The sequence below is a fragment of the Maylandia zebra genome, linkage group LG1 (genome assembly GCF_041146795.1).
Source record: "Maylandia zebra isolate NMK-2024a linkage group LG1, Mzebra_GT3a, whole genome shotgun sequence".
NCBI lineage: Eukaryota > Metazoa > Chordata > Actinopteri > Cichliformes > Cichlidae > Maylandia > Maylandia zebra.
Genome location: NC_135167.1, coordinates 40,915,191 through 41,142,529, shown reverse-complemented (window position 1 = coordinate 41,142,529; position 227,339 = coordinate 40,915,191). Strand labels below are relative to the sequence as shown.

Genomic DNA, 227,339 nt, shown 5'->3' with positions numbered 1-227,339 from the left:
CGCCGTGCTGCCAAACGCAAATTACACATGAAAAAAAGACGTCTTTTGTCTATAGTGCCCCCAATTAATCTCATTTTCTAAAGCAGGATAATTAACCACGTCTGCTGTGTGTCCACTTTAATATCCGCTTGTAAAAGCTCTGGGGACATTTTACAGATGTTGAAAATTATTTAAGCTGCAGGGTGTTTGTGTGTCAGGGAATATCAGCAGCCTGTGTGAAACACGGCGCTCCTCCTTCTGGGTCACAGACAAAGAGAATCCACCCGGTCCTGGTGTTGGCCCGGGTCACGTGTGACGGAGCCTCTTACCAGTCTGCTGCTGGTCCCAGCAGTGACTGTACTGTGGCCATAATGACGTTAAAGCAAAGACGATCGTCCTCACTGACACAGGAATTCAATAACACTTTGATAAGACGAAGGAAGATGACATCAGAGGGTCACAGCCTCAGGAGCAAACACAAAATGACGAGTGACGTCACCGTGAGCCACGGTGCTATGCTGCAATAGATGTAGGCTGCCGGGGATTCCCATGATGCACTGGGTGTTTCTTCTTCACTCACTGTGTGTTAACAGACCTCTGCACTGAATCATACCTGTTATTAACCTGTTTCTCTTCCACAGCATGTCTTTGTCCTGTCTTAACCCCCTGATCCATAGTTGGTCGCAGCAGATGGCCCCGCCCCTCCCTGAGCTCCAAGGAGCTTGGAAAGAAAAGCGTCTGGACTTCTTTAAGTTACTTGAAGACGTTTCACCTCTCATCCGAGAAGCTTCTTCAGTTCTAAGGTCAAATGGTGGAGAGTCCCAGATATAAACCTAGTGGGAGTTTCCCCCCACAGAGGGACAAAAGGACCCCCTGATGATCCTCTAATCGCCTGAGCCAAGGTGTGAAACTGGGTGTGGGTCACAATCAGCCAGAGTTTCGGGTGAGTTCATTGTGAAACCTGGCCCCACCTTATCATGCGAATTCCTGAGGTCAGATGGCCCAGGATGTGAGTGGGCGTTAAGGCGTCTGGGAAGGATCTCAAAACTGGATTATAGATGGCAGAGAGTTGGTGTCGTAAACCCCGCCTCTGTTCAAAGATGGTCGCTCACAGTGGACATAGATGCTTCTTTCACTCCTCTTTCAAACCATCTGTCCTCTCTGTCCAAAATGTGAACATTGGCATCCTCGAAAGAGTGACCTTTGACCTTTAGATGCAGATGGACTGCTGAGTCTTGTCCTGTGGAGGTGGCTCTTCTGTGTTGTGCCATGCGCTTGTGAAGTGGCTGTTTGGTCTCTCCAATGTAGAGGTCTGAGCATTCCTCGCTGCACTGTACAGCATACACCACATTGTTAAGTCTGTGTTTTGGCGTTTTGTCTTTCGGGTGAACCAGTTTCTCTCTGAGCGTGTTGCTGGGTCTGAAATACACCGGGATGTCATGCTTGGAGAAAACTCTCCTGAGTTTCTCTGATACACCGGCTACATAGGGGATGACAATGTTGTTGCGTCTGTCCTTCTTATCCTCCCTCGCTGGTGTCTGGTCTTCTTTTCTGTGCCTCTTTGCTGACTTTAAGAACGCCCATTTAGGATAGCCGCACGTTTTGAGTGCTTCCTTTACATGTGTGTGTTCCTTCTTTTTCCTTCAGGCTTAGAGGGAACATGTTCTGCCCGGTGGTGTAGGGTCCTGATTACTCCAAGTTTGTGTTCCAGAGGGTGATGGGAGTCAAAGAGGAGGTACTGGTCCGTGTGTGTGGGCTTCCGGTAAACTTCGATGTTGAGGTTGCCGTTCTCTTCAATGTGCACGGCGCAGTCCAGGAAAGGCAAACAGTCGTCCTTTGTGTCTTCCCTGGTGAACTTGATGTTTTTATCCACAGCGTTAATGTGCGCAGTGAAGGATTCCACTTCTTGTGTCTTGATTTTGACCCAGGTGTCGTCCACATATCTGTACCAGTGGCTGGGTACTCTTCCTTTGAAAGAGCCAAGAGCCTTCCTTTCCACTTCCTCCATGTAAAGGTTGGCTACAATAGGTGACACGGGGGAGTCCATGGCACAGCCATGTTTTTGTCTGTAGAAACCCTCGTTGTATTTGAAGTATGTAGTGGTGAGGCAGAGGTCTAACAGTGTGCAGATCTGATCGGGGTTGAAGTTGGTCCTGTCCTCCAAGGAGCTGTCTTCTTGTAGTTGTTTTCTGACGGTCTCCACGGCCTCCGTGGTGGGTTTGCAAGTGAAGAGAGAGACTACATCAAAGGACACCATGGTTTCATCTGGATCCAGGGTAAGTTTCTGGACCTTGTCGGTGAAGTCGGTGGAGTTCTTGATGTGGTGTGGGGTGTTCCCCACGAGAGGCGCAAGGATGGTAGCAAGGTGTTTAGCAATGTTATAAGTGGCTGAGTTTATGCTCCTGACTATGGGTCTGAGTGGGACAGCTTCCTTGTGGATCTTAGGAAGTCCATAGATGCAGGGTATGGCATCCCCTGGGTAAAGGCGGTGATATGTAAGGCGGTCAATGATTTTGTCCTTTTCAAAGTCTTGAAGGCAAGGTAGCTCCTTTGACTACGATGACCTGGATGACTGAGAACCTTCACAGATATAAACAGTTTGTGTTTTCAGTCTTCTTTTTGTCTGTGTAAACTATATCCATAAAATATTCAATTAAATATTTTGAATAAAAAACTTTGAACTTTGGACGCCCCAGGACAGGAAGCCCCAGAGTCTCCTCTGCTGCTGAGGGTAAACTCATCCGAGCCACCAGCCTCAGATTAGAGCCCAGATAGATGCCACACAGAGCTCCAGTAGCAGACAAATCTCTACAAGTTCAGAGGAGACTGTGTGAATCAGGCCTTTATGGTCAAATAGCTGCTGAGAAACCACGACTAAAGATTTGTTTGGACCAAGAAATAAAAAGAATGGACATTAAACCAGTGGACATCTGTGCTTTGGTCTGATGAGTCCAAATCTGATCGCTGAGTGATCGCAAAGGGCCAACAAGAGCTCAGCATCTCTGGGAACTCCTTCAAGACTGTTGGAAACCATTTCAGGAGACGACCTCATGAAGCTCACCGAGAGAATGACAAGAGTGAGCGAAGCAGTAATCACAGCAAAGAGTGGAAATTATGAATAGTCTACATTATCAAACATGTTTTGAGTTATTTCACACTGTTTTGTTTACTAAATAATTCCATATGAGTGTGCACTCGTATTTTTGATGAGAATCTACAATGTAAATAGTTGTGAAAATAAAGAAAAACCATTAAATGAGACGTTAAATTCCCTACCAGCATTGCTCTGGGTCCCTGTGATCCAGAATTACACCTGGATCTCCTGGTTGGCCCTGAAACAACAACAGATTGGTCAAAACATTTACGAACCATCTGCTCTCATATGTTAATATGTGTGAACGGAATAATAAACTGGGAACTTGAGATACAGGGAGCGTTATGTGCTGTTGGCTTTCTCTGTTGTAAAGGAACAGGAAGTAGTTCGACGTCATTTAGATGAAGATACAGAAACCACTTTCTGACTGAAGAGAGTCCGATGCAACAATATTCAATTTGAAAAACCTACAAACACAGTCACTTTTACAGCTGGGTGCCATAGGAAGTGATGTCACGACCTCCAGCTGGCCCTGGTTCCCCAACTGGTCTATGTTTACCCTGCAGGAGGAACAGCTCACACTCTGTTAACATCATGAGCAGTGATACTGTTTAAATCAGTCACTATAGGCTTATCTGCACCGGTGAAGTGACGCACTCACCTGAGATCCTGGAAAACCAGGCATTCCTTTGGGTCCTGGTTCGCCGCCGTTCCCCCGGCTCCCTGCAGCAACATTAATGCCTGATTACGAGTGTATATCCTTGTCATCAATATGAATGAATGACAATATTTAAAGTTGCGTACACACACACACACACAGCTCCAGTGAATTTCTCTGGAAGTCTCTTTATGAGCCAAGTCCAACAGCTACACCACGCTGGAGTTAAACACATAACTGATGCCAAGGATCATTATTCATGAGAACTCTGTCTACTCGGCCAAAAACGACTGAAGGACTAAGTGTGTGCAGCTGCTCTGAATGAGCCTTTAGTGTTTGCTTCCTGGATGAGAAGTAGAGTAAAAAAGTGGTTAGAGATAGAAGTTTATATATCCCACAGGGACGTGATTAGGAATATGGGACCAAGGTCGTTTACAGCGCTCACTGGCTCAAAATGTGTTTCCGTGCTTGGGATTCGCTGGGTACTACAGGCCAAGCCACTCAACAACCTCACATGTGGATACCCATCCACTCACGAAAGCTCCAGAAATGAGACTTCTAAGAGCTCACAGTTTGATCCCAAGCAATCTTTGGTTCCAGGTGGAGTCCTGAATGCCACTTGGCTTTTGATACTCTCATTGACAAACTTAGCACTGCACCAGTTCTAGGTTTTGCTGATCCGGCATTGCCTTACATCTTCCACACTGACGCCAGTACCTCCGGATTGGGCGCCGCCCTTTACCAAGAGCAAGAGGGGAGACTTAGGGTGATAGCCTATGCCAGTAGGGCATTGTCATCCAGTGAAAGTCGTTACCCAGCTCACAAGCTTGAAGTTTTGGCACTGAAGTGGAGCGTGACAGAAACATTTCATGATTACTTGCATGGAGCAAATTTTACAGTGGTCACGGATAACAACCCTCTTACCTATATCTAGACATCAACAAAGTTGGATGCTACCGGCCATCGTTGGCTGGCTGTATTTCTACATTCTCGTTCAAGATACAATATCGAGCTGGCAAGCAAAAACCTGAACCTGCTCAGAAAGATGAGGCACTAATAATCAGTTTGCTCAACAACATCTCTCAAGCAACAGTGATGATGAAATATCAGCTGAAGTCGCTGATGCGATTTGCCAAAGCTGTCAGGACCCAAGCTGAGAATAGTTTGGTTGAATCCCTGTCCATCAACACAGTGCTTCCTGAGAATTACTCAGAAGATTCCCATGGACTTCCTGTTATTTCCACCATATCTATTTATCAAAAACAGAGAACCGATCCAACTCTCCGGGAGGTTATTCACCAGTTGGAGTCAGGAGAAAAGGTTCCCCCAACAGCCATGGAAGAGCTTCCTGAAATTCTCCGTAGAGAACTGAATAAATTGGAGCTGATTGATGGTATTCGCTATAGGAAGAGCTCAGTGGCCAGTGGATCTAAGAGCAGACCACAGCAACCTCCAGGTCCAAACTACTTGAAGGACTGTTTTGAGTTGACTGATATTTGTTGGATAAATGTTTTGAAGTTGTACAATCTGTATATTGCAGTTGAACTGTTTGTTAAATCCTAATTGGTTAAATATGTTGTTTTTTTATTTATAAGTTGTGTACACAGGAACAAGAATAACTTGTATTTAGCTTACCTGGCATTAACATTTTAATATTATTTTTGTGATTTCTTGTTGACCCTGTTTATTTAATACAGGCCAGGTGACCCTTTTGGGTTTAAAAAGGATGGCGAGCCGGACTCGTTTTGATACAGATGTGTGTTATTTATGGGGAACATTTTTTGATTTGAGAACCTATATTGCTTAATATAAGCTACAGGATTATTTAGTTGTGTTTGTGCACCCCAACTGGCTTTTTCTTTGTTTTGTTGAAATACATGATACCTGCAAAAGCTTTTGTGTTGTATTTATTAATTATTGACAATCAACTCCAGTAGCCGTTCTTACATCTTCTGATTAATAATAGCCCGATATTTAGCTTAATACCTGATATGCATTCATTCATTAGCGCTTTGTTAGTGTTACATGAGCATACCATCACGATAGGACTCACCTGTGGCCCAGCAGCACCTGGGAGGTTCTCGGGTTCCTCTCTCACCAGGTGAGTCAGATATCTGTGCACAGTAACAGACCTTCTCACCACCGGGAGCTCTTCTTCCATTACGACCCTGCACAAGAAAGAAAAACATGAATCAAATGTATTTATTAACAGCGTTGTAAACCAGAGCGACCCTGTGCGTCACAAAAAAGGTCTTATAAAATCTTTAAAGTTGTATCTGTGCGATTAAGGCAACAGATTAAAATGTGACTGAAGACTTTCAGCTTCGGTTTATCAAAGGTTTTATTAACTGTTCAGGGATGTCAGACAGTTTCATGCACAGCCTCCAATTTTCAAAAGCTTTAAAAGCAATTGGAAAAAAAACACAATTCAATATAATTAAATAATATATTTATATTAATATAAATATAAGTTTTTAAACTTGGATGAAAATCCAATGACTGCCTGATGTACTGTAGAGACATCCAGGGACAAAACCCAAAAAACTTTAATTGTTAGTGCTTTTAATTGACAGGATTGTGTGCTGGGATTATGTGATCAATATGTTTTAGTCTGCACTTAAAATGAGCATTTGAATTAAAGTTGACAGCCTGTTCATTATTTACAGTCTTGCTGTTGTTGGGGGTGGGGAGGAGTGAGCAGGGTGAGTAGAGGAGGTGTCAGAGGTGGAGCAGCAGCAGTGGGGGTGGGTGAGGGTTGGAGACCGCCTCATGATGAATCAAACCTGTTGAAGTAATGATTCAGTTCGTTTGCCCACCTCGAGATGGCTCTGAGGCCCCTCCAGACCTCACCAACGTTGTTCTCTCGAAGCTGGTTGTCCATCTTCTGCCTGTAGCTGTCCTTCCCTTTCCTTATCAGTCCCCTCAGCTCTCTCTGCACCCTTTCCAGCTCCTCCTCGTCTCCAAATTTGAAGGCCCTCCTCTTCTGCTTGAGGACGGCTTTAATTTCTGGGGTAATCCAAGGTTTGTGAAATGTATTTATGTATTTATTCAAACTGGTATAATGTATACTGTGGTGGAAGGTTGGGATTTAAGAATTTACCTGAAAGTGGAATAATGGTTTAGTCTGTGACAGCTGAACATATTTAAGGCTGTCATTAGAGGGTTGATGTGCTGTGAAGAAGCTCGACAAGTGAATTGTTTGTAAGGAGCTGTAAGGCAAATAAATACTTATTGTTCCACTACACTTGCCTTGGTCCATCTTACTGTGTTTCCAGCCGCTAAGGGCCGCCCTGTTACAATGCTCAACTGAGAGGAACACCGGCGGCAGACCCAGAACCAATGAGAGAGATTATATAGATCCGCTTGCCCGGGAATGTCTTAAATGTTCACTCCCCCAGTGCACGAGCTGAATGTGGAGTAGCAAAAGGGTCCAGCAATCAGTGATTAATGACACAGGTTTGATGCTACACTGGTACAACGAGCTTTACAAATACTCTGTGAAAGCTGCCAAAAACACTGAGAACAAACAAAAAGGCCCATGAATAAAAACCCTGTCAGACCGCAATACTTCACATACTCAAGACCAGTTATGTAACTAAATGAAAAACATCAGGAAACTCTTAAACAAATCTGTTTATACAAGAGGCCAAGTGCTTTGTAACTGCAAATCAGCCTTCATGTAACAGCATGAACGAGATGTCGTAAGTCTGATGAGCTCACCAGAATCATCTCCAGCATCCATCACTGATCCAGATGGATGTAGAAAAATGAACCTTACAGTTCAGCCCCAACATTTAACACTATAAATAACTGAGACCCCCAAAAGCTGCAGTTCGTCTAATGTCCACCCGATGCTCCTAAAACGAGTCTCCTTACCAGCAGACACCTTCTCGTGCAGTTACCTCTGATCCCCTAAAACTCGACCATAAAGTCGTGGCTTCAAAGGACTACTCCACCAGCCAGTGGGTGATGTCATGGTCACTACTTCCATGTTTTACATGCAGAGTATGGATGTGTCTTACCAGTGTCCCTGGGCTGCCGGGGTCTCCTTTGGGTGCTGGTCTGGTGCCGTCGACACCCGGGGTGCCCCGTCAGACAAACAAATCCAGAGTCGTGTTCGGTTCTTGAGCTTCCAGCTGTTTGTGGAGCTGCTGTCGGCCTTCTGACAGAAGAAAGAGCAGATTTTACATTTTTACTGACATTAAAGACATTTAAGTTTCCTTGTATCTAGTCTGGTCACGTGTATGTTATCTTTCCATTTAGTTATTTTACTTTCTGTGTTTCGTCCTTTTGTCTCCTCGTGAAATCAGTCGTGTTTGTTTAATATCGAGTTCCTGCTCATTACTCCTGATTTGTGCCAGCTGTGTGCACAGCTGTCTGCCTGATCACCCTCACTGTCCCCTTCAGCGGTTTCTAGTTTTAGTGTTTATTCCCAATTACATTTAAGTAAGAGTAAAGCTGCCCTTTCAGTTTCTTATTTTGTGATTTTTGTTTACTCTTTTCTTTGTTTGGTACTTTGGATATTAGACTCAAACTGCTCGCCTGCGTCATCTACCAGCAAAGTCCTGCAGTAGTCCAGAGCTCTCCTATACCCCTGGGAGACTCGTAGTGCAGCCTAGATCCCGGCTAAGAGGTGACCGTGCTTTTGTCCTGGCAGCCCCGAGCTTCTGGAACAATCTTCCTGCTGCTATTCGCGCCTCTAATTCCATCTATTCATTTAACACGCTGTTAAAAACTTGGCTGTTTGACCGAGTGTTTTCAGCTAGTTAGTGCACATCCCCTATATTTTATCCTATAGTATTTATCTTCTACTGATGCTCCACTGTATAAATACCCCCACCTTATATTTATACTCAGTAATTCTCTTTTAAATTATATTCTGAAGTTTTATTGCTTATTTTATCTGTACTTTTTAGGGTTTTTTGGACTCCTATATCTTATATTCTAACCTTGTTGTGAAGCACTTTGATGTTTAAATGTGCTATAAATAAAGTTGTATTGCCTGCGATGCTGTGGTAGATATATCAATATCATATCATATCAAACATCCTTGAAAGAGTAGTTGTCAAACAGCTAACAGATCATCTGCAGAGGTTTATTTGAAGAGTTTCAGTCAGGTTTCAGAGCTCATCACAGCACAGAAACAGCTTTAGTGAAGGTTACAAATGATCTTCTTATGGCCTCTGACAGTGGACTCATCTCTGTGCTTGTCCTGCTAGACCTCAGTGCAGCGTTCGATACTGTCGACCATAATATCCTATTAGAGCGATTAGAACATGCTGTAGGTATTACAGGTACTGTGCTGCAGTGGTTTGTATCATATCTATCTAATAGACTCCAGTTTGTGCATGTAAATGGAGAGTCCTCTTCACACACTGAGGTTAATTATGGAGTTCCACAGGGTTCAGTGCTAGGACCAATTCTGTTTACATTATACATGCTTCCCTTAGGCAGCATCATTAGAAGACATAGCATACATTTACACTGCTATGCAGATGACACCCAGCTCTATCTGTCCATGAAGCCAGATAACACACACCAATGAGTTAAACTGCAGGAATGTCTTAAAGACATAAAGACCTGGATGGCCGCTAACTTTCTGCTTCTTAATTCAGATCAAACTGAGGTTATTGTACTCGGCCCTGAAAAGCTTAGAAATATGGTCTCTAAGCAGATTCTTACTCTGGATGGCATTACCTTGGCCTCCAGTAACACTGTGAGGAACCTTGGAGTCATTTTTGACCAGGACATGTCCTTCAACGCACACATTAAACAAATATGTAAGACTGCTTTCTTCCATTTGTGCAACATCTCTAAAATTAGAAATATCCTGTCTCAGAGTGACGCTGAAAAACTAGTTCATGCATTTATTACTTCCAGGCTGGACGACTGTAATTCATTATTATCAGGATGTCCTAAAAACTCCCTGAAAAGCCTTCAGCTGATCCAAAATGCTGCAGCAAGAGTCCTGACAGGGACTAGAAAGAGAGAGCAGATTTCTCCTGTTTTGGCTTCCTGTTAAATCCAGAATTCAAAATCCTGCTCCTCACATACAAGGTCTTAAATAATCAGGCCCCATCTTATCTTAATGACCTTGTAGTACCATATCACCCTATTAGAGCACTTCGCTCTCGCTCTGCAGGCCTACTTGTTGTTCCTAGAGTATTTAAAAGTAGAATGGGAGGCAGAGCCTTCAGTTTTCAGGCCCCTCTTCTGTGGAACCAGCTTCCAGTTTGGATTCAGGAGACAGACACTATCTCTACTTTCAAGATTAGGCTTCAAACTTTCCTTTTTGCTAAAGCATATAGTTAGGGCTGGACCAGATGACCCTGAATCCTCCCTTAGTTATGCTGCAATAGACGCAGGCTGCCGGGGATTCCCATGATGCACTGGGTGTTTCTTCTTCACTCACTATGTATTAATAGACCTCTCTGCATTGAATCATATCTGTTATTAACCTCTGTCTCTCTTCCACAGCATGTCTTTATCCTGTCTTCCTTCTCTCACCCCAACCAATCACAGCAGATGGCCCCGCCCCTCCCTGAGCCTGGTTCTGTTGGAGGTTTCTTCCTGTTAAAAGGGAGTTTTTCCTTCCCACTGTCGCCAAAGTGCTGCTCATAGGGGGTCATATGATTGTTGGGTTTTTCTCTGTATCTATGAAGCGCCTTGAGGTGACTTTTGTTGTGATTTGGCGCTATATAAATAAAATTGAATTGTTCCAACTTAATACCTCAGGCAGCAGAAACCCAAGAAAGAGGAGGGAGACGAGGAACCATCATGGAAGTACAGGCCCCTCACGGTATGTACCACCGGCAGGTAGAGGAGGCTGATATCCAGAAATCCTACCAGTGGCTGGACAAAGCTAGACTTAAAGGGAAGTTCTAATAATATCAAGAGCTGGAGAGGATGTGGAGGGTGAAGGTAACAGTGGTCACAGTGGTAATCAAAGCACTTGGTACGGTGACCCCCAAACTAGGCAAGTGGCTCCAGCAGATCCCAGGAACAACATCGGAGATCTCTGTGAAGAAGAGTGCAGTCCTAGGAACAGCTGAGATACTGTACAGGACTCACACAGACAGGACTGGAACTCAAAACGCTGCCTTAATGCTGAAAAACCCTCATAAAAATAACTCAAAAACAAAAAGTAGAAACACTGGAACACGACAAACACACGGCATGGAGAAAGTACGACACAAAAGAGAGCAAAGGCAAACAGAGGGCTTATATACACAGGGAGTAATCAGGGAATGGGAAACAGGAGGGAGACACAGCTGGGAGAGATTAGGACTAACGAGACAGGGGCAGGTAAAACTGAATACACTGACATAGGACTGGGACTATCAAAATAAAACAGGAAATAAGACACAAATCACAAACACTCAAACGTGACACTGAAGGATAGACAGAAGGAATATAACCCATGAAACAGAAGACAGTGACTTAAACTAGAGGCCAGAACAACAAATGACACAAAGAGAACAAAACCCTTAGTGCACTGTATTGTTAATTTGAAGAAAGAAAGACAAAATCTGAGATCTCACAGTACTATTTCAGGATTAAAGAGTAAACAGTATTTCAACTTTAACCCTGAAATATTATATAATTTTATAATAATTATTATTATATAATTTATTTCATTACCGAAATATTTTTATTTTCAAAATTAACAAAAATAAAAAAGATCTTTGATTAAAGCACAAAGATCTGAGATAACAGTTGAAACAGCATGAGGGGCATAAGGCAGTGTCAGTCCATGCAACATTCATCAGGCAGCACATTCTCAATGAATCCCAATCTGAAGAGGCGGCTGCACAGGCGTGCCAAGGTAAGAACCACGCTCGTCTTTTTGGGCTGAAGCATTAATGCCCGTCTGCTCTGACACACCGTGAGCTGCTGCAGCTCAGTCTGTAGTTTGAGCTCCACTAAAAGTCTCAGCAGACAAGCAGCTGCTTTCACAACATCACAGCTGGAATCACACAAAACTGACCTGTGATCAGACATCATCAGGTGATATTTCAGGAGGAGACAGACGGTAAACTGCGCATGCAATCATTTCCTCTCTGACACAACAGGAAATTCCAAACTTCCCAAATTGACTCAGAAAAATCTGCATATTTTCTTTGACCGCAAGATCAAAGAGAAAAAGACGTGAACCCACTTACAGCTCTGCTGCAGCAGCATCAGCACCTCTGCAACCAAACACAGCTGATCCAGAGCTGCAGCTCAGGGCTGCTTTTAGAGGAGGAGAGGGGCGATGGCGGGGGGGTGGAGGAGGAAAGGTGGCACCTCCTCCGGCTCCTCCCGTCATCTTCCTCATTAGAGGTGGATTTACATGTTTGACTTGTGAATCAAAAGGATTTTCTGGTCACACTGAAGCATCTGTTGTGAGTTTTGGAGAGAAAGCAACACATCGTCTGCACATAGACTGATTTTATGTTTACATTTTATGCCCTTAATCACTGTATTCTGTCTAATTGCTGCTGCTAGTGTTTCGACAAACACTGCAAACAGTGAAGGGGAGAGTGGGCATCCCTGCCTGGTGCCCCTCAGGAGACAGACGCTGGACGATGTTTGCTCATTTGTTCGGACACAGGCTGTTGGGGAGTTTTGTGTAAAGTTGCAAATAAAAATTTCCAGTTAACTCTTTAAAATGTGTGTAGAGACACGGGAGCAGAGAGCACGAGGCAGTTGGGAAGAAGACGTGGCACGAGAGCCAATGAACTGTTTACATCGCTGTAAATAAACGCACTCGTCATCATTAAGAGTCCTGCATCTGGGTCTTCACTCCCACATCCCCACGGTTGGCCAGCGCTAACCGTGACAAAGAAAGAATATTCCTTACTGTTGGGGTGAAGGGAGCGCCAAAGTCGCAAAGCCAGCATCGCTCATCTACAGTTTGATTATATTTGTGGACTGCGCTGACTTCCTGCTGTGTTGAGCCTTTCTCTCTATTTAGTCCGAAGATGAGGTCGAGTGAGTAATTTAGGTGTTCAGAGAGTGCAGTGGAAGAATGAGGCGTCGTCAACATTTGGGCCATATTCACTTACGATACACAGCTTGTTGTCAAGTATAGATCATTTAATAATTATGAATATAATCTCTTGATCTATGACTGTGAGTACTTTCAAATCAATATTTTTATGTCTATTGCTAACCCCTTTGTAGCTCACTACATACATACAGGCTGAGAACACGTTAGGAAACCTGTGACAGGCCTGTGGGTCATGGTCTCGGTCATATCACCCAGTGTTTGGAGTTCCTTGTGTCCTTTGTCATGTTGTGTTACTATTTGTGTTTTAGGTCCAAGGTTTATTCAGTTTATTAGATTTCCCCTCGTGTCTTTGCCCTCTGTCTCATGTTCCTCTGTTTCCTGTTTTATTGTGAAGGTCTCGTGTTTCCGTGTTTGTTCCTCGTTATCCGTCTCTCATGTCAGCGTCTCCCTCATGGTTGTGTGCGTTTCCCAGTGTTCCCAGTATCGTTTTGTATTCCCTTTTCCATTCTGAGCAGTAAAGCTGTATTTTGAGTTCATGTTTCAGTGCATGAGTCTGCGTTTGGGTCCGCTCTGTGCTGCCTGCACAGTTATGTGTCTGTTGTAAGACAACGTCCGCCTGGAGTTTTTCACGCTGGTTAAATATCTTTCTGTGCATTTTTAATGGGGCAAAACTGGAATTCACAGACTAATGAATAACATCACATTTCATCTTTACAGTCTGTGCAAAGTGAGGGACATGCCTGCTTCCTGATGATGCTCCCTTTGGCTCGTAGCGCTGCTGGTGGACCGTCCTGGAGCGGTGACACCGCCGGCGCTGAAGGTCATGTGACAGCCTTCAAACCCAAAGACGCATGATTTTCTTTTACAAAGGCTGGAATCCAATAAAACAAAAAGACTTAACACAAATGAATAATCACACTAATCTTTCTTTGTATTATAGAAATAAAATAAGGTGGAATAAAATCATTACTTTTGCTCTGTGGGCCCGAGTAGTGTAGTCAGTGTTTCAGGATTGCTGAAGAATCCCACGAGGCAGAGCAGCATCGTCCTGTGTTATGTATCATGGTATTAAACCTGCTTTTTACCAACAGAGGGGGGAAACTCCTTTCAGGTGAGTTACTGTTATTACTTCTGTGCTCACATTTGGAAGTGAAATGTAATGTTTAAAGACAGCAAAGACGATTAAAACCACAACTTGTCTAATAGACACCAGTTTACTGAGCTCCAAGTCTTAAAATGATCAAATAAATAAACCATGAGACTTCAGGCTGATGGGGATGTTTGTGTTTCCATCTTTCTTCACAATAAAAAATGACCTGTGATAAAGTCTTTGAGCGTGTGACCACAAAAACATCAGATACCAGTCTGGAGGATAACTCCAGCCTTCACGATGGTGCATCCCAGTAAACGACTCTATCATCCTGTCACTGTTATGTAACTCGTTGTACAGTAAATTATCCAAAGGAAAACCCGTTAAGTTCAAAAACTGTTGTATGAAAAGACTGTTTTTAACAGGAAGCGATGGAGCTCAGAGCAGCGCAGCTTCCACTGCCGCACGCTGCAACGATCACTCGATGCAGAGACGTGTGGCGTCCCTGTGCTGCAGAGTGGGCAGCGTCGCTGCTGAGCGCTTACCAATAACTCATTTTTACTGAGTGAGGGAGCCTGGGCCTGCTGACTGCTTCTTAGGCATTGCAGCGCCACCTTGAGGCAGGAACACAGCACAGCAGTACCGTCTTTGACCTGAACGCAGAGGTTGAACCTCGCGTGACAGGATCACTGAATATTTCATATGAGCTTTAACATATCAGGTGGATAATGTTTTAAACTTTGTTGTGCTGCGTTTATCTGTTTTAATGTCAGGTTTGGGTTGTTTTCACTGAAATCCTGAAGAGGCACACAGACACGGACACATGTCGGACTTTTATCTAAACACAAACTTTTATTCAGAAACAAACAGTACAAAATACATGCAGCTGTTTCAGAGGAGCTGCTTCAAGGCGCCTGCGAGCTTTGGAAATATTTGGATTTTAAAGGCAGGTTTTAATATTTTCAACAGCAGGGGGCAGCGTTTCTTGAGCTGGCGTTGTTTTAACTTTAGTTTTTGATGTTTCTAAATTTTCTCACAGATTTTGTTTGCCCGGCTGCAGCTGCAAAGGCACTGCACCAACGCCTGGTAGAAATTTGCATCACAGTCCTGCTTCCTTTGGCATCTGTTAAACATAATTCATAAAGGTTTTAGGCATAAAATCATTTTTCAACACATTCTCGTGATGTCTTTTCTTGGAAGCATTTAAAGTATTTAAAAATGAAAATACCTTTAAAAATAGCACCCTGTGACATAAAAAAGATTATTCCATTTCAGTAAAGTAGTTTCAGAGGAGTGAACTAAACTAATCATACATGGGTGGAGGACAAGGCGGCTCCTTGTGTGTGTTTAAGTCTTTACACTTTAACTGCCCAGAACAAAACCCACTGTGGACGAAGCTGCTCTGAGGTCGCTCTGCTGCTGTGTCAGCTCTCAGTGCAGATCGGTGGCCCGGCGCCTCATCTGTGCTTTGACAGACAAACTCTCTCGCATTCTGCCTGCGTCGCAAAGCGGTTTTCGTTGCCTCCGCAGCCGCTGTACCAGAAACGGGAGCAGACGCTGCGTTTGTGGTCGAAGAACCACCTGACCGTGTAATTCACACAGTCGCCAGCATCCTTGCCGAGGAAGCAGATGCCTGCAAGAGGTGACAGGAGCGAGGAGGCAAAATCAGCTCACAGAAAAACAAACTCAATAAAACAGAACAGAAGAATAGAAGAGCCCTTTATTGTCATTGTACATGTGCAAAATTATGGGCGCTCTGCAACGGAGGAAGAAAATATATCAATAGTAAAGGGCTTCAGGAATACATAGCAGACAGATCGGGGTCAGCAACCTTTAACACCCAAAGAGCAGTTTGGACCCAGCTTGTTGTTACCATAGTTCATGGAGGAGCTGCTCACTTACGTTTGTGGATCCAAAGATCCATGCTTGGCCTGCCTGGGGTTGAAAGCCTCGATAAATCCACGGCGCTTCGGCGGGTACGGTTATTTTGAGCGATGAAGAATACTAACATATAATTTTATTTTTGTATTTCAAGATCACGATAATCTTCCAATTGCGAACTACAAGTTAAAAAAGAACCAAGACAATTAAAATACACTTCAGTTACTTGTCATTTTTTTCCAAACCACGTGGAGCCGCAGTATAAGGACTAAAGAGCCGCAGGTTGCGACCCCTGCTCTAGAGGAATGTGAGTGTGTGAGCGTCCTGAGTGATGAGGGTCACTCAGACCATGCCTCAGATTGGTGGGCAGGGGTCAGGGAAGAAGCTGTTAGTGAGTCTGGAGGTGTGGCAGCTGACTGACCTGAGGCGCAGACCAGAGAGCAGTGGGTCAAACAGGTGGGGGGCGGGGTCACCTGTGATGGCCCTGGTTTACTTGAGACAGGAGGATCTGGCGATGGCCTCCAGGTGTGTCAGAGGGCAGCCAGTGATTTTTTGGGGGGTGTTAATGACCCTCAGTGCAGCCTTCCTGCTCTCAGTCGTGGCCCCTGAGTACAAACACCTGGCAGGAGGATCACGCTCTCCACTGAGGAGGGTAGAGCAGCAGCTCTGGGCCTTCTTTGCCAGGGTGTTTGATTTGATTTTTGCAGACTATTATTAAATGCATAAACAATGAAGAGTGAACTGAACAGGAAGTCTGAGCTCGGATATCTGCCGTCTGCTCTGAAGGCTGGGAAATATCAGTCGTTGTCCTCACACGGTAGGCTAGCAGGACACTGGGCACAGTTTATGTATCGAGCTGCAAAGTGCAGCTGTGCTTCTTACTAATAACACTGTAACCTCCTGACACCCAGCACACTCGTTTATGTCCTCTGAAGGGGAATTTATTTTAGTCTGTATCTTTTGACCGGTTTGAGCTACCCCACTAAAAGACTTTCCCTCAGTTCTCGGCTGGTTAAACTGAAGTAGGCTGAATGTTTGTGGCTCATGTTTTGGTCAATGTCTCCCTATTTGATGATTGCAGACTGTAGGTGCGATGTCACTGAGATCATCTGCGTTCCTCAAACTCAGCGTTCTTCCCGTCATCGTAGCGAGGAAGAGAAAGGACAGTGTGACTGAGAGCAGGTGGATGCTCACCTGTGGACACAAAGCTGTCCAGCTGCTTCGTCGGCTCCACGTCCACATCTGTCAGAGACCAAACAGTCAGCAGGGAGTGCGAGCTAAAGCTGCAGAGCTTCAGTGAAGCAGGTTTCATTAGAGCACTTTACAACACCACAGGCTGAGTTACACCCACAGGGGAGAAATAAACAGCAACACAGACGGCCATAAACAGGCCAGTGATCCGAGTGTGTGCTTGTTAATGATGTGGACTCACTGACGACTGAATGTGAACCCTTCGTGGTTAAAATCTGTTTGTTTTTAACTAATTAGAAACATGTCTGTAAAGGTTCTCAGTCATCCAGCTCATCGTAGTCTGAGGAGCTTGGAAAGAAAAGCGTCTGGACTTCTTTAAGTTGCTTGAAGACGTTTATGCTTCTTCAGTTCTTAGAGCAACTGGTTTAAGCCCCGGCCCAAGAGGGGACGACGGACCCCCTAATGATCCTGTACCTAATCACACGAGCCGAGGTATGAAAACAGGTGCAGGTCACAATCAGCCAAGGGTTTGGGTGAAACCTAACTCCACCCTATCATGTGATTTCATTCCCGACGCCTTAACACCCAATCACATCCTGGGCCTTCTGACCTCAGGGAATCAGCCTCTTTGCTGATTTGATGAAAGCCCAATTAGGATAACCGCATGTTTTAAGAGCTTTCTTTACACGTGTGGGTTCACCCAACATCTTGGTTGATTGTGACCCCCACCCATTTTCACACCCAGGCAGAGGATCAATAGGAGGTCCACGACCCTCGTAGGGACACTCCCACAGGGCTTAAAAATCTGGGACGCTCCACCAGTCGCTCTGAGAACTGAAGAAGCTTCTCGGGTGAAACGTCTTCAAGAAACTGAAAGTGCAGATGCTTTTCTTTCCAAAATGTTTTTGAATGTTACTGAGCACTAATTAGTGAGTGTGTGTGTGTGTTTATGTGTGTGTGTGAGTGCTCTACCTGAAAACGACCTCTTTCTTTTGCTCAGAGTGTTGATGACGCTCAGGTTTCTTGCCAAGATTCCCGTCTGCTCCTGGAACCAGTTTCTCGGCTGATCGGAAATCTCCAGCTCCCAGTCTGCTGAGCCCTGACTGGACACAGAGCAGCGGCACTCGCTGAGCCATCACAATAGCTTTCTGAATAACATGTTTAATTATTGCTGCTCCGAAACTGCTGTTTACTAACATTTATGTGCTTTATATTTCAAGGCATAGAAATACTACAGAGAAACCCAACAATCAGACGACCTCATATGAACAAGAACTTGGCAACGGTGGGAAGGAAAAACTCCCTTTTAACAGGAAGAAACCTCCAGCAGAACCAGGCTCAGGGAGGGGCGGGGCCATAAAAAACAAACTGGAGTCTATTAGATAGATATGATACAAACCACTGCAGCGCAGTACCTGTAATACCTACAGCATGTTCTAATCGCTCTAATAGGATATTATGGTCGACAGTATCGAACGCTGCACTGAGGTCTAGCAGGACAAGCACAGAGATGAGTCCACTGTCAGAGGCCATAAGAAGATCATTTGTAACCTTCACTAAAGCTGTTTCTGTGCTGTGATGAGCTCTGAAACCTGACTGAAACTCTTCAAATAAACCTCTGCAGATGATCTGTTAGCTGTTTGACAACTACTCTTTCAAGGATGTTTGATATAAAGGAAGGTTGGAGATTGGCCTGTAATTAGCTAAGACTGCTGGGTCTAGAGATGCTTTTTGAGTAAAGGTTTAACTACAGCCAGCTTGAAGGCCTGTGGTACATAGCTGATTATTAGAGATAGTTGATCATATTTAAGATCGAAGAATTAATTAATGGCAGGACTTCTTTGAGCAGTTTTGTAGGAATGGGGTCTAAAAGACACGTTGATGGTTTGGAGGAAGTAATTATTGAAGTTAACTCAGAAAGATCAGTTGGAGAAAAAGAGTCTAACTTAACATCAATGGTACTAAGAGTAGCTGTAGATAATATTACATCTGTGGGATGATTATTGGTAATTTTTTTCTCTAATGATAAAAATGTTATTTGTGAAGAAGTTCATGAAGTCATTACTAGTTAACGTTAAAGGGATGGTTGGCTCAACAGAGCTCTGACTGTTTGTCAGCCTGGCTACAGAGCTGAAGAGAAACCTGGGGTTGTTCTTATTGTCTTCAATTTATTTGTGAAGAAGTTCATGAAGCAATAAAGAGAAACTTATTCCAGTTAATTAGTGCCAAACAGTAAGAGATGACATTGTCTCCAGCTTATGGGTTATCTGCTTTAAGGTGTGTTTGTGTGAGCTACACAGATGTGTTGTTGATGACAAAGCTGTGTGAGTCTGTGTGAGTCAGTGTGAGTCTGTGTGAGTCTGTGTGAGTCTGTGGAACCTGTGGCTTAGTGTGAGTCTGTGTGAGTCTGTGGAACCTGTGGCTCAGTGTGAGTCTGTGTGAGTCTGTGTGAGTCTGTGGAAGCTGTGGCTCAGTGTGAGTCAGTGTGAGTCTGTGTGAGTCTGTGGAAGCTGTGGCTTAGTGTGAGTCTGTGTGAGTCTGTGGAAGCTGTGGCTTAGTGTGAGTCTGTGTGAGTCTGTGGAAGCTGTGGCTCAGTGTGAGTCAGTGTGAGTCTGTGTGAGTCTGTGGAAGCTGTGGCTTAGTGTGAGTCTGTGTGAGTCTGTGGAAGCTGTGGCTTAGTGTGAGTCTGTGTGAGTCTGTGGAACCTGTGGCTCAGTGTGAGTCTGTGTGAGTCTGTGGAAGCTGTGGCTCAGTGTGAGTCAGTGTGAGTCTGTGTGAGTCTGTGGAAGCTGTGGCTCAGTGTGAGTCAGTGTGAGTCTGTGTGAGTCTGTGGAAGCTGTGGCTCAGTGTGAGTCAGTGTGAGTCAGTGTGAGTCAGTGTGAGTCTGTGGAAGCTGTGGCTCAGTGTGAGTCAGTGTGAGTCTGTGTGAGTCTGTGTGAGTCTGTGGAAGCTGTGGCTTAGTGTGAGTCTGTGTGAGTCTGTGGAAGCTGTGGCTCAGTGTGAGTCAGTGTGAGTCTGTGTGAGTCTGTGTGAGTCTGTGGAAGCTGTGGCTTAGTGTGAGTCTGTGTGAGTCTGTGGAAGCTGTGGCTCAGTGTGAGTCAGTGTGAGTCTGTGTGAGTCTGTGGAAGCTGTGGCTCAGTGTGAGTCTGTGTGAGTCTGTGGAAAGTGTTACCTGTTCGTGTCCAGAGTGTCGCCTGGCTCTGACAGCTGGCTGCAGGTCAGTTTAAATGGGAGTGGAGGATAAGTGTTGAGTCCCTCTGAAATAAACCCGAACAGCCCGTCAGTGTGTGTCTGGTTACAGACGACAGGGAGATCTGAGCGTGCTCTTACTGTTGAGGGCGGAGAGGAAGACCCTGATGAAGCGCTGGGCGTAGCCCTGCTCGTCGGCCTTCAGCCTGTCGAGTCTGATCAGGTGCTGCTGTATCGGCACGCTGGCCAGCTCCTCCACCTCCATCCGGTTGTAACGATCACCCACCGTCACCACAAACAGCGCCACCCCCTCACACTTGGCCTTCTGGGAGATGTAGCGCAGCTTGGCCTGGTCTCTGTAGGCCGTCTTGGTGCCCACCACAGTCAGGACGGCCCTCTTGCTGCGCGGCTGGCCGGCCTTCAGCAGCACCTCCCTCAGGGTGTAGTCCAGCATCTGTCCCAGCGCCAAAGAGCCGCCCTGCTGCTGCATGTTCTGCATCATGTACGTCTTCATGTCTCCAGCGTTCTGGTAGGTCTGCAGGCCGAACTCCACCTTGGTGCTCTGTTGGACCAGAGCTACTCGGGCCTGGCGGCCGGCTCGGCGGGGCTGTGGACTCACGGCCAGCTGCTCCACCACAGAGCTCAGCAGCTGCCGGGCACCGGCGTATTCATCGGCCTGGATCTCCCTGGAGCTGTCCAGCACCATGACCAGGTCCACATCCGCCTGCTGAGGCAGCACTGGTTCCTGGATGAAGGCGCACTCCTCTGCATGCCTGCAGGGGTCTGCAGAGACAGCAGCAGCCACTGAAAACACCTTTATTCATCCACATACGCTGCTCGTGTATTTAACGTTAACTTCATTGTAAAAAGTGATTTTTCTCACGTATTACCAAAACTGAAACAAAAAAGTCTGATATTGTGTAAGTGTTTTTCATCCAGGGAAGGATTAGACACCTAAAGGCATAAAGTTATGTATCAACCAAAGTCTCTGTCAGTGTACAGAAGTTAAATATTTAACTGTTTTTCTACACGATGAACAAAGAAAGAAATGTGTGAAATCACAGAAAAAGTTCTGGAAGTTTTGTTTTTAACTGCAGTCGTATAAAAACCTTTCATTTGTTATTGCTTAATGACTCAGGGAGGTTTTAATCAGCAGGGAAAGTCGTAAAACTGCAGCAACTTGTTGGCGGTGAGCAGCAGATCCAACAAGTTAGAATCAAAAATGGCTTCAAGTGCACATTCAGGGCTGTGAGACTCGCAGGGGAGAACACGCATCACGTTTAAGGCCTGGACAAGTTGAATCGTTTTGTTCTCCATCGTGGAAAAATGGCTGAAAATAAAACCAGGCCAGCTTTAAAAACTCTGCACTCAGCTCTGCGGTCTCATCCCTGTGTTTCTGTCTGTGCACTCGGCCTGAAGCTACACTTGCTGCCTCGGAGTGTCGGCCCCCTTCCTTCTGTCACATATCGGTATAAATAAAGTCCCACCCCTACCTACTATCACAGTCACCTGCTGCAGAGCCGATAATGGCATCAATAAAAGTAGCCGCACGTCCTGAGAGCAGTGAGATGTGGCGATTTACATTTTTAAGAGGACTGTAAAGTCAAGCTTCCTCATATTCACTTTGATCCCACACAGCTCATCTAACTCGAACTAAAAAAGTGTGCAGTGCAGATGAGGTATGAGCATCAGTCGTTACCGTAACAGACGGCACAGCTCTTGACCCTCCTCAGGTCAGCAGCCGGCTCCTGTGGCCTCCTCAGCACCGTGAAGATGGAGTTTCCTGTGTCGTCAGCCTGAGAGGAGACAGCAGCTACCGTTACCGACCGCTTCGCTCGTTCATGACAAACAGAATTCCTCAACGACTGAGGGAAGACGACAAGCAGCTTAAAGAAAATGATGTTTTATTAAACTTTCCCTCTTCGGTCCATCTGTCTTGTATGTGCTTTATAACTGACAGCCATGAGAGAAGGCTTCAGGCACCACAGCTGTTTCTTCCTGTTGTACACTAACTTCTGGCTACACACTGTAAACATAACTGGAGCCGCACAGGGAGACTAAGTGCACAATGAGCTGGAACGACTTTGTGCTTGCAGGCCAAACAGGCTGGGAAAAAGGCCCTCACATCATGTGCTGAGAAGGTCCCAGATGTATTGGCTCAAGTGAGAGCAAAGAGTTTAAAAGGGAGATGATGAAACCGTGGAACCCTCCAGAAGTCATCACACTGTAAGGTCTAAAAAGGAAACGGGGACACCCTGACTGTAGCATCAAGAGCCAAATGTTTTTTAATCCAAGGCAAACACTCCGATAATCTCAGGGCGCCGTTGCTGTAACAGTGCTTACTGATTTATGAAGTCCCATCTTCATCCAAACCAGATATTACGATATCGACTCCACACTCCTGTATGTTCACACTGAGAGGCATGGTAGGTTTTGTGGACAGATAGGGTGGCACGCTCGCTGCATTATTGCATCACTTCCTGCTCCTGGTGCACCACATCAGTGGTGCTTGTTCAGTTGTCTAAAGAGCAGCAATATCAGCAGTAACTGTCTGAGAAGCTGGCTCTCTTCTGCTCACTTTGTCGGTTGTCCAATTATTCCTTTGCCTCCTTTAGCACCTGGTCGCCTGGTTGTAGCTCTGGAGGCCTGGCTCCCCACAGAGCCAGCCAGGCCCTGTGGTGCTTTGCAAAGGTACTGTTGGCCTGGTTGACTGTGTCCAAAGTGGGAAATCAGGCCAGTTTGGTGACTACGAGGAGGAAGTGTAGCCTCAAACAGAAACCTTCAGTACGTTTCCCTGTGTACAGACTCCCTGGACTGCTTCCTGTGTGGTGAGTGTCGGAGAGAGAGGCTGGTCGCGTGTGTGGATTGCCTGAAGAGGAATGAGCACTTTGCCCCTGGATTTCCCTGGAGCCCTGACCCCTCACCTTTTTGTATATACACCCGGTGTGCATCAGAGTCCTGCGTGTGAGTCCTCCACCTCAATCGTAACAGCAGCTCCCATTTCATTTATTAACCTTTTCATCTACGCTAAAAAAAAAAAAGAAAAAAAAAAGAGGCAGCACGGTGGTACGGTGGTTAGCACTGTTGCCGCACAGCAAGAAGATCCTGAGTTCAATTCCACCATCAGGCCGGGGTCTTTCTGTGTGGAGTTTGCATGTTCTCCCCGTGTTTGCGTGGGTTCTCTCCGGGTACTCCGGCTTCCTCCCACCGTCCAAAGACATGCAGCTTGTGGGGATAGGCTGATTTGACAATCCAAATTGCCACTAGGTGTGAATGTGAGTGTGAATGGTTGTCTGTCCCTGTGTGTCGGCCCTGCGACAGACTGGCGACCTGTCCAGGGTGTACCCCGCCTCTCGCCCTATGAAAGCTGGGATAGGCTCCAGCGCCCCCCGCGACCCTGAAAAGGATAAGCGGATGGATGGATGGATCTACGCTAGTCCATGCTGGTATCAACATACTGAGTTATCCTGACCCACTGAGTCACAGCCAGACTCCTCATCGCACAGGCCGAGGAGGAGGAGTGGCAGCACTTCAGCTTATTAACCAACCAAAGACACAGTTTGAATTCATTTAAAAAACTGTTAATAAGCAGTTCTCATTTGTTATAACAAACAAGACATAATATTTGGTTACAGATTATTACTTCAGTACTTCAGACTAAAGAAGAAACTGATAGTTGGGGTGACCCTGAATCCTTGTCGGTTGTATAAAATAATGTCCAGCTTATGAGTTTTCTGATCAAAGCTGTGTGTTTGAGCTACCCCAGGGAGTCACGCACTTCACATTCCAGGCTCTATTCTTTCTACAGAATCCAGAGTCAAGATAAAATGATTAGCAAGACACCAGAACACTTTTCTTAAAGGTAACGCAGTTTGCTACTTGATTGCTCCTGGGAAAAAGTAATTTGCTTCACTACCTGTTACATTAAAAAAAGCTGTCTCACAACCACAGTTTAGTAACATGAACCTCAGGCTGCACCAAAGCAAATCCCTAACGAGGACTCACATCTCTGAGATCTTTCTCTTAGCAGAACACGAAGCAAAGACTGATTCTACTTTAGAAACGTGAGCAGGTAGACAGGGAGGCTGCAGCCCGACTGCTGTTTGTTACCTGTGGAAGGTAAAGTCTGTCTGGGCAGCATCAGCAACAGGTTTCCTACAAAAGCTGTTTTTGGTTCCCATCCCCAGATGGTCTCAGTCAGGTTTTAAGTCAGACTAAATGAAAGATGATTTTGTGCATGATGGTGCAGTTTAAAGTGTTCAGGTTAATTCATCAACATCGTTTTTTCCAACAACAGAAAAACTATGAAACATGTTTGAGAATTCATTTGTAATGTATCGTCTAATTTTAGCATGTTCACCATGGACCTGATGGAGGCTAAATCAAACTCACCTCCATCGCCTGATTAATCGCGGGAACGTTCCTCAGGGAGATGATTGCTGGGACGATGTTCAGAGCCCGGTACTCCATAATGGCAGTAAGAATGTCAGTGTTGTCCTGAGACGCTCCATTGGTGAAAAACACGGCCACCTTCCTCACCATGAACCCAGCTCGCACTCGTTTGAAGATGTTCTGACCCACAAAGCGCATGGCGGCGCCCAGCTGGCGTTTGTTGGACGTCTTCTCTAGGGCGATGTTCTTCACAGCTTCTATCAGCGCAGTCTTGCGATGGTAGTCCTGGAAGTGGATCAGGTACTTGGTGTAGGCGCTGTATCCAACCACAGCCACGCGAGCGCCTTGTGGACAGTTGCTCTCAGCGATGCTCAAGTCCTCCAGCAGGTGGAGGAGGGCGGAGCGCTGCCTCTCGAGGGCCGTCGGAGTCACGTCGTCAGACATGTCCAAGCCGAACACCAGCTCGGTGGGGTAGGCCGGACACTGTGACTCACCTGGAGGAGGTAACGTCAGGAAGAGCTGAAGTGAAACGACCGCGGTGTTGGAAACACGCTCAGGCCGATTAACAGATACTCAAAGACGACTAGTTACAAGTTACAAAGGACTTCTGCTACTCAGTAAAATCCACCAAGCAGTTGGAGACAGTTTCAGATAAAAAGGTGCAAATATGTCCCGATGATCTCAGTCAGTCGGCATCTGTGGACAAAGTCTTTGTGCTGTACTCACCATGTTTGTTCTCACTAAGAGGAGACGTACGTACCGTGTGAACAAGCTGTGTGAAGCAGAAACACATTCACTTATCACAGCGCTCGTACTCTGCAGTTTGCTTCCACAAACGTTCGTTTTAGTTTCCATCCTCTACATAAAAACTCATAAACAAACAGCTGATCATTGTTTTGCAAACGTGTTTAAAGCGATGACACTTACCACAGTTGTCCCTGATTTTGTTGATCAGTTCGCATTCCTGAGACGACAGAAAATGTTCTTTGTAACAACATATTTATTTTAAGCAGGTGAAGCGATTTAAAGGTGGACTTACAGACAGGCCTCTGCTCCCAGGAGGACCTTTCGGGCCCTGGATGGAGGAAAAACAGAGATTATTGTAAGTTTATTTGGGAGGATAATCAAATGTGACTTTTATCTGTGGCTTCCACAGGGTGATGACCCGCTTCCTTTACATGGTGCCGGTTTTACGTTGATGTGGTCCCTCCCTGACAACGGAACAGGATGCAGCGTTACTGCTGGAGTCTGCCAGTCATGGATGGATCTTGTGTGATGTCTGTTCCTATGGACAGTGATCCCAGCAATTTGTGATGCTGTGTCATTACCAGCTTTTTGAACTGAAATCGTCCATCAGTAACCAGGACGTGCTCACAGCCATCTGCCTCCAGCTCAGATACCATCCTGCTCTGTCACAGCAACCCTCTGCATGATCTCGCCAAATACATCCATGAAACCTCTATGAGGTCTTTCTCTTTTCATCCTGCCTGGCAGCTCCATCTTTTAATATGTCCTCTGTCTAATTTAATTTAAAAACTAAATGAGCTTTTTTTTATTGAAAGATTTGCTTAGAAGATAACATCATTCAAAGAATTATTAGACGTGCTAATGAGAGTGAAGGTAGGCAGGTGAAGATGCAGTTTAAACGTACTTTGTGTCCTGGATATCCGTCACCTCCAGGCTCACCTGGCTTTCCTGGCATGCCTGAGTTCCCCTGTATGGGTCACACATAAATCACAGAAGAAGCAAAAAGCCAACGTCTCAGTGACGCGACATCAAAGAAACCTTTCTTACCCCACGACCCCGGTTCCCCTTGGATCCTGGATACCCTTTCGGTCCCTTCGCACCGTCGTCGCCCTGAAGACAAAATGCCGTGTCTCAATCACCACAGAGTCCAACATACTTCTAGCTTACTTTGGCTGAACCACATGGTGGCATCAAAGTTTTAGTGTGTGGAAAATGGAAGGACTCACCGGTAAACCAGGGTAACCAGGAAAACCAGCATCTCCCTGTACAGAGAAAGGAAGAAGCAACGATTTCACGATTAAGACTTTCTAAAATGTTCGGCCACATGTGTAAATCTGTTTTACCCACATCATTGTCCAGCTGAACAGCACCAAAGACATCCCCATGCCTATGCAGATGATACTAAGCTGTATTTTTCCACTAAGCCCCCAAATCTCAACAGCCTCCCAGACCTCAATCACTTCACCACTGCCAGTGAAAAATGGACGAACGTTCCTTTTTCTGAATCCTGGTAAAACTGAGGTTCTTCAGGTTCTTATGAAAACTTGGGAGGGAACATTTTGGATTGTGCCAGCACAGAGCTTGGGTGCGGGTCACCAGTGACACAAACCACGGTGTATCCTGAGAGAACCAGAACATCTTCTCCTCCATCAAACGAATAGCTGAAACTAAAACCATGTGGCGTTCTTCTTACTGCTTTTCATTGTTGATGAAAACAGAATTCATTCAGTTTTTGTTGGTTGATGTCAAATTAAGGTTCAGCTCTACCTTTGAACCTTTCGGTCCTTCAGGTCCAAACCCGTCACGACCATCCAGACCCTGAACACAGAGAAAGTCTTGCATGAGATAACTGCATTGAATTACAGATATACACAAGCTCAGCTCATGTTCGGGATCCTACCGGCATTCCTCTGGGTCCTGGTGGTCCCAGAGCACCCTTCACACCTGGTTCTCCTGGTTGGCCCTTAAATAACAACCATGGACATTTCTCCATCAGAATTTACACCCCCATCCAACAAAACCCTGCCAAAATATCTTTCCATTTATAAATAAAGAGTACATTATTTACAGGCTGAATCCAGTTTTATTCACATTTTAAACGTAAGTTCATCAGGTTATCTAAGTTCATTTCTGTTATACTGAGGTTGCTGTTGTTTATTACAGTCCCCTGGTGTCTTCACCCCGTGTGTTTAAGTCTCCCTCAGCCTTCACGTGTTTCATGTCTGCGTGTCATTATGCTTCCTGTTTTATTTTGAAGAGGTCTGGTGTCCCATGTTCATTGTGTTTAGTTTCACTTCCCCTGTGCCGTCATTGTGTTTCCGCTTCATCACCTCCTGTGTGTATTTAGTGTGTGTTTCCACTCATTCCTCGTCCAATCGTCTGCTTTGTTTCCATGCCTCTAGGTTTATGGATTCATGTCAGGTCTTCAGGTTTCTAGGTCCTTGTTCTAGTGTTTTTATATTTAGCTCACCCAGTTTAGGTTATTGTTAGTTTCTCCTTTGCCTTTTGTTTTTGTGCTGTTTACTAGTGATGTGACGTTCTGTATCGAGGCTTCGAAGCTTGTGTCGAGTAATGGAGGGGGCGTTTCCGCGATGCGCGTATCGAGGCTTGCTTCATTTATGGGAGGAGCTGAAAATGATGACGTCCGCAGCCTCGCTGCCCGGCTGTACCACGTGACTGGTTCATGAAGTGGTTCGAACTTTGCCGCGAGATATGACAGCGATATAAACCCTCAGACTTCATTCAAAATGTGGGTGTTTGATGGAGAGTTGCGGTTAGTGAGAGTTTGGAGACAGTTTGGAGGTTTATGAGAGTGAGGAGAGAAAGTCAGGAGAGAATGGAGCCAGCTAAGAAGAGGAGGATGTCCTCCCCTGTGTGGGAACATTTTGATCTTATTCCTCCCAACAAGGTATGTAAATTTCTACAGAAGATGTATTGTCATGATACTGATGGTGCAATAAAACTTATGTTAAGCTGTCGTTACTTTTGTACAAGGTGAAGTGTTTGCTATGTGCCAGGGAGCTGGGATATAACAACAACACCTCATCCATGCTTAGGCACTACAGAGCTTTGCATGAGAATAAGAGGAACACCGATTGTGGAGCAAGACCAGGTGAGCCATCAAATGCAATGATAATATAGCATGCAGTAATGTTACTAAATGATATAACAATATTATACAACTGTTATAAGTGACGTGTGTGATATTTATATTTGTGCTTTGTCTTTATTGTCTTTCCTCAGGAGAACAATCTCAAATAGATGAAGACCTGGTCAGCATGGTGATTGAGGACTCCCAGCCATTTAGCATTGTGGAGGACAAAGGATTCAAAAGATCTGTTAAATCATTAAATCCCAGCTATGTTCTCCCCACTAAAAAGGACGTAAAAGCAGTGAAAATTTAGTTTTTACAGAATAAAATGTGAACAGGCAGGACTGAGGCTCAAAGCCTCAGTGTGTAGCTGTCCATACCTCAACGTTACAAAAGCACAACCACTGTCCACACCCCAACCACACCTCACCTCACAGTAAATGATCGTTTTCATTTCAAGCATTTCCAAATAATCATTTCCCATACTGCCAGTATAAATATACACAGTATACTGCCATCACTACAATATACATGTTTTACACACTCCTTTTGTTGTTGACATTTACAGGCTGTGTGCAAAATGCCACACTCTTCAAATTCATGCCAGCTATTATTTTTACGTCCAGTAGGTGTCCTGCTAGAGCAAATGAAGCTTCAAGAAGCTTCGCGTTGGGGTGAACCAATTGGATGAAAAGCTTCAGTGCTTCATGAAGCTTCATCTGCCCATCACTACTGTTTACCAGCCTACAATAAACAGCTCGCTTTCAGCTAATATTAAGTCTGTTTCCACTATTATCTACTCACATTCACACAGTTTGCTTCAACCAGACTGTGACACAAAATCTCATTGGGGCCATTAAAGCTTGTAGTTGGATAGGGGTTGGGTTTTGACTTCTACCCGCTGGCTACATGGGTATTCTGGTTAAAAGCTTTCCTGAATGCAAAGAAAGGAAGCGATGTCACCCACCTTCTGCCCATTAGGGCCAGGACGTCCAGGTAGCCCTGGTTCTCCAACAGATCCATGTTCACCCTGTGGAGGAGCAGAGCTGCCACTGTTCACTCTATTCACATCATGCAAACACTGAACACTCTTTATGTTGCAGCCACTGGAAATACTTCTAAAGTCTTTAAATGTCTAAATGTTTAAATGACCTTTAAAGCAATAATAATAATAAAAAAAGCAATGTTGGTATTTTTCCTCATGCAAAACTCCCTTTAATCAGACACATGCTTCATTAGAAAAACACAATCAGTACATCATAATTGAACTCGTTGGTCAGTGCATGCATACAGCCTAGTTGATGAACGCACCTGATTTCCTGGAAAACCAGGTGTTCCTTTGGGTCCAGGTTCCCCATTGTCCCCAGCAGGGCCCTGCAGGGTCATCACAGTTTGATAACTGGTGATTATTTACACCTCTGCTCTTCCAATCAATGATGACTGATGGAAAGTCTGCATAGCTGTACACTAGTAGTCATCTGTAGTGTACGCTGATAATAATATATATGTCACTACACTTTATTTGTATTGCTTCTAAAACAAAGAAGTGTTGAAAAATAATAATAAAATTAGGAAATTAAAAGAACAAGAAAAAACAAGGGCGCTAGGATGTCAATCCTGGAAAACATTCCATCAAACAATAATTACAGAGCTATGACAAACACAGCAAATCAGTGCAATCTGATCAGACAGCGTGTGGTTGTCTGCATGCGCCTGCCAGAATCCTTTCTACGGCCAAACTTCATGACGTCATGCATGAAGTACATCCTAGTACAGATGCCGGGAGTCTATGTATATATAACAGGATACTGGAGTCAATTCTCTATCATCTCACACGTCGATTTAATCAGTTTCTGTTTGATGGTTATTCAGCTGTGTGACAACCCGAAGGATGCGGCCTCCGAAGGATGCGGCCTCCGAAGGATGCGGCCTCCGAAGGATGCGGCCTAGGTTTTGGGACACAGCTTATGGAAAGACCAGATGTTTTTCAGTCACCAGGGCCTGAGGCTAAGTAATTCACCTGGAATAATTTTGTGTGTCCCTGACCAAATGGCGTGGAACACCTGCCTTAAGAATTTGGTTGGTGTCATTTAAGCACTGTGTGCCAGGAAGAGGGAGGAGCCAACGCAGGACTCAAAACTCAAAAGAATTAACTAAGGCAGGCAAAACACCAAATACAAAAAAACGTAACTCAGACGTGAAACTAGACAACTGAGAAAGTGAGGAACAAGCAACTAAGAGCAAGGAAAAGGGGGGACACTCGCAGCAATATGGGACGATGCAACAATGGGCAAAGGCAAACGGTGGAAACACACGGGGAATGGGGGAGAGATGAAACATAATGAGGTGGGAGGAAGGAAAACAGATGAATGAAACTCAGAGACAGAACTTATACGAGAGACGTGACAGACTAACCAGGGAGGGAACAAACTAAACCAACAGGAAGTACAAATGATTACACTTGGAAGAACGAGGAAACTAAACAATAGCAAAGAGAACATAAGAAACAGAAACACTGTGTTAGCGTGACAGCAGGACGGCGTCATTCACACATCGTCACAGCCGCTCTCGTCTTAAAGAGCGCAGGATTTCATATGTTGCTTTGAGAAAACAGTCATGGTGTGGATCAGTGCAGTCATGTTTTGGGGAAGTACGATCTGACGTTGGCCACATTTCAGATCAACAGTGAGCTTATTTGTGTCTGTGTGATACCTCCTAATGCTTTAGCTCATCACATGAACGTACGGCGGCCTGAATGTGCAGACGGAGAATATCACTTTCTGTCGACGTGAACACTGCCCATGAGACTGTTATACAACATGTGTTCACAAATACACTCCCCTAAATGAGAAACAGCTTTTCTTAAGTTGCTAACTAATACCAAGCAGAGCTGCAACTGCATCCTATCTGGCTTTGTGGTTTGACAGAGAAAAAAGAAATTCATGAATAGTTCCACTGAATTTCTCTGGAAGTCTGTCCATGGGCCAAATCCAGCACAAATCTGCCAAATCCAGCTGAGCGAAAGCCAAAGTGTAACCGGAGTGATGCAAAAACACAGACTAAACTGGTACCTCTCGAGTCCTGTGGGGATTTCTGCCTATTCAACTAAAACAAAACTTCTAAGGAATAATGTGTACAGTTACTGTCAATGATCCTTCAGGAATTTAATGCTAAATTCAACCAGATGCAGCCTGCGGGAGAACATTTACAGCTTACTGCCTCAGCTGTAAACTCTGTTAGCCTGGCTCTGAATCACGGCTCTTGAACAGTTGAGACTTCAATATTTGAAACAGCTTATTAGTTCCAACATATCGAGGGGTCTTACAACGCAGTGGAGATCCCTTTACAGGCCCAGCGACTTGAACATGATGCGTAGTGGTTACATACAGTTGTGGTCAGATGTTCATCACGGGCATGAATTTCAGGTCATTTTGGATTTTTAATGATTTCTTTAAACCTTTTCCAGTGTGCAACGATCGTAGAGAGTGTGCATTAGAGCAGGGCGATATGACCAAAAATATTTATCACCATATGCATTTGAAAATTTGCAATAACGATATAACTGACGATATAATTGACACGAGACAAATTGAGATGAGAGATGAGATGAGATAGCCTTTATGTGTCAGTTGCAGGTCTTTTGCCCACAACCGAGATGACAGACCTTGCCGACCGTACCTACAATACACAAACCTCTCCTATCATTTCAATCCCAGCAGGCAGCCTTGTGGGGGTTTGAACAGCCGGTTCCGCTTTCTTTATTCTTCGATAAGTCAGGGCCAAGCCAGCTCCGATCAGCCAGAACCCTGTTATCATGGTTCAGAATAGGTAGATATCTTCAGCACTCAGGCTCACCCAAGCCCAAACTTCTCGTTGAGAAAGGGGTGTCAGTTGCATTTAGGGACCAGTTGATCAAATTCATAATTCCTCTTTTAGGTTTTAGAGAACAGACTGTGAGAGAGTGTTCCAGGGAAAAGTAATACAAAAACAAAACACGAGACTAGACAAGGACACAAGCAGGGAAGATGAGGGAGAGGAGAAAAAGTGCGTCCGCCTCCTCCGAGAGCCAAAGAAGAACTCCTCAACTTTATTAGTGCAAAAAACAAAACAAAAAAAACCCCATCAATGTGTTTTCACTTAAACAAGCAGCTGTTTTTTATCTGCATTAAAGTTATATAAACATTTAACAGTGCAAATGCAAACTCCTCGCTGACAGTTTAACCAAAAGGCATTTCCAGTGGAAACTGGCCGACATATCCTCAGCATAACCATGTATAACATCCACAAACCTTAAAAAGAGGTTATACACACACAGTACGGTAACATTATGCTGAAGCACAGCACGTATCACTCTGCGAGGCTCCGCCTACGACAGCCGTAACGCTCCGACAATCCATCAAGCGGTGCGGCTTCGTAGCTCAGCAAAGTCGTACTGAAACATCTGACAGGTTTTCGAGCGCCGTGCACATAAAATCGTTTCGAGGTCAGTAAACACAACCAGAGTTCATACATAAGGCACACGGGATTATAAGGGGCTCTGTCGACTTTCAGACAAATCAAAGGATGATTTTAAGTGCGCCGTATTTTCCAAACAACGCGGTAATAACGACGGCCCGCTAGCATGCGCTACCAAAAATAGTGCTTTGTTGTGTATCTGACGGACGAAAGCTAAACCAGTTCCACACCAGTGAAGCTGCAGCGTTTTACAAACCAGTTCAGGTTCATGGTTTCATTCAACGATCTGCTTTCACTCTTCTCCTTCTGCGTCGCCGCCATGTGCTTATGTAAACAAAGGCACTGTGCATGCGCGTTTTACCCATATTCTATCGCCATGTTTCATTTTCTTATCGTTGCCCAACATTAAACCGGTATCACCGTGAACGGTATGATATGGCCCAGCCCTAGCGTGCACCAAATGGATTTTCTCTAATGCACACAGGCTCAAATATAAACAAACATACTAATATTTGGCTAAATGTCTCAAAGTTCTTCACAGACGCTCTTGGTAGCTGTCGATAAGCTTCTGGCATAATTCTGGCTGCATGTTTGATCACTCTTTTTATCAGAACTGAGGACTTGACCAGAGGGTGTTCCCACTCTAAATGACCGTCAGCGTTCCCACAACATTCATAGTAAGAGCAGCGATGTGAGAGGAAGGCTGAGTGCGGGGAGGAGGGGTTAAACTACAGCAGAGGCAGTCGCGTCTTTTCTGAGTTAAATATGTTCGGTCTCACAATTAAGGTCAACCTGCCGTGCGTCCAATCACAAAGCAGACCGTCACGACAGAACCGGACTCTCACCTGTGGCCCAGCAGCACCTGGGATACCGGGAGGGCCTCGATTTCCTTTCTCACCAGGTGACCCCTGCAAACAGAGTCAGACGTCTGTGTACAGTCACAGATATACGGTATAATCCTGATGCTGCTTCATATCGTCTTCTACCTTCTCACCACTGGGACCTCTTCTTCCATTACGACCCTGCACAAGAAAAAAATGTCACCATCATCATGCTGAAGTCTTTCTGCAGCACAGAGCAGCACCTTCCTACCCGAGTCTCTGTGTGAGGATCACTGCTCTTCATGAAAACAGCTTCTCTTAGAGAGAAACAGAAGAACGATTTTTCTGAGAAATCTCACCGGGTTTCCATCTAGTCCACTGTCACCCCCGTACCCGTCTGGACCAGGACCACCCTGTGGATTAAAAAACATTCTGATAACTGCATCCAGCCATCTGTCCTTCTGCCCGTCCATCCACAGAATTATATACTTTGGTCAAAATATTATAATTATATATTGTGACCATTTGGCCTGGCTTTCCTCAGACCGTACACCAGAGAAGGTCAGGGCTGCATGGTGTCAGTCACTGGTTGGTAATTTCAACATTTTGGTCGTTGTATCCTGAGTGAGCTACTCAGGACCAGCTCATATAGTCTTCACTCATTTGTGATGTACATCAGGTGGGCTTATTGATTTAAAAGTAAAATTAATCACATTTTATTCAGAAACACTTTAAATTAGCAACTGGAACCATAAATCCACCAAAGAGTGTTCAGCGCTCCTTTTGTCATAGACTTCTATCCAATCAGACCAGAGGACTCGCCCCCTGCCGACCAGGTTAGGATGCTTCTGTATTGGCTTCACATTCATGTTCAATCACTGGCCACATATCTGATCAGCCAATCACGTGGCACCAAATGAATGCATATAGGTCTATATGTGGCATGGTTGTTGGTACAGGACGGGTTGGTCTGACTATTCTGCTGATCTGTCGGGACTTTGCACACAATCATTTACAGAGGAAGCTCTGAAAAGACAACATGCAGCGTCAACAGCAGATCTCTGAGAGAAACGACCTCACTGATGTCAGAGGTCAGAGGAAACGTCTCTAAATCCACAACACATTAAACTTGAAGCAGATGTGTACTGCAGCAGAAGACCACACCACGCACTCCTGTCAGCTAAGAACAGAACTGACTGTCTGATCCAATGGCATCCTCTCTTCTGAAAAGAAAGTGACAGGGTGTCACATGCTCGCCCCGCGTCCTCCAGCTCACTTCCACAGTCCGAAGGCATGCTCGTTAGGTTAACTTGTGATTCTGAAGGTATGAAGTGTGAGTATGAGTGTGAATGACTGTGTGTCTCTCTGGGACAGACTGGAAACCTATCCTCGGTGAACAACAGGCTCTGCATCCCCTGAAACCCAACAAATACTTTAGTATCAAAAACGCACAGTTCCTCTGATGCCCAGAAGAGGCAGCAGTGAGTCAGTCTCCATAGACACTCGTGTTGGCTGTAGATCAGGAGGTAGATCAGGTCATCTACTAACTGGAGGTTTGGGCAACATACTAACCCGAGCTGCTCCCTGATGCATCGTCAGAGGGTGAATGTTAGAGAGTGAAAAAGTGCTTGTGTGAATGAGGCATGTTGTACGAAGTGCTCTGAGCATTCAAGTGCTAATTTAGAGGCAGTCCATATTAAAAACGTTTACAGCCTGATAAGAAAATCAGCTTTAGTCTCTGTAGATAATTTACGGTAAACTAGTGGCATCATGGCGGCTAACGTTCAGCTTTTACATAAAGATGTGGACGTGTCTTACTGGTCTCCCTGGGCTGCCGGGGTCTCCTTTGGGTCCTGGTCTGTTGTTGTCGACACCCGGGGTGCCCTGTCAGACAAAAACAGTGTTCGGTTCTTGAAGTGGAGCTTCCAGCTGTTTCCCAGCTGCGATCAGCTGTCGGGTTTTCCGACAGAAGAAAGAGCCGATATTACAGTTTTAACTAGGGCTGTGCGATATGACCACAATCTCATATCCCGATATCTGACGTCTATCGTCCGATAACGATATAAATCACAAAAATGTAACATTTTCTGTAAAGTCTGTGAATCTCGGGCAGCTCGACTTGCGTGAAGTGTTTCCAGCTGTGCGTCGAGTGTTTTAACCGATGCATGAAACGACACGTTTTAGACATAAGCTGTAACGGCCGCCGTTTTCTTTGTGAGTATTTATTACACGGCGTGCTGCGGGGAAAAGCCTGTTCTAACGTTGGAGTCTAAGCTTTATTTTTTAGCACCTGGCGGCTCTTTTTTGCTTCTCATCTGTAAATAATCTGCTCTTTCACGCGATTCAGTTTATTTTGAAAGGTCTCAACAGGATCTTGAGCTTTATTGTGAAAGGTTTATGTGGAACATAAACAAGCGGATACGCGATGCTGTTACCGTCGTTGTTGCTAACGACAACGCATAAAAACAGGCGCTTGTGCATCCGTAGTGTGGTTATATTACATATAAGAGTAAGACAGAACTTTAAGAAATGAATATAGTCACTACAGTGATCAAAACCATGAAAAAATGTTGCCGTAAACACTTTATTTTGCGACACCACGAAACAAACGACAGCGTAAATGAAACGATAGACGTTTTTATATCGTCATCGATATATATGGTTATATCGAACAGCCCTAGTTTTAACTGACATTAGTGACATTTAAACGTTTAAACACACAAAAACATCCTGAGAAAACATCGACATGCAGAGTTCTGTGATGGGTTTTTATGGCAGCACGACGTTTGTGGATTATTGTTGTAAATAAAGTGTTTTATGAGTGAATGTAGTGTGTGATCACACCAGGCTGGAAAAGCTCTCGATAAATCCCAGCTTATTTGTATTTGTTAGACAGATCAGACGGGCACAGACAAACTACACGATCAAATATCTTCACCATAATCTTTGTATCATAAAAATATGTGCAGAAACTAAAGAGTCATTATTTCAGGACATTGTTCATATTCAGGCTGTTGAAACAGGTTTTCTTTGTAAAAACAAAAAACCTGAAATATGAAAGGTTTATTTTGCTTTAGCAGTCTGATCGACCTGAACTTGACCTGCCTCCTCCTCTTCCTCGTCCCCCTCCTGCTCCCACATATTAAATAATTAGGAAAAAAAGTCCATGTGACTGCCGACCTTTCTGAAATGAAAGCACCGAAACTCACCGGGTCTCCTCTCAGTCCCTTCTGTCCTTTCAGCCCCTTCTCGCCTCCTGTCCCCGGGATGCCCTAAAGATGATATTTCAGCCTGTCAATCAACCTACCCAGAGGTCAGAGGTCAACAGCTCACAGCTTCATTTTTACGAGCTGAAGTCAAAACACATTTAAAAAAACGAAAACAGAAACAATAACAGTAAAATGGATCAATCGTTTCATTAGGTAACAACGATCAGAGCTGATGCAGCACGAAGCAAAGAAACTTTGAGTGGTTTTTGTTTACTGGGTTTCCCGGAGGTCCTCGTTCTGCTTTCAGTCCACCGAGTCCCGTCTCTCCCTGCAAACAAAACCAGAAGAACGCGTCATCTCTTCTTCTTCCACAGTCACGTGACATAAACCATCATACTCTCCTACCATGATTTGTAAATCACTAGGATAATACAGCATGTGTAAATGTTAATATAAAGAATAATTTTCATATGTAATAATTCATTTATCTAATTTAAACTTATATGTATAATTTAATCCACAGTTGCATTCAAATGATTATATTGAACAGCAGGAGCCAGGTGATGATAAATTCACTGCTCATCAGCAGGTGTCAGCATGTCTGTCACAGCTGTGTTCAGGTGTGTGTTAACACAGCACAAGGAACAAAGGCCTCAGCCCAGATGTTTGTCAGGCTACATTCTGTTTCACAAAGAGGAGAAAAATCATTACAATATTAGCCTCAGCTAATGTTAGCAGCTAACATTAGCTGATGTTAGACATTAGCTACATTAGCTAACATTAGCTGATGTTAGTCATTAGCTACATTAGCTAATGTTAGCTGATGTTAGTCATTAGTAGGGTTGCCAACTCCCTGAAAAATAAATAAGGGACACCTCGTGGCCAGGGCCGGGCAACCCAGTTGTCTTCACCCTAGACTAACATTAGCTAACGTTAGCTGAGGCTAATGTTAGCCACTCCAGGGCCTCCTTGACTCAAACCAGTGTGTCCACTGGCCTGCAGGTGCCCGACACAGAGTAACGGAGTGCGCGCTGTGCCAGGATTTATACATCAGGGAAACCAAACCCCCCTCTGGCTTCAAGACAGAAGAGCCACCTCATCAGCCCCCCCCGCAGCTGAAGACAGCTTCAACTGTTTGTGTGTTGAAAAATAGTAATTTTCTTGTTTTAACAATAGAAATAATTATTAGTTAGATTACTGGTTAGTGAAAAAGTAACAGTGTTAGCAACGCGTCAGTGATCAGAAGGCCTCAGTCACAGATGTTCATACCTGCTCTCCATCGATGCCGTTCAGTCCATCCTCCCCGTCGTCCCCCTGCAGCGTTGGAGCACAATCAGCTGTTACGTCTCACTGCTCAATCTATGATAAACTGTCACTTCTCCAGTAAATGCAGCAGTGTCAGCAGACCTCAGTCACTCACCTTGTTGCCCGAGAGGCCTCGGTAGCCCTGCAGATACAAACAGCAGATTTAATGGTTAAAGCGCTCATGTTTGACTTTTTCAGCCCGGCTTCACAGGAATCTTTCAGTTATTTGGATTCGATTAAACGTCTGATATATTTAATATTTGTGTGATATATTTATAACAAACTATAAACAAACTTGTCAGGCTGAAGGACATCACGTCTGACACTGTGGTCAGCAGCACAGGAGCACCACAGGGAACTGTGCTGTCCCCTCTTCTCTTCACCCTGTACACCTCTGACTTCTGCTACAACTCTGAATTATGCCACATTCAGAAGTTTGCAGATGACACAGTCATCATGGGGTGTATCTGGGATGATCAGGAAGAGGAGTACAGAAGTCTGGTGAGGAACTTTGTCGCATGGAGTCACACAAACCACCTGCAACTCAACACCTCAAAGACTAAGGAACTGGTTGTGGACTTCGGGAGGTCCAGAGAAGGTCCACTGCCGGTTCAGATAGAGGGGGAGGAGGTGGAGGTGGTCAACAAGTACAAGTACCTCGGGCTGTGGGTGGACAATAAACTGGACTGGTCATGCAACACAGAGCACCTGTATAAAAAAGCCCAAAGCCGACTGTACTTCCTCAGGAGGCTGAGGTCTTTTAACATCTGCAGGAAGCTCCTGAGGATGTTTTACCAGTCGGTGGTTGCTGGAGTACTTTTCTATGCTGTGGTGTGCTGGGGGAGCAGCACAGCAAAGAAGGACTCATCCAGGCTGGAGAAACTGATCAGGAGGGCTAGCTCTGTGGTCGGCATGAAGCTGGACACTCTGGTGACAGTGGCAGAGAAAAGGACATTAAAGAAACTGATGGACATTATGAACAATGCTGGGCATCCTCTGCACACGGCCATAAACAATCAGAAGAGTCTGTTCAGTGACAGGTTGCTTCTCCCCAAGACAAGAACTAACAGACTTAAAAACTCCTTTGTCCCACACGCCATCAGACTGTTTAACTCCTCTCTGGAGGGGAGAGGGAGGGGAGACAGGAGGACAAAGGAGGGGGGAACAACTAAGCTGTAGTGCCTCTGCACCTCACTGTACAATACCTTTGTTAATAGTCAACGGTGCAATAGACTCCATACTTGAAATGTGCAATTCATATCAGAGGACATAGTGGTGGTAGACAAACAGAAGAAGACGGCCGTAGTGATCGATGTAGCGGTTCCCAATGACAGCAATATCAGGAAGAAGGAACACGAGAAGCTGGAGAAATACCAAGGGCTCAGAGAAGAGCTCGAGAGGATGTGGAGGGTGAAGGTAACGGTGGTCCCCGTGGTAATCGGAGCACTAGGTGCGGTGACTCCCAAGCTAGGCGAGTGGCTCCAGCAGATCCCGGGAACAACATCGGAGATCTCTGTCCAGAAGAGCGTAGTCCTGGGAACAGCTAAGATACTGCGCAGGACCCTCAAGCTCCCAGGCCTCTGGTAGAGGACCCGAGCTTGAAGGATAAACCGCCCACAGGGGCGTGCTGGGTGTTATATATATATATATATATATATATATATATATATATATATATATATATAATATTCTGTAACTCTGTAACTTCTGTCGGTGCTGTGCTTTTTTGGAAACCGAATTTCCCAGAGGAACCCACCCGAGGGATTAATAAAGTTTTATCTTATCTTATCTTATCTCTTGTTTTTCATGATAAGAACAAAAGTTAATGCTAAAAATCAGTCGTCACACAGTCTGACATGAAAAACATCTCCATGAACTCGTCTGTTCGACTGCAGCGTCATTTTCTCCACGTGATGGAGTAATGATCAGACTTCAGCAGTGCTCCTCTCAGAAGTATGACACATCGCGTACCTTCTGTCCTCTGCTTCCAGGACAGCCCCGGATCCCCTGAAGTCCAGGAAGTCCAGGAGGACCGCGCTCGCCCTGCAACACAAAAGCAAAGTCAGCGCACCTGGTTCGAGCTCTCTGTCTGCTTCATCCTGTAGGTCCATCTTTCAGTTATCAGGTTATATGAATATTATCTCAATAATACATCTGCATTTAAGTAAAATGTAATTGCCAACTGCTTTTAGGTAGCCCCCATAAACAGGAGCAAGCAGCTGGCAATTGTAGGAAAAAAGAACTTTAACAAGAATTTTAAACTTTAACAAGAAGAACACAAACTACAAACTAGAAAATTCAAAATAAATAATTAAAAGCAAATTTTTTAATGGAAATGAATTCAGGTTTGAAGTTTTTTAATCAGGTTCAAGATCCTTTATTTGTCACATGCATAGTTACACGCAGTGAAACGTGTGCTGACGCGCTGCTCGACTGTGCAAAAGCAGAGAACATTATGTACAAATAACTGAATAAAATAAAACAATCTGGAAATTTTTACATTGAAAATCTGAAAATGTAGATTGTGCGAGTGTCTCATTTACAGCGGAAAGAGCTCGTGGTGGGATGAAGAAGAAGCACTTACACTGACTCCTTCTTCTCCCGGGAAACCCGGATGACCCCGCTCTCCCTCCTCACCCTGTTTATAAAGCAAACAGAACCATCAGAAAGAAAGCAAAGGGCTGGAAAAGCCTTCAGGACACATTTCACAACTAATTACATTAAGTGGCAGCTGGTCAGTAACGTGATATATTAAAATGATATTTTAGTTATTAGAGTTTATGATATTTGGACAATCGTGTCATGGACACCAGAGCAGCTCCGGCTGCCGTCCACATGAACAGGTTAAAGCTCCATCGTGCAGAGAGGAGCTCGTTTAAAATGGACTGAGGCACAGTGGAAACTGATCTCAGGTCAGACCCATCCACATGGATGGGTCTGTGGGAGAGGGAGCATCCGCCCTGTGGAGCTGGCAGCTGGCACATCTGGACAGGCTCCGTCAGTGCTGAAAGCTATACACAGGTATCAGAGCAGCAGCTGCTCCGTGCAGACGTGTTTTTCATGTTTGAGTGGGATGATGCTAAAGCGCAGAATGCATCTGTTGCATCAGCACGCCTGCAGTCCAGACCTCTGGCCTGCTGCTCAGTTTCATGCAATGATGAATTTTTGCAGTTGAAACGTGAGATATGTTCTCTGTGTTCTATAGTGAAACATTCCTGGTGTAAAGTTGGGGTTTCACACTCACCTTTGCCCCTCGTGGGCCTGGAAGACCACGGGGGCCTTTGTCTCCCCAACATTTGCACATCACTCCGCAGCATTCCCGGGCTGTCACGGTGCTCTGCAGTCAGACGAGGGGGCGAAGGACATACATGAACAATGCACGATCTTTGTGAAGATCTTTAAGAGGCAAACGTCGGTTACTGAACGTTTTGTCTTCAGAGAATCAGGACTCATCAAAATATTACTCGCTATAAACTTTAAGAGGAACGATTATGTCAGCAGGAAAAATGGAAACAGGGAACTGGTCCAATCACAATCCTCCCGTCAGCCGCCTCCTGAATGGCTGATGGGATTATTGTCCCTTTGATTTCTTTGTTGCTTACGTGACTTTTCTTTCAACCTACCCGCATGTTTTGCACTTGGGTCCTCTTATCTCACCTCATGACTCCTTTACTGGTTATTCTGAATAAAATTCACTCACATTTTTTACATTATATGAATAACATGAACGTGGCTCCTTTTTACTCAGACTAAAGATTAAAACTTGCTTTATTTGTCATTTAGAAAAGGTAGAAACGCACTCATGAGCAATGGGACTGACTTACAATCTGTTGGAATATGGTGCTGTCGATGCTCGGCATGCTGATTATGAGCTGATCGGTGTACCCGAATCCGCGGCCAAACTCCACCTTCTGTAGCTGAATGTGGTTAGTGCCCCTGAGAGCCACGGCCAGCAGGGCGCTGACTCCTGCAGACAGGACAACAGACTGGAACGGCGTGGCTTCACAAACACAGTGCACGTACATTTCCACTGGATCTGAATCAAGCAAACTGATTAGGTCTAGAAATATTTAGTAACTTCTCCTCGTAGATTAGATGGATCCAGTCTGATGGTGATCCAAGTGCTTCTTACCCCTCAGCTGTAAAAGGCATTGATGTGAACGCTACAGCTCGAGCTTCAAATTGATATCATAGCTGCTTCTATTAAAATCTTTGCTTAGTTTGAATCTCAGTGACCTGAGAGCCACAGCAAGTCTGATGAAGATCTTGCAGATGTAATAACTTGAGAACAAGACGACGTAGGAAATTGATATCTTAGGTGTGTCTCCTCAGAGGCCGAGGGGTTGCACTAGTATTATATTCAGTTCTTTCAGCTCTCTGTCATTCTACACAAACCACTTTTTCCTGGTTGTTTAGGAAAGTTCTTGTGCTTCCGCTTGTTCTGCTCCACGGGACTTCCTCGTAGCCCAGAATTAAAATTAAAGCATGCGTTTTTATGTTTTAGGACACACATGGGACACTAGCCCATACATCTAATGTAATAACTGAAGAATTTGTGTGCTAACATCAGATCAAAGTGCATGGGGATGTCAATAAAGATGAGCAATGAAAAGTAAAGATGACACAATGAGAAAACCAGAAGCAAAGTTGGGAATGAAGTGATCTTAGTAAATGCATGTTTTTACCAGACTCTCGCAGCAGCTTTGATTCCCGCTGTAGACTCATGACGTTTTCATTGAGTCCATCAGAGAAGATCATCAAGACCTAAACGACAGAGTAAACCACGTCCGACAGTTTAATGTGGATGATGCCTCATGAAGTGGTAATGTTCAGGGCTGAACGATGAAGTCATAGCAGAAGCGCTAAACACTGCAGCTCCTCTAATGTCCACTAGAGGCTCCAGCAGTGAGTCAGTCCCCATATACTCCCGTGTTATAAACAAAGCTCTTTACCATTAGCAGTCTTCATGCTGGGTAACAGTAATTAATGTAATTGAATGTAGTGTGCAGTATTTGGCTACCCAACAGCCACGGCTGCAGTTTATGTGCTAAATTTTAACAAGATGAAAAATAGCACCGTTGCATGTTAACAACACAGGATATCAATTCAGTTACTCGGATAATTTCATGGTGAAAATGAGAACTGAAGGATTCTGAAAGGTCTAAACTAGGGCTGCCAGCGTTAATCTCCTTAAAATGACTTTAACGCCATAACCACATTAAAGCGGCAAATCTCCCTTAGCAAGTTACCGCAGATCACCCCACGGCATCAACGTGTTAGTGCGGTTAGCTCATTAACGTGTTAGCACCGTGCAGCTCACTAACAGAGATTTGCTGCAGTCATGGTGTTAACATCACTTTAACGAGATTAACGCTGACAGCACTCATCTAAACATGTCTCACCTTGACAGTAGCCTTGGATTTGGTTTTGAACTTCTCCTTGTAGAAATTCAGCAGCTCAGAGTTAAAGTAGGTCGGCTGGGACAACTTCCAGCTCAAGACTTTCTTCAACACGTCTTCACTGAAGTCTGCAAAATTTGTATCATACAAGGCCCTGCCATCACTGTCTACCAAATGGAAGGCGATTTGGGTCTTGACCGGGGACTGGGGGACGCCAGTGCAGCACAAGTTTTCTTCTGTTGAAATATGTGAAATATGATGGACAATCTCTTCCAGGTGTTGGATGTAGTCACTGATCAGCATGTTGTTGGATCCACTCGAGTCAGTAATGTCGAATCCTATTGCAACGTCGATGGTACAATCTGAACATGGGAAGAAAAGCAGGGAAAGGATATTTGTCTTTGACCTTTTATAGCTAAAGACAGTGACATGTGGACAAGAGGGGCTCACTTATCAAACAACAGGATTAAACAATCAAAGGTACTGATGCTCATGCTGGTACTGCTAACTTTAGCCACATTAGGCAATAGAGTGGATACTGGATGATTTATGTTTACTGTGAATGCAGCACCAGCAACAGTCTTTAAATGATAAGAGGGAAAACATTAGGCATTGTGAGATCATTATGCTATTTTATGCCATATTATGGTTGAAGCTATAAGAATGTGAGAAATGGTCAGGTCACATCTCCCATCCGGATGGTTTATGCTCAAAAGTGTTTGTATGGAATAAAGAGATTGTTGATTGAGCATTTATACACCGAGTGTTGTTCTTCCTTCAGCCCACAGATCAAAAAATTGGAATATTTAACAGCATCTACAATAACAACAGCAGCTCTCGACAAACCAAGCACAAATTACTCAAACCGAAGACTGGGTGTGTTCATACTCGAGGACGTGCATTTCACTTACTAGAGTGGGGTGAATGCACGCAGCAAACCACCACCGGTAGATACTTGCAGGGCTGGACTGGGACAAAAAATCGGCCTGGGCATTTTGACTAGAGACGGGCTCACGAGGTATAGGTAAAGCCATAAAGCCTTTGAATGAAAACAAACACTGTTGTGACAGTGATTCTGGTATATATGTATCAATCTAATAAACCTACACCATCCTCCCTATTCTGGTATTCTAAACAGTACTTAGCTGAAACCAAAAGACTGCTTGGTCAAGTTAACCTCCTGAACCATCTATAACCAAGGGCATAGATTTGGCATAGACGGAAGGGACATGTCCCCACCAATATCCAGCGATTATTGAATTGTCCCCACCAATAATTTGATCTCTTCCAGTAATGAAAAACAAACCCGATTGTCTGTTGCTGTAACAGTAGTTCATGTTTAGAATAACAAATCCCAGCTCACTGACCTGATAGGGGCAATAGTGTGCCTGTATAAGAGGTACTGGTGTAGTATAACTGAAGTAATGTTGTTAAGTCCTTAAAGTCATATTCTTTTATTGTCATGACTGCATTTGAAGCTATTTTTATTTTTGTATGTTACCTGATTTATATGGAATATGGCTGAAGTGAACTAAAGCCTAAAATACTTAGTCATTTGTTTAATAGTAATTTAACATTATATAATTCACATATAAAACTATGAATTTTAATTTTAAATGGTTTAAAAGCAGGTAGAATAGGCAAGTACATTTCTCCTTTATTTATCAAGAAGCAAAAACAAAAAGGAAAAAAAAAAAGAAACAGGGCAGGGTTGGGTGGTTGAATCATCCGTCCCCCCCAACACCAAAAACAAATCTACAACACATGGTGGAAACCTGAAATCCAGACAGAGAAGACTAGAGATGACTTACATACATTTGACCAGAGATGAGTAATACTTACTTTACTCATTACTTGAAAAAAGTAATCGGGATTACTATTGCAAAAACAGTAATTAGATTACCGTTACTTTCCTGTAGGAACGCTGCGTTACTGCGTTACTAAAACCATAATTTTTTTGCGAGAATGTCTCATGACAGTAAGCGAGTGTGACAAGCGAGTGCGACATTCGTGACAACAGCTGTGTGCAGCGTTTAAAGCGTGGAAGCACTGACCTTACTTTGAGTTTGATTCCATAAAAAGTGACAAAAACATTAGTGTCCGCTGTGCGTGGGAAGAAAACTTCTTTTTACAGCAAAAAAACCCCTAAACTTCCAACAAGCAACTCGCGGATTCTTCCACTGACCGCGGCACACCTGCACCAGGGTAAACCTCCGCCTGCCCCACTCCTGCTTTACAGGTGAAAATAGAGCAACAGGACCGCTGAGTCTTTGACTTTATTTATTTTCTGCTGTGTTTTACTTGCATCTATTTGAAAGACTGAGTGTAAACACAAAAAATATTTTATTTCATGTGCTGGAATGTGTAGAAAATAGCTTTAAATGTTAAACTAATTTCTTCCAGTCAGAGAATGTTGCAGATAATTAAATGTTTGCTTGATGCATAAAGTTAAAAGATTAAAACTGATAAAACAAGTTTTAAAAATAGACTTTTCCATTTGATTACATTTTGTATGATGGATTATGTAGAAAAAGTAGAATTGGGCTGAAAGATCTATCACTTTATCACCTCTTCAGGCTGTAAATCGTGTTTTTAAAAAGTAACTAAGTAACTAAGTAATTAATTACTTTTGAAAATAAGTAATCAGTAAAGTAATGGGATTATGTTTTTGGGGAGTTACTGATTACCTTTTTCAAGTAACTTGGCCAACACTGCATTTGACATCACATGACTACTTCGATCATAAGATTCAGATAATTATTTAATAAAAACGAGACATTTTAAATGAGAATAAGAAAGAAAAGTACTTCTTTGTGCCCCCCTCTCCCTGTTAATGCCCTACCTGCCCCCCGACAAAACTTTGCTAGACCCGCCCCTGCACAGTTACCAGCTGTCAGCTACTTAACTTCAACTCATTCATGTCACCTAAAAGGTAAACCTGTTTCTCCATCACCTGTTCAGCTCTGATGGTTCAGTAAGGACGTCTCCTGGTTTCATCTTCATGTTTCCCTCTCACCACATAACCAAACCGACATCATGACCAGCAGCTTTACACCTGTGGCTCCAGCAAACATCAGCTGATACTAGAAATTAATATTAAATAAATTCCAACAACAGCTGATGAAGCTTAAACGTGCTGCTGTTGTTTAGCGCAACATCTGCTGGTTTCCTCTTTCTGGCGCAAAGTGGGCGATAAACAAACGAGAGAAAAGCCGATCAGCTGATCATTGATCAGTTTCATGATTGAAGTAGAAACGGGAGAGGGAGGGGGGAGAATGAGAGAAGAAGAGGCAGCTGTGCAGCAAAGACAGAATAACTCCAGCTTTGTGTCTTTTTCATTGTAGCTGAAGTCCGGGACAAATCACTTCCTTTTCACCTCAGTACCATTTTCTTCTCTTTGTCTACGATAAGATTGCTTTCAGAGTCGTTGCCCAAGCAAGGGGGAGGGTGCATCAACCTTCTTGGCTATAACTGGTCCAGCCCAGAGTCAATCATGACCAATAGGCTACCACCTTTCACTCTATATACCGTTACAAACAAAAATGGCCCATAAAAACGAAAAATCACCATCGGGCAGTTGCCCGGTATGCCCGATGGCCAGTCCAGCTGTGGATACTTGTCCCCTGAACTGTGTGGTGTGAAAGCAGTTGCTGTTATAAATGGTGCCCCACATTACGTCACCATTTAAAATATGGAAATTGGATCTTCTGGCTGTCTTGGTTTAGTCTCTCTTTTAAAGGATTCACTCAAAGATTTTCTGTTCGCCTAATTATGAAATTACTAGTCATGCACATCTCTTTTTTCCAACTTACCAATTTTTGGCTCAGGCTCAGTGTCACAGATTTCATCAATGATCTTTTTCTTGATATTTGCCAAGCTGTCGAAGTTCTCGACATCAAAGACCTTCTCTGGTGTGCCAGTGATCTGCAGGAGCTGTAGGTAAAAGACATCTCCAACAGCAATGGCGAATACTGTAACCCCCATTTTCCTGAGCGCTTCTGCGGCATCCTCCACGTCATCATGAGAGTTACCATCTGTGATCAACACCAGGTTCTTGGGAACACCTGTGCGGCCTCCATTTGATTCATGAAAGTAGTCCCTAATGTGATCCAAGGCTTTTCCAAGATTAGTGTTTCCACCGTTATAGTTCATGTTAAGGATATGCTCAATCAGCTTCGTCTTGTCGTTGTACGTGTTAAGGTAAAACTCATGTTTAGGATTATCACTGAACTGTGCAAGTCCGACATGTGCAAACTCTTTTCTGACATTAAAGTTGTCCACCACACTTGCTGTGAAGTTTAACATAATTGTGTGCTGGCTTTGGTTGATGCTGCTCGAGTAATCGAGTAGGAAGACCAAGTCTGTCTGGTTGCAAACTGCCAAAGAAAAAGCAAGAAAGAGACATTTGATGCCATTAATACACAACTGTGCTGTGAATTTAACACTGTGGCATCGTCAGGCTTCCATCAATCAGCCAACCAACAACCTGATGCCATCTTTGGTTAGACTTTTGTATCTATTGTGACACCGGAAGAAGGGTTGACCAAAAAATTAGACATTAATGAAAAACTTGGGAAACATTAAACATACATATATTATATAATTATTATAATATATTAATCAGAATCAGAATACTTTGATTCCTAGGGGAAATTATTTTATATCATATAATATAACAAATGTCCCACGTGTGGGACTCAAAGGTTATCTTAATATAATATAATATAATATAATATAATATAATATTATAATTGTCACAGTTTGCCAAGGCAAACTGCGTGGAGTGGATCCAGGTGCAGACATTCTCAAACTCAAACTTAACTGATGATGAACCATTTATTAAAGCAGACAGAACAGTACAAAATAAAAGGGCAAAAACAACACAAACTAAGCAATAACCTAAACTGGGTAAACTCAAAAGGAAACACGAACTATGAAAAACCCTGGCAAACAGAAAACCAAACTCTAAACATTGCAATGATGATGATGAGGATGAGGATGAGGATGTATGAAAACCTGAACGCAGGACTTGGCATGGGAACAACACAGACGATCCGACAAAGAATGAGAAGGCACAGACTAAATACACACAGGAGGCTAAGAAGAAGTGGGAACACACGGGGAACAGCTGACACACATGAACACAACGACATAACGACATGGAAGAGTAAAACTGAACACGATGAACACAGGAACACAAGACCTCTTCAAAATAAAACAGGAAACATAAGACGCAGACATGACAACCTGAACTTGACAAAGTAAGACAGACATGAAACACATGAAGGGCAAGGGAGACTTAGCAGGGGAGTAAGACACAAGGGGAATCTAATAACAAAGAAGTATAACAACCTAGGCATGAAAAAAAATGAACGTAGAAAACCTGAAGGGCTTAAACTAAAACTCAAAACGCTGGGTCAAAAGACCCTGTGGAGGACCACAAGAGCCACGCGCGTCGAAATAAAGATTTCTGTGCTTCAATAATGAATTGTAGAATAAATTCTGCATTTGTAAATTCATTTTGGAATTCCAATTTAATAAACTGCATTTCAAAATCCATTTCCCTTTCCTGTTCGCTCCGGGATTAGCTGCTGGATTAACAACTTCATTTTAAAAATCGTGCGGCTATTCAAATTAGCCACACCGTGGGATGTAAGGAGCTCTCTGATTGGTTGGACAGACCTCTCTGTATGCTCTGTGATTATAAAGGCCTTAAATTCTGTGATATATACTGTCAATGGTTTTCACAGAGGTCTTAAAGTACTTAAATCTCTGCTGATAGTCTGGTTGTTTATATTTTCACATGTTTTTGTGTCTGTAGGGCTGTTTGATGACGTTTTGGACTCCACAAATGCAAAATTTATTCTACAATTCATTATTTAAGCACAGAAATCTTTATTTCGATGCTCGTGGCTCTTGTGGTCCTCCATAAGACCCAGGATCGTGACAATAATATAATATAATATATAAAGCAGCTTGAGGTAATTGCTATATAAATAAAACTGAACTGACTCAAAGACAACTAAAGGGAGCATAATAATTCCCTTTGGGACACTCTTACCTCGCTTAGTGGAATTGCAGATGACAGAAGAAATGTTCTGGTACAGAGTTTCCAAATCCTTAAAATTATCGACAAAGAAAACTTTGGATGTGTCACCACCAGCCATGGTCTCCAGCTCGTCCCTCTTTGCGTCCTGCACTCCGATACTGATGACTGTGATCCCATTTTGTCGCAGAGCATCAGATTCTGCTTTCAGTCTGTCAGAGTCTTGAGCTTCTCCATCTGTGATCACCATGAGAATCTGAGGCATTTCTTTCCGACCACCATGTTCAGCGTTGAAGTACGGCAGCGAGTATGCCAAAGCAGCACCTGTGTGGGTGCCTCCGCCTGGTTGTACCAGCTGCTGCAGAGCTTCAAGGACTTTTCCTTTGGAGTAAATTTCATTTAGAGTAAAGCTGGATTTGGGTGTGTCAGAGTAGAGAATGACTCCAAAACGAGTCAGATCTTTACCAACTGTGGTCTGGTTCACAACTGAAGCCATAAAGGTGTGCATACTTTTGAACTGTTCCTTCTTTATGCTTTCAGAACCATCAACCAGAAAAATAATATCAGCCTTTACTGTCTTTTTACAATCTGGATGAAGGAAAAAGAGAGGAGGTTAGCAAAAACAGAACTTTTTGTTGTCACAATAAAAACTAAAATAGCAAAACAAACATTTTAAAAGTCATTTTTATTTTACCAAATCAATCATTAACCATTTGTGCTGAGGTATTAATGGGTTTAATATTTTAAAAACTTTTTGAGTTAATTGACTGAATGATTTAGCACCTCCACAGACTCCACCTTTGGTTGTACCTTTTAGACAGTCACACATCACAGATGGTTTTAAACAGCCTCTCTTACCTTCCTCACAGAACTTCAAGGCCAGCTTGGTCTCTAGTTCCTTCAATGCATCAAAGGTATTCTCAATGAAGACCCTCTGCGATGAGCCACTGATCTCCGACAGTTCCTGATTGTTAGCCTTATCCACTCCAATGGCATAGATCATCACTCCTTTGGCCCTCAGAGCATGAGCTGGTTCTCTGACGCTATCTTGGGATTTACCGTCTGTTAGAACGACCAACCACTGCTTCATCCAAGGCCGCCCTCCTCTGGCTGCATCAAAATACTGTGAGACTTCTGTGATGGCCGTGCCAGTGCGAGTGCCTTCTTTCATCTGCTCCATAACATCGATGGTGTTTAGCATTCCTTCCAGGTTGTAGTGTGTGGTGAGGTCGAACTCCAGGCGTCTGTTGGTGCTGTACTGCATAAAACCAACATGCACCTTATCCTGTCCAATGTTGGACTTGCTAATGACAGATTTCGTGAAATTTTTCATCTTTTGGAAGTCTTCCTCAGAGATACTCTCAGAACTGTCAGTTAAGAAAAATATGTCGCTTGGTATGTCTTTACAAGCTGTGGATGAAAAACAAATAGAGGTTAGTGTGGTTTTCTCTTTTTACAGTTATTTCCCTACCTAAATCTAGAATTGGCAATTTTGAACATGTGAAAGTCCCATAAAAGAAAGAGGAAATCATGTATACATCTAATCAAGTTTTTGAAATAGTTTATGGTCCTGTTCTCTATCCTCTCCTCTTATTATCTCAATGATGTGTGCTACAAAGCAAAGCCCAACTTAATTTAACTCACTTTCCGAACAGATCTCTCTGATGACGTCATTTTTGATGGTTTTCAGGGCATCAAAATTACTGACAAAAAACTTTCTCTTTGGATCCCCAGCAATCTCATTCAGCTCATTATCATTTGAGGCATTCACCCCGATGGCGTAGATGATGACCCCCTGCGCCCTCAGTTCTTCTGCAGCATCTTTAACTTTATCTTGGGATTCTCCATCAGTGATGGCGATCAGGTACTCGGAGACTTTGTAGCCACGGCTCGTCTTTGCGTTCTGAAAATGTCCTTTCATGGATGACAGTGCTTTTCCTGTGTTTGTTCCACCTCCTTTGTGAAAGATTTCCTTCACAGCCTTTTCCATTGTCTTAGCATCTGAGTGCTGTGTTAGGTCGAACTGTAGAGAGGGGGAATCTGAATATTTAACAAGACCCATGCGAACATGGTCTGGCCCAATACGGAAGGTATGAAGAAACTCAATGATAAACTTCTGCATGTCTGAGAAATCTGCATTTTCAATGCTCCCTGAGTCATCCATCAGGAAGAAAATGTCAGCCAGGTCCTTTTTATCACATGCTGAAGAGAAGAACAAAGAGTTAGATCTTCTCACACAGTCAAAGAAAGCGAGTTTGAACTGAACATTCAGAGTCTGAAATGTTTGAGAAACCATGTTTACACCCAGCATTTTTACAGGCTGCTTATGAACAACTATAACTTAATAATGGATGAGCGGTTTCTTACTCTTTTTTCTTATCTGGGAAATTTATCAGGTAAGATCCAGTCACCCACCTTGACATACCTCTAACACTAACACAGAGCATTGCATCAATAATGCTACTACAAAAGTTAACATTTCTCAGGGAAAACTAACGGCAACTTATCAGGAAAGCTTAGTTCAAACCTTCTTTAGTCTCTGCATCACTTTCCTTGTCCTGGACCCCGATCTGGAAGATGGTGTTGCACAGGGTTGCCTGCAGAGTTTCTTTCAGGGGTTTCAGCTTGATGAAACTGTCCACAGTAAAAACAAACTTAGACTTGGGGTAAGATGCCATCTCCAGCAGTTCGGCTTTATTGGCGTCTTTGATTCCGACAGCGAAAACTGTGACACCAGCTCGACGGAGAGCGATCGCAGGTTCCTTCACATTATCCTGGGATTTACCGTTTGTGATTACCACCGCTACCTTCGGGAAATCCTCCCTGCTGCCCTTTTTTTCAGTGAAGATGTTTTTCAGGGCGAAGTGTAGGGCAGCTCCAGTGTGTCTATCACCTTGACGGTAAGGCAGGAAGCTGATGAACTGCAGAATGTCTGCCTTGTCTCTGAATGAGTTGAGGGAGATGTGTGCAGTCGACACGTTGTTGTATGTAACAATGCCTACTCGGATTTTAAATGGACCAGTTTCCAGGCTGCTGATGACCGAGCGCAGGAAGTCACGTATCAGCCTGAAGTTTTCCTCTCCAATGCTTCCAGACTCATCAACAATGAACACAATGTCTGCCTGGTTAGCCGTTTTGCAATCTGTGAAAGGAGCAGACTCAGTTTAGTCAACCCAACTGAAACTGTATGTGATGTGAATCTGAAGCCTAGACTGTCACATGTACCCCAATCAGAAAACATGGGTGAATAAGGAAGTGCGGCTTCTACTAAAGGCACGTACCAATACCGTCAGATCAGGGGACGCTCAGACCTACAGTACGTCCAGGAATGACCTGAAGAGGGGCATCAAGAAGGCGAAGCACAGCTACAATCCGAAGAACACTTTGTCAGCTCTGACTCACAACATATGTGGATGGGCATTCAGGCCATGTCTGACTACAAGCCCAGCAATTCCACACAGACAGCCATGGATTTGTCCTTCCTCAATGAGCTAAATGACTTCTATGCTCGTTTTGTTAATGACAACAAAGAAAAAGAAACCCTACCCCCTGATGACAGCATTTCAGGACGTGTGCTTTGAGCATGTGCAGAGCAGCTTGCAGGGCTCTTCACAGACATCTTTAACCTGTCGCTTGCCCAGGCAGACATGCCAGCGTGCTTCAAGACCATCTTCATCGTGTCAGTGCTAAAACACTCATCACCAACTAGCCTGAACCACTATCGCCCTGTTGCTCTCACGCCCATAGTTATGAAGTGCTTTGAGCAACTGGTCCTGGCACACCTCAAGGCATGCTTGCTCCCCACACTGGATCCTCACCAATTTGCCAATCGAAGCAACAGGAGTACAGAGGATGCTGTACCCACAGCGCTGTGTACTCTCACACCTGGACAACAAAAATACTTATCCAAGAATGCTGTTTATTGACTTCAGCTCAGCATTCAGTACAGTTATTCCCTCCAAGCTGATCACCAAACTTGTGGATCTTGGAATCACCAGCTCCACCTGTACCTGGATCATGGACTTTCTGACCAACAGACCCCAGCATGTTAGGTCAGGGTATAACTGCTCTGCTGTGTGCCGAGCCCGTTCCTCTATGACTGCAGACCTAGGTGAGTCTGCTACAGTGAAGAACTAAAGCTGTGTGGCGCTGACAATAACCTGTTCCTGAGTACCAGCAAAACCAAAGAGCTCATTGTGGACTTCAGGAGACAGGAGACAGACACCCATGTCCCCATCTACATAAATGGCACAGCTGTTGACCGGGTGTCCAGCTTCAAGTTCTTGGGGACCCACATCTCTGAGAATCTGTCCTGTTCAACTACAACCTCCAGCCTGGTCAAGAAGGCCCATCAGTGCCTCTTTTTCTTGAGGACACTGAAGAAAAAACACCTGTCTGCTGTCATACTGAGTAACTTTCACCACTGAGTGATAGAGAGCATCCTGACCAACTGTGTCACAGTGTGCTGTGGGAATTGCTCTGTTGCTGACAACAAGGCACTGCAGCAGGTGGTGAAAGCTGCGCAATGCATCACAGGGACTCCACTTCCTGCCACTGAGGATGTCCACAAGACGAGGTATCTATGCCGAGCACGCATCATTCTCAGGGACTCCTCTCATCCTGCCAATCAACTCTTCCAGCTCCTGTCCTCCACAAGGCGCTACAGGAGCCTTCAGTATATATGTATATATGTAGCACATCTGTATATCTGCTCGTCTGTAGAGCAATATAAATATCTGTATACTTAACTTATATGTACATAATCTGTCATAACTATTTCCATCTTTTATCCTACACATATCTGTATATAATCTGCTCCTATTGCACTTACTGCTTTTGCATTTCTGATTAGATGCAAACTGTGTTTCGTTTTCCTGTGTAATGATAATAACGTTGAATCCTGATAATGCTGCAGGCAGATTTCAGGCATGATTGAGTTTCACTCACCAAACAAAGCATAAAACCTAAGCAAAATATTAAAATGTTAGCCTCCATGAATAAAAGAACAGAAATGGGGGATTTCCTTCCTTCATTGAGTCTTTTTATGGTCTACTGTGACATGCGAGTGAAAAGGCTAGGCTGACATGTTCCAGATCCAGGTTTTTGTACACCTGGATCACAGTTGATAGTAACGGGTCTTAAACTACAGTGAACGGCTATTTAGTTTTAAAAGAGCAAAGGTACGTTGAAAAAAAAACCCTCAGGTGATTGTGTGGAGACTTTCTGCATCGTTAGTTGGGATGATCTGACTGCTTCCTCTGGAAAACTCTGGCTTACTTATAATAAACCATCGTTGCATTTATAGCTGCTTCAGAAACACTGCTGTGTAGTTACTGATGATGATGATGATGAACTGATGGCGGCTTTCTCACCTTCAGTGACAGTCTCCACTCTCCGGGCCGTGAGCAGGTCAATCAGCAGAGTTACTCTTGAAGAATCAAAGATATAGCCAGGGCTGGCAAAGCGGTCCAGAGCAGCCTTTGTCGCACCTGCGTCCATCCCCACAATAATTACCCCCTCGTCTTTCAGATTTTCAGCAGACCAAAACACAGGATCATCCGAGTCTTTTCCAGCCACTACAACCAAATACTGTGGGGTTCCCTGTTGTGCGCGGCCTCCTGCCTCAGCAGTGAAGAAGTTCTCTTTAGCGTAGGACAGAGCTTGTCCAAGATTTTGTGGTTGGCCTGTTTGTGAACGCAGTCGGAAACGTCGAGCAGCGGTCACGATCTGCTGCTTGGTTTGATAAGTGTTGAGACGAAAGTCAACTTTGACGTCCTGACCGTACTGGGCCAAGCCGACACGGTAACCAGACGCTCCAACTTCCAGTCGATTCAACAGTCTGGAAAGCTCATTTCTAAACAGGGTAAACTGATTGGAAGCTATTCCACTGTCCACCAGGAAGAAAACATCTGCAAACCTGTCGACCAAAGCTGAGGAAGACAGAAGCAAAAGTGTTTTAGTACAAGTTCATGTTCAGTATACAACAAGCCTAGCGCTCATGTGATCTACTACCTGTCATGAACTGGCTGTGCGCAGGCTGGAGAGGACCCAAATGCGAACTCTCGGAAGAGAGGACGTGAACTCAAAATATAACTTTATTTTCTGAACGGAAAAAGGCAATACAAAACTAAACTGGGAAATTCTACTAATACTAGACCCAGGAAAACAGGGAGAGGCACACAACCATGAGGGAGGATGTGACATGGAACTGAGGGAGACGCTGACATAATTACACAGAAGACAGCGAGGGACGTGGGAGCACACGGGGAACACAGCTGAGACCAATATTCATAACAAGACAGGGGAAGAGCGAACAGAGCATGACGTACAGCGACAGGAGACCATCAATGTAAAACGGGAAGCACACAGAGACGCAGACTGGAGGGGCGAGAGAGCACAGAGGAGCACGAGAGAGAGAGGACAAGACGAGCTGGGGAACATAGGAAAACATGACAAAATCAAACAAGGAGAAACACGGCGCAAGCACTCATACAACTAAATGAATATACACAGAAGGAGACACAGGAGTCAAGACACGAGGGGAATCTAAAAGGTTAAACAGAACAACCTAGGTTCTATAGAATAAACACAAGGAACCTAAAACATAAATAATAACACCAAATGACGAAAAACACAAGTGAACACAAAACACTGGGTCAACAGACCCAGGACCATGACACCACCTCACAGTGCTCAGAGGCACAGCTGAGGATGGACCAAGCAAAATGTGCATTTTCAGCTTTCTGTTGATTCTTGTGTCAAAACTGTATTCAGGTGCTTCTTAGATATAATTAATCGTGCAATAAAGAGATCACTGTATCAACCAATCAGCTTTCTTTACCTAGCGTCTGATCCTCCAGACTGAGACAGACCGTTTTCAGCAGGTTGTTGGTCTGGTCCTGGAGCTTCTGGTAGCTGACAGTGGTGAGGACGAAGCGCTCCGAGGGCCAGTTAGCGATGGTTATAAGCTGTGTCCTGCTGAATTCTCCGACCCCGATGGCGAACACGATGACACCGTGCTGCCTCAGTCTACTGGCAGGTTCCAATACGTCATCTGTTGATTTGCCATCTGTGATGACCACAGCAATCTGAGGCACACGGCGCTCGGCTCGGCTGCCGGCCTCTTTGGTGAAGTACTCCGTCCGGAGGAAGTCTATGGCTTTGCCGGTTTTTGTGCCGCCTCCTCGGTGGGCAAGGTTTTGCACTGCAGCCAGCAGGGAATTCTTGTCCCTGTGATCCGTCAGCTGGAACTCTGGATAAGGATCGTCGCTGTACTGCACCAAACCGATCTGAACCTTGTCGGGGTCGATTTCAAAGCCCTGGATGGTTTTGCGGAGAAATGTGCGGATCTCCTGAAAGCTTTTATCATTGATGCTGGACGAGCCATCAACTAGGAAGACGATGTCACCGACGGTGACGTTTTCACACTCTGGATAGCAGCAAAAGAAAATCAGTGTTCATACACAAGTATTACAGGGAGATGACACACAGTCCCAGAATAACATTATCAACTGTAGAATAAGGAGGGGAGGTTTTTCTCATTATCATTTAATATTTTAATATGGCATTATTAGTTCATTAGAAGTATATAACTAGGGTTGCAAAATTCCCGGAATTTTCAAAGATGGAATCTTTCCATGGGAATTAACGGGAATTTATGGGAATAAACGGGAATTTTCAAAATTGAAGGTTGGCTCTTCTTAGGGAACTTAAATATAGTTGAGGAAAGTATATTTTAGCATAATATTGACAAAAACAAACAAATGCAATTCAAATACACTTGAATATCCATGCCATTCCTTAATCACATGTACAGAGCACAAGCTTGCTGCATGGCTATTGAGACCACCTACTGGCACTGTGCATGCCTCCATCACATGTACACATGGACCACACTTTTGAGCCTGAAGGACAAAGAGTATTAAAGGCACACATTTGAGCCTGTGGACTTAACAAGTGAGGTAAGTTTTGATGATATTATGGGAAAATATATTCATTAAATGTTTAAATTGTGAATATCACATAAAATGTATTAATCTGGTAGATAGCAATCTGATAAGATGCTAAATAAAATGCTAGCATCTGATAAGATGCTAAATAAAATGCTAGCATCTAATCAGATGCTAAATAAAATGCTAGCATCTGTTAGATGCTAAATAAAATGCTAGCATCTGTTAGATGCTAAATAAGCCATAGCTAGTATAACATAAAGAAGATGCTAGCTTCCTCATTTGGTTGTTTTGTTTTGAAGATCATTCCAGTTGTTTAGCTAGCCTTACTATTTATATCTGTTTATTATCATATTGCAATTGTATTATTACGATCTCTTGCATTGCATTAGCATTTTTACAAGCTCTTGTTTTATTTTACAGAAAAATGCCACGTGCGCTATCTGATGTGTGGAGACATTTTACACCAGCTAATGTACAAGGGAAATCTGTATATATGTGTAAGTATTGTGATAAGACGTACGTGAAGAATGCCACAAAAATGCAGCAGCACATTGCAAAGTGCAAAAAAATTCCTCAAGGCCCAACACATGCAGCAGCCAGGAGTTCCACTCAAGGGGAAAATGAATCTGTTTCAGCTGTATCAGAGTCAGATACCCACTCATCAGCTCCTGGTCCCTCTGGCATCAGAGGATTCTTTGATTTTATGGATGACACTAGCCAGAAAAACGCAGATGAGTGTTTCGCTCGTGCAATCTATGCAACTGGCTCACCCCTGATGCTGACATCCAATGTGTACTGGAAGAGATTTTTGAATGTTCTCCGACCAGCATACATTCCCCCAACCAGACATGCATTGTCTACTCATCTACTGGATGAAGAGTTCAGTCGAGTTCAAGCAAAGGTGAAACAGACCATTGACCAAGCTGACTGTATTTCAGTCATCTCTGATGGATGGTCCAATATCAGGGGACAAGGAATTATTAACTACATAATCACCACTCCTCAGCCTGTGTTCTACAAGAGTGTAGACACAAAGGAAAACGGACACACAGGCCAATACATTGCAGATGAGCTAAAAGTGATCATCAATGACCTTGGACCAGATAAAGTTTTTGCACTGGTCACTGACAATGCAGCCAACATGAAGGTTGCCTGGGCACATGTGGAGGAGACCTACCCACATATAACTACTATTGGCTGTGCAGCCCATACACTAAATCTTCTCCTAAAAGACATAATGGCACTAAAAACAATGGACACTCTGAATAAGAGAGTGAAGCAAGTTCTGAAATATGTTAAAGGCAAACAAGTAACTTCCGCTACATTTCTGTCAAAGCAAAAGGAAAAGAACAAGAGTACTACACTGAAGCTTCCCAGCATAACGCGATGGGGTGGTGTTGTTATCATGTTTGACAGCCTTCTGGAGGGAAAGGAGTCTCTGCAAGAGATGGCCATATCTCAGTCTGTAGGCATCGACAGTGACATCAAGAAGGTCATCTTGGATGATGTGTTCTGGGAAAGAGTATCTAGCAGTCAGAAAATCCTCAAACCTATTGCAGCAGCAATAGCGAAGATAGAGGGGGATGGTGCCATCTTGTCAGATGTCCAGTGCCTTTTTGCAGAACTCAAAGAAGAAATCCAGACAATTCTGCCCACTTCCCTACTACTGAAAGCAGAGGAAACGGCTGTGGTCAAGTCATTGGAACAGCGGAGGGAGTTCTGCATGAAGCCAGTGCATGCAGCAGCATACATGCTGGACCCCAAATATGACAAGGGCATACTTTCCGGGGAAGAGATCAACGGTGCCTATGCGGTCATTACAGCCATGTCTGACCACCTGGGTCTCGATAAAGGCAAAGTTCTAGGCAGTTTGGCAAAGTATCGAACAAAGCAAGGCCTTTGGAAAGGGGATGGAATATGGCAGTCATGCCAGCACATATCTGCAGCCACCTGGTGGAAGGGACTATGTGAATCTGAGGCCCTTGCACCTGTAGCCTCCATCCTCCTCCAAATCCCACCATCATCAGCCGCCTCCGAGCGCAACTGGTCACTGTTTGGGAACACCCACACAAAGGTTCGCAACAGGCTCACAAATGTGAGAGTGGAAAAGCTGGTCGGCATTCGGGCAAACCTACGGCTCTTTGAGCCTGACACAGAGCCATCCTCAACAAAGCTGGAAAGTGACACTGAAGAGGAAGACTCAGAGTTGGATGCTGAGGAAGTGGACATGTTGTTGGATGATGATGAGGTCCAGGAAGAGTCTATTGACTGAGCAAAAATGAGAAAAGAGGATTGCTTGAAGGAAGATTTGAATGTTTAATGGGACGTTTTTGAGGATAAGTGGCATTTTTCATTTAACCTTTTGAATGGGACTTTGTGGAGATTTTTGGACAGGGGGCATTTTTGAATGAGCGGGGTTAGGGGATGGTAATATTGAACTCAACATTTCTGTTTTTATTCATCCATGAAACAAGTTATTGAAACGTGTTCTATTCTACTGTACTTACAAATAAATCTGTTGAAATATCTGTTGAAAACATTTTGCATGGAGGTTTTCTTATGATTTCTGTTTATATTTATGCTTGGAAATAATATATTCCCAGTTAGTTCTCCTAAATTCCCATTAATTTCCATAATTCCCATTATTTCCATGGACAGTTTCCAATATGGAATATTTCCAAAATTCCCAAGCTTAACTTACCATGGAAATTTACCGGAAACTTTTCGGAAATTTACCGGAAATTTTCCGCCCCTTTGCAACCCTATATATAACCAGCTTTGCATTAAGCATGGATTGAAGTTTTTGATCTTACATTATTCTTTGCATTACAGTGATGGTGATAACTTTAGTTTGATCTTTTCTTACAGGTACCAGAATAATAACATGATTTTCCATTGCAGATGTAACCATGATCATTCCATACACATTGCAGTTTGTTGCTTATTCTAGAGTTGTGCTCAAGTTAATTAAAGGTTAAAAGCTACAGCCAGCGCGAGTCTGGCTGATCTATGGAGGGCAAAGGCTTTGAGCTTGGAAGGCCGCACGCGCTTACACAGCACTTATAAGATGTTATTCTTGGTGATTTTGTGCTTAGTCATGTTTTAATATGTTTTAAGTAGAAGTAGCTGATCCAGCAATATTCATTTAATATTATATACTTGATTTAGAGCAATACACACTGATGGTCTTAACAAATGAAAGAGTCCTTGTAGCTGCCATGTTGTGTCTTAGCAGGGTACAGACGGTTCCAGGAGACGGGGGCAGTTAGCATCTGCCCTCGGGAAGGAGACAATGTTATTCTTTGTGTTAAATAAAATTGTCAACATTGATTGTATTACACCTGTCACTACGCATGAGGGGGCGTCTAATACCCTGATTTCATAAAACTATGGTGATGTGTTTTTTGAGATGAGATCTGAGACCGTCTGCATACAGTGTCCATCTCCCACGTGTGTGATCATTAAATCATCGTTTGACTCAACCCGACCGGACCAGTGTTGTTATTGTGGGTTTTTCCTCTGGTGTCCATCCCCAATATTTTGAACCTTAACACAACTAAGCTCCATTAATTGTGATGAACTCATGAAACAAATGTTCTGTCTCCTGTTCTCTACTATTAATCCCACTAACCCTCTACGGCACACGCTATGAGCTTGATTTGTTTTTGGTTTTTTGCTGCTTACTATTGGATGCTATACCATTGTGAAAAACGGAAAAATATCACACTTTAATGGAGTAAACAGAAATATATCAGCAGAAAAATGAATTAAATTGGTGTCTCAATTCCTTTAGAAAGGATAAAATAGACTTTTTAGTCTGGAAGCAACACCGTGCCCCTGATAGTTAACAGTTTGTCTTTGAAAGCAATCACATGAAATGTACAAAAGCACATGAGCACCTGGATTATCCTGTATCTAAACTCAGGTTTCAAAGACACAGCCCGGCATGCTGCGTTCAAGTACCGACCTCTGACTGTCTGAGCAGCGACGCCACAGAAGAGTGCCGCCGTGATGAGGCTGAAGAGAAGACCTGCCCTCCCCGTCATGTTGGGACCGCTCACGTAGTTCTCTCCTCCTACACCAGCAACAAGACGGAAAGAGTGCCAACAACATTGTAGACATTATAAATTACGTGAACTTGCTTTCACGCATAATGACGTGACTTTATTTTTTAATCAGTTCATTTCACGAAGTCTAGTCGTTTGTCCAGATGAAGCTTTGCAAACCTAAGCCGTGCTGCCGTGCACGTTTTTGGAGCGAACGTTCTCCTGTGACTCTGCCCACGGGCGGATCTACAGGGCTAGCATGGGCTGGCATGTGCCTCCCTAAAATAATAATAAGCTAGCATTAACACTTTGAGCCTAGCTACAATTAACAGTTAATGTGAACTCTAAAACAGAACATATTACATAGTGAGCCCCTCCCCCCCACCCCTCCACCAATGAAATGGTTCCTCCTGTAGCTCGGGACCAACTTTACATCTTTATGTGAGTAACAGCCGATGCTTGTGGTTGTCCCAGAGCGCATTTGAATCAACACCGTGGGCATTTCCAGATTTCACACACGAGGTTTATTGTTCCAGTCTGGAAATGGAATGAAGGTTATTGCTGTTAATGCCGGCGCCTCCAAATCACATGACCGATGTATAGGCTTTGGAGCGTGATGTCACGGGAGGGGGTGTGACCAGGATTTTTGGTTGAGGCGCCATATTTCTGGGCCAAACAAAGCGCTAGCGAAAGAGGAGAGAAAGCACACGGTTAACACGTACTTGCTGTGTGGTCGTAACGTCAGACACACAACTGGCAGGAGAATAAGCTTGAAAATAGTTTATCTTTTCATTGTTTCCCCACCTGGAAGCATCATGAGGTTTTATTTGCGATGTGATCTGGGGTCATAACAAATTAGAACAAACATCCTAATGAGTGATTTTGCAGAACTATGTTCTATTTATAGAGTTGCTATTTGGCATTATTGCAGAAAAACTTGCCAATGAAATGGATGAAACACATCGTGACTGGTTTCCAGCGCTACACACGGGCACTCTGAAATCCCTGCTTCAAACGTACCACCATGCCAATCAGATTACTTCTTCCATGTGAGGGTGAAGAGGGGACCCTCCTGGGTAAGATGGTGAAGGTTTGCTGTGTCTGCTGAACAGTCTGGTAGTAAAACCAGGCACAAATGAAACTTGCTCTTGTTAAATACTCTTAAAAGTCTTGTGCTGTAAATACCGGCAATTTTTCAAAAGATACATTAAACCGAGTAGTGTTAGTGGTGGGTGATATTATGTAATTTGAAAAATGTGTTTCTTTATTCAACAAACGTGGATGTGTCCCTCCAGAGGTTTATAATTGTGAAACTGGTTCACCTTGTACGCGCTGACTCCACAGACAAGATAAGAAAATATATCAGGCTGGGTGACTAGCGGTTGGTCTTCAGGGTTTCTACTCCACGGCTGTACTTCATACGGGTCCACATTTCCAGTGCTCGATATTTTTGGCAAATACCGTCTCTTTGCATCTGGACACAAGCTGTCTCTGTACCGTCCTTTTTCTTTTGAGCTGCTTTTAAGCATGTTTCTAACAACCTTCCTTCCAGCTCACGCCAGAAATATGGTGCCACGCTCCCACAATACATTGTGCCGATACGTCAGTTCCAAAGCTCTATACTTACTGCTTTGATGTATTGTAACCATATATGTACAATGCACATTACAGGACGTAACAGTAGGTGTAAAAGAAATGGCTTTGGTTTCCATGCCACCCTGAGAAATCTTCTCTAGTTTTCTAATTCTACTGTTATGAACTTTAACCTTTACCATGCTGAGGCCTGTCCACCTGACCTCCTATGTCAGGCGTTAACGAGCACTGGTTAAAGTTTTTTTTGGTGTTTAGGGCAAATAAAAAAGGTTCGCTCGAGTCAGAGAATAATCTGAAATGCAAAGATGAGTTAGTTATAACACAGACAACACAAGAACCAACATTTTTATATTCTGCCAGTTAGAAATATTTCTTTGATTTTTAATCATTCTAAAACACTCAAATCAGAATCGTTAATCAATTCTATGAAATACTGAAGAATTACAAAAATTAATTAAAGCTGCAAGCAGCGTTATGAGGGCCCTCGCACCCCCGGCACGTCGAGCCACGCCCAACACCTAAAACCAGCACCTCCGATCTGATGTCACATTGATGGAATTCATGCATTTAACCACCAGCTAACATTTCAACTCATTCATTCATGATTAGTCAGTCGTTCCACTAGGTGACGCTCTACCCATTATGTACAAATGGCATAACAAACATTTCCGAGCTCGAGTCTCATCACGCCTGCGACCTTTGGGAGAGATTGGATATTGTGTTTTTGAGTGACAGCAGATTACTGCTTTTTGGCGAGTGATTCAAACTCTAAGTGCCGCCATAACCACCCCGTTTCCCTGGACGTAAAAAGCTTCGCAATTTAAAATCACAAAGGTCTTTAGATTCCACACACTGGAGAATGGTTCAATATGATGAAATCCCTTGGAGGAGTTCGTCAAAGTATGAAGCCTGAAAAGAGGAGAAAATGTCGCCAAAATTGCACATTAATTTTAAAATGGCTGACTTCCTGTTGGATTTGGGATATTGCTCCAAGAGACTTTTTTGTACATCTTGATATCTCCTATAAGCCTACCAGGTTTCAGATTCATACATAAAACACAGAGCTGGGGCTGTGGTTTTGAAATTTTGTAGGGGGCGCTGTGGAGCCATTTTGGGATATTCAATGAAAATGATCACATAACAACAAAGCCTTCGTCACATTGGAGGTGTGTGCCAAATTTCAAGCCTCTATAAACTTGCCAAGACCCTCAAAAGCCACTTCATCTTTCATCGTGAACAGCGTTGCCACCAGGGTGCGCCGTTCAGTTTAAAGTCACAATTTTTGCACTGAAGCATCACGAGGGACTGATGGTGATATTCACCGCTTTTGAGGTGGCCACGATGAACCTGTGAAAATCAGTACAACAAAATTAAAGCCATGACATTTCCTGTTGCCACTAGGTGGCGCTGTCCGTATTTCCGACAATGGGCACATCAATCTGTTCAGGGCGCGTCTGACATCATGCCTGTAAAGTCTGGTACTGATCAGACTGGATTTCATTGAGTTATACTAATTTGTTTCTTCATGGCGTGACATCAAAGTTCGCCATGCTGCTGGGGTCACACCCTTTTGCGAAAACTCACAGTTTTCACTGTAACCCAAGACCAACTCCTTAAGGCTTTCCTGGAGAAATTTGAGGCTGCAGATGTCACCCATCACTATACTGTACCCCAAAGTGTAAAACATGACATTTCCTGTTCCCACTAGGTGGCGCTGTCCTTGATGTCAAATATGGCAGTTGAAATATGTTCAGGGGTGGAGCCTTATCATATGTGTGCTCTTTGGTCCAGATCGGAACATGTATGACAGAATGAGAGGCAATAAGATTTTCATGGCGAGTCATCGAAATTCGCCATGGCGCCACGGCCTCATAGTATTGTGAAAACTCAAAAGCTCCGCAATTTAACATGGCCCAGGTGTGTAGTTGACACTGACCAAAGATGAAGCTTATACGACCAAATCCCAAGGAGGAGTTCGAAAAAGTTCGAGGCATGGAAACGGCAAAATTAGAGCCAAAATGTCACCTTCACGTCCAAATGGCGGACTTCCTGTTGGGTTTGCGTCAATGGGCCCACTGACTTTTTTGTTCGTCTTGGCATGATACATATGTGTGCCAAATTTCATACATGTAGCCCAAACCATGTGGTCGTAGGGCTGCATTTTACAAGGCATAGGTGGCGCTGTAGAGCCATTTCCCAGTGCTCATATGTAAAACCATTAAAATACAAAATTTTTCACCAGACCTGGCATGTGTGCAAAATTTCATGAGTTTTTGAGCATGTTTAGGCCCTCAAAAAGGCCCTTGTTTGGGGTGAATAATAATAATAATAATAATTAAAGCTGCAAGCAGCGTTATGAGGGCCCTCGCACCCCATCGCGTCGAGCTACGCCCAACACCTACAACCAGCACCTCCGATCTGGTGTCACATTGATGAAATTCATGCATTCAACCACCAGTTAACATTTCATCTCATTCAATCATGATTATAGTCGTCCCACTAGGTGGCGCTCTAACCATTACTGACAAATGGCATAACAAACATTTCCGAGCTCGAGTCTCATCACGCCTGCGACCTTTGGGACATATTGGACATTTTGATTTTGAGTGACAGCAGATTACTGCTTTTTGGCGAGTGACTGAAACTCCACATGCCGCCATGACCTCCCCGTTTCCCTGAACGTAAAAAGCTTCGCAATTTAACATCACAAAGGTCTTTAGATTCCACACACTGGAGATTGGTTCAATATGATGAAATCCCTTGGAGGAGTTCGTCAAAGAACGGTGCCTGGAAAGAGGGGAAAATGTCACAAAAATTGCACATTAATTTTAAAATGGCTGACTTCCTGTTAGATTTGGGATATTGCTCCAAGAGACTTTTTTGTACATCTTGATATCTCCTATAAGCTTACCAGGTTTCAGACTCATACATAAAACACAGAGCTGGGGCTGATGTTTTGAAATTTTGTAGGGGGCGCTGTGGAGCCATTTTGCGCTATTCAATGAAAATGATCACATAACAACAAAGCCTTATGCACATTGGAGGTGTGCGCCAAATTTCAAGACTTTTTAAACTTTCCAAGCCCCTCAAAAGCCACTTCATCTTTCATGGTGAACAGCGTTGCCACCAGGGTGCGCCGTTCCGTATAAAGTCACAATATTCGCACTGAAGCATCATGAAGGACTGACGGTGATATTCACCGCTTTTGAGGTGTCCACAATGAACCTGTGAAAATCAGTACAACAAAGTGTAAGACATGACATTTCCTTTTCCCACTAGGTGGCGCTCTTCATATTCCTGACAATGGGCACATCAATCTGTTCAGGGGGGGTCTGACATCATGCCTGTAAAGTCTGGTACTGATCAGACTGGATTTCATTGAGTTATACTAATTTGTTTCATCATGGCGTGACATCAAAGTTCGCCATGCTGCTGGGGTCACACCCTTTTGCGAAAACTCACAGTTTTCACTGTAACCCAAGACCAACTCCTTAAGGCTTTCCTGGAGAAATATGAGGCTGCAGATGTCACCCATCACAATACTGTACCCCAAAGTGTAAAACATGACATTTCCTGTTCCCACTAGGTGGCGCTGTCCCTGGTGTCAAATATGGCAGTTGAAATATGTTCAGGGGTGGAGCCTTATCATATGTGTTCACTTTGGTCAAGGTCAGAAAATGTATGACAAAATGAGAGGCAATAAGATTTTCATGGCGAGTCATCGAAATTCGCCGTGGCGCCACGGCCTCATGGTATTGTGAAAACTCAAAAGCTCCGCAATTTAACATGGCACAAGGGTGTAGTTGACACTGTCCAAATTTGAAGGTTATGAAATGAAACCCCAAGGAGGAGTTCGCAAAAGTTCGAGGCATGGAAATGGCAAAATTAGAGCCAAAATGTCACCTTCTCTTCCAAATGGCGGACTTCCTGTTGGGTTTGCGTCAATGGGCCCACAGACTTTTTTGTTCGTCTTGGCATGATACACATATGTGCCAAATTTCATACATGTAGCTCAAACGATGTGGTCGTAGGGCTGCATTTAACAAGGCATAGGTGGCGCTGTAGAGCCATTTCCCAGTGCTCATATGTAAAACCATTAAAATACAAAATTTTTCACCAGACCTGGCATGTGTGCAAAATTTCATGAGTTTTTGAGCATGTTTAGGCCCTCAAAAAGGCCCTTGTTTTGCCTGAATAATAATAATAATAATTAAAGCTGCAAGCAGCGTTATGAGGGCCCTCGCACCCCCGGCACGTCGAGCCACTGCCAACACCTCAAACCAGCACGTCCGAAGTGATGTCACATTGATGGATTTCATGCTTTTAATCACCAGCTAACATTTCATCTTATTCAACCAGGATTATAGTCATGCGACTAGGTGGCGCTCTAACCATTATTGACAAATAGCATAACAAACATTTCCAAGCTCGAGTCTCATCACACCTGCGACCTTTGGGAGAGATTGGACATTGTGTTTTTTAGTGACAGCAGATTACTGCTTTTTGCGAGTGATTGAAACTCTACGTGCCGCCATGACCACCCCGTTTCCCTGAACGGAAAAAGCTTCGCAATTTAACATCACAAAGGTCTTTAGATTCCACACACTGAAGAATGGTTCAATATGATGAAATCCCTTGGAGGAGTTCGTCAAAGTATGAGGCCTGAAAAGGGGGGAAAATGTCATCAAAATTACACATTAATTTTAAAATGGCTGACTTCCTGTTGGATTTGGGATATTGCTCCAAGAGACTTTTTTGTACATCTTGATATCTTACACAAGCTTACCAAGTGTCAGACTCATAGATGAAACACAGAGCAGGGGCTGATGTTTTGAAATATTGTAGGGGGCGCTGTGGAGCCATTTTGCGCTATTCAAGGAAAATGGTTACATAACAACAATGCCTTCATCCATTTGGAGGTGTGTGCCAAATTTCAAGCCTCTATAAACTTTCCAAGCCCCTCAAAAGCCACTTCATCTTTCATGGTGAACCGCGTTGCCACCAGGGTGCGGCGTTCAGTTTAAAGTCACAATTTTTGCACTGAAGCATCACGAGGGACTGATGGTGATATTCACCGCTTTTGAGGTGGCCACGATCAACCTGTGAAAATCAGTACAACAAAATTAAAGCCATGACATTTCCTGTTGCCACTAGGTGGCGCTGTCCGTATTTCCGACAATGGGCACATCAATCTGTTCAGGGTGGGTCTGACATCATGCCTGTAAAGTCTGGTACTGATCAGACTGGATTTCCTTGAGTTATACTAATTTCTTTCTTCATGGCGTGACATCAAAGTTCGCCATGCTGCTGGGGTCACACCCTTTTGCGAAAAGTCACAGTTTTCACTGTAACCCAAGACCAACTCCTTAAGGCTTTCCTGGAGAAATTTGAGGCTGCAGATGTCACCCATCACTATACTGTACCCCAAAGTGTAAAACATGACATTTCCTGTTCCCACTAGGTGGCGCTGTCCTTGATGTCAAATATGGCAGTTGAAATATGTTCAGGGGTGGAGCCTTATCATATGTGTGCTCTTTGGTCCAGATCGGAACATGTATGACAGAATGAGAGGCAATAAGATTTTCATGGCGAGTCATCAAAATTCGCCATGGCGCCACGGCCTCATACTATTGTGAAAACTCAAAAGCTCCGCAATTTAACATGGCACAAGGGTGTAGTTGACACTGTCCAAATTTGAAGTTTATAGGACCAAATCCCAAGGAGGAGTTCGCAAAAGTTCGAGGCATGGAAATGGCAAAATTAGAGCCAAAATGTCACCTTCTCTTCCAAATGGCGGACTTCCTGTTGGGTTTGCGTCAATGGGCCCACAGACTTTTTTGTTCGTCTTGGAATGATACACATGTGTGCCAAATTTCATACATGTAGCTCAAACCATGTGGTCGTAGGGCTGCATTTAACAAGGCATAGGTGGCGCTGTAGAGCCATTTCCCAGTGCTCATAAGTAAAACCATTAAAATACAAAATTTTTCACCAGACCTGGCATGTGTGCAAAATTTCATGAGTTTTTGAGCATGTTTAGGCCCTCAAAAAGGCCCTTGTTTGGGGTGAATAATAATAATAATAATAATAATAATAATAATAATAATAATAATAAGAAACGGAGCAGATACAATAGGGCCTTCGCACTCTCAGTGCTCGGGCCCTAATAATAATAATAATAAGAAACGGAGCAGATACAATAGGGCCTTCGCACTCTCAGTGCTCGGGCCCTAATAATAATAATAATAATAATAATAATAATAATAATAATAAACAGAGCAATTACAATAGGGCCTTCGCACTGTCAGTGCTCGGGCCCTAATTAAAGCTGCAAGCAGCGTTATGAGGGCCCTCGCACCCCCGGCGCGTCGAGCCACGCCCAACACCTAAAACCAGCACGTCCGATCGATATCACATTGATGGAATTCATGCATTTAACCACCAGCTAACATTTCAACTCATTCATTCATGATTAGCTAGTCGTTCCACTAGGTGGCACTCTAACCATTATGTACAAATGGCATAACAAACATTTCCGAACTCGAGTCTCATTATGCCTGCGACCTTTGGGTGAGATTGGACATTGTGTTTTTGAGTGACAGCAGATTACTTCTTTTTGGCGAGTGATTGAAACTCCACATGCCGCCATGACCACCCCGTTTCCCTGAACGTAAAAAGCTTCGCAATTTAACAACACAAAGGTCTTTGGATTCCACACACTGAAGAATAGTGCAATCTGATGAAATCCCTTGGAGGAGTTCGTCAAAGAACGATGCCTGAAAAGAGGGGAAAATGTTGCCAAAATTGCACATTAATTTTAAAATGGCTGACTTCCTGTTGGATTTGGGATATTGCTCCAAGAGACTTTTTTGTACATCTTGATATCTCCTATAAGCTTACCAGGTTTCAGACTCATACATAAAACACAGAGCAGGGGCTGTGATTTTGAAATTTTGTAGGGGGCGCTGTGGAGCCATTTTGGGATATTCAATGAAAATTATCACATAACAACAAAGCCTTAACCACATTGGAGGTGTGCGCCAAATTTCAAGACTTTTTAAACTTTCCAAGCCCCTCAAAAGCCACTTCATCTTTCATGGTGAACAGCGTTGCCACCAGGGTGCGGCGTTCAGTTTAAAGTCACAATTTTTGCACTGAAGCATCACAAGGGACTGATGGTGATATTCACCGCTTTTGAGGTGGCCACGATGAACCTGTGAAAATCAGTACAACAAAATTAAAGCCATGACATTTCCTGTTGCCACTAGGTGGCGCTGTCCGTATTTCCGACAATGGGCACGTCAATCTGTTCAGGGCGGGTCTGACATCATGCCTGTAAAGTCTGGTACTGATCAGACTGGATTTCATTGAGTTATACTAATTTGTTTCTTCATGGCGTGACATCAAAGTTCGCCATGCTGCTGGGGTCACACCCTTTGGCGAAAACTCACAGTTTTCACTGTAACCCAAGACCAACTCCTTAAGGCTTTCCTGGAGAAATTTGAGGCTGCAGATGTCACCCATCACTATACTGTACCCCAAAGTGTAAAACATGACATTTCCTGTTCCCACTAGGTGGCGCTGTCCCTGGTGTCAAATATGGCAGTTGAAATATGTTCAGGGGTGGAGCCTTATCATATGTGTTCACTTTGGTCAAGGTCAGAAAATGTATGACAAAATGAGAGGCAATAAGATTTTCATGGCGAGTCATCGAAATTCGCCATGGCGCCACGGCCTCATAGTATTGTGAAAACTCAAAAGCTCCGCAATTTAACATGGCACAAGGGTGTAGTTGACACTGTCCAAATTTGAAGCTTATGAAATGAAACCCCAAGGAGGAGTTCGCAAAAGTTCGAGGCATGGAAATGGCAAAATTAGAGCCAAAATGTCACCTTCTCTTCCAAATGGCGGACTTCCTGTTGGGTTTGCGTCAATGGGCCCACAGACTTTTTTGTTCGTCTTGGCATGATACACATGTGTGCCAAATTTCATACATGTAGCTCAAACGATGTGGTCGTAGGGCTGCATTTAACAAGGCATAGGTGGCGCTGTAGAGCCATTTCCCAGTGCTCATATGTAAAACCATTAAAATACAAAATTTTTCACCAGACCTGGCATGTGTGCAAAATTTCATGAGTTTTTGAGCATGTTTAGGCCCTCAAAAAGGCCCTTGTTTGGGGTGAATAATAATAATAATAATAATAATAATAATAATAATAATAATAATAATAAGAAACGGAGCAGATACAATAGGGCCTTCGCACTCTCGGTGCTCGGGCCCTAATTAAAGCTGCAAGCAGCGTTATGAGGGCCCTCGCACCCCCGGCGCGTCGAGCCACGCCCAACACCTAAAACCAGCACCTCCGATCTGATGTCACATTGATGGAATTCATGCATTTAACCACCAGCTAACATTTCAACTCATTCATTCATGATTAGTTAGTCGTTCCACTAGGTGGCGCTCTAACCCTTATGCACAAATGGCATAACAAACATTTCCGAGCTCGAGTCTCATCACACCTATGAGCTTTGGGAGAGATTGGACATTGTGTTTTTGAGTGACAGCAGATTACTGCTTTTTGGCGAGTGATTCAAACTCTAAGTGCCACCATAACCACCCCGTTTCACTGAACGTAAAAAGCTTCGCAATTTAACATCACAAAGGTCTTTAGATTCCACACACTGGAGATTGGTTCAATATGATGAAATCCCTTGGAGGAGTTCGTCAAAGAACGGTGCCTGGAAAGAGGGGAAAATGTTGCCAAAATTGCACATTAATTTTAAAATGGCTGACTTCCTGTTGGATTTTGGATATTGCTCCAAGAGACTTTTTTGTACATCTTGATATCTCCTATAAGCTTACCAGGTTTCAGACTCATACATAAAACACAGAGCTGGGGCTGTGGTTTTGAAATTTTGTAGGGGGCGCTGTGGAGCCATTTCGCGCTGTTCAATAAAAATGATCACATGACAACAAAGCCTTCATCAATTTGGAGGGGTGTGCTAAATTTAAAGCCTCTATATACTATCCAAGCCCCTCAAAAGCCACTTCATCTTTCATGGTGGACCGCGTTGCCACCAGGGTGCGCCGTTCAGTTTAAAGTCACAATTTTTGCACTGAAGCATCACGAGGGACTGATGTTGATATTCACCGCTTTTGAGGTGGCCACGATGAACCTGTGAAAATCAGTACAACAAAATTAAAGCCATGACATTTCCTGTTGCCACTAGATGGCGCTGTACGTATTCCCGACAATGGGCACATCAATCTGTTCAGGGCGGGTCTGACATCATGCCTGTAAAGTCTGGTACTGAACAGACTGGATTTCATTGAGTTATACTAATTTGTTTCTTCATGGCGTGACATCAAAGTTCGCCATGCTGCTGGGGTCACACCCTTTTGCGAAAACTCACAGTTTTCACTGTAACCCAAGACCAACTCCTTAAGGCTTTCCTGGAGAAATTTGAGGCTGCAGATGTCACCCATCACTATACTGTACCCCAAAGTGTAAAACATGACATTTCCTGTTCCCACTAGGTGGCGCTGTCCCTGGTGTCAAATATGGCAGTTGAAATATGTTCAGGGGTGGAGCCTTATCATATGTGTTCACTTTGGTCAAGGTCAGAAAATGTATGACAAAATGAGAGGCAATAAGATTTTCATGGCGAGTCATCGAAATTCGCCATGGCGCCACGGCCTCATAGTATTGTGAAAACTCAAAAGCTCCGCAATTTAACATGGCACAAGGGTGTAGTTGACACTGTCCAAATTTGAAGTATATAGGACCAAATCCCAAGGAGGAGTTCGTTAAAGTTCGAGGCATGGAAATGGCAAAATTAGAGCCAAAATGTCACCTTCTCTTCCAAATGGCGGACTTCCTGTTGGGTTTGCGTCAATGGGCCCACTGACTTTTTTGTTCGTCTTGGCATGATACACATGTGTGCCAAATTTCATACATGTAGCTCAAACCATGTGGTCGTAGGGCTGCATTTAACAAGGCATAGGTGGCGCTGTAGAGCCATTTCCCAGTGCTCATATGTAAAACCATTAAAATACAAAATTTTTCACCAGACCTGGCATGTGTGCAAAATTTCATGAGTTTTTGAGCATGTTTAGGCCCTCAAAAAGGCCCTTGTTTGGGGTGAATAATAATAATAATAATAATTAAAGCTGCAAGCAGCGTTATGAGGGCCCTCGCACCCCCGGCACGTCGAGCCACACCCAACACCTAAAACCAGCACGTCCGATCTGATGTCACATTGATGGAATTCATGCATTTAACCACCAGCTAACATTTCAACTCATTCATTCATGATTAGTTAGTCGTTCCACTAGGTGGCGCTCTAACCATTATGTACAAATGGCATAACAAACACTTCCAAGCTCGAGTCTCATCACACCTGAGACGTTTGGGAGAGATTGGACATTGTGTTTTTGAGTGACAGCAGATTACTGCTTTTTGGCGAGTGATTCAAACTCTAAGTGCCGCCATAACCACCCCGTTTCCCTGGACGTAAAAAGCTTCGCAATTTAACAACACAAAGGTCTTTGGATTCCACACACTGAAGAATGCTTCAATATGATGAAATCCCTTGGAGGAGTTCGTCAAAGTATGAGGCCTGAAAAGAGGGGAAAATGTCATCAAAATTACACATTAATTTTAAAATGGCTGACTTCCTGTTGGATTTGGGATATTGCTCCAAGAGACTTTTTTGTACATCTTGATATCTTACACAAGCTTACCAAGTGTCAGACTCATAGATGAAACACAGAGCAGGGGCTGATGTTTTGAAATATTGTAGGGGGCGCTGTGGAGCCATTTTGCGCTATTCAAGGAAAATGGTTACATAACAACAATGCCTTCATCCATTTAGAGGTGTGTGCCAAATTTCAAGCCTCTATAAACTTTCCAAGCCCCTCAAAAGCCACTTCATCTTTCATGATGAACCGCGTTGCCACCAGGGTGCGCCGTTCAGTTTAAAGTCACAATTTTTGCACTGAAGCATCACGAGGGACTGATGGTGATATTCACCGCTTTTGAGGTGGCCACGATGAACCTGTGAAAATCAGTACAACAAAGTTAAAGCCATGACATTTCCTGTTGCCACTAGGTGGCGCTGTCCGTATTTCCGACAATGGGCACATCAATCTGTTCAGGGCGGGTCTGACATCATGCCTGTAAAGTCTGGTACTGATCAGACTGGATTTCATTGAGTTATACTAATTTGTTTCTTCATGGCGTGACATCAAAGTTCGCCATGCTGCTGGGGTCACACCCTTTCGCGAAAACTCACAGTTTTCACTGTAACCCAAGACCACCTCCTTAAGGCTTTCCTGGAGAAATTTGAGGCTGCAGATGTCACCCATCACTATACTGTACCCCAAAGTGTAAAACATGACATTTCCTGTTCCCACTAGGTGGCGCTGTCCCTGGTGTCAAATATGGCAGTTGAAATATGTTCAGGGGTGGAGCCTTATCATATGTGTTCACTTTGGTCAAGGTCAGAAAATGTATGACAAAATGAGAGGCAATAAGATTTTCATGGCGAGTCATCGAAATTCGCCATGGCGCCACGGCCTCATAGTATTGTGAAAACTCAAAAGCTCCGCAATTTAACATGGCACAAGGGTGTAGTTGACACTGTCCAAATTTGAAGGTTATGAAATGAAACCCCAAGGAGGAGTTCGCAAAAGTTCGAGGCATGGAAATGGCAAAATTAGAGCCAAAATGTCACCTTCTCTTCCAAATGGCGGACTTCCTGTTGGGTTTGCGTCAATGGGCCCACAGACTTTTTTGTTCGTCTTGGCATGATACACATGTGTGCCAAATTTCATACATGTAGCTCAAACCATGTGGTCGTAGGGCTGCATTTAACAAGGCATAGGTGGCGCTGTAGAGCCATTTCCCAGTGCTCATATGTAAAACCATTAAAATACAAAATTTTTCACCAGACCTGGCATGTGTGCAAAATTTCATGAGTTTTTGAGCATGTTTAGGCCCTCAAAAAGGCCCTTGTTTGGGGTGAATAATAATAATAATAATAATAATAATAATAAGAAACGGAGCAGATACAATAGGGCCTTCGCACTCTCGGTGCTCGGGCCCTAATTAAAGCTGCAAGCAGCGTTATGAGGGCCCTCGCACCCCCGGCACGTCGAGCCACTGCCAACACCTCAAACCGGCACGTCCGATGTGATGTCACATTGATGGATTTCATGCTTTTAATCACCAGCTAACATTTCATCTTATTCAACCAGGATTATAGTCATGCCACTAGGTGGCGCTCTAACCATTATTGACAAATAGCATAACAAACATTTCCAAGCTCGAGTCTCATCACACCTGCGACCTTTGGGAGAGATTGGACATTGTGTTTTTTAGTGACAGCAGATTACTGCTTTTTGCGAGTGATTGAAACTCTACGTGCCGCCATGACCACCCCGTTTCCCTGAACGGAAAAAGCTTCGCAATTTAACATCACAAAGGTCTTTAGATTCTACACCCTGAAGAATGCTTCAATATGATGAAATCCCTTGGAGGAGTTCGTCAAAGTATGAGGCCTGAAAAGGGGGGAAAATGTCATCAAAATTACACATTAATTTTAAAATGGCTGACTTCCTGTTGGATTTGGGATATTGCTCCAAGAGACTTTTTTGTACATCTTGATATCTTACACAAGCTTACCAAGTGTCAGACTCATAGATGAAACACAGAGCAGGGGCTGATGTTTTGAAATATTGTAGGGGGCGCTGTGGAGCCATTTCGCGCTATTCAATGAAAATGATCACATGACAACAAAGCCTTCATCCATTTGGAGGTGTGTGCCAAATTTCAAGCCTCTATAAACTTTCCAAGCCCCTCAAAAGCCACTTCATCTTTCATGGTGAACCGCGTTACCACCAGGGTGCGCCGTTCAGTTTAAAGTCACAATTTTTGCACTGAAGCATCACGAGGGACTGATGTTGATATTCACCGCTTTTGAGGTGGCCACGATGAACCTGTGAAAATCAGTACAACAAAATTAAAGCCATGACATTTCCTGTTGCCACTAGGTGGCGCTGTCCGTATTTCCGACAATGGGCACATCAATCTGTTCAGGGCGGGTCTGACATCATGCCTGTAAAGTCTGGTACTGATCAGACTGGATTTCATTGAGTTATACTAATTTGTTTCTTCATGGCGTGACATCAAAGTTCGCCATGCTGCTGGGGTCACACCCTTTCGTGAAAAGTCACAGTTTTCACTGTAACCCAAGACCAACTCCTTAAGGCTTTCCTGGAGAAATTTGAGGCTGCAGATGTCACCCATCACAATACTGTACCCCAAAGTGTAAAACATGACATTTCCTGTTCCCACTAGGTGGCGCTGTACCTGGTGTCAAATATGGCAGTTGAAATATGTTCAGGGGTGGAGCCTTATCATATGTGTTCACTTTGGTCAAGGTCAGAAAATGTATGACAAAATGAGAGGCAATAAGATTTTCATGGCGAGTCATCGAAATTCGCCATGGCGCCACGGCCTCATAGTATTGTGAAAACTCAAAAGCTCCGCAATTTAACATGGCACAAGGGTGTAGTTGACACTGACCAAATATGAAGGTTATGAAATCAAACCCCAAGGAGGAGTTCGCAAAAGTTCGAGGCATGGAAATGGCAAAATTTGAGCCAAAATGTCACCTTCTCTTCCAAATGGCGGACTTCCTGTTGGGTTTGCGTCAATGGGCCCACAGACTTTTTTGTTCGTCTTGGCATGATACATATGTGTGCCAAATTTCATACATGTAGCTCAAACGATGTGGTCGTAGGGCTGCATTTAACAAGGCATAGGTGGCGCTCTAGAGCCATTTCCCAGTGCTCATATGTAAAACCATTAAAATACAAAATTTTTCACCAGACCTGGCATGTGTGCAAAATTTCATGAGTTTTTGAGCATGTTTAGGCCCTCAAAAAGGCCCTTGTTTCGCCTGAATAATAATAATAATAATAATAATAATAATAATTAAAGCTGCAAGCAGCGTTATGAGGGCCCTCGCACCCCCGGCGCGTCGAGCCACGCCCAACACCTAAAACCAGCACGTCCGATCGATGTCACATTGATGGAATTCATGCATTTAACCACCAGCTAACATTTCAACTCATTCATTCATGATTAGCTAGTCGTTCCACTAGGTGGCACTCTAACCATTATGTACAAATGGCATAACAAACATTTCCGAACTCGAGTCTCATTATGCCTGCGACCTTTGGGTGAGATTGGACATTGTGTTTTTGAGTAACAGCAGATTACAGCGTTTTGGCGAGTGATTGAGAGTCTACGTGCCGCCATAACCACCCCGTTTCCCTGAACGTAAAAAGCTTCGCAATTTAACAACACAAAGGTCTTTGGATTCCACACACTGAAGAATAGTGCAATATGATGAAATCCCTTGGAGGAGTTCGTCAAAGAACGATGCCTGAAAAGAGGGGAAAATGTTGCCAAAATTGCACATTAATTTTAAAATGGCTGACTTCCTGTTGGATTTGGGATATTGCTCCAAGAGACTTTTTTGTACATCTTGATATCTCCTATAAGCTTACCAGGTTTCAGACTCATACATAAAACACAGAGCAGGGGCTGTGATTTTGAAATTTTGTAGGGGGCGCTGTGGAGCCATTTTGGGATATTCAATGAAAATGATCACATAACAACAAAGCCTTATCCACATTGGAGGTGTGCGCCAAATTTCAAGACTTTTTAAACTTTCCAAGCCCCTCAAAAGCCACTTCATCTTTCATGGTGAACCGCGTTGCCACCAGGGTGCGCCGTTCAGTTTAAAGTCACAATTTTTGCACTGAAGCATCACGAGGGACTGATGTTGATATTCACCGCTTTTGAGGTGGCCACGATGAACCTGTGAAAATCAGTACAACAAAATTAAAGCCATGACATTTCCTGTTCCCACTAGGTGGCGCTGTCCGTATTCCCGACAATGGGCACATCAATCTGTTCAGGGCGGGTCTGACATCATGCCTGTAAAGTCTGGTACTGATCAGACTGGATTTCATTGAGTTATACTAATTTGTTTCTTCATGGCGTGACATCAAAGTTCGCCATGCCGCTGGGGTCACACCCTTTTGCGAAAAGTCACAGTTTTCACTGTAACCCAAGACCAACTCCTTAAGGCTTTCCTGGAGAAATTTGAGGCTGCAGATGTCACCCATCACAATACTGTACCCCAAAGTGTAAAACATGACATTTCCTGTTCCCACTAGGTGGCGCTGTCCCTGGTGTCAAATATGGCAGTTGAAATATGTTCAGGGGTGGAGCCTTATCATATGTGTTCACTTTGGTCAAGGTCAGAAAATGTATGACAAAATGAGAGGCAATAAGATTTTCATGGCGAGTCATCGAAATTCGCCGTGGCGCCACGGCCTCATGGTATTGTGAAAACTCAAAAGCTCCGCAATTTAACATGGCCCAGATGTGTAGTTGAAACTGACCAAAGATGAAGCTTATACGACCAAATCCCAAGGAGGAGTTCGTTAAAGTTCGAGGCATGGAAATGGCAAAATTAGAGCCAAAATGTCACCTTCACGTCCAAATGGCGGACTTCCTGTTGGGTTTGCGTCAATGGGCCCACTGACTTTTTTGTTCGTCTTGGCATGATACACATGTGTGCCAAATTTCATACATGTAGCCCAAACGATGTGGTCGTAGGGCTGCATTTTACAAGGCATAGGTGGCGCTGTAGAGCCATTTCCCAGTGCTCATATGTAAAACCATTAAAATACAAAATTTTTCACCAGACCTGGCATGTGTGCAAAATTTCATGAGTTTTTGAGCATGTTTAGGCCCTCAAAAAGGCCCTTGTTTGGGGTGAATAATAATAATAATAATAATAATAATAATAATAATAATAATAATAATAATAATAAGAAACGGAGCAGATACAATAGGGCCTTCGCACTCTCGGTGCTCGGGCCCTAATAATAATAATAATAATAAGAAACGGAGCAGATACAATAGGGCCTTCGCACTCTCGGTGCTCGGGCCCTAATTAAAGCTGCAAGCAGCGTTATGAGGGCCCTCGCACCCCCGGCACGTCGAGCCACGCCCAACACCTAAAACCAGCACGTCCGATCGATGTCACATTGATGGAATTCATGCATTTAACCACCAGCTAACATTTCAACTCATTCATTCATGATTAGCTAGTCGTTCCACTAGGTGGCACTCTAACCATTATGTACAAATGGCATAACAAACATTTCCGAACTCGAGTCTCATTATGCCTGCGACCTTTGGGTGAGATTGGACATTGTGTTTTTGAGTGACAGCATATTACTGCGTTTTGGCGAGTGATTGAGAGTCTACGTGCCGCCATAACCACCCCGTTTCCCTGAACGTAAAAAGCTTCGCAATTTAACAACACAAAGGTCTTTGGATTCCACACACTGAAGAATAGTGCAATATGATGAAATCCCTTGGAGGAGTTCGGCAAAGAACGATGCCTGGAAAGAGGGGAAAATGTTGCCAAAATTGCACATTAATTTTAAAATGGCTGACTTCCTGTTGGATTTGGGATATTGCTCCAAAAGACTTTTTTGTACATCTTGATATCTCCTATAAGCTTACCAGGTTTCAGACTCATACATAAAACACAGAGCAGGGGCTGTGATTTTGAAATTTTGTAGGGGGCGCTGTGGAGCCATTTTGGGATATTCAATGAAAATGATCACATAACAACAAAGCCTTAACCACATTGGAGGTGTGCGCCAAATTTCAAGACTTTTTAAACTTTCCAAGCCCCTCAAAAGCCACTTCATCTTTCATGGTGAACCGCGTTGCCACCAGGGTGCGCCGTTCAGTTTAAAGTCACAATTTTTGCACTGAAGCATCACAAGGGACTGATGGTGATATTCACCGCTTTTGAGGTGGCCACGATGAACCTGTGAAAATCAGTACAACAAAATTAAAGCCATGACATTTCCTGTTCCCACTAGGTGGCGCTGTCCGTATTCCCGACAATGGGCACATCAATCTGTTCAGGGCGGGTCTGACATCATGCCTGTAAAGTCTGGTACTGATCAGACTGGATTTCATTGAGTTATACTAATTTGTTTCTTCATGGCGTGACATCAAAGTTCGCCATGCCACTGGGGTCACACCCTTTTGCGAAAAGTCACAGTTTTCACTGTAACCCAAGACCAACTCCTTAAGGCTTTCCTGGAGAAATTTGAGGCTGCAGATGTCACCCATCACAATACTGTACCCCAAAGTGTAAAACATGACATTTCCTGTTCCCACTAGGTGGCGCTGTCCCTGGTGTCAAATATGGCAGTTGAAATATGTTCAGGGGTGGAGCCTTATCATATGTGTTCACTTTGGTCAAGGTCAGAAAATGTATGACAAAATGAGAGGCAATAAGATTTTCATGGCGAGTCATCGAAATTCGCCATGGCGCCACGGCCTCATAGTATTGTGAAAACTCAAAAGCTCCGCAATTTAACATGGCACAAGGGTGTAGTTGACACTGTCCAAATTTGAAGGTTATGAAATGAAACCCCAAGGAGGAGTTCGTTAAAGTTCGAGGCATGGAAATGGCAAAATTAGAGCCAAAATGTCACCTTCTCTTCCAAATGGCGGACTTCCTGTTGGGTTTGCGTCAATGGGCCCACAGACTTTTTTGTTCGTCTTGGCATGATACACATGTGTGCCAAATTTCATACATGTAGCTCAAACGATGTGGTCGTAGGGCTGCATTTAACAAGGCATAGGTGGCGCTGTAGAGCCATTTCCCAGTGCTCATATGTAAAACCATTAAAATACAAAATTTTTCACCAGACCTGGCATGTGTGCAAAATTTCATGAGTTTTTGAGCATGTTTAGGCCCTCAAAAAGGCCCTTGTTTCGCCTGAATAATAATAATAATAATAAGAAACGGAGCAGATACAATAGGGCCTTCGCACTCTCGGTGCTCGGGCCCTAATTAAAGCTGCAAGCAGCGTTATGAGGGCCCTCGCACCCCCGGCGCGTCGAGCCATGCCCAACACCTAAAACCAGCACGTCCGATGTGATGTCACATTGATGGAATTCATGCATTTAACCACCAGCTAACATTTCATCTCATTGAACCATGATTATAGTCGTCCCAATAGGTGGCGCTCTAACTATTACCGACAAATGGCATACCAAACATTTCCGAGCTCGAGTCTCATCACACCTGAGACGTTTGGGAGAGATTGGACATTGTGTTTTTGAGTGACAGCAGATTACTGCTTTTTGGAGAGTGATTCACACTCCACGTGCCGCCATGACCACCCCGTTTCCCTGAACGTAAAAAGCTTCGCAATTTAACAACACAAAGGTCTTTGGATTCCACACACTGAAGAATAGTTCAATCTGATGAAATCCCTTGGAGGAGTTCGTCAAAGAACGATGCCTGAAAAGAGGGGAAAATGTTGCCAAAATTGCACATTAATTTTAAAATGGCTGACTTCCTGTTGTATTTGGGATATTGCTCCAAGAGACTTTTTTGTACATCTTGATATCTCCTATAAGCCTACCAGGTTTCAGATTCATACATAAAACACAGAGCTGGGGCTGTGGTTTTGAAATTTTGTAGGGGGCGCTGTGGAGCCATTTTGGGATATTCAATAAAAATGATCACATGACAACAAAGCCTTCGTCACATTGGAGGTGTGTGCCAATTTTCAAGCCTCTATAAACTTGCCAAGACCCTCAAAAGCCACTTCATCTTTCATGATGAACAGCGTTGCCACCAGGGTGCGCCGTTCAGTTTAAAGTCACAATTTTTGCACTGAAGCATCACGAGGGACGGATGGTGATATTCACCGCTTTTGAGGTGGCCACGATGAACCTGTGAAAATCAGTACAACAAAATTAAAGCCATGACATTTCCTGTTGCCACTAGGTGGCGCTGTCCGTATTTCCGACAATGGGCACATCAATCTGTTCAGGACGGGTCTGACATCATGCCTGTAAAGTCTGGTACTGATCAGACTGGATTTCATGGAGTTATACTAATTTGTTTCTTCATGGCGTGACATCAAAGTTCGCCATGCTGCTGGGGTCACACCCTTTTGCGAAAAGTCACAGTTTTCACTGTAACCCAAGACCAACTCCTTAAGGCTTTCCTGGAGAAATTTGAGGCTGCAGATGTCACCCATCACTATACTGTACCCCAAAGTGTAAAACATGACATTTCCTGTTCCCACTAGGTGGCGCTGTCCTTGATGTCAAATATGGCAGTTGAAATATGTTCAGGGGTGGAGCCTTATCATATGTGTGCTCTTTGGTCCTGATCGGAACATGTATGACAAAATGAGAGGCAATAAGATTTTCATGGCGAGTCATCGAAATTCGCCATGGCGCCACGGCCTCATAGTATTGTGAAAACTCAAAAGCTCCGCAATTTAACATGGCACAAGGGTGTAGTTGGCACTGACCAAATATGAAGGTTATGAAATCAAACCCCAAGGAGGAGTTCGCAAAAGTTCGAGGCATGGAAACGGTAAAATCAGAGCCAAAATGTCACCTTCAATCCAAAATGGCGGACTTCCTGTTGGGTTTAGGACATTGCCATAATAGACTTTTTTGTTCGACTCTGAACGTTATATAGGTGTACCGACTTTCAAACATGTAGGTCATACCCATATCGGGGGCTCGCGTTTTTCATTTTTCTAGGTGGCGCTACTGAGCTAATTTTCCCTGGCCATGTCTGAGAACATTAAAATACGTAAATTTTCACCAGACCTGACGCGTGTGCAAAATTTCATGAGTTTTCGAACATGTTTAGGCCCTCAAACGGCCAATTCATTTGCCGAAATAATAATAATAATAATAATTAAAGCTGCAAGCAGCGTTATGAGGGCCCTCGCACCCCATCGCGTCGAGCTACGCCCAACACCTACAACCAGCACCTCCGATCTGATGTCACATTGATGGAATTCATGCATTCAACCACCAGCTAACATTTCATCTCATTCAATCATGATTATAGTCGTTCCACTAGGTGGCACTCTAACCATTACTGACAAATGGCATAACAAACATTTCCGAGCTCGAGTCTCATCACGCCTATGAGCTTTGGGAGAGATTGGACATTTTGATTTTGAGTGACAGCAGATTACTGCTTTTTGGCGAGTGATTGAAACTCCACGTGCCACCATGACAACCCCGTTTCCCTGAACGTAAAAACCTTCGCAATTTAACATCACAAAGGTCTTTAGATTCCACACACTGGAGATTGGTTCAATATGATGAAATCCCTTGGAGGAGTACGTCAAAGAACGGTGCCTGGAAAGAGGGCAAAATGTTGCCAAAATTGCACATTAATTTTAAAATGGCTGACTTCCTGTTGGATTTGGGATATTGCTCCAAGAGACTTTTTTGTACATCTTGATATCTCCTATAAGCTTACCAGGTTTCAGACTCATACATAAAACACAGAGCTGGGGCTGATGTTTTGAAATTTTGTAGGGGGCGCTGTGGAGCCATTTTGGGATATTCAATGAAAATGATCACATAACAACAAAGCCTTAAGCACATTGGAGGTGTGGGCCAAATTTCAAGACTTTTTAAACTTTCCAAGCCCCTCAAAAACCACTTCATTTTTCATGGTGAACAGCGTTGCCACCAGGGTGCACCGTTCAGTATAAAGTCACAATTTTCGCACTGCAGCATCATGAAGGACTGACGGTGACATTCACCGCTTTTGAGGTATCCACAATGAACCTGTGAAAATCAGTACAACAAAGTGTAAGACATGACATTTCCTGTTCCCACTAGGTGGCACTCTTCATATTCCTGACAATGGGCACATCAATTTGTTCAGGGCAGGTCTGATATCATGCCTGTAAAGTCTGGTACTAATCAGACTGGATTTCATGGAGTTATACTAATTTGTTTCTTCATGGCGTGACATCAAAGTTCGCCATGCCACTGGGGTCACACCCTTTCGTGAAAAGTCACAGTTTTCACTGTACCCCAAGACCAACTCCTTACGCCTTTCCTGGAGAAATTTGAGGCTGCAGATGTCACCCATCACTATACTGTACCCCAAAGTGTAAAACATGACATTTCCTGTTCCCACTAGGTGGCGCTGTCGCTGACGTAAAATATGGCAGTTGAAATATGTTCAGGGCTGGAGCCTTATCATATGTGTGCTCTTTGGTCCAGATCGGACAATGTATGACAGAATGAGAGGCAATAAGATTTTCATGGCGAGTCATCGAAATTCGCCGTGGCGCCACGGCCTCATGGTATTGTGAAAACTCAAAAGCTCCGCAATTTAACATGGCACAAGGGTGTAGTTGACACTGTCCAAATATGAAGCTTATACAACCAATTTCCAAGGAGGAGTTCGTTAAAGTTCGAGGCATGGAAACGACAAAATTAGAGCCAAAATGTCACCTTCACTTCTAAATTGCGGACTTCCTGTTGGGTTTGCATCAATGGGCCCACTGACTTTTTTGTTCGGCTCGTCATGATACACATGTGTGCCAAATTTCATAAATGTAGCTCAAACTATGTGGTCGTAGGGCTGCATTTAACAAGGCATAGGTGGCGCTCTAGAGCCATTTCCCAGTGCTCATAAGTAAAACCATTAAAATACAAAATTTTTCACCAGACCTGGCATGTGTGCAAAATTTCATGAGTTTTTGAGCATGTTTAGGCCCTCAAAAAGGCCCTTGTTTGGGGTGAATAATAATAATAATAAGAAACGGAGCAGATACAATAGGGCCTTCGCACAGTCAGTGCTCGGGCCCTAATTAAAGCTGCAAGCAGCGTTATGAGGGCCCTCGCACCCCCGACACGTCGAGCTACGCCCAACACCTACAACCAGCACCTCCGATCTGATGTCACATTGATGAAATTCATGCATTCAACCACCAGCTAACATTTCATCTCATTCAATCATGATTATAGTCGTCCCACTAGGTGGCGCTCTAACCATTACTGACAAATGGCATAACAAACATTTCCGAGCTCGAGTCTCATCACGCCTGCGACCTTTGGGACATATTGGACATTTTGATTTTGAGTAACAGCAGATTACTGCTTTTTGCGAGTGATTGAGAGTCTACGTGCCGCCATAACCACCCCGTTTCCCTGAACGTAAAAATCTTCGCAATTTAACAACACAAAGGTCTTTGGATTCCACACACTGAAGAATAGTGCAATCTGATGAAATCCCTTGGAGGAGTTCGTCAAAGAACGATGCCTGAAAAGAGGGGAAAATGTTGCCAAAATTGCACATTAATTTTAAAATGGCTGACTTCCTGTTGGATTTGGGATATTGCTCCAAGAGACTTTTTTGTACATCTTGATATCTCCTATAAGCTTACCAGGTTTCAGAATCATACATAAAACACAGAGCAGGGGCTGTGATTTTGAAATTTTGTAGGGGGCGCTGAGGAGACATTTTGGGATATTCAATGAAAATGATCACATAACAACAAAGCCTTAACCACATTGGAGGTGTGCGCCAAATTTCAAGACTTTTTAAACTTTCCAAGCCCCTCAAAAGCCACTTCATCTTTCATGGTGAACCGCGTTGCCACCAGGGTGCGCCGTTCAGTTTAAAGTCACAATTTTTGCACTGAAGCAACACAAGGGACTGATGGTGATATTCACCGCTTTTGAGGTGGCCACGATGAACCTGTGAAAATCAGTACAACAAAATTAAAGCCATGACATTTCCTGTTCCCACTAGGTGGCGCTGTCCGTATTCCCGACAATGGGCACATCAATCTGTTCAGGGCGGGTCTGACTTCATGCCTGTAAAGTCTGGTACTGATCAGACTGGATTTCATGGAGTTATACTAATTTGTTTCTTCATGGCGTGACATCAAAGTTCGCCATGCTGCTGGGGTCACACCCTTTCGTGAAAAGTCACAGTTTTCACTGTAACCCAAGACCAACTCCTTAAGGCTTTTCTGGAGAAATTTGAGGCTGCAGATGTCACCCATCACTATACTGTACCCCAAAGTGTAAAACATGAAATTTCCTGTTCCCACTAGGTGGCGCTGTCCTTCATGTCAAATATGGCAGTTGAAATATGTTTAGGGGTGGAGCCTTATCATATGTGTTCACTTTGGTCAAGGTCAGAAAATGTATGACAAAATGAGAGGCAATAAGATTTTCATGGCGAGTCATCGAAATTCGCCATGGCGCCACGGCCTCATAGTAATGTGAAAACTCAAAAGCTCCGCAATTTAACATGGCACAAGGGTGTAGTTGACACTGTCCAAATTTGAAGGTTATGAAATGAAACCCCAAGGAGGAGTTCGCAAAAGTTCGAGGCATGGAAATGGCAAAATTAGAGCCAAAATGTCACCTTCTCTTCCAAATGGCGGACTTCCTGTTGGGTTTGCGTCAATGGGCCCACAGACTTTTTTGTTCGTCTTGGCATGATACACATGTGTGCCAAATTTCATACATGTAGCTCAAACCATGTGGTCGTAGGGCTGCATTTAACAAGGCATAGGTGGCGCTCTAGAGCCATTTCCCAGTGCTCATATGTAAAACCATTAAAATACAAAATTTTTCACCAGACCTGACGCGTGTGCAAAATTTCATGAGTTTTTGAGCATGTTTAGGCCCTCAAAAAGGCCCTTGTTTGGGGTGAATAATAATAATAATAATAATTAAAGCTGCAAGCAGCGTTATGAGGGCCCTCGCACCCCCGGCACGTCGAGCCACTGCCAACACCTCAAACCGGCACGTCCGATGTGATGTCACATTGATGGATTTCATGCTTTTAATCACCAGCTAACATTTCATCTTATTCAACCAGGATTATAGTCATGCCACTAGGTGGCGCTCTAACCATTATTGACAAATAGCATAACAAACATTTCCAAGCTCGAGTCTCATCACACCTGCGACCTTTGGGAGAGATTGGACATTGTGTTTTTTAGTGACAGCAGATTACTGCTTTTTGCGAGTGATTGAAACTCTACGTGCCGCCATGACCACCCCGTTTCCCTGAACGGAAAAAGCTTCGCAATTTAACATCACAAAGGTCTTTAGATTCTACACACTGAAGAATGCTTCAATATGATGAAATCCCTTGGAGGAGTTCGTCAAAGTATGAGGCCTGAAAAGGGGGGAAAATGTCATCAAAATTACACATTAATTTTAAAATGGCTGACTTCCTGTTGGATTTGGGATATTGCTCCAAGAGACTTTTTTGTACATCTTGATATCTTACACAAGCTTACCAAGTGTCAGACTCATAGATGAAACACAGAGCAGGGGCTGATGTTTTGAAATATTGTAGGGGGCGCTGTGGAGCCATTTTGCGCTATTCAAGGAAAATGGTTACATAACAACAATGCCTTCATCCATTTGGAGGTGTGTGCCAAATTTCAAGCCTCTATAAACTTTCCAAGCCCCTCAAAAGCCACTTCATCTTTCATGATGAACCGCGTTGCCACCAGGGTGCGCCGTTCAGTTTAAAGTCACAATTTTTGCACTGAAGCATCACGAGGGACTGATGGTGATATTCACCGCTTTTGAGGTGGCCACGATCAACCTGTGAAAATCAGTACAACAAAGTTAAAGCCATGACATTTCCTGTTGCCACTAGGTGGCGCTGTCCGTATTTCCGACAATGGGCACATCAATCTGTTCAGGGCGGGTCTGACATCATGCCTGTAAAGTCTGGTACTGATCAGACTGGATTTCATTGAGTTATACTAATTTGTTTCTTCATGGCGTGACATCAAAGTTCGCCATGCTGCTGGGGTCACACCCTTTCGCGAAAACTCACAGTTTTCACTGTAACCCAAGACCAACTCCTTAAGGCTTTCCTGGAGAAATTTGAGGCTGCAGATGTCACCCATCACTATACTGTACCCCAAAGTGTAAAACATGACATTTCCTGTTCCCACTAGGTGGCGCTGTCCTTGATGTCAAATATGGCAGTTGAAATATGTTCAGGGGTGGAGCCTTATCATATGTGTTCACTTTGGTCAAGGTCAGAAAATGTATGACAAAATGAGAGGCAATAAGATTTTCATGGCGAGTCATCGAAATTCGCCATGGCGCCACGGCCTCATAGTATTGTGAAAACTCAAAAGCTCCGCAATTTAACATGGCACAAGGGTGTAGTTGACACTGTCCAAATTTGAAGGTTATGAAATGAAACCCCAAGGAGGAGTTCGCAAAAGTTCGAGGCATGGAAATGGCAAAATTAGAGCCAAAATGTCACCTTCTCTTCCAAATGGCGGACTTCCTGTTGGGTTTGCGTCAATGGGCCCACAGACTTTTTTGTTCGTCTTGGCATGATACACATGTGTGCCAAATTTCATACATGTAGCTCAAACCATGTGGTCGTAGGGCTGCATTTAACAAGGCATAGGTGGCGCTGTAGAGCCATTTCCCAGTGCTCATATGTAAAACCATTAAAATACAAAATTTTTCACCAGACCTGGCATGTGTGCAAAATTTCATGAGTTTTTGAGCATGTTTAGGCCCTCAAAAAGGCCCTTGTTTGGGGTGAATAATAATAATAATAATAATTAAAGCTGCAAGCAGCGTTATGAGGGCCCTCGCACCCCCGGCACGTCGAGCCACTGCCAACACCTCAAACCGGCACGTCCGATGTGATGTCACATTGATGGATTTCATGCTTTTAATCACCAGCTAACATTTCATCTTATTCAACCAGGATTATAGTCATGCCACTAGGTGGCGCTCTAACCATTATTGACAAATAGCATAACAAACATTTCCAAGCTCGAGTCTCATCACACCTGCGACCTTTGGGAGAGATTGGACATTGTGTTTTTTAGTGACAGCAGATTACTGCTTTTTGCGAGTGATTGAAACTCTACGTGCCGCCATGACCACCCCGTTTCCCTGAACGGAAAAAGCTTCGCAATTTAACATCACAAAGGTCTTTAGATTCTACACCCTGAAGAATGCTTCAATATGATGAAATCCCTTGGAGGAGTTCGTCAAAGTATGAGGCCTGAAAAGGGGGGAAAATGTCATCAAAATTACACATTAATTTTAAAATGGCTGACTTCCTGTTGGATTTGGGATATTGCTCCAAGAGACTTTTTTGTACATCTTGATATCTTACACAAGCTTACCAAGTGTCAGACTCATAGATGAAACACAGAGCAGGGGCTGATGTTTTGAAATATTGTAGGGGGCGCTGTGGAGCCATTTCGCGCTATTCAATGAAAATGATCACATGACAACAAAGCCTTCATCCATTTGGAGGTGTGTGCCAAATTTCAAGCCTCTATAAACTTTCCAAGCCCCTCAAAAGCCACTTCATCTTTCATGGTGAACCGCGTTACCACCAGGGTGCGCCGTTCAGTTTAAAGTCACAATTTTTGCACTGAAGCATCACGAGGGACTGATGTTGATATTCACCGCTTTTGAGGTGGCCACGATGAACCTGTGAAAATCAGTACAACAAAATTAAAGCCATGACATTTCCTGTTGCCACTAGGTGGCGCTGTCCGTATTTCCGACAATGGGCACATCAATCTGTTCAGGGCGGGTCTGACATCATGCCTGTAAAGTCTGGTACTGATCAGACTGGATTTCATTGAGTTATACTAATTTGTTTCTTCATGGCGTGACATCAAAGTTCGCCATGCTGCTGGGGTCACACCCTTTCGTGAAAAGTCACAGTTTTCACTGTAACCCAAGACCAACTCCTTAAGGCTTTCCTGGAGAAATTTGAGGCTGCAGATGTCACCCATCACTATACTGTACCCCAAAGTGTAAAACATGACATTTCCTGTTCCCACTAGGTGGCGCTGTACCTGGTGTCAAATATGGCAGTTGAAATATGTTCAGGGGTGGAGCCTTATCATATGTGTTCACTTTGGTCAAGGTCAGAAAATGTATGACAAAATGAGAGGCAATAAGATTTTCATGGCGAGTCATCGAAATTCGCCATGGCGCCACGGCCTCATAGTATTGTGAAAACTCAAAAGCTCCGCAATTTAACATGGCACAAGGGTGTAGTTGACACTGACCAAATATGAAGGTTATGAAATCAAACCCCAAGGAGGAGTTCGCAAAAGTTCGAGGCATAGAAATGGCAAAATTTGAGCCAAAATGTCACCTTCTCTTCCAAATGGCGGACTTCCTGTTGGGTTTGCGTCAATGGGCCCACAGACTTTTTTGTTCGTCTTGGCATGATACATATGTGTGCCAAATTTCATACATGTAGCTCAAACGATGTGGTCGTAGGGCTGCATTTAACAAGGCATAGGTGGCGCTGTAGAGCCATTTCCCAGTGCTCATATGTAAAACCATTAAAATACAAAATTTTTCACCAGACCTGGCATGTGTGCAAAATTTCATGAGTTTTTGAGCATGTTTAGGCCCTCAAAAAGGCCCTTGTTTCGCCTGAATAATAATAATAATAATAATAATAATAATAATAATAATAAGAAACGGAGCAGATACAATAGGGCCTTCGCACTCTCGGTGCTCGGGCCCTAATAATAATAATAATAATAATAATAATAATAATAATAATAAGAAACGGAGCAGATACAATAGGGCCTTCGCACTCTCAGTGCTCGGGCCCTAATAATAATAAGAAACGGAGCAGATACAATAGGGCCTTCGCACTCTCAGTGCTCGGGCCCTAATTAAAGCTGCAAGCAGCGTTATGAGGGCCCTCGCACCCCCGGCGCGTCGAGCCACGCCCAACACCTAAAACCAGCACGTCCGATCTGATGTCACATTGATGGAATTCATGCATTTAACCACCAGCTAACATTTCAACTCATTCATTCATGATTAGTTAGTCGTTCCACTAGGTGGGGCTCTAACCCTTATGCACAAATGGCATAACAAACATTTCCGAGCTCGAGTCTCATCACGCCTATGAGCTTTGGGAGAGATTGGACATTGTGTTTTTGAGTGACAGCAGATTACTGCTTTTTGGCGAGTGATTGAAACTATACGTGCCGCCATGACCACCCCGTTTCCCTGAACGTAAAAAGCTTCGCAATTTAACATCACAAAGGTCTTTAGATTCCACACACTGGAGAATGGTTCAATATGATGAAATCCCTTGGAGGAGTTCGTCAAAGTATGAAGCCTGAAAAGAGGGGAAAATGTTGCCAAAATTACACATTAATTTTAAAATGGCTGACTTCCTGTTGGATTTGGGATATTGCTCCAAGAGACTTTTTTGTACATCTTGATATTTTCCATAAGTTTACCAGGTTTCAGACTCATAGATGAAACACAGAGCAGGGGCTGTTGTTTTGAAATTTTGTAGGGGGCGCTGTGGAGCAATTTCGTGCTATTCAATGAAAATGATCACATGACAACAAAGCCTACATCCATTTGGAGGTGTGTGCCAAATTTCAAGCCTCTATAAACTTTCCAAGCCCCTCAAAAGCCACTTCATCTTTCATGGTGAACCGCGTTACCACCAGGGTGCGCCGTTCAGTTTAAAGTCACAATTTTTGCACTGAAGCATCACGAGGGACTGATGTTGATATTCACCGCTTTTGAGGTGGCCACGATGAACCTGTGAAAATCAGTACAACAAAATTAAAGCCATGACATTTCCTGTTGCCACTAGGTGGCGCTGTCCGTATTTCCGACAATGGGCACATCAATCTGTTCAGGGTGGGTCTGACATCATGCCTGTAAAGTCTGGTACTGATCAGACTGGATTTCATTGAGTTATACTAATTTGTTTCTTCATGGCGTGACATCAAAGTTCGCCATGCTGCTGGGGTCACACCCTTTCGCGAAAAGTCACAGTTTTCACTGTAACCCAAGACCAACTCCTTAAGGCTTTCCTGGAGAAATTTGAGGCTGCAGATGTCACCCATCACAATACTGTACCCCAAAGTGTAAAACATGACATTTCCTGTTCCCACTAGGTGGCGCTGTCCCTGATGTAAAATATGGCAGTTGTAATATGTTCAGGGGTGGAGCCTTATCATATGTGTTCACTTTGGTCAAGGTCAGAAAATGTATGACAGAATGAGAGGCAATAAGATTTTCATGGCGAGTCATCGAAATTCGCCGTGGCGCCACGGCCTCATGGTATTGTGAAAACTCAAAAGCTCCGCAATTTAACATGGCATAAGGGTGTAGTTGACACTGTCCAAATTTGAAGGTTATGAAATCAAACCCCAAGGAGGAGTTCGTTAAAGTTCGAGGCATGGAAACGGTAAAATCAGAGCCAAAATGTCACATTCAATCCAAAATGGCGGACTTCCTGTTGGGTTTAGGACATTGCCATAATAGACTTTTTTGTTCGACTCTGAACGTTATATAGGTGTACCGACTTTCAAACATGTAGGTGATACCCATACCGGGGGCTCGCATTTTTCATTTTTCTAGGTGGCGCTACTGAGCTAATTTTCCCTGGCCATGTCTGAGAACATTAAAATACGTAAATTTTCACCAGACCTGACGCGTGTGCAAAATTTCATGAGTTTTCGAGCATGTTTAGGTCCTCAAAAGGCCGATTCATTTGCCGAAATAATAATAATAATAATAATTAAAGCTGCAAGCAGCGTTATGAGGGCCCTCGCACCCCCGGCGCGTCGAGCCACGCCCAACACCTAAAACCAGCACGTCCGATCTCATGTCACATTGATGGAATTCATGCATTTAACCACCAGCTAACATTTCAACTCATTCATTCATGATTTGTTAGTCGTTCCACTAGGTGGCGCTCTAACCCTTATGCACAAATGGCATAACAAACATTTCCGAGCTCGAGTCTCATCACGCCTATGAGCTTTGGGAGAGATTGGACATTGTGTTTTTGAGTGACAGCAGATTACTGCTTTTTGGCGAGTGACTGAAACTCCACATGCCGCCATGACCACCCCGTTTCCCTGAACGTAAAAACCTTCGCAATTTAACATCACAAAGGTCTTTAGATTCCACACACTGGAGATTGGTTCAATATGATGAAATCCCTTGGAGGAGTTCGTCAAAGAACGGTGCCTGGAAAGTGGGGAAAATGTCACAAAAATTACACATTAATTTTAAAATGGCTGACTTCCTGTTGGATTTGGGATATTGCTCCAAGAGACTTTTTTGTACATCTTGATATCTCCTATAAGCTTACCAGGTTTCAGACTCATACATAAAACACAGAGCTGGGGCTGTGGTTTTGAATTTTTGTAGGGGGCGCTGTGGAGCCATTTTGCGCTATTCAATGAAAATGATCACATAACAACAAAGCCTTATGCACATTGGAGGTGTGCGCCAAATTTCAAGACTTTTTAAACTTTCCAAGCCCCTTAAAAGCCACTTCATTTTTCATGGTGAACAGCGTTGCCACCAGGGTGCGCCGTTCAGTTTAAAGTCACAATTTTCACACTGCAGCATCAAGAAGGACTGATGGTGATATTCACCGCTTTTGAGGTGGCCACAATGAACCTGTGAAAATCAGTACAACAAAGTGTAAGACATGACATTTCCTGTTCCCACTAGGTGGCGCTCTTCATATTCCTGACAATGGGCACATCAATTTGTTCAGGGTGGGTCTGACATCATGCCTGTAAAGTCTGGTACTGATCAGACTGGATTTCATTGAGTTATACTAATTTGTTTCTTCATGGCGTGACATCAAAGTTCGCCATGCTGCTGGGGTCACACCCTTTGGCGAAAAGTCACAGTTTTCACTGTAACCCAAGACCAACTCCTTAAGGCTTTCCTGGAGAAATTTGAGGCTGCAGATGTCACCCATCACTATACTGTACCCCAAAGTGTAAAACATGACATTTCCTGTTCCCACTAGGTGGCGCTGTCCCTGGTGTCAAATATGGCAGTTGAAATATGTTCAGGGGTGGAGCCTTATCATATGTGTTCACTTTGGTCAAGGTCAGAAAATCTATGACAGAATGAGAGGCAATAAGATTTTCATGGCGAGTCATCGTAATTCGCCATGGCGCCACGGCCTCACCGTATTGTGAAAACTCAAAAGCTCCGCAATTTAACATGGCACAAGGGTGTAGTTGACACTGCCCAAATATGAAGGTTATGAAATCAAATCCCAAGGAGGAGTTCGCAAAAGTTCGAGGCATGGAAATGGCAAAATTAGAGCCAAAATGTCACCTTCTCTCCCAAATGGCGGACTTCCTGTTGGGTTTGCGTCAATGGGCCCACTGACTTTTTTGTTCGTCTTGGCATGATACACATGTGTGCCAAATTTCATACATGTAGCTCAAACCATGTGGTCGTAGGGCTGCATTTAACAAGGCATAGGTGGCGCTGTAGAGCCATTTCCCAGGGCTCATATGTAAAACCATTAAAATACAAAATTTTTCACCAGACCTGGCATGTGTGCAAAATTTCATGAGTTTTTGAGCATGTTTAGGCCCTCAAAAAGGCCCTTGTTTGGGGTGAATAATAATAATAATAATAATAATAATAATAATAATAATAATAAGAAACGGAGCAGATACAATAGGGCCTTCGCACTCTCAGTGCTCGGGCCCTAATTAAAGCTGCAAGCAGCGTTATGAGGGCCCTCGCACCCCCGGCACGTCGAGCCACTGCCAACACCTCAAACCGGCACGTCCGATGTGATGTCACATTGATGGATTTCATGCTTTTAATCACCAGCTAACATTTCATCTTATTCAACCAGGATTATAGTCATGCCACTAGGTGGCGCTCTAACCATTATTGACAAATAGCATAACAAACATTTCCAAGCTCGAGTCTCATCACACCTGCGACCTTTGGGAGAGATTGGACATTGTGTTTTTTAGTGACAGCAGATTACTGCTTTTTGCGAGTGATTGAAACTCTACGTGCCGCCATGACCACCCCGTTTCCCTGAACGGAAAAAGCTTCGCAATTTAACATCACAAAGGTCTTTAGATTCTACACCCTGAAGAATGCTTCAATATGATGAAATCCCTTGGAGGAGTTCGTCAAAGTATGAGGCCTGAAAAGGGGGGAAAATGTCATCAAAATTACACATTAATTTTAAAATGGCTGACTTCCTGTTGGATTTGGGATATTGCTCCAAGAGACTTTTTTGTACATCTTGATATCTTACACAAGCTTACCAAGTGTCAGACTCATAGATGAAACACAGAGCAGGGGCTGATGTTTTGAAATATTGTAGGGGGCGCTGTGGAGCCATTTCGCGCTATTCAATGAAAATGATCACATGACAACAAAGCCTTCATCCATTTGGAGGTGTGTGCCAAATTTCAAGCCTCTATAAACTTTCCAAGCCCCTCAAAAGCCACTTCATCTTTCATGGTGAACCGCGTTACCACCAGGGTGCGCCGTTCAGTTTAAAGTCACAATTTTTGCACTGAAGCATCACGAGGGACTGATGTTGATATTCACCGCTTTTGAGGTGGCCACGATGAACCTGTGAAAATCAGTACAACAAAATTAAAGCCATGACATTTCCTGTTGCCACTAGGTGGCGCTGTCCGTATTTCCGACAATGGGCACATCAATCTGTTCAGGGCGGGTCTGACATCATGCCTGTAAAGTCTGGTACTGATCAGACTGGATTTCATTGAGTTATACTAATTTGTTTCTTCATGGCGTGACATCAAAGTTCGCCATGCTGCTGGGGTCACACCCTTTCGTGAAAAGTCACAGTTTTCACTGTAACCCAAGACCAACTCCTTAAGGCTTTCCTGGAGAAATTTGAGGCTGCAGATGTCACCCATCACTATACTGTACCCCAAAGTGTAAAACATGACATTTCCTGTTCCCACTAGGTGGCGCTGTACCTGGTGTCAAATATGGCAGTTGAAATATGTTCAGGGGTGGAGCCTTATCATATGTGTTCACTTTGGTCAAGGTCAGAAAATGTATGACAAAATGAGAGGCAATAAGATTTTCATGGCGAGTCATCGAAATTCGCCATGGCGCCACGGCCTCATAGTATTGTGAAAACTCAAAAGCTCCGCAATTTAACATGGCACAAGGGTGTAGTTGACACTGACCAAATATGAAGGTTATGAAATCAAACCCCAAGGAGGAGTTCGCAAAAGTTCGAGGCATAGAAATGGCAAAATTTGAGCCAAAATGTCACCTTCTCTTCCAAATGGCGGACTTCCTGTTGGGTTTGCGTCAATGGGCCCACAGACTTTTTTGTTCGTCTTGGCATGATACATATGTGTGCCAAATTTCATACATGTAGCTCAAACGATGTGGTCGTAGGGCTGCATTTAACAAGGCATAGGTGGCGCTGTAGAGCCATTTCCCAGTGCTCATATGTAAAACCATTAAAATACAAAATTTTTCACCAGACCTGGCATGTGTGCAAAATTTCATGAGTTTTTGAGCATGTTTAGGCCCTCAAAAAGGCCCTTGTTTCGCCTGAATAATAATAATAATAATAATAATAATAATAATAATAATAAGAAACGGAGCAGATACAATAGGGCCTTCGCACTCTCGGTGCTCGGGCCCTAATAATAATAATAATAAACGGAGCAATTACAATAGGGCCTTCGCACTGTCAGTGCTCGGGCCCTAATAATAATTAAAGCTGCAAGCAGCGTTATGAGGGCCCTCGCACCCCCGGCGCGTCGAGCCACGCCCAACACCTAAAACCAGCACCTCCGATCTGATGTCACATTGATGGAATTCATGCATTTAACCACCAGCTAACATTTCAACTCATTCATTCATGATTAGCTAGTCGTTCCACTAGGTGGCACTCTAACCATTATGTACAAATGGCATAACAAACATTTCCGAACTCGAGTCTCATTATGCCTGCGACCTTTGGGTGAGATTGGACATTGTGTTTTTGAGTGACAGCAGATTACTGCGTTTTGGCGAGTGATTGAGAGTCTACGTGGCGCCATAACCACCCCGTTTCCCTGAACGTAAAAAGCTTTGCAATTTAACAACACAAAGGTCTTTAGATTCCACACACAGGAGATTGCATCAATCTGATGAAATCCCTTGGAGGAGTTCGTCAAAGAACGATGCCTGAAAAGAGGGGAAAATGTTGCCAAAATTGCACATTAATTTTAAAATGGCTGACTTCCTGTTGGATTTGGGATATTGCTCCAAGAGACTTTTTTGTACATCTTGATATCTCCTATAAGCTTACCAGGTTTCAGACTCATACATAAAACACAGAGCAGGGGCTGTGATTTTGAAATATTGTAGGGGGCGCTGTGGAGCCATTTTGGGATATTCAATGAAAATGATCACATAACAACAAAGCCTTAACCACATTGGAGGTGTGCGCCAAATTTCAAGACTTTTTAAACTTTCCAAGCCCCTCAAAAGCCACTTCATTTTTCACGGTGAACAGCGTTGCCACCAGGGTGCGCCGTTCAGTTTAAAGTCACAATTTTTGCACTAAAGCATCATCAAGGACTGATGGTGATATTCACCGCTTTTGAGGTGGCCACGATGAACCTGTGAAAATCAGTACAACAAAATTAAAGCCATGACATTTCCTGTTGCCACTAGGTGGCGCTGTCCGTATTTCCGACAATGGGCACATCAATCTGTTCAGGGCGGGTCTGACATCATGCCTGTAAAGTCTGGTACTGAACAGACTGGATTTCATTGAGTTATACTAATTTGTTTCTTCATGGCGTGACATCAAAGTTCGCCATGCTGCTGGGGTCACACCCTTTTGCGAAAAGTCACAGTTTTCACTGTAACCCAAGACCAACTCCTTAAGGCTTTCCTGGAGAAATTTGAGGCTGCAGGTGTCACCCATCACAATACTGTACCCCAAAGTGTAAAACATGACATTTCCTGTTCCCACTAGGTGGCGCTGTCCCTGGTGTCAAATATGGCAGTTGAAATATGTTCAGGGGTGGAGCCTTATCATATGTGTTCACTTTGGTCAAGGTCAGAAAATGTATGACAAAATGAGAGGCAATAAGATTTTCATGGCGAGTCATCGAAATTCGCCATGGCGCCACGGCCTCATAGTATTGTGAAAACTCAAAAGCTCCGCAATTTAACATGGCACAAGGGTGTAGTTGACACTGTCCAAATTTGAAGGTTATGAAATGAAACCCCAAGGAGGAGTTCGCAAAAGTTTGAGGCATGGAAATGGCAAAATTAGAGCCAAAATGTCACCTTCTCTTCCAAATGGCGGACTTCCTGTTGGGTTTGCGTCAATGGGCCCACAGACTTTTTTGTTCGTCTTGGCATGATACACATGTGTGCCAAATTTCATACATGTAGCTGAAACGATGTGGTCGTAGGGCTGCATTTAACAAGGCATAGGTGGCGCTGTAGAGCCATTTCCCAGTGCTCATATGTAAAACCATTAAAATACAAAATTTTTCACCAGACCTGGCATGTGTGCAAAATTTCATGAGTTTTTGAGCATGTTTAGGCCCTCAAAAAGGCCCTTGTTTGGGGTGAATAATAATAATAATAATAATAATTAAAGCTGCAAGCAGCGTTATGAGGGCCCTCGCACCCCCGGCACGTCGAGCCACTGCCAACACCTCAAACCGGCACGTCCGATGTGATGTCACATTGATGGATTTCATGCTTTTAATCACCAGCTAACATTTCATCTTATTCAACCAGGATTATAGTCATGCCACTAGGTGGCGCTCTAACCATTATTGACAAATAGCATAACAAACATTTCCAAGCTCGAGTCTCATCACACCTGCGACCTTTGGGAGAGATTGGACATTGTGTTTTTTAGTGACAGCAGATTACTGCTTTTTGCGAGTGATTGAAACTCTACGTGCCGCCATGACCACCCCGTTTCCCTGAACGTAAAAAGCTTCGCAATTTAACATCACAAAGGTCTTTAGATTCTACACACTGAAGAATGCTTCAATATGATGAAATCCCTTGGAGGAGTTCGTCAAAGTATGAGGCCTGAAAAGGGGGGAAAATGTCATCAAAATTACACATTAATTTTAAAATGGCTGACTTCCTGTTGGATTTGGGATATTGCTCCAAGAGACTTTTTTGTACATCTTGATATCTTACACAAGCTTACCAAGTGTCAGACTCATAGATGAAACACAGAGCAGGGGCTGATGTTTTGAAATATTGTAGGGGGCGCTGTGAAGCCATTTTGCGCTATTCAAGGAAAATGGTTACATAACAACAATGCCTTCATCCATTTGGAGGTGTGGGCCAAATTTCAAGCCTCTATAAACTTTCCAAGCCCCTCAAAAGCCACTTCATCTTTCATGATGAACCGCGTTGCCACCAGGGTGCGCCGTTCAGTTTAAAGTCACAATTTTTGCACTGAAGCATCACGAGGGACTGATGGTGATATTCACCGCTTTTGAGGTGGCCACGATCAACCTGTGAAAATCAGTACAACAAAGTTAAAGCCATGACATTTCCTGTTGCCACTAGGTGGCGCTGTCCGTATTTCCGACAATGGGCATATCAATCTGTTCAGGGCGGGACTGACATCATGCCTGTAAAGTCTGGTACTGATCAGACTGGATTTCATTGAGTTATACTAATTTGTTTCTTCATGGCGTGACATCAAAGTTCGCCATGCTGCTGGGTTCACACCCTTTCGTGAAAAGTCACAGTTTTCACTGTAACCCACGACCAACTCCTTAAGGCTTTCCTGGAGAAATTTGAGGCTGCAGATGTCACCCATCACAATACTGTACCCCAAAGTGTAAAACATGACATTTCCTGTTCCCACTAGGTGGCGCTGTCCCTGGTGTCAAATATGGCAGTTGAAATATGTTCAGGGGTGGAGCCTTATCATATGTGTTCACTTTGGTCAAGGTCAGAAAATGTATGACAAAATGAGAGGCAATAAGATTTTCATGGCGAGTCATCGAAATTCGCCATGGCGCCACGGCCTCATAGTATTGTGAAAACTCAAAAGCTCCGCAATTTAACATGGCACAAGGGTGTAGTTGACACTGTCCAAATTTGAAGCTTATAGGACCAAATCCCAAGGAGGAGTTCGTTAAAGTTCGAGGCATGGAAACGGTAAAATCAGAGCCAAAATGTCACCTTCAATCCAAAATGGCGGACTTCCTGTTGGGTTTAGGACATTGCCATAATAGACTTTTTTGTTCGACTCTGAAAGTTATATAGGTGTACCGACTTTCAAACATGTAGATCATACCCATACCGGGGGCTCGCGTTTTTCATTTTTCTAGGTGGCGCTACTGAGCTAATTTTCCCTGGCCATGTCTGAGAACATTAAAATACGTAAATTTTCACCAGACCTGACGCGTGTGCAAAATTTCATGAGTTTTCGAGCATGTTTAGGCCCTCAAAAGGCCAATTCATTTGCCGAAATAATAATAATAATAATAAACAGAGCAATTACAATAGGGCCTTCGCACTGTCAGTGCTCGGGCCCTAATTAAAGCTGCAAGCAGCGTTATGAGGGCCCTCGCACCCCCGGCACGTCGAGCCACTGCCAACACCTCAAACCGGCACGTCCGATGTGATGTCACATTGATGGATTTCATGCTTTTAATCACCAGCTAACATTTTATCTTATTCAACCAGGATTATAGTCATGCCACTAGGTGGCGCTCTAACCATTATTGACAAATAGCATAACAAACATTTCCAAGCTCGAGTCTCATCACACCTGCGACCTTTGGGAGAGATTGGACATTGTGTTTTTTAGTGACAGCAGATTACTGCTTTTTGCGAGTGATTGAAACTCTACGTGCCGCCATGACCACCCCGTTTCCCTGAACGGAAAAAGCTTCGCAATTTAACATCACAAAGGTCTTTAGATTCTACACACTGAAGAATGCTTCAATATGATGAAATCCCTTGGAGGAGTTCGTCAAAGTATGAGGCCTGAAAAGGGGGGAAAATGTCATCAAAATTACACATTAATTTTAAAATGGCTGACTTCCTGTTGGATTTGGGATATTGCTCCAAGAGACTTTTTTGTACATCTTGATGTCTTACACAAGCTTACCAAGTGTCAGACTCATAGATGAAACACAGAGCAGGGGCTGATGTTTTGAAATATTGTAGGGGGCGCTGTGGAGCCATTTTGCGCTATTCAAGAAAAATGGTTACATGACAACAATGCCTTCATCCATTTGGAGGTGTGTGCCAAATTTCAAGCCTCTATAAACTTTCCAAGCCCCTCAAAAGCCACTTCATCTTTCATGATGAACAGCGTTGCCACCAGGGTGCGCCGTTCAGTTTAAAGTCACAATTTTTGCACTGAAGCATCACGAGGGACTGATGGTGATATTCACCGCTTTTGAGGTGGCCACGATCAACCTGTGAAAATCAGTACAACAAAATTAAAGCCATGACATTTCCTGTTGCCACTAGGTGGCGCTGTCCGTATTTCCGACAATGGGCACATCAATCTGTTCAGGGCGGGTCTGACATCATGCCTGTAAAGTCTGGTACTGATCAGACTGGATTTCATTGAGTTATACTAATTTGTTTCTTCATGGCGTGACATCAAAGTTCGCCATGCTGCTGGGGTCACACCCTTTCGTGAAAAGTCACAGTTTTCACTGTAACCCAAGACCAACTCCTTAAGGCTTTCCTGGAGAAATTTGAGGCTGCAGATGTCACCCATCACTATACTGTACCCCAAAGTGTAAAACATGACATTTCCTGTTCCCACTAGGTGGCGCTGTCCCTGGTGTCAAATATGGCAGTTGAAATATGTTCAGGGGTGGAGCCTTATCATATGTGTTCACTTTGGTCAAGGTCAGAAAATGTATGACAAAATGAGAGGCAATAAGATTTTCATGGCGAGTCATCGAAATTCGCCATGGCGCCACGGCCTCATAGTATTGTGAAAACTCAAAAGCTCCGCAATTTAACATGGCACAAGGGTGTAGTTGACACTGTCCAAATTTGAAGGTTATGAAATGAAACCCCAAGGAGGAGTTCGCAAAAGTTCGAGGCATGGAAATGGCAAAATTAGAGCCAAAATGTCACCTTCTCTTCCAAATGGCGGACTTCCTGTTGGGTTTGCGTCAATGGGCCCACAGACTTTTTTGTTCGTCTTGGCATGATACACATGTGTGCCAAATTTCATACATGTAGCTCAAACGATGTGGTCGTAGGGCTGCATTTAACAAGGCATAGGTGGCGCTGTAGAGCCATTTCCCAGTGCTCATATGTAAAACCATTAAAATACAAAATTTTTCACCAGACCTGGCATGTGTGCAAAATTTCATGAGTTTTTGAGCATGTTTAGGCCCTCAAAAAGGCCCTTGTTTGGGGTGAATAATAATAATAATAATAATTAAAGCTGCAAGCAGCGTTATGAGGGCCCTCGCACCCCCGGCACGTCGAGCCACTGCCAACACCTCAAACCGGCACGTCCGATGTGATGTCACATTGATGGATTTCATGCTTTTAATCACCAGCTAACATTTCATCTTATTCAACCAGGATTATAGTCATGCCACTAGGTGGCACTCTAACCATTATTGACAAATAGCATAACAAACATTTCCAAGCTCGAGTCTCATCACACCTGCGACCTTTGGGAGAGATTGGACATTGTGTTTTTTAGTGACAGCAGATTACTGCTTTTTGCGAGTGATTGAAACTCTACGTGCCGCCATGACCACCCCGTTTCCCTGAACGTAAAAAGCTTCGCAATTTAACATCACAAAGGTCTTTAGATTCTACACACTGAAGAATGCTTCAATATGATGAAATCCCTTGGAGGAGTTCGTCAAACTATGAGGCCTGAAAAGGGGGGAAAATGTCATCAAAATTACACATTAATTTTAAAATGGCTGACTTCCTGTTGGATTTGGGATATTGCACCAGGAGACTTTTTTGTACATCTTAATATCTTCCATGAGCTTACCAAGTGTCAGACTCATAGATGAAACACAGAGCAGGGGCTGATGTTTTGAAATATTGTAGGGGGCGCTGTGGAGCCATTTTGCGCTATTCAAGGAAAATGGTTACATAACAACAATGCCTTCATCCATTTGGAGGTGTGTGCCAAATTTCAAGCCTCTATAAACTTTCCAAGCCCCTCAAAAGCCACTTCATCTTTCATGATGAACCGCGTTGCCACCAGGGTGCGCCGTTCAGTTTAAAGTCACAATTTTTGCACTGAAGCATCACGAGGGACTGATGGTGATATTCACCGCTTTTGAGGTGGCCACGATCAACCTGTGAAAATCAGTACAACAAAGTTAAAGCCATGATATTTCCTGTTGCCACTAGGTGGCGCTGTCCGTATTTCCGACAATGGGCACATCAATCTGTTCAGGGCGGGTCTGACATCATGCCTGTAAAGTCTGGTACTGATCAGACTGGATTTCATTGAGTTATACTAATTTGTTTCTTCATGGCGTGACATCAAAGTTCGCCATGCTGCTGGGGTCACACCCTTTCGCGAAAACTCACAGTTTTCACTGTAACCCAAGACCAACTCCTTAAGGCTTTCCTGGAGAAATATGAGGCTGCAGATGTCACCCATAACAATACTGTACCCCAAAGTGTAAAACATGACATTTCCTGTTCCCACTAGGTGGCGCTGTCCCTTATGTCACATATGGCAGTTGAAATATGTTCAGGGGTGGAGCCTTATCATATGTGTGCTCTTTGGTCAAGGTCAGAAAATGTATGACAAAATGAGAGGCAATAAGATTTTCATGGCGAGTCATCGAAATTCGCCATGGCGCCACGGCCTCATAGTATTGTGAAAACTCAAAAGCTCCGCAATTTAACATGGCACAAGGGTGTAGTTGGCACTGACCAAATATGAAGGTTATGAAATCAAACCCCAAGGAGGAGTTCGTTAAAGTTCGAGGCATGGAAACGGTAAAATCAGAGCCAAAATGTCACCTTCAATCCAAAATGGCGGACTTCCTGTTGGGTTTAGGACATTGCCATAATAGACTTTTTTGTTCGACTCTGAACGTTATATAGGTGTACCGACTTTCAAACATGTAGGTCATACCCATATCGGGGGCTCGCGTTTTTCATTTTTCTAGATGGCGCTACTGAGCTAATTTTCCCTGGCCATGTCTGAGAACATTAAAATACGTAAATTTTCACCAGACCTGACGCGTGTGCAAAATTTCATGAGTTTTCGAGCATGTTTAGGCCCTCAAACGGCCAATTCATTTGCCGGAATAATAATAATAATAATAATAATAATTAAAGCTGCAAGCAGCGTTATGAGGGCCCTCGCACCCCCGGCGCGTCGAGCCAAGCCTAACACCTAAAACCAGCACCTCCGATCTGATGTCACATTGATGGAATTCATGCATTTAACCACCAGCTAACATTTCAACTCATTCATTCATGATTAGTTAGTCGTTCCACTAGGTGGCGCTCTAACCATTATGTACAAATGGCATAACAAACATTTCCGAGCTCGAGTCTCATCACGCCTATGAGCTTTGGGAGAGATTGGACATTGTGTTTTTGAGTGACAGCAGATTACTGCTTTTTGGCGAGTGATTCAAACTCTAAGTGCCACCATAACCACCCCGTTTCACTGAACGTAAAAAGCTTCGCAATTTAACATCACAAAGGTCTTTAGATTCCACACACTGGAGATTGGTTCAATATGATGAAATCCCTTGGAGGAGTTCGTCAAAGAACGGTGCCTGGAAAGAGGGGAAAATGTTGCCAAAATTACACATTAATTTTAAAATGGCTGACTTCCTGTTGGATTTGGGATATTGCACCAAGAGACTTTTTTGTACATCTTGATATCTCCTATAAGCTTACCAGGTTTCAGAATCATACATAGAACACAGAGCAGGGGCTGTGGTTTTGAAATTTTGTAGGGGGCGCTGTGGAGCAATTTCGCGCTATTCAATGAAAATGATCACATGCCAACAAAGCCTTCATCCATTTGGAGGAGTGTGCCAAATTTCAAGCCTCTATAAACTTTCCAAGCCCCTCATAAGCCTTGTCATCTTTCATTGTGAACCGCGTTGCCACCAGGGTGCGCCATTCAGTTTAAAGTCACAATTTTCGCACTAAACCATCATGAAGGACTGATGGTGATATTCACCGGTTTTGAGGTGGCCACGATGAACCTGTGAAAATCAGTACAACAAAATTAAAGCCATGACATTTCCTGTTGCCACTAGGTGGCGCTGTCCGTATTTCCGACAATGGGCACATCAATCTGTTCAGGGCGGGTCTGACATCATGCCTGTAAAGTCTGGTACTGATCAGACTGGATTTCATTGAGTTATACTAGTTTGTTTCTTCATGGCGTGACATCAAAGTTCGCCATGCTGCTGGGGTCACACCCTTTCGCGAAAACTCACAGTTTTCACTGTAACCCAAGACCAACTCCTTAAGGCTTTTCTGGAGAAATTTGAGGCTGCAGATGTCACCCATCACTATACTGTACCCCAAAGTGTAAAACATGACATTTCCTGTTCCCACTAGGTGGCGCTGTCCTTCATGTCAAATATGGCAGTAGAAATATGTTCAGGGGTGGAGCCTTATCATATGTGTTCACTTTGGTCAAGGTCAGAAAATGTATGACAAAATGAGAGGCAATAAGATTTTCATGGCGAGTCATCGAAACTCGCCATGGCGCCACGGCCTCATAGTATTGTGAAAACTCAAAAGCTCCGCAATTTAACATGGCACAAGGGTGTAGTTGACACTGTCCAAATTTGAAGTTTATAGAACCAAATCCCAAGGAGGAGTTCGTTAAAGTACAAGGCATGGAAATGGTAAAATCAGAGCCAAAATGTCACCTTCAATCCAAAATGGCGGACTTCCTGTTGGGTTTAGGACATTGCCATAATAGACTTTTTTGTTCGACTCTGAACGTTATATAGGTGTACCAACTTTCAAACTTGTAGGCCATACCCATACCGGGGGCTCGTCTTTTTCATTTTTCTAGGTGGCGCTACTGAGCTAATTTTCCCTGGCCATGTCTGAGAACATTAAAATACGTAAATTTTCACCAGACCTGACGCGTGTGCAAAATTTCATGAGTTTTCGAGCATGTTTAGGCCCTCAAAAGGCCGATTCATTTGCCGGAATAATAATAATAATAATAATAATAAACAGAGCAATTACAATAGGGCCTTCGCACTATCAGTGCTCGGGCCCTAATAATTAAAGCTGCAAGCAGCGTTATGAGGGCCCTCGCACCCTGGCGTGTCAAGCCATGCCCAACACCTAAATCCAGCACGTCCGATGTGATGTCACATTGATGGATTCATGCATTTAACCACCAGCTAACATTTCATCTCATTGAACCATGATTATAGTCGTCCCACTAGGTGGCGCTCTAACTATTACTGACAAATGGCATAACAAACATTTCCGAGCTCGAGTCTCATCACACCTGCGACCTTTGGGAGAGATTGGATATTGTGTTTTTGAGTGACAGCAGATTACTGCTTTTTGGCGAGTGATTGAAACTCCACGTGCCGCCATGACAACGCCGTTTCCCTGAATGTAAAAAGCTTCGCAATTTAACATCACAAAGGTCTTTAGATTCCACACACAGGAGATCGCATCAATGTGATGAAATCCCTTGGAGGAGTTCGTCAAAGTATGAAGCCTGAAAAGAGGGGAAAATGTCGCCAAAATTACACATTAATTTTAAAATGGCTGACTTCCTGTTGGATTTGGGATATTGCTCCAAGAGACTTTTTTGTACATCTTGATATTTTCCATAAGCTTACCAGGTTTCAGACTCATAGATGAAACACAGAGCAGGGGCTGTTGTTTTGAAATTTTGTAGGGGGCGCTGTGGAGCAATTTCGCGCTATTCAATGAAAATGATCACATGACAACAAAGCCTTCATCCATTTGGAGGTGTGGGCCAAATTTCAAGCCTCTATAAACTTGCAAGCCCCTCAAAAGCCACTTCATCTTTCATGTTGAACAGCGTTGCCACCAGGGTGCGCCGTTCAGTTTAAAGTCACAATTTTTGCACTGAAGCATCACGAGGGACTGATGTTGATATTCACCGCTTTTGAGGTGGCCATGATGAACCTGTGAAAATCAGTACAACAAAATTAAAGCCATGACATTTCCTGTTGCCACTAGGTGGCGCTGTACGTATTCCCGACAATGGGCACATCAATCTGTTCAGGGCGGGTCTGACATCATGCCTGTAAAGTCTGGTACTGAACAGACTGGATTTCATTGAGTTATACTAATTTGTTTCTTCATGGCGTGACATCAAAGTTCGCCATGCTGCTGGGGTCACACCCTTTTGCGAAAAGTCACAGTTTTCACTGTAACCCAAGACCAACTCCTTAAGGCTTTCCTGGAGAAATTTGAGGCTGCAGATGTCACCCATCACTATACTGTACCCCAAAGTGTAAAACATGACATTTCCTGTTCCCACTAGGTGGCGCTGTCCCTGGTGTCAAATATGGCAGTTGAAATATGTTCAGGGGTGGAGCCTTATCATATGTGTTCACTTTGGTCAAGGTCAGAAAATGTATGACAAAATGAGAGGCAATAAGATTTTCATGGCGAGTCATCGAAATTCGCCATGGCGCCACGGCCTCATAGTATTGTGAAAACTCAAAAGCTCCGCAATTTAACATGGCCCAGGTGTGTAGTTGACACTGACCAAAGATGAAGCTTATACAACCAAATCCCAAGGAGGAGTTCGCAAAAGTTCGAGGCATGGAAACGGCAAAATTAGAGCCAAAATGTCACCTTCACGTCCAAATGGCGGACTTCCTGTTGGGTTTGTGTCAATGAGCCCACTGACTTTTTTGTTTGTCTTGGCATGATACACATGTGTGCCAAATTTCATACATGTAGCCCAAACGATGTGGTCGTAGGGCTGCATTTTACAAGGCATAGGTGGCGCTGTAGAGCCATTTCCCAGTGCTCATATGTAAAACCATTAAAATACAAAATTTTTCACCAGACCTGGCATGTGTGCAAAATTTCATGAGTTTTTGAGCATGTTTAGGCCCTCAAAAAGGCCCTTGTTTGGGGTGAATAATAATAATAATTAAAGCTGCAAGCAGCGTTATGAGGGCCCTCGCACCCCATCGCGTCGAGCCACGCCCAACACCTACAACCAGCACCTCCGATCTGATGTCACATTGATGAAATTCATGCATTCAACCACCAGCTAACATTTCATCTCATTCAATCATGATTATAGTCGTCCCACTAGGTGGCGCTCTAACCATTACTGACAAATGGCATAACAAACATTTCCCAGCTCGAGTCTCATCACGCCTGCGACCTTTGGGACATATTGGACATTTTGATTTTGAGTGACAGCAGATTACTGCTTTTTGGCGAGTGACTGAAACTCCACGTGCTGCCATGACCACCAGTTTCCCTGAACGTAAAAACGTTCGCAATTTAACATCACAAAGGTCTTTAGATTCCACACACTGGAGATTGGTTCAATATAATGAAATCCCTTGGAGGAGTTCGTCAAAGAACGGTGCCTGGAAAGAGGGGAAAATGTTGCCAAAATTGCACATTCATTTTAAAATGGCTGACTTCCTGTTGGATTTGGGATATTGCACCAAGAGACTTTTTTGTACATCTTGATATCTCCTATAAGCTTACCAGGTTTCAGAATCATACATAGAACACAGAGCAGGGGCTGTGGTTTTGAAATTTTGTAGGGGGCGCTGTGGAGCAATTTCGCACTATTCAATGAAAATGATCACATGCCAACAAAGCCTTCATCCATTTGGAGGTGTGTGCCAAATTTCAAGCCTCTATAAACTTGCCAAGACCCTCAAAAGCCACTTCATCTTTCATGTTGAACAGCGTTGCCACCAGGGTGCGCCGTTCAGTTTAAAGTCACAATTTTTGCACTGAAGCATCACGAGGGACTGATGGTGATATTCACCGCTTTTGAGGTGGCCACGATGAACCTGTGAAAATCAGTACAACAAAATTAAAGCCATGACATTTCCTGTTGCCACTAGGTGGCGCTGTCCGTATTCCCGACAATGGGCACATCAATCTGTTCAGGGCGGGTCTGACATCATGCCTGTAAAGTCTGGTACTGATCAGACTGGATTTCATTGAGTTATACGAATTTGTTTCTTCATGGCGTGACATCAAAGTTCGCCATGCTGCTGGGGTCACACCCTTTTGCAAAAAGTCACAGTTTTCACTGTAACCCAAGACCAACTCCTTAAGGCTTTCCTGGAGAAATTTGAGGCTGCAGATGTCACCCATCACTATACTGTACCCCAAAGTGTAAAACATGACATTTCCTGTTCCCACTAGGTGGCGCTGTCCTTGATGTCAAATATGGCAGTTGAAATATGTTCAGGGGTGGAGCCTTATCATATGTGTGCTCTTTGGTCCAGATCGGAACATGTATGACAGAATGAGAGGCAATAAGATTTTCATGGCGAGTCATCAAAATTCGCCATGGCGCCACGGCCTCATAGTATTGTGAAAACTCAAAAGCTCCGCAATTTAACATGGCACAAGGGTGTAGTTGACACTGTCCAAATTTGAAGTTTATAGGACCAAATCCCAAGGAGGAGTTCGTTAAAGTACAAGGCATGGAAACGGTAAAATCAGACCCAAAATGTCACCTTCAATCCAAAATGGCGGACTTCCTGTTGGGTTTAGGACATTGCCATAATAGACTTTTTTGTTCGACTCTGAACTTTATATAGGTGTACCAACTTTCAAACATGTAGGTCATACCCATACCGGGGGCTCGCGTTTTTCATTTTTCTAGGTGGCGCTACTGAGCTAATTTTCCCTGGCCATGTCTGAGAACATTAAAATACGTAAATTTTCACCAGACCTGACGCGTGTGCAAAATTTCATGAGTTTTCGAGCATGTTTAGGCCCTCAAAAGGCCAATTCATTTGCCGGAATAATAATAATAATAATAATTAAAGCTGCAAGCAGCGTTATGAGGGCCCTCGCACCCCCGGCGCGTCGAGTCACGCCCAACACCTAAAACCAGCACGTCCGATCGATGTCACATTGATGGAATTCATGCATTTAACCACCAGCTAACATTTCAACTCATTCATTCATGATTAGCTAATCGTTCCACTAGGTGGCACTCTAACCATTATGTACAAATGGCATAACAAACATTTCCGAACTCGAGTCTCATTATGCCTGCGACCTTTTGGTGAGATTGGACATTGTGTTTTTGAGTGACAGCATATTACTGCGTTTTGGCGAGTGATTAAGAGTCTACGTGCCGCCATAACCACCCCGTTTCCCTGAACGTAAAAAGCTTCGCAATTTAACAACACAAAGGTCTTTGGATTCCACACACTGAAGAATAGTGCAATATGATGAAATCCCTTGGAGGAGTTCGTCAAAGAACGATGCCTGGAAAGAGGGGAAAATGTTGCCAAAATTGCACATTAATTTTAAAATGGCTGACTTCCTGTTGGATTTGGGATATTGCTCCAAGAGACTTTTTTGTACATCTTGATATCTCCTATAAGCTTACCAGGTTTCAGACTCATACATAAAACACAGAGCAGGGGCTGTGATTTTGAAATTTTGTAGGGGGCGCTGTGGAGCCATTTTGGGATATTCAATGAAAATGATCACATAACAACAAAGCTTTAACCACATTGGAGGTGTGCGCCAAATTTCAAGACTTTTTAAACTTTCCAAGCCCCTCAAAAGCCACTTCATCTTTAATGGTGAACCGCGTTGCCACCAGGGTGCGCCGTTCAGTTTAAAGTCACAATTTTTGCACTGAAGCATCACAAGGGACTGATGGTGATATTCACCGCTTTTGAGGTGGCCACGATGAACCTGTGAAAATCAGTACAACAAAATTAAAGCCATGACATTTCCTGTTCCCACTAGGTGGCGCTGTCCGTATTCCCGACAATGGGCACATCAATCTGTTCAGGGCGGGTCTGACATCATGCCTGTAAAGTCTGGTACTGATCAGACTGGATTTCATTGAGTTATACTAATTTGTTTCTTCATGGCGTGACATCAAAGTTCGCCATGCCGCTGGGGTCACACCCTTTTGCGAAAAGTCACAGTTTTCACTGTAACCCAAGACCAACTCCTTAAGGCTTTCCTGGAGAAATTTGAGGCTGCAGATGTCACCCATCACAATACTGTACCCCAAAGTGTAAAACATGACATTTCCTGTTCCCACTAGGTGGCGCTGTCCCTGGTGTCAAATATGGCAGTTGAAATATGTTCAGGGGTGGAGCCTTATCATATGTGTTCACTTTGGTCAAGGTCAGAAAATGTATGACAAAATGAGAGGCAATAAGATTTTCATGGCGAGTCATCGAAATTCGCCATGGCGCCACGGCCTCATAGTATTGTGAAAACTCAAAAGCTCCGCAATTTAACATGGCACAAGGGTGTAGTTGACACTGTCCAAATTTGAAGGTTATGAAATGAAACCCCAAGGAGGAGTTCGCAAAAGTTCGAGGCATGGAAATGGCAAAATTAGAGCCAAAATGTCACCTTCTCTTCCAAATGGCGGACTTCCTGTTGGGTTTGCGTCAATGGGCCCACAGACTTTTTTGTTCGTCTTGGCATGATACACATGTGTGCCAAATTTCATACATGTAGCTCAAACGATGTGGTCGTAGGGCTGCATTTAACAAGGCATAGGTGGCGCTGTAGAGCCATTTCCCAGTGCTCATATGTAAAACCATTAAAATACAAAATTTTTCACCAGACCTGGCATGTGTGCAAAATTTCATGAGTTTTTGAGCATGTTTAGGCCCTCAAAAAGGCCCTTGTTTGGGGTGAATAATAATAATAATAATAATAATAATAATAATAATAATAATAATAATAATAATAATAATAAGAAACGGAGCAGATACAATAGGGCCTTCGCACTCTCAGTGCTCGGGCCCTAATTAAAGCTGCAAGCAGCGTTATGAGGGCCCTCGCACCCCATCGCGTCGAGCTACGCCCAACACCTACAACCAGCACCTCCGATCTGATGTCACATTGATGAAATTCATGCATTCAACCAGCAGCTAACATTTCATCTCATTCAATAATGATTATAGTCGTCCCACTAGGTGGCGCTCTAACCATTACTGACAAATGGCATAACAAACATTTCCGAGCTCGAGTCTCATCACGCCTGCGACCTTTGGGACATATTGGACATTTTGATTTTGAGTGACAGCATATTACTGCTTTTTGGCGAGTGACTGAAACTCCACATGCCGCCATGACCACCCCGTTTCCCTGAACGTAAAAACCTTCGCAATTTAACATCACAAAGGTCTTTAGATTCCACACACTGGAGATTGGTTCAATATGATGAAATCCCTTGGAGGAGTTCGTCAAAGAACGGTGCCTGGAAAGAGGGGAAAATGTCACAAAAATTGCACATTAATTTTAAAATGGCTGACTTCCTGTTGGATTTGGGATATTGCACCAAGAGACTTTTTTGTACATCTTGATATCTCCTATAATCTTACCAGGTTTCAGACTCATACATAGAACACAGAGCAGGGGCTGTGGTTTTGAAATTTTGTAGGGGGCGCTGTGGAGCAATTTCGCGCTATTCAATGAAAATGATCACATGACAACAAAGCCTTCGTCCATTTGGAGGGGTGTGCTAAATTTAAAGCCTCTATAAACTTTCCAAGCCCCTCAAAAGCAACTTCATCTTTCATGGTGAACCGCGTTGCCACCAGGGTGCGCCGTTCAGTTTAAAGTCACAATTTTTGCACTGAAGCATCACGAGGGACTGATGGTGATATTCACCGCTTTTGAGGTGGCCACAATGAACCTGTGAAAATCAGTACAACAAAATTAAAGCCATGACATTTCCTGTTGCCACTAGGTGGCGCTGTCCGTATTTCCGACAATGGGCACATCAATCTGTTCAGGGCGGGTCTGACATCATGCCTGTAAAGTCTGGTACTGATCAGACTGGATTTCATTGAGTTATACTAATTTGTTTCTTCATGGCGTGACATCAAAGTTCGCCATGCTGCTGGGGTCACACCCTTTCGCGAAAACTCACAGTTTTCACTGTAACCCAAGACCAACTCCTTAAGGCTTTCCTGGAGAAATTTGAGGCTGCAGATGTCACCCATCACTATACTGTACCCCAAAGTGTAAAACATGACATTTCCTGTTCCCACTAGGTGGCGCTGTCCTTGATGTCAAATATGGCAGTTGAAATATGTTCAGGGGTGGAGCCTTATCATATGTGTGCTCTTTGGTCCAGATCGGAACATGTATGACAGAATGAGAGGCAATAAGATTTTCATGGCGAGTCATCAAAATTCGCCATGGCGCCACGGCCTCATAGTATTGTGAAAACTCAAAAGCTCCGCAATTTAACATGGCACAAGGGTGTAGTTGACACTGTCCAAATTTGAAGCTTATAGGACCAAATCCCAAGGAGGAGTTCGTTAAAGTACAAGGCATGGAAACGGTAAAATCAGACCCAAAATGTCACCTTCAATCCAAAATGGCGGACTTCCTGTTGGGTTTAGGACATTGCCATAATAGACTTTTTTGTTCGACTCTGAACGTTATATAGGTGTACCAACTTTCAAACATGTAGGTCATACCCATACCGGGGGCTCGCGTTTTTCATTTTTCTAGGTGGCGCTACTGAGCTAATTTTCCCTGGCCATGTCTGGGAACATTAAAATACGTAAATTTTCACCAGACCTGATGCGTGTGCAAAATTTCATGAGTTTTCGAGCATGTTTAGGCCCTCAAACGGCCAATTCATTTGCCGGAATAATAATAATAATAATAATAATAATAATAATAATAAACAGAGCAATTACAATAGGGCCTTCGCACTGTCAGTGCTCGGGCCCTAATAAGAAACGGAGCAGATACAATAGGGCCTTCGCACTCTCAGTGCTCGGGCCCTAATAATAATAATAATAATAATAATAAACAGAGCAATTACAATAGGGCCTTCGCACTGTCAGTGCTCGGGCCCTAATAATAAGAAACGGAGCAGATACAATAGGGCCTTCGCACTCTCGGTGCTCGGGCCCTAATAAGAAACGGAGCAGATACAATAGGGCCTTCGCACTCTCGGTGCTCGGGCCCTAATAATAAGAAACGGAGCAGATACAATAGGGCCTTCGCACTGTCAGTGCTCGGGCCCTAATAATAAATAAAAAGACGAGAAGTCAAACCTCATTCATTCTGCAAATGCAAGCTCGCGCAAACGTACTGTAGCAAAATGTTGAGAAAGAAAAGTAAATATAATATTTTGACTTTATTCTTAAAATTACTATTAACAACAGATTCTGGAGAAAAGGAGTGAGATTAGAGATCTAAAATCCAGTTTCAACCTTTTTCATGAAATATAAACTTTGATTAAATGCTAAAGCAAATAAAAAGCAAAAGTATAAGAAAGTAATAACATTATTTAAACATTTCTTGATGCATGCTTAGTCATCCAGGTAAGTAACTCTCCAAAAGTTGATTCTGTTCATCTGGACGGAGCATTTTCAGTGGAAATTATGCACATTTGCATAATCATGATGAAGGAACTGCCTCCCAGCCCATTGTTCCTTCAGTGGGCTGTTTCAGTCATTATGCAAATGTATGTTTATAAGATTGAGACCTGCAGTCAGCTGAGACTGAAGACGTCACCTGGATGATGACGAAACGTTTCTCCCACAAAACGCTGCGTCCAGATGAACAGAATCAGCCTTTGGAGATTATTTAAATATTCTTTTTTAAATATGGCCCTGGTACTCCTTCGTAGGCAGAACGAGTTTTTACACATGAGCTGATGAACATAAGAACACACAGGCTGCATCTCTGTAGCTCATCAACAAACACCATCACACGCAGTCACCACAAAAGCCCGCTGAGGTAAAACAGCACGTCTTAATTCTCTACGCCAGGGGTCAAAGTTCAGTCCTCAGGGCCACATGTGCTTGCTGCAACGCGCCTGAATAAAATCAGTAGCAAGACTCTGTAGAACCTGACTGCATGCTGACGTTGCAACCCTACTCAGGTTAATTTGATTAAATGTTTGGAAAAATGTACTTTTACTGCACTGTGTTCATTCACTCATGAGCTGCTGTAACATGAATCAAATGGCTGAATTGCACCTCAGCATTAGGGCTGGGTTTTGATAATCGATTTATTGATTAAAAATCGATTCTGGCTTGGATAACGTAAAATCGATTCATTAAAATTCTGAATCGATTTTTTTAATATAAATTTATTTTGCCCAAAACGCCAGAATCTCAGGTTGAACCTCACAAAATTTCAAGAACCACCAAACAGCTAGAACAGTAAATGAGAGCAGGAACACAAAGACGTAAACACACAGCGCGACCCGCGGATCAGAATCAGTGAGATGTGACTTTCTCACGGTCGGGGCTGGAAGCCGACAGCTCGCTGACTCTGATCTGTCGGCGCTTTGTGTTCACGTCCTTTATGCGCTGATTCTAAAGCTGTTAGTTTGATGTCTCTCCAAACAATATTGACCGAACCAGCAGCAAAAGAAGATCCAAACTACGCTTCACATGAACATCGTCATGATTCACTCTTTTACTGTTTTGCTTCCACCGCGATGCACAGCTCTCTCTCTCCCTCCCTCTCTCTCTCTCTGTTTTCTGCATTATTCGCTTGCTTGTTACGCACAAGTCTACCGTTGTTTACAGGCTGTCGGCCGCTGTTTTTTTTCCCTTTTACTTACTTCCAAAAAGAAAACCTAATTTCTGCGGTTCAGTTCTGAACAAATGTAAACTTTTTTAAATTATGCAAAATGCAAAACGCCGTGTCTCTAATAAAACCGCTGTAACGTCAGAGGTGATGTTCATGTGTTGATTAATGGTTTTCTTTCGTTTTTGATGTACTGCAGAATATTTTTATAAAATCCCAGAACAGGAAAACCTTCATGTTTTTCTGTTTTATCTTCAGCTACTTTGACACAAAGGCCTCGCTGTGACGCTCACACCTTTGATAAAGTCTCGAAAGTGTCAGCTTCCTTTTTATAGATACAAAAATATGTAAATGTACTGATCTGAATTATAATATGACAGATATGGGCAGATCTGAAAACATGCTCAATAGTCATCTGAATCTACAAACTATAAATAGCTGCTGCTCCAGTGATCTGAGTCAGCAGTGTCAGTCCATCCAAGCAACATTCATCAGGCAGCACATTCTCAATGAATCCCGTCTGCTCTGACACACCGTGAGCTGCTGCAGCTCAGTCTGTAGGTTGAGCTCCACTAAAAGTCTCAGCAGACAAGCAGCTGCTTTCACAACATCACAGCTGGAATCACACAAAACTGACCTGTGATCAGACATCATCAGGTGATATTTCAGGAGGAGACAGACGGTAAACTGCGCATGCAATCATTTCCTCTCTGACACAACAGGAAATTCCAAACTTCCCAAATTGACTCAGAAAAATCTGCATATTTTCTTTGACTGCAAGATTAAAGAGAAAAAGACGTGAACCCACTTACAGCTCTGCTGCAGCAGCATCAGCACCTCTGCAACCAAACACAGCTGATCCAGAGCTGCAGCTCAGGGCTGCTTTTAGAGGAGGAGAGGGGCGATGGCGGGGGGGTGGAGGAGGAAAGGTGGCACCTCCTCCGGCTCCTCCCGTCATCTTCCTCATTAGAGGTGGATTTACATGTTTGACTTGTGAATCAAAAGGATTTTCTGGTCACACTGAAGCATCTGTGCGCTTTTAGCTTAAAACCTTTAGCTTAAAATCTCAGAGTCGTGCCGAAGAGTTTCTAACTGCTGGCTTCTCTGAGCTTCTTACTCTGCCCTATCCAGTCTTTAAGTCTGACATCATTACCTGTGCCTGGGCCCAAACTCTGCTGCAGGTCTCAAAGTCAAACGAACACTGCAGCATCACTGAGAGTTAAAAACTGTCTAAATTCTTTCATCTTCAATAAAATGATCAGCGTTGCTGATTTATCAGGTGTAACAATTAAGTTTAACATCCAAGCATCCATGAAAACAGGATTTACGAAGTTTAACACAGTTAGCAGGAAGTTAGCTCGCTAGCTTCCACCTAAGCATGATATAGCATGCTCTGACTGAGAGATTTATGAAAAATTCAAACGTACAGCTCTGCTATCACTTCAAACATAAATGAAGACAGAAAGCTAAACAGCAGTGACGTTTGTAGGGTTACTGAAGTTGGGCTAGCTGCTATATAACGATATGCTACGTGGCCGCTAGCGACACAGCTATGTTAGCATAAACACAGTGAAGCTGGAGGATGAACGCTAACCTTTTTCCACTTGATAAAAGTTAACTTGATGGTTCGGGACAAATGCAATCGCATGGCAGGATGCTGTAAACGGACCAAACTTCAGTCAGGAGAACAACTGAGATAATCCATCCACAATACGAGGTTAGTCATTAATATACTGCTGCTGGGCTGGAGTTACATCGTGAGGTTTCAAATCTGAGCTTTAAAATGAAGAGCGATAATAAAGCGAGAGAGGCCGACAGTGATCACTGTTTTTAGGGGCTTGTTCAGATTAAATACATACAAAACATTCAAACATGTTAAAAACACAACAGCCTTATTAAACGCAGATTCGTTTGGGCGGAAGCAGGACTCATCACGTCATCACTAAAGACCGGATTCTTACAGCATTTGGAGCCCTAATAAATGTTTTAGAAACAAGGCGTCCACATGAAATTCTCAGGGACCAAGAACACTTTGAAGTTCTGTTTTAAACAGAAGACACAGGGAGAGGGCTCAGTACACACAGGGGTGTGTACTGAGCCCTCTCCTGTACTCACTCTACACCTACGACTGCACAGCCACTAACAGCTCCAACATCATTGTGAAGTTTGCGGACGACACTACAGTGGTGGGTCTTATCACCAACGGTGATGAGACGGCTTACAGGGAGGAGGTCAGCGCCCTGACCCACTGGTGTCAAGACAACCATCTCACCCTCAACGTCGCAAAGACAAAGGAGTTGATAGTGGACTTCCGGAGGTGCAGAGAAGTACACACCCCCATCACCATCAACGGCGCTGCTGTGGAGAGAGTGAGCAGCTTCCGGTTCCTTGGAGTACATCTGGCTGAGGATCTTACGTGGTCAGTACACACAAACAAAACAGTGAAGAAGGCGCAGCAGCGCCTCTTCTTTCTCAGGAGACTGAAAAGATTCGGCATGAGCCCCCGCATCCTCAGGACCTTCTATCGCTGTGCCATTGAGAGCATCCTCACTGGATGCATCACCACCTGGTACGGCAACAGCACCGCCTACAACTGCAAAGCTCTCCAGCGAGTAGTGCGGTGCTCTGAACGGATAATTGGAGGTGAGCTTCCCTCCCTCCAAGACATCTACAGGAAGCGGTGCCTGAGGAAAGCGGGGAGGATCATCAAGGACTCCAGTCACCCCAGCCATAAACTGTTCAGACTGCTTCCATCAGGAAGGAGGTTCTGCAGCATCCGGTCCCGTACCAGCAGACTGAGAGACAGCTTCTTCCACCAGGCCATCAGACTGCTGAACACGTCATAGACACCTCAGCTTCACTACTGGAACTTCAACATTATGCACTCCACACTGTATATAAATGCCACTTGTTTTGCACATATTCAACTCTGTATATTTTATATATTTTATTATTATTATTATTATTATTATTATTATTATTATTATTTATTCATATATACAGCTACGGGACGTGGTGGCTTCGGACTCGCTTTAGCTTCTATTTCTCGTCTAGTTTTCAAGCGACGCAACTGAATCCAGACTCGACCCGCCCACCTGCTCCTCTCTGTGAATGTTAGGTTCTCGTGGTCTGAGTCTGTGCTCGGTCCTTGTGTTCATTATTAAAACGCTATCGTTACATCACCTAGGGCTGTGCGATATGACCAAAATCTCATACCCCGATATAAGACATCTATCGTCTGATAACCATATAAATCACAAAAATGTAACATTTTCTGTAAATTCTGTGAATCTCGGGCAGCTCGACTTGTGTGAAGTGTTTCCAGCTGCGCGTCGTGTAGCTGGAGTCGAGTGTTTTAACCGATGCATGAAACGATACATTTTTAGACATAAGTTGTAATGGCGCCGTTTTCTTTGTGAGTATTTATTGCAAACCGGATTCCAAAAAAGTTGGGACACCAAACAAATCGTGAATAAAAACTGAATGCAATGATGTGGAGATGGCACGTAGATGACAGATCAAAAGTTCAATCCGAGAAACATTTGAAAGGAAAAATATGTTGATTCAAAATTTCACGGTGTCAACAAATCCCAAAAAGTTGGGACAAGTAGCAATAAGAGGCTGGAAAAAATAAAGTTGAGCATTATGAAGAGCTGGAAGACCAATTAACACTAATTAGTAGGGATGGGTATTGTTTAGGTTTTATCCGATACCGGTGCCAAACCGGTACTTTTGAAACGGTGCCGGTGCTTAAAGAATGGAGAACACAAACTTTTGTAAAAAGATAACAATGTTAGCCTTTTCTGCAGCTATAGGGCATATATGGCATCACTCTTGGTTGGAAGCAGTGCTTAAACAATGGAAAAAACACAAACTTTGTCCTAAACCTCTCATGTTCAGCTGTTTTCAGCTTTTTCTTTGGTCATTTTAGCCTTTTTGGCCAGGGTGAAGGGAGCATCTGCCATCAAACTGTTAAGTGACGGCTGTGTGCAGACAGGAATAGGACCCAAGATGCAGACTCCAGAGACAAACTTAAACCGAAACAGCTTTAATGCTGAACTCAAACATAACATAACTGGAAAACATCAAAAATAAACTAACACCGGCAGACTGACAAAACACACAGCAAAATAAACGGTAGATCACGACACAGACACAAAGAAACACAGGGCTTAAATACACAGAGGGAGCAATCAGGGAATGGGTAACGGGAGGGAAACACAGCTGGGGCAAATCAGAACTGACGAGACAAGGAAGCGTCATCTGAACATACTGAGATAAGACAGAGACCTTCAAAGTAAAACAGGAAACACAAAACACAGACTGAACAAAGACACAGACTCACATGCAGGCACTACAGAGGGAACAGAGATGTGGGACCAAGGCAGACACAGACACTGACTGGACACGGGGATATAACAAGAGTAGCTGTAGATAATATTACATCTGTGGGATGATTATTGGTAATTTTTTCTCTAATGATTAAAATTTTATTTGTGAAGAAGTTCATGAAGTCATTACTAGTTAAGGTTAAAGGGATTGTTGGCTCAACAGAGCTCTGACTGTTTGTCAGCCTGGCTACAGAGCTGAAGAGAAACCTGGGGTTGTTCTTATTTTCTTCAATCAGTGATGAATAGTAAGATGTTCTGGCTTTGCGGAGGGCTTTCTTATAAAGCAGCAAACTATTTCTCCAGGCTAAATGATGATCCTCTAAATTTGTGACACGCCATTTCCTCTCCAGCTTACGAGTCATCTGCTTTAGGCTACGCGTTTGAGAATTATACCACGGAGTCAGGTACTTCTGATTAGAGACCTTAGTTTTCACTGGAGCTACAGTATCCAGAGTCGTACGTAGTGAGGAGGTGAAATTATTAACAAGATAATCGACCTCTGTTGGAGCAGCGTTCAGATAGCTGCTCTGCTCTGTGTTGGTACAGGGCATTGGAGATGATAACAGTGGGTGGATTATATTCTTAAACTACAGCGCTTTCAGAGCAGCACCAACTGCAGGCCAACATGGCGGAGGTGGAAGGAGAAATTACCAGAGGAAATGATGCTGAGGAGCACCAGAACAGCACCAAGGGAGCCAGTGGGGAAACAGGAAGCAGTGACTGAAGTTTCAAAGTAAGAGCCAAGGGATGGACCAGTAGTAAATCAAACAGTGATGTTCTTACAGAAGAATAAAAATGAAAAATGGCTAGAATGAGTCACTAATCCTTGGGTGGTCAATACCTGAGCAGCCCTCCAAAGTAAAAGTGCAACCAAGAAAATTATCAGTGGACTCAATGATGTCAGACACGTGAAGCTGGTGGGAAGAAATCCCTGCAGACGCCGTCAGAGCAGGAGAACAGCTGGAGCATAGACAGGATGTCCACATACTTTTGGCTGTTCAATGATCTGATGTGGTTTTTTTAAGCACGTCTCCATCAGGGAACATTTGCACCAACCAGCAGGTGGGTGGGCTGAGAAGAAGACGTGAAAGTTTACGTGAAGAAGACATAAACTTTCAAAAAGAAAAACGCGCACAGTCTGAGTTACTGCAGTTTTAATGTTTAGAGTGAAGAATGCACAGCTTGAAGCTCTGCTGCATGATGTAAAGTCTCTGTCAAACACACAGGACCCCCGGGCGCCCGTGGGGGGATGATGCACTTCACTCCCTGATTGAAGAAGTGTTTGAAAGCCAGATGTTTGTGCTCTGGATAATCTAAACCCAGGAATTTGTTATTCTGATGTATAGAAACCAAAGTTTGGAGCAACTCTGACAGAAAGCAGCCTCAGCTCTGCTTTCAGCAGCTGATGGGAGTTTAAACCTTCAGCACCAGCAGACGAATCTTTATGCGTCTACTCTGTGAGGTTCGAGGAAAAGCACTGATGATGGAAAACTGCACCGGCTCATCTCAGTTTTTAAACCCACTCTTTGAATAGAACAATGAAACACCGAGGCAGCTAAAAGATGGATGTGACGGATTTGTTCAGGACTTTGGAGACCTGTGAAACGATCCAGATGTTTCAGCCACTCAGCAGCTCGTTAACACACTTACAGGCACAATCGAGAAAAATATGGACTTCCAAGAAATCGTTGCAGTTTTTCTCTGAACTCATGTGGTGAGAAAAATTACTTCAGGCAGGTCCGACCAAGAAACGTCTTCAAAACTATGCGAGTGTGCGAGCCTTCGAGTCCACCGTTCATCATTTTGTGCTTGTTCTAACTCTGATAGAGGAGGCTAAACTGGTCAGGCTAAACTGGTCAGGCTAAACTGGTCAGGCTAAACTGGTCAGACAGGCGACACTCTGAGACATTTAAAAAAGTCAGTTTGGTTGGAAAGCAAAGAGTCTTTTTTCTGTTCCAAGGAACAATTTTCAGTGTGACACAACATCTTTTTCTTTTAACAATCTGAAATGCAAATCCCTGCCCGCTCATCTTATCTCTACCACTGACGTTTACATCAGTTATTAGAGGTTTAGATTCCCGGGTCGCACAGATCTGTCATATCTGGTTTCAGTCCTTGTTCAGGTTCTTCACTCAGCATGGAAACCTGTCAGCGTGTTTGTTCACGCAGGGAAAGCCGGCGTTTCCATGGCTACAAACTCCAGGGGCTGGTTATTCTGACCAATGAGAGCAAATCCAGCCCTTCTGTTGCTTTTCACTGCCAATTTCTCTTACCAGTCCGTCAAACTGGATCCAACCAGTTAACTTCAGGATGTTTTTAAAGTACAAACTCAGATGCACCAGTTTGCTAAATCAGATTTTAATTATAAGGGAAAATTTCACCACTTCAAAAAGAGCCGAGGAGAAAAACGCGCCATGCATTTGTTATTCATTCGCCTCGTCAGCTCATGTCAGCTCTCTGCTTTTACTAAAGTGGCTCTGACTCACAAACAGTGTTGGTCAAGTTAATTGAAAAAAGTAATCAGTAACTAATTACTGATTACTTCCGCAAAAAGTAATCCCATTACTTTACTGATTACTTATTTTCAAAAGTAATTAGTTACTTAGTTACTTTTTAAAAACACGATTTACAACCTGAATAGGTGATAAAGTGATAGATCTTTCAGCCCAATTCTACTTTTTCTGCATAATCCATCATACAAAATGTAATCAAATGGAAAAGTCTCTTTTTAAAACTTGTTTTATTAGTTTTAATCTTTTAACTTTATGCATCAAGCAAACATTTAATTATCTGCAACATTCTCTGACTGGAAGAAATTAGTTTAACATTTAAACCTATTTTCTGCACATTCCAGCTCATAAAATAAAATATTTTTTGTGTTTACACTCAGTCTTTCAAATAGATGCAAGTAAAACACAGTCCACCATCCCTGGACTCGCACCAGTTTGCATACAGGGAGAACCGGTCAACCGAGGATGCGATCGCCACAGTGCTGCACACATTACTGAAGCACTTGGAACACAGGAACACCTATGCACGGCTCCTCTTTGTAGACTACAGCTCGGCTTTTAATACCATCCGGCCATACAAACTCCGTCCCAAACTCCACCAACTGGGACTTAACTCCTCTCTGTGCAACTGGATTGTGGACTTCCTCACTAACCGTAGACAGAGTGTCAGAGTGGGTAAGAACACCTCTTCCACCCTTGTGGTCAACACCGGTGCCCCTCAGGGGTGTGTTCTGAGCCCTCTGCTATACACTCTCTTCACCCATGACTGTATTTCCTCCTGCGCGTCCAATCTCATTGTTAAGTTTGCAGATGACACTACAGTGCTCGGACTTATATCCAACAATGATGAGACAAACTACAGGACAGAGGTGCAACAACTAGAGTCATGGTGCCACGACAATAACTTGGTCTTAAACACCAAAAAGACCAAGGAGATCATTGTAGATTTCCGGAAGAGGGGTCATAACAACCATCTGCCTCTCTTCATTGGCAGTGAGGCGGTGGAGAGGGTGAGCAGTTTTAAATTCTTGGGGGTAACTGTGACCGAGGACCTGTCCTGGGGCAACCATATCACCTCAGTTGTACGGAAGGCCCAACAGCGCCTCTACTACCTGAGGAGACTGCGGAGCGCACACATTCCCAGATCTCTGATGTTGAACTTCTACAACTGTGCCATCAGCAGCGTTCTGACGTATGGATTTCTAGTGTGGTTCCCCAGCTGCACCAAGGCCGATCAGCAAGCACTCCAGCGGGTGGTGAAAGAAGCTGGCAGAATTATTGGAACAAGTCTGCCAGAGATCAGTAATATCTTCCCCACTCGCTGTCTGAGGAGGGTGCACAGTATCCTGCGGGACCAACATCACCCTGCGCGCCACCTTTTCCATCTGCTGCCCTCAGGGAGAAGGTACAGGTCTATACAGGCCAGAACATCCAGACTGGCCAACAGCCTGTATCCACAGGCTGTGAGGCTCCTGAACTCTCTGCCCCCCTCTCACGGACAATAACCATATCCAACTTCTTAATAGCAATGAACTGGTCTGCATTGGTGCATCATATCTTTATTCTCTTCCCCCTCCTGCCCCCCCCCCCCCCCCTCTTTCTTAAATAGATAACTATCATATCTGATATCATATCTCACAGTACAATAATATTGAATGGGGTGCATTGTTGTATTTTGTCATGTTTCTCAGGTCTTTGTCTGAATTTCTACGAACATTATTGCTAAGGATTGTCTTATTGCATTGGAGTCACACTGGGTTAAATATGTACACTTGGGTTTTAAGGGGTATTTATTATTTTCTTCTTTTTTTGGGTTGTATGGAAGCCCCAAACGCAATTTCATTGTTCTTGACAATGACAATAAATAAATACTACTACTAAAATAAATAAAGTCAAAGACTCAGCGGTCCTGTTGGATCTATTTTCACCTGTAAAGCAGGAGTGGGGCAGGCGGAGGTTTACCCTGGTGCAGGTGTGCCGCAGTCAGTGGAAGAATCCGCGAGTTTCTCTGTGAGTTTCCCATCACGTCGTAGCTACTCGGTGCTTGTTGGAAGTTTAGGGGTTTTTTCGCTGTAAAAAGAAGTTTTCTTCCCACGCACAGCGGACACTAATGTTTTTGTCACTTTTTATGGAATCAAACTCAAAGTAAGGTCAGTACTTCCACGCTTTAAACGCTGCACGCTCATACTCTCTCTGCACTCGATATATGATCCACTGTTGATCTGCACACAGCTGTTGTCACGAACGTCGCACTCGCTTACGTCACTGTCATGAGACACTCTCGCAAAAAATCACAGTTTTAGTAACGCAGTAACGCAGCGTTCCTACGGGAAAGTAACGGTAATCTAATTACTGTTTTTGCAATAGTAATCCCTTACTTTACTCGTTAGTCAAAAAAAGTAATCGGATTACAGTAACACGTTACTGCCCATCTCTGCTCACAAATGACCTTTCTCCGGCTCTTCCTGCAGCCTCTCAGTCCTTCGTGTCTGAATCTTAAACTCTGAACTGAAGGAAACCCGACTGTTTCACCTCATCCGAGCCTTTTCTTCTGTTCTGAAAGCTGGCGAGGCCTGGCTATTCCTAGTGGGCTCATCACCTTGCAGGTGGCCCAGAGACTTGACCACCTACTCTACCCTGACCAGCTGACATCTGCGACGAGGTGTGGTCAGATTTAAAACTGAATATTCAGAGCCCAAACGCCTGGGATTCGTTTTATGCATGTTTCTCCTCTTATTTGAGAGTTTGGAGATGTGAAAATAAAAATATGCACAGCTGTAACAGTGATACAAACACAAAGGAAGCATTGTAAGCACACGTTAGCTAACCAGCAGACTGGTGTTACCCACAGAGTTATAATCATAAAAAAAATCCCCCCCTCGTGTCTGGCAGCTCTGACGAGGCGTCTCGCATTAGCTTAATTTACTGAAAGTGCCTCTAAAGCTGAACGAATGTTAATGGAGCCTGAAAAGAGGGCAGTGAGGGTCCAAAGAGGAGAACTCCATAAAACTAAAATCCCTCAGCATGTTTTTGTTCAGAGTTAGGAAACCAACCAAAGCTCTGTTACTTAAAAATATTTGTGGTTTCGCAGAATTCTCACCGGGGCTAAAATCTGATATCGGTAGTCGCCACTGAAAACAAACAACATAAATTACGGAGTATTGTTAATGCACCGAGGACATAAACTGGCTCAAACATCAGGTCGGTGCAGCCAGAGACAGCAGCAGGAGTCTGGGCTGATTCGGTCTCTGTGCTGAAGGTGGTTCAAAACCAGGAAGTGATTATGTTAGTAACAGGAAACTGACATGAACCTAATGACAGGACAGGGGAAGTGAAACTAAATACATTGAACAAAGAACACAAGACTCCTTCAAAATAAAACAGGAAACATGGAGAAAAAATACAATAATCAACAAAATAAAACTAAAATGTCTTGGTACTGGGTCGCACCGTGACATTTTTCTTCCTGTGCAATCGACTGGAAGGCAGACAATGGAGCACTACAGCAATACAGCTTTTGAGGAGCGGAGATGTGGACGTTACTTTTATTTTTATTGCACAACAGGACAAGAGTGTGACAGTAAAATTGGACAGAAGCTGCTAACACAGCTTTGGTCTTTGCAAGTGTCTGCACAGACAGCATGCTAACGCTAAGCTAGCCAAGAACCCAGACTGGTGTTAGAGCTGAGCGCACGCCGACCCGAGCCCGCAGCCTGAGCGACGAGCACGCAGCCTCCGTTTCTACCTGTTCGTGTTTGTAGAGTCGTCTGCTGGTTTTCAACTTTGCTTTGTGCGTTTTAAGTTCAGACGTAAACACTAAGACAAAGATGTGAATCAGGCGGCTGGTGTGGATATTGATGCAGTGCCATAGCAGCGGATTTCAGGGCGAATGGTTAGTATTTAAAATGCATGTGTTTGTCCCAGGCAGTAAAAACATGAAAGTGCTGAAGTATCATTTGATTTTTGTGTTTTACTCGAACGCAGGCATTTCACCAGAAATTACATTTCTGTTGCAGGGGAGGACTGCAAGACCGTCCACAGAACCACGCGGGCCTGGTTCTAATCTAGGACCACATGAACACTGACATGTGATGAGGAGCTACAGACACAGAGCTCTTCATTGGGAGCCTTCTGTGTTTCAGGTTGCTGGAAACTGACTGAAACTAAATCCTGTATTTGCAGATGCTTTTTATGTTTTCCTTTTGAACACTGGAGCAGCTTTTTCAGCACTTTTTAATGTGAGAAAACCACTTTTGACTTGTTTGTTTGCATTTTCACAGCCAAATAGTCTCAATGAATTCTTTGTAACTGCTGGACCAAATTTAGCAAGAACAATCACTCATCCTGGGAAAGCACAGGAAAAACCCGATACACTGATTGACAGAAATCCATATTCTATGTTTCTCACAGCCGTTGATGAAAATGAAGTTCTTGAAATTGTCAAAAAATGTAAAAATCACAAATCTTTGGATTGTAATGATATTGATATGATAGTGGTTAAAAGAGTCATTGAGGCTATTATAAAACCATTTACATACATCTGTAATTTATCATTTCAAACTGGTCGATTTCCAGACAGAATGAAAATAGCAAAAGTTATACCTCTATACAAATCTGGAAACAAACACCATTTCACAAACTACAGGCCTGTCTCTTTACTACCTCAATTCTCAAAAGTTCTTGAAAAACTGTTTAAAAACAGACTGGAAAAATTTATAGATAAACATAAACTACTCACTGAGAGTCAGTACGGATTCAGATCAAGCAGATCAACATCACCGGCACTATTAGATTCAATAGAATACATCACACATTCCATGGACAAAAAGCAACATGTGGCTGGGTTATTCATAGACTTGACAAAGGCATTTGACACTATAGATCATGATATATTAATAAGAAAACTGGAACGTTATGGTGTCAGAGGGGTAGTTTTAGATTGGGTCCGGAGTTATTTAAGTGACAGAAAGCAGTTTGTGAAAATAAATGGTGGTTGCTCCTTATGTATGGACATTGCTTGTGGTGTACCCCAAGGGTCAGTTTTGGGTCCAAAATTCTTCAACTTGTACATTAACGACATCTGTAAAGTGTCCAAAGTATTAAAAATGGTTCTCTTTGCTGACGATACAAACATTTTTTGCTCTGGTGATGATCTGCAGAATTTATTGGAGGATATGAAATAAGTAAAGTGAAGTTCTGGCTTGATAAAAACAAATTATCATTAAATTTGAATAAATCTAAACTTATGTTATTTGGAAATAGTAGTTTAAATACAAATGCAAAGATTCAAATAAATGGTGTTGATATTGAAAGAGTCAGTGAAAATAAATTTCTGGGGGTAATAATAGATGAAAAACTTAACTGGAGAGCTCACGTAAGATATATTCATTCCAAAGTATCACGAAGCATTGCAGTACTAAACAAGGCAAAACAGGTATTCGACAGAACATCACTTCATATTCTCTACTGTTCACTGGTTTCACCATACTTAAGCTATTGTGCAGAGGTCTGGGGCAATAACTATAAAACCACATTACATTCACTTTTTACTCTTCAAAAGAAAGCAATTCGAATCATCCACAATGCAGGTTATAGGGAACATACAAACTCACTATTTTTGCAGTCTGAAATATTGAAAATTGACGATATAGTGAAATTCCAAACAGCACAAATTCTATTCAAAGCAAAAAATAAAGAACTGCCAGGTAATATTCAGAGTATGTTTTTTTTGAAAGAAGGAAGTTATAATTTAAGGGGTTTTTGTAACTTCAAAACAATGAAGGTACGTACTACAAGAAAAGGCTTTTGTGTTTCTGTTCAAGGAGTGAAACTATGGAACAAACTGAATATGGAATTAAAGCAACGTCCAAACATAAAACTGTTCAAAAAGAGTTATAAAAATATGATCTTCTCGATCTATAAAGAAAAGGAAAATATTTAAATTAAGTGAATGTCTCTATTTAAAAACAAACAAACAAACAATTCATGATGTGATATTATAGTATATAGTATATCAGAAATCTGTTCACTATTTTTATTACAAATTATATCAGTAAGGAAGCTGACTAAATATTCACTGATAATTTATGGGACAGGGGTGGGATTAAATAAGTGTATACTTCTTCCCACTCCCTTTCAACATGTAAATTAATCAGAATGTTTTTTTGTATGTAATTTGTATAGTATTTTTTTTTTCTCTCATTTCTTTTCTAAATGTACTTGTATATTGTTCACATGTTGAAATAAATTACCAATCAATCAATCAAAAAAGTACAGATTATGGCGCACTGACGAGATTTCCATTCATGTGAGGATGAATCCATCAGACGGGGCACTGCATAACCACTTTTCAGTTTTTGCTTCACCTTCCAAAGCTGCTGCTGATCCATCAGTCTCACATGTGTACACAGAAAATACACAAAACCAAAGGAGCTTCCTGCTGCGAGGCCAGCGTCCTGCCCGAGAGCAGATAAACAGGAAAAAATAAATCAGATGTGAGCGGAGGAGTGGCGTGTCTGCAGGGACGTCTCCGCTTCCCCCAAACACACTCAACATGTACACGAAAGCCTCCATCGCACCTGCTCGGCTCATCTGCTCTCAGGCGACTGCCGGGACGACGAGGTCTTTCCTAATTTGGCATCTCGATGTATGCTCCAGGACAAACTGTCATCGGTGCCTCTCGAACTGTCGCTGAGTTTGTACCTGGAGCTTTTTTTAGATTCTAATTATTTAACACATGTAAGTGGCACAAAAAGGTCCCAAGAAGGCAGGAGGGTTATTAAAGCAGCAGAAAATTAAAGAACACAACATGTCTGTATGTCCGTGCCATCAGCTGATGCTCTGTGAATATAACACAGGCCAGATGCAAAAACTGAGCCAGCGAGAGTCACATCCTCCCATCATAACAGAGCAGAGCCCGATGCACAAGTTTCAGCTCAGAACATCAGCAGATGTTAAAAAGACTCCAAAGGTCCATGTCCTCCAGTAAGAAACTCGCTCACGGTTTCTGTTCATGCGCCAAAACTAAAGCATTATGAGACCCTGGCGGCGGCGGCTGCTGGGTTCATGTTTCCCAGAATAAAACAATGAAAGTTGGACAGATTCAACTATGGTGAAAACTCCCACTTCATAATCCCTCCAAGTGGGATGATTACACGTACAAGTATGATTGTGTTTCTTTAGTGAGACAGTGAATGTGCCTCACACCGTGTCACATGATGCAGTGGGAGGCATTCGTGAATCATGACCAGCTGACAAACTGATTTAGTTTCGAGAACACTCAGGAGCTCAGTTCAGACCCGGGCCCAGCCCGCTCCCCGTACAGGTCTCGTTTTACTATCAAACACATGCATCAATGTAAATATCACCATATCACGTTAAATTTTATAATTATTTTAAATTCAAAATAGAGTATTTAAAAGTAGAATGGGAGGCAGAGCCTTCGGTTTTCAGGCCCCTCTTCTGTGGAACCAGCTTCCAGTTTGGATTCAGGTGACAGACACCATCTCCACAGCCTCCACTTTCTACTGCTAGTGACCACACAGGTCGTCACAGAAATTTATGTTGCTCTGTGCTGCTGTTATCATGCTGAACTGTCATGATGGATGCTTTGTGAGAGAGCGCTGCTGGCTGCAGTCAGCTCCGTGTCTGCTTCACTAAAAGTATCCAAACATGCCTCAGCACGGCTGCATTAATGACCTCGCTTATAGAAAGACCAGACCCTGAATCACACAGGAGGAACAAGCAGCCCACACATCCCAGCATTCAGACACACCGAGGAGCCAGTAACCACAATACTGATACAGTGTGTGTGTGTGTGTGTGTGTGTGTGTGTGTGTGTGTGTGCGTGCGTGCGTGCGCGTGCGTGCGTGCGTGCGTGTGTGTGTGCGTGCGCGTGCGCGTGCGTGCGTGCGTGCGTGTGCGTGCGTGTGCGCGTGTGTGTGTGTGTCTGTGTGTGTGTGTGTGTGTTCTACCTGACTGTGACTTGTCTCCTGTCTTCAGTGTTGTTGATGCTCGTCCGTCCCGCCTGCTCCTGACTGAACGCAGAGCAGAAGAGTCATCACAATATTTTTCTGGATGATACATTTTAACAGCCAACATCAGTTTACAGTCAGAGGTGCATCGTCCCATTGAAGCACACAGACTCGATGATTTGAATTATTGTCTGCTAACACTTTAGTGACTGAGAACCATGACAGGCTTTTAAAATGCAGCTCTATGATGTCCCCCCAACAATCCTAGCTCGGCCACGCTTATTGAAGAGAACACAAGTGTGGTTTAGAAGCTGATCAGATTTATCAGACTTGGTTAATAAAAGCTGACTCTGAGGCTACGTCCACACGTACACGGGTATTTTTGAAAACGGAGATTTTCCGTTTTCGTTTTAAAAAATAATCCCGTCCACACATAAACGCAGAAATGAAGGAAAACGCTGCTATGAACATGCCAAAGCAGCAGGTGGCGCTAGATTCCTATCCGTGCAGAAATGTTGGCCAATCAGAAGTCTAGAAGCCTCGGTGGGAAAAAGTAAACAAAGCTGGGGCATAGAAGCAGAACCGAGTCGTCTGTGTGGACGGACAGTAACTGTGTGTATATGTAAGCATTTAAACACTGCAGAGAGTAGAATTAACAGTATTGTAGAAATTCATTTCACCGAAACAATAACGTGGCGCACAGTGTGACGTCACAAAAGGCGCACACCTTTGACGCTGCGTTTTTTTCCGTTTTTCTCGTCCACACGTAAACGCAAAAACTGAGTTTTCAAAAATCTCCACCCTGGCCGGAGTTTTTAAAAATCTCCGTTTTCAGTGACCGAGAACGCCGTTTACGTGTGGACAGAAGGTGCAAACGCATAGAAAAATCTGCGTTTTCAAGAATACCCGGGTACGTGTGGACGTAGCCTGAGAATCACAACATTTAATTAAATACAGACAATTCTGAACAAAGCACAGTTTGCCTGCTGAAGAAGTGTACGTAGGACTATAACGTAGAATTAAAAGTCAAAATGCCTTAAATAAATTCTGTAGAGTGAAGTTAAATAACTACGGTCACATGAAAGTTTCTCAGGGCTGTGTGTAGTGCTGAGAAACCGTTCTTTAGCCACACAGCGCACCTGACCGACAGCCTGTCAGCGATCAGGTGTCAGTGCAGTCAGACGACACGCAAAATAACACAGATGAGTTTGTCTGATATTCTTGATGCGTCTCAGAAAATATTAAAGATAAATATAAATCAAGTTGGCGCTCAGCCCAGCAGCTAGATTTATATTTAAAAGACACAAATCTAATCTGGACATTTACAAAAAACGAAACAGCCTGCCTAAACCAACAAACGAACACTTCCAGGACGTTCGCTCTTATCTGAAGCAAAGAATTCCAGCAGTATCTTCCCTCTGAAGACAGATTAATGAGAGGATGATGTATCCATACACCAGATATTTGGCTGAAATGCTGCTCAGTAAATCACTGACTCCACGTTGAACTCGGTCATCTACTTTTACAGACCAGTTTCTGATCATCTCGGTCTTTGATGGCAAAGCTGTGTGAGCTTAGCAGCTGCAGGGCACCGACATGTTCATCGGCCTGGATCTCCCTGAGCTGTCCAGCACCATGACCAGCCAGCTTTATTACAAATAAATTACACAACAGTGAAACTAAAGATGTGAAAGTTAGCACCATCCAAACACCATGATGCACAAGCATCGTGGTGTTTACTACTCATGGTATGAGCATCAGTCGTTACCGTAACAGACGGCACAGCTCTTGACCCTCCTCAGGTCAGCAGCCGGCTCCTGTGGCCTCCTCAGCACCGTGAAGATGGAGTTTCCTGTGTCGTCAGCCTGAGAGGAGACAGCAGCTACCGTTACCGACCGCTTCGCTCGTTCATGACAAACAGAATTCCTCTTCGGTCCATCTGTCTTGTATGTGCTTTATAACTGACAGCCATAAGATAAGATAAGATAAGATAAGATAAGATAAGATAAGATAAGATAAGATAAGATAAGATAAGATAAGATAAGATAAGATAAGATAAGATAAGATAAGATAAGATAAGATAAGATAAGATAAGATAAGATAAGATAAGATAACCTTTATTAGTCCCACACGTGGGAAATTTGATGAGAGAAGGCTTCAGGCACCACAGCTGTTTCTTCCTGTTGTACACTAACTTCTGGCTACACACTGTAAACATAACTGGAGCCGCACAGGGAGACTAAGTGCACAATGAGCTGGAACGACCTAATTGGTTAAATATGTTGTTTTTTTATTTATAAGTTGTGTACACAGGAACAAGAATAACTTGTATTTAGCTTACCTGGCATTAACATTTTAATATTATTTTTGTGATTTCTTGTTGACCCTGTTTATTTGATACAGGCCAGGTGACCCTTTTGGGTTTAAAAAGGATGGCGAGCCGGACTCGTTTTGATACAGATGTGTGTTATTTATGGGGAACATTTTTTGATTTGAGAACCTATATTGCTTAATATAAGCTACAGGATTATTTAGTTGTGTTTGTGCACCCCAACTGGCTTTTTCTTTGTTTTGTTGAAATACATGATACCTGCAAAAGCTTTTGTGTTGTATTTATTAATTATTGACAATCAACTCCAGTAGCCGTTCTTACATCTTCTGATTAATAATAGCCCGATATTTAGCTTAATACCTGATATGCATTCATTCATTAGCGCTTTGTTAGTGTTACATGAGCATACCATCACGATAGGACTCACCTGTGGCCCAGCAGCACCTGGGAGGTTCTCGGGTTCCTCTCTCACCAGGTGAGTCAGATATCTGTGCACAGTAACAGACCTTCTCACCACCGGGAGCTCTTCTTCCATTACGACCCTGCACAAGAAAGAAAAACATGAATCAAATGTATTTATTAACAGCGTTGTAAACCAGAGCGACCCTGTGCGTCACAAAAAAGGTCTTATAAAATCTTTAAAGTTGTATCTGTGCGATTAAGGCAACAGATTAAAATGTGACTGAAGACTTTCAGCTTCGGTTTATCAAAGGTTTTATTAACTGTTCAGGGATGTCAGACAGTTTCATGCACAGCCTCCAATTTTCAAAAGCTTTAAAAGCAATTGGAAAAAAAACACAATTCAATATAATTAAATAATATATTTATATTAATATAAATATAAGTTTTTAAACTTGGATGAAAATCCAATGACTGCCTGATCCAGGGACAAAACCCAAAAAACTTTAATTGTTAGTGCTTTTAATTGACAGGATTGTGTGCTGGGATTATGTGATCAATATGTTTTAGTCTGCACTTAAAATGAGCATTTGAATTAAAGTTGACAGCCTGTTCATTATTTACAGTCTTGCTGTTGTTGGGGGTGGGGAGGAGTGAGCAGGGTGAGTAGAGGAGGTGTCAGAGGTGGAGCAGCAGCAGTGGGGGTGGGTGAGGGTTGGAGACCGCCTCATGATGAATCAAACCCGTTGAAGTAATGATTCAGTTCGTTTGCCCACCTCGAGATGGCTCTGAGGCCCCTCCAGACCTCACCAACGTTGTTCTCTCGAAGCTGGTTGTCCATCTTCTGCCTGTAGCTGTCCTTCCCTTTCCTTATCAGTCCCCTCAGCTCTCTCTGCACCCTTTCCAGCTCCTCCTTGTCTCCAAATTTGAAGGCCCTCCTCTTCTGCTTGAGGACGGCTTTAATTTCTGGGGTAATCCAAGGTTTGTGAAATGTATTTATGTATTTATTCAAACTGGTATAATGTATACTGTGGTGGAAGGTTGGGATTTAAGAATTTACCTGAAAGTGGAATAATGGTTTAGTCTGTGACAGCTGAACATATTTAAGGCTGTCATTAGAGGGTTGATGTGCTGTGAAGAAGCTCGACAAGTGAATTGTTTGTAAGGAGCTGTAAGGCAAATAAATACTTATTGTTCCACTACACTTGCCTTGGTCCATCTTACTGTGTTTCCAGCCGCTAAGGGCCGCCCTGTTACAATGCTCAACTGAGAGGAACACCGGCGGCAGACCCAGAACCAATGAGAGAGATTATATAGATCCGCTTGCCCGGGAATGTCTTAAATGTTCACTCCCCCAGTGCACGAGCTGAATGTGGAGTAGCAAAAGGGTCCAGCAATCAGTGATTAATGACACAGGTTTGATGCTACACTGGTACAACGAGCTTTACAAATACTCTGTGAAAGCTGCCAAAAACACTGAGAACAAACAAAAAGGCCCATGAATAAAAACCCTGTCAGACCGCAATACTTCACATACTCAAGACCAGTTATGTAACTAAATGAAAAACATCAGGAAACTCTTAAACAAATCTGTTTATACAAGAGGCCAAGTGCTTTGTAACTGCAAATCAGCCTTCATGTAACAGCATGAACGAGATGTCGTAAGTCTGATGAGCTCACCAGAATCATCTCCAGCATCCATCACTGATCCAGATGGATGTAGAAAAATGAACCTTACAGTTCAGCCCCAACATTTAACACTATAAATAACTGAGACCCCCAAAAGCTGCAGTTCGTCTAATGTCCACCCGATGCTCCTAAAACGAGTCTCCTTACCAGCAGACACCTTCTCGTGCAGTTACCTCTGATCCCCTAAAACTCGACCATAAAGTCGTGGCTTCAAAGGACTACTCCACCAGCCAGTGGGTGATGTCATGGTCACTACTTCCATGTTTTACATGCAGAGTATGGATGTGTCTTACCAGTGTCCCTGGGCTGCCGGGGTCTCCTTTGGGTGCTGGTCTGGTGCCGTCGACACCCGGGGTGCCCCGTCAGACAAACAAATCCAGAGTCGTGTTCGGTTCTTGAGCTTCCAGCTGTTTGTGGAGCTGCTGTCGGCCTTCTGACAGAAGAAAGAGCAGATTTTACATTTTTACTGACATTAAAGACATTTAAGTTTCCTTGTATCTAGTCTGGTCACGTGTATGTTATCTTTCCATTTAGTTATTTTACTTTCTGTGTTTCGTCCTTTTGTCTCCTCGTGAAATCAGTCGTGTTTGTTTAATATCGAGTTCCTGCTCATTACTCCTGATTTGTGCCAGCTGTGTGCACAGCTGTCTGCCTGATCACCCTCACTGTCCCCTTCAGCGGTTTCTAGTTTTAGTGTTTATTCCCAATTACATTTAAGTAAGAGTAAAGCTGCCCTTTCAGTTTCTTATTTTGTGATTTTTGTTTACTCTTTTCTTTGTTTGGTACTTTGGATATTAGACTCAAACTGCTCGCCTGCGTCATCTACCAGCAAAGTCCTGCAGTAGTCCAGAGCTCTCCTATACCCCTGGGAGACTCGTAGTGCAGCCTAGATCCCGGCTAAGAGGTGACCGTGCTTTTGTCCTGGCAGCCCCGAGCTTCTGGAACAATCTTCCTGCTGCTATTCGCGCCTCTAATTCCATCTATTCATTTAACACGCTGTTAAAAACTTGGCTGTTTGACCGAGTGTTTTCAGCTAGTTAGTGCACATCCCCTATATTTTATCCTATAGTATTTATCTTCTACTGATGCTCCACTGTATAAATACCCCCACCTTATATTTATACTCAGTAATTCTCTTTTAAATTATATTATGAAGTTTTATTGCTTATTTTATCTGTACTTTTTAGGGTTTTTTGGACTCCTATATCTTATATTCTAACCTTGTTGTGAAGCACTTTGATGTTTAAATGTGCTATAAATAAAGTTGTATTGCCTGCGATGCTGTGGTAGATATATCTTTTTTTTTTTTTTTTTTCTCTAAATGACATCAGAAACAGCAGTATGCGACATTACGGATGGCAGAGCTTCAGTTCATCCTTTGTCATTTTTTTTTTTTTTTTTTTTTTAAATAAATAGGACAGGGGGAATGAATGAGAGAGAGAGGGGGAGAGAAAGAAAGAAAACCAAAGGGGAGAAGAGACGGTGAGAAGGGGGGGGAAGAGAGGAGGAGATCAAAACTCCAGACATCCAGAGGCCCCCAGAACACAAGAGACCATGGAAGACCAACAGAGGGGCAGCCGCGCCACTGTTCCACTGAGGTTAATTATGGAGTTCCACAGGGTTCAGTGCTAGGACCAATTCTGTTTACATTATACATGCTTCCCTTAGGCAGCATCATTAGAAGACATAGCATACATTTACACTGCTATGCAGATGACACCCAGCTCTATCTGTCCATGAAGCCAGATAACACACACCAATGAGTTAAACTGCAGGAATGTCTTAAAGACATAAAGACCTGGATGGCCGCTAACTTTCTGCTTCTTAATTCAGATCAAACTGAGGTTATTGTACTCGGCCCTGAAAAGCTTAGAAATATGGTATCTAACCAGATTCTTACTCTGGATGGCATTACCTTGGCCTCCAGTAACACTGTGAGGAACCTTGGAGTCATTTTTGACCAGGACATGTCCTTCAATGCACATATTAAACAAATATGTAAGACTGCGTTCTTCCATTTGTGCAACATCTCTAAAGTTAGAAATATCCTGTCTCAGAGTGACGCTGAAAAACTAGTTCATGCATTTATTACTTCCAGGCTGGACGACTGTAATTCATTATTATCAGGAAGTCCTAAAAACTCCCTGAAAAGCCTTCAGCTAATCCAAAATGCTGCAGCAAGAGTCCTGACAGGGACTAGAAAGAGAGCAGATTTCTCCTGTTTTGGCTTCCTGTTAAATCCAGAATTCAAAATCCTGCTCCTCACATACAAGGTCTTAAATAATCAGGCCCCATCTTATCTTAATGACCTTGTAGTACCATATCACCCTATTAGAGCACGTCGCTCTCGCTCTGCAGGCCTACTTGTTGTTCCTAGAGTATTTAAAAGTAGAATGGGAGGCAGAGCCTTCAGTTTTCAGGCCCCTCTTCTGTGGAACCAGCTTCCAGTTTGGATTCAGGAGACAGACACTATCTCTACTTTCAAGATTAGGCTTCAAACTTTCCTTTTTGCTCAAGCATATAGTTAGGGCTGGACCAGGTGACCCTGAATCCTCCCTTAGTTATGCTGCAATAGACGTAGGCTGCCGGGGATTCCCATGATGCATTGAGTTTTTCCTTTCCAGTCACCTTTCTCACTCACTATGTGTTCACAGACCTCTCTGCATTGAATCATATCTGTTATTAACCTCTGTCTCTCTTCCACAGCATGTCTTTATCCTGTCTTCCTTCTCTCACCCCAACCAATCACAGCAGATGGCCCCGCCCCTCCCTGAGCCTGGTTCTGCTGGAGGTTTCTTCCTGTTAAAAGGGAGTTTTTCCTTCCCACTGTCGCCAAAGTGCTGCTCATAGGGGGTCATATGATTGTTGGGTTTTTCTCTGTATCTATGAAGCGCCTTGAGGTGACTTTTGTTGTGATTTGGCGCTATATAAATAAAATTGAATTGTTCCAACTTAATACCTCAGGCAGCAGAAACCCAAGAAAGAGGAGGGAGACGAGGAACCATCATGGAAGTACAGGCCCCTGCACGGTATGTACCACCGGCAGGTAGAGGAGATGGCTAATATCCAGAAATCCTACCAGTGGCTGGACAAAGCTAGACTTAAAGGGAAGCTCTAATAATATCAAGAGCTGGAGAGGATGTGGAGGGTGAAGGTAACAGTGGTCACAGTGGTAATCAAAGCACTTGGTACGGTGACCCCAACTAGGCAAGTGGCTCCAGCAGATCCCAGGAACAACATCGGAGATCTCTGTGAAGAAGAGTGCAGTCCTAGGAACAGCTGAGATACTGTACAGGACCCACACAGACAGGACTGGAACTCAAAACGCTGCCTTAATGCTGAAAAACCCTCATAAAAATAACTCAAAAACAAAAAGTAGAAACACTGGAACACGACAAACACACGGCATGGAGAAAGTACGACACAAAAGAGAGCAAAGGCAAACAGAGGGCTTATATACACAGGGAGTAATCAGGGAATGGGAAACAGGAGGGAGACACAGCTGGGAGAGATTAGGACTAACGAGACAGGGGCAGGTAAAACTGAATACACTGACATAGGACTGGGACTATCAAAATAAAACAGGAAATAAGACACAAATCACAAACACTCAAACGTGACACTGAAGGATAGACAGAAGGAATATAACCCATGAAACAGAAGACAGTGACTTAAACTAGAGGCCAGAACAACAAATGACACAAAGAGAACAAAACCCTTAGTGCACTGTATTGTTAATTTGAAGAAAGAAAGACAAAATCTGAGATCTCACAGTACTATTTCAGGATTAAAGAGTAAACAGTATTTCAACTTTAACCCTGAAATATTATATAATTTTATAATAATTATTATTATATAATTTATTTCATTACCGAAATATTTTTATTTTCAAAATTAACAAAAATAAAAAAGATCTTTGATTAAAGCACAAAGATCTGAGATAACAGTTGAAACAGCATGAGGGGCATAAGGCAGTGTCAGTCCATGCAACATTCATCAGGCAGCACATTCTCAATGAATCCCAATCTGAAGAGGCGGCTGCACAGGCGTGCCAAGGTAAGAACCACGCTCGTCTTTTTGGGCTGAAGCATTAATGCCCGTCTGCTCTGACACACCGTGAGCTGCTGCAGCTCAGTCTGTAGTTTGAGCTCCACTAAAAGTCTGAGCAGACAAGCAGCTGCTTTCACAACATCACAGCTGGAATCACACAAAACTGACCTGTGATCAGACATCATCAGGTGATATTTCAGGAGGAGACAGACGGTAAACTGCATGCAATCATTTCCTCTCTGACACAACAGGAAATTCCAAACTTCCCAAATTGACTCAGAAAAATCTGCATATTTTCTTTGACTGCAAGATTAAAGAGAAAAAGACGTGAACCCACTTACAGCTCTGCTGCAGCAGCATCAGCACCTCTGCAACCAAACACAGCTGATCCAGAGCTGCAGCTCAGGGCTGCTTTTAGAGGAGGAGAGGGGCGATGGCGGGGGGGTGGAGGAGGAAAGGTGGCACCTCCTCCGGCTCCTCCCGTCATCTTCCTCATTAGAGGTGGATTTACATGTTTGACTTGTGAATCAAAAGGATTTTCTGGTCACACTGAAGCATCTGTTGTGAGTTTTGGAGAGAAAGCAACACATCGTCTGCACATAGACTGATTTTATGTTTACATTTTATGCCCTTAATCACTGTATTCTGTCTAATTGCTGCTGCTAGTGTTTCGACAAACACTGCAAACAGTGAAGGGGAGAGTGGGCATCCCTGCCTGGTGCCCCTCAGGAGACAGACGCTGGACGATGTTTGCTCATTTGTTCGGACACAGGCTGTTGGGGAGTTTTGTGTAAAGTTGCAAATAAAAATTTCCAGTTAACTCTTTAAAATGTGTGTAGAGACACGGGAGCAGAGAGCACGAGGCAGTTGGGAAGAAGACGTGGCACGAGAGCCAATGAACTGTTTACATCGCTGTAAATAAACGCACTCGTCATCATTAAGAGTCCTGCATCTGGGTCTTCACTCCCACATCCCCACGGTTGGCCAGCGCTAACCGTGACAAAGAAAGAATATTCCTTACTGTTGGGGTGAAGGGAGCGCCAAAGTCGCAAAGCCAGCATCGCTCATCTACAGTTTGATTATATTTGTGGACTGCGCTGACTTCCTGCTGTGTTGAGCCTTTCTCTCTATTTAGTCCGAAGATGAGGTCGAGTGAGTAATTTAGGTGTTCAGAGAGTGCAGTGGAAGAATGAGGCGTCGTCAACATTTGGGCCATATTCACTTACGATACACAGCTTGTTGTCAAGTATAGATCATTTAATAATTATGAATCTAATCTCTTGATCTATGACTGTGAGTACTTTCAAATCAATATTTTTATGTCTATTGCTAACCCCTTTGTAGCTCACTACATACATACAGGCTGAGAACACGTTAGGAAACCTGTGACAGGCCTGTGGGTCATGGTCTCGGTCATATCACCCAGTGTTTGGAGTTCCTTGTGTCCTTTGTCATGTTGTGTTACTATTTGTGTTTTAGGTCCAAGGTTTATTCAGTTTATTAGATTTCCCCTCGTGTCTTTGCCCTCTGTCTCATGTTCCTCTGTTTCCTGTTTTATTGTGAAGGTCTCGTGTTTCCGTGTTTGTTCCTCGTTATCCGTCTCTCATGTCAGCGTCTCCCTCATGGTTGTGTGCGTTTCCCAGTGTTCCCAGTATCGTTTTGTATTCCCTTTTCCATTCTGAGCAGTAAAGCTGTATTTTGAGTTCATGTTTCAGTGCATGAGTCTGCGTTTGGGTCCGCTCTGTGCTGCCTGCACAGTTATGTGTCTGTTGTAAGACAACGTCCGCCTGGAGTTTTTCACGCTGGTTAAATATCTTTCTGTGCATTTTTAATGGGGCAAAACTGGAATTCACAGACTAATGAATAACATCACATTTCATCTTTACAGTCTGTGCAAAGTGAGGGACATGCCTGCTTCCTGATGATGCTCCCTTTGGCTCGTAGCGCTGCTGGTGGACCGTCCTGGAGCGGTGACACCGCCGGCGCTGAAGGTCATGTGACAGCCTTCAAACCCAAAGACGCATGATTTTCTTTTACAAAGGCTGGAATCCAATAAAACAAAAAGACTTAACACAAATGAATAATCACACTAATCTTTCTTTGTATTATAGAAATAAAATAAGGTGGAATAAAATCATTACTTTTGCTCTGTGGGCCCGAGTAGTGTAGTCAGTGTTTCAGGATTGCTGAAGAATCCCACGAGGCAGAGCAGCATCGTCCTGTGTTATGTATCATGGTATTAAACCTGCTTTTTACCAACAGAGGGGGGAAACTCCTTTCAGGTGAGTTACTGTTATTACTTCTGTGCTCACATTTGGAAGTGAAATGTAATGTTTAAAGACAGCAAAGACGATTAAAACCACAACTTGTCTAATAGACACCAGTTTACTGAGCTCGAAGTCTTAAAATGATCAAATAAATAAACCATGAGACTTCAGGCTGATGGGGATGTTTGTGTTTCCATCTTTCTTCACAATAAAAAATGACCTGTGATAAAGTCTTTGAGCGTGTGATCACAAAAACATCAGATACCAGTCTGGAGGATAACTCCAGCCTTCACGATGGTGCATCCCAGTAAACGACTCTATCATCCTGTCACTGTTATGTAACTCGTTGTACAGTAAATTATCCAAAGGAAAACCCGTTAAGTTCAAAAACTGTTGTATGAAAAGACTGTTTTTAACAGGAAGCGATGGAGCTCAGAGCAGCGCAGCTTCCACTGCCGCACGCTGCAACGATCACTCGATGCAGAGACGTGTGGCGTCCCTGTGCTGCAGAGTGGGCAGCGTCGCTGCTGAGCGCTTACCAATAACTCATTTTTACTGAGTGAGGGAGCCTGGGCCTGCTGACTGCTTCTTAGGCATTGCAGCGCCACCTTGAGGCAGGAACACAGCACAGCAGTACCGTCTTTGACCTGAACGCAGAGGTTGAACCTCGCGTGACAGGATCACTGAATATTTCATATGAGCTTTAACATATCAGGTGGATAATGTTTTAAACTTTGTTGTGCTGCGTTTATCTGTTTTAATGTCAGGTTTGGGTTGTTTTCACTGAAATCCTGAAGAGGCACACAGACACGGACACATGTCGGACTTTTATCTAAACACAAACTTTTATTCAGAAACAAACAGTACAAAATACATGCAGCTGTTTCAGAGGAGCTGCTTCAAGGCGCCTGCGAGCTTTGGAAATATTTGGATTTTAAAGGCAGGTTTTAATATTTTCAACAGCAGGGGGCAGCGTTTCTTGAGCTGGCGTTGTTTTAACTTTAGTTTTTGATGTTTCTAAATTTTCTCACAGATTTTGTTTGCCCGGCTGCAGCTGCAAAGGCACTGCACCAACGCCTGGTAGAAATTTGCATCACAGTCCTGCTTCCTTTGGCATCTGTTAAACATAATTCATAAAGGTTTTAGGCATAAAATCATTTTTCAACACATTCTCGTGATGTCTTTTCTTGGAAGCATTTAAAGTATTTAAAAATGAAAATACCTTTAAAAATAGCACCCTGTGACATAAAAAAGATTATTCCATTTCAGTAAAGTAGTTTCAGAGGAGTGAACTAAACTAATCATACATGGGTGGAGGACAAGGCGGCTCCTTGTGTGTGTTTAAGTCTTTACACTTTAACTGCCCAGAACAAAACCCACTGTGGACGAAGCTGCTCTGAGGTCGCTCTGCTGCTGTGTCAGCTCTCAGTGCAGATCGGTGGCCCGGCGCCTCATCTGTGCTTTGACAGACAAACTCTCTCGCATTCTGCCTGCGTCGCAAAGCGGTTTTCGTTGCCTCCGCAGCCGCTGTACCAGAAACGGGAGCAGACGCTGCGTTTGTGGTCGAAGAACCACCTGACCGTGTAATTCACACAGTCGCCAGCATCCTTGCCGAGGAAGCAGATGCCTGCAAGAGGTGACAGGAGCGAGGAGGCAAAATCAGCTCACAGAAAAACAAACTCAATAAAACAGAACAGAAGAATAGAAGAGCCCTTTATTGTCATTGTACATGTGCAAAATTATGGGCGCTCTGCAACGGAGGAAGAAAATATATCAATAGTAAAGGGCTTCAGGAATACATAGCAGACAGATCGGGGTCAGCAACCTTTAACACCCAAAGAGCAGTTTGGACCCAGCTTGTTGTTACCATAGTTCATGGAGGAGCTGCTCACTTACGTTTGTGGATCCAAAGATCCATGCTTGGCCTGCCTGGGGTTGAAAGCCTCGATAAATCCACGGCGCTTCGGCGGGTACGGTTATTTTGAGCGATGAAGAATACTAACATATAATTTTATTTTTGTATTTCAAGATCACGATAATCTTCCAATTGCGAACTACAAGTTAAAAAAGAACCAAGACAATTAAAATACACTTCAGTTACTTGTCATTTTTTTCCAAACCACGTGGAGCCGCAGTATAAGGACTAAAGAGCCGCAGGTTGCGACCCCTGCTCTAGAGGAATGTGAGTGTGTGAGCGTCCTGAGTGATGAGGGTCACTCAGACCATGCCTCAGATTGGTGGGCAGGGGTCGGGGAAGAAGCTGTTAGTGAGTCTGGAGGTGTGGCAGCTGACTGACCTGAGGCGCAGACCAGAGAGCAGTGGGTCAAACAGGTGGGGGGCGGGGTCACCTGTGATGGCCCTGGTTTACTTGAGACAGGAGGATCTGGCGATGGCCTCCAGGTGTGTCAGAGGGCAGCCAGTGATTTTTTGGGGGGTGTTAATGACCCTCAGTGCAGCCTTCCTGCTCTCAGTCGTGGCCCCTGAGTACAAACACCTGGCAGGAGGATCACGCTCTCCACTGAGGAGGGTAGAGCAGCAGCTCTGGGCCTTCTTTGCCAGGGTGTTTGATTTGATTTTTGCAGACTATTATTAAATGCATAAACAATGAAGAGTGAACTGAACAGGAAGTCTGAGCTCGGATATCTGCCGTCTGCTCTGAAGGCTGGGAAATATCAGTCGTTGTCCTCACACGGTAGGCTAGCAGGACACTGGGCACAGTTTATGTATCGAGCTGCAAAGTGCAGCTGTGCTTCTTACTAATAACACTGTAACCTCCTGACACCCAGCACACTCGTTTATGTCCTCTGAAGGGGAATTTATTTTAGTCTGTATCTTTTGACCGGTTTGAGCTACCCCACTAAAAGACTTTCCCTCAGTTCTCGGCTGGTTAAACTGAAGTAGGCTGAATGTTTGTGGCTCATGTTTTGGTCAATGTCTCCCTATTTGATGATTGCAGACTGTAGGTGCGATGTCACTGAGATCATCTGCGTTCCTCAAACTCAGCGTTCTTCCCGTCATCGTAGCGAGGAAGAGAAAGGACAGTGTGACTGAGAGCAGGTGGATGCTCACCTGTGGACACAAAGCTGTCCAGCTGCTTCGTCGGCTCCACGTCCACATCTGTCAGAGACCAAACAGTCAGCAGGGAGTGCGAGCTAAAGCTGCAGAGCTTCAGTGAAGCAGGTTTCATTAGAGCACTTTACAACACCACAGGCTGAGTTACACCCACAGGGGAGAAATAAACAGCAACACAGACGGCCATAAACAGGCCAGTGATCCGAGTGTGTGCTTGTTAATGATGTGGACTCACTGACGACTGAATGTGAACCCTTCGTGGTTAAAATCTGTTTGTTTTTAACTAATTAGAAACATGTCTGTAAAGGTTCTCAGTCATCCAGCTCATCGTAGTCTGAGGAGCTTGGAAAGAAAAGCGTCTGGACTTCTTTAAGTTGCTTGAAGACGTTTATGCTTCTTCAGTTCTTAGAGCAACTGGTTTAAGCCCCGGCCCAAGAGGGGACGACGGACCCCCTAATGATCCTGTACCTAATCACACGAGCCGAGGTATGAAAACAGGTGCAGGTCACAATCAGCCAAGGGTTTGGGTGAAACCTAACTCCACCCTATCATGTGATTTCATTCCCGACGCCTTAACACCCAATCACATCCTGGGCCTTCTGACCTCAGGGAATCAGCCTCTTTGCTGATTTGATGAAAGCCCAATTAGGATAACCGCATGTTTTAAGAGCTTTCTTTACACGTGTGGGTTCACCCAACATCTTGGTTGATTGTGACCCCCACCCATTTTCACACCCAGGCAGAGGATCAATAGGAGGTCCACGACCCTCGTAGGGACACTCCCACAGGGCTTAAAAATCTGGGACGCTCCACCAGTCGCTCTGAGAACTGAAGAAGCTTCTCGGGTGAAACGTCTTCAAGAAACTGAAAGTGCAGATGCTTTTCTTTCCAAAATGTTTTTGAATGTTACTGAGCACTAATTAGTGAGTGTGTGTGTGTGTTTATGTGTGTGTGTGAGTGCTCTACCTGAAAACGACCTCTTTCTTTTGCTCAGAGTGTTGATGACGCTCAGGTTTCTTGCCAAGATTCCCGTCTGCTCCTGGAACCAGTTTCTCGGCTGATCGGAAATCTCCAGCTCCCAGTCTGCTGAGCCCTGACTGGACACAGAGCAGCGGCACTCGCTGAGCCATCACAATAGCTTTCTGAATAACATGTTTAATTATTGCTGCTCCGAAACTGCTGTTTACTAACATTTATGTGCTTTATATTTCAAGGCATAGAAATACTACAGAGAAACCCAACAATCAGACGACCTCATATGAACAAGAACTTGGCAACGGTGGGAAGGAAAAACTCCCTTTTAACAGGAAGAAACCTCCAGCAGAACCAGGCTCAGGGAGGGGCGGGGCCATAAAAAACAAACTGGAGTCTATTAGATAGATATGATACAAACCACTGCAGCGCAGTACCTGTAATACCTACAGCATGTTCTAATCGCTCTAATAGGATATTATGGTCGACAGTATCGAACGCTGCACTGAGGTCTAGCAGGACAAGCACAGAGATGAGTCCACTGTCAGAGGCCATAAGAAGATCATTTGTAACCTTCACTAAAGCAGTTTCTGTGCTGTGATGAGCTCTGAAACCTGACTGAAACTCTTCAAATAAGCCTCTGCAGATGATCTGTTAGCTGTTTGACAACTACTCTTTCAAGGATGTTTGATATAAAGGAAGGTTGGAGATTGGCCTATAATTAGCTAAGACTGCTGGGTCTAGAGATGCTTTTTGAGTAAAGGTTTAACTACAGCCAGCTTGAAGGCCTGTGGTACATAGCTGATTATTAGAGATAGGTTGATCATATTTAAGATCGAAGCATTAATTAATGGCAGGACTTCTTTGAGCAGTTTTGTAGGAATGGGGTCTAAAAGACACGTTGATGGTTTGGAGGAAGTAATTATTGAAGTTAACTCAGAAAGATCAGTTGGAGAAAAAGAGTCTAACTTAACATCAATGGTACTAAGAGTAGCTGTAGATAATATTACATCTGTGGGATGATTATTGGTAATTTTTTCTCTAATGATAAAAATGTTATTTGTGAAGAAGTTCATGAAGTCATTACTAGTTAACGTTAAAGGGATGGTTGGCTCAACAGAGCTCTGACTGTTTGTCAGCCTGGCTACAGAGCTGAAGAGAAACCTGGGGTTGTTCTTATTTTCTTCAATTTATTTGTGAAGAAGTTCATGAAGCAATAAAGAGAAACTTATTCCAGTTAATTAGTGCCAAACAGTAAGAGATGACATTGTCTCCAGCTTATGGGTTATCTGCTTTAAGGTGTGTTTGTGTGAGCTACACAGATGTGTTGTTGATGACAAAGCTGTGTGAGTCTGTGGAAGCTGTGGCTCAGTGTGAGTCTGTGTGAGTCTGTGTGAGTCAGTGTGAGTCTGTGGAAGCTGTGGCTCAGTGTGAGTCAGTGTGAGTCAGTGTGAGTCTGTGTGAGTCTGTGTGAGTCAGTGTGAGTCAGTGTGAGTCTGTGGAAGCTGTGTGAGTCAGTGTGAGTCAGTGTGAGTCTGTGTGAGTCAGTGTGAGTCTGTGGAAGCTGTGGCTCAGTGTGAGTCAGTGTGAGTCAGTGTGAGTCAGTGTGAGTCTGTGTGAGTCAGTGTGAGTCTGTGGAAGCTGTGGCTCAGTGTGAGTCTGTGGAAGCTGTGGCTCAGTGTGAGTCAGTGTGAGTCAGTGTGAGTCTGTGTGAGTCTGTGTGAGTCAGTGTGAGTCTGTGTGAGTCTGTGTGAGTCAGTGTGAGTCTGTGTGAGTCTGTGTGAGTCAGTGTGAGTCTGTGTGAGTCAGTGTGAGTCTGTGGAAGCTGTGGCTCAGTGTGAGTCAGTGTGAGTCAGTGTGAGTCTGTGTGAGTCAGTGTGAGTCAGTGTGAGTCAGTGTGAGTCTGTGGAAGCTGTGGCTCAGTGTGAGTCAGTGTGAGTCAGTGTGAGTCTGTGTGAGTCTGTGTGAGTCAGTGTGAGTCTGTGTGAGTCTGTGTGAGTCAGTGTGAGTCTGTGTGAGTCAGTGTGAGTCTGTGGAAGCTGTGGCTCAGTGTGAGTCAGTGTGAGTCAGTGTGAGTCAGTGTGAGTCTGTGTGAGTCAGTGTGAGTCTGTGGAAGCTGTGGCTCAGTGTGAGTCTGTGTGAGTCAGTGTGAGTCAGTGTGAGTCTGTGTGAGTCAGTGTGAGTCAGTGTGAGTCTGTGGAAGCTGTGGCTCAGTGTGAGTCAGTGTGAGTCTGTGTGAGTCTGTGTGAGTCTGTGTGAGTCAGTGTGAGTCTGTGGAAGCTGTGGCTCAGTGTGAGTCTGTGTGAGTCAGTGTGAGTCAGTGTGAGTCAGTGTGAGTCTGTGTGAGTCAGTGTGAGTCAGTGTGAGTCTGTGGAAGCTGTGGCTCAGTGTGAGTCAGTGTGAGTCAGTGTGAGTCTGTGTGAGTCTGTGGAAGCTGTGGCTCAGTGTGAGTCTGTGTGAGTCAGTGTGAGTCAGTGTGAGTCTGTGTGAGTCAGTGTGAGCCTGTGGAAGCTGTGGCTCAGTGTGAGTCAGTGTGAGTCTGTGTGAGTCTGTGGAAGCTGTGGCTCAGTGTGAGTCAGTGTGAGTCAGTGTGAGTCTGTGTGAGTCAGTGTGAGTCTGTGGAAGCTGTGGCTCAGTGTGAGTCAGTGTGAGTCAGTGTGAGTCTGTGGAAGCTGTGGCTCAGTGTGAGTCAGTGTGAGTCTGTGTGAGTCTGTGGAAGCTGTGGCTCAGTGTGAGTCAGTGTGAGTCAGTGTGAGTCTGTGTGAGTCTGTGGAAGCTGTGGCTCAGTGTGAGTCAGTGTGAGTCAGTGTGAGTCTGTGGAAGCTGTGGCTCAGTGTGAGTCAGTGTGAGTCTGTGTGAGTCTGTGGAAGCTGTGGCTCAGTGTGAGTCTGTGTGAGTCTGTGTGAGTCTGTGTGAGTCTGTGGAAGCTGTGGCTCAGTGTGAGTCTGTGTGAGTCTGTGTGAGTCTGTGGAAGCTGTGGCTCAGTGTGAGTCTGTGTGAGTCTGTGTGAGTCTGTGGAAGCTGTGGCTCAGTGTGAGTCAGTGTGAGTCAGTGTGAGTCTGTGTGAGTCTGTGTGAGTCTGTGGAAGCTGTGGCTTAGTGTGAGTCTGTGTGAGTCTGTGTGAGTCTGTGTGAGTCTGTGGAAGCTGTGGCTCAGTGTGAGTCTGTGTGAGTCTGTGTGAGTCTGTGGAAGCTGTGGCTCAGTGTGAGTCAGTGTGAGTCAGTGTGAGTCTGTGTGAGTCAGTGTGAGTCTGTGTGAGTCTGTGGAAGCTGTGGCTCAGTGTGAGTCAGTGTGAGTCAGTGTGAGTCTGTGTGAGTCAGTGTGAGTCTGTGTGAGTCTGTGGAAGCTGTGGCTCAGTGTGAGTCTGTGTGAGTCTGTGGAAGCTGTGGCTCAGTGTGAGTCAGTGTGAGTCAGTGTGAGTCTGTGTGAGTCTGTGGAAGCTGTGGCTCAGTGTGAGTCAGTGTGAGTCAGTGTGAGTCTGTGTGAGTCAGTGTGAGTCTGTGGAAGCTGTGGCTCAGTGTGAGTCAGTGTGAGTCAGTGTGAGTCAGTGTGAGTCTGTGTGAGTCTGTGGAAGCTGTGGCTCAGTGTGAGTCTGTGTGAGTCTGTGTGAGTCAGTGTGAGTCTGTGGAAGCTGTGGCTCAGTGTGAGTCTGTGTGAGTCTGTGTGAGTCTGTGTGAGTCTGTGGAAGCTGTGGCTCAGTGTGAGTCAGTGTGAGTCTGTGTGAGTCTGTGTGAGTCTGTGGAAGCTGTGGCTTAGTGTGAGTCTGTGTGAGTCTGTGTGAGTCTGTGGAAGCTGTGGCTCAGTGTGAGTCAGTGTGAGTCTGTGTGAGTCTGTGTGAGTCTGTGGAACCTGTGGCTCAGTGTGAGTCTGTGTGAGTCTGTGGAAGCTGTGGCTTAGTGTGAGTCTGTGTGAGTCAGTGTGAGTCTGTGGAACCTGTGGCTCAGTGTGAGTCTGTGTGAGTCTGTGTGAGTCTGTGGAACCTGTGGCTCAGTGTGAGTCTGTGTGAGTCAGTGTGAGTCAGTGTGAGTCTGTGTGAGTCTGTGGAAGCTGTGGCTTAGTGTGAGTCTGTGTGAGTCTGTGGAAAGTGTTACCTGTTCGTGTCCAGAGTGTCGCCTGGCTCTGACAGCTGGCTGCAGGTCAGTTTAAATGGGAGTGGAGGATAAGTGTTGAGTCCCTCTGAAATAAACCCGAACAGCCCGTCAGTGTGTGTCTGGTTACAGACGACAGGGAGATCCGAGCGTGCTCTTACTGTTGAGGGCGGAGAGGAAGACCCTGATGAAGCGCTGGGCGTAGCCCTGCTCGTCGGCCTTCAGCCTGTCGAGTCTGATCAGGTGCTGCTGTATCGGCACGCTGGCCAGCTCCTCCACCTCCATCCGGTTGTAACGATCACCCACCGTCACCACAAACAGCGCCACCCCCTCACACTTGGCCTTCTGGGAGATGTAGCGCAGCTTGGCCTGGTCTCTGTAGGCCGTCTTGGTGCCCACCACAGTCAGGACGGCCCTCTTGCTGCGCGGCTGGCCGGCCTTCAGCAGCACCTCCCTCAGGGTGTAGTCCAGCATCTGTCCCAGCGCCAAAGAGCCGCCCTGCTGCTGCATGTTCTGCATCATGTACGTCTTCATGTCTCCAGCGTTCTGGTAGGTCTGCAGGCCGAACTCCACCTTGGTGCTCTGTTGGACCAGAGCTACTCGGGCCTGGCGGCCGGCTCGGCGGGGCTGTGGACTCACGGCCAGCTGCTCCACCACAGAGCTCAGCAGCTGCCGGGCACCGGCGTATTCATCGGCCTGGATCTCCCTGGAGCTGTCCAGCACCATGACCAGGTCCACATCCGCCTGCTGAGGCAGCACTGGTTCCTGGATGAAGGCGCACTCCTCTGCATGCCTGCAGGGGTCTGCAGAGACAGCAGCAGCCACTGAAAACACCTTTATTCATCCACATACGCTGCTCGTGTATTTAACGTTAACTTCATTGTAAAAAGTGATTTTTCTCATGTATTACCAAAACTGAAACAAAAAAGTCTGATATTGTGTAAGTGTTTTTCATCCAGGGAAGGATTAGACACCTAAAGGCATAAAGTTATGTATCAACCAAAGTCTCTGTCAGTGTACAGAAGTTAAATATTTAACTGTTTTTCTACACGATGAACAAAGAAAGAAATGTGTGAAATCACAGAAAAAGTTCTGGAAGTTTTGTTTTTAACTGCAGTCGTATAAAAACCTTTCATTTGTTATTGCTTAATGACTCAGGGAGGTTTTAATCAGCAGGGAAAGTCGTAAAACTGCAGCAGCTTGTTTGCGGTGAGCAGCAGATCCAACAAGTTAGAATCAAAAATGGCTTCAAGTGCACATTCAGGGCTGTGAGACTCGCAGGGGAGAACACGCATCACGTTTAAGGCCTGGACAAGTTGAATCGTTTTGTTCTCCATCGTGGAAAAATGGCTGAAAATAAAACCAGGCCAGCTTTAAAAACTCTGCACTCAGCTCTGCGGTCTCATCCCTGTGTTTCTGTCTGTGCACTCGGCCTGAAGCTACACTTGCTGCCTCGTAGTGTCTGCCCCCTTCCTTCTGTCACATATCGGTATAAATAAAGTCCCACCCCTACCTACTATCACAGTCACCTGCTGCAGAGCCGATAATGGCATCAATAAAAGTAGCCGCACGTCCTGAGAGCAGTGAGATGTGGCGATTTACATTTTTAAGAGGACTGTAAAGTCAAGCTTCCTCATATTCACTTTGATCCCACACAGCTCATCTAACTCGAACTAAAAAAGTGTGCAGTGCAGATGAGGTATGAGCATCAGTCGTTACCGTAACAGACGGCACAGCTCTTGACCCTCCTCAGGTCAGCAGCCGGCTCCTGTGGCCTCCTCAGCACCGTGAAGATGGAGTTTCCTGTGTCGTCAGCCTGAGAGGAGACAGCAGCTACCGTTACCGACCGCTTCGCTCGTTCATGACAAACAGAATTCCTCAACGACTGAGGGAAGACGACAAGCAGCTTAAAGAAAATGATGTTTTATTAAACTTTCCCTCTTCGGTCCATCTGTCTTGTATGTGCTTTATAACTGACAGCCATGAGAGAAGGCTTCAGGCACCACAGCTGTTTCTTCCTGTTGTACACTAACTTCTGGCTACACACTGTAAACATAACTGGAGCCGCACAGGGAGACTAAGTGCACAATGAGCTGGAACGACTTTGTGCTTGCAGGCCAAACAGGCTGGGAAAAAGGCCCTCACATCATGTGCTGAGAAGGTCCCAGATGTATTGGCTCAAGTGAGAGCAAAGAGTTTAAAAGGGAGATGATGAAACCGTGGAACCCTCCAGAAGTCATCACACTGTAAGGTCTAAAAAGGAAACGGGGACACCCTGACTGTAGCATCAAGAGCCAAATGTTTTTTAATCCAAGGCAAACACTCCGATAATCTCAGGGCGCCGTTGCTGTAACAGTGCTTACTGATTTATGAAGTCCCATCTTCATCCAAACCAGATATTACGATATCGACTCCACACTCCTGTATGTTCACACTGAGAGGCATGGTAGGTTTTGTGGACAGATAGGGTGGCACGCTCGCTGCATTATTGCATCACTTCCTGCTCCTGGTGCACCACATCAGTGGTGCTTGTTCAGTTGTCTAAAGAGCAGCAATATCAGCAGTAACTGTCTGAGAAGCTGGCTCTCTTCTGCTCACTTTGTCGGTTGTCCAATTATTCCTTTGCCTCCTTTAGCACCTGGTCGCCTGGTTGTAGCTCTGGAGGCCTGGCTCCCCACAGAGCCAGCCAGGCCCTGTGGTGCTTTGCAAAGGTACTGTTGGCCTGGTTGACTGTGTCCAAAGTGGGAAATCAGGCCAGTTTGGTGACTACGAGGAGGAAGTGTAGCCTCAAACAGAAACCTTCAGTACGTTTCCCTGTGTACAGACTCCCTGGACTGCTTCCTGTGTGGTGAGTGTCGGAGAGAGAGGCTGGTCGCGTGTGTGGATTGCCTGAAGAGGAATGAGCACTTTGCCCCTGGATTTCCCTGGAGCCCTGACCCCTCACCTTTTTGTATATACACCCGGTGTGCATCAGAGTCCTGCGTGTGAGTCCTCCACCTCAATCGTAACAGCAGCTCCCATTTCATTTATTAACCTTTTCATCTACGCTAAAAAAAAAAAAAAAAAAAAAAAAAGAGGCAGCACGGTGGTACGGTGGTTAGCACTGTTGCCGCACAGCAAGAAGGTCCTGAGTTCAATTCCACCATCAGGCCGGGGTCTTTCTGTGTGGAGTTTGCATGTTCTCCCCGTGTTTGCGTGGGTTCTCTCCGGGTACTCCGGCTTCCTCCCACCGTCCAAAGACATGCAGCTTGTGGGGATAGGTTGATTTGACAATCCAAATTGTCACTAGGTGTGAATGTGAGTGCGAATGGTTGTCTGTCCCTGTGTGTTGGCCCTGCGACAGACTGGCGACCTGTCCAGGGTGTACCCCGCCTCTCGCCCTATGACAGCTGGGATAGGCTCCAGCGCCCCCCGCGACCCTGAAAAGGATAAGCGGAAGCGAATGGATGGATGGGTGGATCTACGCTAGTCCATGCTGGTATCAACATACTGAGTTATCCTGACCCACTGAGTCACAGCCAGACTCCTCATCGCACAGGCCGAGGAGGAGGAGTGGCAGCACTTCAGCTTATTAACCAACCAAAGACACAGTTTGAATTCATTTAAAAAACTGTTAATAAGCAGTTCTCATTTGTTATAACAAACAAGACATAATATTTGGTTACAGATTATTACTTCAGTACTTCAGACTAAAGAAGAAACTGATAGTTGGGGTGACCCTGAATCCTTGTCGGTTGTATAAAATAATGTCCAGCTTATGAGTTTTCTGATCAAAGCTGTGTGTTTGAGCTACCCCAGGGAGTCACGCACTTCACATTCCAGGCTCTATTCTTTCTACAGAATCCAGAGTCAAGATAAAATGATTAACAAGACACCAGAACACTTTTCTTAAAGGTAACGCAGTTTGCTACTTGATTGCTCCTGGGAAAAAGTAATTTGCTTCACTACCTGTTACATTAAAAAAAGCTGTCTCACAACCACAGTTTAGTAACATGAACCTCAGGCTGCACCAAAGCAAATCCCTAACGAGGACTCACATCTCTGAGATCTTTCTCTTAGCAGAACACAAAGCAAAGACTGATTCTACTTTAGAAACGTGAGCAGGTAGACAGGGAGGCTGCAGCCCGACTGCTGTTTGTTACCTGTGGAAGGTAAAGTCTGTCTGGGCAGCATCAGCAACATCACGCAGTTGTTTCTGTCGCGGACGCACTTTTCCTCTTTTCCATTTGTCTTTTGTACAATAAAGATAAATGTCCATGCATTAGGCTGCATCGCTATTTTCCTCCTCTGACGCGTGAACTGTAACCAGCTGATCGTCGAGAGAGTGCAGCAACACGATTCCCAGGAATCGGAGCGCTGGGAACAGGTTTCCTACAAAAGCTGTTTTTGGTTCCCATCCCCAGATGGTCTCAGTCAGGTTTTAAGTCAGACTAAATGAAAGATGATTTTGTGCATGATGGTGCAGTTTAAAGTGTTCAGGTTAATTCATCAACATCGTTTTTTCCAACAACAGAAAAACTATGAAACATGTTTGAGAATTCATTTGTAATGTATCGTCTAATTTTAGCATGTTCACCATGGACCTGATGGAGGCTAAATCAAACTCACCTCCATCGCCTGATTAATCGCGGGAACGTTCCTCAGGGAGATGATTGCTGGGACGATGTTCAGAGCCCGGTACTCCATAATGGCAGCAAGAATGTCAGTGTTGTCCTGAGACGCTCCATTGGTGAAAAACACGGCCACCTTCCTCACCATGAACCCAGCTCGCACTCGTTTGAAGATGTTCTGACCCACAAAGCGCATGGCGGCGCCCAGCTGGCGTTTGTTGGACGTCTTCTCTAGGGCGATGTTCTTCACAGCTTCTATCAGCGCAGTCTTGCGATGGTAGTCCTGGAAGCGGATCAGGTACTTGGTGTAGGCGCTGTATCCAACCACAGCCACGCGAGCGCCTTGTGGACAGTTGCTCTCAGCGATGCTCAAGTCCTCCAGCAGGTGGAGGAGGGCGGAGCGCTGCCTCTCGAGGGCCGTCGGAGTCACGTCGTCAGACATGTCCAAGCCGAACACCAGCTCGGTGGGGTAGGCCGGACACTGTGACTCACCTGGAGGAGGTAACGTCAGGAAGAGCTGAAGTGAAACGACCGCGGTGTTGGAAACACGCTCAGGCCGATTAACAGATACTCAAAGACGACTAGTTACAAGTTACAAAGGACTTCTGCTACTCAGTAAAATCCACCAAGCAGTTGGAGACAGTTTCAGATAAAAAGGTGCAAATATGTCCCGATGATCTCAGTCAGTCGGCATCTGTGGACAAAGTCTTTGTGCTGTACTCACCATGTTTGTTCTCACTAAGAGGAGACGTACGTACCGTGTGAACAAGCTGTGTGAAGCAGAAACACATTCACTTATCACAGCGCTCGTACTCTGCAGTTTGCTTCCACAAACGTTCGTTTTAGTTTCCATCCTCTACATAAAAACTCATAAACAAACAGCTGATCATTGTTTTGCAAACGTGTTTAAAGCGATGACACTTACCACAGTTGTCCCTGATTTTGTTGATCAGTTCGCATTCCTGAGACGACAGAAAATGTTCTTTGTAACAACATATTTATTTTAAGCAGGTGAAGCGATTTAAAGGTGGACTTACAGACAGGCCTCTGCTCCCAGGAGGACCTTTCGGGCCCTGGATGGAGGAAAAACAGAGATTATTGTAAGTTTATTTGGGAGGATAATCAAATGTGACTTTTATCTGTGGCTTCCACAGGGTGATGACCCGCTTCCTTTACATGGTGCCGGTTTTACGTTGATGTGGTCCCTCCCTGACAACGGAACAGGATGCAGCGTTACTGCTGGAGTCTGCCAGTCATGGATGGATCTTGTGTGATGTCTGTTCCTATGGACAGTGATCCCAGCAATTTGTGATGCTGTGTCATTACCAGCTTTTTGAACTGAAATCGTCCATCAGTAACCAGGACGTGCTCACAGCCATCTGCCTCCAGCTCAGATACCATCCTGCTCTGTCACAGCAACCCTCTGCATGATCTCGCCAAATACATCCATGAAACCTCTATGAGGTCTTTCTCTTTTCATCCTGCCTGGCAGCTCCATCTTTTAATATGTCCTCTGTCTAATTTAATTTAAAAACTAAATGAGCTTTTTTTTATTGAAAGATTTGCTTAGAAGATAACATCATTCAAAGAATTATTAGACGTGCTAATGAGAGTGAAGGTAGGCAGGTGAAGATGCAGTTTAAACGTACTTTGTGTCCTGGATATCCGTCACCTCCAGGCTCACCTGGCTTTCCTGGCATGCCTGAGTTCCCCTGTATGGGTCACACATAAATCACAGAAGAAGCAAAAAGCCAACGTCTCAGTGACGCGACATCAAAGAAACCTTTCTTACCCCACGACCCCGGTTCCCCTTGGATCCTGGATACCCTTTCGGTCCCTTCGCACCGTCGTCGCCCTGAAGACAAAATGCCGTGTCTCAATCACCACAGAGTCCAACATACTTCTAGCTTACTTTGGCTGAACCACATGGTGGCATCAAAGTTTTAGTGTGTGGAAAATGGAAGGACTCACCGGTAAACCAGGGTAACCAGGAAAACCAGCATCTCCCTGTACAGAGAAAGGAAGAAGCAACGATTTCACGATTAAGACTTTCTAAAATGTTCGGCCACATGTGTAAATCTGTTTTACCCACATCATTGTCCAGCTGAACAGCACCAAAGACATCCCCATGCCTATGCAGATGATACTAAGCTGTATTTTTCCACTAAGCCCCCAAATCTCAACAGCCTCCCAGACCTCAATCACTTCACCACTGCCAGTGAAAAATGGACGAACGTTCCTTTTTCTGAATCCTGGTAAAACTGAGGTTCTTCAGGTTCTTATGAAAACTTGGGAGGGAACATTTTGGATTGTGCCAGCACAGAGCTTGGGTGCGGGTCACCAGTGACACAAACCACGGTGTATCCTGAGAGAACCAGAACATCTTCTCCTCCATCAAACGAATAGCTGAAACTAAAACCATGTGGCGTTCTTCTTACTGCTTTTCATTGTTGATGAAAACAGAATTCATTCAGTTTTTGTTGGTTGATGTCAAATTAAGGTTCAGCTCTACCTTTGAACCTTTCGGTCCTTCAGGTCCAAACCCGTCACGACCATCCAGACCCTGAACACAGAGAAAGTCTTGCATGAGATAACTGCATTGAATTACAGATATACACAAGCTCAGCTCATGTTCGGGATCCTACCGGCATTCCTCTGGGTCCTGGTGGTCCCAGAGCACCCTTCACACCTGGTTCTCCTGGTTGGCCCTTAAATAACAACCATGGACATTTCTCCATCAGAATTTACACCCCCATCCAACAAAACCCTGCCAAAACATCTTTCCATTTATAAATAAAGAGTACATTATTTACAGGCTGAATCCAGTTTTATTCACATTTTAAACGTTTAAACTGCTGCTGTGGTTTATGGCCACGATCCTGGGCCATTTGACCCAGCGTTTTGAGTTTTTATACATTTGGATGTTTATGGTTTATTTTTAAGTTCATCAGGTTATCTAAGTTCATTTCTGTTATACTGAGGTTGCTGTTGTTTATTACAGTCCCCTGGTGTCTTCACCCCGTGTGTTTAAGTCTCCCTCAGCCTTCACGTGTTTCATGTCTGCGTGTCATTATGCTTCCTGTTTTATTTTGAAGAGGTCTGGTGTCCCATGTTCATTGTGTTTAGTTTCACTTCCCCTGTGCCGTCATTGTGTTTCCGCTTCATCACCTCCTGTGTGTATTTAGTGTGTGTTTCCACTCATTCCTCGTCCAATCGTCTGCTTTGTTTCCATGCCTCTAGGTTTATGGATTCATGTCAGGTCTTCAGGTTTCTAGGTCCTTGTTCTAGTGTTTTTATATTTAGCTCACCCAGTTTAGGTTATTGTTAGTTTCTCCTTTGCCTTTTGTTTTTGTGCTGTTTACTAGTGATGTGACGTTCTGTATCGAGGCTTCGAAGCTTGTGTCGAGTAATGGAGGGGGCGTTTCCGCGATGCGCGTATCGAGGCTTGCTTCATTTATGGGAGGAGCTGAAAATGATGACGTCCGCAGCCTCGCTGCCCAGCTGTACCACGTGACTGGTTCATGAAGTGGTTCGAACTTTGCCGCGAGCTATGACAGCGATATAAACCCTCAGACTTCATTCAAAATGTGGGTGTTTGATGGAGAGTTGCGGTTAGTGAGAGTTTGGAGACAGTTTGGAGGTTTATGAGAGTGAGGAGAGAAAGTCAGGAGAGAATGGAGCCAGCTAAGAAGAGGAGGATGTCCTCCCCTGTGTGGGAACATTTTGATTTTATTCCTCCCAACAAAGTATGTACATTTCTACAGAAGATGTATTTTCATGATACTGATGGTGCAATAAAACTTATGTTAAGCTGTCGTTACTTTTGTACAAGGTGAAGTGTTTGCTATGTGCCAGGGAGCTGGGATATAACAACAACACCTCATCCATGCTTAGGCACTACAGAGCTTTGCATGAGAATAAGAGGAACACCGATTGTGGAGCAAGACCAGGTGAGCCATCAAATGCAATGATAATATAGCATGCAGTAATGTTACTAAATGATATAACAATATTATACAACTGTTATAAGTGACGTGTGTGATATTTATATTTGTGCTTTGTCTTTATTGTCTTTCCTCAGGAGAACAATCTCAAATAGATGAAGACCTGGTCAGCATGGTGATTGAGGACTCCCAGCCATTTAGCATTGTGGAGGACAAAGGATTCAAAAGATCTGTTAAATCATTAAATCCCAGCTATGTTCTCCCCACTAAAAAGGACGTAAAAGCAGTGAAAATTTAGTTTTTACAGAATAAAATGTGAACAGGCAGGACTGAGGCTCAAAGCCTCAGTGTGTAGCTGTCCATACCTCAACGTTACAAAAGCACAACCACTGTCCACACCCCAACCACACCTCACCTCACAGTAAATGATCATTTCCATTTCAAGCATTTCCAAATAATCATTTCCCATACTGCCACTATAAATATACACAGTATACTGCCATCACTACAATATACATGTTTTACACACTCCTTTTGTTGTTGACATTTACAGGCTGTGTGCAAAATGCCACACTCTTCAAATTCATGCCAGCTATTATTTTTACGTCCAGTAGGTGTCCTGCTAGAGCAAATGAAGCTTCAAGAAGCTTTGCGCTGGGGTGAACCAATTGGATGAAAAGCTTCAGGGCTTCATGGGGCTTCATCTGCCCATCACTACTGTTTACCAGCCTACAATAAACAGCTCGCTTTCAGCTAATATTAAGTCTGTTTCCACTATTATCTACTCACATTCACACAGTTTGCTTCAACCAGACTGTGACACAAAATCTCATTGGGGCCATTAAAGCTTGTAGTTGGATAGGGGTTGGGTTTTGACTTCTACCCGCTGGCTACATGGGTATTCTGGTTAAAAGCTTTCCTGAATGCAAAGAAAGGAAGCGATGTCACCCACCTTCTGCCCATTAGGGCCAGGACGTCCAGGTAGCCCTGGTTCTCCAACAGATCCATGTTCACCCTGTGGAGGAGCAGAGCTGCCACTGTTCACTCTATTCACATCATGCAAACACTGAACACTCTTTATGTTGCAGCCACTGGAAATACTTCTAAAGTCTTTAAATGTCTAAATGTTTAAATGACCTTTAAAGCAATAATAATAATAAAAAAAGCAATGTTGGTATTTTTCCTCATGCAAAACTCCCTTTAATCAGACACATGCTTCATTAGAAAAACACAATCAGTACATCATAATTGAACTCGTTGGTCAGTGCATGCATACAGCCTAGTTGATGAACGCACCTGATTTCCTGGAAAACCAGGTGTTCCTTTGGGTCCAGGTTCCCCATTGTCCCCAGCAGGGCCCTGCAGGGTCATCACAGTTTGATAACTGGTGATTATTTACACCTCTGCTCTTCCAATCAATGATGACTGATGGATAGTCTGCATAGCTGTACACTAGTAGTCATCTGTAGTGTACGCTGATAATAATATATATGTCACTACACTTTATTTGTATTGCTTCTAAAACAAAGAAGTGTTGAAAAATAATAATAAAATTAGGAAATTAAAAGAACAAGAAAAAACAAGGGCGCTAAGATGTCAATCCTGGAAAACATTCCATCAAACAATAATTACAGAGCTATGACAAACACAGCAAATCAGTGCAATCTGATCAGACAGCGTGTGGTTGTCTGCATGCGCCTGCCAGAATCCTTTCTACGGCCAAACTTCATGACGTCATGCATGAAGTACATCCTAGTACAGATGCCGGGAGTCTATGTATATATAACAGGATACTGGAGTCAATTCTCTATCATCTCACACGTCGATTTAATCAGTTTCTGTTTGATGGTTATTCAGCTGTGTGACAACCCGAAGGATGCGGCCTCCGAAGGATGCGGCCTCCGAAGGATGCGGCCTAGGTTTTGGGACACAGCTTATGGAAAGACCAGATGTTTTTCAGTCACCAGGGCCTGAGGCTAAGTAATTCACCTGGAATAATTTTGTGTGTCCCTGACCAAATGGCGTGGAACACCTGCCTTAAGAATTTGGTTGGTGTCATTTAAGCACTGTGTGCCAGGAAGAGGGAGGAGCCAACGCAGGACTCAAAACTCAAAAGAATTAACTAAGGCAGGCAAAACACCAAATACAAAAAAACGTAACTCAGACGTGAAACTAGACAACTGAGAAAGTGAGGAACAAGCAACTAAGAGCAAGGAAAAGGGGGGACACTCGCAGCAATATGGGACAATGCAACAATGGGCAAAGGCAAACGGTGGAAACACACGGGGAATGGGGGAGAGATGAAACATAATGAGGTGGGAGGAAGGAAAACAGATGAATGAAACTCAGAGACAGAACTTATACGAGAGACGTGACAGACTAACCAGGGAGGGAACAAACTAAACCAACAGGAAGTACAAATGATTACACTTGGAAGAACGAGGAAACTAAACAATAGCAAAGAGAACATAAGAAACAGAAACACTGTGTTAGCGTGACAGCAGGACGGCGTCATTCACACATCGTCACAGCCGCTCTCGTCTTAAAGAGCGCAGGATTTCATATGTTGCTTTGAGAAAACAGTCATGGTGTGGATCAGTGCAGTCATGTTTTGGGGAAGTACGATCTGACGTTGGCCACATTTCAGATCAACAGTGAGCTTATTTGTGTCTGTGTGATACCTCCTAATGCTTTAGCTCATCACATGAACGTACGGCGGCCTGAATGTGCAGACGGAGAATATCACTTTCTGTCGACGTGAACACTGCCCATGAGACTGTTATACAACATGTGTTCACAAATATACTCCCCTAAATGAGAAACAGCTTTTCTTAAGTTGCTAACTTATACCAAGCAGAGCTGCAACTGCATCCTATCTGTCTTTGTGGTTTGACAGAGAAAAAAGGAATTCATGAATAGTTCCACTGAATTTCTCTGGAAGTCTGTCCATGGGCCAAATCCAGCACAAATCTGCCAAATCCAGCTGAGCGAAAGCCAAAGTGTAACCGGAGTGATGCAAAAACACAGACTAAACTGGCACCTCTCGAGTCCTGTGGGGATTTCTGCCTATTCAACTAAAACAAAACTTCTAAGGAATAATGTGTACAGTTACTGTCAATGATCCTTCAGGAATTTAATGCTAAATTCAACCAGATGCAGCCTGCGGGAGAACATTTACAGCTTACTGCCTCAGCTGTAAACTCTGTTAGCCTGGCTCTGAATCACGGCTCTTGAACAGTTGAGACTTCAATATTTGAAACAGCTTATTAGTTCTAACATATCGAGGGGTCTTACAACGCAGTGGAGATCCCTTTACAGGCCCAGCGACTTGAACATGATGCGTAGTGGTTACATACAGTTGTGGTCAGATGTTCATCACGGGCATGAATTTCAGGTCATTTTGGATTTTTAATGATTTCTTTAAACCTTTTCCAGTGTGCAACAATCGTAGAGAGTGTGCATTAGAGCAGGGCGATATGACCAAAAATATTTATCACCATATGCATTTGAAAATTTGCAATAACGATATAACTGACGATATAATTGACACGAGACAAATTGAGATGAGAGATGAGATGAGATAGCCTTTATGTGTCAGTTGCAGGTCTTTTGCCCACAACCGAGATGACAGACCTTGCCGACCGTACCTACAATACACAAACTTCTCCTATCATTTCAATCCCAGCAGGCAGCCTTGTGGGGGTTTGAACAGCCGGTTCCGCTTTCTTTATTCTTCGATAAGTCAGGGCCAAGCCAGCTCCGATCAGCCAGAACCCTGTTATCATGGTTCAGAATAGGTAGATATCTTCAGCACTCAGGCTCACCCAAGCCCAAACTTCTCGTTGAGAAAGGGGTGTCAGTTGCATTTAGGGACCAGTTGATTAAATCCATAATTCCTCTTTTAGGTTTTAGAGAACAGACTGTGAGAGAGTGTTCCAGGGAAAATACAAAAACAAAACACGAGACTAGACAAGGACATAAGCAGGGAAGATGAGGGAGAGGAGAAAAAGTGCGTCCGCCTCCTCCGAGAGCCAAAGAAGAACTCCTCAACTTTATTAGTGCAAAAAACAAAACAAAAAAAACCCCATCAATGTATTTTCACTTAAACAAGCAGCTGTTTTTTATCTGCATTAAAGCTATATAAACATTTAACAGTGCAAATGCAAACTCCTCGCTGACAGTTTAACCAAAAGGCATTTCCAGTGGAAACTGGCCGACATATCCTCAGTGTAACCATGTATAACATCCACAACAGTTAAAGAGCTTATACACACTGTTACGTGCCAAGGGGTGTGGCTTTGCTTTTGTACTCTGTTTTGTGTTCTATTCATCTTTCAGGCGTCAGGCCTCCTCTGATTGGCCAGTTCGAAGTTGATTGGCAGGTGTCTATTGGCTGGACTGGGCTCAGTTGGCCAATCACACTCCAAGGAACACTACAAATGAGCCGCTCCCTGGCCAGCTGGTGGCTGCTGGCTTCTGCTTCGACAAACATTTGCGAACAGGCTTCTGTATGTTGTGTGTGGTGGGAGGCTGGACAGGTAAGCCGGGGTACCCTATACATTGGTTGTAGATTTTACTCTGTTAGACACACTAGGTTATGCGGTTGATGCCACCCTTGTATGTTTTCACTGACTTTTATCGAGTAGCTAGGTAGGCCTTTTGTTTTGCATTTTTCTTTCAGTTAGGCTAGGCCCTGGAAGCTACCGACCTCTTTTTGTTTTATTACTGTCTTTGATTTGGATCAACCGCCCAGTCCTCCTCCCCCACCTCTTTACTGTTGTTAAGTTTGACTATCCAGGCAAGCACCCAATAAATCCTGCCTGATACTTAACTGTTCTGTGGTCTTCCTCCTTCATTGATTGTGGTTGTCCGGTGTTGCTGTCTCCTTCCTACCTTTGCCTCCGCCATGGTGGGGGGGACGTAACACACACACAATACGGTAACATTATGTTGAAGCACAGTACGTATCACTCCGCGAGGCTCCGCCTACGATAGCCGTAACGCTCCAACAATCCATCAAGCGGTGCGGCTTCGTAGCTCAGCAAAGTCGTACTGAAACATCTGACAGATTTTCGAGCGCCGTGCACATAAAATCGTTTTGAGGTCAGTAAACACAACCAGAGTTCATACATAAGGCACACGGGATTATAAGGGGCTCTGTCGACTTTCAGAAAAATCAAAGGATTGATTTTAAGTGCGCCGTATTTTCCAAACAACGCAGTAATAACGACGGCCCGCTAGCATGCGCTACCAAAAATAGTGCTTTGTTGTGTATCTGACAGACGAAAGCTAAACCAGTTCCACACCAGTGAAGCTGCAGCGTTTTACAAACCAGTTCAGGTTCATGGTTTCATTCAACGATCCGCTTTCACTCTTCTCCTTCTGCGTCGCCGCCATGTGCGTATGTAAACAAAGGCACAGCGCATGCGCGTTTTACCCATATTCTATCGCCATGTTTCATTTTCTTATCGTTGCCCAACATTACACCGGTATCACCGTGAACGGTATGATATGGCCCAGCCCTAGCGTGCACCAAATGGATTTTCTCTAATGCACACAGGCTCAAATATAAACAAACATACTAATATTTGGCTAAATGTCTCAAAGTTCTTCACAGACGCTCTTGGTAGCTGTCGATAAGCTTCTGGCATAATTCTGGCTGCATGTTTGATCACTCTTTTTATCAGAACTGAGGACTTGACCAGAGGGTGTTCCCACTCTGAATGACCGTCAGCGTTCCCACAACATTCATAGTAAGAGCAGCGATGTGAGAGGAAGGCTGAGTGCGGGGAGGAGGGGTTAAACTACAGCAGAGGCAGTCGCGTCTTTTCTGAGTTAAATATGTTCGGTCTCACAATTAAGGTCAACCTGCCGTGCGTCCAATCACAAAGCAGACCGTCACGACAGAACCGGACTCTCACCTGTGGCCCAGCAGCACCTGGGATACCGGGAGGGCCTCGATTTCCTTTCTCACCAGGTGACCCCTGCAAACAGAGTCAGACGTCTGTGTACAGTCACAGATATACGGTATAATCCTGATGCTGCTTCATATCGTCTTCTACCTTCTCACCACTGGGACCTCTTCTTCCATTACGACCCTGCACAAGAAAAAAATGTCACCATCATCATGCTGAAGTCTTTCTGCAGCACAGAGCAGCACCTTCCTACCCGAGTCTCTGTGTGAGGATCACTGCTCTTCATGAAAACAGCTTCTCTTAGAGAGAAACAGAAGAACGATTTTTCTGAGAAATCTCACCGGGTTTCCATCTAGTCCACTGTCACCCCCGTACCCGTCTGGACCAGGACCACCCTGTGGATTAAAAAACATTCTGATAACTGCATCCAGCCATCTGTCCTTCTGCCCGTCCATCCACAGAATTATATACTTTGGTCAAAATATTATAATTATATATTGTGACCATTTGGCCTGGCTTTCCTCAGACCGTACACCAGAGAAGGTCAGGGCTGCATGGTGTCAGTCACTGGTTGGTAATTTCAACATTTTGGTCGTTGTATCCTGAGTGAGCTACTCAGGACCAGCTCATATAGTCTTCACTCATTTGTGATGTACATCAGGTGGGCTTATTGATTTAAAAGTAAAATTAATCACATTTTATTCAGAAACACTTTAAATTAGCAACTGGAACCATAAATCCACCAAAGAGTGTTCAGCGCTCCTTTTGTCATAGACTTCTATCCAATCAGACCAGAGGACTCGCCCCCTGCCGACCAGGTTAGGATGCTTCTGTATTGGCTTCACATTCATGTTCAATCACTGGCCACATATCTGATCAGCCAATCACGTGGCACCAAATGAATGCATATAGGTGTATATGTGGCATGGTTGTTGGTACAGGACGGGTTGGTCTGACTATTCTGCTGATCTGTCGGGACTTTGCACACAATTATTTACAGAGGAAGCTCTGAAAAGACAACATGCAGCGTCAACAGCAGATCTCTGAGAGAAACGACCTCACTGATGTCAGAGGTCAGAGGAAACGTCTCTAAATCCACAACACATTAAACTTGAAGCAGATGTGTACTGCAGCAGAAGACCACACCACGCACTCCTGTCAGCTAAGAACAGAACTGACTGTCTGATCCAATGGCATCCTCTCTTCTGAAAAGAAAGTGACAGGGTGTCACACGCTCGCCCCGCGTCCTCCAGCTCCCTTCCACAGTCCGAAGGCATGCTCGTTAGGTTAACTTGTGATTCTGAAGGTATGAAGTGTGAGTATGAGTGTGAATGACTGTGTGTCTCTCTGGGACAGACTGGAAACCTATCCTCGGTGAACAACAGGCTCTGCATCCCCTGAAACCCAACAAATACTTTAGTATCAAAAACGCACAGTTCCTCTGATGCCCAGAAGAGGCAGCAGTGAGTCAGTCTCCATAGACACTCGTGTTGGCTGTAGATCAGGAGGTAGATCAGGTCATCTACTAACTGGAGGTTTGGGCAACATACTAACCCGAGCTGCTCCCTGATGCATCGTCAGAGGGTGAATGTTAGAGAGTGAAAAAGTGCTTGTGTGAATGAGGCATGTTGTACGAAGTGCTCTGAGCATTCAAGTGCTAATTTAGAGGCAGTCCATATTAAAAACGTTTACAGCCTGATAAGAAAATCAGCTTTAGTCTCTGTAGATAATTTACGGTAAACTAGTGGCATCATGGCGGCTAACGTTCAGCTTTTACATAAAGATGTGGACGTGTCTTACTGGTCTCCCTGGGCTGCCGGGGTCTCCTTTGGGTCCTGGTCTGTTGTTGTCGACACCCGGGGTGCCCTGTCAGACAAAAACAGTGTTCGGTTCTTGAAGTGGAGCTTCCAGCTGTTTCCCAGCTGCGATCAGCTGTCGGGTTTTCCGACAGAAGAAAGAGCCGATATTACAGTTTTAACTAGGGCTGTGCGATATGACCACAATCTCATATCCCGATATCTGACGTTTATCGTCCGATAACGATATAAATCACAAAAATGTAACATTTTCTGTAAAGTCTGTGAATCTCGGGCAGCTCGACTTGTGTGAAGTGTTTCCAGCTGTGCGTCGAGTGTTTTAACCGATGCATGAAACGACACGTTTTAGACATAAGCTGTAACGGCGCCGTTTTCTTTGTGAGTATTTATTACACGGCGTGCTGCGGGGAAAAGCCTGTTCTAACGTTGGAGTCTAAGCTTTATTTTTTAGCACCTGGCGGCTCTTTTTTGCTTCTCATCTGTAAATAATCTGCTCTTTCACGCGATTCAGTTTATTTTGAAAGGTCTCAACAGGATCTTGAGCTTTATTGTGAAAGGTTTATGTGGAACATAAACAAGCGGATACGCGATGCTGTTACCGTCGTTGTTGCTAACGACAACGCATAAAAACAGGCGCTTGTGCATCCGTAGTGTGGTTATATTACATATAAGAGTAAGACAGAACTTTAAGAAATGAATATAGTCACTACAGTGATCAAAACCATGAAAAAATGTTGCCGTAAACACTTTATTTTGCGACACCACGAAACAAACGATAGCGTAAAATGAAAGAACGTTTTTATATCGTCATCGATATATATGGTTATATCGAACAGCCCTAGTTTTAACTGACATTAGTGACATTTAAACGTTTAAACACACAAAAACATCCTGAGAAAACATCGACATGCAGAGTTCTGTGATGGGTTTTTATGGCAGCACGACGTTTGTGGATTATTGTTGTAAATAAAGTGTTTTATGAGTGAATGTAGTGTGTGATCACACCAGGCTGGAAAAGCTCTCGATAAATCCCAGCTTATTTGTATTTGTTAGACAGATCAGACGGGCACAGACAAACTACACGATCAAATATCTTCACCATAATCTTTGTATCATAAAAATATGTGCAGAAACTAAAGAGTCATTATTTCAGGACATTGTTCATATTCAGGCTGTTGAAACAGGTTTTCTTTGTAAAAACAAAAAACCTGAAATATGAAAGGTTTATTTTGCTTTAGCAGTCTGATCGACCTGAACTTGACCTGCCTCCTCCTCTTCCTCGTCCCCCTCCTGCTCCCACATATTAAATAATTAGGAAAAAAAGTCCATGTGACTGCCGACCTTTCTGAAATGAAAGCACCGAAACTCACCGGGTCTCCTCTCAGTCCCTTCTGTCCTTTCAGCCCCTTCTCGCCTCCTGTCCCCGGGATGCCCTAAAGATGATATTTCAGCCTGTCAATCAACCTACCCAGAGGTCAGAGGTCAACAGCTCACAGCTTCATTTTTACGAGCTGAAGTCAAAACACATTTAAAAAAACGAAAACAGAAACAATAACAGTAAAATGGATCAATCGTTTCATTAGGTAACAACGATCAGAGCTGATGCAGCACGAAGCAAAGAAACTTTGAGTGGTTTTTGTTTACTGGGTTTCCCGGAGGTCCTCGTTCTGCTTTCAGTCCACCGAGTCCCGTCTCTCCCTGCAAACAAAACCAGAAGAACGCGTCATCTCTTCTTCTTCCACAGTCACGTGACATAAACCATCATACTCTCCTACCATGATTTGTAAATCACTAGGATAATACAGCATGTGTAAATGTTAATATAAAGAATAATTTTCATATGTAATAATTCATTTATCTAATTTAAACTTATATGTATAATTTAATCCACAGTTGCATTCAAATGATTATATTGAACAGCAGGAGCCAGGTGATGATAAATTCACTGCTCATCAGCAGGTGTCAGCATGTCTGTCAAAGCTGTGTTCAGGTGTGTGTTAACACAGCACTAAGGAACAAAGGCCTCAGCCCAGATGTTTGTCAGGCTACATTCTGTTTCACAAAGAGGAGAAAAATCATTACAATATTAGCCTCAGCTAATGTTAGCGGCTAACATTAGCTGATGTTAGCCATTAGCTACATTAGCTAACATTAGCTAATGTTAGCTGATGTTAGTCATTAGCTACATTAGCTAATGTTAGCTGATGTTAGTCATTAGCTACATTAGCTAATGTTAGCTGATGTTAGACATTAGCTACATTAGCTAATGTTAGCTGATGTTAGTCATTAGCTACATTAGCTAACGTTAGCTGAGGCCTCCTTGACTCAAACCAGTGTGTCCACTGGCCTGCAGGTGCCCGACACAGAGTAACGGAGTGCGCGCTGTGCCAGGATTTATACATCAGGGAAACCAAACCCCCCTCTGGCTTCAAGACAGAAGAGCCACCTCATCAGCCCCCCCCCTGCAGCTGAAGACAGCTTCAACTGTTTGTGTGTTGAAAAAAAGTAATTTTCTTGTTTTAACAATAGAAATAATTATTAGTTAGATTACTGGTTAGTGAAAAAGTAACAGTGTTAGCAACGCGTCACTGATCAGAAGGCCTCAGTCACAGATGTTCATACCTGCTCTCCATCGATGCCGTTCAGTCCATCCTCCCCGTCGTCCCCCTGCAGCGTTGGAGCACAATCAGCTGTTACGTCTCACTGCTCAATCTATGATAAACTGTCACTTCTCCAGTAAATGCAGCAGTGTCAGCAGACCTCAGTCACTCACCTTGTTGCCTGAGAGGCCTCGGTAGCCCTGCAGATACAAACAGCAGATTTAATGGTTAAAGCGCTCATGTTTGACTTTTTCAGCCCAGCTTCACAGGAATCTTTCAGTTATTTGGATTCGATTAAACGTCTGATATATTTAATATTTGTGTGATATATTTATAACAAACTATAAACAAACTTGTCAGGCTGAAGGACATCACGTCTGACACTGTGGTCAGCAGCACAGGAGCACCACAGGGAACTGTGCTGTCCCCTCTTCTCTTCACCCTGTACACCTCTGACTTCTGCTACAACTCTGAATTATGCCACATTCAGAAGTTTGCAGATGACACAGCCATCATGGGGTGTATCTGGGATGATCAGGAAGAGGAGTACAGAAGTCTGGTGAGGAACTTTGTCGCATGGAGTCACACAAACCACCTGCAACTCAACACCTCAAAGACTAAGGAACTGGTTGTGGACTTCGGGAGGTCCAGAGAAGGTCCACTGCCGGTTCAGATAGAGGGGGAGGAGGTGGAGGTGGTCAACAAGTACAAGTACCTCGGGCTGTGGGTGGACAATAAACTGGACTGGTCATGCAACACAGAGCACCTGTATAAAAAAGCCCAAAGCCGACTGTACTTCCTCAGGAGGCTGAGGTCTTTTAACATCTGCAGGAAGCTCCTGAGGATGTTTTACCAGTCGGTGGTTGCTGGAGTACTTTTCTATGCTGTGGTGTGCTGGGGGAGCAGCACAGCAAAGAAGGACTCATCCAGGCTGGAGAAACTGATCAGGAAGGCTAGCTCTGTGGTCGGCATGAAACTGGACACTCTGGTGACAGTGGCAGAGAAAAGGACATTAAAGAAACTGATGGACATTATGGACAATGCTGGGTATCCTCTGCACACGGCCATAAACAACCAGAAGAGTCTGTTCAGTGACAGGTTGCTTCTCCCAAAGACAAGAACTAACAGACTTAAAAACTCCTTTGTCCCACACGCCATCAGACTGTTTAACTCCTCTCTGGAGGGGAGAGGGAGGGGAGACAGGAGGACAAAGGAGGGGGGAACAACTAAGCTGTAGTGCCTCTTCACCTCACTGTGCAATACCTTTGTTAATAGTCAACGGTGCAATAGACTCCATACTTGAAATGTGCAATTCATATCAGAGGACATAGTGGTGGTAGACAAACAGAAGCAGACGGCCGTAGTGATCGATGTAGCGGTTCCCAATGACAGCAATATCAGGAAGAAGGAACACGAGAAGCTGGAGAAATACCAAGGGCTCAGAGAAGAGCTCGAGAGGATGTGGAGGGTGAAGGTAACGGTGGTCCCCGTGGTAATCGGAGCACTAGGTGCGGTGACTCCCAAGCTAGGCGAGTGGCTCCAGCAGATCCCGGGAACAACATCGGAGATCTCTGTCCAGAAGAGCGCAGTCCTGGGAACAGCTAAGATACTGCGCAGGACCCTCAAGCTCCCAGGCCTCTGGTAGAGGACCCGAGCTCTAAGGATAAACCGCCCGCAGGGGCGTGCTGGGTGTTTATATATATATATATATATATATATATATATATATATATATATATATATAATATTCTGTAACTCTGTAACTTCTGTCGGTGCTGTGCTTTTTTGGAAACCGAATTTCCCAGAGGAACCCACCCGAGGGATTAATAAAGTTTTATCTTATCTCTTGTTTTTCATGATAAGAACAAAAGTTAATGCTAAAAATCAGTCGTCACACAGTCTGACATGAAAAACATCTCCATGAACTCGTCTGTTCGACTGCAGCGTCATTTTCTCCACGTGATGGAGTAATGATCAGACTTCAGCAGTGCTCCTCTCAGAAGTATGACACATCGCGTACCTTCTGTCCTCTGCTTCCAGGACAGCCCCGGATCCCCTGAAGTCCAGGAAGTCCAGGAGGACCGCGCTCGCCCTGCAACACAAAAGCAAAGTCAGCGCACCTGGTTCGAGCTCTCAGTCTGCTTCGTCCTGTAGGTCCATCTTTCAGTTATCAGGTTATATGAATATTATCTCAATAATACATCTGCATTTAAGTAAAATGTAATTGCCAACTGCTTTTAGGTAGCCCCCATAAACAGGAGCAAGCAGCTGGCAATTGTAGGAAAAAAGAACTTTAACAAGAATTTTAAACTTTAACAAGAAGAACACAAACTACAAACTAGAAAATTCAAAGTAAATAATTAAAAGCAAATTTTTTAATGGAAATGAATTCAGGTTTGAAGTTTTTTAATCAGGTTCAAGATCCTTTATTTGTCACATGCATAGTTACACGCAGTGAAACGTGTGCTGACGCGCTGCTCGACTGTGCAAAAGCAGAGAACATTATGTACAAATAACTGAATAAAATAAAACAATCTGGAAATTTTTACATTGAAAATCTGAAAATGTAGATTGTGCGAGTGTCTCATTTACAGCGGAAAGAGCTCGTGGTGGGATGAAGAAGAAGCACTTACACTGACTCCTTCTTCTCCCGGGAAACCCGGATGACCCCGCTCTCCCTCCTCACCCTGTTTATAAAGCAAACAGAACCATCAGAAAGAAAGCAAAGGGCTGGAAAAGCCTTCAGGACACATTTCACAACTAATTACATTAAGTGGCAGCTGGTCAGTAACGTGATATATTAAAATGATATTTTAGTTATTAGAGTTTATGATATTTGGACAATCGTGTCATGGACACCGGAGCAGCTCCGGCTGCCGTCCACATGAACAGGTTAAAGCTCCATCGTGCAGAGAGGAGCTCGTTTAAAATGGACTGAGGCACAGTGGAAACTGATCTCAGGTCAGACCCATCCATGTGTGGATGGGTCTGTGGGAGAGGGAGCATCCGCCCTGTGGAGCTGGCAGCTGGCACATCTGGACAGGCTCCGTCAGTGCTGAAAGCTATACACAGGTATCAGAGCAGCAGCTGCTCCGTGCAGACGTGTTTTTCATGTTTGAGTGGGATGATGCTAAAGCGCAGAATGCATCTGTTGCATCAGCACGCCTGCAGTCCAGACCTCTGGCCTGCTGCTCAGTTTCATGCAATGATGAATTTTTGCAGTTGAAACGTGAGATATGTTCTCTGTGTTCTATAGTGAAACATTCCTGGTGTAAAGTTGGGGTTTCACACTCACCTTTGCCCCTCGTGGGCCTGGAAGACCACGGGGGCCTTTGTCTCCCCAACATTTGCACATCACTCCGCAGCATTCCCGGGCTGTCACGGTGCTCTGCAGTCAGACGAGGGGGCGAAGGACATACATGAACAATGCACGATCTTTGTGAAGATCTTTAAGAGGCAAACGTCGGTTACTGAACGTTTTGTCTTCAGAGAATCAGGACTCATCAAAATATTACTCGCTATAAACTTTAAGAGGAACGATTATGTCAGCAGGAAAAATGGAAACAGGGAACTGGTCCAATCACAGTCCTCCCGTCAGCCGCCTCCTGAATGGCTGATGGGATTATTGTCCCTTTGATTTCTTTGTTGCTTACGTGACTTTTCTTTCAACCTACCCGCATGTTTTGCACTTGGGTCCTCTTATCTCACCTCATGACTCCTTTACTGGTTATTCTGAATAAAATTCACTCACATTTTTTACATTATATGAATAACATGAACGTGGCTCCTTTTTACTCAGACTAAAGATTAAAACTTGCTTTATTTGTCATTTAGAAAAGGTAGAAACGCACTCATGAGCAATGGGACTGACTTACAATCTGTTGGAATATGGTGCTGCCGATGCTCGGCATGCTGATTATGAGCTGATCGGTGTACCCGAATCCGCGGCCAAACTCCACCTTCTGTAGCTGAATGTGGTTAGTGCCCCTGAGAGCCACGGCCAGCAGGGCGCTGACTCCTGCAGACAGGACAACAGACTGGAACGGCGTGGCTTCACAAACACAGTGCACGTACATTTCCACTGGATCTGAATCAAGCAAACTGATTAGGTCTAGAAATATTTAGTAACTTCTCCTCGTAGATTAGATGGATCCAGTCTGATGGTGATCCAAGTGCTTCTTACCCCTCAGCTGTAAAAGGCATTGATGTGAACGCTACAGCTCGAGCTTCAAATTGATATCATAGCTGCTTCTATTAAAATCTTTGCTTAGTTTGAATCTCAGTGACCTCAGAGCCACAGTAAGTCTGATGAAGATCTTGCGGATGTAATAACTTGAGAACAAGACGACGTAGGAAATTGATATCTTAGGTGTGTCTCCTCAGAGGCCGAGGGGTTGCACTAGTATTATATTCAGTTCTTTCAGCTCTCTGTCATTCTACACAAACCACTTTTTCCTGGTTGTTTAGGAAAGTTCTTGTGCTTCCGCTTATTCTGCTCCACGGGACTTCCTCGTAGCCCAGAATTAAAATTAAAGCATGCGTTTTTATGTTTTAGGACACACATGGGACACTAGCCCATACATCTAATATAATAACTGAATAATTTGTGTGCTAACATCAGATCAAAGTGCATGGGGATGTCAATAAAGATGAGCAATGAAAAGTAAAGATGACACAATGAGAAAACCAGAAGCAAAGTTGGGAATGAAGTGATCTTAGTAAATGCATGTTTTTACCAGACTCTCGCAGCAGCTTTGATTCCCGCTGTAGGCTCATGACGTTTTCATTGAGTCCATCAGAGAAGATCATCAAGACCTAAACGACAGAGTAAACCACGTCCAACAGTTTAATGTGGATGATGCCTCATGAAGTGGTAATGTTCAGGGCTGAACGATGAAGTCATAGCAGAAGCGCTAAACACTGCAGCTCCTCTAATGTCCACTAGAGGCTCCAGCAGTGAGTCAGTCCCCATATACTCCCGTGTTATAAACAAAGCTCTTTACCATTAGCAGTCTTCATGCTGGGTAACAGTAATTAATGTAATTGAATGTAGTGTGCAGTATTTGGCTACCCAACAGCCACGGCTGCAGTTTATGTGCTAAATTTTAACAAGATGAAAAATAGCACCGTTGCATGTTAACAACACAGGATATCAATTCAGTTACTCGGATAATTTCATGGTGAAAATGAGAACTGAAGGATTCTGAAAGGTCTAAACTAGGGCTGCCAGCGTTAATCTCCTTAAAATGACTTTAACGCCATAACCACATTAAAGCGGCAAATCTCCCTTAGCAAGTTACCGCAGATCACCCCACGGCATCAACGTGTTAGTGCGGTTAGCTCATTAACGTGTTAGCACCGTGCAGCTCACTAGCGCTAGCTCACTAACAGAGATTTGCTGCAGTCATGGTGTTAACATCACTTTAACGAGATTAACGCTGACAGCACTCATCTAAACATGTCTCACCTTGACAGTAGCCTTGGATTTGGTTTTGAACTTCTCCTTGTAGAAATTCAGCAGCTCAGAGTTAAAGTAGGTCGGCTGGGACAACTTCCAGCTCAAGACTTTCTTCAACACGTCTTCACTGAAGTCTGCAAAATTTGTATCATACAAGGCCCTGCCATCACTGTCTACCAAATGGAAGGCGATTTGGGTCTTGACCGGGGACTGGGGGACGCTAGTGCAGCACAAGTTTTCTTCTGTTGAAATATGTGAAATATGATGGACAATCTCTTCCAGGTGTTGGATGTAGTCACTGATCAGCATGTTGTTGGATCCACTCGTGTCAGTAATGTCGAATCCTATTGCAACGTCGATGGTACAATCTGAACATGGGAAGAAAAGCAGGGAAAGGATATTTGTCTTTGACCATCTGCTGGTTTCATCTTCATGTTTCCCTCTCACCACATATCCAAACTGACATCATGACCAGCAGCTTTACAGCTGTGGCTCCAGCAAACATCAGCTGATACTAGAAATTAATATTAAATAAATTCTAACAACAGCTGATCAAGCTTGAACGTGCTGCTGTTGTTTAGCGCGACATCCACTGGTTTCCTGTTTCTGGTGCAAAATGGGCGATAAACAAAGGAGAGAGAAAAGCCGATCAGCTGATCATTGATCAGTTTCATGATTGAAGTAGAAACAGGAGAGGGAGGGGAGAGAATGAGAGAAGAAGAGGCAGCTGTGCAGCAAAGACACAGAATAACTCCAGCTTTGTGTCTTTTTCATTGTAGCTGAAGTCCGGGACAAATCGCTTCCTTTTCACCTCAATACCATTTTCTTCTCTTTGTCTACGATAAGATTGCTTTCAGAGTCGTTGCCCAAGCAAGGGGGAGGGTGCATCAACCTTCTTGGCTATAACTGGTCCAGCCCAGAGTCAATCATGACCAATAGGCTACCACCTTTCACTCTATATACCGTTACAAACAAAAATGGCCCATAAAAACGAAAAATCACCATCGGGCAGTTGCCCGGTATGCCCGATGGCCAGTCCAGCTGTGGATACTTGTCCCCTGAACTGTGTGGTGTGAAAGCAGTTGCTGTTATAAATGGTGCCCCACATTACGTCACCATTTAAAATATGGAAATTGGATCTTCTGGCTGTCTTGGTTTAGTCTCTCTTTTAAAGGATTCACTCAAAGATTTTCTGTTCGCCTAATTATGAAATTACTAGTCATGCACATCTCTTTTTTCCAACTTACCAATTTTTGGCTCAGGCTCAGTGTCACAGATTTCATCAATGATCTTTTTCTTGATATTTGCCAAGCTGTCGAAGTTCTCGACATCAAAGACCTTCTCTGGTGTGCCAGTGATCTGCAGGAGCTGTAGGTAAAAGACATCTCCAACAGCAATGGCGAATACTGTAACCCCCATTTTCCTGAGCGCTTCTGCGGCATCCTCCACGTCATCATGAGAGTTACCATCTGTGATCAACACCAGGTTCTTGGGAACACCTGTGCGGCCTCCATTTGATTCTTGAAAGTAGTCCCTAATGTGATCCAAGGCTTTTCCAAGATTAGTGTTTCCACCGTTATAGTTCATGTTAAGGATATGCTCAATCATCTTCGTCTTGTCGTTGTACGTGTTAAGGTAAAACTCATGTTTAGGATTATCACTGAACTGTGCAAGTCCGACATGTGCAAACTCCTTTCTGACATTAAAGTTGTCCACCACACTTGCTGTGAAGTTTAACATAATTGTGTGCTGGCTTTGGTTGATGCTGCTCGAGTAATCGAGTAGGAAGACCAAGTCTGTCTGGTTGCAAACTGCCAAAGAAAAAGCAAGAAAGAGACATTTGATGCCATTAATACACAACTGTGCTGTGAATTTAACACTGTGGCATCGTCAGGCTTCCATCAATCAGCCAACCAACAACCTGATGCCATCTTTGGTTAGACTTTTGTATCTATTGTGACACCGGAAGAAGGGTTGACCAAAAAATTAGACATTAATGAAAAACTTGGGAAACATTAAACATACATATATTATATAATTATTATAATATATTAATCAGAATCAGAATACTTTGATTCCTAGGGGAAATTATTTTATATCATATAATATAACAAATGTCCCACGTGTGGGACTCAAAGGTTATCTTAATATAATATAATATAATATAATATAATATAATATAATATAATATAATATAATATAATATAATATAATATAATATAATATTATAATTGTCACAGTTTGCCAAGGCAAACTGCGTGGAGTGGATCCAGGTGCAGACATTCTCAAACTCAAACTTAACTGATGATGAACCATTTATTAAAGCAGACAGAACAGTACAAAATAAAAGGGCAAAAACAACACAAACTAAGCAATAACCTAAACTGGGTAAACTCAAAAGGAAACACGAACTATGAAAAACCCTGGCAAATAGAAATACACACAGGAGGCTAAGAAGAAGTGGGAACACACGGGGAACAGCTGACACACATGAACACAACGACATAACGACATGGAAGAGTAAAACTGAACACGATGAACACAGGAACACAAGACCTCTTCAAAATAAAACAGGAAACATAAGACGCAGACATGACAACCTGAACTTGACAAAGTAAGACAGACATGAAACACATGAAGGGCAAGGGAGACTTAGCAGGGGAGTAAGACACAAGGGGAATCTAATAACAAAGAAGTATAACAACCTAGGCATGAAAAAAAATGAACGTAGAAAACCTGAAGGGCTTAAACTAAAACTCAAAACGCTGGGTCAAAAGACCCTGTGGAGGACCACAAGAGCCACGCGCGTCGAAATAAAGATTTCTGTGCTTCAATAATGAATTGTAGAATAAATTCTGCATTTGTAAATTCATTTTGGAATTCCAATTTAATAAACTGCATTTCAAAATCCATTTCCCTTTCCTGTTCGCTCCGGGATTAGCTGCTGGATTAACAACTTCATTTTAAAAATCGTGCGGCTATTCAAATTAGCCACACCGTGGGATGTAAGGAGCTCTCTGATTGGTTGGACAGACCTCTCTGTATGCTCTGTGATTATAAAGGCCTTAAATTCTGTGATATATACTGTCAATGATTTTCACAGAGGTCTTAAAGTACTTAAATCTCTGCTGATAGTCTGGTTGTTTATATTTTCACATGTTTTTGTGTCTGTAGTGCTCTCCGCTCCCATGTCTCAGCACCCCTCGTGCTGGCTGCTGTCTGGCGCTCCACACTTCTCCTGGGGACACAATAGACGCAGCTGTCAGGACACATATAACCGCGGGCATACACACTAACTCAGTTCAACTGGATGACTAACATGGAGTCTCATGGAATGATCCCGCGTCGGTGGGAGCTCCAAGACTCTCCTAAGTAGCTCCCCCGACGAGCCCTGATCAGCGGCAGGTGTGTAGCTTCGGGTGTGGCCAGTCCCCTAGCCGGGCAACACCCACCAGGCCTGAAGGCGCCTGTAAACCAGTGTACATACACACCTGCACCCATATACACACACACACTCACATCTACAAGCATGGAGAAGAGCAGCAGCAACACCAAAAATACATGGTGGTGGTCAGAGGGCCCGGTGGCGCCTGTGTCCGGCAGCCTCGCCTCTGTCAGTGCGCCCCAGGGCAGCTGTGGCTACAATGTAGCTGCCATCACCAGTGTGCGAATGTGTGTGTGCATGGGTGAATGACTGAATGTAGTGTAAAGCGCTTTGGGGTCCTATGGACTAGAAAAGCGCTATACAAATGCAGGCCATTTACCATTTACCAAAAATACATATAATATCACCAGTCCATGACTGCCCAGGGATCCTGGGTCGCTCAGACCCAGGATCCCTGACAGTAGGGCTGTTTGATGACGTTTTGGACTCCACAAATGCAAAATTTATTCTACAATTCATTATTTAAGCACAGAAATCTTTATTTTGATGCGCGTGGCTCTTGTGGTCCTCCATAAGACCCAGGATCGTGACAATAATATAATATAATATAATATAATATAATATATAAAGCAGCTTGAGGTAATTGTTGTGCTCTGGTGCTATATAAATAAAACTGAACTGACTCAAAGACAACTAAAGGGAGCATAATAATTCCCTTTGGGACACTCTTACCTCGCTTAGTGGAATTGCAGATGACAGAAGAAATGTTCTGGTACAGAGTTTCCAAATCCTTAAAATTATCGACAAAGAAAACTTTGGATGTGTCACCACCAGCCATGGTCTCCAGCTCGTCCCTCTTTGCGTCCTGCACTCCGATACTGATGACTGTGATCCCATTTTGTCGCAGAGCATCAGATTCTGCTTTCAGTCTGTCAGAGTCTTGAGCTTCTCCATCTGTGATCACCATGAGAATCTGAGGCACACTGATATCTTTCCGACCACCATGTTCAGCGTTGAAGTACGGCAGCGAGTATGCCAAAGCAGCACCTGTGTGGGTGCCTCCGCCTGGTTGTACCAGCTGCTGCAGAGCTTCAAGGACTTTTCCTTTGGAGTAAATTTCATTTAGAGTAAAGCTGGATTTGGGTGTGTCAGAGTAGAGAATGACTCCAAAACGAGTCAGATCTTTACCAACTGTGGTCTGGTTCACAACTGAAGCCATAAAGGTGTGCATACTTTTGAACTGTTCCTTCTTTATGCTTTCAGAACCATCAACCAGAAAAATAATATCAGCCTTTACTGTCTTTTTACAATCTGGATGAAGGAAAAAGAGAGGTGGTTAGCAAAAACAGAACTTTTTGTTGTCACAATAAAAACTAAAATAGCAAAACAAACATTTTAAAAGTCATTTTTATTTTACCAAATCAATCATTAACCATTTGTGCTGAGGTATTAATGGGTTTAATATTTTAAAAACTTTTTGAGTTAATTGACTGAATGATTTAGCACCTCCACAGACTCCACCTTTGGTTGTACCTTTTAGACAGTCACACATCACAGATGGTTTTAAACAGCCTCTCTTACCTTCCTCACAGAACTTCAAGGCCAGCTTGGTCTCTAGTTCCTTCAATGCATCAAAGGTATTCTCAATGAAGAACCTCTGCGATGAGCCACTGATCTCCGACAGTTCCTGATTGTTAGCCTTATCCACTCCAATGGCATAGATCATCACTCCTTTGGCCCTCAGAGCATGAGCTGGTTCTCTGACGCTATCATGGGATTTACCGTCTGTTAGAACAACCAACCACTGCTTCATCCAAGGCCGCCCTCCTCTGGCTGCATCAAAATACTGTGAGACTTCTGTGATGGCCCTGCCAGTGCGAGTGCCTTCTTTCATCTGCTCCATAACATCGATGGCGTTTAGCATTCCTTCCAGGTTGTAGTGTGTGGTGAGGTCGAACTCCAGGCGTCTTTTGCTGCTGTACTGCATAAAACCAACATGCACCTTATCCTGTCCAATGTTGGACTTGCTAATGACAGATTTCGTGAAATTTTTCATCTTTTGGAAGTCTTCCTCAGAGATACTCTCAGAACTGTCAGTTAAGAAAAATATGTCGCTTGGTATACAAGCTGTGGATGAAAAACAAATAGAGGTTAGTGTGGTTTTCTCTTTTTACAGTTATTTCCCTACCTAAATCTAGAATTGGCAATTTTGAACATGTGAAAGTCCCATAAAAGAAAGAGGAAATCATGTATACATCTAATCAAGTTTTTGAAATAGTTTATGGTCCTGTTCTCTATCCTCTCCTCTTATTATCTCAATGATGTGTGCTACAAAGCAAAGCCCAACTTAATTTAACTCACTTTCCGAACAGATCTCTCTGATGACGTCATTTTTGATGGTTTTCAGGGCATCAAAATTACTGACAAAAAACTTTCTCTTTGGATCCCCAGCAATCTCATTCAGCTCATTATCATTTGAGGCATTCACCCCGATGGCGTAGATGATGACCCCCTGCGCCCTCAGTTCTTCTGCAGCATCTTTAACTTTATCTTGGGATTCTCCATCAGTGATGGCGATCAGGTACTCGGAGACTTTGTAGCCACGGCTCGTCTTTGCGTTCTGAAAATGTCCTTTCATGGATGACAGTGCTTTTCCTGTGTTTGTTCCACCTCCTTTGTGAAAGATTTCCTTCACAGCCTTTTCCATTGTCTTAGCATCTGAGTGCTGTGTTAGGTCGAACTGTAGAGAGGGGGAATCTGAATATTTAACAAGACCCATGCGAACATGGTCTGGCCCAATACGGAAGGTATGAAGAAACTCAATGATAAACTTCTGCATGTCTGAGAAATCTGCATTTTCAATGCTCCCTGAGTCATCCATCAGGAAGAAAATGTCAGCCAGGTCCTTTTTATCACATGCTGAAGAGAAGAACAAAGAGTTAGATCTTCTCACACAGTCAAAGAAAGCGAGTTTGAACTGAACATTCAGAGTCTGAAATGTTTGAGAAACCATGTTTACACCCAGCATTTTTACAGGCTGCTTATGAACAACTATAACTTAATAATGGATGAGCGGTTTCTTACTCTTTTTTCTTATCTGGGAAATTTATCAGGTAAGATCCAGTCACCCACCTTGACATACCTCTAACACTAACACAGAGCATTGCATCAATAATGCTACTACAAAAGTTAACATTTCTCAGGGAAAACTAACGGCAACTTATCAGGAAAGCTTAGTTCAAACCTTCTTTAGTCTCTGCATCACTTTCCTTGTCCTGGACCCCGATCTGGAAGATGGTGTTGCACAGGGTTGCCTGCAGAGTTTCTTTCAGGGGTTTCAGCTTGATGAAACTGTCCACAGTAAAAACAAACTTAGACTTGGGGTAAGATGCCATCTCCAGCAGTTCGGCTTTATTGGCGTCTTTGATTCCGACAGCGAAAACTGTGACACCAGCTCGACGGAGAGCGATCGCAGGTTCCTTCACATTATCCTGGGATTTACCGTTTGTGATTACCACCGCTACCTTCGGGACATCCTCCCTGCTGCCCTTTTTTTCAGTGAAGATGTTTTTCAGGGCGAAGTGTAGGGCAGCTCCAGTGTGTCTATCACCTTGACGGTAAGGCAGGAAGCTGATGAACTGCAGAATGTCTGCCTTGTCTCTGAATGAGTTGAGGGAGATGTGTGCAGTCGGCACGTTGTTGTATGTAACAATGCCTACTCGGATTTTAAATGGACCAGTTTCCAGGCTGCTGATGACCGAGCGCAGGAAGTCACGTATCAGCCTGAAGTTTTCCTCTCCAATGCTTCCAGACTCATCAACAATGAACACAATGTCTGCCTGGTTAGCCGTTTTGCAATCTGTGAAAGGAGCAGACTCAGTTTAGTCAACCCAACTGAAACTGTATGTGATGTGAATCTGAAGCCTAGACTGTCACATGTACCCCAATCAGAAAACATGGGTGAATAAGGAAGTGCAGCTTCTACTAAAGGCACGTACCAATACCGTCAGATCAGGGGACGCTCAGACCTACAGTACGTCCAGGAATGACCTGAAGAGGGGCATCAAGAAGGCGAAGCACAGCTACAATCCGAAGAACACTTTGTCAGCTCTGACTCACAACATATGTGGATGGGCATTCAGGCCATGTCTGACTACAAGCCCAGCAATTCCACACAGACAGCCATGGATTTGTCCTTCCTCAATGAGCTAAATGACTTCTATGCTCGTTTTGTTAATGACAACAAAGAAAAAGAAACCCTACCCCCTGATGACAGCATTTCAGGACGTGTGCTTTGAGCATGTGCAGAGCAGCTTGCAGGGCTCTTCACAGACATCTTTAACCTGTCGCTTGCCCAGGCAGACATGCCAGCGTGCTTCAAGACCATCTTCATCGTGTCAGTGCTAAAACACTCATCACCAACTAGCCTGAACCACTATCGCCCTGTTGCTCTCACGCCCATAGTTATGAAGTGCTTTGAGCAACTGGTCCTGGCACACCTCAAGGCATGCTTGCTCCCCACACTGGATCCTCACCAATTTGCCAATCGAAGCAACAGGAGTACAGAGGATGCTGTACCCACAGCGCTGTGTACTCTCACACCTGGACAACAAAAATACTTATCCAAGAATGCTGTTTATTGACTTAAGCTCAGCATTCAGTACAGTTATTCCCTCCAAGCTGATCACCAAACTTGTGGATCTTGGAATCACCAGCTCCACCTGTACCTGGATCATGGACTTTCTGACCAACAGACCCCAGCATGTTAGGTCAGGGTATAACTGCTCTGCTGTGTGCCGAGCCCGTTCCTCTATGACTGCAGACCTAGGTGAGTCTGCTACAGTGAAGAACTAAAGCTGTGTGGCGCTGACAATAACCTGTTCCTGAGTACCAGCAAAACCAAAGAGCTCATTATGGACTTCAGGAGAGAGGAGACAGACACCCATGTCCCCATCTACATAAATGGCACAGCTGTTGACCGGGTGTCCAGCTTCAAGTTCTTGGGGACCCACATCTCTGAGAATCTGTCCTGTTCAACTACAACCTCCAGCCTGGTCAAGAAGGCCCATCAGTGCCTCTTTTTCTTGAGGACACTGAAGAAAAAACACCTGTCTGCTGTCATACTGAGTAACTTCCACCACTGAGTGATAGAGAGCATCCTGACCAACTGTGTCACAGTGTGCTGTGGGAATTGCTCTGTTGCTGACAACAAGGCACTGCAGCAGGTGGTGAAAGCTGCGCAATGCATCACAGGGACTCCACTTCCTGCCACTGAGGATGTCCACAAGACGAGGTATCTATGCCGAGCACGCATCATTCTCAGGGACTCCTCTCATCCTGCCAATCAACTCTTCCAGCTCCTGTCCTCCACAAGGCGCTACAGGAGCCTTCAGACTAAAACCAGCAGGTGAAGGCTTGATGCTGGTTTTAGTCTGGAAAGACTAAAAGAATAATTTGTCCTCTCAGCCGCAAAAGAATCCGGGTCACAGGCACCAATTATTAAATTCTGTTCTTTTGAATTCTTTTGGCGACAAAGAAAGACTTACGACTCAGAGTGGTCAAGTTCGAAAAATGATCTCTATTGTATATTTCTGGAAATGGAGACCTGTCACACGAACACACACGCTTAGGTCTGAAAGCATTACAAGCCAGCATGGTTATGTATCAGAATCAGAAGCGACTGTAACAGGCTGCACGCTGGTTGGCGCATGCGCACTAATCCACTAATAATGTAGTTCTGCTGCACGTCACACACACACTCAGTTTACTTAGTTCCGCTTTTTCTATACTTCCTGTTTTCTGCACAAGACGTGCAGTCTACCCTGTGACTTTTGGCCTACAGTCTAACTCACAGGGGCGTTTTCCTGCACTGGACTCTATAAAACAATATAAACAGAAAATAAGCATTTAGAATATATATTTATATCGTAAAATTAGGAAGAGCTTCTTCCCCACAGCTGTCACCCTACTGAACTCAGTCCGCCGCTGAGCCTTTCCATCCACACTCACTTAAACCTCTACACTCTACCTTCCTCCTATCCTTCCCACTGATAATTTCATTCTCAACATTCACCATATGCTTACATTGGTTACTGCTACAGTTTGGGACACTGACATAGAATAGTCTCTGGTATAGTGAGTACACTGTTCACTATTATAGTCTTCTCCCACTGCTGTAGATATACTCATACCACTCTGTAGATCAGTTTACCTCACATCGACACATCTGTATATACTGTATGTAGCACATCTGTATATCTGCTCGTCTGTAGAGCAATATAAATATCTGTATACTTAACTTATATGTACATAATCTGTCATAACTATTTCCATCTTTTATCCTACACATATCTGTATATAATCTGCTCCTATTGCACTTACTGCTTTTGCATTTCTGATTAGATGCAAACTGTGTTTCGTTTTCCTGTGTAATGATAATAACGTTGAATCCTGATAATGCTGCAGGCAGATTTCAGGCATGATTGAGTTTCACTCACCAAACAAAGCATAAAACCTAAGCAAAATATTAAAATGTTAGCCTCCATGAATAAAAGAACAGAAATGGGGGATTTCCTTCCTTCATTGAGTCTTTTTATGGTCTACTGTGACATGCGAGTGAAAAGGCTAGGCTGACATGTTCCAGATCCAGGTTTTTGTACACCTGGATCACAGTTGATAGTAACGGGTCTTAAACTACAGTGAACGGCTATTTAGTTTTAAAAGAGCAAAGGTACGTTGAAAAAAAACCCCTCAGGTGATTGTGTGGAGACTTTCTGCATCGTTAGTTGGGATGATCTGACTGCTTCCTCTGGAAAACTCTGGCTTACTTATAATAAACCATCGTTGCATTTATAGCTGCTTCAGAAACACTGCTGTGTAGTTACTGATGATGATGATGATGAACTGATGGCGGCTTTCTCACCTTTAGTGACAGTCTCCACTCTCCGGGCCGTGAGCAGGTCAATCAGCAGAGTTACTCTTGAAGAATCAAAGATATAGCCAGGGCTGGCAAAGCGGTCCAGAGCATCCTGTGTCGCACCTGCGTCCATCCCCACAATAATTACCCCCTCGTCTTTCAGATTTTCAGCAGACCAAAACACAGGATCATCCGAGTCTTTTCCAGCCACTACAACCAAATACTGTGGGGTTCCCTGTTGTGCGCGGCCTCCTGCCTCAGCAGTGAAGAAGTTCTCTTTAGCGTAGGACAGAGCTTGTCCAAGATTTTGTGGTTGGCCTGTTTGTGAACGCAGTCGGAAACGTCGAGCAGCGGTCACGATCTGCTGCTTGGTTTGATAAGTGTTGAGACGAAAGTCAACTTTGACGTCCTGACCGTACTGGGCCAAGCCGACACGGTAACCAGACGCTCCAACTTCCAGTCGATTCAACAGTCTGGAAAGCTCATTTCTAAACAGGGTAAACTGATTGGAAGCTATTCCACTGTCCACCAGGAAGAAAACATCTGCAAACCTGTCGACCAAAGCTGAGGAAGACAGAAGCAAAAGTGTTTTAGTACAAGTTCATGTTCAGTATACAACAAGCCTAGCGCTCATGTGATCTACTACCTGTCATGAACTGGCTGTGCGCAGGCTGGAGAGGACCCAAATGCGAACTCTCGGAAGAGAGGACGTGAACTCAAAATATAACTTTATTTTCTGAACGGAAAAAGGCAATACAAAACTAAACTGGGAAATTCTACTAATACTAGACCCAGGAAAACAGGGAGAGGCACACAACCATGAGGGAGGATGTGACATGGAACTGAGGGAGACGCTGACATAATTACACAGAAGACAGCGAGGGACGTGGGAGCACACGGGGAACACAGCTGAGACCAATATTCATAACAAGACAGGGGAAGAGCGAACAGAGCATGACGTACAGCGACAGGAGACCATCAATGTAAAACGGGAAGCACACAGAGACGCAGACTGGAGGGGCGAGAGAGCACAGAGGAGCACGAGAGAGAGAGGACAAGACGAGCTGGGGAACATAGGAAAACATGACAAAATCAAACAAGGAGAAACACGGCGCAAGCACTCATACAACTAAATGAATATACACAGAAGGAGACACAGGAGTCAAGACACGAGGGGAATCTAAAAGGTTAAACAGAACAACCTAGGTTCTATAGAATAAACACAAGGAACCTAAAACATAAATAATAACACCAAATGACGAAAAACGCAAGTGAACACAAAACACTGGGTCAACAGACCCAGGACCATGACACCACCTCACAGTGCTCAGAGGCACAGCTGAGGATGGACCAAGCAAAATGTGCATTTTCAGCTTTCTGTTGATTCTTGTGTCAAAACTGTATTCAGGTGCTTCTTAGATATAATTAATCGTGCAATAAAGAGATCACTGTATCAACCAATCAGCTTTCTTTACCTAGCGTCTGATCCTCCAGACTGAGACAGACCGTTTTCAGCAGGTTGTTGGTCTGGTCCTGGAGCTTCTGGTAGCTGACAGTGGTGAGGACGAAGCGCTCCGAGGGCCAGTTAGCGATGGTTATAAGCTGTGTCCTGCTGAATTCTCCGACCCCGATGGCGAACACGATGACACCGTGCTGCCTCAGTCTACTGGCAGGTTCCAATACGTCATCTGTTGATTTGCCATCTGTGATGACCACAGCAATCTGAGGCACACGGCGCTCAGCTCGGCTGCCGGCCTCTTTGGTGAAGTACTCCGTCCGGAGGAAGTCTATGGCTTTGCCGGTTTTTGTGCCGCCTCCTCGGTGGGCAAGGTTTTGCACTGCAGCCAGCAGGGAATTCTTGTCCCTGTGATCCGTCAGCTGGAACTCTGGATAAGGATCGTCGCTGTACTGCACCAAACCGATCTGAACCTTGTCGGGGTCGATTTCAAAGCCCTGGATGGTTTTGCGGAGAAATGTGCGGATCTCCTGAAAGCTTTTATCATTGATGCTGGACGAGCCATCAACTAGGAAGACGATGTCACCGACGGTGACCTTTTCACACTCTGGATAGCAGCAAAAGAAAATCAGTGTTCATACACAAGTATTACAGGGAGATGACACACAGTCCCAGAATAACATTATCAACTAAGCTCCATTAATTGTGATGAACTCATGAAACAAATGTTCTGTCTCCTGTTCTCTACTATTAATCCCACTAACCCTCTACGGCACACGCTATGAGCTTGATTTGTTTTTGGTTTTTTGCTGCTTACTATTGGATGCTATACCATTGTGAAAAACGGAAAAATATCACACTTTAATGGAGTAAACAGAAATATATCAGCAGAAAAATGAATTAAATTGGTGTCTCAATTCCTTTAGAAAGGATAAAATAGACTTTTTAGTCTGGAAGCAACACCGTGCCCCTGATAGTTAACAGTTTGTCTTTGAAAGCAATCACATGAAATGTACAAAAGCACATGAGCACCTGGATTATCCTGTATCTAAACTCAGGTTTCAAAGACACAGCCCGGCATGCTGCGTTCAAGTACCGACCTCTGACTGTCTGAGCAGCGACGCCACAGAAGAGTGCCGCCGTGATGAGGCTGAAGAGAAGACCTGCCCTCCCCGTCATGTTGGGACCGCTCACGTAGTTCTCTCCTCCTACACCAGCAACAAGACGGAAAGAGTGCCAACAACATTGTAGACATTATAAATTACGTGAACTTGCTTTCACGCATAATGACGTGACTTTATTTTTTAATCAGTTCATTTCACGAAGTCTAGTCGTTTGTCCAGATGAAGCTTTGCAAACCTAAGCCGTGCTGCCGTGCACGTTTTTGGAGCGAACGTTCTCCTGTGACTCTGCCCACGGGCGGATCTACAGGGCTAGCATGGGCTGGCATGTGCCTCCCTAAAATAATAATAAGCTAGCATTAACACTTTGAGCCTAGCTACAATTAACAGTTAATGTGAACTCTAAAACAGAACATATTACATAGTGAGCCCCTCCCCCCCACCCCTCCACCAATGAAATGGTTCCTCCTGTAGCTCGGGACCAACTTTACATCTTTATGTGAGTAACAGCCGATGCTTGTGGTTGTCCCAGAGCGCATTTGAATCAACACCGTGGGCATTTCCAGATTTCACACACGAGGTTTATTGTTCCAGTCTGGAAATGGAATGAAGGTTATTGCTGTTAATGCCGGCGCCTCCAAATCACATGACCGATGTATAGGCTTTGGAGCGTGATGTCACGGGAGGGGGTGTGACCAGGATTTTTGGTTGAGGCGCCATATTTCTGGGCCAAACAAAGCGCTAGCGAAAGAGGAGAGAAAGCACACGGTTAACACGTACTTGCTGTGTGGTCGTAACGTCAGACGCACAACCGGCAGGAGAATAAGCTTGAAAATAGTTTATCTTTTCATTGTTTCCCCACCTGGAAGCATCATGAGGGTAGTTTTATTTGCGATGTGATCTGGGGTCATAACAAATTAGAACAAACATCCTAATGAGTGATTTTGCAGAACTATGTTCTATTTATAGAGTTGCTATTTGGCATTATTGCAGAAAAACTTGCCAATGAAATGGATGAAACACATCGTGACTGGTTTCCAGCGCTACACACGGGCACTCTGAAATCCCTGCTTCAAACGTACCACCATGCCAATCAGATTACTTCTTCCATGTGAGGGTGAAGAGGGGACCCTCCTGGGTAAGATGGTGAAGGTTTGCTGTGTCTGCTGAACAGTCTGGTAGTAAAACCAGGCACAAATGAAACTTGCTCTTGTTAAATACTCTTAAAAGTCTTGTGCTGTAAATACCGGCAATTTTTCAAAAGATACATTAAACCGAGTAGTGTTAGTGGTGGGTGATATTATGTAATTTGAAAAATGTGTTTCTTTATTCAACAAACGTGGATGTGTCCCTCCAGAGGTTTATAATTGTGAAACTGGTTCACCTTGTACGCGCTGACTCCACAGACAAGATAAGAAAATATATCAGGCTGAGTGACTAGCGGTTGGTCTTCAGGGTTTCTACTCCACGGCTGTACTTCATACGGGTCCACATTTCCAGTGCTCGATATTTTTGGCAAATACCGTCTCTTTGCATCTGGACACAATCTGTCTCTGTACCGTCCTTTTTCTTTTGAGCTGCTTTTAAGCATGTTTCTAACAACCTTCCTTCCAGCTCACGCCAGAAATATGGTGCCACGCTCCCACAATACATTGTGCCGATACGTCAGTTCCAAAGCTCTATACTTACTGCTTTGATGTATTGTAACCATATATGTACAATGCACATTACAGGACGTAACAGTAGGTGTAAAAGAAATGGCTTTGGTTTCCATGCCACCCTGAGAAATCTTCTCTAGTTTTCTAATTCTACTGTTATGAACTTTAACCTTTACCATGCTGAGGCCTGTCCACCTGACCTCCTATGTCAGGCGTTAACGAGCACTGGTTAAAGTTTTTTTTGGTGTTTAGGGCAAATAAAAAAGGTTCGCTCGAGTCAGAGAATAATCTGAAATGCAAAGATGAGTTAGTTATAACACAGACAACACAAGAACCAACATTTTTATATTCTGCCAGTTAGAAATATTTCTTTGATTTTTAATCATTCTAAAACACTCAAATCAGAATCGTTAATCAATTCTATGAAATACTGAAGAATTTCAAAAAAATAAATAAATAAAAAGACGAGAAGTCAAACCTCATTCATTCTGCAAATGCAAGCTCGCGCAAACGTACTGTAGCAAAATGTCGAGAAAGAAAAGTAAATATAATATTTTGACTTTATTCTTAAAATTACTATTAACAACAGATTCTGGAGAAAAGGAGTGAGATTAGAGATCTAAAATCCAGTTTCAACCTTTTTCATGAAATATAAACTTTGATTAAATGCTAAAGCAAATAAAAAGCAAAAGTATAAGAAAGTAATAACATTATTTAAACATTTCTCAATGCATGCTTAGTCATCCAGGTAAGTAACTCTCCAAAAGTTGATTCTGTTCATCTGGACGGAGCATTGTCAGTGGAAATTATGCACATTTACATAATCACGATGAAGGAACTGCCTCCCAGCTCATTGTTCCTTCAGTGGGCTGTTTCAGTCATTATGCAAATGTATGTTTATAAGATTGAGACCTGCAGTCAGCTGAGACTGAAGACGTCACCTGGATGAGTGACGAAACGTTTCTCCCACAAAACGCTACGTCCAGATGAACAGAATCAGCCTTTGGAGATTATTTAAATATTCTTTTTTAAATATGGCCCTGGTACTCCTTCGTAGGCAGAACGAGTTTTTACACATGAGCTGATGAACATAAGAACACACAGGCTGCATCTCTGTAGCTCATCAACAAACACCATCACACGCAGTCACCACAAAAGCCCGCTGAGGTAAAACAGCACGTCTTAATTCTCTACACCAGGGGTCAAAGTTCAGTCCTCAGGGCCACATGTGCTTGCTGCGACGCGCCTGAATAAAATCAGTAGCAAGACTCTGTAGAACCTGACTGCATGCTGACGTTGCAACCCTACTCAGGTTAATTTAATGTTTGGAAAAATGTACTTTTACTGCACTGTGTTCATTCACTCATGAGCTGCTGTAACATGAATCAAATGGCTGAATTGCACCTCAGCATTAGGGCTGGGTTTTGATAATCGATTTATTGATTAAAAATCGATTCTGGCTTGGATAACGTAAAATCGATTCATTAAAATTCTGAATCGATTTTTTTAATATAAATTTATTTTGCCCAAAACGCCAGAATCTCAGGTTGAACCTCACAAAATTTCAAGAACCACCAAACAGCTAAAACAGTAAATGAGAGCAGGAACACAAAGACGTAAACACACAGCATGGACCCGCCGACGGATCAGAATCAGTGAGATGTCGCCTTTCTCACCTGACGGCACGCACACGCTCGGGGCTGAAAGCCGACTGCTCGCTGATTCCGATCTGTCGGCGGGTCCACGCTTTGTGTTCACGCCCTTTTTGCGCTGATTCCGAAGCTGTTAGTTTATCTCTCTCCAAACAATATTGACCGAATTCACTCTGACTTTTACTGTTTTGCCTCCACCAGGATAAAATCACACTTCATGCACAGCTCTCTCTCCCTCTCTCTGTACTTCAACAACAGTTTCCCGTCTAAAAATCTGTTTTCTGCATTATTCGCTTGCTTGTTACGCACCAGTCTACCGTTGTTTACAGGCTGTCGGCCGCTGTTTTTTCCTTTTACTTACTTCCAAAAAGAAAACCTAATTTCTGCGGTTCAGTTCTGAACAAATGTAAACTTTTTTAAATTATGCAAAATGCAAAACGCCGTGTCTCTAATAAAACCGCTGTAACTTCAGAGGTAATGTTCATGTGTTGATTAATGGTTTTCTTTCGTTTTTGATCTACTGCAGAATATTTTTATAAAATCCCAGAACAGGAAAACCTTCATGTTTTTCCGTTTTATCTTCAGCTACTTTGACACAAAGGCTTCGCTGTGATGCTCACACCTTTGATAAAGTCTCGAAAGTGTCAGCTTCCTTTTTATAGATACAAAAATATGTAAATGTACTGATCTGAATTATATGATCTTGTGAATCGGAATCGAATCGATTCTAGAAATCAGTGACGATACCCAGCCCTACTCAGCATGCAGTCACGTTCTAAAGAGTCTTGCTGATGATCTACTGATTGTATTCAGGCGTGTTGCAGCAGCGACACATGGAAAAGTTGCAGGACAGCGGCCCTCGAGGACTGGACTTTGACACCCCTGCTCTACACTGAAGTGGGCAGATCTGAAAACATGCTCAATAGTCATCTGAATCTACAAACTATAAATAGCTGCTGCTCCAGTGATCTGAGTCAGCAGTGTCATTCCATCCAAGCAACATTCATCAGGCAGCACATTCTCAATGAATCCCGTCTGCTCTGACACACCGTGAGCTGCTGCAGCTCAGTCTGTAGTTTGAGCTCCACTAAAAGTCTCAGCAGACAAGCAGCTGCTTTCACAACATCACAGCTGGAATCACACAAAACTGACCTGTGATCAGACATCATCAGGTGATATTTCAGGAGGAGACAGACGGTAAACTGCGCATGCAATCATTTCCTCTCTGACACAACAGGAAATTCCAAACTTCCCAAATTGACTCAGAAAAATCTGCATATTTTCTTTGACCGCAAGATTAAAGAGAAAAAGACGTGAACCCACTTACAGCTCTGCTGCAGCAGCATCAGCACCTCTGCAACCAAACACAGCTGATCCAGAGCTGCAGCTCAGGGCTGCTTTTAGAGGAGGAGAGGGGCGATGGCGGGGGGGTGGAGGAGGAAAGGTGGCACCTCCTCCGGCTCCTCCCGTCATCTTCCTCATTAGAGGTGGATTTACATGTTTGACTTGTGAATCAAAAGGATTTTCTGGTCACACTGAAGCATCTGTGCGCTTTTAGCTTAAAACCTTTAGCTTAAAATCTCAGAGTCGTGCTGAAGAGTTTCTAACTGCTGGCTTCTCTGAGCTTCTTACTCTGCCCTATCCAGTCTTTAAGTCTGACATCATTACCTGTGCCTGGGCCCAAACTCCCAAAGTCAAACGAACACTGCAGCATCACTGAGAGTTAAAAACTGTCTAAATTCTTTCATCTTCAATAAAATCATCAGCGTTGCTGCTTTACCAGGTGTAAAGATTAAGTTTAACATCCAAGCATCCATGAAAACAGGATTTACGAAGTTTAACACAGTTAGCAGGAAGTTAGCTCGCTAGCTTCCACCTAAGCATGATATAGCATGCTCTGACTGAGAGATTTATGAAAAATTCAAACGTACAGCTCTGCTATCACTTCAAACATAAATGAAGACAGAAAAATAAACAGCAGTGACGTTTGTAGGGTTACTGAAGTTGGGCTAGCTGCTATATAATGATGTGCTATGTGGCCGCTAGCGACACGGTTTGAGCACCGTTTAAGCACCGGCACCGTTTCAAAAGTACCGGTTTGGCACCGGTATCGGATAAAACCTAAACAATACCCATCCCTACTAATTAGTGTTAATTGGTCTTCCAGCTCTTCGTTATGCTCAAATTTATTTTTTCCAGCCTCTTATTGCTACTTGTCCCAACTTTTTTGGGATTTTTTTTTATTTTTTATTTTTTTATTAGTAATATAAACATACAAACAAAATGCACCATATATTACAGATTCAGAGAATAGACCTTTCTTACATATTAGCAACTTTCATACATAGTGAAAATAAAATATAAAGATGGGGTCACATAATTCAACAAATTATTAACTCACTAAATCAAAGTCTTCCATAAAGGAAATAAAAAAAGCAGCCTTTTTCTTTTTAACTAAAGTCAAAGATTTAACCAACAGGTTTAAGTCGTTTAAGCTAGTGTTGGTTTAGTCTTAAAAAAGCGACATTTATGTATAAAATGCTTGCACAAGACTAATAACACATTAACACCATAATTAGCTTTCTTTTCTTTCAAAAACACTCCAAACATTATCATATTTAAGGTAAATGGGGTAATTTGACTCCCACTGGAATAAAGCCAGGTATGAAAATCCAACCAAAATATTTGTATAAAATTGCACAAAAAGAATAGATGGTCCAAATCCTCCTCTTCTGTTTCACAAAATACACAATTACCCGTTTCTAATTTGAATCTATCACCAAGGAGTCTATTTGTCGGGTAAATTTTATTCAAGATTTTAAATTGGACTTCTTTCCTTTAGGAGGGATAGGGAAGGTGTCAGTTCTTATTTTTTCCAATTTCTTCCCTTTGGAAATCTTTTAATATGTAATTACGTCTAAGTAAATTTGGAGAATAAAGACTCCTTAATGAAGATCTAAGAAACTTATTGTTGCATTTAACATCACAAAATCGAATACCATCTATATATAATTGCCTTAACTTGGGGGAGATGTCAGAATATATTATATCATTTACAACTATGTTTTTAAGTGACAATGGAATGGATTTTATAACCCGATTAAATTTACTTTTAGAACATTGGATATTAAATTTCTGGCAAAAATCTTGATGTCCTAGAACATGTCCTTCCTCATCTACAAAATGGGCAATTGCCCAAACACCTTTTGATAACCAATCTTGAATAAAAATAGATTTTCTGTTCATCAGTATATATCTATTGTTCCAAATTGGGCTATTATGTGGAGTGAAATTATGTTTAAACAACATTTTCCAATAAAGAAGGACCTGTTTATGGAATTCAGAGAGTTTAGCAGGTAGCTTAGTAATTTCAAAGTCACACTTTAGGAGAAAGTCGATACCCCCCAGTGTGTTAAAGACCTTACTTGGTATAAAAAACCAAATGGAGTGTGGATTATTTAGGAAGGATTTTAACCATTTAAGTTTCAAAACACCATTCATTACATCAAAATCAATTGCGTTTCCACCGCCTTCAATGTATGGTTTAACCAAATCATCTTTAGATATATAATGGCACTTATTCCTCCAAATAAAATTAAAATTCAAGCTATTAATTGTTTTAATAACTTTATTCGATATTGATAAAGAGTAAGCTGGATATATAAATCTAGATAAACTATCCATTTTGGTTAATAATTAGTGTTAGATTAGAGTTAGTGTTTCTAAAATAAAAGGATGTTCTACTGAATCGAAAGCTTTATAAAAGTCCAAGAAAAGAATAAAACTGTCATCACTAATTAGATCATTGTAGTCCAGTAAGGCTAAAACCAATCTGATATTATTATGAATGTTCCTGTCTTTCAAAAACCCTGATTGTGTCTCACTAATTAAACTTGAAACCCCTTGTTTGAGCCTTGTTGCAACTGAGCTAGAGAAAATTTTATAATCTGTATTTAATAAAGTTATGGGCCTTAAGTTATCCAATTGTCGTTTATATTTGTTTGGTTTAGGAATTAATGTAATTAATCCTTGTTTCATGCTAGACATCAATTCTCCCTTTTCAATACTGGCCAGTATAGCTTTGAATAAAATTTCCCGTAAGTCTTCCCAAAAAAACTGGAAGAAATTAACTGTAAGCCCATCTGGACCAGGGGATTTATTAAGCGCCATTTTCTTAACAGATGCATCTAACTCTTCAATTCTGAAGTCAGATTCACATAATCCCTTAAACGATTCATCAATTTTAGGGATCAGATTATCTATTTGATCAAAAAAGACATCACAATCTGCTTGGGAGAACTGTGAGGAGTATAAATTGGAATAGAATGTATAAGTTTCATTCTCCAAAATTTTAGGGTCGTCACATTCAATGCCATCAATTAACAGAGAAGATATAAAATTTCTTTTCTGTCTGCTCTTTTCTAAATTAAAAAAATATGAAGAATTTCTTTCCCCCTCCTCAATCCACTTGGCCCGTGAACGCACAAAAGCTCCTTCTGCTTTATTTATGTAGAGCTGATCTAATTTAGTTTGCAACTCCATAAGTTTACTCCTTTCTTGGGTATTTAGATCATCTTTACTACAGCAATAAGTAATTTCTTGGAATAATTTACATTCATATTCTCTTTGCTTTTGACTTGTGTTTTTACTGAATTGAATACTAAATTCTCTAATTTTGAATTTAATGAATTCCCATTTACTGATATATCCTACAATTAGATGATCAGCCATAATATCTTTTATAATTTTTTTGACTATGTTGCAGTAGTCTTCATTTTGTAAAAGTTTGGCATTGAACTTCCAATAAGTTCTTTTATTTGATTGTCTAATTTCGGATTCTAAGCACAGTTCAATAAAGCAATGATCAGATAGAGGTGCATTTGACATCACAACTTTTACAGTGTGGCTAAGAATGATGTCACTTCCTAGCCAATAGTCTATTCTAGACTTACAAGCTCCATTTGGTTTAAACCAGGAAAAGCTCTTAATTCCTGGATTTCTTACTCTCCAAATATCTGTCAAGTTGTTATTTATCAAAAAATCTATAATACTTTTTTGGGATTTGTTGACACTGTGAAATTTTGAATCAACATATTTTTCCTTTCAAATGTTTCTCGGATTGAACTTTTGATCTGTCATCTACGTTCTATTCTGAATAAAATATTGACATTTGCCATCTCCACATCATTGCATTCAGTTTTATTCACAATTTGTTTAGTGTCCCAGCTTTTTTGGAATCCGGTTTGTACACGGTGTGCGGCGGGGAAAAGCCTGTTCTAATGTTTGAGTCTAAGGTCTATTTGTTAGCACCTGGCGGCTCTTTTTTGCTTCTCATCCGTCTCTGCTCTTTCACGTGATTCAGTTTATTTTGAAAGGTTTCCACAGGATCTTGAGCTTTATTGTGAAAGGTTTATGTGGAACATAAACAAGCGGACACGCGATGCTGTTACCGTCGTTGTTGCTAACGACAACGCATTAAAACAGGCGCTTGTCCGTCCGTAGTGTGGTTATATTAAATATAAGAGAAAGAGAGAACTTTAAGAAATGAATATAGCCACTACAGTGACCATCAAAACATGAAAAAATATTGCTGTAAACAGTTTATTTTGCGACACCACAAAACAAACGATAGCGTAAAATGAAACGATGTTTTTATATCGTCATCGATATACATGGTTATATCGAACAGCCCTAACATCACCTGTCTCCACCTGCTGGCCATTAGACAGACTGCAGGTTAAGGCAGTCCTGAAAATCCTGCACCCAAACTTTGCACTCTAACCAGCTATTTGGCTGAATGCTGAAGACTAAAAACACATGTCTGCTCTGATCCTGCTCACACTGGAAAACACTGTGTGTGAGAGAAAGAGGGTTGGATGGCAAGTGTTCATGTTGGAAGGAGAATATTTGTTTTCAGAGGAAATTCTGCAGAAATTCTGCCTGAACACAAGCAGAATGAATCCAGATGAATTCCACACTGGGACCATCACAGCGAGGCTGCTGTCCAAAACAAATCTGCTCCAAGGCTTCACAAAGCTTCTGCAGTCCCACTCAGTCATATTTTCCCTCATGGTTCTGATGGAGCTCATGGAGGAAGGGCTGCAAACTGTAATGTTCCCGAGCCCTCGTCTATGTTAATGTGTAACACTGCAGAGCAAACAAACAGTCTAGAAACGAATTGTGTAAAAAGCAGTTGAAGCTTAGTTGCTCTGGACGTTAGCTCCGAAGCAACTAACAGAGATTTAATGAGCAAAAGGAAACTGTAGAGTTAAACATGAATCACTTCTTACAATGAAAGGTGTGTGTGTGTGTGTGTGTGTGTGTGTGTGTGTGTGTGTGTGTGTGTGTGTGTGTGTGTGACACAGAGAGAGCTGGATGGGAAGAATTCATGTTGGGAGCAGAACATTTGTTTTCTGAGGAAATTCTGCAGAAATTCTGTGTGAACAGGGTGAGAGGCGGCAGCCTGTCCATACGGAAAAGAAATAGTAAAAACTTATATGTGATTACTCATGAAAGTGGCCACTTTCGCATTACTTTCATACATTGTTTTAGTAAGTATCAGAAACATACAAGTTTCATTATATAATTTTTCAAGGGATATTATATCTGTTTTCACACTTATATGCTTTTCATACAAGTTTCACACAAGACAGATACAAACTTTATAAGATTTATGTATATCTTTTCCATATGGGTGTCGCAGGGCTCTCGTGTATAGCACATTTATAATTATAGATATAACTACTAGGGCTGCAACGATACACAAAATTCACGGTTCGATATTTTTTCGATACAAAAAATGTTCATGCCTTTTTAATTTGTCATTTATTAAAATTATAAATATATATTTTAACTCAAAAGTACAGTTTTTATATGTAATGTTGCTGAAACAACAAACTAATTTAAAAAATAATAAATCTATCTGATCGAGGAATCCCTCATCTTTGGAAAAGAGAGTTTATTACAGAGAAATGGCTCTTTCCAAAATAAAAGCTATACTATCCGCTTCTTCTGGGCCATATTCTCAGCAGCATATTAAACACATCATATTGTTGCGGTTTTTTAATTTGTTGCGTTTTTTAACAGGATATTTGCTAAATGGTCTTTGATCAGTGGTTGATGATCAATTGTCATAATAATTTGCATATTATTGATCAAGGAACTGAGCTCACAGTCATTATGCAGATGTCCTGTTTATGAGGTTGGAAACCTGCAGTCAGCTGAGACTGAACAAGTCACCTGGATGATGACGAAACGTTTGTCCCACTGAAAACGTCCAGGTGAACAGAGTTGAACTACGGGGCGTCACAGCAGTTTACGACAGTTCGTATCGTGTTACGGTAGAGTTAAGCGGTGCAGCTGAAGTAAACATGCGGTAGTGTGAGAGAAGACTACGGTAAGCTATAAGCGTGTAACGTTGACTGTGAATGAAGGCGGTTTGTCTCCGTTAGCTTCCCCGGTTAGCTCGGAGCATTGTAGCTAGCGCCGCAGTGCTAAGCTAGCGGAGCAGCCGCGGTGCGTGTCGGGAAAGTTGAGCGGCCACACCGAGGGAAGTTTAGTGTCCTCGGCTCCAGCCTCAGGGCGCAAAAGCAGCTTGAAGTTATCGCGCCAGTCTCCGTTAAAACCTCTGACAGGTTTGAAGCTTCGCTCTCACAGAAACAAACTGGTTCATGGCTGAACTTCTCCTGTCGTTTGCTCAATAAACTCTCCCTTATCTACACTGGAGCCCTGCTGGTTTTACTGGACCGGGTGAAAATGTGGCTGCACTGAGTCCGCGTCCGTGCTGTCCCCCGACTGAGCTCCGTGCAGACCCCACAGGCGTGTTTCTCACCCCTGCAGCTCTTTCTCAGGTTGTTTCTAATGATGTCACATCGTTGTTATATTTTTCTATTTTGCGCTTTAAAAGTACTAATCTGCCGACTAACCTACCAGTGAAACCATTCGCCAAGTTAATGTTTGCCACGCGTCCTCACTTAGCACCAGCTCTATGATTCAGTCTGAGCAGCAGTGACCCTGCAGCTGGTGAGGAAACCTCCACCTCATGATGCAGGAGCAGGACACTTGGGTGGAGCAGCTGCTTGGTGTTGAGTAGGTTCTGAAACACGGACAGGAAGGTAGAAAGTGTCTGCTCGGCTCGCAGCAGCAGCAGCTCTGTCAGACCTTTGTCACTGTTCAGAGCTGTCACTTACAGAGGGCAGTTATTTCTGTAATGGTTGCTGTATAAACACAGTTGATTTGAAGCAGGAAGGAGGGTAATGTGACTTCTCTGGGAGGATGTGCTGGACTGCAATCGCTCCTAAAATAAAGGTTTGGATGTGTGACACAAACCATCCTCAGCTAAAGTGCTTTAAGTTTAGACGGCGAGCACAGAGATCGCTCTGCACTCGGGCCCACGCTTGGCTTCAGGGCCGGCCTCCATCACAGTGACTGCAGCACCGCGGTCGGTGTAACGCCTGTCTGTCGTCTGTGTTTCTGCAGATGGAGAATTACAGCAAAGCTCGCACCGTGGAGCAGCCGTGTGTCTGTCCGTTCCCCGGCCTCGCCGCTGACACGCCGGAAATCCACGTCAAAGATGGCAGCAAGATCCGCAACCTGCTGCGCTACGCTCTGAGCCGCATGGAGGCCAAAACCCGAGCGGCTGACGAGGAAGTACGACCTCAACCCGAGGAAGGCGGCGTAGAAGCACCGCAGGAGGCCCCGGGCCGGCCGCTCTGCAGACATGTTGTCTTCACCGCGAGCGGGAAGGGCGTCTCCAAAGCCATCACGTGCGCGGAGATCGTGAAGCGGCGTGTGAAAGGGCTGCACCAGCTCACCAAGCTCCTGTACGGCACCGTGGAGGAGGTGTGGGAGCCGCTGGAGCCCGCCGCTGGCCTCGACAGCCTCACGGTCAGCAGGAACCTGCCTGTCATCTGGATCCTCCTCTCCAGAGAGCCGCTGGACTCCAACCAGCCGGGGTACCAGGCGCCGGGCCGCTACGACGCCCTGTGGACGCAGGCGGCCAACAGGGAGGAGGGCGGAGGGTTCAGCGGGCAGAGACCTGGACACAGGAGAAAGCGAGGAGGGGGCGGTGGCGGCAGAGGGAAAGGATCCGGCCGTCAGAGCGGTCGGTCGAGAGAGGCGGCCAAAGGACAGAGTTGATTCAGATTTCTGAAGCAGCTGCTTGGAGCTCGGAAACTTTGTCCTCCTGAAAAGTCGTAGCTGGAGACGCAGCTCTCATCACGGCTGCGACCACGAACGGGGAGTTTGTGTCCGTTTGAATCTAGGAAGAGCCGGAAACTGCACACGTCTGAGAAGATGTCCGGCAGAGTTAAATCAGCTTTAAGTTTCAGAGTCCCCGAGTTTAATTTGTGTGTGAGCTGATAAGAAAGCAGGAGGCGAGTGTTTCTCACACTGAACTTTGCTGTTTGTAAAATAAATGATTTTATTTACAAGAAGAAAAAGTTTGTTTGTGGGTTATTAAAGTGGTAAAACCAGGTTTATTTTCTCCCTTTAATTTCAGTTTCTGGGATCACGGCTGAATTTATTTGTGCTCGATTAGCTTTTAATTAGCAACCAGCCGAATAACGTGATATAAGAGATGGAGAGGAGGCCCTGCTGTGCAGAGCTGGGGCCACATTTCATAATGATGCCGCTTTGCTAAACGTGGGCGATGCAGCTTCTCTGCACGCAGCTCGCCTTGACCTGACGCCTCCTTTGACGGCCACCCTCCCTAACAGTTTTGATCCTTTGCTCGTACCGAGGCTGCTGAGCTCTGGATAGCTTTAGTAAGGTAAGGTAAGGTAACTTTATTTATACCCAAAGGCAAGGTAAATTTGCTTTACAGAAAAATGACAGCATTTGACATCCCTTTAAAAACACACATACCTAGTAAATATATAAAACTCACTGTGACACATACTTTAAATTTCGAATCAAAAACAGTTCTTATTTAATTCAGTGACAGCAACGGGGACAAAGCTATTTTTATAAGGCTTTGTCCTGCATCTCGGAAATAGAAACCTCCGTCCTGAGGGAAGAAGCTGAAATTCACCCTTTAGAGGATGGGAACCATTTTTAAGGATTGATAAAGCCATCCTCTGTACCTGCTCAGAGTACAGGGAGGCTAAACAAGACTGTGGCTCACCTATCAGACGACTGGACCATCTCACTATCTGATTTAGAGAGTTTTTCTCTGTGACAGAGGTCTGACCGAACCATGCCACCAAACAAAAGGATAAAACAGACTCAATAAAAGAACGAGAAAACAAAGTTACAATTTTTTGGTCAATGTGGAAATGAACAAGTTTCCTAAGACAATAAAGGTGCTGGTGACCCTTTTTACAAACTGATTTGCAATTTTGATCAAAATAGCTACTTAGCCTTTCTTCAAAAATCAAGTGTCTGCTTAGGTTTGTTGTGTTTGAGCTCTCTTTGCTCTCAGCGTGGAGCTTCCACATTAGCGTGTCAGACGAGAGCGTTCAGACACGTGAGGCTGACCGGCTGGAGACGAGCCGCCTGATCGCTGCGTCTTTAACAACAGTTTCCTGCCACCTCTCTCTCTCTCTCACTCACACTCACGCACACACACACACACACACACTCTCACACACACACACACACACACACAGTGTGTGTAAGTGCTGAACCCACAAAATGTCAGTGCTCACATCAAACTGGCTCTCACAGGGAGCTGTTTTTATTGGACTTCATTACTTGGATTTCCAGAGAAAACTGAGTTCAGTCAGTGCTTTGGATGTTTGATCCCACAGGCAGCCGAGGTCGCACACACATACTTTGTTCAGTGATCGAAACCTTACAAAACAGGTGATTTTAGGGTTTTCAATAAGTGCTGCATCTACAGGAAGTGACAAAAACACAGCATGGGTTGTGGACTCTGCACTAGACTTACTGATCCGTCCTCCCCCGAGGAGCTGCAGCCCTCTGGTTTCCTTACTTGGTGGGGAACTCGAGGGCCGGCGTCCTGCAGGTTTTAGATGTGTCAGCTGGTTTAAACGGCTAAATGACCTCCTCAGCATGTCTTGAAGTTCTTCAGAGGTCTGGTAACGAACTAATCGTGTCATGCAGGTGTGTTGACCCAGGGTCAGATCTCAAACCTGCAGGACACCGGCCCTGGTAACTGTTGCTGGGATTTGGTGTTTTATAAATAAAGGTACTGGAATTGAATGGAGGACCAAAGCCTGGAGGTCATCTCAGGAGGTTGGCCAGCTGTCGTCTCCTTTACAGATTTACAAAATCTAAATCTTTAATCCAAAGCAGGAGCCGAGCAGGTGGAGGCGGTCGGCATGGTGACGAAACCGGGTCACATGATGGCACATAAGGAGTGCCGACATGCAGCTGCCGGGCAGGTGTGTATGCTGACCAGGTAACTGAACAAAAGTGAAACTAAAGAGGGCGGGGACAGGAAGTGACACTGACCCGGGACCACAGAACCAAACAGGAAGTGGATTCAAAGAGAAACTGAGCTTGTTGAACTCTGCTGTTCTCCATACAACCCTTTGAATCTGCCTCCCTGAGTTCAGCATGCAGGCTTGAAGCTGTGTGTGTGTGTGTGTGTGTGTGTGTGTGCGTGTGTGCGTGTGTGTGTGTGTGTGTGCGTGTGTGTGCGCGTGTGTGTGCGTGTGTGTGTGTGTGTGCGTGTGTGTGTGTGTGTGCGCGTGTGTGTGTGTGTGCGTGTGTGTGTGTGTGTGTGTGCGTGTGTGTGTGTGTGTGTGTGTGTGTGTGTGTGCGCGTGTGTGTGTGTGTGTGTGTGTGTGTGTGCGTGTGTGTGTGTGTGTGTGAGCAGTCTGCTGGTGATCCCGGTGGCATCTTGTGTTGCTCTTGATCCTTTTATCTCTTCGGTCGGCCTCCTCAGCCTCTCAGCTGCTCACAGCACAAGAGGATTACTCAGTTTTCCTGCAGCCGTCTGCGGCCGGAGTGGGGAATGGGCCGGTTTGGACGGGTACAGGAGGGGTTGGGGTTGCTCCTGGTCTTCTGGCTGACGATGGGGCTGGAGCCGGCTCAGGGTCGGCACCCTCTGCCCATGCTGTGGCTGATGCCGGGAAGCTCCAGGTTGGGCGGAGAGAATCTGACGGCAGACGTGGCTCCGGCTGTAAGACTGGCTCTGCAGGACCTAAAGAAACAACCGCCACCGCTGGGGAACTACGAGATCCAGCTCCAGCGGCTGGACTCACAGGTGGGTCTCAGACCTGGTGATTCGCTGCCTCTATGGGGGCACAACTCTGTTCTAAAAACTGCTTTAGCTTCTTGAAACCAGACGAGATGATTGAGCAACAGCACGTGCTCACCAGGCTCCAGCTCCTGCTCTCTGGTCCTTTTTAAACTCTAATGGGACAATAATTTAAAAAAGCGTGTTTTAGACCAGGAAAGTGTTACTGAGCTCAGAGCTCATAAACGTCTATGTAATTAGATGAGTCGCCATCTGCTGGTCATATAAAGAAAGTTAAAGATAAAGGAGGTTAAGCGTTAGCTTCACTCCGAAGCTGTGCCTGTGTTTATTTATCTGCAAAGGCTATTAAATATGGGCAATTTTCTAACTGATCTTTTTTCCCGTGTTGGAACAAATACGTCTGTTATTATTCTCTTTTTCTTTCACTGCAGAATTTCACACTGCAAAGCAAAACAGAAATCAATAAATAAATACACCAAAAATAGATCCGTAGCAGCAGATTTTACTCTCAGCCTCGTATCTCTGAAACTATCAAACATGCACGTTTTTCAGATGTGGACTGTAAAGCGACCACATGCATGTAATGAACAAACAACTAAAAGATCTGAACGGAAAAGGAAAAGTTATCCAAAGAGTTTCTTGATGCGTCATCCAGGTGAGGACGTCCCAAAAGTAATTCTGTTCATCTGGACGTTTTCAGTGATGTTACTGGAGCCGTTCGCCAGCTATCTGCGAGCGCTGCTCGTGACCTTTGACCAGTGGCCATGAAAATGTGCTTATTAATGATAAAGGAAGTGACCTCACAGCCGTCACGCTGACGCGGACACTCAGTAGAACCTGCGGTCAGCTGAGACTGAGGAACTTGGGTGATGATGAAGTGTTTGAAGACGTCCACATGAACAGAATCAACCTTTTTGGACTTCTAAAAATATTTCAGGTCATATCCAGGTCCATTTTTGGAAGCCTACACCTGGCACAGGTGGTGCTGCAAAGCTGAATGATGTTTCCGTTGAACCTCTGAGGCTGCTCCATGTTCTCGCAGCTGAAACATGCATGAACTCGACCCCGTGTCACATCTATTCTCACCTGTCTTCCAGTGCGACCCTGCTAAAGCGCTCAAAGCCCTGTTTGATGCCATGTGGGCGGGGCCGAAGTACCTGCTGCTGTTTGGAGGGGTGTGTCCACCTGTAACGGCGCTCATCGCTCGCGCTCTTCCGGCGCTCGGCCTGGTGCAGGTGCTGACCTCAGCCTCACAGTGGTGACGTAATGCAGCCGTGTATATGACAGGTAACTTCTGCTTTCCCAGGTGTCTTTTGCGGCCTCGGCTCCCGGCCTGTCCAACAGGAAGTTGTACAGAAACCTGTTCAGCACGGTGCCGTCAGACCGAGCGCTGAACCAGGCCGCCGTGAAGCTGCTGCAGCGCTACAAGTGGACCAGAGTCGGCGTGGTCACGCAGGAAGGACCCAGACTCTCCGAGGTGAACGTGGGGCGTAGCTTCAGCCTTAAGCATGCACTCTTTCTAATGGCCAGCAGGGGGCGCGTTTACCGTGAGAACATGAAACTACTGTGCACCTGATCTCTGACCTCACTGAACATCTTTCTGATGACCTGCTGGTTCTCCTAAGAGTCAGGAGGGCTGGAATTAATGCGGCGTTGCATTCTGGTTACCAATCCTTTACCGTGAGAGCGCGCCGTGTCCTCTGGCCTCTCACCTCCACCTAGAAAATCTAAGATCTCAATGATGAAAACAGCTGAACCTTCAGAGACAGGCTGTTGTAACCAGGGGCCGACGTCACAATAGCCATGTCCATCTTTTATATACAGTCTACAATGGTGACTCTGAAATAATGAAGATTTTCATGAAACTCTGATATCGTGGACTTAACCAACATCATCAGTGCCTCTTATATTTATTTCATTTCTCTGAATCGTAGCTGCACTAAAATCTAAAAACAGGAGCCAGGAGAGCACGATGAGCTCTGCCACTGCAGCAGAGTAGGAGGGGTGGATAATAAAACAATCTTAGTCGTGTTTTTAAAGAAAGAAATTCTTTGTTTTCAGATTCACGTGTGAGTACTTCGTCTCTTCTGCCTTTTATGTTGTTTCTTATTTTCAATGTGGGTCAAACTAACCGGCCGATTTAAGTTGAAGGAATCTGAACTCTGAGGAAACCTTTAAGGCTTAAAATGAACTTGCAGTTTTTTCACTTATGAAGTACTCACAGTACAATGAATGTTAGGGAATAACAGCCTCATGATGAAGCAGCTGTGAGACGTCCGACTACTTTTATTTGTGCAGATGAAGAAGGACCTGATCAGACAGCTGCTGAGAGCCGGCGTTCACGTCGCCGTCACAGAAAGCCTCTCTGGAGACGTCTGCGGCCGCCTGAAGAAACTGAAGGTACAGGCGTCCCTTTACTTTTGCTCACTTCAGTCTCTTAGTGCCGTCAAAGCAGCTGAGCCTCATCCCAAACTCAAGGATTATTACTCGCTCTTATTTTGAAGGATGAGGACGTTCGCATCATCATCGCACAGCTGGAAGATGAGTCTGTGTCTGAGGTGTTCTGCTGTGTAAGTACTCTACAGAGCCAAAAGTATGTGGACACACTTTAAGGGCCTTTTAATCTTCCAGGGTTTCTGTAATAACATTTCTGGCTTTTCCAGATTTTAGCGTAGAAGCCTGTGATGGACACGGACCTGACCTGGTGGATAATACGAGCCTGTTGTCTTGTTTCCTCAGGCGTACAGACTGAACCTGTTTGGAGCTCGGTACCAGTGGCTCGTAGCTGGCGGAGGAGCAGCTGGGTGGAGGCTGGGGTGGAAGTTTTCTGGCTGTACGGCCAACAACCTCCTGGTGGCGGCAGACGGGTCCATCCGGCTGCAGGTCCGAGAGCTCGGCAACGCCAACACGCCGGGAGTCTCTGGACGGGTCAGAAACAGTTTGAAACAAACATGCAACAGTCAGGCTTGTAGAGCCGCAGGCAGCGGCTTTAGGCCACTGCTCTCCCTCACACTGGGTACAAAAGATGGCCCCACTGATGCTTTTTGGCTGTTGGAGCGAGAAATGATTACACTGGGATACGAGGGAGGAGCTTTTTAGCAAACTGAACCTACAGACTGTGAGGGTTTCATCTACAAATGAAGCCAAAAACATGGGAGTCAAATTTATGGGCACTGACTCACTCAAAGTCGGCCTCAAGTGGTCATTAGTGGAACTGCAGGTTACGGCTTCAGGTTCCTCGCAGCCCCCCGAATCTGTGCAGGACAGATGGAGAGTTAGCCTGAAATACTAGTAATAATAATGCAAATATAATAACTTTTATTTAGATATAGCACTCTTCACAGGAGAAGAACCAAACTGAGCTTTAATCAAAGGACAACTTTTGGACTTTTGATCATCCTTAGAATAAAGCAGGTCCTTTAATGGTGGCCTTGTCCTGCAGACTCCTCAGGACTACCAGGACTCCTATCTCAGGCAGCTGATCCAGGAGGGGTCAGAGGTCAGCTCGCTGCACTCCTTCGCCTATGATGCCGTTTGGGTCGTTGCCAAAGCTCTGAGCCAGGCGACGGAGGCGGCGAAACAGAGAGAGAAATACAGCCCTCGGAGGAACGTGACGGTCAGCGAGGAGGAGGTGGCGAGGATGTTGCTGGAGGCCGTGAGGAGCACGCGGTTCGAAGGAGTCACAGTGAGCAGACACACAGTAACGAGCGTCACTGACCACACGTGGTCATCAGGCCTTTCAAAACAGAGCGTAAACGTCCAGCTGAAAGGCTTGAAGACCAACTCGCCTCACCGTGAACATGTTTGTGCTTTCAGGGTCCGGTTTTCTTTCGGAACGGGGAGAGAATGACGTCGATCGAGCTGCTCCAGTTTCAAGGTGCCAAAGATCCCAAAGTTAATTTGATGTAAACAATGATTTCGTGCTATATCACCGTCAGTCAGTGATGAATCCATGATGTGTGTGTGCTCAGTCAGCAGTGGTGTCCTGGTGGGGGAGTTCAATACCAGCACCCAACAACTCCGCCTGATGCACCACCTGCTCAGGTTCAAAGGTCAGAAACTAAACTTACATTTTATTTTGAAAGGCATCAAAACTGGAAGAGATGAAGAGTTAAAATGTAAAGCTGCGGTGAATTGCACCGTTAAAGCCGACCTGCTGCTCGGTGACGATGAACCAAAGATAAACACTGATCAGATGTGCTGATGCTGCAGGTCCAGGACCAGCTACAGACCAGCCTGCTGTCCTTCTGCAGCACCGTCACATCAGCCTCCGCCTGTACATCGTCATATCATCGGCTGCCGGTGTGACCGTCATCATCGCTCTGATCGTCCTTTTCTTCGTCATCGTCAACCACAAACGCCGGTACGACGTCTGTAAGTTCACCGACACGTTACAGCAAACAGTGAGAAACTGAGCGCCCTCTGCCCGCAGGCGGCTCGGCTCGGGCGGTGCATCCCAGGACGAGCTGCTCCTGCTGGGCGTCCTGCTCTCCTCCTCCTCGGTGCTGTTCTCCGGCCTGGACGAAGCCTCGCTGTCGGACTGGATGTTTGGGGTTCTTTGTTCTGTGAGTTCCGCCTGACCTGAGTCTTACACGGCGACCGCGAACTGAAAACACACAGCTCTGTCCCAGAAACAGCACGAGGCTGGAAAAATCGAGTATTCGTGGTTTGGAGTTTTTACCAGAGAGTTTAACTCAATCACAAAGACACGCAGAGCAGTTTTTAGCTCAGGGTGATGCAAAAAGGATTAAAGTATGTTGTGATGTGTGAACGGGGCTCCTTGAAATATTTAATAATCATAATCAATTATGAAAATTCCTCCTTAATATCTGTCTATCCATCCATCCCAGCAGGCACACCCTGAACTGGTCGCCAGCCTGTCGCACACAGAGACACACAACCATTCACCTCACATTCACACCTTAAACTGTGGGAGGGTGGGGGCGTACCTGGCCTCACTCCTGCCTCTGCTGGATGTTAGATGAACTGCAGTTTATGATTGCTGGAGGTTTCACTAACTGTAAGAGATGATAAATGATATTCTGGGTCCTGCAGGTCCGTCTGTGGACTCTCGCCGTGGGGCACACTGTGGGCTTCGCTGCGCTCTTCACTAAAGCGTGGAGGGTCTACTCGGTGTCCAGCATCAATCAGAAGGTAAATCAGCTGCTACAGTCTGCTCGTAGTTTCTGAACTCCTGTGAGCCTCAGACTATAAAACTATGAAATCCCTGAAGTCTTGTTTCTGATTGTTTCTCTGTACGTCCCACAGCAGAGCCGAGCGCCGTCAGCAGGCTGCGTCCTATTCTGGTTATTCCTGGTGGACACGCTTGTTTTAACCTCCTGGCAAATCCTGGACCCCCTCAGATGGGTGGTGCTTCAGCACAACACAGAGGTCTTTAAATGCAAATATTTACTGTAAATAACAGCAAAGGGGTTGATGGGAAATGCATCTGAGCTTTCATCACCACTATTGTTTATCAGTCAGTGATTTAGTGAAAATTAGAAATAAAAATATATTTACTGTTTTACTGCTTTGAGAAATCCGTCCATCCATCCATATCCACCCTTACTGCTGCTGAGTGGACCCTGGCCCCTGCTGCAGATGTAAACTGAAGATCATTTGTTTGTGTGGACTGACGCAAACCAACTGTTCTGGTCTTTCAGGGCGACGCTGCTGAGGAGGACGTCATCATCCGGCCGTACTCTGAACGCTGCAGCAGTGTTAACATGGAGCTGTGGCTCACTGTGGTCTATGGATACAAAGCACCTCTGCTGGTCAGACTCAAAGTCCTTATCAAATATCTGATGTTACGCTGCAGTTTAGGCCAAGTTGCAATCTTTAAGAACTACTATTATTATTATTAATAATAATAATACAGGCACACCCTGTATGGACCACTCTACTGCTCTGTTTTACCACCTCTGGCTTCTCATGTACAATGAACAGAGCCTTAGCACCAAATATAAATTGTTGCAGATGGAAGAAGTCCTTTTTTGAGCCGTCCTACCTCTATTTATTTTCTTCTTTATCTTTGCAGAGCCTCTTTAGCATCACAATAAATAAGATTTATAATAAAAAAAAACAAATTGGGTTTTTTTTTTAAATATAAGAACATACGTTTCCTAACATCAACATTTCTATTCCTGGACGTTAAAACACATGCACAGTTCACTGAAAAATGAGCAAGAAGAAAACAGTTTGTAGCCTCATTAGCACCCCCATGCGGCCATACTGTTCATCACATGCCATAAAAATAGACTTCGTCCTGGGCAAGTAGTATATATTTAAAAAAAGCAAATAAATATTTTTATGCTGATATTTAAAATGTGAATTTTATAAATTAGCATCCATGTAATTGGTTTTGAGACATGTGTGACAAATTAGAGGTTTGATTTATTGATAATCAATTAGAAAACCAATCAGTGATTGTGATCTCACAGATTTCTCAGTTTGAGTTTGTTTTGTGATAAGTTTCAGAACAAAAATAACAAAGATGCTCTAATATCAGTAATGTTGTAACTTTTCCAGTTTTAAAACTGTTAATCATCAGCTGATTGAAACCAGATTTTTATGGCAGCTGTGATCCAAGTTTAACAGAGTCCATCCAAGACAGAGCTGCAGGATCAGAGCATCAGCAGCTCATCATGAGGGTCACTGGATTTCTGCGCTTTGATAAAACCTGATGTTTTGTCTTCAGCTTCTCGGATGTTTCCTGGCCCTGAACATCTGGACCGCAGAGGTCAACGAGCCAGCGGGCAGCGGCAAACACCTGGCGCTGAGCACGTTTGCCCTGACGGCGTTCAGCGTGTCAGGAGTGTCGGGATCGCTGCTGATGTCCCACAATCCTCCAGTTCAGTTCTGTGTAAGCAGCATCCTCATCCTCTGCTGCAACCTCTTCATCCTGAGCGGGTGGTTTGGACCGAAGGTCAGCGTCACGCCTCGTATTTTCATTCTTTCATTTAGACTTTGAGTCAAACGCAAACCCGCTGAGGGTAAAAGACTCACGATCGAGAGATGTCCGCAGTTTAGGTCACACCAACAGATGCTGCACATCTGGCAGGACCGATGCTGCGTGTTGGACTCTTGCTTGTTTTCTATGGCAATGAGCAAATGTTACCCAACAGGAGGCCATGACAGGCTGAAGGGCAGTCAGCTGTTAGGTCGCAGACAGATGCAGACACCGCTGTTTTCGTGGCTCCTCCTTCATCACACATGAACGATGATGACTGACCTTTGTCTACTTGCAGATTGTGTTTGTGTGCTGGAGCGGCGGCGGCGGCGGCCTGCAGCGGGCGTCCGGGCTGCAGGGTGATGCTGCACAGGAAGATGAAGATCAGCTGAGCAGGTTGAATCAGCAGCTCAGGAGTGAAAGTGCACAGGTGAAGCGTTACACCTGCCTTTGTGAACAGTCAGCTGCAGCGAGAGAATAGAAGCACAACACAGAAGGAACAGTTTTATAACCGACGCCTGTTTTTCCTTCCTTCAAATTAAATTTGATGACGTTTGAAGATTTGGCGAGCTTTTTCTCCACTTCCACTTAGATCCATAATTAGTTGGACAAAGACAGTTTTTGTCGTTTTGCATCTGTACACAATCAAAACTATCAAAAACTTCTACCACACATAGATTTTAAATCTAATAATGAAGACGTGAGTGAAGTGCAGGCTTCCACTTTGAATTCAAGGGGTTTCAAATATTGCTTAAACTGTTTATACACAGTCACTCACGCTGAGAGTTAAACTTTACTGGACCAATGAGCAGCTTCACTTTGATCCTGTTATGTCAGGGGAAATGAAGCAGATAAAATCACTGATGTTTATTCAAAGTGTTGAAATAGTATTTTATCGCTTTCATACACAAACATCACAAAATGTAACCAAGCCAAGAACACTTTGAAAGAGGTGGCGTGTCATTGTCCGAGTCTACAAGCAGGAAACAGCTTCATGAAGTTCACAGCAAGCTGCAAAAGGCTGGTTACACTCACGATGGCGGAGGCAGCGTGATGATACGGGCATGCATGGCTGCCTGGAGCCAGCTCACTGCTGATTACTGCTGATGTGACCGAAGCAGTGGGCTGAACTCTCTGCTCACATTCACACAGAGCTTCACAGTGCACGTGGATAACGAGCAAATCAAACTGCACAAAGCAACCCAAGAGTTTCTCACGGCATGAAATGGGGTTTTCTTCCATATGCAAGTCATCCAGATGTTCTTAGTGCAGTAGAGTTATTAAATACAAAAATGAAGGCAGAGACACACAAACCAGCTGAAGGTGCTGCAGGAAGAACCTGCACTGCCTCTGAAAACAGAGATCGGTGTAAGAAAATGTCTCTAATTACTAAACAGTTCATGCAAAGTTTTTTTTTAAATTCCTTAAATTAAAGTTGAACATCTGGACTTTGATCTGTTATTTAAAACTCACTGTGGTGGAGTAGAGAGGCGGAGCTATAGCAAATTATAGGCTTAAGCGTGTTTAACTACTTAAATGGAGCTTCACTGAGACAGTCTGTCTCTGTCGCTGTCTGCGCTTCATTAAATATTGGTTGGATTTTAATGTTTTATTCCCAGATGTGCATTTTTACGTGTGTGGTTTGTTTGTTTGCAGCTGGATGTGGAAATAGAAATCATCAGAATGGAGCTTTCTGAGACATCGGGGACGTTTCAGCGTCTGATGAGAGACAAACACGGTAATCATCACTCGCTCTGAGAGTTAAACATATGTACTCTGTCAGTGTGTGACTCCTGATAAGTACATAAAAGCATTTTTCCCGTGAAGCAGCCGAAATCAGATCAGTGACTCATGAAGCTCAGATCTGTGCGAAAAACAGAAACAGCGAGAGCGAAGCTTCGACCCTGAAAGACATCAACTCACCCGAACAGTGAGTCCAACACACAAAACACCTGAGGGAAACATAGCAAACATTTTCTTGCTCATGTGTCTGTAAAGTCAAACGTGTATCGATAATTACATTGACATTATCTGGAAGCCCCACAGGATCTTGGCTCACTGAGCACGCGGTCGGTTGGGGCCATCTTCCTGATTTACTTGTGTATGCTAGTTGTCTCATCCTGTGGTAGTGACGCTTACTGCCTCCATGTCCTTCTTTTCACTTAGCGTACAGCCTCAGGGTGCTGGCTTTAGGGTGAAACCCTCCACGCATGGTGAGGAGCTTCCTTGTTTTGATGTTAGTGGCGTCTATTTCAGGACTTGCCTGACCCTCTGCAGGAACTTGGTAGTTGCAGCTTTCGTAGCGGCCTCTTCATGGTTCCCATCTACCTGTGGGATGCCCAGGTACTTGTAGCTGTCCTCTATGTCTATGGGATTGCACTTCTGGAAGTTTAGAGTATCTTCCCTCTCTTTGTTACCATCCGACTACACTTCTCCAGTCCGAACGACATCCAATGTCATTGCTGTATAGCCTGGTAGTGTGGATCAGTGAATCGATGTCTCGTTCACTCTTGGCATACAGCTTGATGTCATCCATGTACAGGAGGTGGCTGACAACTGCTCCGTTCCGTAGTCGGTATCCGTAGCCAGTCTTGTTAATGATCTCACTGAGGGGGTTCAGGCCTATGCAGAACAGCAGTGGGGACAGAGCATCTCCTTGGTAGATCCCACACTTGATGGTGACTTGTGCTATGGGCTTGGAGTTGGCCTCTAGTGTTGTACGCCACATCCCCATTGAGTTCCTGATGAAGGCTCTCAGGGTCCTGTTGATCTTGTACAGGTGTTGGCATTAGGCAGTGAGGGGCATCGAGTCATGGGCCTTCTTGAAGTCAAACCAAGGCAGTGCACAGGTTGGTCAGTCTGGTCTTGCAGTCTTGGGTGACTGCTCGGTCTGCTAGTAGCTGGTGTTTCTCCATCCACGTATTGAGCCATGTGTCTGTTCATCCACTATGATGCCTCGCAGGTTCTTCCACATGGTCCTGAGTCAGGTTATTGGCCGGTAGTTGGATGGGCCAGTTCCTTCTGGGCTCCTTTGGCATCAGGAGTGTCCCGCCTTCAGTTAGCCATTCCAGGCGTCTCTCATTGATTAGCAGGCAGTTCGTTTGTGCTAATTGATGCTAATGGAGTGCAGTCAGCTTCTTTTGCCAGTATAGGTGTCTGTCATGTCCAACTCATCATACTGGAGACCCTTTTTGGTATGTCTGCCACTGTGATGGTTACTGGTCCCTGTTCAGGGAGGTTGCCATGCTCTGCTCTTAGATCCACTAAGGCCTTCTTGTTATGTTCTGCGTCCTTCACCCATATACTCTTCCAGTATTGCTCCGTCTCCAGCCTCGGTGGTGTTGTTCTCATATTGGTCCCCTGCCACTGAGAGTACACCTTGGACGGGTCTGTGGAGAACAGCTGGTTTATTCTCCTGCTTTCCATCTCTCTGGCGCACCGCTTTAGCCAAAGCTGTGAGTCTTTGCTTGGCAGTTTCCAAGGCCTCAGGTATGGACTGCTTGCTGTACTTCTTAGGTGTCCTTTTCTTCATCACACCTTTCTGCAGCTCTGATAGCTGACGAAATTGCTCCGTTCTACCTTGATCGTGGCCTCTAGTTTCCTTCTCGATGCTACTCCTTGTGACTGTTCATCAAGCATCTCTGTGAACACTGGCTCCCCCTTGCTGTAGAATTTGTGTTGTACCTTATCGACCTCTACTTGTGACAGCGTTTACGTCTTGCCGATGTCTGTACACCGAGTTACCAGATGTTTCGCCGTCAGTTTGCATGTCGGGTATCAAATATTCCAGAGATCCCCTTCATGTAACCCCTTCTGCTGGGGTTACTTAGTCGCATTCCCACAGCGCCCTGTCCTCATCTGAAGATGAACATATTTCTGTGAATAATGACATTTTCCAAATTTCAGTGCAGTTTTCTTGCATAAATATAAACTTAAGCCAATCAGTGTCCTTAATAAATGTATTTAACAGAAAAATGACACATTAGAGGCGCGTGAATATTTGAAGTGGAAGAAGTTTTACTGCTTCTCTTCCTGTCTGTGATTTCTGTCAGCATGCGGCGCCGTTTGTCGGTCCAGCTGCCCATCCTCCATCATTCCTACCTGCCCGCGATCGGTGGCGTCAGCTCCAGCAGCTCCAGCCTGTTCGGCAGCCAGGAAGTCTTTGTCGATCAGCACAATAACTCACTGTACACCTGATGGCAGGAAGCTGCAACTTTGACCTCCTTGGGAAAGAAATATGGGACTTTATGCTGCGCTTACACAAATCAGCCAGAACATTCAAATCACCTGCAAATATTTTAACCTCGGTGTTTGAGGTGTGTTGGGGAGGCTGCTGCCATCTGGGAGTGCCACGACCACCGCACTGTGAACCCAAACGCCCAAAGTACTTAAATAAATTAAGTAATGCTAACTTGATTTTTAAAAAACATTTATACTCAGTTCATTTTACATTTTGTTCCATTTAAGTTTAATTTAACTTATTATTTTTAAACAAGTTCAACTATTTTGCATATTAAGTACCTGCTACTTAAAAAATTAAGTTAATTTTACTGATTTATTTAAATGATATGGCAGTCATGTTTGGAAGGTTTCAGGTCAGTTTGACCCCAAACATAAAGACATTAGTCTGACGTAACAGCTGGACTGATTCTGAGAGGAGACAATGGAATAAAAGTAAAATGGCCTCGACGTTTTTGTGTTATTGCTTTGTTGTTGTTTTTGTGGTTGCTTTTATTTCCTCTTTCAAACATTACATAAACATTTTAAACATTTAAAAAACAATTTGATTTAAAAATAATGAATTTGTTGGGCATTTAAAAAATGTGAGTGTTTTATTTACATTTAAAATGTTTTCAAATTTTCTTTTCTTCTAATAAAGAAGTGAGGTAATTTCCTGTCAGATATGAAGCTCCGCCCACTCGTCTGCAGTTGATAATTTTGAAATGTGAGTGGGCGGGATTGAAGACTCATCTGGAAACACCGGCACTAGTGATGGGAATTCTGGGGGGTTTAGGGAGCCGGCTCTTTCAGCTCACAACCGGCTCTTCAGGTTGTTTTGTTGCTTTAGTTAATTTATTATCAACAACAATATAAAATTATCCACAAAATGAATATTTTTTCTGAATCCTTTAACATCCGCAACTGAAAATAGTTGGAAATAAAGTGCAGTCATGTTTGCAGGTCTTTATCAGCTGAGTTCTGTCTTGCTGGGTCTCATAGAGCTCTGGGTTGGTTTAGGTGGTTGTGGTGTGTACTGCAAGATGCTCCAGATGCAGCAGCAACAGTAGACACACTGGCACCTTCATTGATATCACACTCAACTGACTGTGTTTTATCTTCCCCTTGCACTGATGGGTGGACAGCTCTCAGGTGCCTGCGCAGGTTGTTTGTGGCTCTCTATGATATCCTTTTCTTGCAGACTCTACACTCTGCCTGCTGTTAATGAAATTGAAACGGTTCCAGATTTTGCTTCTTTTCTTGATGTCGCTCATTTTCTCTCGTGGCACCGTTAGCTACCAGGTAATAAGCTAATAATGCAGCCACTTCATATGAAACTGGAGTGATGTGATCGTGACTTCTAACAGCTGTTAAAAGACAAGCAGCTGCATTTCAGACTAACTGTTCAACGCTCAAATAAAGAGAGCTGCAGAGGTGATGAAGGCATGAATGTTTTTCTAAACCTTTAAGAGAAAGATGAGGCTTCGTCTTGGCAATTTCAGGTAGCTGATAAAAATGGATCTTATCACCTGTGGACACTTTCTTATCTAATTTCTAAGAGCGATTTAAAAACACTCTGAAATTTCTTGCAGTCTGGGAATGATGACAAGCAGGAGGTGGTACACCACACTAGGAGGAGGAGTGTTCTCTAATAGCAACAGAAAAAGACCGCTCTGACAGGTATGATTTAAACCATCATAAAACTGTGACTCAAGACCAACAACGTGTTCAAGTCACAATAAATGAATGTCATCATCAACTGTGTCAAAGGCTCAGCCAAATCTGAAAGGACTAAAACAGCAGAACAACCTGAGCCAACAGTAAAAAGAAGGTCAATACAAACTCGTAAAGGTGCCGTCTCAGCACTGTGACGAGATTTAAAACCAGACTGGAACTCTTCAGAAATGTCACAAAGTGCCTGAAAACAACCTCTTCCAAAATCTAGGAGTTTCCAAAATTGGCCTGTAGTTAGAAAGAACATTTGGATCCAGATTTTTGGTTTTTTTTGGTTTGCACAACAGCATGTTTGAAAGCAGCTGGTACACAACCAAATACAAGGAAGCATTAATTACAAGTAAAATACTAGCCCCAGTAACATGAAGAGCTTCCTTGAAAAGGTGGGAAGGGAGGACATCGTGAGGGGAATTGGAAGGTCTTAATTTATGGGCTCAAATTGTGGTCATAAATATTTTGTACTTGTAAATCAGGATTTGTATGTGTAAAAAACATTTGTGTGTGGACTTAGCCAAAAAAATACGTGTGAAACTCTGCACTCAAGTTTCAAGTTACAAGTACGAAGTTTGACCCCATTTTTCTTCCTTTCGTCTGATTGGCCAATGTCATATCAATCACAAATGTAACAATCCAATCAGAGAACAGATGGGTTTGCTTTTTTGAACTACAGGTCCTTGAAGGGTAATACAGTTTGAAGCTGGAGGATCTCTATATAAATATCCGATAGCAGCTAGGTCCCCTAACTTTCAGCAGCTGTTGAAAGGATAAAGTTGTGGTATGTCAGTGATTAGAAATACATTATTACTTTAGGATTAGTTTAACACAAAGTCAGGGCTGACCCGGGACCATTGGAGTTGGGAGTTCGCCTTGTAATCGGAAGGTTGCCGGTTCGAGCCCCGGCTTGGACAGTCTCGGTCGTTGTGTCCTTGGGCACGACGCTTCACCCATTGCCTACTGGTGGTGGTCAGAGGGCCCGGTGGCGCCAGTGTCCGGCAGCCTCGCCTCTGTCAGTGCGCCCCAGGGTGGCTGTGGCTACAATGTAGCTGCCATCACCAGTGTGTGAATGGGTGGATGACTGGATGTGTAAAGCGCTTTGGGGTCCTTAGGGACTAGTAAAGCGCTATATAAATACAGGCCATTTACCATTGCTGTGAGTCACAGTGCGCAGCATAAAAGTCCTTTCACATCGGACGCAGCATGTGCTGCTAATGCTACCTGCTAACTAAAAGCAAAGGATCCAGAATTTGCTGCTGGCTGCTGGGCTCTGTGTGCAGCAGCTCTACCTGCACTAGATGCACCTGCTCCTTGTCGTTTCTATCTCTAACTTTATGTCCTCTACAAGAGTTTCTGGTTTTTTTGCTAGTTCTTCAAATGTTCAATAAAAACATGTATGCTAATTCATAATGAAGAAAGCTTTGTAAGTATCCCCACTAGTGAAGACTGTCATTTCCACAACACTGCCCCCTTGAGGTTCGCAGCGCTGTTGAAAAGGCTGTGGAAGTCCCTGTATTAAACACGCAGACCTGTGACACAAAAATCACCAAACTCGGACGACCACAGACTGTTTTCCTTCGTGGTGATGAAAGAAAACGCTGGGCTGGCATGTAAAAGGGCATTTATTCCCTTCAAAGACCTGAAGCTCCATGAAACACCCCTCCAATAGCCAAATCCACCTGTTCTCTGATTGGATAGTTAAATTTGTGATTGACATGACATTGGCCAATCAGATGAAAGGAAGAAAAATAGGGTCAAAATTCGTACTTGTAACTTGAAACTTGAGTGCAGAGTTTCACACAGATTTTTTTGGCTAAGTCCACACAAATTCTTTTTACACATACAAATCCTGATTTACAAGTACAAAATATTTATGACCACAATTTGAGCTCATATCAATTCACTGATTACTTCCTGTAAGACAATGAAAGTCCCAGACTGCTGACAAACAGTAGAGCACTTAGAAGGTGGATCTAGGTCTAACACTGAAGTATTGCAAAGTTATCACAAAGTGCAGAGGAAGCCTCTGTAGGAACAGTGGCACCAGGGTTAATTACCAATATTAAAGAGAACTCGGGGCTTGTGAGTGTTGGTAGAAAGGACGTTGGACAGAAAAGCAGATTTTGCAGCTTTAAAAGTGACCTGATATTTTGATAAGTAGTCGTGTAGGATGCCCGAAGACACCTGGAGTTTGTCCTTCTTCTACTTTCTCTCTGTGTGACGACTGAGAGTGTAGGTGGGTTATTTCAGCCAAGGTTGATGATTTACTGCGTTTAGTCCTGAGTGGAGCAGCAGAGTCCCTCATCCTAGAGTACGTTAGGGTTACAGATTAGCTCTTTAATGGGTAGGCTGGCATCGTAAAGAGCAGAGATAATGAAAGGAAAAGTGAACAGCGGTCAATGCATTTAACTGACTCGCTGTTCAACTCCGGATTACACACAGTGTTGGGAAGGTTACTTTTAAAATGTATTCCATTACAGAATACAGAATACATGCCCCAAAATGTATTCTGTAACGTATTCCGTTACGTTACTCAATGACAGTAACGTATGCTGAATACTTTGGATTACTTAATATATTATCATGCTTTTTACAACAACGTGAATGTACTATTGCTGTGATTTATTACTATTACTGAAGGTCCGCGACTCCGAACTGTAGTAAAGGGACCTCTGACTAATACGGCGGGGTCCCTGTCGGCTCGTAGCCGAAAAATAGCTTTACTTTGTTGTGTGGGTCAACTTTTCTTGCGAGAGACAGAGAGAGGCGTTGAAAGGCTGCTCCAACGGAACTTATTGTTTTCGGAGGAAAACACGAACACGGTGTACAGTCGAGTCTTAATAGCTTACTTACAACTGGGCTCGTCAGGCTCTCTTCTTGGCTGCAGTGGTTATTATTATATTTACATGCTTCCAGCTCCCGTTTTTCCTCGATGACTGCTCGTACCTTTCCACTCCCCTTTTTCTCCCTCCTCGCTCACAGACCCATAACGTGTATGGCAGTCCATTCTCCCTGCAGCACGGACTACACTGCCCATGATGCTACATTCTTTAGAGCTATGCTTGTAGCATTCTGCCTGTTAGCTTAGCACAACAACAACAACAACGAAAAGGCGCTCTCTCACCCAGGAAACACACAGTCGCAGAGAGAGAGAGAGCGTCGCCCTGTAACCATGGCAACCGTAACGCTGCCGCCTGGAACAACAGAACGTAGCTGTCAAACAAACCCAAACAGTCCTGACCCGCGACAATATGAAACAGGAAAGTACCGCAGTGTAATCCATTTATTTCAACAAAGTAACTGTATTCTGAATACCACCTTTTTAAACGGTAACTGTAACGGAATACAGTTACTCATATTTTGTATTTTAAATACGTAACGGCGGTACATGTATTCCGTTACTCCCCAACACTGATTACACAACATCATATTAAACATCATAGGGAAATGATCCCACAGTCTTTGATTTCAAACATTCAGGCCGTTTGACAGCACCAGATCGAGTGTGTGACCTTTTCAATGAGTTGGCTCGCTCACCCACTGAGTGTCAATAAGGGCGAGGAAGGCCTTTTAAATCACCAACAATTAAAACATGGTCATATCCTGGATCATTGTAACTCTTTGTACTACGGTCTTCCCTCTTCTCTTCTTCTTAGACTGCAAACAGTCCAAAATGCAGCAGCCCGCCTCTTGACTGGTACCAGGAAACTTTGCCATCACCAGTGTGTGAATGTGTGCGTGAATGGGTGGATGACTGGATATCTAAAGCGCTTTGGGGTCCTTAGGGACTAGTAAAGCGCTATATAAATACAGGCCATTTACCATTTGCCCTATTACTCCTGTTCTAGCTAGCCTACATTGGCTGCCCATAAAGTACCGTATTCAATTTAGAATATTACTCATTACATCCATCCATCCATCCATCCATCCATCCATCCATCCATCCATTCGCTTCCGCTTATCCTTTTCAGGGTCGCGGGGGGCGCTGGAGCCTATCCCAGCTGTCATAGGGCGAGAGGCAGGGTACACCCTGGACAGGTCGCCAGTCTGTCGCAGGGCCAACACACAGGGACAGACAACCATTCGCACTCACATTGACTCGCACATTCACACCTAGTGGCAATTTGGATTATCCAATTAACCTATCCCCACAAGCTGCATGTCTTTGGACGGTGGGAGGAAGCCGGAGTACCCGGAGGGAACCCAGGCAAACACGTATTATCGGCTCCGTCTCTGATTATAAGAGTTTCATCTTATAATCAGAGTCAGAGAATCAGTCCACAGTTCATCTTGAAAGTATTGACAATTTGAAAAATAGGTCTTGGTCCTATTTCTATTATCCTCCTCCTATTCTCTATCTTACTTGTTAAGCACCTTGGCATACCCTTGGTTTTTAAGTGTGCTTTATAAATAAAGTTTATTGTTATTATTGTTATTATAAGACTCCCCAGCAAGTCAGCAAAATCAAGATTAATATCCTTAAAGCATTTCAATGGATGATCCACCACAGTGCAGCTCTGAGGGAGTTCAGTCACAGCTGGGGTAGAAAACAGGTGAAAGTTCCCAACAGTGAAATTCATTTATAAATATTGAAGCTAGACCTCCACCTTTACCAGAGAGATGAGAAGTGACCAATCGGGAGGAAGGAGTTCTGAGAAACAAGAAGACTCACCAGGTCGAAGCCGAGATTCTGTCAGGAATATAAATTCGAGTTCTGACAACATGAAAAGTCATTTAAGATAAAAGTTTTGTTTGCCAGCGATCTGGTGTTTAACAGGGACAATCACAGCGTGATCACATCGCTGCTAACAGGAGCAGGTCCCAGCAGATTCACACCACCTCTGTAGGATGCACCCACCACCAGAGAGGTGGAGGCAGGGCAGAGGGAGTGGAACGGGGTGGATCCATTGATGAACACTGAATCTGTATCTGGACCGGTGCAGGAAAAGATGGTAGCACATCTGTAACAGCACCGTGTTTCTTACCTCCACGTGTTTTCAGGTAAGTGTTGATGAACAACAGAACACGGTTCTGTGCCAAACTTGACAGTCGTCTTATTTAAAGAAACATCACCGACCATCAGAAGTTTATGTTTGACTTTTGCTTAATTTAAAAAGATTACAAAAGTAAACAATAAATATCGAGTTTTGCTAAACTGAAAAAGTGACTATTATACTTACTCCTTTTAAGTTCCATCCATTTTCTTGGGCTCATTCAGGCCAGGTCACAGGGACAGCAGCCTAAGCAGAGAAGCCCAGACCTCCCTCTCCAGCCTTTCCGGGGGAACACCAAGATGTTCCCAGGCCAGAAGAGAGATATAATCTCTCCAGCGTGTCCTGGGCCTGCTGCCCCATCCTCATCAGATGCCCGAACCACCTCAACTGGCTCCTTTCGATGTAGAGGAGCAGCGGCTCTACTCTGAGCCCCTCCCGAATGGCTGAACTCCTCCCCCTATCTCTAAGGAAGAGGCCAGCCACCCTTTGGAGGAAGCTCATTTCCACATCTTGTATCCGTGATCTTGTTCTTTCGGTCACTACCAAGAGCACTCCACCCTTTTCGAGCTGAGGACCATGGCCACAGATTTAGAGGTGCTGATTCTCATTCCCAGCCCTTCACACTTGGCTGTGAACCACTCCAGTGCAAGCCGAAGGTCATCACCTGAACAGAACCACAAACAGAACCACATCATCTCCAAAAAATTCAATTCAATTTTATTTATATAGCGCCAAATCACAACAAAAGTCGCCTCAAGGCGCTTCATAGATACAGAGAAAAACCCAACAATCATATGACCCCCTATGAGCAAGCACTTTGGCGACAGTGGGAAGGAAAAACTCCCTTTTAACAGGAAGAAACCTCCAGCAGAACCAGGCTCAGGGAGGGGCGGGGCCATCTGCTGTGATTGGTTGGGGAGAGAGAAGGAAGACAGGATAAAGACATGCTGTGGAAGAGAGACAGAGGTTAATAACAGATATGATTCAATGCAGAGAGGTCAGTTAACACATAGTGAGTGAGAAAGGTGACTGGAAAGGAAAAACTCAATGCATCATGGGAATCCCCCGGCAGCCTACGTCTATTGCAGCATAACTAAGGGAGGATTCAGGGTCACCTGGTCCAGCCCTAACTATATGCTTTAGCAAAAAGGAAAGTTTGAAGCCTAATCTTGAAAGTAGAGATAGTGTCTGTCTCCTGAATCCAAACTGAAGCTGGCATCTGAGATCCTGAGACCACCCAAGTGGAAACCTTCCACCACTTGGGGACCTAGAAATTCTCTCCATAAAAATTCTTAACAGAATCTGTGACAAAGGGCAGCCCTGGTGGAGTCCAACACCCACCAGAAATGAGTCTGACACACTGCCAGCTATGCAGACCAAGCTCCTGCAACGGCTGCATAAGGATCAAATGTGCCCGAAGCTACAGGCCAGACACCACATACTCCTGAAGCACCTCCCACAGGATACTCCGAGGGACACGGTCGAACGCCTTCTCCAAATGTTCCACGACCGGGACGAAAACCGCAGTGTTCAGTTTTACGTTTTATGTTATGTCAACTTATTTCAACGGGAGACTTCTTAGCCAACAGGCTACGATACATCTCAGGAATGTTAAAAGATGCCCCCGTAGATGATCCCTGTCTAGAGACAGAACAGGCATTTCGGACGTACTACTCATTGAAACATAAAATGACATGTTTGCTTTAAAAGCATCAACATCAGCTCCTCTCTGACAGCATGCTGGGAGTTTGTAAAAATCACTGGGTCTTCATTGATCACATGCAAACATACAAACATCTGGAACAGTCCTGACACACTAAGGAACAATAATATGAACAACTTCCCAGAATGGAGTTTTAAAGGAATTAAATCCTTGGAACATATATTCAAAGGAACAGACTTTATGCCGTTGCACAGATTAGTTGGACATCATGGGGTTAACAAGAACAGATCTTTGAATATCAACAGATTAAATCTATTATCCATTATAGTAAATGCCATCATGGTCCACTTGGGCAAATGTACATGTTGAGCATTTTGTTTGGCCTTCAGACAACAATTCTGATTTCCACACTGCCAGACAGGACAGTGGGTTCCCTGCAACAATCGTTCGTAGAAAAACGATTCCTTTCCCTGTGAGCTGGGTTTGCATTGTTTCTGATCTTTGTGCAGCGTGCACATCAGCCCCATACACACTGCTTTACTCTGAAGCTCTTATAACCTACTGACTCCTGTTTAAACCTGTGAGCAGAAAATTAGGGATAATTATTTGGGACAGAAGCTTTGTGGAGGTTGTTTGTTTGCTTTTTGGCAGCTCAGGAAATTTTGAAGTTACGCCATCCAGCATGAACGTTGAGCTTTGGACGGGGACGGCTGCAGCTAAGCTGGTGAGGAGAGTTTAGCTGCACTGCAGGTGACTGTAGAAGCAGTTTTACCCAAACGAGTGCATCGAAATTCACTTACAAACTCTCGTTCACATCGTAGTCAAAGGAGCTTGCAAAGAAAAGCGTCTGGACTTCTTTAAGTTACTTGAAGACGTTTCACCTCTCATCCGAGAAGCTTCTTCAGTTCTAAGGTCAAATGGTGGAGAGTCCCAGATATAAACCTAGTGGGAGTTTCCCCCCACAGAGGGACAAAAGGACCCCTGATGATCCTCTAATCGCCTGAGCCAAGGTGTGAAACTGGGTGTGGGTCCCAATCAGCCAGAGTTTCGGGTGAGTTCATTGTGAAACCTGGCCCCACCTTATCATGCAAATTCCTGAGATCAGATGGCCCAGGATGTGAGTGGGCGTTAAGGCGTCTGGGAAGGGATCTCAAAACTGGATTATAGATGGCAGAGAGTTGGTGTCGTAAACCCCGCCTCTGTTCAAAGATGGTCGCTCACAGTGGACTTAGATGCTTCTTTCACTCCTTTGTCAAACCATCTGTCCTCTCTGTCCAAAATGTGAACGTTGGCATCCTCGAAAGAGTGTCCTTTATCCTTAAGATGCAGATGGACAGCTGAGTCTTGTCCTGTGGAGGTGGCTCTTCTGTGTTGTGTGCTGTGTCGTGCTTGGAGACATCCCGGTGCATTTCAGACCCAGCAACACGCTCAGACACAAACTGGTTCACCCGAAAGACAAAACGCCAAAACACAGACTGAACAATGTGGTGTATGCTGTACAGTGCAGCGAGGAATGCACAGACCTCTACATTGGAGAGACCAAACAGCCACTTCACAAGCGTATGGCACAACACAGAAGAGCCACCTCCACAGGACAAGACTCAGCAGTCCATCTGCATCTAAAGGTCAAAGGTCACTCTTTCGAGGATGCCAATGTTCACATTTTGGACAGAGAGGACAGATGGTTTGAAAGAGGAGTGAAAGAAGCATCTATGTCCACTGTGAGCGACCATCTTTGAACAGAGGCGGGGTTTACGACACCAACTCTCTGCCATCTATAATCCAGTTTTGAGATCCTTCCCAGACGCCTTAACGCCCACTCACATCCTGGGCCATCTGACCTCAGGAATTCGCATGATAAGGTGGGGCCAGGTTTCACAATGAACACACCCGAAACTCTGGCTGATTGGGACCCACACCCAGTTTCCCACCTTGGCTCAGGCGATTAGAGGATCATCAGGGGTCCTTTTGTCCCTCTGTGGGGGGAAACTCCCACTAGGTTTATATCTGGGACTCTCCACCATTTGACCTTAGAACTGAAGAAACTTCTCGGATGAGAGGTGAAACGTCTTCAAGCAACTTAAAGAAGTCCAGACGCTTTTCTTTGCAAGCTCCTTTGACTACGATGACCTGGATGACTGAGAACCTTCACAGACATCTCGTTCACACCCCAAAAGCTCGCAGCTCATTGATCCAGCCCGAGTCCTTTCAGACTTCAAAGCTGCTCTAACTGTCGGGCTGACATGGACACGGAGGGGATGACTCTGTGGGAACAGCCCGAGTTCCTCTGGCAGTGAAGGCCTGGGCTCCTTATGACTGAGGAAGATTCAGGAGCTCCTCACAAAAGGAAAAATGTTCATGGTGTTTATAACCTGCAGCTGAGGTGGACTTCAGACAGTAAATCAATGAATAAAACAGGAACATAAATAAATGATTAGCCCAGTAATCGCTCATGCCCTTTGGATGTCTGAGGCCCATCAAGGAGGAACTGCAGCTCACAGAAAACTGATTCTCTGCAGAGTGCTGCGATGACCTGCTGATGATGAAAACTGCTGTTTGCCATCAGCAGTGTGGAAATCCCAGCTCGTCTGCCAAGAGACAAACACGAGCGCAGAGGGGAGACCGTCACGCTGTCAGGACTATAAAACTTCAGCTGCACGTCTGTGACTGAGACAAACCCGCGATGGCTTCCCTCAAAGCGCTGCTCTCTGCGCTGACCCTGCTGGCTCTGACTGTGGACGCCTCGTCCGGCCGTGAGTATTTCATTTGTTTAAGCACCGTGTGGCTTAAAGCTGCTCGCAGTGGTGCTGCGTGATGTTTGTAGAGCATAGTTTCAATAAACCTCCCGTTTCCTTCTGTCAGCCGGGTACAGCAACTACAACTACGACCTGTCCGGTCAGGACCTGACCCGTCTCTACAACTCGCCGGTGATGACGGCTGAGAGGATGAAGAGGCCGCTGGAGGGGACGTCAGTTATACTGGGACCACTCAGCCACTCCGGGGTTCGGTCGGTCCACACTGAACACAGAAACATTTCCACAAACAAACAGAAGTTGAAACCAATAATCTCAATGCTTTTGAAGATCTTTAGTTATTTTGACTTTAATTCTGAAACATAACAAACAAAAATGTTCCCTCTGTGCCGTTTGACACTGTAAGTGTGGGAACTGAGGAGACTGTTACTGTAGAGTCACAGTTTCCTGTGCTTGCTTGTTTGTGTTTGTCATATTTTTGTATTCAATAAAGCTCCAGATGTTTTCTTTGGATGGCGGCACAAACATCATACTGTTCCATTAAGACAACAGTGGAGCTTTTTTAATGCATATTCCAGTTTGTACAAACAGCTGAAACCCTTAAATGCATCGTTCTGATCACTGTGCTGTTGTGATTTCATTGTGCAGAAAGCAAGCAGATGTGTTAGACCAACTGAGGTCGACACGTCACATGTGCTGGAATAACAAACATTGTTCTGACAGCCGTCAACGTGAAAATCAAAGAGCAGCATCTTCAAACCTCTCGTTCTTTTGTAGGGTGACGCTAGATGATGGCTCTCAGTGGCTGATCCATAAAGGAGGCGGATTCGGATTATCCTCTCAGACGGTCGTGACTGATGCTCGACACATGAGCTCGGCCTGGAGGGTAAACTTCAAACATACAACCAGCATGTCCATTTAATTACAGTCTAATCATAAACTCTGAAACGTGGCTCTATTGTGTTCAACAAGTCCACAAACAGTCAGGAAAAACAGACAAAAAAAGTAAATACCTTCAGCTCGTTGCTGGTGTGTATACTGGTGGCCAACAGAAACCATTGGAACCAGACCAAAGTGAAAAGGAGATGTTTGGCAAAAACAACCCAAAACGAGATCCTGCAGACTCCCGATTACAAACAGACACTTTATTTCCTGCACGCTGATTCTTCTTGGAATTTGTGTTGACGTGAAACTTTCAGTGAGAGTTTTAATCCAAACATTTACTTTTGATTCTTTCTGACCTTCTGTCTCGTTTTTGTCTGCAGCCTGTCAGTTCTAGAGAATTCCAGGGTTCAAAGACAGTTTCAGACTTCGTGAGTGCTGGAGGACCCAACTACAACTTACTCTCTGATAACTGCCACCTGGGATCCCGTCGAATGATGAACCAGTAAACATGATTCAAAGTTCCTGATAATAAAGGCCACCCTCACACAGACTGTGATGTGTCTTTTCTTCCACTTGGAGGCTCCAGACTTCACAACAAACACCCCACTAACTGTAAGCTTCAGACAAACGTCTGCACACATTCATATACACAATAATGTCTACGGATCTCCTTCCTTAAAGGCGTCTCTGACACGAGGAAAGATGACAGTCTGCATGTCTGTGGGAACTAAGGTCCCTGCTGTGGAACAGAGACACCACCACTTCCTCTCTTCACATTACACTGACAGCTGTAACCCTGGATGTCTGTGGGCTTATGGGAAATGCTGTTCACACAGTGACTACTGAAAACAAGATGAAATTATATCAGTTCTTACACATGTCTGTGTGTGACTGAGAGCCTGTTCAGAGGATGGAGGTTTCATAAAATCATAAACGAATAAAACCTTTCAGTGTCAAACAGATTGGGGTTGATGATTATTAAATCATTATTTGGGCTCAGGGACCCCCGGCTTCATCAAAGCTATTAGAAAACTCCATCAGTAAGCAATTTAAAGATAAAGATAGCACCCTTAGGTCTGTGTTACATACATCCTGTGTTTTACCACATGTTTACCTGGAACTACAGAGGGGAGGAGCCATTCTGTACAGGTGAGGGAGAAACAGGAAGTATTCAGACTCCGTGATAGAGGAGGAGGAAAACCAGGTGAGTGTTCATCCTCCTCCTATCCTCAGTCTCCGAGTCATCTTCCTCTCTGCAGAGGTAAGAGAATCACAGCGATTCTTGTGGACTGAAACTCCTCGAGTTTTAGTTTGGCAGATGTTTCAAGTTATTTTACCCCTTCAGGAAAAAACATCATTAACACCTGCAGGGAGGCTTGTAGTGGACTCCGCCCCCTGTTGCTGATAGTAGGGTGCGCCCCTCACCTGGGGACAGGTAACTGAACACAGACATGAAGCAAAGTGGGAGGGACATTCTCACATTAAAACTAATACTTCTTTATTTACAAATGACATTTTTAAGATTTCATTTAATTTCCTGGCAGTTATTTCATGGCTCAGGCTTTGCAGGGCTCGAGCGTTTTGATTGGACGCCCCCTGGTGTCTGTGCTCGGTATCTAAAGTCCAAATGCAGAACTATCGATGAAGACATTTATCAGCTGAGCTCAGTGGACACATCATACGATGAGGGAGTGTTCTGAGGGATCAGGTCAGATCTTAACTTGTTGCCATCAGGTGAGATGATTATCTGTCACTCTGTGAAAGTTTCTATGGGACGAACTATTGATCCAAATGACAGTGTATGGAAAAATGTTGTTGATGACAGAATGGGCCGCTGGTGTGCAGGTTCCTTCACTTCACTGTGCATCCGTGTCCTCCTGCAGCACAAACTCAACGTTGGTCTCACATGAATAACATTGCATGAACAGCACTGTCTGCATTTGATTACAAAGATATGCCCAGACACAAACTTAGGCCCACCTCTCTGAAGTACGTTATCAATGTGCACATCCTGTCATGTGACCACGTGGATTCCTCTGCCAGAGTCATGAACTGAAAGTATTTCCACAGTCGACAGAGCAGGAAGTAGAAACACAG

General features: G+C 44.0%; 5 protein-coding genes and 1 long non-coding RNA gene across 8 annotated transcripts; 3 read left to right on the top strand and 3 right to left on the bottom strand.

Annotated features, from left to right (window-relative positions):
- Nucleotides 1–3,733: 3,733 nt before the first annotated feature.
- Nucleotides 3,734–7,913, bottom strand: LOC143414372 (uncharacterized). Its single transcript, XR_013095054.1, has 3 exons — nt 7,754–7,913; nt 5,785–5,899; nt 3,734–3,796 (listed from the first exon to the last, which is right to left on the bottom strand). It is a non-coding gene; the product is annotated as an uncharacterized LOC143414372 (long non-coding RNA).
- A 6,744-nt stretch (nt 7,914–14,657) lies between these two features.
- On the bottom strand, nt 14,658–132,346 carry LOC143419507 (collagen alpha-6(VI) chain-like). Its single transcript, XM_076886490.1, has 41 exons — nt 132,254–132,346; nt 130,486–130,548; nt 61,459–61,566; nt 56,381–56,968; nt 54,912–55,469; nt 52,067–52,681; nt 51,184–51,741; nt 50,398–50,949; nt 49,555–50,127; nt 47,306–47,869; nt 43,497–43,855; nt 42,780–42,858; nt 41,919–42,061; nt 41,339–41,431; nt 40,679–40,732; nt 40,066–40,137; nt 38,210–38,236; nt 38,059–38,103; nt 37,064–37,117; nt 36,790–36,852; nt 35,399–35,464; nt 33,940–33,993; nt 33,746–33,781; nt 33,605–33,667; nt 29,616–29,678; nt 29,272–29,334; nt 27,114–27,176; nt 26,981–27,031; nt 26,440–26,475; nt 26,261–26,323; nt 26,118–26,180; nt 25,506–25,541; nt 25,394–25,430; nt 25,227–25,238; nt 24,467–24,960; nt 21,774–21,870; nt 20,216–20,857; nt 20,058–20,142; nt 17,858–17,988; nt 16,889–16,936; nt 14,658–15,446 (listed from the first exon to the last, which is right to left on the bottom strand). The coding sequence occupies exons 3-41, from the start codon at nt 61,535–61,537 to the stop codon at nt 15,271–15,273; spliced, it is 7,455 nt and encodes a 2,484-aa protein (XP_076742605.1). The 5' UTR covers nt 61,538–61,566; nt 130,486–130,548; nt 132,254–132,346; the 3' UTR covers nt 14,658–15,270.
- Nucleotides 132,347–142,060: 9,714 nt separating this feature from the next.
- On the bottom strand, nt 142,061–191,284 carry LOC101476041 (collagen alpha-6(VI) chain). Its single transcript, XM_076886487.1, has 40 exons — nt 191,214–191,284; nt 186,556–186,663; nt 185,475–186,062; nt 184,006–184,563; nt 180,328–180,942; nt 179,445–180,002; nt 178,665–179,210; nt 177,816–178,394; nt 174,946–175,509; nt 173,708–174,066; nt 172,977–173,055; nt 172,116–172,258; nt 171,536–171,628; nt 170,874–170,927; nt 170,261–170,332; nt 168,414–168,440; nt 168,263–168,307; nt 167,285–167,338; nt 167,011–167,073; nt 165,624–165,689; nt 164,165–164,218; nt 163,971–164,006; nt 163,830–163,892; nt 159,205–159,267; nt 158,861–158,923; nt 156,610–156,672; nt 156,477–156,527; nt 155,936–155,971; nt 155,757–155,819; nt 155,614–155,676; nt 155,002–155,037; nt 154,890–154,926; nt 154,723–154,734; nt 153,963–154,456; nt 151,074–151,170; nt 149,516–150,157; nt 149,358–149,442; nt 145,261–145,391; nt 144,292–144,339; nt 142,061–142,849 (listed from the first exon to the last, which is right to left on the bottom strand). Exons 2-40 carry the CDS (start codon nt 186,632–186,634, stop codon nt 142,674–142,676), a joined length of 7,455 nt encoding a protein of 2,484 aa, XP_076742602.1. The 5' UTR covers nt 186,635–186,663; nt 191,214–191,284; the 3' UTR covers nt 142,061–142,673.
- A 5,863-nt stretch (nt 191,285–197,147) lies between these two features.
- LOC143419505 (ribonuclease P protein subunit p25-like protein) lies at nt 197,148–199,326 on the top strand. 2 transcript variants are annotated; one of them, XM_076886481.1, is made up of 2 exons: nt 197,148–197,282; nt 198,365–199,326. In XM_076886481.1, the coding sequence occupies exon 2, from the start codon at nt 198,365–198,367 to the stop codon at nt 199,022–199,024; it is 660 nt and encodes a 219-aa protein (XP_076742596.1). In that variant the 5' UTR covers nt 197,148–197,282; the 3' UTR covers nt 199,025–199,326. The 2 variants fall into 2 exon arrangements, with proteins under 2 accessions (XP_076742596.1, XP_076742600.1); XM_076886485.1 differs by lacking the exon at nt 197,148–197,282 and adding an exon at nt 197,289–197,736.
- Nucleotides 199,327–201,817: 2,491 nt separating this feature from the next.
- LOC101485423 (gamma-aminobutyric acid type B receptor subunit 2) lies at nt 201,818–214,114 on the top strand. Of its 2 annotated transcripts, none has more exons than XM_014410929.3 (19): nt 201,818–202,058; nt 203,150–203,287; nt 203,359–203,529; nt 204,351–204,452; nt 204,557–204,622; nt 204,792–204,980; nt 205,495–205,737; nt 205,869–205,929; nt 206,024–206,104; nt 206,265–206,415; nt 206,485–206,617; nt 207,108–207,206; nt 207,321–207,443; nt 207,716–207,826; nt 208,750–208,977; nt 209,300–209,431; nt 210,658–210,739; nt 210,832–210,931; nt 213,054–214,114. In XM_014410929.3, exons 1-19 carry the CDS (start codon nt 201,867–201,869, stop codon nt 213,196–213,198), a joined length of 2,547 nt encoding a protein of 848 aa, XP_014266415.3. In that variant the 5' UTR covers nt 201,818–201,866; the 3' UTR covers nt 213,199–214,114. The 2 variants fall into 2 exon arrangements, with proteins under 2 accessions (XP_014266415.3, XP_076742583.1); XM_076886468.1 differs by having other exon boundaries at nt 210,829–210,931.
- Nucleotides 214,115–224,112: 9,998 nt separating this feature from the next.
- LOC143419504 (uncharacterized) lies at nt 224,113–225,793 on the top strand. Its single transcript, XM_076886459.1, has 4 exons — nt 224,113–224,357; nt 224,467–224,611; nt 225,135–225,243; nt 225,623–225,793. Exons 1-4 carry the CDS (start codon nt 224,288–224,290, stop codon nt 225,746–225,748), a joined length of 450 nt encoding a protein of 149 aa, XP_076742574.1. The 5' UTR covers nt 224,113–224,287; the 3' UTR covers nt 225,749–225,793.
- The last annotated feature ends 1,546 nt before the right edge of the window (nt 225,794–227,339 follow it).

What these genes read in the sequence shown, in the direction of transcription:
- LOC143419504 (XM_076886459.1), top strand. Translation starts at nt 224,288, where the DNA reads ATGGCTTCCCTCAAAGCGCTGCTCTCTGCGCTGACCCTGCTGGCTCTG. An exon ending in TGTGGACGCCTCGTCCGGCC is followed by an intron (nt 224,358 to 224,466) that starts GTGAGTATTTCA and finishes TCCTTCTGTCAG; the next exon opens with CCGGGTACAGCAACTACAAC. An exon ending in CTCAGCCACTCCGGGGTTCG is followed by an intron (nt 224,612 to 225,134) that starts GTCGGTCCACAC and finishes GTTCTTTTGTAG; the next exon opens with GGTGACGCTAGATGATGGCT.
- LOC101485423 (XM_076886468.1), top strand. Translation starts at nt 201,867, where the DNA reads ATGGGGCTGGAGCCGGCTCAGGGTCGGCACCCTCTGCCCATGCTGTGG. An exon ending in ATCGTCAACCACAAACGCCG is followed by an intron (nt 206,416 to 206,484) that starts GTACGACGTCTG and finishes CTCTGCCCGCAG; the next exon opens with GCGGCTCGGCTCGGGCGGTG. An exon ending in TGTCCAGCATCAATCAGAAG is followed by an intron (nt 207,207 to 207,320) that starts GTAAATCAGCTG and finishes TACGTCCCACAG; the next exon opens with CAGAGCCGAGCGCCGTCAGC.
- LOC101476041 (XM_076886487.1), bottom strand. Translation starts at nt 186,634, where the DNA reads ATGACGGGGAGGGCAGGTCTTCTCTTCAGCCTCATCACGGCGGCACTC. An exon ending in AATCCAAGGCTACTGTCAAG is followed by an intron (nt 173,056 to 173,707) that starts GTGAGACATGTT and finishes TCTGTCGTTTAG; the next exon opens with GTCTTGATGATCTTCTCTGA. An exon ending in CAGGTGCTGCTGGGCCACAG is followed by an intron (nt 159,268 to 163,829) that starts GTGAGAGTCCGG and finishes ATGACCCTGCAG; the next exon opens with GGCCCTGCTGGGGACAATGG.
- LOC143419505 (XM_076886481.1), top strand. Translation starts at nt 198,365, where the DNA reads ATGGAGAATTACAGCAAAGCTCGCACCGTGGAGCAGCCGTGTGTCTGT.
- LOC143419507 (XM_076886490.1), bottom strand. Translation starts at nt 61,537, where the DNA reads ATGACGGGGAGGGCAGGTCTTCTCTTCAGCCTCATCACGGCGGCACTC. An exon ending in CGCTGCTCAGACAGTCAGAG is followed by an intron (nt 56,969 to 61,458) that starts GTCGGTACTTGA and finishes GCTGCTATCCAG; the next exon opens with AGTGTGAAAACGTCACCGTC. An exon ending in CTTCCTCTCCGCCCTCAACA is followed by an intron (nt 20,143 to 20,215) that starts GTAAGAGCACGC and finishes GGTTTATTTCAG; the next exon opens with AGGGACTCAACACTTATCCT.